Genomic DNA, 273573 nt, shown 5'->3' on the forward strand with positions numbered 1-273573 from the left:
CATGATTACTTGTCTCGATGGACTGACTCTTAGGGCTTTGATGGAGTCAAAACTGGGGGGAATTGGGTTTAACCCAAAAAAGCAAACAATATTGCTTTACCATCCAGAGTAAGCTAAGATGAATTCAGGAATGGGAAAGTGAGACTTCAAACAACAGCCTGGCCTCTGTGGCCATGGGGGACATTTCTTCTGTACCACTGCACCCCAGAAGCGACTGTCGTGGAGTCGGGTATGAATCAAAGGTGTTTCCTGGCCGCAGCAGCAGGGACAATGCTGACCCAGTGGGTGCTGTGCACCAGGCTGCCCCTGCTCCTCTGCCCCTTGGAACCCCCTGCCAGGCCCCACAGTGCTGCAGGAAAGAAAATGGCAAACTGGGTTTGATTCCAGCATTGGAAAGAGCAAGTTGTACATATTTCCTCTGAATACATCCAAATTATGTCAAGTGGGTTACAGCGGCTCTGACTTCTGTGATGTCTCTGGGTCTCTGAGCACGGTTTCCATCTGTCCGGAAAGCAAAATTGAGAACCCGCTGGCTCCCCTGGGGCTACAGCAGAGACTTGTTAGTATGGTAAAGAGGTGCAAACATAGTCACTCTCGTTTGAAGACTGTGGAGCTGTCTAGAGCCACACCCACCTGGTCCGTGTCCCCTGCAGACGCAGACAGCAGTGCCGGGTCTATTGTGCTTTTAACTCATCTTGCTGGGCAGAGAGGTTGCTGGCTTCAGGGTCTCAGCTGACTAGGGTGCAGCTCAGTTGGAGACACACTAGGGCACACAAGCTCCTCAGTTGAAGTCAGAGTAACAAATGCTACTTGGCTTTGAAAAGCAGTAATTGGCAAAAGTGGGTTTCCTATCTGACTTTATAATGTCACTGAAGTGGGAAATATATTTTTTTTTTTTTGCAAATACAATTTTTCCTAGCACTCGGGAGGCAGAGGCAGGCAGATCTCTGTGAGTTTGAGGCCAGCCTAGTCAGACAGGGTTTTCCAAGACAGGGTTTCTCTGTGTAATAGTCCTGGCTGTCCTGGAACTCCCTCTGTAGATCAGGCTGGCCTCAAACTCACAGAGATTCATTTGCCTCTGCCTCCTGAGTGCTGGGATTAAAGGTGTGCACCACCCCCACGCGTAAATAAAATCTTTTTTTTTTTTTTTTTTTTTGAGACAGGGTTTCTCAGTAGCTATGGAGCCAGTCCTGGAGTGTGCTCTCTAGACCAGGCTGGCCTCGAACTCACAGAGATCTGAGTGCTGGAATTAAAGGCATGCGACACCACCACCGGGCACAAATGCAATTTTTAAATTAGGAAAATCACCAACACTTTCCTCTGCCCCTTTGGAGACACCTGTTTTGGGTTCAGAATGATACCTTAAGAATTCTCTCCCTCTCTGTCTCTGTCTCTCTCTCTCTTTCTCTGGTCTTAGTTAAGTTGGATCATGTTAAGTTCAGGCAGAACATTTTAGGTGTGGATGGAACCAGAACCGTATCAGTAAGTAGAAGCAAGCGACTGTGGATGTCTCCTAGGGATGGAAAGGCGGGTTTTGTGCCGTGAGGTTATTCTCCAGAAGCCAGCTCCATTCTCCAAAGCGGCCTCGAAGCTGCAGGCCCAGAAGCTGGGTGGCATCCTGGAGCATCCTGATGGAGGTGCCACCAGCCAAGAGCAGATTCCCAATAGTTGGCAAAGTGGAAGAGGAGATTTTTAAACTCACTCACTTGACATTCCTAAGTGTGCATGAGAGACTGGGTGTGTTCATTATGAAGATTTTTGCTGTGATTCTTAAGTTATGGCTGTTGCGGATGCTGTGTGTTTCTGGAGAAAGGTAGTCTTTCTTTCAAACGTCTAAAAACAGACTTCATTTGAACAAGTACCTTTTCATTTGATGTGTTCCCTGTTTTTAAACTTAGAAAATATTTGACACACAGCAAAAGACAAAGTTTTAAAATTACCTTTGACTTCTGTCCCACCCCATTTTTGCTTTGTGACTTTTCCATTTAACAATAAATTATCTAAAACATAAAACCCAGGGGTGCTTGCTTAGTTTATTTATCTTTCATTCGTTTTGTTTTATAGTTGTTTTTATTTTGTGGTTTTGGTGTTTTAGGTAGTTTATTTTGATAAGCAGGCTCATTGTGCAGCCCTAGCTGGCCTGGAACTCACCCTGTAGACTGGGCTGGCCTCAAACTCATGAAGACGAGCCAGTCTCTGTCTCCCAGGCTGGAATTAAAGGCTGTGCCACCATGCCTGGCCTGCTTTTATTTTATTAAGTAAAATTATGATGTTGGAATCAGCACACTGAGGAAAGACCGTAATCGACCCCACAGCTCTCCAGCCCCTGTTTGTCTCTTGAAAAGAAAAATGATACATTTTTGTTTGAGACAGGTTACCATGTAGCCCAGGCTAGCCTCCGCTGTGCAGCCAAAGATGACCTTGTTGGAATTATAGGCTCACTTGAGCACACCCAGCTAGACGTGATTTTATTTGACTCCTAACGTGCAGATGGGAGGAGCCTTTCTTGTTGGGGGAGGGATATTGATCGCTGGGCACACTTTTAATAAGGGAATTGGATTCCAGAGTCAATGTGTACCCTTCACTGACATTGATCCTCCTAGAAATGTAGCCGTGACCTGGGATGTCTGCTCGCCTCTCTCCTCATCACCTCCCACTCAGCCACTTTACAGGAGAAATGCTTGCCTGGTGGAATCCACCTTGCTTTCCTTATGGTACGAGACTCTGGGCTGGAAATCCCTGCAGGTGCTGGACAACACACAAAGTATAACCTACCGAGAGCCCGCCGGGCAACACACACAGAGTAGAACCTAGGAAGAGCCCTCCGGAGGACTGTCGGATGGAGGGAGTGTCAGGGGCACAGCAAGGCTATCTTGAGTTGAGATGTCGCCCTCGCTGCCAGTATCTCTAAATGAGGTAGCGGAGGCAATGACACTTTCAAGTCTAAAAAGAAGATTCACCCAATCTGATGAGGTAAAGCCCTACGGAGAAGGGGAGTAATGATTTTCTCCAGCTGTCTCCAGCTGACCCTATAGCAAAAGATGACTTACGAGCAAGAGGGAAACATCCAGATTGATGGGATATGTGCTTTCTGAGATGCAGAGCTTGTAGGACCCAGTCATGACAAGTTCAATAGAGGCTTGAGTCTCAATAGTTTACCCTAAGGCAATACCTGGTTCCAAGAAAGACCACAAACTGAGACTACCCAGGAACCTTAGAACCAGACCATCCTAAGGAAATGCCTAACGTTCCAACAATTGTAGATGGGATCACCTGCCAGCACACACCCATCGCTTTTCACCAGGACACCCCTAAACAAATGTCAGTCAATCAGGGGTCCTGAACCTTAGAAATCCCTCACCCCTCTACTATAAAACCCCAACCCTAACTGAGCTCAGGGTTCTCCGACCACTACAATAAGTTGGACACATGGAGAGTCTGAGTTTGCAAACTTGTGTAAGAACAAAGGCTCTTTGCTCTTACACACAGGACTTGGTCTCCTAGTTGGTTTTGGGGGAACTCCTTGATCTGGCATAACAGGGCTAGCAGAAGTAAAAACCTGAAGGGCAGCTGCCCCTGTTGCCCTGCACCTGTAACCCCAGCTCACAGCTGATGGAAGCAGAAAGATTGAAACTTTGAGGCTAGCCTGACTTCCACAATGAAGACCCAGCCATCAATCCTGAATGATACACACACACACACACACACACACACACACACACACACACACACACCCCAAATGTACTAGGAGTGGGAGGTGCTTGGCTTTCTACATGGCATTCCTTCCTAGGAGTTTAGGGCAGGATGCATGTCCCAATAAGGGCTTAAGGAAGTGTTTCTCAACCTGTGGCTCTATATCTCTGTGAAGGTTGAAAGACCCTTTCACAAGCATTGCCTAAGGCCATCAGGAAACACAGGTATGTACATTACTTTTCATAAAGTAGCAAAATTACAGTTATGAAGTAGTAACAAAAAAATGTATGGTCAAGGATCACCCCAACATGAGGAACTCTATTTAAAAGGGTCACAGCGTTAGGAAGGTTGAGAACCACTGGGGAGAGAGGTCAGAGGGCAGACTACCTAGGGCTTTGTTTGCTGGGTCTTCTGAGACAAGGTTTCCAGATGTGGCTCAGGCTAGCCCTGAATCTACAATAATCTCTAACTGCCTCCCAAGTGCTGGTATTCCAGGCCCTCCTTGGTTTTATGGCTTGCCTCTGGCCAGAAGGTGAAGGGAAGGAGTTTCACAGTCTGCTTCAGGGGAGGGCAAGGAGCATTAGGAAGAGGCCATCCTTCTCTTCCCCAATTCCTACTGCCACAACTAGGTGCCAAGTTCCACATTTTGGGATAGCATTTTCTCTAATTCATCTATCTTGTGTGGCTGAGGCAGGGAGATCTTGGGTTCAGGGTTAGCCTGGGCTGTGTAGCCAGTTTCAGGCCATGGCAAACTACAGGTTGTGGAGAAGACTCAGTCAAGTGGGAGGAGCTCCCTGGGACCCACGTGAAAAGCTGGAGGCTGGGGTACCCACATCTGTAATCCTAGCTCCAGGAGCCAAGCAGGACATCTCTGGAGCTCGCTGGCCAGCAAATCGGTGAGCTCAGTGAGAGACCTTGCCTCCAAAAACAAGATGGAGAACTGACTGAGAAAGACGCTCAGTGTCAACCTCTGGCCTACACACACACACACAAAGACAAATATCTCTAAAGGACACACAGAGCACGGGAGCCTCGGGAGCTGCTCAGGCGAAAGAAAGGCTGAGACTTATCTATTTGCCTTTGAGCTATGACTCAGAAATAAACACTCAGGAATGCATAGTATCATTCCTATGATTCTTTTTCTAGTCTCTCCTATTATTTTAAGAGCAGGAGATTGAACTCAGGGCTTCCCGTGTGCTCAGCTATTACCATTTACCATAAGCTGTGCCTCTAAAAATAAAATAATATTAGCATAGGACGTAAAGCAGAAATGCCACTTTCATCATTGTCTAAAGGTCTTCACCAGCGGGGTAAGGCGAGAAAAATAAAGAGCCTTGTTGTGGGATATCTGTACAATGTGTGAAGATGTATCACTGGGATTGGTCTAATAAAAAGCTGAATGGCGCCGGGCGGTGGTGGCGCACGCCTTTAATCCCAGCACTCGGGAGGCAGAGGCAGGCAGATCTCTGTGAGTTCGAGGCCAGCCTGGTCTACAAGAGCTAGTTCCAGGACAGGCTCCAAAGCTACAGAGAAACCCTGTCTCAAAAACCAAAAAAAAAAAAAAAAGCTGAATGGCCAATAGCTAGGCAGGAGTTATAGATGGGACTTCTGAGCAGAGACCGAAACAGGAAGGAGGAATCTAGGCGCACAGCAGACTCGGAGCAAGTCAGATTGTAACCGGGCCATGTGGCAGAATATAGATATTAAAAAAATATATGGATTAATTAAGTTTTAAGAGCTTGAGGGCTGGAGAGATGGCTAAGAGGTTTAGAGCACTGGCTGCTCTTCCAGAGGTCCTGAGTTCAAGTCCCAGCAAAACACCTGGTGGCTCACAGCCATCTGTAATGAGATCCGGTGGTGCCATCTTCTAGTGAGCAGGCAGAACACTGTATACATAATAAATTTTTTAAAAAATCTATAAAAAAATGAGAGCTAGTTGGAAAAACGTCTAAGCTAAGGACAAGCTTTAACAATTAATTAATAATAAATCTCTGGGTCCAAAGATAGTCCAATGAGAAAGCTTTCTGCATAGCTTGGTATGGTAATCTCAGCACTAGCAAGACAGAGGCAGGCTGATCTCTCTGAGTTGCAGGCCAGCTAGGGCTACAAAGACAGGTCTTGTCTCATAGAGAAAGAGAGAGAGAGAGAGAGACAGAGAGAGAGAGAGAGAGAGAGAGAGAGAGAGAGAGAGAGAGAGGAATGAAGGGAGAGAGGAAGGGAGGGAAAGAGGGAGGTAAGGAGAGTGGGAAAGAAAAAAAAATGAAGATTGGAATTAAAGCAGTAAAACTGTCCCTATCAGAGGTGTTTATATAGAAAACTTTATAATAACTTTAGAACTTTACCAGGGATTGTTGAGTGAGAACTGAATACATCAAGGTCTCAGAATATACACAGATAAGAATCAGTTGTGAGCCTAGCACGGTGGCCACATCTTCAGTCACAGCACTTGGGAGGTCAATCTCTGTGAGTTCTAGGCTAGCCTGGTCTACATAGCAAGTTCCAGACTAATCAGGGCTACATAGTGAGAAGAATCAACTGCGATCAAATAGTGGTGCTCACCTGTGGGGCCAGCACTTGGGGGGCCAAAGCCGGGTTTTGAGTTAAGGCCAGCCTGGTCTCCGTAATGATTGATGTCCCTCACAGCACATGGCGTTAATTGTGCTAGAATTCTGATTCTCAGCTAGTGACAGGCTTCAGTTTTAGGGGCAGGGTCCTTCATTTCTTCTCTATGTCCCCACGATTACCCTTGTCTTTCTATCCTGCTTGAAGTATTAGAGAAAAGAGAAAGTCCCTGGAGAAAAAGCACCAGTAGAGACCACTCTTTGGGTGGTAAGATTTTGATTCTCGCACGTAGGATTAAGAGTGATAGGGGCTGAAGACAGGTTAGTGGTTAAGGGAGCTTGCTGTCCACCCGAGGACTGGATTTGGGATCCCAGTACCCACATGAAGCAATTCAAAAGTTTACACACACACACACACACACTAAAATAAAACACAAAACTTTTTTACTTCAAAAAAAATCTTTTAGGCCAGGAGGTGATGGCACACATCTTTAATCCCAGCACTAAAGAGGCAGAGGCAGGCAGATCTTTGTGAGTTCGAGGCCAGCCTGGTCTACAGAGTGAGTTCCAGGTTGACCAGAGCTACACAAAGAAATAAAAGAAAATGTATTTTTAGATTTATTCATTTTATTTAACATATGAGTATTTTGCCTGCAGGTATGTATGTGTACCATGTTCATGCCTGGTGCCCTTGGAGATCAGAAGAGACCCTTGGATCCCCTGGAACTGAATTCATGGAGGTTGTGATTCACCATGTGGGTGCTAGGAATCGATCCCAGGCCCTCTGCAAGAGCAGCAAGGGCTCTCAACTGCTGAGCCGACTCTCCAGTCTGTCAAGATTTGTGCTTTAGAGGCTGGAGAGATGGCTCAGCAGTTAAGAGCACTTACTATTCTTGCAGAGGACCTGAATTTGGTTCCTAGTGCCCATATCAGACAATTCCCAACTGCCTGTAACTCCTGTTCCAGTGAATCTAACACCCTCTAGCCTTCCTGCGCACCTGTACACACATGACGACCATAAATTCACACACACACACACACCACACACCCCAATAAAAGAATCTGAAAAGCAAGAAGAATGATTTTTTGCACAGAGCATGGTAGCATATGCTGGTAACTCCAGCGATGGAGGGATGGAGGCCGGACAATCACAAGGTCCAGGCCAGTCTGTACTACACATGGGTTTCAACCCAAGTTTCATTCATACCAGCTGTGGTGGTCTGAATATGAATGAGCCCTATAGGCTCCTGTGTTTGAATGCTTGGTCTCCAGTTGGTGGAACTGTTGATAGGGATTAGTGGGTGTGGCTTTGTTGGGGGAGGTGTGTCACTGGAGGTGGGCTTTGAGGTTTTAAAAACCCTTGACATGCCCCATTAGCTGGCTCTCTGCCACCAACTTGCTGATAAGATGTAAGCTCTCAGCTACTACGCCAGCACCATGCCTGCCTGCCTGCCACCATGCCCCCGGCCATGATGGTCATGGACTCAACCTCTGAAACTGTAAGCAAGCCTCCAATGTTTTCTTTTTATGTTGCCCCTTCACAGCAATAGAACAATAACTAAGACACTACATATGTGTGTGTGTTGTGTGTGTTTTGTGGGTCTGTTTTCTTTTTTGCATTGTTGGGGATTGAACTCAAGTCCTGATACACGCTAGGCAAGGCACTGCTTATAGATGGTGGGTGTGTGAATCCAGGCTTTACCCTTACAGAACCACATGAAGTGTGAGCAGACAGCTTCTCTTCCCTTTTGCAAGCCGCTCATTCAGAATGAGTATTCGGGGATCTTGGCTGTGTCAAACCAATTGCTGCTGATGACAAATGACTGTCCTCCTGTGCTGCCTAAGTGCTTTGTTTAGCTAGTTAAGCCAGGCAAAGAAAATTAATAGGATCTCCCGAGTGCCAGCACCACGCCTCCTACCGCCACCACTAAAGAAGTCTCAGAGCGAGGAAGGCCCTGAAAAGTTAGCATACGTGAACTTTCTTGCTCGTACTTATTTAGCTTTTATTTGGATCCAGTTGCTTTGAAGAAAGGGTAGGCATGACTACATTAAAAGGCAGCAGGTGAAAGAGTAAAGGCCATCAGGAGAGGGATGCATTGTGGGTGAGGCCATCACCCAGAGCCACTCAACAGCGAGCTGATATGAGAGCAAGACTCGGTCCTGAGCTTCACCACAGGAATGCCAGAGCAAGGAGCAGCCTGGGCCATGGTATTTAGTAAAAGGACACCAGCCTGAAAGGACAGGTTTCCAGCCGGCATCAGGTTCCCAGAGGATTCTACTAGCACCTGGCAGTGGAGAGGAGCAGAAATCAAAGGCACACAAGTTATTCCGGGCTACTTCCGGTTTGGCTCTCAGGAAATCAGGAAGCCAACTAGAGGGGCAGGTAAGTCCACGTAGACGCTGAGCCAGAAGGCCTGGGTTCAAATCGCAGCTTTGTCACGTGTTAGCCATGCCACCTCGTGTCCCTCAAACTCTATAAACTAGAGAGAACAAGAGCTCTCCCCACTCAGAGATGATGCCAGGATTAAAGGCACCCATGAGTGAGAAGAGGTTCCAACAGTCCCGGCCTGAGTTAGCGGCTATGCAGTGTGTTTGTTTTAATTATCTTCTGGCTTGTAATTTTACTCCCAAGAATGCATCTGAAGCACTGGAACTTTTCATAAAATGTGCATATAAGGGTATTCACTGCAGAGTTGTTTAGAACAGCCAGAAGAACAGGAAACCAACCCAATGTTCAGAAATGAGGGGGAGTGAACCTGTCTCTGAAGTGATCTCCAGTCCCTAGGAAGTGGATTGTAAGTATGAGTTTAGTGGCTTGGGGAGATAGATGATCATGTTGTGTTTTTACTGTCGCTGTCAGGCTGTTTGCTGTTTGGCTGGTTAAGGCAAAGTATCCTGTAGTCCAGGCTGGCCTTGAACTTAATATGTAGCTGAGGATGACTCCAGGCTGGCCTGAAACTCCCAGAGACCCGCCTGCCTCTGCCTCCCAAGCGCTGGGAATAAACACGTGCCACCACCCAGCTTGACCACATTTTACAGGCTAAGCCATCTCCCCAGACTCCTGTGTTTTTCTTTACTTTAGAAAATGTATTTATGTGTATGTGTGTATGACTCCCAGAGACTCAGGAAGAAGGCGTTGGGTCCCCAGGAGCCAGAGACATGAGAGCTGGGGACAGAACTTTGGGCCTCTGGAAAAGCAGCCATCACACTGAACAACTGAGCCGTCTCTCCAGTCCTACCCTCTACATTTTTAACAGAACCATTTCAACACAATATCTGTGTATCACCCGTTAAGTTTATTAACAGAAAAAAGATGGATGGACAACAAACAGATGTTGTTAACTCCCTCAAGTTAGTATTTTACAGTTGTTTCTCTATGTAGCTCAAGCTGGCCTTGACCTTCAAACTCACAATCTGCCTGCCTCAGTTTCCTGAGCGCTATGATATAGATGTGCACCACAACAAAAAGAATTTGTAGCTGTATTTCTTTTTTGTTTGTTTGTTTGTTTTGTTTTGTTTTTCAAGATAGGGTTTCTCTGTGTAGCCCCGGCTGTCCTGGAACTCGCTCTGTGGAGCAGGCTGGTCTCCGGCTCAGAGATCCACCTGCCTCTGCACCCCATCCCCACCCCGAGTGCTGGAAGTAAAGGTGTATCCCACCACACCTGGTTTGGTTTTATTTTTTGAGACAAGATATCCCTATATAGCTGTGGCTGTCCTGGGACTCAATAAATACATAGACCAGGCTGACCTTCAACCTACAGAGTTCTGCCTGTCTCTGCCTCCTGAGTGTCGGACTTAAAGGCATGCACCACAATGCCAAGCCATAGACACATTTTCTAATTTGCTTGCCAAACTCAGGTATTGCTTGAGAAAAGCCTGTGGTTTTATGCCACTTTCAAGGTGACAGCCTATGGGACTTAATTTTGTCAACTTGATCAAATTAAGAAACACCTAGGGAGGGCTGGAGATGTGGCTCAGCTGGTTGTGTTTGCCTAACACTCCTGACGCTCTTGGGTTTGGTCCCTACCTCCTCGTAAAATGGGCCTGCTGGTGTGGTGAGGCCGGAAGCTGAGGCCATTCTCAGCTGTACACTGGGTCTCAGGCCAACCTGGGCTTGTAAAACCACATCTAAACAAACAAACTCCTGGGGATTTCCGGGGTACATCTTTGGGTGTATCTGTGAGGGTGTGACCTGAAGGGACAAGACATGCCCTGAATGTTGGTGGCACCATCCCATGGGCTGGAGTTCCAGACGGAGAAAGGAGGAGGCCAGTGTCTTTCTCTGTCACCATCAGGCATTTTGTCACAGCGCCGAGACGAATAGCTAGCACACAGTCTGCCCTCGTTTCATGACGCCGCCCAGATGGTGGCTCAGTCACAGCCGCAGCAGTAGCTGGCCTGTGAGCCCTGTTTCCCATAGGAGATGCTAAGAACTTACTTCCGGGTAGCGTGGAGCCACTCCGACCAGGACAGCAGGAATCTTTTATAACAAATAGCTGTCAAGCCTGCCCTTAGCTCTGGAGACAGGCCATCTCCACCCCCCTGAGGCTGCGTGTCACACACTCATCCTTCAACAGATACTTTGAGACAAAGGTAGACTGTGACTGTCCTCACCAGACCTCCCGAAACATGAGAATTCCTGTGGGGACCAGTCAGCCACCATCCAAGCGTCCAAATCAGCTAGGGATCTTTGCGTTGCAAATCCTGACCCAGCTGCTTCAGCTGGGGGCAGCACCAAGACACTCTCTGCTTCTAAGTTGTACCCAGGGCCTGAGAGATGACTCAGCGTTAAGAACGCTGGCTGCTCTTCTGGAGGTCCCAGGTTCTATTCCCAGTACCCACGTGGTGGGGCACACCCATCTATAACTCCAGTTCTAGGGGCTCCGAGGCTCTCTTCTGACCTCTGCAAGCACCATGCCTGCCTGTGGTGCAGACATACACGCATTCGGAGCCTGAAGTATCAGTTGAACTGTGACTGAGTGGGGATGATGTAATGAGTTAGGATCCCTTTCTGGCAGCAATCAGAAGGGAACAAGGCAATGTGTTCGAAGCCTGAATGTGCCCATGGACAAGTGCATAGGGAGGCCAGGAGACACCTGAAAACTTTTAGCACCCTAGGGACCCTCTGTTGCTGGTTAATGGGTCTTCCCAGATAACTGTCTGTGTAGTCACCGTCCCAGGAAAGCCCCCTTCCAATACTGTCAGTCCCAGCGACAAGGCTGGCAAGGACTAGTGGGTGCCAGGCCACCTTAGCCCCTCCCCTGTTGTACTCCAGAGTGTGTGCATCTTCGTCGTTCCCCCCTCACCTGGGATCTCTGGGACAAGCCACACCTGGGCTGGAAAGTCCTTTTCCCTCTCTGCCGGCTTCCTTGTGTATAAATGGAAATCACAACACCCTCCTCCCTCAGAGATAACTATGCAGAGAAAACAAGATCGTGTTTGTTGAATGACTAACACTATGCTGGGCAGTGGAGGTGCCTGATACACCTTACGGTTGCTATCAGGATTCTGGCAATTACCTGTAGTGAACCCCATCTGTAGCAGTCGTTTGACTGAGGTTTCCTCAAAAGACTTTGAGTCCTTTTATTCAATCTCTTAGGAGCAGTGTGGGTTGAGCAAGTCGCCTCGTGTCTCCAAAGTACAGTTGTAAAATGGATATAATTCCCATTGCTCAGGGAGCAAATATGCAAGAATTTAGAAACAATAAAGTTGCTATAAAGTGTCGCAGTTATAACTAAGGTGGGACCTAGAAGGAATACACACACACCAGGGAGGCAGCTCTGGAATGCACAGAGAGAGCAAAAAATGTTCAGGCTTTTCCTCCTTCCCAGTTTTATTGCCCTGTAATTAATGAAAACAGGGAAGCTGGAGGGTCCATTCAGTCTTATCTTAAACCACCCCAGAGCCACTCTCACTGTTAGCACACAGTGCACGGAATTGTGAAAGCCCTCTTAGGGCTGACACGCTCTGCAGGTAAAGGGCCTTAGCACCAAAGCAGGAAGACCTGAGTCTGACCAACCCCCCCCACACATACACACCATGGAGAAAAGAGAGAACCCAGTCCGAAAAGTTGGCTCCTCACAAGAATTCAAAAGGGCCCATGTGCATCCCCCAACACAAGTATATATTAAAAAATAAAATTAAATAAAAGCTTTCTGGGCTTGTGTGTCTGTGATGCCCAGATAAAATGTCACTTTTAAAAAAATATTTATTTTATTTATTATGTATACAATATTCTGTCTGTGTGTATGCCTGCAGGCCAGAAGAGGGCACCAGACCCCATTACAGATGGTTGTGAGCCACCATGTGGTTGCTGGGAATTGAACTCAGGACCTTTGGAAGAGCAGACAATGCTTTTAACTTCTGAGCCATCTCTCCAGCCCCAAATGTCACTTTTTTAAACAAGATTTTTTTCTTTTGTGATAGAATTTCACTGTGTTGCCTCTAACTGTCCTGGAACTCAATTTGTAGACCAGGTTGGCCTTGAACTCACAGAGATCCACTTGCCTCTGCCTCCCTAGTTCTGGGAGCCAAGGTGTGCAAAACCACCCCTGGCTACTGTGTGTGTGTGTGTGTGTGTGTGTGTGTGTGTGTGTGCGCGTGCGCGCGCAGATACTTGGGGAGGTCTGATGAGGGCATCTGATGCCCTGGAGCTGGAGTTGCAGACACTTGTGAGCTACCTGATGTAGGTGCTGGGAATTAAAGCCAGGTCTTCTGGAAGAACAGCCAATGCTCTTGACTTCTGTGCTCTCTATCTGGTCCCTGGGGTCACTGCACACACATAGCACACACACACACACACACACACACACACACCAACACCCATACACACAAAATAGAAAATAATTTAAAAACACCCCTCCCACTTCTTAGGATAAGTTTGGATATGGGGTTTTCAGCCTTCGATAAGGGTAAGGTAGGTGATAAGACACAGAAAGCTAAGGGTGGTGGGAGGCTGGCTGTCTCAGCTGGCTGTCGCCACACAACACAGTTATCACTAAATGCAGTGACTTAAAACAGCCCTACGAAGGGCTGGAGGAATGACCCAGCAGTTATGAGCTCTGCCTGTCCTTCCAGAGGACCAGGGTTCAATTCCTAGTGTCCACATGGCAAATCGCAACTGTCCCTAATTGCAGTTGCAAAGGCTCCAAGGCACACCCATACATGCAAGCAAAACATCTATACTAAAAATAACATTAAAAAAATTACAACCTTAGTGGGCTGGTGATGGTGCACGCCTTTAATCCCAGTACTCAGGAGGCAGAGGCAGGCGGATCTCTGAGTTCAAGGCCAGGTTAGTCTACAGAACAGCCAGGGACATACAGAGAAAACATGTCTTGAAAAACCAAAAACAAACAACAAAAACATACTCATTAAGCCTAGCTTGGTGACCCAGGCCTGTAGTTCCAGCTACTTGAGAGACTGAGGTGGGAAGGTCACCTGCGTCCAAGAGTTTGAGGCAACACATCAGGATCTTATCTCAAACACAACTGAGGTGGAGCTGGGGAAATGACTCAGCAGATAAGCATTTGCCAACAAGCGTGAGACTGAGTTCAGATCCCCACTGGCCACGGAAAAGCCAGCAGGAGTGCTTGGGCTCAGTGAGGGCCCTGACTCAAGAGACTGGGGAAAGCTGATTGAAGAAGACACATGACATCGGCCTACACGAGCACATGCTCTCACATGTATGTCTATATACATGCTTATCACATACACATGCAGGAAAAGCAAAACAAGCAGCAGAAACCATCACCTTTAGCAGGGCAGTGGTGGTGCATGCCAGCACTCGGGAGGCAGAGAGGCAGGCAGATCTCTGCGAGTTCGTGGCCAGCCTGGTCTACAAAGCGAGTTCCAGGACAGCTAGGAAGCCAGGACTGTTTCACAGAGAAACCCTGCCTTGAAAATCGAAAGGGGGAGAGAGTGAGAAGGAGAGAGAGAGAGAGAGAGAGAGAGAGAGAGAGAGAGAGAGAGAGAGAGAGAGAGAGAGAGAGAGAGAGAGAGAGAGAGAGAGAGAGAGAGAGAGAAAACCATCACCTTTACTAAGATGGAGTTTCTGTGGGTTGGGAACTGGGTATAGCCAGATGCTGCCCATGGCTTGATGGGGGAAGCTTTGTTAACCAATCACCTCTAAGAAGTGGAACCTAATTAAGATGTGGGCATTGAACTGGGGTCTTCATGTTGAGCAGCAGGAAGGAAACTTTCTCACTGAGCCAAACCACCCACCCCATTTTCTATTCTTTAGACAGAGCCAAAAGGTTTAGTCTGGGTTGAAGCGTGTGGTAACTCAAGTCAGAGGACACAGGGGGGCAACTACCATACAAGGCTGGAGATGAGTCCACTGTCTCCCCAAGATTTTGTATGGGGCTCCCTTCCCAGGTCTTGGCCCTAATACTCGTGTGTCATAAAGCACTGTCTTCTGCCCTGTGAGTCAGAGCGAACCTGTCACACGGCTGTGGCCTGCCCTAAAAGTTGGGGCACTCCCTCCACCCAACCATCAGGCAGTCATTCTGTGGACCCAGAATGTTCCTATTTGGGAGACAGACTCCTGGCATTGTTGGTCAAGGGTCAGTCACTCAGGAGTTAAGCTTACTATGCAAGCCACTCCCACAACCCTTGATCGGGCCTTAAAAAAAAATCAATCTTTCTGAGCCGGGAGGATCCTGGGATCCCAGGACTTGGGAAGCAGAGGTAGGAGGATAGTGACTTTGAGGACAGGTTGGGCTGCATAAGGAAACCCTGTCTCGAATTAATAAATAGAACAACACAATCGTTCTTTATTGGGAGGTCAGTAGATGAATCTCCTTGGCATCTCCCTGGGGTCCACTGTGTATAGATGCTCTAACCATCTATTTGGATCATGCAGTGGGCCCTCCCTTTTTCTACCCTCCACCAGCTCCTCTGTGTGCCCATCAAGTACTCCTTTGACTGCTAGGGTTCTCCCAGGGATGGACATATGAGCCTTGCCAGGCCATAAAGATTGGTATGAGAGTGGGTGGGGACATAGCAATCAGTCTTTCTCCTTCACAGAACTATAAAGATAGCAGAGGTTGACTTTGCTAGCCTGTGATAGCCCACCTAAACATGAAGCAAATACAAAGGGGTGGTGTGGACAGAGAGAACAACCTCCTGGATCCAGCCATGCCTGAAAACACCCAATTCGCACTACTGATGACTGTCACCCCTTCAGCTGCAAGCTAGTTCTCAGCCAGTGTTCTGTCTGCTGCCGCTGGAAGAGTCCTCACTGATACAGCCTAGGTGGTTTGAGTTGGAGACACTTTTGGCTGCTGGCAGCATTAATCCTTACCCACTTCCTCTATATCGTCAGCACAAACTCCTATGAGGCACCAGTATATACGCTGGTCAAAAAAGACAAAAACCAAAAAACCTCCGCTTAACAGAACATCTCTGAGGGAAGGCAAGACCTGAAGCAGAGGCCTTGGGGGCGTGCTGCTTACTGGCCTGCTTCCCGTGGTTTGCTCAGTATGTTTTATATGCACTCAAGGACCACCTGCTGGGGGTGGGGGGTGGTACCACATCAATCACTGATCAAGAAGAAAATGCCCCTTAGATTTGCCTACAGGCCAATCCTATGAAGGAAGACTCCTTCTTCCCAGAGGACCCTACCTGTGTCAGGATAACATCTCAGCACCTGTAGTCCCAGCACTTGAGAGGCGAGTTCAAGGCCAGCATGGACTGGTAGTGGAGAACTCTCAAAAAAACATTCTGCCAGGGAATAATGAATTAAACTACAGATAAAAAGGCAAAGGACTTGTAACCAGTTTCTTTGGGGAGGGTGACAAGGGCCCTTTGTCAGCCCAGGCCTAGCAGGGATGGAGACAGGCATAATCTGTGAGGTTTGGTCTTGTCTTCTCCAAACCATTTGAATGCCTCAGAAGCGAAAGGTCTCCTCAGGCTCTCTGTGTCTTGCAGGTGGCCGATGCTAACCCAGAGAGCGCTCTTGCAGCCAACAGGCTACTATCTGTGTGCTCCTGGGTGATCCCCAGAACTGAACTAGGCTTTAGGGCCAGGTGGTGTGGCAGGCTAGAAACTTAGCGCCTCTTAGGGAAGATAACGTGGGGAGCATAAAGACCGCTCCCTTGCCTTCAGCGGCCACAGACAGCAGGATTCGCGTTGGTCTGGAGCGTTTTTTCCAGGGCTTAGGGGAGAACAAGTGTCAGCCCATGGTGACGGGGTAGTTACTCTCCCAGGACTGGTTGTCTCTCTTGCCCTGTTCTTCCCTTTGCCTCCCAACTAATCTCCTTGCGTTCAGTCCTTGTTTCAGGAAATATGTGGGTTAAGCAACACAGAAAAAAAAATAACAAAAAAACATATAAATGTATGTGTGTGTGTGTGTGTGTGTGTGTGTGTGTGTGTGTATGTGTGTAAACAGTGTCTCAATAACCCAGGCTGGACTCAAATTGATTAAGTAGCTGAGGATGACCTTGAACTCCAGATCCTCCAGCTGCCATTTCCCAAGTGCTGGAATTCCTGCTAGCAAGGCATTTTGTGATGTTCCAGAATTCTGCTTAAAGTTCAGCCAGTGACACAGACCTATAATCCCAGCTACTAGGGGGGCTGAAGCCAGAAGAACTGCAAGTTCAAAGCCCACTTGGGCTACCAAATGAGTTCAAGGTTAGTCTGAGCATCTTAAAGAGACTCTGACTCAAAATGAAAGATAAAAATGGGCTGGAGAGATGGCTCAGTGGTTAAAAGTGCACTGCCCTTGCAGAGGACCTGGGTTCTGTTCCCGCATCAGGGGCTCACAGCCAGTGTAACTCCAGCTCCAGAGGATCTGATGTCCTCTACTGGCCTTCATAGGCACCCATGCCCACACACAGAGACACCAATATACATATAATTTAAAAAGTAAAAGATGGGACTGGAGAAACTGCTTAGTTAGCTCTGGCTGCTTTTCCAAAGAATCTGGGTTCAGTTCCCAGCACCTACGTGGTGCTCACAACTGTGTGTTAAATCCAGAAGAGGATTTTACACCCTCTTCTGGCCTCTGAGGAGGACACCAGGCACACATGTGAAGCACATAGGCATACACATACACATAGGCTAAGCATCCATACACATAAAATAATTCTTACAAGATTTTAAATAAAAAGTAAAAAGAGGCCGGGCGGTGGTGGCGCACACCTTTAATCCCAGCACTCGGGAGGCAGAGGTAGGCGGATCTCTGTGAGTTCGAGGCCAGCCTGGTCTACAAGAGCTAGTTCCAGGACAGGCTCCAAAGCCACAGAGAAACCCTGTCTCGAAAAAAAAAAAAAAAAGTAAAAAGAGGGGGCAGAGTTTGGCAGTGGGGTGCTTGCCTGGCATGCTCAGTTTCAGTCCCAGTACTGAAAATATGAAAAGTAAAACTAACTTTACAAAATTAGAGAGAGAGAGAGAGAGAGAGAGAGAGAGAGAGAGAGAGAGAGAGAGAATATCTCTATATATTCCTGGCTGTTCTAGAGCTTGCTTTGTAGACCAGGCTGACCTCAAACTCACAGAGATCTTTGTGCCACCACAACTGAGGATGTTACCTCAATGGCAGAGTGTATACACATGAATCAGACCCTAGCTTCGATCCTCAGTAACACACACACACACACACACACAGAGAGAGCACACGCACAAATGTCTATTAAAAGAAACAACCTTGCTTTGGGGATCTCGCATAATTATTTCCTAGAGATGACATTTTAGATTTTTTTTGTTAATTTTAAAAACTAATATTGTATACGTATGGGTGTTTTGCCTGCATGTAAATCTGCGCACCACAAGCTGATACCTGAGGAGGTCAGAAGTTGTCGTTGAATCCCCCGGAACTGGGGGTACACACAGTTGTGAGCGATCATGTGGGTGCTGGGAATCAAGCCCAGGTCCTCTGTAAGAACAAATGTTCTTAACCACTGAGCCATCTCTCTGGCCCCCTGCTTTACTCTTAAGATTTATCTGTTTATTATTTTATGTGTGTGTATGTTTTCCCTGCATGTATGTATGTGCACCATACACATGCCTAATATCTGTGGAGACCAGAAAAGGGCATTAGATCCCCTGAAACTAGAGTTACAAAGGGTTGTGAGCACCCATGTGGGTGCTGGGGGTTGAATCTGGGTCCTCTGGAAGACCTAGGCCCCTAGGACCCAAATTTTAAACAACACATACGAGCAAGTAGTGTATTTAGTTAAAAGAAAAAAGAGCTCCAGCTGGGTACGGAGCTGCACACGAGTAGTCCAGCCCTTGGGAGGCAGGAGAATCAGGAGTTTAATGCCAAACTGGGCTGCATTGCCCTGTGGATGCTCACTCCGTAGGACTTTTATTCAGAATCAGCTTATGATTCAGGATATATGCAGCCTACACGTACTCTGTTTTTTTTCTGAACAACTTACAAACGTCAAACTGTGTTGAGAAATTACAGAGATGACACCTTGCTTAAGAAAAAGGAAATTCTGATAGGCACAGCACTGTGCTCACAAAAGGAATGCTTTCCTTTTAAATTTAAACTTTTACCATTTTAACCCTGTGTGTATGCGTGTGTGCATGTGTACCTGCTTATGAAGGAGGCCAGAAGCATCAAATTCCCCTGCTGCTGAAGGCCGTGAGTAGCCTGATGCGGGTGCTGAGAATAGAACTTGGGTTCTCTGGAAAAGCAGTACATATACTAACCGCTGAGCCATCTTACCAGTCCCAGGGGCACCTTTCTGAATAGGGATGGTGACTCCTTGGTACCTGTGCACCAACCCCACACTACAAGCATAGGCTTCCTTTGGGTTCTGGTCTGATTTCTTTTTATTATGATTCTTTTTAAACATATAAACGTGTGGCAAGGAGGAGCTTGGCAGCGGGGTGGACAGATGTCACTCTGCTGCAGTGGTGGCTAATTCGGGGTGCAGGAGCTTTGTGGCCTCAAAGTAGCTATGCGCGTGGTCACCCTTGGAGCTGGGCTGTTTGCTGCTCGGACCGCAGTCTTTGTCTGAGAGGTAGGGCAGGTTCTCCACGCTCTCCTCCGTGCTGGGATCCGAGTGGAAGCCCTTGAGGGCCACGAGCCGGTACCGCTTCCTCCGGTTCATCTTGTAGATGCGGATCCTTTCCTTTTCTGCCTCTGGGTCAGTCAGAACCCCATCCCAACGCAGACTCTCATTGATCTGGTTCGAAAGGCTCTCTTCTATTTCGGTAAAGTAGGGGTGACTCATGCCGCACGAATAGGGAAGGCTGTGCCGAGTTTCCTCTTTATCTCGGGGCTCTGCTCTTGAGCCATGGTCTTTGTGGGGATTTAAGATGTCATGGAAAGATGAAGAAAGGGGCTGACTCTTCCGGCCTCGACTGTGATGCTTATCTGCTGAGGAGGTGAGGAGACAAATGTTTGTGCCCGCTAGAATGCCCAATAAAACAGTGATGTAAGGGACGGGGCCTGCCCTTAGCCAGGGGTCAGATGGCAGGAACCTGGGACATCGCCTCGGCCTGATGCTTTCATTATGGCATTTTAGTGCCAGAGGCACCTTTTTCTTTTTGTGGGTGCACCCACACTTGTGCATGCTAAACATAAGTTCTGCCACAACCTACCCCCCAACCAGGGAACCAAGAGACTCTAAAGAGACACTAAAGTTTCATTAACTGTTAGTGTCAAGCAACAAAAGGAGAAGCCAGATCTGAAGGCCCATATGACTCCTGGTGTCCTGTTCTTCATACTGCATCTGCTATCCCTCAACTTAACCTCATACATGCACACCAAATACTCTTCCCACATCTGTGACTCTACACCCGTCCAGACACTGTATGGTAAAGGGAGGGATGGAGGGGGCATGGGGGAAATTACAAATATTGTAATCAGTAGTGTGCGCAACCAGGAAATGCTCTTTATTTTCTTTAAAGTGTTTTAAAAGATTTATTTACTTTTTATATATAAGTGCTTAGCTTGAATGTTGTTTGTGCACCATGTGCATTCCTGGGGTGCCCAGAGAAGTCAGAAGAGGCCATCAGATCCCCTGGAACTGGAGTTACAAATGGTTGTGAACCACCATGTGGGTGCTGGGAATTGAACCTGGGTCTCTGCAGGAACAAGTATTCTTAACAATGGAGCCATCTCTCCAGCCCCTCTTTGTTCTTGTCCTTTCCCCCCCTCTTCTTTTTCCCCCTGTTTTTTCAAGATAGGGTTTCTCTGTGTAACAGTTCTGGCTATCCTTGGAACTTGCTCTGTAGACCAGGTTGACCACCTTGAACTCACAGAGATCTGCCTGTCTCTGCCTCCTGAGTGCTGGAGTTAAAGGTGTGAGGCACCACTGCCTGGCTTTTTTTTTTCCCCTCTCTTTTTTTGAGATGGATTCTCACATATTCCCAGGCTGGTTTCAAGCTCCCTAAATAGCCTAGGATGACGTTGAACTTCTGCCTGCACCTCCCAATGATAGAATTGCAAGCATATACCAGCACCCCTGGTTTCTGGTGTGATGGATTCCAGGGCTCTGTGGGTGCTAGGCAAACCTTCTATCAACTGAGCTACAAAAAGAGCCCAGGGACACTTACGTGCCTTTGCACGCCCTTTCTTCCCTTTTCTCCCTCCTCCTCCCTTTTTCTCTTTTCACATCTCTAGCACTGCAGAATTGCTTGTAAATGCTATAAATGCTGATTCTTTTATCTGCTCCTCTTTCAGTTATATATCTCCTCAAAAAAGGCAAGCTGTGGGAGGATTAAGGTAATAATAATAATAATAATAATAATACAGTTCAGCCTTGACATTTCCTCACCCTCCTAGTCTCGGAAAACTATCTGGTATTCCCTGCTAACAGTTTGATTCCTACAGTCAAAAGTTGCGCCAAAAAGACAAAGCGAACTCCGTGTTTTGCTGGTACACCAAGAATCCGTTGCCTTTCCCTCTCTTTAGCTCCATTCTGCCTGCAGAAGTCATGATAACCCCCATTGCTCCTTCCCCAAACCACAGCACTGTGGGAAGCCTACAGCCCCTTCCACTACCCGCACTGCATGTGCAGCCAACGCCCAACACCTGAGCCCATGTCTAACCATGCCAGAGGTCAGGGCCACTTCCTGCTGGCCAAAGCCACACAGGTGACACTGGAGTCACATCACTGCCAGGTGGAGTCATCCTGATTCACTGCTGCATTCTTCATTAGTGTGGGCGCTTGGTGTCTTTGCTAGGATATCTGGGGGTTCCATGATTGAACTTAGGGAGAGGCAGATGCTGGTGTATGTGTACGCAGGTGAAGGTCTTGGTGAGCAAGACTAGAGTTACCTGTTGTGGGTGTGATGTTTGTGCATGTCTATGAATGTAAGTGCCTAGAACACCTGTGTGGGTATAATGTTTTTGGGGGGTATCTGCTAAGTATTTTTGGATATCCCCAGTTGTGGGTTTTTCCACCTATACAATAAATCAAATCCAGCCAAATTAATAAAACCAGGTTTAATCTGAGCAAAGCAATTCCTGGGTAACTCTCGGAGAAGAAAGCAGCAGAGAAATCACGTGGCTGGTCTATGGGCAGGGTCTTAATTACCCTGTAGGTGTGATCTTGAGCATCTCAGGGGACGGAGCCACAGCTTGGTGGGCTTACTCAGGGGCAAAGACTGGAGAGAGAGAGAGGTGGGACCAAGGTGGGGCTTCTACCTAAACAGTATCTATGCATGTGAGCGTCTAGAGTACCTGCATGGGTATGATATATGGGTGTATCTATGCGTGTGTCTAGAATACCTGCATGGGTATGATATATGGGTGTATCTATGCGTGTGTCTAGAGTACCTGCATGGGTATGATATATGGGTGTATCTATGCGTGTGTCTAGAGTACCTGCATGGGTATGATATATGGGTGTATCTATGCGTGTGTCTAAAGTACCTGTATGGGTATGATATATGGGTGTATCTATGTATGAGAGTGTCTAGTATCTAGATGTGCAATTTGTGTTGACATCTATGAATCTACGTAAGTACCTAACCAAACACACATGTGTGCAGCCTACATGTGTATGCATGAAGGTGCCACCATACTTTAGATTAGTTGGATAGTGTCATATTGCTATAAGAAGGCATTGTAAAGTGTTAGTGATGTTAGGTGGTGGTGGCGGCGCACACCGCCTTTAATCCCAGAATTTGGTAGGCAGATCTCTGAGTTCAAGTCCAGCTTGGTCTACAGAGCAAGTTCCAGGACAGCCACGGCTCCAAAGAGAAACACTGTCTCAAAAATCCAAAACCAAAACCACAAAAGTGTGGGTGGTGGTGGCAGGATGAGAAGGGACCGCCATGAGTTTATGCAGTATTTAGCTGTCCCTTGGTGGAGTCCATTCACGGAAGATTCTGTCTACATTTATTTACACGGGGGTGATTCCTACTAGAGGGGAGAGAGCCTGAAGTCTATCTGTTCCTTTATGGGAGAATCTACTAGTATCTTTCCTCCTGGGCTAGTCTCTTTGAGAAGTCTGTTTGGAAGGGTGTGTTTGCCTGAGGGGCTAGGAAGTTGAAAGGAGGTAGATATACATAAATTAGGTGAACGGCTCTTGGGGTCGGCATCTGTAGGGGTATCTGTGTGGGCTGGAGGATCCTTAGATACTGAGAGTTCTCAGAGGAGGGGGTCTTTGGATATATTGGAACTAAAATTGGTAGAGACTTCCTTGGTAATTAAGGGGTCTCTGTGGTGGTGGGCATAGTCTTATGGGTAGGGCTGGGCATCTCTGGGCTGCCCCAAAGTGTCCTGGGTCACTTTTGGGGTGTGGTGTCTGTTTCTGGCTTGAGGTGACTTCCAGGTAGAAGGGGCATTCATGTGAGGAATCTAAGGTCCAAGAGCCAAAGCAGCCTCGCTAGCTGCTCCTCTTACCGTCGCCCTTGCCCGAACCTTTGGTCTTTTTCTTCTTCTTTTTCTTCTTCACCTTCCGTTTGGCCAGATCGGAGGTGGTGCCCACGATGGGAGGCAGCTTGGAACTCGGCGAGCCCTCAGCGCCTCCTTCCCGCGCCTCCTCCTCCTCCTCGTCCTCTCCCTCCTCGCCATACTCCGCCGCTCCGGTCCCACCGCGGCCGGCCATCCGCCCGCGGGACCGCGACCTGCGCCGGAACAGCCGAGGACCCGCGCCAGGCGGGCTCCAGGCGCTCACTGCCCGCCCGGCCACGCGTCTCCATGGCGACCGTTCCTCGTCGCAAGCTCAACCACGAAGTCGCCGCCAGGGGCCGCCTGCGCCTCTAGCCGTACGCATGCGTGTTTCGATTTGTTTGAGACCTGGTAAGTCAAGGTGACCAGTGCGAAGCAGGATAGAGATGGTTAATGCTGGGCTGACAGTGATATATCTTAGTCACTTCTGTGCCATTTTAAATGATAGCTCTTTTTTCTCTTTTTATCTCTTTTTCTATTTTATCTTATAAAAGAGAAATTTTATCTGTTTTGAGATACGGTCTCAAAGTTCGAGCTGGCCGACCTGGAATTAATTCCTCATCCTCTTGTACCCGCTCCCAAGGACTGGGATTACAGGCATGAGCTCTTGCTATCTGCACCCCCCCCCCACACACACACTTTAATAAATTGTCCAGGGTGGTCCGAAACTCTCACTGTATCTCAGCAGGCCTGGAACTCACCGTTTTCCTGCGTTAGCCTCCCAGTAACTAGGATTACAGGTATGAGCCACCAGTCCTGACACCTCATAAAAATAGTTTTCTGTCGGGAAGTGGTGGCATTAAAATCCCAGCAATCGGGAGGCAGAGGCAGGCGGATCTTTGTGAGTTCCAGGACAGCCAGGACTGTTACACAAACTGTTTTGAAAAACAAACAAAACAAAATTTGTTTTCTTTTTTTTAAAAAAAAACATTTATTAATTAATGTTTATTTTGTGTATGTTTCACCTGAGTGTATGTGTACCTTTTGCTGAGGTTGTATGCATGTGTTTTTATGTTGTATGCGCGTGTTTTTATGTTGTATGCATGTGTTTTTATGTTGTATGCATGTATTTTTAATTTCCTGGAGTTCTGCTGTGAGCCAGAGTACACAGGGCAAGACCAAGTAGAGATGGTTAGATCTCCTTCACTCCTATGCTGTCTCGGTGGGAAGAAGGGCACACCAGACCCTCAGGAACGGAGTTAAAGATGTCTGTGAGCTGTGGTGCTGGGAACCCGGATTGGGTCCTCCACAAGAGCATCAAGTGCTGCGAACTGTTAGCCACCTCCTCAGCACCCCACCCCCACCCCATGGCAATTCTTATCAAGACTATACCTACAGGCTGGGGAATGTAGTTTAATGGTAGGGCGCTTATATAGCAAGTGGGAGACCCATGTGTCCATCAACCCAGCACCACAGTTTTAAGAAGACCAAGCTCATTAATATAATTCGAAAGGCCTGATATGATCTGTTGCTTACCTTTCTTTCAGGTTTAGCCGCCACAGGTCATATTATTTAAACATAACTGCCAAAGCCTGAGGTATAGCTTAGATGGCACCATGCTTGCCTAACATACATCAAGTCCTGTGTTTGATCGCCAGCACCCCATATAATGGGCAGGGTGGCACACGCCTCTAATCCCAGCACTCGGGAGGTGACGATAAATGAAGAAATTCAAGATCATCCTTGGCTCCAAACTGACTCTGAGACTAGCCAGATTACAGGAGACATTGTCTAAAAACCACAACCAAACCCAAGTATGACTGCCATAATATTTCTTATCCCATAAGCCCTTCTGGAATCTCACCATTCCCACCATTCCCACAGAAGGAGACTGTTAGACTCTTCCCCTTCAGTCTGCGTGAATTTGTTGACGTTCTTGTAATGAATAGTCTGTGTCACGTCTGTGACGTAGCTCATTTGTTGGAGTGCCTGCCTTATACGCACGGACCCTGGGCTTCCTCCCTTCACGTCCCCTCCTACTCTCACCCCTGTCTTCCTTGCTTGTTTTATTTAAAGGTGAGTTTAAAATTTTAAATTTCTCTGTGAATTCAAGACCAGATTTCAGTACAGAGCCAGGGCCACACAGAGAAACCCTGTTTCAAACAAACAAAAAAAAAAAAAGCAAAACAAAATTAAATTTACTCTGTGATGTATGTGTGTGCATACATGTGCCACAGCACACATGTGGAAGTCAGAGGACAATCCAAGGGAGCCAGTGTTCTCCTTCTGCTCTGTACACCCTGGGGATGGACTGCAAGACTTCCAGTTTGGTGCCGCGAGGCTCCACTGAGCCATCTTACCTACTGCTTGCTTATTTTTTTGTTTGTTTTATACTAGGGAGTGAGCCTAGGGCTTTATTAATACTAATACTGAGCAGGTGTACTGAGCTGCATCTTCAGCTCTATGGTTCTCATTGTGGTTTTTGTAAGAGTTTTGCCTCAGGATTTTGTTGTGGTTGTTGTTGTTTTTAGTGTGTGTGTGTGTGTGTGTGTGTGTGTGTGTGTGTTTGGAGACAGGGTCCCATGTAACCTAGACTAGTCCCAAACTTTATATAGCCAGGGATGATCCTGCACTTCTGATTCTCCTGCTATCTTAGGGTTATATTGCTGTTAGGTTTTTATGTGCCATAACCACAGCACCTCTTTGTTTTTATTTTTTGTGCATTGGTGTTTTGCCATGGGTGTCAGGTCTCCTAGAACTGGAGTAACAGACAGGTGTGAGCTGCCATGTGGGCTCTGGGAATTGAACCCAGGTTCTCTGGAAGAGCAGTCAGTGCTCTTAACCCCGGAGCCATCCCTCCAGCCCCACAGCATTTCTTATAAAGGAAAACATTTAATTGGGGTTTGCTTACAGTTCAGAGGTTTAGTCCATTGTCATTATGGTAGGAAGCATGCTGGTGCACAGACATGGTGCTGGAGAAGGAGCCAAGAGTTCTACATCCAGATCGGTAAGCAGCAGAGAGAGAGAGAGAGAGAGAGAGAGAGAGAGAGAGAGAGAGAGAGAGAGAGAGAGAGAGAGAGAGAGAGAAAGAAAGAGAGAGCGCTAAGTTGAATCTGGCTAAGCACCTGAAACCTCAAAGCCCACCCCAGTGACACACTTCCCATACGGCCACACCTACTCTAACAAGGCCAAGGCCATACGTCTTAATAGTTCTACTCTACATGAGCCCCTGGGGACCATTTTCATTCAGACCAGCACGCCTGCCTTCACCTCTCTGATTCTGGGATTATAGTCATCTGTACAGTTTATGCAGCGCTGGGAACTGAAGCCCGGGTGGGTTGTGTAGCTTTTCCACCAACTGAGCTTTTACTACAGCCCCAGCCTTGTAAGGGCTCTTCACAGAGCTTAGGTCCAACTCCTCTGTAATTCACGTACTTATTGTCTTTAAAATCATTTTAAAGCTTTTTATAGCCAGGTGGTGGTGACGCATACCTTTAATTCCAGTACTTGGGAGGCATAGGCAGGTGGATCTCTATGAGTTTGAGACAAGCTTGGTCTACAGAGTGAGTTCCAGGACAGCTAGGACTACACAGAGAAACCCTTGTTATGCTCAAGTTTCTGGTCCCCAAATGAATTCACGGAGCCAGATTTCTGATGCAAATTACATGAGGGTTTTTAATAATATTCAAATTTAAGTTTGGACCAACACCTTTCCAGTACCCCAGCATGCTGGGTGCAGAAAGTGTGGCAGGGAGCCCTGGGAGGGTAGAACTTTTAAAGGGGAAATCCCATAATCAGTGGAGTTCAAGTCCTGTCGTCTTGGGATTGGGTGAGGAGGACATAGGATAAAGTAGTTTCTGAACTCATTCGTTAGTTTTCAGGCACGAAAACCTAACAAAGAGCCATAAATTATTGACAAGGTATCTTCAAGGACAGGATGCCTCCCAAGAATATCTGGACCTCGTTAAATTTTATGGCCCTGCTCACTATCTTCTTAATTGGCCATTTTTAGGGTATCTGTTCAAATTTCTGCTATGGCAGCACATTTCTGGAGCTGAGATCGCCCACCTCCCAGCTATTATATGGCTTCAGCTGAAGCACCTTCTTTAAAATGGAGTTTGCAAAGTCAGGTCCTCGCACCCTATCTCGAACCCCTCCCCCAAAGAAAAAAAGAAAAAAGAAGCTATGTTTCCTTGAGTCTTAAGGTTAAGTTCAAAACCCATCTCAAATTAATTTGTGAGCAAAGTTAGATAAAGATCAACAAATGAATTTCCAGTTGTTCCCCAAGCTCCCATCAAGAAGACATTCTTGGGGCTGGAGAGATGGCTCAGAGGTTAAGAGCATTGCCTGCTCTTCCAAAGGTCCTGAGTTCAATTCCCAGCACCACATGGTGGCTCACAACCATCTGTAATGGGATCTGGTGCCCTCTTCTGGCCTGCAGGCATCCACACAGACAGAATATTATATACATAATAAATAAATAAATTTTTTTTAAAAAAAAGAAGACAATCTTTTCTTCATGGACTTCATTGAACACTTTTTTTTGAGACAAGGTTTTGCTATGTAGCCCAGGCTAGCCTCCAACTCACAATCCTCTTTCTGCCTCAGTCTCCCAAGTGCTAGGATTACAGGAACCATGCCTAGCTTAACTCAGAACATTTTTAGAAACCTATGTATATAACAATTTCTGGACCCTCTATTATATTTCTTGTTGTTCCATATGACTGTACTTGTACCAATATCACACTGTCTAGATATTATAGCTTTATAATTAGTATTTTCTATTTTATTATCTTTATGTGTATGGGTATCTTACCTTTATATATGTCTGTGCATGCCTGGTGCCCATGGAGGCCAGAAAAGAGTGTCAGCCCCCTGAAACTGGAGTTACAGAAGGTTGTAACCCACCATGTGGGTGCTGGGAGTCAAACCTGTGTCCTCTGGAAGAGCAGCCAGTGCTCCTAGATACTGAGCCATCTCTCCAGCCCCTATAATTAAGTCTTGATCTCACATAGTCCAAATATTCCAACTGGGTTCATTTTAAATATTATTTTGATTCCCATACTCTCTTGTTCTTATATATACATTTCAAATCTTCTTGTCTTTTTTTTCATTGGGTTTCTTGTTTGTTTTTGTTTTTTTCTCTGTAGCTTTGGAGCCTGTCCTGGAACTTGCTCTGTAGACCAGGCTGGCCTTGAACTCAGAGAGATCTGTCTACCTCCCGAGTGCTGGAATTAAAGGCGTGCACCACCACTGCCAGGCTTTCCATTGTTTTTAGGTAGCCTGCTGAGATTTTGATGGGACTGCATCCAGTCTATGGATTTAGCACTTAGTGGATGCCAGTTATTAGAACTGATCTGTGCACTTGCACCTGGCTCAGGGATGTGCTGCTCTGCAAAGGGCCCTCCAGTCAGCCTGGCAAACTCTCGTAGGTGAGCACTCAGCCTCTGCCTCTTGCCTGTCTGGTTCTGTCCATAAGAAGCAAGGGCTGGTGGGGTGGCTCAGCAGTAAAGGCACTGAGCACCGAGCCTGGCAAGTGGAGTTCCATCCCGGGACTCACACGGAAGAAGGTGGGGACAGACTCTAGAAAGTTGGCCTTGGACCTCCTCATACATTCCGCGCATTCGCGCACGAATGTGGGCACACACACTAAGTAAATGGCATGGAAAAAGAGCCATGTAAAGATAAATGACAGCTGTCCTTTGCTTGCAGATCTCCTTTTCTCAGCATTGGAAAGCTGAGGCAGGAGGATTTCCACAAGTTTGAGGCCAGCCTGGGTTACATAATAGGTTCCAGGCCATCCCAGACTAAGGAATGACACCTGTTTCAAAACAGCAAAATAGGTTTCAGAGATTTTGGCCCAGAATCAGTAGGTACATAGCTCTGGGCCTGTGGGGAGACGTCCCATTGTGGTGCAAACCCAAGGTGGGTAAAATCTCCCCTTATGGGCTGGGGAGAGGAAGAGAAAAGGGAAGAAGGAAGTGGCTTCTCACAAGCCCCTTGAGGGAAGCTAAAGGCCTCACACTGGCCCCACCTCAGATTTTTTGGCATCTCTGCTTAGCGCCACTCTGGAGAGCAAGCCTCTACCACGTGAGGCTGGGGGAGACAATCAGACCTGAGCAGCAATGTGGTTCTCGGGCCACTCACTGCAGGTTAGCCCTCCTTTCCCAGCCACCAAACCCTGGGCTTCTTCAGTTCTTGAGGTTCTTCCGATATTTTTTCTTTTTCTTGTCTCCCCACCCTCAGTTCTTTAAAGACAAGATTTCCTTATTACCCCGTGTGGAACTGCTGCGGAACATTCTTTTCGTACAATCTGAATATATATTACTCTCATTGGTTGATAAAGAGCTGATGTCCTGATAACTAGGCAGGATTTTCAGAGCAGAGGAATTCTGGGAAGAAGGGAGTGGAGTCAGGAAGAATCCTGAGGAGATTGGAGGGAGATTAATTTACCGTACTGAGAAAAGATAGCAAGCCATGTGGCAGAGGATAAGAAATATGATTTCATTTGAGTTATAAGGACTAGCTAAAAATAAACACAAGCTATCAACTGAGCATTTATAATTAATATTAAGTCTCTGAATGATTATTTGGGATCAGCTGCTGAGACACAGAGAAACTCCACCTACATGGAACTATCTATGTAGCCCAGGAAGGCCTCAAACTCGCAAAATCCTCCTGCACCAGTCTTCTGTCAGCTGGGATTACAGGTGGGACTCCTGTGCCCAGTACAGTTTTCCAAGCCATCCCATCTCCTCATAAGCTTACACCATTCTCTCTGTGCTGTGGACTTCCAGTGGTTTTGTTGTTGTTATTGTTTTTCTTTATTCGAGGCAGCGTTTCTCTGTAGCTTTGGAGCCTGTCCTGGGACTCGCTCTTGTAGACCAGGCTGCCCTCGAACTCACAGAGATTCAGTGTTCTGTCCTTAGCCTGGAGCCCACATCACCCACTTGTCCCACATCCAGCATCCAGCCTAACTGCCCACTGCACAGATTCACGGGAACAGGCTGCATCAGTTACTGGGTTGCTTACTGTGTTGATTTGAGATTCCCCCTCCCCCCCCCCCAACAAACAAGCATCAAGGCGGGAAATTGAGGGGAAAGAGTTTACTCGGGAGGTAATCCCAGGAAATACCAGTAGAAGAGAAATGAACGAGTGAGCCCAGAAGTGGGACTGCTAAGGAAAGGCCACTGCCCTGTCAGGTACTGCACAGCCAGAGTGCAGTCCTCCCAGAGAACTCTGGGTACTGCTGTAAAAACACGCCCAGAGAGATCCAACGAAGACACCAAGACACAGCTGGAGATTATCCACCAGTGCCAGGAATGGTTCCATTTCCAGCGAGTCTGGCTCGCTTTGGCAGGCCCGATATTCTCCACGCAAAATGGGGAGGGGAGATGTCTTGGTAGCTAAGAGCGCGGACTGTTATTCCAGATGACCCAGCTTCAATTCCCAGCATCTACCTGGCGGCTCACAACCACCTGTTAACTATGCATGTGGTATGCGGACGTATATGTAGGCTAAATACACAGATACATAAGATAAACAAAAAAAATTCTTTGAAAGTGTCCACCCAGCCCTCAGGAGGCTGAGGCAGGCGGATTTCTGTGAGTCTGAGAGGTCAACTTGGTCTACGGAGTGAGTTTAAGATACCCATGGCTACACACAGAAACCCTGTCTCAAAAAAAACAACCCACAAGGGGTGGAGGGGGAACAGTCTGCTGCAGTGGCCACTCCTCTTCATCCCCCTATTCTCCTGCTGCAGAGTGCACTAGTCTGGTTTGTGTACCTGCTGCAAAGACCGTCTGTTCCCTGACCTCAGGGTGGAATCCAGCAGGGCCAATGTGACAACCCTAGTTATTTGCCTCATAGAAGGAATTTGGGACCCACTCCTGGCCTCGGCTGGAGGCCCCTGGAAGGTGCCAGACCCTGTCGTGTGTGGATATGGGGCTAGGTCATAGCCAACATCTTCCATTTGATGAGCGTTAGCCCGAGGACAAGCCAATGCTCCAAATGGGAGAGACTCTTTGGGAACCCAGTATTTGAGATACACCCAGATTTAATTTTTAATGATAGAAAGGTGGGGTGCAAGGGGAGCATTGTACGTGTGTGTCTAGGTGTGCTCAGAAGCCATGTGTGTCAGGTCCTCTCTGTGCTGGGATTGCAGGCAGCTTTGAGGTGTGCAGCGTGGATGCTGGGAATCGAACCCAGGTCTTCGGCAGGAGCAGCAAGTGCTTCTAACTGCTGGGACATCTCTCCAGCCCCTCGAGAGAAATAAATCTTAACAGCTATAACCTTAGCGCTTGGGAGGTGGAGGCAGGAGGAGGAGTTAAAGGTTAGCCTCAATGACATATAGAGATCAAGGCCAGCCTGGTCTACACGTGAGCCTGTCTGTTGAAAGGTGGACCTAGTGACGGTCCTTGCTCTCTCCTTTGTCCTTCTAACCTGTCTTCTAACTCATTTCTTCATCCTGGCTTCCTGACAGCAGCCAGGTGTTAAGAACAGACATGGTTCCCTCATCAGCAGTGGCAGGAGGGTGGCACTGGCACTCTGTAGTGTCCCCAAAACAGACCCCTGAGCCTGTGAGGAGGCTGCCGCCAAGACAGGGTTGAAACTACTGAGCATGTGCAGACTTCTGGGATGCCAGCTTCTGTTCTGGTTGTTCAGTCCTGGAGCTGTCTTCAGGATGCAGGTAGCCTCCTCTTCCCTGGCTAGCCAGACAGAAATAAAACTCCCTGCCGGCCTCGCTGTCTCCTGTCTCCACTAACTGGATTCTCGAGGCTGCAAGTGAACAGACCTGACCCGGTCCCTCAGTACAGGGGCAGACCTCGGAAATATGCTAAATAAAAAGGGCGGTTTCAGGGAAGGCAAGGTGGAGCTGAATGGGGACTGGAGAGGTGGCTTGGAGGTGCAGAGAGTACACTGCTCTTCCAGAGGACCCGAGTTCAGTTCCCAGCACCCAGCTCAGGCTGTCACAGCTGCCTCTAAGTCCAGCCCCGGGGGAATCTGATGCCTTGGGTCTTTAGTGCTCTACTAGGGTTGGAATTATTGATGTATAGTCTATACCCAGCTTCACTGTGCAGCCCTGGCACACCTGAACTTCTATAAATTAGGCTGGCCTTGAACTCACAGAGCTCTACCTGCCTCTGCCTCCCAGGTGCTGGGGTTGCACCTGGTGTGATCTGACTTTTTGAAAACTGTAATTAACTGACATTTTGAAAACTGTAACTAATAAATTTTATTAATTAATTAATTTTTAATTTTATTTATTAATTTATTTGGTTCAATTTGGTTTCGTATCCAAGGATGAACTACTTACTGATCCTCCTGTGTACCTGAATTAGAAACATGTATCATCATATTTGATTTATGCAGTTCTGGGACCTCACCCAGGACCCCCTTCAATCTAGGCAAGAATGCTACCAACTGAGGTGCATCCCCTGCACTAAGTTTGTTTCTCTGAGACAAGACCTTGCTGGATCCTGGACAGGGTCTGGGCCAGCCTGGAACTCTGACTCAGAATGTCCTGCCACTGAGCCTTACCACCCGAGTTCAGTCCTTGGACCTACATGATGATCGGAGAAAACCAACTCCCGAAAATTGTCTTCTGAGTTCCTCTCCCCACACATTAGTTTAGAAATTGAGAAAGATTTAGCTGGGGTGGGCGGCACCCGTTATCACAGCTGCTCAGGAGGCTGAGGAGAGAGGCTCAGCTGAGCCGACAATTGCAACATGGTAAGACTCCAGCTGACTCCAGCTGAATCAACTTTGCCTTAGCTCCCATTTTTCTGTCTTATAAATAATTCTCACCCTGAAGAAGGGCAGTGGGCAATGGGCAACTCTCAGAACCTTGCTTGTGCGCCTCCTCTGCCTGGCCAGGTTCCTTGAGGTCAGAGCCTGTGGCGTGTTTCACTGTGTTCTCCCTGCAGAGCCCAGCTCCTGGCACAGCTGAAATGCTATACATGAATGAATGATGTAGGATAATGGGACTTGGTGTCGTCTCTGTGTGGGACTGTACCGGTCGGTGTGTCCCTGTCTAAGAGACAAAGAAACAAGCACAGATTCAAAGTGGCTTGCTGAAACTTTTTATGTTAATCTGGAACCCTCTGTTCCAGATCTATATATCTGTGTGTTTGTCTGTCTGTCTGTGTGCATGTGTGTGTGGGCAGTGGTGGTGAGGAGTTGGGATCCATGTGCTCAGAACGCTCCCTGCTACTGAGCGCCAACCCCCTCCCCCTCTGTGGCTTCTTTCAGAACACAGTAGGCTTCCCAAGTTCACTGACCCCCAAGGGAGCTGGTGGGTGGTGTTTTCATGGTCGCTGTTGGCTTCCTTGTTGACACTTTCTCCCGGAGGTAAGTGGCTGAGAGCCGTGGAGTCTTTCTCTGGGAGGATCGGGTTTTCCCCCTTTGGCCCCTGTTGTCATGGGTAGGGTTTGTGGCTTCGCGGCTTCCTGTTGCCTGCACAGCCTGGCTCCCTCAGCAGGCTGCTATGCTAAGCACTGTCCTGCCCAAGCTCTCTGTGTTTTTCCCAAAGAGGGCAGGCTGTTTTATCAGTACCGACCTGAGAGTTGGGTCAAAGGAGCCCCCGATGTGGGTCTCGTGTTTCACAGAATCCAGCTCAATCTCTGCTCCAGTGACCTCTTCTGAAGAGACAGAGATGCTGTAGCTCAGGTTCTTGTCCACCAGCAGTTGTCTCCCCTCCTATACAGTCTGAGTACCTGGACCTTTCTGATTTCTTATCCACACAGCCGTGGCCTGCTTGGAGAAACCATGTGGCCTGCTTGGAGAAACCATGTGGCCTGCTTGGAGAAACCATGTGGGCCTCCTTCCTTGGTCCACCTTCCAGGGCCCTTCCAGGCCAAAGGCAGCATGGGTTGAACCTGGAAAGGCAGGTCAAAGTTTCCAAACTTGTGTGCTTGAGGGACCTTTTCAGAGTAAGTTGGGAACAGGAGGGGAGGGGGCAGGCTGTGGGATGGCACAGAACCCCCACAAGCTTGAGATACGAAACTGAAATCTGGCCTGCCAGATTGGAGAGAAGGTACATTTGTCAAGGTAGGCGAATAGTACGTATTTTACTTAACACTTTGTCAATTTAATTTCTAACATTTAATATTTATGCATACGGTGCGTGGGTCCCCGTGTCTGTTCTTGCCCTGGGGTTTGCAACTGTTAAAGGCAGGCCTGGGGCTAAGGATGTATCTCAGTGGTAGTATGCTTGCATAATACATAGGGTACCCTAAATTCAACCCCTCTTACAGAAGGGGGAAAGAGAAGAGGGTAATGTTAGCATTCATTCTGGGGGCTGGGGTTGTAGCTCAGTTGGAAGAGTGCTTGCCTACCTAGTGTGGGAAGCCTGATGCTCCAAAGTCCTGACGATCCCCAGCACCATATAAACTGGCTGTGGTGGTGCACATCTGTAATTCTAGCACTTGAGGGGTAGAGGCAGGAGTTCAAAGTCACCCTTGGCCAGCATGGGCTATAACAGGCCCTTTCTGAAAAATAAAATAAAATGGGGAGGGACTGGAGAGATGGCCCACAGGCTAAGAGTTCTGTTCCCTTCTCAGCAGCAGCACTGGATGCCCCAGCAGCCTATAGCTCTAGCTCCAGGGGTCCAATACCCTCACCTGGCCTCCAAGGGCTCCTGCATTGACCTGTCCCCCTAGACCCTCTGCATAGACATATGGGGAAAAAAATAAAACCTTTAAGAGAAATTTTTTAAAAAGTAACAAAAGTACCCCCTCCTGTTAAAATAGGTTTGAGACCATTTGAGCAATAAAGCAAGAACCTGCTTCAAAGGGAATGGAGGCTGATGATAAGGTTACTTCATGGGCCTGAAACCTGTCCTAAAAGAAAAAGAGATTAGACAAAGGAGACAAAAGGGCAGACAGCCATCAGCAAGGTAAGCAAGATCTCAGAAGAAGCCCGCCTGTGGCCCCTCCATCTCAGACTTCCGGACTAGACAGCTCAGAGACCGACATACCTCTTGTTTAGCAAGTGCTGTCACGCTTGTCAGTGCCCTTTCTATGGGGCTTCCTTGTGGCAGCCCCAGAAAACAATATAGCTCCTTTTGCCCTCCTCCTCCACCGCCTGGGGACCACACTTCATTTGCTCTTTCCTGTTCTCCACCTGAGACCTGGCTCACCCTGTGACTTCCTGGTGTATTGAGTCACCAGAGCAGAGACACTCAGCATAGTTAATGGCAGGTATGAAAAGGATTCAGTCACCTCTCTTCATCTCTAGATTTTGACATTTTCAAACCCCATCTTTGAGGGTGTGGGTCTTAGCTATGCAGGAGCTGGGGCTCCAGAAAGCAATGGAGACAGTAAAATTTGACAGGGCTTTGTTAAGAAGGGGTGGGAGTGGGTTTGTGCAGGCAGTCACCCAGCTGCCCACTGGTCCCATCTGGAGGCTGCGTCCTGCTCAGCTATGTGCAGGTTTGAGTCCAGTTCTGCAGTTTATTTGCTATGTTGTTAAGAATTTAAGGTTACTGGGGATTTTTACCGAGTTCAAGGCCCCCAACAATCTAGTCTAAGCCACCAATCCACAATATGCCAATGAAAGGGATAACTAGTTGGGATTGTTATAAAAGTTAATCTGCTAGCTTTGCCTGTCACCTGGGTACCCTGTCCCTTTAAGGGACAAGCCCTGCCCACTCCCAATCTACCCCTTCCTGCCAAGGCAAACAGATTTCCTGCCTCCTGTCTTTCCAAGAGGCGCTCTCTCTCTCTCTCTCTCTCTCTCTCTCTCTCTCTCTCTCTCTCTCTCTCTCTGTCATTTTCCCCTTAGGTTTATTTATTTATTATGCATACAGTATTGTCTGCAGGCCAGAAGAGGGCACCAGATGTCATTATAGATGGCTGTGAGCCACCATATGGTTGCTGGGAATTGAACTCAGGACTTCTGCAAGAGAAGCCAGTGCTTTTAACCTCCGAGCCATCTCTCCAGTCCCTCAGTCCTTCTTCTGGAAAGGCAGCTTCTGCCTCTCTTCCTTCTTCTCCTTCTTCTCTTCTCTCCCTTCCTTTCTTCTCTTTCCCTCTCTCTTCTCCCCAGCCCACTAAATAAACTCTATACCCAAGCTCTCTCCACAGGGCACATGGCACGTGACATATCTGTCTGTCTCCCGCCCGCTACAGCCTCAGGTCATTGGCTGTCCCCTCTTGATCCTGGCCTTGGGTCACCTGTGATATGAATGATAACAGGGACTGAGGAGAAGGCTCAATTAGTGCCTCCCAACCTTCAGTACTCAATAAAAGCCTGACTTGGAGTCTGGAACCCCAGGGCTGCGCTTGGGAGACAGACAAATTCTTGTAGTTAACTGGCGAGAAAACCCAGGGAATTGATGAGCCTAGGTAGAGACGAAGGAAGACACCTGGCATTGGCCTCTGGCCTCTGTTTGGTTAAAAGTGTCACCTCAAAACAAAACAAAACAAAAAAGTGTCACCTCAGCCCCTAACATCCTTATCCAAAAAAGTTTGGGATGTTTGACTGGGGCTTCACCCCAGGCCCCTGGCATTGATCTTGAAATGTTGGGTGGAAAGTTCCATTTCAAAGCTCCTCCCCTGGGAGTTGCCTCAGTCCAAACTCTATCTCCGAGAAAGCTCACCAAACAGTGACCCCTCCCCAGGGAGGGTCAAGACCACTCCCACAGGCTGTTTAAACTGCCCCCCAGAGAATGAACATGTGGTCTCCCCCTTTTCCTCTCTGGCCCTCTTCGTGCTTTCCTGGGGGCCACCTGGGAGCACTGCTGTCCATTAAACCTGGACATCTTTTAATTCGGTCTGATTTGGTCTGATTGGGATTATTGAATTGGTGGAGAGGTTTGTCAGTCAGAAAACACTTAACAGCCCCCACACACAGATATCCACATATACACATATGTACATGTGCACACACACTGTTTTAGTTAGGGTTTTTATTGATGGGAAGAGACACCATGACCATGCCAACTCTTATAAAGGAACACATTTTAATTGAGTTGGTGGCTTACAGTTTCAAAGGTTCAGTCCATTATCATTGTGGTGGAGGAGCATGGCGGCTGGGAGTATGGCAGTGTGCAGGCATGCATGGAGCTGGAGATTCTACATCTTGATCCAAAGGCAACAGGAAGTGAACTGAGTCACTAGGGGTGACTTGAGCATATAAGAGACCTCAAAGCCTGCCCCCACAGTGATACATTTCCTCTAACATGGCCATACCTACTCCAACAAAACCACACCTTCTAACAGTTCCTCTCCCTTTGGGGACCATTTTCTTTCAAACCACCTGATGGATGGAAGCTTCACCCCAGCCCCTGGCATCCATATATCCAAAGAGTCTGGAATGTTTGGGTAAAGGTTTCACTCTAAGCCCCATCCACTGGGAGTTGCCTCAGTCCAGACTCTACCCCCAAGAAAGCCCACCAAATGATGACCCCTTCCCAGAGATGCTTAAGACCACTCCCACAGGGTATTTAACTGCCCACCTCCAGAGAACAAACACGTGGTTTTCCTTTCTCCTCTCTAGGGGCATGGAAAGCCATCCAGGAGCGTTTGTAGCCATTAAACCTGGACTTTTTCTAATTCAATCTGATTTGGTCTGATTTGGATTATTGCGTCGGCAAAGAGGCTGATGGGGTGCAGAAGCTTTTCACCATCATACATACATGAAGCCCCACGTGAACACATGTATACAACACACACACACACACACACACACACATTAATGGTAAAAAAGAGTGGAAGTGTGGAAGGCCACCAATGTGGCCTACTGGGTAGAGGCACACATAAATGGGTGCAGTTACCCCAAGTTCATATTCAGAGTACTGACATGAACTTTAAATTGAAATTGAGGAAAACCTGGGACAGAAGTGTAGCATGATTTCTAATTGGTCTTCATAAATAAAATCAGGAGTCAGATATTAGGGGGTGAAAGCTGACGGGTCAGTGGGCAGTGTGCCTAGTCACTAAGAGACCTTTCACCTCTACTGATGCTCAGACCAAAGGGGCGATCCTGTCCTCAGACTGCCTCCTCAACCCGAATGGGTGATCCTCAGACTGTACCTTCTCCTCCTGCCTTATATTCCTCTCTCCGCCCAGCCATATGGCTCCTGTCTCCGGCTCCCTAGTGCTGGGATTAAAGGCATGTGATTCCAAGTGCTGGAATCGTGAGCTCTGTTTCTCTCCTAGACAGATTCAATCTGGCCTTGAGTTCTGGGATTAAAGGTGTGCGCCACCACTCCCTGGCCTCTAGTGGCTTAGGTCTGCACTCTGGTCTTCAGGAAAGCTTTATTTGTTAAAACACAAAATATCACTCCACGGAGGGAGGAGAGCTGAAAAACAGAGCAGTCTTAGTTACAATGATAGAGGTCTCTGCTACACTATCTCATCTCACGTCCAGTTCTGCCAGGTGTTGGTAAATCGTAATCACTGCAGTCACCCAACCGGGCAAATTAGTTCCCTGGAGAGCACACCTGTGTACAGACTAGACCAACTGCATCATCACAGAGAGCCCCACTTCTTTTGAGGGGCAGATGTCCTACCAGGAAGCTTCCTGTCCCTTGCAGGTAATTTCTGTTTTGTTTGTTTGTGATTTGTTTGTTTATTATGTATACAGTGATGGGCCTGCACGCCAGAGGAGGGACCAGATCTTATTGTAGATGGTTGTGAGCCACCATGTGGTTGCTGGGAATTGACTTCTGGAAGAGCAGCCAGTGCTCTTAACTCAGCCATTTCTCCAGTCCTGGTAATTTGTTTTTAATGATAAAGCTGTGCTTCTCCATCAGCCTTAATGCTCCTTAAATCTAAAGTGACTGCAGGTTTAGGGCAATGACTGAATGCTAGGCCTTTAGCCAATGTTTAGTGGTCTGGTGGGCCAAGTGAAAGCAATGCTTTTTATCAAGAGCAATTTCTAAATGCTCATTTTAAAGTGAACTTGGGCAAACTTATGCCTGTCTGCCAGGACAGGCTCCAAAGCTACAGAGAAACCCTGTCTCGAAAAACCAAAAAAAAAAAAAAAAACCAAAAAAAAAAAAAAAAACAACTGTAAAAGATTAGCTGGCAGTGGTGGTGCACACCTTTAATCCCAGCTCAGGAGGCAGAGGCAGGTGGATCTCTGTGAATTCGAGGCCAGCCTGGTCTACAAGAGCTAGTTCCAGGACAGGCACCAAAGCTACAGAGAGAAACTTGTCTCAAAACAAACAAACAAAAACCAGTAAAAGATGTATTTATTTTTACGTGTATGAGTGTTTGGTTGCATGTGCACCACACACCTGGAGCGCCTTTGGAGACCAGAAGGGGGTGTCAGATCCCCTGGACCTGGAGTTTCAGACTACTGTGGCTATGTGGGTTTTGGGATCTGAACCCAGGTTCTCAGCAAGAGCAGCACCAAGTGTTCTTAGCCACTGAATCCTCTCAATAACCATTTGTGCTTGTTTTCTTGACACAGGGACTCACTGTGTAGCCCTGGCTTGCCCAGTTCTATCTCCAAGCCAAAGTTTTTATAACTCTGTCTGCTTGCAAAACATCACAGCTGGGCTGTCTGACTGCTGACATCCAGGCATTCCTTCATGCAGCTGTATGCAATTTTGCCTTAATTCTACATACTTGGGGGGGCATTGGGGGAGTCACCGTCTATGTGATACAGGAAAGCCATCATCCATGCTGGGGAAGACTCTCCAGTGTGCTGCTTGGAGCCACCTAAGCTCTGGTGACCCCTGAGGTGAACTATGGTGGAACTGTCCCTTAGTCTGCCCACTTGAAAGAATCTGAGCAATACTACCAACTTAGCCACCTCCCATGTCTGTTTTTTTCTTTTTATTTCTTTAGTTTTATTCTTTTTTTTTTTTAAAAAAAAAAAAAACCTTTTAGAACTTTATTGTGAGACATGAATTCCATGGGTAGGCCTGGCTAGACTGGAACTGTGGAGACCAGGCTGGCTTCAAACTTCTAGAGATCTGCCTGCTTCTGCCTCCTGAGTGCTGGGATGAAAGGTTTGCTCCACCAAGCTGGGCAAAACCAACATTTTCTTTAAGCGAACATTTTGTGCCATCTGCCAAAGTTACAGATACTGACACTGGCACCCAGGGCAGGCCTCCAGGTCCCAGCACCATGGTGTTTTTGTGGGGAACTTGTCTCAAACATGCAACGACATGGTGACTGTTCAGTAGGGCCCAGAGGTGGTTGATTCCCTTTGTGTAACTGTGGACAAACTAAAATGATGCCTGCCGCTCTTTCAGTAGCCCAGGGAAGCCCTCACACCAGCCTGCTCTGCCCAGGAAGGGTCTAGGTGAATAGACTCTTCCCCATCCACACCTAGACCAGTGCAGGAGACAGGAGCCACACACGACCCGGAGTGCCCGGGCTCTGACTGGGCTGTTGCTGGGGAGTCAGGAGCCCATCCTGGAGACTTTATACTTGGAATCCAGAAACTAGCATTTATGAGCTTTGTGACCTTGGGTCAGTAACCTCCGGAGACCTCAGCCTTGCTTCCTCTACCTGTAAAACAGGTGGCTTTGTGAGGCTGAGATGGGGTCAACCAGAGTGTGATGGATGCAGGTTCTCATGTTGTCTTCCGAACCATTTCTGGAGGCCTTTTCCCACTGCAAGTCCCAGGAGGCTGGGACTCACTCACCTGCAGTTGGGTTAGTTGTTTACCCCAGCCTGCTTCACTGTGTGTGGTTAAGAGGAAGCTGGGGCCTCTTTGAACCTCAGCTGCCTTCAGCATGTGGGCTGCTGTGCCCGCTCCATCACCCAGCCCCCACAGAGGTGGCTTCTGGAACACTAAACCCTAACAGATTTATCTCAAATAGTTGTTATTGATTTATGCTCCTGTTCCCATAGGATGTCTCCAGAGGAGGAAATAGAATCAGGCCTTGCTGGGGACAGCTGCTGTTGTGACTGAACCCTGCAGGTTGTTGGTTCTGAGGCAGAGAGAGAGCCCCAAAATGCTTGTTTCCCAGAAAAATTCCTGGAAAGTGTTAAGAAAAACAAAGCTGAAGGCTGGAGGCCCCAGGTGCTATGCCCTTCATAATCTCTAGAGTGGGGAGAGGGAAGACTGGGAGTTCAATACCTATAAAGAGTTGAATGCCTTCCCAGGATGCAAGAGATCCTGTTTGATAAAGCCACACACATGCACGCGCACATACACACATACACACACACACACGCACGCATGCATTCACAGGCACGCATGCACACACACATACACACACATAGCCCAGACCTGCTGGCATAGGCCTGTAATCTCAACTACTTTTGAGACTGAGGCAGGAGGATTACAAGTTCAAAGAGCCTGCTTGGGTACTGAACACGCCCCTAGCTTAAAGGCCTGGAGAGATGGTTCAGCAGCTAAGAACACTGTCTGCTCTACTCTTCCAGAGGTCCTGAGTTCAGTTCCCAACACCCACATATCAGCCCACAACCGTCTATAATGGGTCCGATGCCCTCTTCAGTGTGCAGGTATATATGCAGACAAAGCACTCATATACATAAAATACATAAACAAATAAACCTTTGAGGTAGAAGCAAGTGGATCTCTGTGAGTTTGAGGCCAGACTGGTCTACATAGAGCATTCAGGGCTACATAGAAAGACCCTGTCTTAAAACAAACAAGGGAAAACAAAATGAAAAGACTCTGTCTTTACATTTTTTGTTTTAGTTTGGTTAGGTTTGGTTTTTCAAGATACTATTTCCAGGATGTCCTGGAACTCACTCTGTCCACCAGGCTGGCCTTGAACTCAAAGAGACCTATCTGCCTCTGCATCCCAAGTGCTGGAATTAAAGGTATGTGCTGCCACTGCCTGACCTGTCTTCAAAATTTTAAAGTTAAGAAAAAATAGAGTAGGGGTGGAGGCTGAGGCTTTAGCTCAGTGGTACAGCACTTGTTTAGTATAAACAAATCTCCATCAATGAAAAAAAGAAAACTTAGGAAGTGAGAATTTAAAGTATAGATAGTCTCTCAAATAGGTATGCTGTGGAATAATCTTGTAAATGTAAAGGTTTGTCACGCAAATTGGTTTAATAAAATGTTGATTGGCCAGTAGCCAGGCAGGAAGTATAGGCGGGTTGACCAAACTAAGGATGATGGGAAGGAGAAGGGCAGAATCAGCAGTCTGCAGGTAGATGTGGAGGGAGCAGGAGATGCACATGCCACACTAAGAAAGGTACTACTATGTGACAGGATGTAAATAAAGGGATATGGGTTAATTTTTAAAAATGATTTATTTGTTTTTATTTTTATTTTATGTGTATTGGTATTTTGCCATGTATGTCTGTGAGAGTGTTAGATCCCCTGGAGGAAGAGTTATAGGCAGTTGTAAACTGCCATGTGGGTGCTGGGAATTGTACCCAGGTCCTCTGGAAGAGCAACCAGTAGTGCTCTTAACTGCTGAGTCATCACTCCAGACCCAGAATAGGGGTTAATTTAAGAGTAAGAGTTGGCTAGTAATAAGCCTGAGCTATTGGACAGGCATTTATAATTCATATTCAACCTTTGAGTCGGTTATTTGGGACCAGGCAGGTGGGATAGAAAGTGTCCCTTGGGGCTGGAGAGATGGCTCAGAGGTTAAGAGCATTACTTGCTCTTTCAAAGGTCCTGAGTTCAATTCCCAGCAACCACATGGTGGCTCACAACCATCTGTAGTGGGGTCTGGTGCCCTCTTCTGGCCTGCAGGCATACACACAGACAGAATATTGTATACATAATAAATAAATAAATAAAATATTTAAAAAAAAAAAGAAAGTGTCCCTTTACATAGATTCATGCACAATCAATAGGCATCCTCAGCCAAGTGCCTTGGTCATGATGTCACATCCTAGCATGCTGTTTTTCTCCTGGGATCACCTATCTTCAGGCTGTCTCCTTCTGCCTTCTCTGACTGGACGGATGTCCATGGTCATCTCAGAAGCACCATACCTTCATCTTGGCCTGGAAGATCACTCTGACTATTTCTTCAGCATGCTGGGAGACTGAGTCCATCTTCCCATTCCATACTTCCCTTTCAAGGCCTGGAATTCAAGGCTCTTTGGAGCCTGATTCCAAACACTGATCCCCAAGAGACAAGACCATGTACTGGGCAGACTAAACCTTACTTTGGCCTGCTGTAACTGATGATGGAAGGCAGACAGGGCTGGGGTGTAGCTCACTAGGGGATGTGCTGCATGTGCATGAGGCCCCGGGTTTGGTCCCCAGCATTGAGGAATAAAAGTGGATCTGCTAGCAGCGAGTGCATCACGCCAGTGTCATTCTCCAATAAACCAATCCTAGCTCCTTGAAAATATGGCAGATTCTAGAATCAGGGAAGGAAAACAAAATGAACCTCAAGCATCTTTTTTTTTTTTTTTTTTTTGGTTTTTCGAGACAGGGTTTCTCTGTGGCTTTGGAACCTGTCCTGGAACTAGCTCTTGTAGACCAGGCTGGCCTCGAACTCACAAAGATCCACCTGCCTCTGCCTCCCGAGTGCTGGGATTAAAGGCGTGCGCCACCACCGCCAGGCTTCAAGCATCTTATAATGCCAGAAAGTAAAGAAGTTGCCAAGATCCCATCTTCAAGCACCAAGTCCCCACATTGATAAAGATGAATCAAAGGCCCATGGGAACAAGGTAAGAGACTGCCCAATAGCCAAAACTGGAAGATTAGGAACAAAAAGTCAAAACATATTTGGAATAAAACCCAAACTACACAATAAGTGTCCATGAAAGTATTCAGACACACACCAGTGACTGAGCAAGCGAGCAGAGAGGAGACAGAGGTGCCAACAGTCTGTGTGGATCCTCCCTTCAAGGAGGCGAATACCAAGCTGGGCATGGTGGTGCCCACCTTTAATCTCAGCACTTGGAAGGCAGAGGCTGGCAGATTTCTATGAGTTTGGGACCAGCCTGCTCTACAGAGCGAGTTCCAGGATAGCCAGAGTTACACAGAGAGATCCTGTTTCAAAAAACAAAGCAAAAACAAAACCAAAAACATATAAAGCAAATAAATTAATAGGGGAACACCTCTGTGCTCTCAACGTAGGCTGAGTGGGACTTCTTTCCAAAGAACATGGCATGGAAAGTGGGGACAGAGTGATCTTGCAATGGCAAAGTCTGACAGACATCTCAGCCAGCGGATCAAGTGATCAAAGCCATCTATAGCAAAAAAAAAAAAAAAAAAAAAACAAACCCTGCACTCTTTGTTTTGTGTGTGTGTGTGCGTGCGCGCGCACACATGCATATGCATGTGTGCACATGTGTGTGGGAGTGTGTGTGCAGTACCCATGGAGACCAGAAGAGGGTATCAGACCTCCTGGGATTATAGGTGCTTATGAGCCATGCAATGTGGAAGCAAATTCAGGTTTTCTGTAAGAGCAATACCTGCTGTTAACCACTGGGCCATCTCCCTAACCCAATAATGTACACTTCTATGATATGTATATAAAAAGGCTCTTAACTTCTAAATCTGTATTTCTAGTCTAATGATGAGAGAGCTCTCTTGTAGATTCTAATAGAGACAGCTCTGCTACATCTCAACTGGGGAAGGTCATCAGAGGCAGCAAGTTTAAGAAACCGTCACAGCCAGGAGGCCACCAAAGAGACATGATGACTAAATTAACTGATATCTTGGAAGGGATCTTGGGACAGGAAATGGAATTAGGTTCCATCAAAAGAAAATCCGAATGAACCGTGAGTTCCAGTTAGTAAACATGTTTCAGAGTTTGAATCATTCATTATCACAGATGTGAACTGGGCACCATGGCCCAAGTCTGGAGTCTCATTACTCAGGAGGTGAAGGCAGGAAGGTCATGAGTTCAAAGCCATCCTCAGCTATGTAATGAGTTCAAAGACAACCTGTACTATATGAGACACTGTGTAAAACAAAGCAAAAATGATAACAATGTGCCATCCTAATGATAGGGAGTTCTCAATAAGGCTCTCTCTCTCTCTCTCTCTCTCTCTCTCTCTCTCTCTCTCTCTCTCCCCTCTCCCTCTCTCTCTGTGCGTAGGTGGTACATACAGAAGTTCTATGCTGTCTTCTCACTTCTTTTCTATATATTCACAGCTGTTCTAAAAATAAAGATAAGCCTGGAAGAAAAGCCTGGGATTCCAGCTGTACCAGGGCTATGGGATTGCAGGGTAAGTAGGCGAGGGCCACTCTCATCACACCAGCTCTACGGGGAGCTCTACACTCTGCTTGCACTGTGCCCTGGGCTGCCTGCACCCCTGCTGCTCCAAGGCAGCCTAAAGGGGCTTCTGAGGCCAGTGTGCCGGGTGACTGAGTGGGGCCGCTAGTTAGTGCGGCCCTGCATCATTGAAGGTCTAGAAACTCCCACACTCCTGTGGTGTCCTGTGTCTGCCAAGCCGACTACCCTGACTGCTCCCACCTCCAGTCTTCTGGATAGGGAAGTCTGAGCTCAGGTCCATTAAGGGATTAAAGGATTTCATTTCCCTGGGTGTCACTCCTTGTTTGCACGGGGTGGAAACCGAAGTTCTTACTGTAGGAAGATGCCAGGGTGACTCCTGTCTTTTGGTCTGCAACACCCTGGTACGGTGTGAATGGCAGCTGCAGGGCTGTAGTGGGAGTGCAGTTTCTTCTGTGACAGTTTTTAAAGATTTATGCTGTTATGTGTAATGTGTATGTTATGTGTATGTATGAGTGCTTGCATATATGTATCTCTCCATGTGCATGCCTGGTGCCTGCAGAGGGCAGAAGAGGGCTTCTCATGCCGCAGAATTGGAGTTACATGGGAAAGCGTGAGCCTGCATGTGGTTGGTGGGAACTGAACACTGGTCTTTGAAATATCAGCAGTGCTCATAACTGCTGAGTCACCTCTCCAGTCCCTCTGTAACAACTTCCGTGGTTTTTTTCTGAAGGCTTATTGTCTTTGTTGCTGTTGTGATTGCTCCATTTTTATTTTTTATTTGTTTTTATAAACAGGGCCTAATAGCTCAAACAGAATCTGAACTCACTATCTAGCTAAGGATGGCCTTGAACTCCTGATTCTTGTGCTGGGACTCCAGACGTGTACCACCGTGCCTGGCTCTGACTCTTGCTATTCCTCTCCCTTTCGTCTACTAAGCCAGAGTCCTCCAAACTAGAGAGGAAGGAGGCCCCTGAACCCGGCAGAGCAACTGCTCCATAGAAGAGGCTCCAGGAATGTTGTAGAACAAATTGGCTGTCACAGGCGGCGCTTTCTGTCATCCCCAAACGAAGACAAAGCTCGAGCCAGTGGACTGGAGACCCAGGTAAATAGGCAGCTTCACCTGACTATTTGCAACATGAAAAAGAGATTACTGATTCCCTTCTACTGTTCCATTGTGTGTGGTGTGTGTATGTGTGTGTGTGTGTGTGTGTGTGTGTGTGTGTGTGATGTGCCACAGGCAGCATATAGAAGGAGGCTTATTGTTTACTGAACCAAAAGGGGGTCAAGTTCCTTGAGGCAAGGTGAAGAGAGTTCAAGGCACAATCACTAAATTCTAAGTGTGTCTCTGCTCATAGGAGCATGTCTCTAACCTGACGTCTGGTTATCTGTACACAGACTGTGTATGACATAAATCAAGAGCTCTTGGGAATACATGAAGCTCTGTAATGAGGATGTGTTTGTTACACATGAATATTCATGGTCTTAGCAAGAGTTAGCAAGAGGTCCCACCTGTGGGATCTGATACGTATTTATCTACATAATCTGATAAGTATTTATGCTTGTCTTGTGGATAAATTCAATAGGAAAGAGGCTGCACGCACGCAGGTGTGCACACACCACACCCACACACCCCCCCCACACACACACTGCTGGTTCTCTTCTTTGAGACAAGATTTCAAGTAGCTCAGGCTGGCCTCCAACTCTCTAAGTGAGGATGCCCTTGGACTCCTGACCCTCCCAGGTTTACCCAGGTTTACTTCCAGAGCACTGAGATTACAGGCCTGTGCCACCGTGCCTTGTTTTATTCTGGGCTGTGAATGAACTCAGGATCCTGTACACAATAGGTAAGCATTCTATTGGCTGAGCCTCAGCCCTGTTATTTTTTTTTCTGGCACCTCAAACTCTAAGTGTCTAGGCTAGAGACCATTGGTTATTAGGACCTCTCACATTAGCCCCCTCTGCTGTCTGCCCGTTTTCTTCAACTTTCCAACATTCTCCTGCTGGCTTCCTCTGTGTATCCCCGATATTTCATGTCCTTCCCCACATTGGCAGACTCCTGTTCACCCTTCATGTCTGCCCCCGGGTTCGCCAGGGGAAACTCCTCACGTCCTGCTACACTGAGGCTTATATTTCTGCCTTTGCCTCTCTGTCCCCCAGCACGAGGATGGCAGGAATGCACTGCCTCTGCCAGCTTTTACGTGTGCCATGGGATTGAACTTCTCATGATCAGGTGACAACATCTCCTTCACTACCACCGCCACTTAAAATAAAAATACATTATGTGTAGATGTGTGTATCTGTGTGGGTCTATGCATGTGAGCGCCGGTGCTTTCAGGGGACAGAGCCATCAGGTTCCCGCAGAGTAGTTGCCAACCTCCCCTCATCGGCATCGTCGTCGTGTGTGTCCTCCCCCACTTAAATTTTGGGAAGGGTTTTACTCAGCACCTCAGAATGGCCTTGAACTCATGGCAGCCCTCCACCATGCTGAGGTTTCAGGTACGAGCCACTCTCCCGGCTCCTCCCAGCTCTTGGTGGTGTCTTCATCCCTTGAGTGTCTGTCTCCCCTTTATATGCACGGCCCTCACATGTGAGCCTTCTCATGGGGGTCACGGCATATAAGATACTGACGATATCTCACTGTGAAATCCTTAATTTAAGGTCTGCCAAAAAATGTTTTTAAGATGGGGTACTCTGTGTTGCCCTGTCTGTCCTGTCTGTCACTCTGCAGACCAGGCTAGCCTCGAACTCAGAGATCCACCTGCCTCTGCCTCCCAAGTGCTGGGATTAAAGGTGTATGCTACCATATCTGGCTCCTTTTTCTTTTTTAATATATATATATATAATATTATATTAAATAATAAATACATATACATATATATGTATATATATTAGAAAACAGATCAGTTACAGGTATGGCATGGACATATTTTTTTCCCAGACCCTCATTTAATCACGCAGATCTGTAAATCTAAGTTCTATTGTCTTCCATTCCATTTTTTCCCCTGAAGCAGAGGGAAAGATGGCTTTCCCCTTCCTCGTCCTTTTCTCTCCTCCAGACTTCCACTTCGTGGGGCTTTTCACGAGCCCCTGAGACAGCTGCAGGACTCCTCTGAACACTTGCCTATAGAGGTCATCTCTCAACCTCTACAGCCTGGAGTCCCCTGGGACCCAGGCACCTTCTTGATTTGGGATCTCCCAGGACTGCTGGGCCCCTAGCTGCTGTCAGCAGATCTTTCTTGGCCTCCCCTGTCCTGCCCTGCTCTGCCCTGCTCTGCCCTGCACTGCCCTGCACTGCCCTGCACTGCCCTGCACTGCCCTGCTCTGCCCTGCACTGCCCTGCACTGCAAGCAGCCCAGCTCCTCTCCTTCCCTTTCATGCTCTGCTAGGCATGAAACCCGGGTACTTGGTTCTCACTGGGAAGAGGGAGTTGATGTGGGTGGAAGGTGATCTCCAAGGACACTTAGCAATGTCTGGAGACACTTTTCATTGTCACAACTGAGTGACAGCAGTCTGTACTACTGTTTAGTACGTAAATAGTGCGTAAAGGCTAAGGGGGCTGCTAAATCACCCATTAAGAGCAGGATAACCCTCTAAAAGGGAGTCCCTTGATGAACATGACAGCAGTCTGGTGGCCGAGTGACTGCTTTACCTCCATGCCTATCCTAAACTTAAGGATGAAGGCCCAATTCTCAAGAAACGCCTTCTTCCCCTAGGCTCTGCTCCTCCAGGGGCAGCCATTCTGGGCTCTGGTGACGTTCTGCCTGGGAGCTGCCCTCTCGCAGGCACCCTGGATGGCCTGGAAGGGCCTTCTGTGTGGCATGATGGTAAAGGAGGAGGCACAGAGGGTGTTGAAGAGGAGCTAGATTTCTCCTAACTCCCTCCCACGGAACTCAGCGCTCTCAGGGGCCGTGGGGTTAAGGTCCAAGGACCAGCTCTGTCTCTTCGGGAGTCTTGGCCAGGGCCCTTATCTATCCATCTCCCTGGGAGGTTCCAGTTGGAGCTGTGAGCTGAGAGGAAGCATAGTAGCCAGTTGACACCAGAGATCCCTTTCCTGTCTAAGTCCTTTCTCCTCTCTGCTGGGAAAGCCCTGGTGAGGCAGAAGATCTTCCAGCTTGTTCACCTGTGTCCCAGGCACCTCAAGACAGTCACTCTGTTGCAATACGACAGCCTCTGTTGACAGTGAATGAAGCCTGCCTTTTTTGGAGTTCTCCAAATAAGGTGGACTTGCAGCTGGCAAGGATACAAGCTGGGGATGGAATTCGTGTGGTAAGGTGCTTGCTTGGCACACAAGACTCTGTGTTTGATCCCAAGCATGCCATAAACCAGGTGTGGGGACGCAGGCCGGAAACCTCAACACTTAGAAGGTAGAGGTAAGAGGATCAAGAGTTCAAGAACACCCTCGGCTACGCAGAGAGTTTGAAGCCAGCCTGGGATACAGGGCCTTAAAAACAGACCTGTAATCTTCTTTTTAACAGGTCTTTGCTGTATTTCTCAATTTGTCCAGGATGACATCGATGGCCTTGAACCTGTGATCCTTCTGCCTTGATCTGCTGAGTAGCTGGAACTTCAGATGGACACCATACCCTGCTTTGTGTTTGTTCCCTCAAGCCGAGGATCAAAGACAGGTGTACTCTGCCCCTGAGCTATACCCTGACCCCATCTGTAATCCACGCTAAGAAAGAAGAGTTGGCTTGGATCAAAGAGCAAAAACGAACTGTGTCAAGCGGGTGTGGAGGAGGCTGTTCCCTATAATAGGGGAAGAAGAGCCCGTAAGAAGAAAAGAACCTTGGAGCAAGAGCCCGTGCTGTTGGTGACTGACCTATAGTGGTGCATGTATTCACATGTATGGGCATTCTCACACAGACAGACATACAGACAGACATGTGGAAGTGTGCCTCCCCTAATCACTGGGTCAGGACAGGATGACTAGGCTGTGTCTCCTTTCATACATATACAGGATGCCCCCAGGTAACAGCCACACCAGGGCAGTTGGTTGTGTTGATGCTGGGAGCCGTGTGTGGTGTGGGACACTTAAGAAACAAAGCTTAATGAAACTGGCAAGGCTCCTCAGTCCAAGCTGGGTGGTGGTGGCACACGCCTTTAATCCCAGCACTCAGGAGGCAGAGGCAGGCGGATCTCTGAGTTCGAGGCCAGCCGGGTCTACAAGAGCTAGTTCCAGGACAGGCTCCAAAGCTACAGAGAAACTCTGTCTCGAAAAACCGAAATAAATAAACAAACAAAATAAGAGTCCTCAGTCCAACCCAAGTACACCGCTGAAGTACCTGCCACGAGCACCCACCAGGAGCTCTGGAGCTGCAGGTTGAAGCTCTAGCTAAAGCAAGGCACTACACAAGGCAATGGTATCGATCAATTTCTCCTGGAGTGCCTTCCAAAGAGAGGCTGGGTCACCTCAGAGACCGAGTGTGCTGTAACAGGCTATGCATACAGTCCTGTGAGCAGCTGCTGGAAGCTAGCTTGTGTGTGGACCAGTAGCCCTGTATCCTTGAGATCTGGGAGTTAGTAAAACTTCTGTACTGTGGAAATTTTCCTGGCAGGTCTCACTTACAGATTCACACAAGATCACATTTCCCATGGGGGGAAGATCTAGAACCCAGATGAAAGTCGATATGACCTGGGGACTAATCAGGGTTGTTGATTTGTTGTGGTAACCAGATGTCCCAGGCTTTTCACTGGACTGATTTCCAAGGCCATCTCGGGAATATTTTTTTTCATAAACGTTTTGTCTTGGGGGCTGGAGAGATGGGTCCACTCTATTTGGATGCCCAGACACCATTCAGGCTCATAGCTGCTGGAAATGAATATAGTTTGATTTGTTTTGAACTGATGGAGCCAAACAAAGCGCTTAGGCTCTGTGCGACTGCTTCTTTTGCAGACCGTCCGTTCGTGCCTCCCCCAGCCATCCATTCATACAACAAACACACATTGAGCTCCAGCTAGTGTTAGGCACCGCTGCAGTTTCCAGAAACCCTACCTATCTTTTGCCTTCCGGGGTTGCTAGAAGGGGTTTGAAGCTCCCCAAAGAAAAGACAGACCTGCAATAAATGGAGCCCTCACGATCTATTCTGTACCAAGAAGAGCCATCTAAAGGGGATGGTACCTATCAGATGGCTTCAGGCCATCTTCAGCTGGCAGGAACAGGTCCCAGGTCAGAGGGGGCGGACCGGGGCGGGGCGCGCGCCCGGTACCTGCAGTGGCCGCCAGAGGGCAGCCAGGGAGCGCGCCCGGCCGGGGCGAACCCCCCAGGTAAGTGTGGCTAAAGTGGGGCCGCCCCCTTTCGGGGCCCAGTCTCTCGAGGCCGGTGTGTGTGTGTGTGTGTGTTTGTCTCCAAGATGGGGGCCAGAGCGCGTGCAGCGGATGGTCCCGTAGCTAGAGCTCAGATCCTGGAGATGTTGGAACCCGGGGTGGGGACGGTCCCTGGTAACCGTTGGGGCGCGGACAGGGCCTGGCGCCGAGCTTGCTCCCGGGCTTGCTCTCCCTCTCTCTTCCATGCCCGAGACTCCGGGCTGTACGCAAGCTGTCCCGGGACAGCTTCGCGATCTGCTCCGCCACCTCGCTCTCACTCCGGAGATCTGACCCACACGCCGGGGGGTGGATTGAGCCTCGTGCCGCCCCGAGTGTGTCCCCGGCACGGGGCGGGGGCGGTCGGTGGGGGGAGGGGCGCGCGGGCGGCGCGGACGGCAGGCGGCGCTGGGGCGAGCGCGCCCGCGAGCGAGTCAACAAGTGCAGAGCTCAGCAGCGCGCACGTGCGGCGGGAGGGGCCTGCGGGTGGTGGCGGTCGCCGCTGTCCCTCAGTGCCCCTCCGGGTCAGGGGCAGGGATCCAATGCTTTCGGTGTTTGGTGTGTGTGTGTGTGTGTGTGTGTGTGTGGAAGGGGTGTCCTTGACCCTTGACGTTCGACTCAAGCCCACTGGTGGGCGTTCAGGAGTGGGAATCTGAAAGCACGTGGAGCCTTTTAGTGTGCAGGTGCAGGGTGGCAGCTCTCCGCCGTGGAGATCGGGTTTCTGCCCCTGAAAACCCCTTCCCCGCTGTCATTCAGGTTTGGGGGAATGTTTCAAACCACATCGGACGCCGCCGTGCGCTCAGAATGGTGACACCCCAACCGGCTCCCAGGAGTCTCAGTCCGTTTGCTCACTCCGAGGTGGTTACCTCCCGCCTGGCTGCTCTAGGGCAGAGCGACCCGATTTTCCACCCGTGTGTTCGGCTACACCTTAGCGGTCGCCCTGGGAGAAAGTGGGATGCTGAAGGTGGAAACCCGATCTCCGTGAGATTTGAGCCCGTGGGATCCAGGTCGCTGTCTGTGGCTTTGTGCAGCCGGGAAGCTTTGATCCCAGCAAAGGGCATGGGAGGGAAAGGGGCGTCCCTAAGGCCCCAGAGTGGGAGCCTCTTGGAGAAGCCAGCCCTGTAGTTCAGGGTCCGTCCCGCCCCCACCCGGAGAAATTGCGCCCTCCATCGCTGCCTTTGTCAGCCACTTGGCTCCGGTCTGACCAAAAAAAAAAAAAAAAAAAAAAAAAAAGCTGAGCCGTGAGGTGAGCTGTAAGCTTTGCTCTCCCTGTCACATTTTCTCCACAAGTGAGCTCTGCACCTGCCTCCCTGTCCTCTCCCTAATCCCGCAGCCTGACTGCTGCCCTGCTACTTAGCTGAAGCTGCTAACTGGCTTTCCTGCTAGCCTCCCGCTCTTCTGTTCCCACTCCCTACCCATCCCCGGGTGCCTACTTTGCCACCTTCCTTCCCCACTGGTGATCTTTATTTCCGTTTTGTTCTCCAGTTGTTTTCTTTTCTGAGCCCTCTTCCCTTGTTTCTGGTTTCCAGACCCAGTTCACGGCTTTGCGTGCAATGGCCTTGGAGAGGCTTCTGGATCACACTGTCTGGTGTCTAGTACTGTCCAGGTTTGCTTTGGGCTGCCCCACAGTCCCTCAAAGAGAGTCTGAGTCTGGACAAGTGTCTCAGACAACAGCCCTTCTCGTTCTGTTAGGCCACCCTTTCCTCTAAGGGCTCTTCCCTCTTCCTCTGGGACAATACAGACTTCTGCTGCCAGCACCAAGCAGCAAGCCATCAGGCATCTCACCTCTAGAGTGAGTGGCCCTTGCCGCTTTCACTGGCTCCTAAGAACTCCTCTGAGTCTCTGGATTTCCTTAGGCCTTTCAGGACTCCGCTCCTTTGCTGGGTTTACAGTCCTGGCACTGAACCTTCTCACTTCCCTACACGGTCCCCTTGTCCTTCCCTGCACTGCCTGGCTCAGGTGCAATGGCCCGAGAAACCCGATCCCCCTGCATTTTCCAAATCCCAATCCCCCTGCATTTTCCAAATCCCACTGCTCCAGGACCCCCTTTCCTGGCTCTGTGTCTTTACCCACTGCTGTCATGCAGTTCTCTGATGGCAGCGGCTTCCTTTTTTCCCCCTGGAGTCTTAGCATTGTGCATCCTGTCGAGCACAGGGGTTCAGTAAACTACCCTTGGATTTCTGAGAACTCTCCATCTCATCACCTGGAGCCCTGTTCAAATCAAGTCTTCCTCCAGGAGTTACTGATTCTTCCAGCTTCAAGGCCTTCTGCCTCTCTGGGCTCACGGGTGGCTTGGTTTCAGGGTGCTCTGTGCTGTTAGCCTCTTAGCCACAGTAGTGCTATCCGAGTGGCCATTCTGTGTCCTGTGTTGGGCAGTGTACCAGGGTCCAGGTGTTCTTGAAGTACCCAGAGAGGTGGATATCAGGATTATTGTCTTCTTTCTGCCCATCACGATACAAACTCAGAGAGGGCCTGGGACCTGTCTGAATTACACAGCTTGCCCTTGGGCAGAGCTGAGGTGGAACTCAGTCCGGCAGACTCAGTGGTGTCTTAAGATATAAGGGTTTGTTGTTTATCCCAAAAGTGTATGTGTTCCACGTTTCCAGTGTCCCCTCAGTGTCTGATGCTGGTGTGCAGGGCATATTGGTGGCTTGGACTCTCCTGGACTCTAGGAAAAGAACAGCAGACAAATGGGTAACGGGATCCCTGACTCCAGAGGCTGTGACATCAGTCAGGGGTCCCTGGAAACATGCTGTTGTCCCATCTGGCTTTAGAGTTACAGAGTAGAGAGCTGTGTGGGGTGGGGGTCCCCTTAGATCTGCCCTCCCAGAGTTTTCTAAGTGCCCAGCCTCTAAGGACACTTCCAGGGGTCCTTCTGGAACCTTCAGCTAAGTTTCTTTAGAAGGCGCCCTTCCCTTCTGTTGCGGGCCACTGTCATATGAAAATGAGCCCCTGCTGCGAAATCCTGTTACCATAGCAACCAGTAGTGCTAGTCCCAGCCCTCCTGCTCCTAGGTCTCAGCTCTGTGTGCGTGGAGGGGCTTTTTCTGTGTTTGCTGCCTGGAGAAATTAAGTATTCCCCTTCGCATTCTTTTTGTGTAGCTATTAAATTCTTTTTGCTTCTTCAAACCAGTGGCTTCTGGCATCGTGGGTGTCCCAGCCGGTCGTCAGGCAGCTGGTTCGCCATGGTGATGACCCCAGGGTGATGACCCTGGTTTAGGTCATCTTTTGAGTGATACCCACTACTCATGTGTAAGAGCTATTCTGCTTCTCATCTTGAATGCTTGTCAGGAAGAGGTAAAGCAGGTGCTCGAGGGGTGGGCAAGCCAGTGTTTCCTTCAGTTGTCAGAGGCCTTGTCCATAGGCATGACCCACAACAGGGCACCTCAGAGGTGTGAAGGGAGACAAGGATGCCTTTGGCAGCGGCCACAAGCTGTTACTATAGACCAAGTGTGGGGCTGGAGAGATGGCTCAGCAGTTAATAGCATTGGCTGCTCTTCCAGAGGACCAGGGCTCAATTCCCAGCACCAATATGGCAGCTCACAGCTGTCTGTGACTCCAGTTCCAGGGGATCCAGCACCCTCATACAGACATACATGCAGGCGAAACACCAATGCACATAAAAATAAATAAATCTTTAAAAATACTTTAAAAAAGAACAAAAGCAAGCAAAAAAGAAAGAAAGAGAAAAATATGGGCCAAGAACTTCCAGATGCAGTTTTCTTATTTAATTCCCGACCAAGGAAAGTTAATAAGTATTACTATTACCCCCATTTTCCAGGTGAGAAACTGATACCCAGAGAAGTAGTGTTTGTCAGGTGACACACGGGTCCGTGATGGAAAGTCTGCCCTCTGTGTGTTAGCCCTGTGTGGTACTGATGGGAAATGAAAGACTATGATTTAAGAATGAATCGGCCAATTGGAGAGGAACAGACCGACTTTTCTAAGATTCAAGGCCTAGAGCAGGTGTTTTCAACATTGTATAAGTCTCTCCGAGTGGACAAGTAGCTACAGTGGAAAGGAATGTTATATTCAGACTGGCGCTGTTAAATAACCAGTTAAACTGGAAAGGACTCAGAGTCCCCAGCAGGGAATGGACGTAGAAATCGGGGCAAATGTTGGTACTCGAACCCCGTTGCCAGTGAGATGGGCGCTCCACAGCCACAGCTGCACCCTGGATGAGTCACGCTGGCTGAAATCTGAGGCAGCTGTAAGTCAGCATAGTGCTACTCCAGAGGCAGGAGGATAGCTGAAGACCTGCTGTGTTCCCCGGGCTGGCCCTGAACTCGGGTTCAAATGATCCTCCTGCGTCTGCCTCATCTGGCTTTTTAAAAAAAATCTGGTTGGTCGCATGTTGTGTTTATGCTGTCAGAATCCATCAGTCCCCACCCCACCCCACCCTGTGACGCTGAGGACAGGGCTCAGAGCCTCATCATGTAAGAAAGGAGCTGGACCCTAAACCCAGAATTCACTCGTGGGGTTTGGTGTGTCTTTCTCTGTATATATTATATGTAAATAGAATGTTCTAAAACAGAAAAGGGGCTGCTGTGAGCCTGACGCTAGGGTGTGGTGGACACAACGCTCTCTTCCCTTATAGAAGGGTCACACACCTGTCACCTCACTGACTTTTCCTGGAATCTTGGCTTTTTTGTGACAGGCAGGAGGTGACTTGAGAATGGACATGCATGTTGTAGAAGGAGTTGGCTTGGAGGTTGAGGGAGAGCCAGGTTAGCTCTGCTTGTGCCCCTTGCACAGCACTGGCTCTGCCAGAGAGCTCTTGTAACTAGCAGGGAGCTACTGGGCTTGGGCACTGTCCCCATTCTGCTTCCTGGATGGGCCAGGGGTGAGCAAGCGAGGGTACGTGTTTCTCCACTGGCTAGTTGCCAGGCGTTGGGTCTTCCTGGGTGTTGCAGCAGCCCCAGCCCAGACCTCGGTCTTCAGCAGCGAGCTGCCAACAAAAGAGCATTGCAAGGCCCGGGCCGGCTGCAGAGCCCAGCATGTGCGCTGAGAGCGCCGCTCTGTTCGCACTGCATTTCCATGCTGCTAAAAATACCAGCGCGCCTTATGTAAGACTGCAGGTACCCTGTAGACGCCTTATATAAAAGCACTCCTCAGACCCCGGACAGTCAGTTGCATGTCCCTATGACCGTTAGGGCGCAGTTATGAAGCTGTTGCTCCTCAGACCCCGGACAGTCAGCCGCATGTCTCCGTGACCATTGTTAGGGCACAGTTATGAAGCTGATCTCCTCAGACCCCGGACAGTGAGCCGCATGTCTCCATGACCATTGTTAGGGCACGGTTATGAAGCTGGGGGTGGGTTTGCCTGTCAAGGAAGAGAGCTGTCATTGGTGCCCTGCCCCGTCAGCAGTATTTCTGCTTCATTCACATGTTGGTGTGTTTGTGTCTTTGAGTGTGGCCCATCTGAGCAGTCGGGTTGATGCTAGACTCTGTGAGATTTGCCCTTCCTCTGGTTCCAAGTCACTGACAGTGGATCCTCTGCTTCACCAAGATGCAGCATCTTAAGAGTTAGAGGAGTCCCTTTCATCATGACTAGGTGACCTTTTTTTAATTTGCCTCAAATGCTCATGGTGATGGGGACAGCCCATCTTATTGTTTGGCCATGATTTAAAAGGAAGAAGAAACAATAAAAACTAAGGTATACAGTGCTGGGCCGAAACCAGGGAGAAATTTTATAGGGGCCTGACCTGTATGTCCATGGGTCCCGAGGCTTGGACAGGGGATCTCTGTAGGTGTGTGTGTGCGTGTGTGTGTGAAGGTCAGAGGAAAGCCTATGGGAGTTGCTTCTCTCCTGTCATTTGTGTTCCGGGATGGAACTTAGACTGTCAGCTTTGGTGGTGAGTGCCATTACCCGCTAAGTCATCTTGTCAACCCCAGTTGGATTTTTGAAGCAGCGTTTTGCTTATGTAGCTCAGGTTGGCCTGGAACTCACAATCCTGCAGCCTCAGTTCCTAAGTGTTTTGATTACAGCCATATGCCTCCATGGCATGCCTAGGCCCTGGGTTCAATCCCCAGCCCCATAAGGTAGGGGAGGGAAAGGGGTGGGAATACTAGCATCTGAGTATACATGGCAGCTCTGGGGCAGCCTTTCTGCATGCTGTAAGCAGTGGAAAAACCATATAGCTTACTGGAAGCCTGGTGGTAGACCGGGCACCTGAGCTTGAGTTTTCATACCTTGGAGTAATGTGCAGCCTGAGAGGCGATAGCTCTTTGTAGCACAACACGTGTAAATGTCGTAGGCTTGTCTGAAAGAGAGAGGACAAGTGATCAATGTCATCTAGTGCGTTTGTAGAAATGTACATATAGGGGCTGGGCAGGTGGCTGAGCAGTGAAGGACACTTGCTGCTCTGGCAGAGGACCTGGGTTCGCTTCCAGGTACCCATAAGGCAGCTCACTGTCTATAACCATATGAAACCCCAGTTTCAGAGGATCTGATGCCCCCTTCTGACTTCATGGACAACAGGCACACACACAGTATACATGCAGACAAAACAGTCATTCATGTAAAATAAAAGAAAGTCAATAGTAAAAACAGAAATAGTGTGTAGGTCAATTGTAAACCGCTTGCCCAGCATATTCAAGGTCCTGGGTTCCATCTCTAGCACATACGTGATCTCTCCACTAATATACATGCACATATATATATATATATATACGTATATATATATATATACGTATATATATATATATATATATATATATACACAGGAATATAAATACATGTCCTACATGTGAAAGAAAATAAGATCTAGTATAATAACTACTATTTACAGGCCCTGCACGCATGATGCAGACATACATGTAGGTAAAACACCCATTTATATACAATAAAAATGCGTTTTTATGTGTGTATGAGCCTGCAGGAGTTTATGTGCACCACATATGTTCATGAGCCCTAGGAGGCTAGAAGACATCACCAGGGCCTTGGAGTGGAGTTACAGGTGCTGTGAGCTACTTTGTGGGCGCTGAGGACTGAATGTGATTCTCTATAGAAGTAGCAAGTGCTCTTAACTACTGAGCCGTCTCTTCAGCCCATAACTTTCCTTTTCTTTTCTTTTCTTTTCTTTTCTTTGCTTTGCTTTGCTTTGCTTTGCTTTTTTTTTGACAAGGTCTTGTGTAGCTCAGACTAGCTTCAAACTTTGCTATGTAGCAGAGGATGACTGATTCTGATCTGCCTTTCTGTATCCCAAGTGCTAGGATTATAGATTATAGGCATGCAGTATGCTAGGCTTATTTAATGCTAGAGAGTAAAGGCAAGGCTTCACGGATGTAGACAACCACTCTAACAATGGGGTTACATCCAGTCCTATGCCACCCAACCCTATACTTTTAATCTAAAAACATAATTTTATTGAAGTCGTGTGTGTATGATAAGAATTCAGACTCAGCCCTTTGGGCATACCAGGCAGACACCCTACTACTAAGTTCGTCTTTGACGTGTATGCATTACAAAGTTTATCCATTTAAGAGCATGTCTTAATTAGGGTTTCTATTGCTATGAAGAGACACCACGACCACAGCAACTTTTATAAGGAAAACATTTAATTGGGGTTGGCTTACAGTTGAGAGGTTTAGTCCATTATTATCATGGCAGGAAGCATGGTAGCATGCATGCAGACATGGTGCTGGAGAGGTAACTGGGAGTTCCACATCCGATCTGCAGACAGCAGGAAGAGAGAGTGAGCCACCGAGCTTGGCTTGAGCTTCTGAAACCTCAAACCCCCAGTGACATATTTCCTCCAACAAGGCCACAACTTCTCCAAGGCCACACTTCCTAATAGTGCCACTCTGTATGGCTCTGTGGGGGCCATTTATTCAAACCACCACATTCTACTCCCTGGTCCCCATAGGCCTGCAGCCATGCCATAATGCAAAATGCATTTAGTCCCACTTCAAAGTCCCCGTAGTCTATCACAGTCTCAAACTTGTTTAAAAGTCCAAAGTCTCTTCCAAGACTCACGGCATCTCTTCACTGTTGCCCCTGTGAAATCAAAATGAAAAAGCAGATCACACATTTCCAACATCTAATGGCACAGGATACACATTACCATTCCAAAAGGGAGGAAACGCTGGACCAAAGCAAGACCTGGAACCAGCTGGGAAAACTCCAAAGTCTGCACCTCCATGTCTGATGTCAAAGTGCTCTTCAGATGTCCACCTCCTTCAGCTTTGTTGACTGCAACACACTTCCTTCTCTTGTTCTGGCTCCACTCCCTGTTAGCAGCTCTGCTCGGCAGGTATCCCTCGGCTCTGGCATCTCAACGTCTGCGGTCTCCAAGGCAATCCAGGCTTCACAGTTTCACACAATGGCTTAAGGGACACAGTTGGCATGTCTCTAACCCCAGCTCGAGGGACAGAAGGAAAGTGGCCAGTTCAGTTTTTTTTTTTTTTTTTTTTTTTTTTTTTTTTTTTTTTTTTTTCGAGACAGGGTTTCCCTGTAGTTTCTAGAGCCTGTCCTGGAACTAGCTCTTGTAGACCAGGCTAGCCTCGAACTCAGAGATCCGCCTGCCTCTGCATCCTGAGTGCTGGGATTAAAGGCATGCGCCACCACCGCCTGGCGCCAGTTCAGTTTTTAGCCTGTGTTTGGTAGTGAGCAGGCCAGCCTGGGATACAGCCAGAGCCTGTGGCAAAAACCAACAAGCCAACAACAGAACTTAAAACAATTTATATGTTTACTTCTTCAGAGTATTGACTGACATGTGATAAACAGTTTTCTTTTAGTTTGATGTTTTTCTTTATTATTATAATTATCATTATTATAACAGAGACTTAAATGTTCATGGACTAAATGTTTGTGTTCCCCAGAGTTCATTGTCAAGACCCTATCTAAGTTAGGATTTCTATTGCTGTGATAAAAACGCCATAACCAAAAGCAACATGGGGAGGGAGGGGATAATTTCAGCTTAAGTTTCCAGGTATCAGTCCATCACTGAGGGAAGTCAGGGTGGAACTCAAACAGGGCAGGAACCTGAAGGCAGGAACTGAAGCAGAAGCCATGGAAGAATGCTGCTTACCAGCTTGCTCCTCATGGCTTGCTCAGCCTGCTTTCTTTTTTCTTTTCTTTTCTTTTTTTTTCTTTCTTTCTTCCTTTCTTTCCTTTTTTCTTTTTTTAATTTTTAGACAGGGTTTCTCTGTGTATCTTTGACTGTCCTGGAACTCACTCTGTAGACCAGGTTGGCCTCAAACTCAGAGAAATCCACCTGCCTCTGCCTCCCGAGTACAGGCTTGCACCACTGTGGCCCAGCTAATTGCTTAGTGCCAAGACCACCAACCCAGGGGTGGCATCACCCACAGTGAACTGGGCCCTCCCACATCAACCATCAATCAAGGAAGTGCACTGCCAGTCAATCTGGTGGCTGTCATTTCCTCAGCGAGGGTCTTTCTTCCCAAATGACTCTAGCCAGCAAACTGTCCAGGGCATCTGACCACGTGCAGGGAGTAAGGAGTTCATAAAAGCCCTGGAAGGTTGGATCTGTGGCTTAGAATGCTTACCCAGCATTCCTGAAGCTTTGGGCCCTGCGTTCAATGCTCTTTATCAGAAAGAAAAAGGAAGGAGGGATGGGTGAAGTGAGGGTCAAGCTTCTGTTGGATGGGATCCAAGGAAGAGACAGCAGAGAGCTCTGTGCCTCTAGCCTCCATACACCCTCATGACCCACCAGGAAGGTCCTGAAGACACAGGTAATATAGCCATCTACCCCCCAGGACGTGAGCCCTCTGCAGGAACCCAGTCAGCAGGCTTCTTGACCTCAGACTTCTAGTCCCAGAGAAACCAATGCCCGATTTACGCCCTCCATCTATGGTACTATGTTATGGAAGCCCATGCTGACCAGCACACGTGGTGCCTGTGGTTGGATCCATTAGTCCTTCCCCTGTTTCAACAGCTATTCCTTTGCTTTCGGGTTGAAAGGTTGTCCCTGTTCTAAGGTTGATTATGTATTCTCCGCCATTTTCTCCTGTTTCTCTCTGTTCCGTGTTTTCTCTCCAGTTCTGCCAGAATTTATTTTGGTTTAGGATGGGAGGTTAGACTCTTGCTTGATTTTTTTTATTATTTATTTATTTATTTATTTATTTGTTGTATGTACAATATTCTATCTGTGTGTATGCCTGCAGGCCAGAAGAGGGCACCAGACCTTATTACAGATGGTTGTGAGACGCCATGTGGTTGCTGGGAATTGAACTCAGGACCTTTGGAAGAGCAGGCAATGCTCTTAACCGCTGAGCCATCTCTCCAGCCCTCTTCCTCGATTTTGTATCTGAAATATCATTAGCCAGGTCTCAAAACTCCCACCAGACTGGCCCATTAACTGTCACTCACAGTATTTGAGGGCTTTCATAGCCCAGGTTCGAGACTCTACATCACTCCTACAAGCCGGTTCTAAAGGCTTAAGAACCACACTTACCACAGCAGTGGTCTGACTTCTGGTACCAGTTTTCTGAATTGATAGCTTTTTGGGTTGCTTCAGAAAAACATCCAACAAAAACCACTTAAGGAAGAAAGTTAGCTCACGGTTTGAGTTTGCAGTCCATGTTGGTGGAGAGGGAGTGGCTGAGGAGCATGAAGCAGCTGGTCACATGATATTTGTAGGCAGAAACATGAAGTGATGAATGCTTGGTGCTCAGCTCTCTCTCTCTCTCTCTCTCTCTCTCTCTCTCTCTCTCTCTCTCTCTCTCACACACACACACACACACACACACACACAAATGCAATCCAGGACCTGAGCCTAGGGAATGTTAACAACCACATTTAAGAAGGATCTTTCCACCTCAGTTAACCCAGTCAAGGTGATCTCCCACAGATGTGCCCAGAGTCATCCCCCATCATGAATCTAGCGCTTGTCAAGCTGACAGGACTGTATAGCCTGTTAGTCACACTGTTAAAAATTCAAGGTATAAAAGGCAGGTGTTGAGAGTCTCCTTCCTCCCGTATCCCTCAGCTCCGGGTGCAGTAACCAGGGCTACTCCGTCTGACAGGTCCTTTCCCCTTTCTTCTGACTGACATTGAAAGTCAGCTTTACTATAGGAAACAAACAAGTGTCCGGGTTTTCTGTTTTTTCCTTAATCTGTCCTTTTCCCTCCTCTGTTACTTTCTTTTGTTGATGTTTTTGTTTTGAGACAGGGTCTCACTGTGCAACTCAGGATGGCCTGGAACTCACTGTGTAGCAGACGATGGCTCTCAACTCTGTCCTCCTGTGCTAGGATCACAGACACGTACCACCACGCCTTGCTTTACTGTCGCACTTTTATTATGACGTTATGTATATTAATGTCTGGACATGCAAGCCCTTGTTCTTAATTTCCTTGGTTATGCTTGCCTATGTATTCATTATTCTTTATGAAGTCCTATGATTGTTTCATTGCATTTTCTAAAAGTATCATTAAAATCCCATTTGGAATTGCATTTGTGAAATAATAAATAGATAAGAGTTTTCCGGTCCAGGAACGCAGTCTTTTCTTTAAGTCGTGTCTTCTTCTGTCATCTTCTGTTATTATTGTTTTTAATGGAGGTGGTGCACATTTCTTCTTAGGTGTTTTAAAGGCAATTTGTAAAATTACATATTTGTTTAGCATGTAAATGTGCAGCTGGCTCCGCCTTCTGTCATGCAGGTCCCAGGGATCATACACAGGTTTGGTCATTCATCGAGCCATCTTGCCAGCCTCAAGTTTGTAGGTTGTGTTGCTCCTGGAAATGGAGTGCTTTTTCTCATCTGTCCATTCAACCCTCCCTCCCTTCCACTCTCCCTCCCTCCCTCTCTCCCTCCGTCCCTCCCTCCCTCTCTCCCCCCCCCTTTTTTTGATGTTGGGAATGGAACCTAGGGCCTCAGTTTTCTACTGAACTATCCTTCCACCCTCATTTTCTTGGTGATTAAATATTTTTGAATAAAAGAAAATTACTGATTTCTTTTTTCTTCTTCTAAGTCTTACCATGTCACTTAGGCTGGTCTTGAACTCACCAACTCAAGGTATCTTCCTCAGCCTCTAAAGTTGCTGGAACACAGGTATACATCACAGTACCTAGGTAGAAGTTATTAGTTTTTAAATAATTATCAAATACACACACACACACACACACACACAGAAGCACACGGACACACGTGAGCAGTTTGAGCAGAATGATAAGGCAGCCATGTGCCTGCCCGACTTTACACACTGATTTTATACCTCTCCTTAAACAGATTTGTCCACCTTGTCTCCAGGGTACACTCTGGCCCTAATGCCATTTAATCATTAACTGCTCTTTATAGCTTAACCACATAGGTTTATAGCTTTATTGTCCTGTTTGATTTTTGCATGCATTTAAGCTTTTGTAAGTGGCGCCATACATAATCCACTCTCTTAATAGCCACATTGGTGTGCGTGTGTATTGTGGGGCCTACCCACTACTTGCCCGTTGCTGTGGTTTCTTCTGTGACTCTCGGTAAAAATGTCCACCTTATTTGTCCCTTCCACTTGCAGATGGACACGGGGCTGTTCGCACCTTCTTAGGCTATGGCCAGCATCCTTTCCAAGTGCAAGTTTCCCTGGGCTGTTGTTCCCAGGAATGAAGGTCAGGGGTCACGTACTGTTGCTCCTTGAAGTCTGAAGCTCCGGGTGTGCCGCTGCGCCCTCCCAGTCCTCCCTGCACTCGCATTATCCACGCTTTTAGTTCCTGCCTCTGGCCTGGCGCGCTGCCCTGGTTAGTGTGGGGGTGGCGTGTGTTTGTGGGCTGTGTTTCCTCATTTACTCTCCTGTACTTTCCTTTACCTCCCACCCCACCCACTTTAGATCTACATCTTTTTTTTTTTTTTTTTTTTTTTTTTTTTTTTTTTTTGGTTTTTCGAGACAGGGTTTCTCTGTGGCTTTGGTGCCTGTCCTGGACCTAGCTCTTGTAGACCAGGCTGGTCTCGAACTCACAGAGATCCGCCTGCCTCTGCCTCCCGAGTGCTGGGATTAAAGGCGTGCGCCACCACCGCCCGGCTAGATCTACATCTTCACACATCCCGTGGTGGCACTAACCGACACTTGCTTCTGTGTCGCAGAGTCTTCTCTGGGATGTGGCTTTCCACTGAATTATTAGCACCCTTTGAAGAATCAAACAGTTGGATTCTTCGGTGAGCCTGCTGATTCAACCCTTGTTTCTGGTCCTGTTCTGTGGTTTTGAGGCTCAGACCCCACCATTTGTACAACACTGCACATATAATAAACCTGGCTTGTCCCATCTGGTGAGCTCAGATAGAGGAGACTTTTGTTTATTTATTTTTGAGATGAAGTTTCACTTGGTAGCTCAGGCTGGTTTTAAACTTGGTAGCTTAGGCTGGCATTGCAAGTGTGGGCCATTATGCCTGGCTTGTTTTATAGGGTTTGCCTCTGTTAGGAGCTGAATTGCTGGTTCCTAGGCTAGGTGCAGCTGGGTGTGTGCACCGTGTGTTCACATATGTGCTTGCACGTGCACAGATACAGAATCTAATGTCAGGTTACCTTTCTCTTCCACCTCCACCCTAGTTGTTGAGACAAGGTCACTGAGCTACACTGACTCCGGCATCCATCCACTCTAGGATTATAGGTGGTTGCTGGGGATTGAACTGGGGTCCTCACTCTGGCACAGCAAGCCCCTTTGCTCGCTGAACCATCTTCCCAGTCCGACTGCTTTACGAGTTGAAGCATAACATCCGCTCAGGAAGCTGCAGTGTCACCAATGTACTGTGGATCTCATTTTACAGAGTACCTCTGACGCCATCTCCCAGGTCGTCAAGGGACCTTGGCCCCTGCCGCTATCTCGGTGGAGACCTTCAATTGCCACGCACCATGCCCCCGTGTCTGCGTTCAGTACGCTGGCACCCAGTTCGCGAAATTCGGGCAAGGGGCTGGAGGTTAAAATACACGAACACAGACAGACAGAAAGACAGCGACACGGGTCATCCTTGAATTCCCCAAGAATGCCCCCTTTATTGTGTTCAGGGGCAGATTATATAGAGATAGCCACGCCCCAGCCAAACCCACCAGAAACCACTCTCCTGCCATCAGGAACTCCTGAAGGTCTCGTGCTCAGAACAGCTGTAGGCACCCAAATCAGGGGATTACAAGAAATTCAGGATCTGGGGTCCCACTGCTCCCAACAGGCCCCCACTGTCATGCATCCCTGGCTTGTCCCTGAGCTGAGCCCTGGCTTGGTAATGCTGGCATGGGGAAGATATTGGGGCTGATATTCCCATCATGGCAGCTGATGAGCTCAGAACTCAGCCCATTGCAGTCTCCAGGGTGCCTGTTTCAATGTCAGAATCGTTCCTCTTCCCATGGATAGCTGAACTACAACATGCTTCTCTAGGAAGCTTGTACATTTGTCAACCCAATTTTATTCTTGTTGTTCACTACTAAAGATCCCTGTTGAATATAGTGTGTCCAGCTGTCAACTGGAACCAAAGACAATGGAATATGTCTCTCACATCACTAAGCGCTGACTATAAGTCATTTGCCTAACAGTTGATTAAGCTCAAACCCAAAGTTTTTATTTATGTGACCCTGTTTGAGTCTCTCTGTGTGTATGGCTTTTGTTTGTTTGTTTTATGTTCGATGCTAGGGAGTGAACCTAGGGCCTTCTACATGCTAGGCAAGTGCTCTACCATTGGACTGTGTCCTATGACTCTATTTGAATGGTTATTTTCTTGGGCTGACTAGCTAAACTCTCAAGCAGGCAGTCACTTAGTTAACTGGAGGGGCTGGAGAGATTGCTCAGTGGCCAGAGCACTTGTTCTTACAGAGAACCCGGGTTCAGTTCCCAGCACACACGTGGTAGCTTTCAACTATCTGTATCTCCAGTTCCAGGCCATCAGACACCGTCTTCTGCCCTCTATGGATACTAAGTACACATATGGTGCACACACATGTACAGAAGCAAAACACTGATACACATAAAATAAAACAAATAAATATAAAACAGAAAAGAGTTAACTGGAGGCTGGCTTTGCATGGTAGCATACGCCTTTAATCCCAGCACTGCAGAGGCTGAAGCAGGTGGATTTCTGTGAGTCAACGGCCAGCCTGGTCTACACAGCGAGTTTTCAGCCAGTCAGGGCTCCACAGTGAGACCCTGTTCCAGCTCCCAGGTCAGCGACCTACAACCACTCCAATTCCAGGGGACCTGACACTGTCTTCTTTGCTCTGTGGGCACTTGCGCACACACACACACACACACACACGACAGACACACAGAAACTCAAATAAAACAAAATCTTTTTTAAAAAGAAAGTTAACCAGAAAAGTTTGCAGCCAGCGAGAAAGGATTGGTGGATATGCTTGTCTAGTGTGTGCAAGCCCTGGGTTTGATTTTAGTCTCCCTCTAAGTGTCCCCAAAAGTTAGTGGCAAACTGTGTTAAACATCTGGTCTTGGTGTTTTGGGGTTTTCCCTGCTCCTTACTTTAAATTCAGTCCTGAGTTTTGAGGCAGTGTCCCCTCAGTCCCCTGTGGCAAGGTGATGAAGAACGTTGGCTTAGTTTAGCAGGAGAAATGGAGGAGGAGCCGGTGATGTTTTCAGACTCCAGTTTTGGGAGCCTAGATTCACCTCTCTCGCTCCCTGATGGACAGCATATTAGGTGAGGGGGTGTTAGGGTCAGGGGACAGAAAGCCGGGGTTCCACACAAAGCAGTTCCCTCACCATCACAGGGACTGTGCGTTCTAGAAGGTTCCTATCTAAATTGCTGTGATCTGAGTGCAGTCTCATCCGAAAGTAAAAAAGGAAATGAATTCTCTTCTGGCTTCTTTCTTTCTTTCTTTCTTTCTTTCTTTCTTTCTTTCTTTCTTTCTTTCTTTCTTTCTTCTTCTTTGTTTTAGCGTCATTGACTCACGCAGATTAGTGGCAGGGAACAACCCAGTTTCAACTGGTCTCTGAATTGTCACAGTGCTTGTCCTTGTTAATGTCAAGGTCTGGGAGAGTATTTGATCAAAGGGAAGGGACCATGGGTGAGACTGGCAAAGGAAAGGTCAGAGATGGATGTCACATTATCTCCAGCCCCCCATGGTAAGCAGCCCAGACTGTCTGGGAGCTCACACAGCTGTGGTTCCAGGATTCGTTCCCTAGTCCCTGATGGTACCTTTCAGAGCTAGTTGCTGTGGTGACCTTTCTAAATCTGCTGCAGGGCCCCCTCATTTCACAGGTACTTCTCCAAGTCCCTTGCCCTTGGTTTAGGCACAAAGACCTCTCTCCCCTTCTTCTGACCATACACATTTGACTTGAGCTAAGCAGCAGCGAGATATAATTCTCAGGAAGTCTCTACCTTTGTCCCTGTGGGTAGCTATACGCACACATCACAAGCCCCGTGTGTTGCTCATAAATGGGGGAATATGCTTCTCATCATTCTGGAGGCTGAGGGAATTAAGACGAAAGGCCTGGGCAGATTCCGTGAGTGGCGAGGGTCCCCTGTCTGCTTCATAGACAGTGTTTTCGCATTGTGTCCACACGGCAGGAAGGGCCACTGAACTCCAGAGGACATCTGGGGCTTTTGTTGTTGTTTGCTTTTGGGGGACACTGGCTGAAGGGGTGAACGAAATCCAAGGCTTTACTGAGCTGCATTCAGCTCTAGGGGACCTCTTCATTTGTTTAATCCTTTCTCGTGTGTGTGTGTGTGTGTGTGTGTGTGTGTGTGTGTGTGTGTGTACATATAGGCTAGAATTTAGGTGTCTTCCTCAGTTTCCTTCCATCTTATTTTCTATTTTTAACTCTTCCTTTTATTTTTCAGATTATAATATGATTACATTATTTTCCCTTCCCTTTCTTCCTTCTTCCCAACCCCTTTCATATATTCCTCCTTGCTTTCTTTCAAATTCATGGCCTCTTTTTTTCACTAATAGTGTGGTTACATACATATGTATGTGTATGTATATGTGTATGTATATGCGTATATATTTCCAAATACAACACGCTCAGTCTATTTAATATTACTCCTATGTATGTTTTCGGGGCTGACCATTTGGTGTTGGATAAGCAGCCGCTGTGCTCTTCCCTGAGGAAGACCGTTTCTCCCACTCTTGGAATCCCTTAGTTGCCTGTAACTCTTTGGGTAGGGCTGAGGCCTCATGCACCTTCCCCATCCACTTTGGGTTGTCTTTGTTCAGCTCATGTTTGGATAGTCATGTTGGTGAGACTGTATGGCTAAAGCTTCTGATATCATTAGAAGACGCCACAAATTCCCTGATCCTCTCCCCTCTCTTCCACAATGTTCCCCGAGCCTTTGGTTAGGGATTGTGCTGGTTAATAAAATGGTAACTGTAGGTTCTTCTCCAAGATCCATGACTTTGCTAGCCCTTCACAGTTGTTTAGGTTTGCAGTACCAGGCATGATTTCCCTCTTGTTGAACAGGTCTGAAGTCCAATTAGAGAGCTGTTGGTAACTAGCACGTTGTGTGTGCCACTACTGCACCCTTAGCGTGTCAAGCCAGGCTGGTTGTTGTGAGTCACATGAGTTATAGCTAGGTAGGAGTGTTGCTTGCTTCCCTTCTTTGGAAGCTTGCACAGCCCCGACTTGTACCATGAAGCTAGTCTTCAGGTCAGTTCCAGTTCAGGGACCTCTGTGTCTGAAGTGATGGTGTCTTCAGCAGTAGGGACTTGCCTTTCACTTCTGAGGGACAGCCAAGGGCAATAGCAATAGGCAGTATAAACAATCATACCCTTAACAACTTATCTTTTAAAAAGAACCCTATAATACATAATTATGTGTGTAAATATAGATATATAATTTAAATGAAATTTTATTATCCGAGCTGACAGTGCTCCTTCTAAGAGCCAAAGACCCCCTAACAAAACCACCAATGCCAGACATAAGCAGCTGCCTTTTGGGCTGTTGGTTAAGTTGTCAAAGAGACCCCTAAAACACCTTAGTTTTTGAGATAGGGGTCTCTCCCTGAACCTGGAGCTTGTTGATTTTGCTAGATTGATTAGCAAATAACACCCAGAAATTCTCCTGTCTCTGCATTTACCAACAGTGGGGTTACAGATGGGCTCTGCAACTCTTTGCTTTTTTTCGTGGATGCTTGGGTATCATGTTTGCGTGACAAGCGCTTTACCAGCCCCTGGGGCATCTTTTGTAGGATCATTAATCTCATCATGAGGGCCCTATCTTCATGGTCTGATCGCCTCCCAAAGACCCAGCATCCTAGTACTGCCACTTAGTGGTTTGGATTTCAATGTGATCTGAACCCAGCAGTCTGTCAGGTACCACCAAATAGGTTTCTGCTGTGAACATTTTGTTCGGCTAGAGCTGCTCATGGTTGTGGACATGGTGGGTGTGCCAAAGTCACTTCTGTAGGTTGTGTGCCATGTGGGGACCTCATGTGGAAGACAGCTTTGGTCTGAGTGGGTTTTTTGTGGCAGTTTGTTAACAAAGGAAGAGAAGTACACGGAGTACCTTGTTTTAATCTTTTTCTTTTCCATTTTTTGGTCTTGTTTTTCGAGGCAGGGTTTCTCTGTATAGCTTTGGAGCCTGTCCTGGAACTTGCTCAGTATACCAGGCTGGCCTCGAATTTACAGAGATTTACCTGCATCTGCCTCCCGAGTGCCGGGATTAGAGGCGTGTGCCACCACTGCCTGGCTCCTTTTCAGTGTTTTATGGTGATCACTTTTGTTTGGGGAGACAGGATCTTGTGAACCAGGCTGGCCTGGAGCTTATAGTCTTGCTCAGCCTCCCTAGTGTTGGTTATAGGAATACCACCCTGCCTGGTTACTGTGGTTTCTAAGTGGCCGGGGCAGTGATGTCCTCAGAGAAACATCTTTTACGGTTGTGTGCAGAAGTGCCCTGTGGACTGGTCTGGCCTTAAGACACTGCCCCCCAATCCATCTTAAGTTCCGGTGTCAAGGGGAAGTGAGTCACTCTTGGTAGAATGATCAGGGAATATTAATAATTTAGCAAAATGGAATAGTTGAGAATGCAGAGACTCCACATGGAGTTGAAACTGCCATTGTAGACTTGAAAGTCCCCATCCAGCTCACACAGTGAGGTCAGGTGAGGAAGGATAGGCCAGGGGGCAGCCATGATGAACTCTGCCGACTCTGCACTGTGCTGTGTCCAGAGCCTGGGCCTGTGTGGTAGCTCAGGACAGTCAGAGGCACGCACTATGGCTTCCACTTCCTGTAAGAGAGATCACGGTGTGACAGTGTCAGATGTAAACGCTACTAACAGATGCAGAACAGGGACCCTTAGGGTTGATGTGGCCTGGGGGACAGATAGCACGTGGAAACAAGCCAGAAGAGCGCACACAGCAGAAGACTCCGCTGGAAATGGAACCTGCTCGGGGTATATGAGTCAAAAAGAGACATATTTGTAAAATATGACAGGCGGGGGTCCCTGCAGCCATTTGCAGGGGCCACCAGAGGGTAACAGGATCCCAACACTGACTGTCTCAGGACAGATGCTTAGGTGTGAAGAGAACGAAGCCTCTGTGGGGGAAGGGCAGGACTGGAGGGGCCTGGTGCTCTGGTCTGGGGGTGTGGGCCGTGCGAGCACAGTTAAGAGGTCACAAGAAGAGGGCCCCGCCTAGAGCTTTCACCTTGGTTCTCATACTTCCGTTCTCAGCGGCCTTCTGTGAACCCCAGCTTCCTCAGCTGACAACGGGGTATCCGTGGTATTGCCGTAGGCATCATGAGAAATCATATACAACAGAAGAACTGCTCTCTGCCATTAGGGTGGCTTGTGTTAGTATCAGGGCGTCTCCAGCTTGCCCCAGGAGTGTCCTTTTGCGCCTGGGATCACTGTGAATGGGGTTCTTACTCAGAACCACCTCTGTATGATTGTAAGTGATGTCGCATGGCCTTAGTGCTCGCCTTGTTTCTGGGGGATCTAAGTGCTCTGAGTCAGACATGATGCCCAGCTAAATCATGGAGTTTCCAGAGACATCTCTTCAGCTTGGTTCCTGTTTTTTTTAATCTTTGTTTATTTTTTTATAACATTTAGCCCTCAAATTGCCTTCAGCCCTCCTCGAAATAGGCAGTTGTACATTTGTACTGCCTAAGTACATTCCCCACCACGCATTCACTCAATAGAAGTGAGAGAGCCGCCTGCACATATCCTGTTACGCTGAGGTATAAGCAGTAAAAGGTCAGCCCTTGAACGGGTGAGGGTGTGCAGCCTTCCCCACACCCACATTCAAACCTACAGCCCTGTGCATTCTGTGCGAACTTCCTGCCAGTGTGTTTTGTCCCTAGCCCCAGTCCAGTCATGCCCCTCTAGTATGCCTGGCACCGTGCTAGGTCCTTAGTAGATACAAGACTGCTATTAGGGATGCAGTAGCGGGATCATAGAATTCTGGGAAGCTAACCCTGTGAGCTCTGCTAATGTGTTCTGGGAACATGGACCATAGGCTGCTGGGTTGGGCTTCTGGGGTGGGCCTGGAGACATCCCAGGGGAATGATCTGGAAGCTCAGGTGGCAGGGGCTAACTGGGGGTGTAGGACCACCTGGGGAATCATTCTGTAGCCCTATGGAACCACATGAAGGACCCACAGACAAGGCGTCCCTAGGGCAGTCTCCCAGTCTGCAGGCTCCCCAGCGCAAGCGTCTCGTGCTACAGGAGAGTAGCACAACCACCAGAACCTGCTAGCTTCAGCAGCCAGTGCTTATTTTTCAGTCTGGGAGTCAGATGAGCTGTCACTGATCTGGACTGTTTCCAGTGAGCTCTGGTTGACTTTGCAGTGTGACTGGGTTTTAAAAAATCTATCCCATGTGACCAGTGACCACACAGGGCCTGTTTGACTTGGGGCGATGGGATCTGAGTGTAAGGCGCTAACTCAGTCATACAGTAAGTCAAGTCATCTCGCCCATCTGTTCTCGAACATCCCATTGGCCAAAGCAAGTCACGTGGCCAAACCTGAAGTCAGGGGACAGGGAAGTATATTTCCCACCAGAAGACCATGTCAGGGCATGGCTATTTAGTATTGTTTCAGGATTGGAAACTTGAATGGAGTAATTCAGCCTCCTCAGTGGTGGATGTCATTCATTCCCCGAGTAAACGTTTACTGGGAGTCCCGGGTGTGCCAGCCTCTGTCGCTGCCAGGGGGAGAGATGGGTCTTGTCGTCGGGAAGTTAGAACACACTGACAGCTGTATCTGCCATTCGCCATTTAGCTACACTTGAGACCATCACTGCAAAGAGGATTACAACACGCGAGCCTCCAGCTGTCAAAGAGCCTGGCCTTGTCGTCGGGGAAGAGATGGCTGAACTCAAACTGAAGAGTTAAAGTTCCTGAAGAATTAGGGAGGAGCTGGGCGGTGGTGGTATTCACCTTTCATCCTAGCACTCACGAGTTAGAGGCAGGCGGGTCTCTGAGTTCAAGGCCAGCCTGGTCTACAGAATGAGTTCCAGAATAGCCATGACTGTTTTACAGAGAAACTCTGTCTCAAAAAACAAAAGAAAAAAAAAAAAAGACAAAGAATTAAGCAGGAAAGCTGGGTCTGTTCGTACACACTAGCTACTCTAAAGCTGAGACAGGAGGATTACAAGTGCAAGGTTAGTCTGGGCTACATAGTGAGACCCTGGTTCAAAAAAATGTATGTGATATAATAAAAACAAAAAAGAAAGACAAGTAATCCTTAGGAAGGTTATACTGGGCTAGCAAGATGGGTGGCTCAGAGGGTCACCCAAGCCAGATAACCTGAGTTCAATCCACAGGTGGTGGAGGGAGAGAAGTGATTCCTACAAGTTGTCCTCTGGCCTCCATATGTGTACCATGATGTTCATGTGTGTATGCACACATGTAAATAAACAAATGTTTAAAAAAATAAAGCTACAGGAAAAGTTTAAGATGCTTAGTGCTAGCCAAGCTGTCCTTCAAAGTGAAGGAATGGCTAAGGGGCTGGAGAGGTGGATCAGTGGTCAGGAGCAATGACTGATCTTCCAGAGAACCCAGGTTCTAGTTCCAGAACCCATGTGGTGACTCACAACCATGGGTAATTCTGGGTCCAGGGAATCTAATGCCCTCTTCCGGCCCCTTTTGACGCCAGGCCCGCTTATGGCACACAGACATGCAAGCAGGCAAAACATACATACACCTAAAATAAAGAATAAATAAATAACATGCAGGATAAATTAAAACATTTCAGATAACTTATTTTAAAACAAAATGGGCAGCAGTGGGGCTGGAGAGATGGCTCAGTGGGTAAGAGCACTGGCTGATCTTCCAGAGGACCGGGGTTCAATTCCCAGCACCCACATGACAGCTCCCAACTGTCTGTAACTCCAGTTCCAGGGACTTTGATACCAATGCACATAAAAAAATTAAATTAAAAAAAGAGAATTGGCTGGGTAATGGTGGCATTTGCCTTTATTCCTGGCACTTAGGAGGCAGAGGCAGGCACATCTCTTGAGTTTGAGGCCGGCCAGGGATACACAGAGAAACCCTATTTCAAAAAACCAAAAAAGAAAGAGAAAGAAAGGAAGGAAGGAAGGAAGGAAGGAAGAAAGAAAAGATTTGAGAAAATTTGTGATTAGTAGATATATCCTGTAAGAAATTCTAAAATGAATCATTGGGCTGTGTTATAAAGGATACTACAGAATGAATCAAATCCATGTGAAAAGATAAAGAACATGTTGCAAGACATAAATGCATTTTGTTTATAATTCTCCTATCTGATTAGTAAGACCACTGTATAAAGAAATAATTATAAAACTGCTAATAGGCTTATGCCATTAAAAGCTAATTTATGTGACAATAATAGCCCAGGGAAGAGGAAGGGAAGAAAATTAAGTCGTGTTCCACTCGACAGGGGCAGGCTTGAGAAGTCACTGCTAGGCAGTTCATCAGTGTGCAGACGACATTATGGGGCATGCGCCCTGAGTTCATCAGTGTGCAGACATTATGGGGCATGCTCCCTGAGATGGCTACAGTCTCACTAGGTGTGTGGCTTCATGAGACCGCTGTGGTGTGTGTGGTCCGTGTTGGCTGAAGCAACATTATGCAGCACGTGACTGTGTAACAGAGCAAAGCTTCTATATTTTATTGAAACTAAATCAGTGTTAATCCAAGCTAGGTTGTTTTAAATTAAAATGTTAATTAAATGGACTGGGGCTGTGGCTCAGTGATAGAGAAATTGCCTATCATAGGTACGGGCCTGGGTTTGATCCCTAACACCACACACACACACACACACACACACACACACACTGTAATTAGAATTATAATCTACAATTATAATCTTGTAACCAGATAGGAATTAGCTTAAGATGTAATAAAAGATGATTAATGAACAGTTAGGTTAGAAAATATCTACCAAGGGGCCCAATTAGATGACTCAGTGGTAAAATCCCATGGCTCAAGGCCTGACCACCTCACTTGGGTCCTCACGGGTGGAGGGAGAGAAACAGTTCTTGGAAGATGTCCTCTATCTGACCGCCACATGCATGCCATGGAATGCACGTATGCGTGTGTGACTCTGTGTACGTGCACACACGCATGTACAATACATGTAAAGGAGAGCTGAAATGCCTGTAAAATATCAGATAATAAACTTTAAGACAAAAAGTGTGACTGGGAATGTAGTGCAGTGGTGGGGTGCTTGCCTCGCATGAACAGCACCTGTACCGTGGCAGGGGTGGGAGTGGCCAAGGCTGGTCATCACCTGTACTGTGTCAAGGGTGGGAGTGGCCAAGGCTAGTTACTAGAAGGACAAGGAAGATGTCTCAGTGGGTGGGATGCTTTTGGTACAAAGATGAGGGCTTGAGTTCACTCCCCAGCCCCCATGTAAAAGCTTGGTATGGCCCTGCATGCCTAGAACCCCAGTGCTGGGTGGCAGAGAAAGGAAGATCTTGGGAGTTCACTGGCCTTGCCTAAATGGAGAATTTCAGGTTCAGCGGGAGACCTTCAGCCTCAAGGGAATAAAGTGGAGAACATTAGAGGAAGATGCTTGATGTCCTCCTCTTGGCCTCCCCATGTATGCACTTGGGTGTGTGTGCACAATGACTTGTGCACACACACATTACACATATATCATTACTGAAGTGAATAAGGACATTTAAGATGCTAAAAAGTCAATATATCAGGAAACTGTAACCATTATAAATACACACACACACACACACATTATACACATACACACTCAATAACTGACCCCCAAACTACTATAGAGAGCAAAATTAACAGTGAAGATGGGAGAAATGGGAAATTCAACAATGATAATTGCAGGCTTCAAGGTCTTTTGCTTTATATTTAGTTAATTATTTTATTATTTTTTGAGACAGTATCTCACACTAGGTAGTCCTCACTGGCCTGGAACTCCCTATATAGACCAAACTCACAGAGATCCTCTTGCCTCTGCCTCTTGAATGCTGGGATTAAAGACACCACCACTACACCCTCGTTGTATGGCACAGTCTAGCCTTGAACTTGCAACCCTCTTACCTCACCCTCCTGAATGCTGGGGTTACAGGCATGTGCCACCATTCCTGGATTTGAGGTCTCGTTTGCAATGGTAGATGTACATGTAGGCAGAGGATCAATAAGGATAAAAGACTTGACGTTATAAACCAATGAGGCTTAACAGACATCTATAGAGTACTCTACCCACAGCAGCTGGGTCTTCATAAGTGTACACAAAGCATTGTCCAGGAGAGACTACATGTTAGGCTAGAAAACACATCTCAATAAATTTAAAGGGATTGAAGTCCTAACTCCCCTGGAATATAAGTTAGGACATCAAAGCTAAAGGAAATTGGGCAGTTCAAAAATATGTAGAATGTAATTTCCTCCAAATACTAAAAGGAGAACTCACAAGTGAAATTAGAAAGTGCTTTAAGGGGGGGGGAGGGAAGGAGGGGGGAAAGAAAGGAGGGAAGGAAGAAAGGAAGGAAGGAAAGCAGAAGACGTAACATGTTAAAGAACTGGAGAGATGGCTCAGCAGTCAAGAGCTCTTGCTGCCTTTCTAGAGGCAGGGTTCAGTTCCTAGCACCCAGGTTAGGTTGCTCACAACTGTAACTCCAGATGCCAGGATCTGATGCCTCTGGCGTTACCTAGGCACCTGCACTCACATGTACGTACAGATAATTAGAAATAAAAGAAATCTTTAAAGCTTACAGAATATATAGTTGTAGATGTCTATATTAAAAAGGGGAAAAGGCCTTAGGTCAATAATCTTGCACTGTAAGAAACCAGCAAAGGAGCAGAAACTAACCCCAAAGCAAGCAAAAGAGAGAAGTAATAAAGATTAGAACAGGAGAAAATGAAATAGTGAATAGAAAGGTCATGTATTGTATGACTCCATTTATATGCAGCTCCCAGCATATGCAAATCCACAGACAGAAAGTAGATCAGTCTTTTCCAGGGGCTGAGAGGAGAGATTGGAGTGACTGCTAATGCTTTTTTCTGGGGCGTTGAAAATGTCCTGAAATTCAACACTGGTGGAGGCTGCACAGCCCTGTAACTGTGCAGAAATCCACTGGGCTGTGAACTTTAAAAGGGCGACTTTTATGATTTGTGAATTGTATCTCCATCATGGTACTAACAACAACAACAAATATTTTTTAACAGAAATAATTAGGTGAAAGAGATTGCATCAGGGTTCCTGCAGGTCTTGGGGAAGAGTGTGTCGTTAAAGGAGGTACAGGGCCCCAGGTAGGCAAGAAAGTTTTGGTATTGTATAAACAGCAATAGGAAGCCACTGGGGCGATTTCCAGCTGGCGGTTGCATGCTAGCTCTGGTCTTTTGCGAAGCTCACTGTGACAGAAGCTAGGATGACCAGCTAGGGTGGTAGCAGCTGTAACCAGGCACAAGGGACCGCATTTCAAAATGTTTGGTGTTCAAGGTCACCCTGCCAGATGAAGACAGACCTGACGGCCTGCCTGGCGCCTCTGCCCCCCCCCCCCAGTGCTGGGCTGAACCCCGCTCCCAGGTCTTCTTTGCTCAGGGCTGCAGGGGGAGCAGGGAAATGTGTGTTCTATGAGGCAGGCTGCTGGGTACCTGTGGCTGACCTTGGCCGGTTGCAAATGGTAACGAGTGAGCAGAAAGAAGAATCCACTATCCAGGTACTGGAGCAGTTCCCAGAAGTAGAGGGTTTCTGCCCACCCAGACCCTGGAAGACCGAATGAGGCTCGTGTTCTAGAAGGAGGCCTGGTGTCTGCTTTCGTCTCTGGTTTCCTGCTCTCTTAATCCTGCGGACTCCGTTTCTCATAGCTGACACATGGCTCGGTCTCAACCCATTCCCCTAGCCCCCTGCTTTTGCTGCTGGAGATCTAACCTAGGGCTTCATGCCCACTCAGCTTATGCTCTGCCACTGACTGTGCCCTAGCTCCCACCATCATCCCCCAATTGCTCAGGTTATTAAGGGGGGCCCTTAGATGTGCTAACTTGGCCTGGGTATGGCCCAAGGGGACTGGATGGTCACAGTGTAAACACAGAGCTTCTGGTGCCATGCTTGGTGGTGGCTAGGCCATCAGACAGGATGTCAGGTTACCTTATTTTAAAAGGTTCTTTCCCACCCCTATTTGATAAGCTCACCATTCCTGTCAGTCTCCCCCAGAGGCTAACTACACAGGCTCTGTCACTTGAGTTCATTTGCGGACACAGCCTTTCTCTCCCATCCTCCCCTTTCTGCCTGTAACTGGGCAGCTAAGAGTCTAGAACATCAACCGTCTTACTTCCTATGCAAAATTGTCAGTTATCCCCGAAAAGAAAGGCCTGGCCTGTGTCCCCCTGGAAAACTTGTTGAAAGGACCCTCAGTCTCCTTTTTTGCTTGCAGAGCCCTGGCGATCTTGGAATAAATAGGCTTATAACTGGGGACTGGAGGGGATGGGAAGTGGCTCTGAAGTCTGTGGGAGGCTGTGGAGGGGCACCTGCCCACACTACCCTGCTGATTCCTGGCCTGGCTCACACTTTGCTTTCAGCCGGCCAACGGGGACTGCATGCTGTGCCACCCTTTCTGTGGGGACACTGGGGTCAGGGGGCCGCATCTCAGGTCCTGAGCAGTAGGATTGATCTTGGCTGGGGTTTCCTCCCTTGCTGGGAGAAGCAAAGCGCGGAAGTCCTCCAGTCGGCGGCTGCTCTCAGACATCAGAGGGGGACAGGGGCAGTCTGAATGCAGATGCAGCTTGCGAGGGGCTCTTTTACCCGCAGCGTTTATAAGGAAGCCACGCAGTTTGCTGTCTCATTATTCATGGCCCAATGCTGTTGTCTTTCTAGAATGTTGTCTCCAATACTAATTGCCAGCCCTGTGCACGGAGCCGTGGTGGATGCACTCAGCCACTAACCTCTGCATTTAATTTGCTGTCGCTGAGCAGAGGGAGTGGGGCAGGCTGTGTTAGAGGCATCTAATAGTTGATAAAACCTCAGGGTGGCCGGGCAGGCAGGGGCGGTGTGTGGGTCATCTTCCCTTTCGCGTAGAGTACAGCTAGCTGACAAGAGCTTCGGCCAGTAGCCTGGCTTCTGATCGCTGGTACTGTGCTCCTCCCAGGGCCTGATTGTACTCCAGCCCTTCAGGCAGAGGCTGTGCCCTGCTTGGTTGTGTTCTTCTCTGATATCCATCTGTATACTTATCCATCCACTCAGTACTCCATCATATTGCACATAGAAATCGAGGGTGCCCACATGTCATATGTAAGAATACAAATATGTATTTGTGATAAAAAAGATAAAGTAAGGTGTTATGTACCAGGCCTGTGTATAGATAATAGTATGTGTCCAGACACACATTTAGATTTTCTGTTTATATGAGCATATGTAATTAAATAGAAGCCCATAAAAACAAGATCAGAAAAAATATAGATTAACTAAACCATCAAACCCAAGGGGAGACAGAATACATATTCAGGCCATTGAGTTCAATACTTTTCGCTATATTTGAATCCGGATTAGTGGTGTGGTTCGTGTAGTATGTAAGGAAGACACCAAGCATGTTAGATCTGAAGAAAATGTCTCACTTTGGTGGTCACCTATTGGAGCCTCAGTGAGGAGGAAAATGTGGCAGAAACATATGGAAAGCACTGTCATACAGGTGCCCCCCTCCAGCACCTGCGGTAGACATCACTAACTGATCGCTTCCGCTCTGAGACTGGGGATGCCTCGCTGCTCTTCAGGGTGTAATACTCCAGACAAATGCTGCTACTTCCTTAGAATCTACATGCTATATGAAACCCACTTGCTCTGCCAGTATAAGGGATGGTGGCAGGATCTGCTGTGGGGGATTGAGTGGAGAGCCACCTTAAGCTGTGGGCTGCCCTTTGGGTATGGTGGGACAGAGCTGGGAAACGGGGCTTAAGAGTGACAGGGACCTTACTCCAGCAGAATGCATCCTGACCCCCTGCACCCACTGGCCTGAGGAGCGACCCCATCTACAGCGGGCTCTAGTCCTGTGATGCCAGCTGTTCCTCCACTGACCTAGATTACACCCCTGCAGGAGGACTTCGTACAGCTAGTTCACAGAGACAACACGTTTTGGTTTGAAATGTGTTTGTAATATGTCTTCACGGAAGTTTCTTTTAACTTGTAATTGTGACTTTTTCTTATTTCCCTCCTTTAAGTTTTGTTTTCCTTTTCTCCTTTCTCCCTTTCTCTTTCTTTCTCTCTCTCTCTCTCTCGTCCTCCGTCCCTTCCTTTCTTTCATGACAAGGTCTCATGTAGCCCAGGCTGGTTTTGAACTCACTGTGTGGCAAAGCATGACCTTGAACTCCTGTCCTCCTGCCTCTACGTCCCAGGTGTTGGGATTACCGGTGGGCGTGCATCACCGTGCTTGGTGCTCTTGAGCATTTGTGTGTGTGTGTGTGTGTGTGTGTGGATATTCATTTGCATGTAGAAATGTGGGTGCAGACGTGTCCTGGCATGCATATGGAGCCCCAAGGACAGCCTTGGATATCAGTCTTCACTCACCTTTTGCTTTGGTTGAGACGGGTGTTTTGCTTTTCTACTTACTACCCCAGGCTAGAGTGCCTTGTACACCAGGTTAGATGACCTAAGAGCTTCCTGGGTTTGATGTTGAGTACTGATTGTCAACCTGGCAGGATTTGGAATCCCCAAGGAGACATACCTTCAGGCAGGCTTGGAAGGGATTATTTAGGTTAAGTTAGTTTCTGACCATGCTACTGAGAGATTATATAGATGACCTTAATTGAGGTAGAAAAATCCATCCAAATAGTAAATGGCACCATTCCCTGGGCTTGGGTCCTGGACTTCATCAAGAGAACAAAGCTAATGGCATTAGCTTGCCTCTTCCTCCACCTCTTGAGGATAGATACAAAGTGACTCTTGCCATCATTCCTCCGCCAGGATAGACTGTACCCTTGGACTGTGAACCAAACACACCTTTCCTGTTATAAGATGCTTCTTGTCAGTATTTTAGGCTCTGACTTTTTTTTAAAGATTTTTTTTTATATTATGTGTACAATACATAATCTGCCTCCATATATGACTGCACACCAGAAGAGGGCACCAGATCTAATTGTAGATGTCTGTGAGCCACCATGCATTGCTGGGAATTGAACTCAGGACCTCTGGAAGAATAGTCAGCATTCTTAACCTCTGAGCCATCTCTCCAGCCTGACTTTTCTATTGCTGTTATAAGACACTGTGACCAAGGCAACTTACAGAAGAAAGAGTTCATTGGCTTTCAGTTTCAGAGGGTGAGTCCATGACCATTGTGGCAGGGAACATGGCGGCAGGCAGGCATGGCGCTGGAGCAGTAGCTGAGAGCTTACATTCTTACCTGCACGTAGGAGGCAGAGAGCTAAATTGGGAAATGTCATGGGTTTGTAAAACCTCATAGCCCCACTCCCCGTGACATCTACCCTTCAATAAGGCCTCACCCTCTAATCCTTCCTAAACAGTTCCACCAAGTGGGACCCCAGCTTTTAAATGTATGAGCCTTTGGGGGCTATTCTCATTTAAATCACCACAGGAATTTTGCTGCAACATTGAGATAAATAACTAAGATGTGGGATTCTTCTTCTCCGCCTCCCATTCCCCTGTAGGAGCTCTAGAATTATAGATAATTTCACTGCTGTGTCTGGCCTTTATGTGGGTTCTGGGGATTCAAACTCCAGTCCTCAGGTTTACATGGTAAGTGATTTTCACTCACCGAACTGTCTTCCCAGGCTTCTTCTGAGCGCTTTAAAATGCCTCAGTCACTAAGTTAGCCACTTGATTTGCTGTGTGTATTAATTATCAAATTGCTTATTTTCCTGTGTGAATCACTGTTTATCATCCTTGCCTCCCTCTTGCAAACTTTGCACGTTCATGGATTAAACAATTTAGCATTTACTTCCCTGCTTAAAGAGCAGGGAAGCAGTGACAGAGCCCTGCACAGTGACTCCTGGCCTGACTGGTTCTTAAGCCAGTGTGTTAAGCCAGGAACTCTCAGGACCCTGCTTAGGGTGCTCATATCGGCAAGAGGCCTTCTTTCTCATAATCATTCTGGATGCACTCGTCTGGAAGGGCAGAGATGGTCAGAGGTGAATGACGCATTCTCAGTGTATAGCCTGGGAGACGGATCAGGGTCTGGGATGAGCTGGGGCAGGATCTCTCTGGGGGAATCACTGGAGACACAGATAGGTGTAACTTAAGAGAGTAGAACACATGTGGTGACAGACACACCATCCAGGGACCACAGAGAAAGCACACAGAGCCAGGGTTCCCTGTGAGCCCCACGGCTACAGCAGAAGAGAAGTCAGCCAAGGAGAGAACGCTGGAGATTGGAAGGAAGGCAGTCTGGCCCTGGCTCCTCTGGGCCAGAAGGCTGCTGAGCCAGGCCTCAAAGGACAGTTAGTTGCAGGAGTAGACAACTCCCCCAGGGCTGAATCTATTTAGCTTGTGCCTGAGTTCTACTGCCTCCTCAGTTCTGTGGAGGTGATTTTCTCAGAGTTCATGACTGCAAGTCAGGGCCCAGTTGAAACTACCTGAAGCAAAAATGGGACCCCATGAGCCTGGCAACCTGGGAACCATAAAAGTGGGTCAGACTTGGCTGCACTCAGCGACTGACAGTATCTTCAAGAATATTTACTTCCGTCTGTTGGCTCCCTAAGTGTCATTTCCCGACTGGCTGTTTCTGAGAGGCGGCAAGATGGTACCGCTTACCTTCTACACCACCGCTCTACCCATTGCTCACTTCCTGTTATTAAAGGTAGAAACCTCAGTACCAACAACTGCTACATCTTAATACCCGTGGGAACACACAAACTTCCTAATAGGGCTCCTGTCCTTTCTCTACACGATATGTCAACACATATTCCCCACCCTGTTAACTTTCAAATCACCTTCGAAACCCTTTTGAACCTTTGTAGCCATGCACACATCAAGATGCCATAGGTAGTGCTTGCTCCCCATGACAATTGCCACCGCTCACTGTCATGAAAGGTATATTTCTGAGTAACCCAGGGAAGACATACCTTGGCCCAGGTCACATGCCCAGCCTTAAGCCAGTCATTCTCCAGGAAGTGGAGGAGGATGGTGGATATTTTAATAGGTCCCCAGACATGTCTACCCCTCAGGACATGTCTTCTTCCTCAGGAGGAAGAAGCAGGGGCCAGTTTATATTTCCCAGAAGGATCACATGACTACTTAAGCCTGAAGAAGGACGCTGGACAGCAAGATGGATGTCCATCACATGAGGCCAGCAGAGGCCCAGGGCCTGTGCTTTGCTAACAGGTAGAATTATCTTCTGAGCCCAGCTGTCTGGATCTTGGTGCTGCGGGGTTAGGGCTATCGTCTACAGGTGTGGTGGCATCCCCAGTTCTGGTTCACACAGAGTGTGAACGCTAGCACTCTTCACACCTTCCTGTAAGAGGCGTCCTGGGCTTTCTGATGGAGGTGTCCCACATCCCTGTATGGGAATTTCTAGCTTTCCTATCTAGTTCCCTCATGTGCAGTAAACTGCTGTGTGCACGGTGTGGGGGGTGGCAGCTTTTCCCTGGGATGCTTGAGTCCCAGGATGCTCCAGTGCCTCTCCTTGCCAGGGTTAGTCTCTCTGGGATGCTCATCTCAGCTTGGGTCTTGACCAGAAGGTGGTGTCACTTGCAGTTTGTGAACAGGTCCACCTGGTGGCTGGTCCTGCAGGGACTAGACAGAGCAGCCAAGCTGGGCCCTGACACAGGACTTCTGAGCTCAGTACATGCGCACAGCTGCTTCTGAGAGCAGCTGCTGTGTGGCAGCGGCACCCCACAAGCCTTGGGAACTTCTGTTACTTCCCCCCTTTCAGTACTTCACCGAGTTTTTTATTTTCCTTTTCATTTTAGTATTAATTGCTTCCCTCTTGTTGCTGTAGCAAATGTCCAAGGAATACAACTTAAAGGGGGAATTGTTTATCCGGTCACGGTTTCAGAGGGCTCAGTGTGCCATCCTTTGGTCCCATGGATGGAGCATCATGGCAGTGGAAGCATGTGGCAGAAGCAGGGGCAGAGATGAGAAGGCAACGTGTCAGGGCAAGACGTAACCCTCAGAACATCACCTGTGTGACCTGCTTCCTCTAGTGAGGCCCCACTATAATGTCATCATATTTTGAATCTGTAGATGGATTAATCCGTCAGTAAATCAGAGCTCCCATGATCCAAACTGTCTGGGAAAACCATCGCAGACACACCCTGAGGTGTGCCTTCCTAATCCAGTTTCTTAACCCACAGCTTGCGGCTTGCCAACCAAGACTACTCTTTTCTATTTCTCTGAGCTGGGGATGGAACTTTGCTTTGCTTACTAGGGCTAGGCTCTGTCTTCTGGGCTGCACCCCAGCCCACTGGTATGCATTGTAAACTGCAGACTCTTCTCCTCAAATGGAGTCTTACCTGGAAGGCTGTGTCGCACTGGCTGGCTTGTTCGGTTTTTACTTTGTTTTGTTTTTAAGACAAGGTTTCACTATACAGCCTGGAAACTGGCCTCAGACTCACAGAGATCTGTCTGCTTCTGTCTCCCAAGTTCTGGAATTAAGGCATGTGCCACCACACATGGCTCTCTGGTTGGGTCGGAAAGCTGCCCACTCCCCTCCCACCTACCACAGCATCCCTGAATTTTATCAGTGGCCTCCGGCTCCTCGGAACCCCATCTGAGAAGCCCTGGGTGATTGATTATGTCCACTGGACGCTCTTCTTAACATTTGTTTTTATCTCCATGGGGATAAGGTCGCTGTGCTTTGACCGTCAAAACATTTTCTTCCTTTACTAGATTGTTTGTGCTCTGAAAAGGTCAATAGTGAGCTCTTTGTCATCCCCCAGTCCTTGAATGCAGACATCTGCCTGGACCACGTTCTGGCTGCAACAGGCCTTTCCCATTGCCATTTTGCTCAGCTGACTGCCTTTGGGAGGCTGTTCTTCTTCAGTAGCACTGGTCAAATTATCAGGGCTACAGTTTACTGTCTTCCCAAGAAACCACAGCCAGAGGCCCCACCCCAGGCATTGGAGAACCCGGGAGGCTCTATGATGCTTGGGTTCCCACCATGACTTTTGAGAAATGTCTACAATCTATGCCCTTTCTAACAACAACAGACAAGCCCTCCAGCGCTGGCATGGTAGCAGGTGCTTATAATTCCAGTTACTTGGAAGGTTGAAGCAATAGGACCCTGAGTTCAAGGCCAAGCAAGATCCTATTTCAAAAAATGACAAATTTTTGCAATTTTTATGTATCCAGACTGAAAACACATTCCCCCGGAGGATATAAACCTCCCCCCACTCCGTACCCCCATCCCCGGGGCCCTGCCTTGGAGGGGAATCGCCCTGCATCTGTCTGTCTGCTGCTGTCTCTGTGGCACTTGGTCTCCCGTACAGTTGTGGGATGGCCTGGCCCAGCTTCCCTGCACTAGGGAGAGAATCCAGGCCTGAGTTTGGCTCCAGCTGGGCCGTCCACCAGAGCTGTTACTTATTGAGTTAAGTCAGAGTGGTTCAAATGTTGATGTGAAGCACCTGGGTCGCCCTTGACAACCAGCACGGAAGGGAGGCCCTCCTCCTGCTGGGGCTCTGTGTAACCCTCTCTCGGCTGGGCCCATTGCTTCCTGGTAGGTGCTGCTGACTCTCGGGGCTCTAAGGACCCAGGAAGCTCTCTCTTTGTATGTCTTTCCTGGCTGGTGCCTGCAGGGGCTTTTCCAGACTTTGCTGTGGGGAAGGGGTGCAGCACGCTGGGCAAGTGTTCCTTCCGGTAATGGTTCACAGAGACTTGCCTGGCAGTGGAAAGGTAGTGGACTGGAGGCCGGCCAGGAGCCTCCACCTCAGATGCTGCCTTCTGCCTGTACCATGCTTCATTCTACTGCCCAGGACAGGACGGGTGTGAGGCCCTGTGTGATGGCTTCTGAGTTTGGGTGGAAAGTTGGACAACAGGCAGACAAGGGCCGGGCAGAGAATGGGACTATGCAGCTGGCAAGTCACACTCCAGGCTCTGTTGCTTGCACGCTTGTGACAGGCCCGGCTCTGTACAGGAGAGAGAGGGAGTAAGATGTCCGTGTTGGTGTTCACTTGTGAGGTCAGCTAGCATAAAGCTGGAAAAAACTTCCCAGATAACCATGAGGCAGGGCCAAACCCCAGGAGTCCCAGAGACAAAAATAAATACGCAGAGAAAAGCTGTGTTTCTTAGAATACGTCTAGTGTTTGAAATGCTGGAGAGATGGGCTTTTAAAGCATTCTGCTGATCGATTTGCTACCGTGGGTGTTTTGTTTTGCTGTACTGAGATTTGAACCCAGGACCTTGTATTTTAATGTATATTAGAAAAAATACCCCATAGCCTTTTTTTTTTTTTTTTTTTTTTTTTTTTTTTTGGTTTTTCGAGACAGGGTTTCTCTGTAGCTTTTTAAAGAGCCTCTCCTGGAACTAGCTCTTGTAGACCAGGCTGGCCTCGAACTCACAGAGATCCGCCTGCCTCTGCCTCCCGAGTGCTGGGATTAAAGACATGCGCCACCACCGCCCGGCCCCATAGCCTTTCTTTATGCAGGTAATGTGGTTTCCTACTTATGATAAAGATGGAATTTGAGCAAAAGCATGAACTGATACAGGAAAATATGAAGTGAAGAATAGTCTCGGAGCCCTCCGAGGCTTGGGAGCAGCCTTCTAGAATGCAGTGAGAAAGAAAGCGTTCAGGGGAGAGTGAAGTGGGCCCGGGAGGGGCAGGATTAGTGATGTGGGCCTGGAAGGAGAGAGATCTCAGTGTAGTTCATTTGTATTGTAACGGAGAAGACCGTAGCGACTGGAGGGACCGGAGGACCAGGCTCAAGGTGTAGACTTTTAATTCAGGAAGCATTGGGAGCCAGCGAAGGAGTCTGAGGAGAAGAGTGGTTCATGATTGTCCTTGAAGAGTCTCTTCTGTGATAGGTACCAGGACTTGGAGTCAGGAAGGCTGAGGCTTAAGTAAAAGTATTATTATGCGGTCACGCTAGGCCACAGCCCCGCAGCTCATCACCTGCTGACTGGTTTACAGCCGGCGGTGTCGGAGAGTCAGGTCTGAGGCAAATGAGACCAGCCTTGGTCCGTGGGTTACAGAGGGTGCTGAACTGAGCGTGGTTGTAGATCAGACGCTGAGGACGGACACCTGGGGCAGGGGTGGGGATGGGAAGTGATGTCTGGGTGTCCTGTTCTGGATGTCCTGGGACAGGAATGGGGAAGAGAACCCGGCGACGGCCCCAGTGCCTCCTGGCCTAGCACAGAATGTTCTGGAATGCTGTAAGGGAAGTAGGTGGGGTGAGCTGAAGGAAGCTTTTCTGTGGCTAGACCAGGAAGTGTGCAGTTTCCTGCCTGGGTTTGGTTCAGAAGGCCCTGGCTGACAGCCCAGGGTCAGGGATTCATTCATCAGCACGACCTGTGTGCACCCGGGTCACCCTGGTTTGTTTATGACGGTCCCGTTTCTCACTTCCCGCATGAGAAGCCCATCAGTTCAAGCACCAACTTTGTTTCAAACCCCAGGTATTCACCCCTTGAGGGCCTTCTCAGTGCCAGGTGGCTAGGGGAGGCCTGCCTAGTCCAGGTGGTACGGAAGGTGCACTGTCCCTAGCAGCCAGATCCCAGGTAAATCTACCTGGGAACACAAATCATTCCGTCCCTTTGTGAATGTGGGGCGGCCCCTGCAGGGTGTGGGCTGGAGAGCATTGATTCTGCCCGTGCTGTGGGTACAAGGCAAGGGCGGTGTCAGCATGAGCCTGCGGTCCACACAGGCCTGACCGCTCCTTTCTGGAAGGTGTTTCAGGGAGTGGATGCCTCAGGGTGGAAAAAAGCATTCTTTTAAATTTATTTATTTATTTATTATTTGCGTTCTTTTAATTTTTAAAATAATTTCAGCATCTGGAGTTGTTCTTAACCTTCCTAATTCTGTGACCCTTTAATATAGTTCCTCATGTTGTGGTGACCCCCCCCCCATCCATAACATTATTTCTTGCTACTTCATAATTGTAATTTTGCTACTGTTAGGAATCCTAATGTAAAACATCTGATATGCGACCCCCAAAGGGGTCACGACCCACAGGTTGAGAACTGCCGGTGTAAACGTTCGCTCTTTGGGAAGGTGTGTGATCACTTAGCCGCCAGCCTTGGCCTGGATGTTGGGTGACCGTGCACACTCGCTGCCATACTCTCTCAGCAGCCCTACTTCTGGGGAAGCTTGAGAATCAGGGTACCCTTGCTATTTTCATAGCTGTCTGGAGCCCCTGCTCTGTCCAGAGTTGGTGCTAGGAACCGTGTGAACTCGGGTGGGTACAATCACTCCCCTGTCCAACAAGTCTCCTTCCTGCCCTCCAGTCTGGTTCTCTGTGTGCCTTCTGGCCCAGCCATCAGGAGGCCACCAGCAGGCTTCCTCCCTGGCGCCTCTGGGAGGACAGTCCTAGGTAAGCCAGCCCACTGCCTGCTGCCTGCCAGACTCCTCCACTCCAAGGAAGCCCTCCCCCTCCTTCTGAGACTGCGACAGGATCGGCTGTCACTGTGCCTTCCCTGAACCCCCACCTTAGTGCACACAACTCCAGCATTAGTCACATTATTGACTGGCTCGTTCCGGATGCATCCCACGCTCCTTCTGATACATAGAGGTGACCCTTCTCCCTGGGGACCACGTGGAAATTAACAAGTAAACAAAGAAATGCCTCTCCGTGTCCCTAGGGAGAGCACATGGGCCTTAGAGAAATAAATACTTGAAGCATCGCCAGCCTAGAGTAATGAGGGCCTATTGGCCATCACCATACAAGTTCTCAGAGCGGGGTGACAGTGTGGAGGTGTGTGTTGGTGACAGCTGGGACACTCATGTTGGGAAGATTGCAGTTTTTGTCTGTGGTGCAGGAAAAAAATGGTTTTGATCAGAAAAGTTTAAAGTTTATTTTCTTTTTTTTTTTTTTTTTAAATATTTATTTATTTATTTATTTATTATGTATACAGCATTCCTTCCATGTATGGCTGCAGGCCAGAAGAGGGCACCAGACCCCATTACAGATGGTTGTGAGCCACCATGTGGTTGCTGGGAATTGAACTCAGGACCTCTGGAAGAGCAGCCAGTGCTCTTAACCTCTGAGCCATCTCTCCAGCCCCAAGTTTATTTTCTTTTCTGAGAAAAGACCTCATGTAGCCCAAGCTGGCCCTGAATTTGTGACCCTCCTGTCTCTGCCTCCGGACAGCTGGGACTACAGTCATAAGCTACCATGCCTGACTGAGTGATTTGTACAAGGACACGGGCTATATTGTTAAAAAGTAATTGCTTAAAGAAACACTTCCAGAAAGGAAGTGAAATAGAATAAATTTAAGATGGTGATGATCTTATTTTTTTAAAGACCTTGTCACCTAGCCTCTCTTTTTAAATATGTTCTGGGGAGGGGCTCACAAGGAGTTGCAAACATGTTATAGCCTTAAGGCTTCACAAGGTAGCATTTTGTCAGTTCCGAGGCTCCTGTCCGCTGGAAGACATAAGGTGTGGGTGGATCTTGTAAATTAAAAGTTAAACTTAAGTGGGTCATCACTTGGCACACACTAGCGTGGGTCTGCCAAGAAAGTCACAACATTCATTTCCTAATGCTGCGTGTGCTATTTACTATGTGACGAACTGCTAGGAAAAGCTTGTGCTGAACACAAGACAGGAGCCAGGAGATTCGGATCCAGGAGCCTGTAGGTTCTGATCCAGGAGCCAGGAGATTCGGATCCAGGAGCCAGGAGATTCGGATCCAGGAGCCTGTAGGTTCTGATCCAGGAGCCTGTAGGTTCTGATCCAGGAGCCCACAGGGTCTGCTCTAGACGTGAGCCCTCTGTCCTTATGGAAGGACTGTGAGTGTTCTTGGAAAGAGGAGTCTGTGACTCAGAAACAGACTGAGGATCCCTCCCCCAAGAGGAACTACCCTAGAGAAAAGACCACGTATAACATGGAGAAAAAATGGCTTGTTACTTCTCTAGGATGCTGTAGGAGGAAGACTAAAGAATAAAAGGCTAATAAAAACTTGGGGAAGCGATACTCCTTGGACTGTAAGAGGTGGGTTCACTGCAGGTGGCCTCCTGAATACGACGGGGTGGGAGTGCAGTGATTGGCCTGCCTGAGGGTTGAGGATGGAAGGAAGGAGAGGATAGCAGTGGCAGCTGCTGGGCATGGATGAGGCAGCTGGTCCTTAATCTTTGGGGGCTCAGATGAAACACATCTGGGAATGTTTGATTGACATGACATGATGTTCAAATGAAATCCTTGTTTATGTTTGCTGCTTAAAATTGAACTCCTGGTCTTGAACATGCTAGGAAAATATTCTACCCTTCCACATTTTTGGAGGAGGGAGAGAGGGCTTTCTTTTGTTTGCAGTACTGGTGCTTGAACCCAGGGTATTATGTCAGGCAAGCCCTCTATCACTAAGCTACATCTGTACCCCCCATTTAACTTTCATTTTGAGGCTGGATATCTTGAAGCTGCCCATGCTGGCATGGACTTACTCAGGCTGCCTCTGTCTCACATGAACTAACTTTCTTTCTTTCTTTTTCATTCATTCATTCATTCATTCATTCATTCATTCATTCATTCATTTATTGAGGCAGGATCTCACTATGTAGCCCTGGTTGTCCTAGAACTCACTATGTAGGCCAGGCTGGCCTTGAACTCACAGAGATCCACCTACCTTTGCCTCACAAGTGCCCAGAACACAAGTATGTGCCACCACACTAAGCATGAACTCTTAAAAAAAAAAAAAAACAAAAGCCTTTTATTTGCATTTATCTTATGCTGAATCTCTTCCCACGGCCTAGGCTTCTGTTTCTTCAGCTGCTTCTGGGATAGCTTTTGTTCTGTGTTGGCTGGGACAGTGGGTCGGGGACAGTGGGTCTTTTCAGTGAGGTGCTCTCTATGTGACAGGTGCTCATGGATGCTAATCCCGCCTGGAGCCCTCTCTGTGACTAGAGAGGCACCTCTTGGGGCTCTGTTCACCTGGAGATGCTGAGCCAGAGAATCCATCCAGACCTGACATTAGCTGCTGCAGACATTCAGTACTATTTGGGGAGCTACTGACTCTGTGAACAGCTGGGGCACACACCCCATGGCTCCACTGGAATGGTCCACGGTGCTTCTGTGGAGCGACATCTTTGCTTTTGTAGCCTTTCAGATATGCATGTTTTGCATTCTGGATGGCCCAGACAACTTCACAGGTGGAGCGTGTGTGTGTGTGTGTGTGTGTGTGCATGTGTGAGTATGTGTGTGTGTACGTGCACGCGCGTGTGTGTGTGTGTGTGTGTGGTTTTTTGAGACAGGGTTTCTCTGTTTAACCCTCTGACTATCCTGGAACTCATTTTGTAGACCAGGCTGGCGTCAAAGTCACAGTAATCTGCCTGCCTCTGGCCCCTAAATGCTGGGATTAAAGGCTTATGCTGTCAGCCCAACCTCACAGGTGTTCTTAAAGTGAACAGGAAAACCCGACGCTCTTGATGACATGAATTTGTGGGGTTTTCAGAGGGAAAGTAGGTGTCCTGGTTAGTTTTTTTGCCAAATAGAGACATACACGAGAGTCCTCTGAGAAGAGGGACCTCCATTGAGTAAATGCCTGGGGCAAGTCTGTGGGGGCATTTTCTTGATTAATGACAGATGTGGGAGGGTCCAGGCCCCTGTGGATGGGGCCACTCCTGCGCAGGTGGTCCTGGACTGTAAGAAAGCAGGTCGAGAAAGCCGTGTGGAACGCCAGTTGGCAATGTTTCTTCATGCCCTCTGTGTCAGTTCCTGCCTCAGCTCCCCTCAATAGACTATGGCCTGGGATATGGAAGCCAAACAAGTCCTTTCATCCCTACATTGTGTGTGTATGTGTTTGCTTTTGGGGGGGTCATGGTCTTTATCACGGTGACAGACACCGATCTAAGGCAGTGGGCCACGTCAGGCTACTTATAGAAAGAGCCTGGCAGTTAAACATGTGATTTGTATTATTTCAAGGTGATGAGGGGGAATTAAACCTGGGGTTAGAGACAGCAAGAGTGATACTGGGGGTAAGAGCTGTTTAGAGTTGTGTGTGTGTTGTGTTTGTGCAGTCATGTGTGTGTCCATGTAAATGTGCGTCATAAATGTGATGAGACAGAACAGAGAGAGTTTGGTTGCTCCCTCTCCCCTCTCCCATCCTCCCCTTCTCCTACCCCCAACCTGGCCTCAAACTTACTTTATATAATTGAGAATGACCTTAAACTTCTGATTTTCATGTCTCCACCTCCCAAGTTCTGGGTGGGAATTACAGGAATGTGCTAACAGGCTGGGTTTATACAGTGCTGGCGATCCAACCCAGGGCAAGCCCTCTACCAACCCCCTCAGCCACTGCTTTGTGTGTGCACGTGCGTTCTAGGATTGAACCCCAGGCCCTATACATACCAAACAAGTGTTCTACCACTGAGGCACGTAATTGTATTTTGAAAAGTTATGAAAGCATCCTTTCAATGATGCACAGCTGACTGCTACAAAAAGCTAATTTGTTACTTAGGTCAATGCTCTGCATTTGGGAGGAAGGCTTTCTGCAGTGGAGGGTCGCTTGCTCCTGAGCTGAACGGCGGTTGCTTTGTTGTCTGGTTAGTAAAATGAGATGAGATCAGTACAGGCGGTCATGTCCCGAGTTGTCCCTCGGTGCCTTACCTTCAGAGTAGCCTGATGGGATGGAGAAACCTGATTTCCTGTCCCTGCACTCAGGAGGTGGATTTATTCCCAGGGAGGCCTCAGCCAGGCACAGCAGTGTGACCAGCTCCTCCTACCTCTTACGTCTCCCTGCAAGGCCTGGCCATGTTTTGTTTACAAAAGGCTATTTCGGTTGTTTTCCAATTATGAGTAAAGCTTCTATATATATCAGTGTGATGTGGGTGTAACTTTTCTATTTGTGTGTGTGTGTGTGTGTAAACACCACAAAGTACAGTAAGACTGTAATCTTCTAGTGTTCTTTCCAGTGTATCATTTTAACATTTTCAGTCACCAGTGGAGGATAGTCATATACCCTTTATTATAGTATACTATTACAAATTATTTATTTGTTTATGTAGTTAGTTAGTTAGTTTTTCAAGGCAGGGTTTTTCTGTGTAACAGCCCTGGCTGTCCTGGAATTCACTTAGTTGATGAGGCTAGCCTCAAACTCACAGAGCTCCAACTGCCTCTGCCTCCTGAGTGCTGGGATTAAAGGTGTGCACCACCACCGCCCGACATAAAGCAAATGTTTCTAACCACTGACCTCTCTCTTCAGCCAGTATTTTTTTAAAAAAGTGTGCGCGTGTGGAGGCCAGAAGGTGATGGTGGCTGTGTTCAAACACTTTGCATTTACTGAGGCAGTTTCTGATGAAGTAAGAGCTCACCAGTTCCAGCTTGCCCTGGGACATCTCACCTCTGCCATCTGAGAACTGGGCGATAGGTGGGTCACTATGCCCAGTTAGCCTTCTCCATGGGTTCTCAGAATCTGAGCTCCAATCTCATATTCGCGTAGTAAACACCTTATCTGCTGATCCACTCCCAGTTTATTCTGTTCATTAGTAGTATAGTCAAACTCCTTCTGCAGCACAGCTTCATTATCGTGTGGTTCAGGCTGGCCTTGAACTCCGATCTTAACCTCCCAGGTGCTGGGATTATAGATATGTGCTATCGCACCTTGCTTGTTGCTAATCTCTTACTAGACTTAATTTCTAAATTTAACTATCACAGCTTGGTCTGATGGGATTGAAAACACCCTCTGAGCCATCTCGGTGAGTTCTGGGAACTGAACCTGCGTTGCCAGGCTTGACCTACCAGTACCGCATCCTCTGAGTCACCTCGGTGAGTTCCGGGGACTGAACCCGGGGTTGCCAGGCTAGCCCTACCAGTACCGCACTCTCTGAGCCATCTCTGTGCTTCTCGTCATAAATTTTCTTCAGTGTTCAGATCTTTTTACTGTTTTTACTTTATTTTATTGGGGTGCTGACACCCCGAGGACGCTTCTGCCACTGAATGATACCGCTAGCCCCTGCTCAGAGCTTATGCCCACTTTCAGCTGGGTCATGTGTTCTCACCTTTGGAAAAAAGTATTTCGTGTTTAATATTTTAATCATTGCTTCTAACTTATTCAACAGTATAGAGCAGTGGTCCTCAGCCTTCCTAATACTGCGACCCTTTAACACAGTTCCTCATGCTGTGGTGACCCCAACCATAACATTATTCTCATTGCCACTCCATAACTGTAATTTTGCTACCGTTATGAATCCAAATGTAAATAATATGCAGTGTATCTGCTATGGGACCCCAGTGAGAGGGCCATACAACTCTCAAAGGGGTTGCAACCCACAGGTTGAGGACCCCTGCTCTAGATGTTCCAACTCCTGCTCCTTTAGAGATGGCCTAGTGTTTTTTGTTTGTTTTGTTTTGTTTTTTGCCCTGTTCTTGTTTTGAGATAGACTCTCACCATATAGCCTAGGCTGGCCTAGAACTTTCTGCCCTGTCATCTCGGCCTCTTGAGTGCTTGTTGGTTGGATTTTACCCGTATCACCATGCCCACCTCTTGGGTTTTTTAATTATATTTATGTATATATTTATGTATATATTTATATATATTATGTATATTTATGTATATATGTGTGGGGTGGGGAGTGTGCTTGAGAGTGCAGGTGCCAGGTAGACCAGAGGCATCTGATCCCCTGAAACTGGCGTTAACAGGCAGTTGAGCCGCATGGGTCAAGGGACTGGACTCGGGTCCTCTGTGTGAGCAGCACACCTCAACTGAGCCATCCTCTTTGTGGCCTCACAGCATATCACCTGTCCCTTTTAGGAAGATCATGTTACTTGTGCCTTTAACTGAGTCTTCTTCCTGTATATATGGAAATGGCCCTTGCTGGGAAGTTCCCAAGAGTGGAAAAGGGGAGGCCTAGAAACTGCCTTCTTGGAGCCCGGGCCATGCTCTGGAGCACCCCGTGCGGTGGTCAGGGGAACAGCAGGGCTGGTCTCCTCACATCCGCAGTTTGCAAATGTCTTCTTCCATCCTGCCAGTTCTCTTGTTGCGTTCTTCGCATTGTTGCTCAGGATTTTTGTTCTGATGAAGTTCAGTTGTCTTTCTGATGTTGCTTACGCTGCCACCAAGTCACCAAGTGAGGCAGTGAGTATGGGGCAGGGGGAGGCACAGACTGGGACACAGGGCACGACACCAGCTGTTCCTGAGATGTGCATTGGCAGGAGAGGTGGAGCCCAGGGAATGACCATGAACTCTCAGGTGAGGGCACTAGACTTGATCCTAAACAGCTGTCTGAGCAGCGTGGGGCCCTCAGAAGGCTGCCTGGGGAGGATAATAGCCTAACGAAGGCCTGGAGAAGCAGTATCCTTCTCAGAGACTTATTTCTGGGCCCAGGAGTGACCACAGCAGCAGTGCAGCAAGCTAGCAGAGGTCCCCGCTGCCTGTCTGGCACCTCTCATCCCAGCCACTGCTCACTGTTTGCAAGCCAAGCAAGACACAGCCTACCTCCTCAGCAGCACCCTTCAGTTCGCTCTGGCCTTTGGCCACCTCCCGCCCCACTCAGGTTCTGAGAGCCCCTGGCAGAGTGTTTGGTAGGTGCTTGACAATTCCCCCACCCCTCTTCTGGTTTATTACCTTTGTGAGGCACCATCTGCCAGGAGCCAGGTCTTCCTGGAGGCAGGGGAAGTGGGGCAAAAGCCCGGCTCAGCCCAACTCAGATCAAAGCAGGCCACTTGTGGTAGCTATGGACACCAAGTGGTGGCTTCAGCTCTCTGGGGTTGGTTCCTTTGTCTCTGTAAGAGAATAGTGGTCCTCTCATCCCCATGGACTTGTTTTGAGTGCCAGCTATCAGGCTGTGGCAAATCCCCAGCGGACAGGCAGCCTCTGTAAAGCTGGCTGCTTTATCTTCCCTCTTTGGTAACTCAGGGTCGCGCTGAACATGTGTACATGTTTTCATGTGGGAGCATCTTACGAACCCTGAAGACGCCTGGCTAGGTGCCACCAGTTTTGTCTGGACGCTCCTTCTACTCATTCCCTCTGTACCAGGTCCTGTTCTGGGGTAGCCCCTACTGTTGCGTGGAGCCTAGGCAGTTGACACCGGGGATGTCATGGTGGGCATCTTTGTGCTCTCGGGGTCCTAGGTAGCCTGCAGAGAAGCAGACAGCTGGCTCCTCGGCAGTATGGCACTTAACCTTGGAGCTGGAACAGAGAAACGTCTGTTTGTGTTTCCAGGAACAAGAGGGGACAGCTGGCCCGCAGATAGCAGGCTAGGTCAGCTGAGGGTTGCCTTGGCGTCTGGCTTTAAGCAAACAGCCAGGGCCAGGAGCTTGGGCGGAAGAAGGATGGAGAAGTGCCTGGTAGGACTGAGAACAACCTGAGAGCTACTTTCTGTCTGGGAGAGGCAGGGTGAAGGAGGCTACTCCAGGGACCCACAGGACCACCCACCAGACAGCTGAGAGTCAGGCCCCTATCTGGCAGGTAAGGAGAGGGGAGCTTCCTTTCAGGGGTTCTGTCTCCTGGTAAATTTTGTCCAGCTCCTTCAATAAGCAGTACCTGAGCAGGAGCTAAAAGCATATTTCTTTTGCAGAAATTATGTTTGCCTGGGCTTTCAAGGTCCCATAAGTTACATAATGGAAGCAGGTTGATTTTTGGATGGAGAGTTTCAGGTGTGATGACGGCTCTTGCCTGCAATCCCGCACTCGGGAAACACAGGCAGGATTGTAGAGAGTTCCAGGCCAACTTGGATTATAAAGTGAGTTCCAGGCTCATATAGATTACAGGGTAAAACTTGAGACAGACAGAGAGAGACAGAGACACAGAGACAGAGAGGGAATGATGGGGAGATTGGGGGAGACACACAGAGGCACAGAACGACACGCACGCGTGTGCACACACACACAGGAGATCCCCATACACAGAGATCCACAGAGACCCAGATAGATCCAAACACATACACACACAAGGACACACAAACATTACAGAGACACCCCCCCACACACACACACACAGAGAACCAGGCACACACGCATGCACGCACAGAGGCACATACACACAGATACATATAGAAACACTACAGAGACACCTAGACACACACTCAGACTCAGGCACATATATACAGAGACCCCACACACTTACACACAGGCAAACACATAGAGACAAGACACACACACATACACAGAAAGATACCCAGAGACACACACCCACACAGAGACACACAGACACCCACATAGACAAACACACACACACACAGACCCCACAGAGACACACAGACAGAGACAGCGACACAGAGACACAGGGACATATGGACACAGGGACAGACACACAGACACATAAACACAGACACACACAGAAAGACAGAAACACACAGAGACACACACAGAGAGACACAGATATGCACGCACTGAGACATACAGAGACACACACATAGATACTTACGTGCACATAGACACATACAGACAGATACACACATAGCATCAATACTCTTCAGTGCATGTCTCAAGCCAGTTTTTGAGCCCCTGGGAGGACGTAGCATTTTCTGGGCAGGCGCTTGCTTTCCCTGACAACGTGATGTTATTCCTCTGTTGAGCCAAATTCTGCTTCCACTTCCATATGTATTCACTCTACTTTTTGACAATCTGGTTAATGTTTTTATTTTGTTTACTGGGGTTTTTTTAATTACATGTATTCACTCAGTGTGTAAGCATGTGCATAGCCATGCCACGGTACATGTGTAGGGACAGCTTTCAGAAGTCTGTCCTCTCCTTGCATCATATGAATCCCAGGGTTTGAACTCAGGCTATCAGGCTTGGCAGCAAGTACCCTAATTTGCTGACCCATCATGTAGGCGCTGTGTGTGTGTGTGTGTGTAAACAGGTTTATTCTTTTATCATGAGAAAAAATATAGAATGCTGGGGTTCCCGAGTGTGTCACTGCACCTGACTAAACCAGTGGCTTAAATGCACAGACAGGATAATTGAGGGAAAATAGTTGTGTTCGTTCACAGTGATCGCAGTGGGTTTGAAAGCCGTGTTGTGGTGAACCCATGAGCTGTTTGGCTGATTCACGAGAGAAACAGCTTTACAGTGGGGTCAAACCACTGCTGTAGTGTGTGTGTGTGTGTGTGTTCAAACGGGTGTGTGCAAATGTATGTAATGTGTGTCTGGGCCTGCAGAGCTCAGAATTCACTGTCCAGTGTCTTCCTTGTCTTATTTTTAAGGCAGGTAGAGGCTGGCTAGCCGGTGTACGCTGGGGATCTGCCCGTCTGGCCTACTGTCCCAGCACAGCGGCTATAGCTTTGTGTGTCGCCCCATCCCACACACCGCCATCTTTTGGTTTGTTTTAGTTTCTGAGACAGGATTTCTCCTTATAACAGCCCTGCTGTCTCCTGGACCTCACTCTGTAGACCAGGCTGGCCTCGTACTCGCAGAGCTCCACCTGCCTGTGCCTCCCGAGCGCTAGGATTAAAGGCGTGCCCCGCCACCGCCTGGCTGTCCACACCCTGCTGTTATGTGGGTGCTGAAGATGTGAATTCAGGTCCTCATGTTTATCCAGCAGGCACTTTACAGTCAGCCTTCCCCAACCCCCACGGCTGCAATTTAAAGTAGAGAGGAGTATTTTTGAGATATCTGCAGTTCTACACTGTGTTGGGAAAATATCTGATCTTATGATAAATACCGTGATATGCCATCTATATTCATAATGAAAGGGAATGCAACATTCAGTTGTAGGTTAATGAAAAAAGTACTCTTTTTTTCCTAATTTAAATTCACAGATTCCTTCTTTAACCCCCAGGGGGATGCAATAACCAAAAGAGGATGTTTCATGCTCTCTTCCTTCCCCCGCTTTCCCCACTTGCACCTTCTCCCTTCCCCCCCCCCTCCCGCCTTTTCTTTAGAGACAGTGCCATTGTGGAGGCCAGGTTGGCTTTTCATCTCTGTTTCCTTCTCCCAAATGCACACTGCCACACCCAGCATGGAATCCTCAGTGTGTGTGTGTCAACCGTGACCTCTTTGTTCCAGAACTTGGAACCCTTCTAGGTCCTTAGTACTGCAGGAAATCCACGGATGGGACGCTGGGAAACACCTTACACATTAGTGCACATAGTCGGAAGGACCCATCGTGCCTCATGTCCCACCCCCATGACAAGACTGAGGCTGTTATCCTAGTGCGTTGTGGTTGAACTGTGTCCCTCAAAAGGACATATTGATGTCCGACCTCTCAGTGCCCTTGAATGTGGCTTTTACTGGAAACGGAGTCATTCCAGGTATAACAATTAGATTGAGAGTCTTCTGGAGTGAGATGCTGTCTGAGTCTGGCATGCTTGTAATCCCAGGACCCAGGCAGTAGAGGGAGGAGGAGTGCAGGTTCTAGGCTAGTCTGGGCTGTATAGGAAGTTCTGGGCTAGCCTGAGCTCTATAATAGCAAGCTCCTACCTTGAAAACAAAACAAAGAAAACATGGGCTGGGAATATAGTTAAAGGGTCCTGGGTTCAGTCCCCCGGACAAAAGGAAAAGGGAAAAGTCAGACTGAGGCTGGGTTATGTTAGCCCAGTGGCAACACTGTGTTCTCTGCTCAGCACTGGGGAGGGAGAGCAGGGAAGAGGCCCGGGGAGAAGGAGAGAGAGGAGGAGAACAGTTGAGTGAAGGCAGACAGACAGATAGACAAGAGCCCCTTGCAGTGCAGACAGAACTCGGAGGGTGGCAATTTCAGGCTTGGGGGTGCTGAGGAGCCAGCAGGCACCAGTGTGGGACACCTGCCCCTGAGGCTGCAGCCGACACTCAGTCCTGCCATTCCCTTTGTTCAGACTTGCCCTAGCAACTTCGTGGTGGCACCCCTAGGACACCATTGTGGCCTGGTGCCAGCGGGAACAAGTGCTACTTTGGGACTGGAGATGGCCTGCTCTGGCCTGAGCTGGCCTGCACTGGCCTGTACTGCCCAAGGAGTATAGTTAGTTACCCTGTGATTGCCACAATCTAAGTGTTCCTACCTGCCCCGTGTCAGGCCTTTTAGAAATGTCAAAATCAAACTGAGCCTCTGGGGATGCGTGGGCAGAGCTTGTGGCTTGAAAGGTGGGGGAAGAATGAAGACATTTTGCATCTCATTTCCGTTGGAAGCTTTTCACCCTGGGAAGATGAAAAGCATTTGTTTCAAGTTAGACAAAGAGGCAGGCAGGGGCTTAGGGGTCACTGGCCTGGGCATTCCAGCAGGCAGGGACTTGGGGGGGGAGGTCACTGACCTGGGTATCCCAGCAGGTAAGGGCTTGAGGGTCACTGACCTGGGCATCCCAGCTACTTAAAGAATCCAAAGATTAAATAAAAGAAGACGTCGTTATATTAAGGTGTCTTGTGATTACACGGGGGAGGCCTGAGGGATTATGGAGGAGATCTGCCTCTGCCAGGCCCCCAAAAACTGAGCTGCTGCCGGGGCCTGCTGCAGTCAGTCCCCAGTGTGTCTGTTGAGCTGATGGTGAGGTGGGACCACGTGCTGTTCTGTCTTGCTTGGGTGGAGGACATCGATGGACCCTTTGCTCTGTGACTTAAGTGGAATGGATGTGTCAGGATACAGGCGTAGGAGCCCCGCTACACAGCTGTGGGCACAGGGAATGAGCCTGGAAGAAACCGAGCAGGGTCCTCGGGTCCTCCAGGACAGTTAGGGCATGTTCATCTGTTTACCGGCCTCAAGTTTTCCTCTGAAGATGACTGGAAAACTCAGTTCCCTACTCTCCTGTGAAAGCTGTGCACATCTAGGAAGGCTCCTGCTGTCATTCTTTTACATGTCTGTCTCCTCCTCTCTCTTTATCTGTGCTTAAATACATCAAAATCTTTAAAGCATTGGCTGACCTGAAACTCACCGTGTAGGCCAGGCTGTCTATGAATCCATGAAAATTACCTGCCTCTGCCTCCCAGTGCTGGCATTAAATGTATTATCACATTTGGCCATAATTTTTTTTTCCAAAAAAATCCTTTTTACTGTGTGTGTGTGTGTGATGAGGCACACAATTAAAAACATTAATGTGGGATTCATAGGGTAACTTGAAGGAACCAGTTTTCTCTTCCTCCATGTGGGGTTGGGGATCAAAATCTGGTCCTCAGGCTTGGCAAGTACCTTTTCCCACTGAGCCATTTTACCAGCCCATTAACATCTTTTTATTGTTTTAAAGCTAGGTGTAGTAGTTCATGCCTGTAATCCCAGTACTTGGGAGACTTAGCAAGGAGGATTGCCATCAATTTGAGGCAAGCTTGTGTTGTAGCCTGGGCTACAGGGAGAGTGACTCACAATAAGAATGAGGGAAGGGTAAAATAAAGCAATAACAAATGTCTTTATAAATTCCAACTTTTCTTCATTAGATTGAAAAAAAGCTCGTTAATAATTCCAAATGGCTCCCTGCCATGTTAACACGCAAGTCCCAGCACACATCACACATCCCTCTGCCTGCTGTTTGGTTCCTCTTCTGCAGCTAACTTGCCGTGATGCCTTCTCCGGGTCGCCTGTCAGTTTTGACATTAACTGTCCTTGGATCAGTTTGTATCATTAATCATTCCTCAAGCATCAGGGTCCTTTCTGGGTTTCTAGTTGGTGTGAACCACCTTGACGTGGCCAGAGACAGGACACACAGAGCCGGGTCTAGGCATGGCTGGGGACACTGGGTGAATAGGAGGCGAGGTGGCTAGCCAGCCTTGTTTCGTGGGCTGTGAGGTATTGCTTCTTTGAAGGTGTGCCAGATATCAGCATGTTCTGGTACTGTGTTAGTCCAGGGACACGGAGGACATCTCCAGAGTTGTCTTCCTAGGGACAGCAGAGACAACCTGGAGGATACAGAAAGCAAGGTGGGGTCAGTCCAAATGTTGACTAGGGAGAAGCTACAGAGAAGATGGGGCCAGCTGTCTGTAGGAAGACAACAGGAGGGAAGTGTCCCAGGTAAAGGGCGGTGAGATGGGTCAGTGGGTAAAGCCTAATTAAACACACACACACACACACACACACACAGAGAGAGAGAGAGAGAGAGAGAGAGAGAGAGAGAGAGAGAGAGAATATAACTTTAAAAATTTTTAAACATGGGCCTGGGGAGATGGCTCAATGGCTAAACCCTTGCTGTACAAGGATGTGGACTTGAATCCAGATCCCCAAGACCCATATAAACACTAAATGAGCATGCTCCCCCCCATAATTCTGGCCTTGGAAGGAGAATAACAGGAGGAGTTAACGGAGATGGTGAGCCCCAGAGCAAGTTGACTAGGGAGGCCAGGCATATTCCATGAGCTCTGGGTTTGAGAGGTCAGCCTCACTGAATAAGGCAGAGGAACAACAGAGGATGTGCATGCATGTGCTCGTGTACATGTGCACACATACTTGTGCCCGCGTACATGCGCACACATACATATGCTTGCATACATGTGCACACACATTTGCTCACAAACATGTGCACATGTACATGTGTACACATGCTTGCATGCATGTGCACACACGTGTGATCACATGTGCTCACGTATGCTACAAATGAATATATACTTAAAAGTCAGCTTGTGATGGCATGTGCCCTTGATCCCAGCACTTGGGAGGCAGAGGCAGGAGGATCTTTGAGTTTGAAGCCAGCCTGGTCTACAGAGTGAGTTCCAGGACAACCAGAATTACACAGTGAGATCTTGGTCTCCAAACAACAGAAAATGTTCTAGGTGAAAGGATGTGGGAGACAGGGCCGAGCACCTGGGATGTGTCTGAATTCTAGTGCCCAAAATCTGGTCTTTTAAAGGAATATGGTAATAGATAAAACTCCAGGCGTATTCATGGACTCTTTTGAGCACAGCGTGGTTCCCCCCCCACCCACCCTGTGGTAGTGTGGAGCCATGGGCATTTTTTGAGCACACTCTGACCTATGCTACTAAGGAAGATCTCTCTGGTTCCACAGGAAAGGTTTGAGTGTGAGCCAAAGTCTGGTTAGGAAAGCATTGCTAGAGTGTTGGCAAGAGAAGGGGCAGCACCTGGAGCCTAGGAGGAAGAGGGAAGTTTCCCCAAGCAGGCAGATCTGGCAGGAAGGTAATGACAGGGCAAAGTTACACAGGCTTCCCTGGGGCTCTTTTCTTGAATCCTCAGGTCATTCCAAGATGTTTCTGAGTGAGCCTGCTCCTGGGTTCAGGGCTGGTCTTAGAGGCCTCCAAGCCTCCTGTCTGAGTCTTCCTTCCTCCCAGCACAGCCTGACAGGTGGGGATGTTAATGTTTGGGCTCCTCTCATCTGGTAGCTATCATCCTGTTTCTTGTATCATAGTAACAGAGCAGATGCCAGGGCCCGTTGCTAAGGACTCCTGGATATTAATGCCTGGGTGTAGAGTGAAGGGCTTTCCCGCAGTGCCAGAGGCCTCAGCAAGCACTAGTATAGGCACAAGTATTCTTTTCTTTGTCCCAGCTTTTCCTTCCTCCCTGAGGGGTCCCCTGACCCCATCTCCTTTCTCACCTTCAGCCTATGCACAGCTGCCTATCTTGAGGGTGACAGACTTGACAAAAGCAAGCATGCCCCCAGTCCCCTTCCCCCACCAAGACAGACATGACTAATGGATCATAGCATTCTTCTATGGGGACTGGATGGGGAAGCCCTCTGCATGCTGACTCAGATTTTGCACTCAGGATGAGGCGTCTTTCCCAGTCTCCCAAAAGCTACCTCCTACCCCTGCTTCTTGGGGCTTGTCGTTTGTCATGTGACCTTTATCTCACATTTACTTCCTCCATCTAGACTTTCGACTTTTCCACAAGTGGAAAATCAAACCTGAGCTGGTAAGGGGTTTGATTGGCAGTTCAGGTCAAGACCAAAGGTTTTATTTGCAAAATACTGTTAGTATGTGTTATGTGTTGCCACATTAATGTGCAAAACAACCATCCTAGACTCGCGGTTCAATACAACCGTTTTCAACCTTCCTGAACCTTTCTGCCCTGTGGTGGTTCTGCCACCCACGCTGGGCCTTGTGTTTTATCTAAGCTCATGTGACTCTTTAAGTGGCCCTGAGGAGGCACAGCCTGCACTGGCTGGTTGCTTTCAATCCCTTTTGTGTTTGGGCACCCCCACCAGATGGGGTTTGCGCTCTAGTTCCCACCCGCCTGCCCTCTCCTCATTCTCCTGTGCAGTTTCCGTTCTTCTCACGTGAAGATGGTGTGGCCTGGCTTGGAATGCGTTTCTCCGTGGGGAGAGGGGAGCCTCTCACTTGTGGTGGTGTGGAGGCAGACCCTGGCCAGGCAGATCGTCTGGTCTTCGGCTCAGAGTCTATCTCCTCCTCGGATTCTCCACACGTTCTGGAATGCGTAGGTTTGATACCATCGTCAAAAATGTCCCTGAGAGGGAAGGAGATGGAAATTTTTAAATATAAAAAAAAAAACCATGAGAAAAAAAAAAAAAGAAACAACCAAGCAAGACATGTATATACACATAAGGAAACACTAAATTGATTCAATTTTGAATTTTAAAGGGACTGAATAGGTCATAAGATAAGTTTCACTGGGAGAAGGGAGGATGAGAATGACGTAAAAACTGTGTTAAAATGTGAAATCGAAATAAAAATTTCAAATAAAAAAAAAATGTCCCTGAGAAGAGATCGAGGTGCTGAACATCCCAGGGAGAGAGTGATCAGGAAGAAGCTGTCTCTTGGGGCTGTGCCCCACCCCAGCCACGGGTGAGACAGAGGCTCTGTGAGGGTGTCACGTGTCTCCAAGGTTAGGTTGATTTGCCCTCCAGGTACGGTTTGTGTCAGAGGCAGCTGTGGGTGGGTGGTTTCCACCCTGGCATAGCTACAGTGAGTTAGGAGGATGGGGATCAGGCAGCAGTGTTTCTGGGGTCACAGGGACCCCTGGGGCCCATGGTGGGAAGGACTTTGTAGAAGGGGTCACCTCTTTTCCCTTTTGCATGAATCCTCTTGGTTTGCCTACTTGTTTTATGGTACTGGGGGTGAAAGCAGGGCTGTATTCAGTCACTTTACCATTGAGCCACACCCCTAGCCCTTACTCCTTTTTATAGAACATCCTACTAGCTAGCTGGTGCAGTACCAGCCAAGGCCCATCAACCACCATGCTGAAACAGTTGGTCCTACCAGCTCCAAGCTAAGGAGCCAGAAGTCTTTTGTTTTAAGTGGATGCAAAGATTTGCAAAGAGGGGACTTTGTGGGAGTAATTTACTCTTGAACCCAACTAATTGAAGATCTATAGGTAGGCCCTTCAGAAAACTCAACATTGACATTAGGCTGATGGGACCCTGCTGCTTCCAACAGATGTCCCCTGATGGACAATTCTAGACACACTTCTGAGAGAGCAGGCAAGAGGCTGGCCGTTCACAGCCTTGAGTGGCTGTGAACTCTGCTGTAGCTAAGCTGACTCAAAATGTGTTTCCCAAAAATGCCCGCTCAACATCTCTTTTGAGAATTTATCCTGAGGAACTCTTCCGAGATGCCCACTAGGATGGATCTCTCAGGACACCCACTTTGTGTTGAGTATACAGACAAAACTCGGAAATCACCAATGTGTCCCAGATGATGGACCGTGTCTAGATTACTCAGTTGTCATAGTTATAATGTCGAGGAACTTTGGAAAGCACAGCCTATAGTGGTAACCTGTATAAACAAAGTAGGCAGTAAGAACCCAATTTTACTTAAAATCTGTGTATAACCCCCTCGGACACCTCAGAAGGTCCTTACTCTGTTAAGATGCCGAGCATTGTTATGGGGGAGGAGGGAGGGTGTGGTGCTTTTTCTGTAGGGTGTGTTGAAGCGAGGGAGCATGTCATGTATGGCATTTACGTGTGACAGTCGGAGGACAACTTGCGGGAGGTGGCTCTCTCCATCCTGTGGCTCCTAGGTATCAAACAGGGTGTCAGGTTTGGAGACAAACGCCTTTTCCCACTAAAAACAACTCTCTGGCTCTTCTTTCTTTTTGTCACACAACAGCCCTTGGAGGCTAGAGCGTGACGTTCTCAGAGGGGACAAGTGACCCAGGGATGTGGGCAGTGAACCCCCGGGATGACCAGCTTTTGAATTTGAAGAGATCCTGATCTCTTGGCAACAGTGTTTGCTTTTACAGATCTTTCTCAGAGAGTTGGCGGGGGCTAATGAACCTTCTGTCCCCTAAGAATTTTCTCAAGAAGTTGGCATAAGCCACGACTGTCCCTGCCTACCCCTCCGCATGCTGTAGCCTCCCCAGAAGGGCCTCTGAGTATGTCTACTGGATGCAGTCTCTGCTCAGCTTGTCTCACCCAGCATGGGATGAGAGACGCAAGGAGGCAGCTGCTTCCCCGCAAAGGGCCCGTGGGTGCCTCAGCCCTGCCCCCCCAGGGAAATCAGCCGAGCTGTCAGAGTCACCCACTGCCACGTGGCAGCCAACCCACGAAGAATCTTGAGAAATAAACTGCCTATGAACCAACCAGCTTCAGAGCCTGGCTAGAACCTGTCCTGTTGGCTTTTTGCACATCTGGGTTTTTGGCTCAGTCTTATTTGGGAAGAGCCGTCTCTCCATGAAATACAGCTCAGCTTAGCAGGTAGTTGATGCAGCAGACCCTATTCTGGGCAACAAGGGATAGAGAGGAGAGGACACAGGGCCCCAGGAGCCACAGTGTAGGGGGAGAGAGGATAGAGATGTCACTGCGGCCAGGCAAGGACCCCTGAGCCACTCTCCAGGGTTGAGACCCCTCCCCCAGCAGCAGTCTTGACTTGGGTCCGTTGGATGTGCACAGCCATCGTACATGTTACACACTTACACACTTATGCACTTACCTCTCTGGTCTTGCCTGTCACAGCTAAAATGACCTTAGAGATCCTGTGTGCTCTCTCTCTCTCTGTGATTAATAGAGGAAGAGACCAGAGCCCCACACAACCATCTTTCTGTCCATTTGCCTCTGTTCTCCTCCAGGCTAGTTCTACCCTTCTTCCTGGATAGATAGGCTGGGTCACCCTCCTGCTTTCTCCTCTTTTGTGAACCCTTGTTTTGTTCCCTCATAAGTTATTAATAAATAGGCAGGGCACACATTTAACACACACAGTGCTGTTGGAAGCTGTGAGGCCCCAATTCCGTGTGTGTGTGTGTGTGTGTGTGTGTATGTGTGTGTAGGGGCTAGGCACTAGATCATGGGCTTTGAGTGTGCATACTAGGCAGGTTCACTACCACTGAGATATACTACTAGCCTTTGGTTTTTGTTTTGTTTGTTGTTGTTTTTTTGAGACAGGATCTTTCTAATGTATCCCAGGCTGGCCTTGAACTCTTAAGGATGTGTAGGCTGTAGCCCTCCCTGAGGCCCTCAGTGAGGAGCAGGGCAGACATGTCGGGTGTTGTGTAATACAGTTTGGCAGAGAAGTGCTTAGGTAGAGGGGGGATGGGAGGTATGGTGAGGCTCGGCTGTCAAGTCAGGGAGCTGGCAGCTAGCTCAGCCCAAAGAGGTTTGGCACACCCAAGCTGGCTCTGTGGCAGGTTCCTAAAATGGACCTCCTCGAGTTGCACTTCCTGTCCCCCATCTGTCCCGAGGCCGCTCTGTGTGAAGGACGGACAGCTGTGCTTGCGGAGGTGCTTGCTAGCCGCAGCCTAGGGTAGGGATGGCGGCCCCTGTGTTCTTGTCTCTGACCTTCCTTCTGAACACCTCTGAGTATGCGCACTGTGGACTTGCTGTCCAAGCGTCCCTGTCCAGCTAGTGTCGTGACCCCATGCTCTGGAAGTAACGTCGCTCCATCTCTCCTGACCTCCCCATAGACATGACTGTAGTTCTGTCTGTCTTACAGTGGCTCCCGTCTCTCTATCCTGTGGACTGGGCTGGCACAGGGGTTCCATCTAGGGTCCTCTGTCCCTGGACCCGCCAGTAGCCGTGTCATACACCCGCTGTGAGACTCGGGTACAGGGCAGCCTGCAGGCCATCCATCCCTTGAGTACCATCAGGAGACAGGCCCCGGGAAGACCACTGACTTGTCCTGCACCTTTAGGAAATTTGCATGAGCACCATTTTTTGTTTGTTTTGTTTTTATTTTCTTCTGTGGACCTTTTCTTCCAATTTCTTCTCTGCCATAAAGGCCGCCCTCTGCTTAGATGGAGGTGACAGGAGAGGGGGAGCAGTGCCCTCCACAGGTAACCATGTGATCCTTTAATGGCCTCTCTTCTCATCTAACAGAAAAGAATACTGATTAGGTTAGGAAGGGCAGAACAGAACGGCCATGGGCGCCAGAGACTACATAGATTTGCAGCGGGTCAGCGGACAGCTGCGTGGCAGTCTAAGGGTTCCCTGGCTTGTGGTCCCTAAAGCTGTGGCCCTAGGGTGTGACCTGAAGGCAGTGTGTCCATTCCCCAGAGATGTTTTAGGGGTTGGCTTGAAGCTCTGAGCTCTCTTACATTCTCTGCCGTCACAGAAGGAAGGATGTCAATACAGGTCCTTCTCCGGTTTCCCTGCTTGTCCTCCCTGCTCATCCTGTCTCGGGCTTCAGGTTAGAAGCTTCTGCAGAAAGTAAGGTCTTCCAGTGCAGAGCCCCAAGGTTCCCTGGCTTGCTTCTGTCTCCCAGGGTCACCCTGACTACGCCTCTGCCTCTGTACAGTGGCCAGCAGAGCACAGGGGACCACCTCCCTGCTGTGTCCAGTCACAGAAGAACTGGGCTGTCAGACTCAGGGGTTGCTGCCCTGGACACTGGTCTGAGCATAGCGCCCCCTGCAGGTTAGGGGCAGAGCTGGGCAGCCTGTGTAGAACCTGTCTACCTGGATCATGGCCCTTTCATTTCTTGACACTTGCAGAATGTTAGAAAGGGGGAAAAAAAAAAACATATGAGTCACGTGTTCTAAATATTTACTTTGAGCAGAGTGTAACACATTTCACACTTCTATAGCAGTGTGACCACGCTGTTCACAAGCTAACAGAAACCGAAACAAAAATAACAACCCCACAGTGCACTATGGGCTAGGAATGGGGCACAGACAGGTTTAAGCTTTTTAAGCTTTTTAATGACAGTCCTATTGCATCTGATTTATTTGGAGGAACAGCACATGCTACAGTATGCCTGTGGAGGTCAGAGGACAGCCTGAAGGAGCTAGTTCTCTCCTTCTACCACGTGGGTCTGGGATCACCTTTATGCTATGAGCCAGCTCTCCATCCTTGAACTAGTCTATTTTGTACCTCCCTAATTTTCTGGATTATATTAGCTCCATTTGGGAGAAGGTCCAGAGGTACCTGGCTTGCCCATGGAGCCCATATGCCTGGCTGATTGGGTTCTTACCTGAAATGTGGACCAAGGTCAAATGTCAAGTCCACCTGAAGCTCAGGTGCATGGACCTGTGGGGTGACAGTGTGTGACCGCCAGGTAGCTCCAGCCCACACACTGCCCCCTGGTGGTCATCATGGACATGGGCTACGTTGGTCTGGAAGAGCAATTCTCTAAGCATGGTTCCAGGATCCCTGAGGGCGCCCAACACTTTTCAGAGACCCCTAAGACCAAAACTATTTTCCTCAACATGTGATCTTTGGCCTCTTCCACAAACACTGAGAAACAGGAAGTACTCAGATGTGGCTTCAGAAGCCAGGCTGGAGCTAGTTTTTAAGCGAGTGCCATCTGTTGAGTTTCAGTGCGGAAAAGCACACACCATTATCTGGGAAAGGATTAGACGACTCCTCTGCCTTCCAGCCATCCTCCACAGCCCGCACGAGCCTGGGTGTCTTCCCCGTGCTTCACCGGAACAGCGGCTCAAAGGTTGAAAGAAAAGGCCAACAAGAATGCCCAGCTGTCTTTAAACCCCAAATCAAAGTGAACTGTAAAAATATAAAAGCAGTCTCTTTAATTGGAGTTTTTAGATTTCTCAGTAAAATGTCAATAGATGTAACTCATGTTTTGGAATGTTCAAAAGTTTAAATTTATTTTTCATCGTGTGTGTAAGATGTGGAGCCAGAAGGCAGCTCTCTGGAGCTGGTTCTCGTCGTCCACCTGATATGGGTCCTGGGGATTTGAACTTGGGTCATCAGTCAGGCTCGTGCAGAGAGCTCTTTACCTACTGCACCGTCTCACTAGCGCCCAGAGATTGTTTTGTGATATCTATTGAGTTGGACTCCTCATATTGTAATTATTACCCTGTCTAATGCCAGAATATTTCATCAGCCCACAAAGAAACCCTAAAGGCATTAGCTGTCGCTCTCCTCTTGTGCCAACTAATGACCACTAATCTGCTACCTACCTCTGTAAATTTGCCCATTCCAGACACGTCCATAAACAGCCTCATTCAGTATGTGATCTCTTGTACAAGCCTGGCTTTTCCACTTAGCTTCACGTTTTCAGGGTCCATGTTAGCGCAGGTGGAGAACTCCTTTATAGCAAACTAACATTCTGATGTCTGGACAGAGCACACGTTATACCTCTATTAACTGGTGGATATTTTAGCTGCTCCTGCTTTAGGGGCTGTTAGGAATAACGTGACTAAGAACATTTGTACACATATGTTGGTGGGGACATATGTTCTCAGTTCTATTGTAGTTGATATCTAGGACAGCTGAGTTGGGTCATGTGGCAAGTCTGTGATTAACATATTGAGGAAATAGCAAACATTTCGAACCTCGCTGTTTTTTCCCCTCTACGTAATTCAATTACACAACTTTATTGGTAGCATGTAAACATACATTTTTTTATTTATTGTTTTTATTGCGCTATACATTTTCTCCTCTTCCCTCCCTTCCTCCCCTGTCCCCTTACCCTTTCCTGTGACCCCCACGCTCCAAATTTACTCAGGAGATCTTGTCTTTTTCTCCTTCCTATTTAGATCCATGTGTGTCTCTTAGGGTCTTTGTTGTCTAGGTTCTCTGGAGTTGTGGACTGTAGGCTTGTTTTTTTTGCTTTATGTTTAATATTCTCTTATGAATGAGTATATATTACATTTGTCTTTCTGGGTCTGGGTTACCTCATAAAGCATGTTTTTTTTCTAGATCCATCCATTTGCCTGCAAATTTCAAGATGTCATTATTTTTACTGCTGAGTAGTACTTCATTGTATAAATTACCACGTTTTCTTTATCCATTCTTCATTTGAGGGGCATCTAGGTTGATTCCAGGTTCTGGATATTATGAATAATGCTGCTATGAACATAGTTGAGCACATGTCCTTGTGGTATGATTGAGCATCCTTTGGGTATTGCTGGTTCTTGAGGTAGATTGTTTCCTAATTTTCTGAGAAATTGACATACTGATTTCCAAAGCAGCTGTGCAAGTTTGCACTCCCATCAGCAATGCAGGAGTGTTCCCCTTACCTCATATCCTCTCCAACATAAGCTATCATCAGTGTTTTTGATCTTGGCCATTCTAACAGGTGTAAGATGGAATCTCAGAGTTGTTTTGATTTGTATTTCAAATCAAATGATGGCTAAGGATGTTGAGCATTTCCTGAAGTGTCTTTCAGCCACTGAGATTTTTCTGTTGAGAGTTCTCGGTAAACATTTATTTTTAACACATTGCTATAATGTAAGGAAATTGTATTGAATAGGAATGAGGAACTGTGAACTCGTAACAGTCACTCTCCTGCCAAGCCCATTGTGTGTTCACATATCTGTCAGTGTGGTTTTGACCAGTGTAGATAGAATTGTGTCATCCATACGACTTTTATCTCAGGGCAGGAGGAATTCAGTAAGTGTGATGTCTCCATTCTCAGGTACCTCGTGGTGCTACACACATTACTAAATATGGGTTAAAGCAAGATGTGAGAATTAGCCAATAAGAGGCTAGAGCTAATGGGCCAGGCAGTGTTTAAATGAATACAGTTTGTGTGTTGTTATTTCGGGTGTAAAGCTAGCCGGGTGGCAGGACGCAGCCCCGCCACTCCATCTACACCAAAGGCAATTGGTAAGCTTGGAGAACAGAGCGAAGCCTTGATGACAGCATCGTCCCCCCCATCCAACATCTATGCTTTTAAAAATTATTCTCATGTATATGTATGTTTTTGCCTGCATGCATGTGTACTACATGCATGCAGTACCTATGGCACCAGACCCCCTGAGAGTAGACTTGCAGACTCCTGTAAACTGCCCTGTAAGTGCTGGGAATTGAACTTGGGTCCTCTGGAAGAGCAGCCAGTCCTCTTAACTACTGAACCATTTCTTCAGCTTTCCCCCTTAATAATTTTTGTAGAATATAAAGGGATTCTGAATTTGCAATCCACTGGATTGGATTCACTTAAAGCTCATCCTTGCACACACTGACCCAAGTTAATGTCTTTTTCCTCCCCAACACGTGTACACACACAAGTGCACATGCACACACTCTCACACACTTGCTCCCTTTAGAAGGCACAAACAACATCATAATAAACAGTCTGAGTTAGTCCTCTGTTCAGTAACGCATAGAAAACCAGCTAAAGGGTCCCTTTCCCTGCAGAATTTTCAAGGATAGCCCTGTGGACAATGACTTTTAAAACTGTTCCTAGTGGAGGTGCTGGCGCCTCCTTATGCTTTGGCCTCTGAAGAACACTGTGACTTTGGTGGGGACCCCTTAGGGAGCAGAACATAGCACTATGAGCTGCCTTTTTGGTCCCATAGGGGAAGGGGGAGAATCATGGGCTTGCCTCTGTGTCTTGCTATCTCCTCATGGGCTGGCCCTTGCTGTGTGAGAAAAGGCAGGGGTTGGATGCCCTGCAGGGCTGGTGAGTTGTTGAAAGTTGCTGAGATGACAATTAAGATAGTCATCAATCTGGCTGCAGGGCAAGGCCAGTTCAGGTACCTTCTCCACTATTGCTTAGGGTCTTAGCTGGGGTCATCCTGTGGATTCCTGGGAATTTCCCTAATGCTAGGTGTCTCACTAGTCCCACAATGGATCCCTCAATCAAGGTATCTCTTTCCTTGCTCTCCCTCTCTGCCCTTCCCCATCTCAGCCATCCTGTTCCCTCGTGTTCTCCTCCCTACTTCCCTTCTCCTCCCCCTCCCCTTCCACCCTCGCTTCTCCCCCTCCCCCCATGCTCCCAATTTTCTCAGGAGTTCTTGTCTATTTCCCCTTCCTAGGGGAATCCATGTATATCTCTCTTAGGGTTCCCCTTATTGCCTAGATTTTCTGGGGATTTTGGACTATATGCTGGTTATCCTTTGCTTTATGTCTAATATCCAGCAACCGATGGAAGCAGATGCGGAGATCCACAGCTAGCTCCCAGAGTCCAGTTGAAGGGAGGGAGGAGCGATAATATGAGCAAAGGGGTCAAGACCATGATGGGAATACTCACAGAAACAGCTACCCTGAGCTAGTGGGAGCTCACTGACTCCAGACTGACAGTGGGGAGCTTGCAGAGGCCCGAACTAGGCCCTCGGGATGTGGGTGATAGTTGTGTGCCTCGGGCAGTCTGTAGGGTTACTGGCAGTGGGACCAGGATTTATCCCTACCGCTTGAACTGGCTTTTTGGAGCCCATTCTCTCTGGAGGAATATATATATATATATATATATATATATATATATATATATATATATATATATATATGATATAAGGGGAGAGGGCCTTGGTCATGCCTCAAAGTGACATGCCAGACTGTTGACTCTGCATGGGAAACCTTACCTTCTCTGAGAAGTGGATGCAGGGTTGGGTGGGTGGAAGGTGGGGGGAGCAGTAGGGGGAAGGGAGAGGAAACTGGGATTGGTATGCAAAATGAGAAAAGATGGTTTTAAAAAATAAATACAAAGCCGGGCGGTGGTGGCGCACGCCTTTAATCCCAGCACTCAGGAGGCAGAGGCAGGCGGATCTCTGTGAGTTTGAGGCCATCCTGGTCTACAAGAGCTAGTTCCAGGACAGGCTCTTAAAAAAAGCTGCAGAGAAACCCTGTCTCGAAAAACCAAAAAAAAAATTAAATAAATAAATAAATAAATAAATAAATAAATACAAAAAGTTGCTGAGTGCGTACCTTCTCGTCGTCTTTCTGATTCTCGCCCTCTGATGTCCCTTCTGCTCTGGACTCTTTGTCACGTGATGCACCTGGCCGCCCAGTCCAGGAGCTTTGCCGGAGGCCCTTGCTGGAGGAGCGAGTGCAGTGGGCAGTGGGACCCCGCCTGCCATCAGCTCCCAACCACTGACGTGCTCTTTCCTGTCCTTGTCTCAGATGTGACTCCCGCCTCGGGCTGTGCTCCCTGCCATGGCTGACACCATCTTCAGCAGTGGAAATGACCAGTGGGTTTGCCCCAACGATCGGCAGCTTGCTCTGCGAGCCAAGTAAGTAGTTTGTGGCCTGCAGGGTGGCCCTTCCTTCTCCACCTGCTGCCGTCCTCCCAGGCCTTTGCAAGGTTTCTTCCCAGGAGGACGTTTGGAGAGAGATGGCTGGCAAATGCACACCACTCTTGGCCCATGTTCATTTATTACCCACTGTGTAGCACTAACTTGTCCCCATTTCTCAGGTAAGGAAAGTGAGGCCTGAACTTCTTGCCCACATCACTTATGAGCAGCTGGGTTGGGACCCACATCTGAGTTAGCTGACTCCCAAACCTGTGCTGTAGCACAGAAACCCACAGGGAACAAGGCCTCCTCATTGGTTCTGCTCCTGTCCCTGATGTCATAGTGGGACAACACGGAGAGCATGGGCTTGTTCCCTGAATGAATGGATCTCTTTGGCAGAGACCAGAGCTAGTCCACAGCATCGCCCCTCACCCTTAGCAGGCTTTCTGTCCCTCTGTGGTTCCCTTGTGTCCCTCTGGGGTGGGGGGTGTCTTTATTTTCCTGTTAACCCTCAGCCTAGTGACCATTCAGTTCTAGTTAGGTCTGCACCCCACTCCACCCCCCCCCACACACACACTGCGCACCTGTCACTGAGCCTTCCAGATGTCCTCTTGCCTCCTAGTCTCTTTCAGCTCTCTGGTGGGTGCTGTCCCTGGCTCTGATAGGCAAGGAGCACCTTGCAGCTGTTAGACTGTGCCAGTACCAGGAGCCAGCATCTCCCAACTGGGACCGAGTTTAAGAAATTTGCAATTAGACATTATGAGCCTGCGGGGGACAGGGCTGAGACATCAAAGGCAGACAGAAAAGCTAATCTGAACCGCTCAGGAAGAGTGGTGTCACGTGTCACATGTGAGCATCCTTGCTCTGCAGCTGACTTGTTCCTCTTCTCTGGGTGCTGCCCCCACACAGGGAGAGTGACAAGGGATGTGGATGGTCCCTCTTACCTAATCTCTGATGCCAGGCTGTTGCTGTGTCCTCCCTGGCAGGGCACATCATGTACAAGAGCCCAGCTGTCCCTTGACCCTCCTGTGTTCCCCTCATTTCCAACTTGAACTCTTGCTCAGCAGCTGCTGAGAGTTGTCATGGCCTTTTAGAAAAGCCAGTGTGAGGGTCCTCCTCCTGGGTGTGTGTCTGAGGGACAGCTGTAATGACACCCCACTGCAGAGCTGGGAGCCGAGTCCAGGGGACCCCCTCAGGGAACCTGAAGAGTTTTCCAACTCACACTCTTCCTACCAGGCACCCAGGAGTCCCTGAACATCCCTGAACTCATTTGGCCCTTCGAAATAAAGCAGATATGAGGAGGGGTGAAGCTTGCTGTGGTTACCTAGGGATGTGCAGTTCTTTTCGTTGTGATGATTGACAGTGGGTTGGCGGTGGGATACTAACTGGGTCCAGGACCAAGAGAGACTTCCCTTTGAGTGTGATGCTTCTGTTGACTCAGAGAAGTAAACGTTGTGAGGAAACAGGGAAAGTTCCAGGCCTAGGAAATAACACATGCAAAGGAGGCAGGTGTGGTTTGAGAGCAGAGTGTGGGGTACACAGTGAAAAAGGCAAGGAGGTGGCTGTTATCAAACAAGGATACGGCCTGGCCCTCCAAGACCCCCCTACAAGACTGGGAAATGGTGGGTCCCACATTGCCTCCTAACAATGCTGACACCGGCGATGGGCACAGATCCACACCTTACAGGAATTCTCATTATGGACTCCGGACCACAGTGCCCAGGCTGTGTCTCCACCATTCTCATGGGGGCTTTGTAGGTACCCTGGGGTCCTGCTGCAGTGGGCAGCCTCATCTCCAGCAGTACTTTTCCTCCTAAGGCTGCAGACAGGCTGGTCTGTACACACCTACCAGACGGAGAAGCAAAGGAGGAGCCAGTGTCTGAGCCCCGCGGAGCTGGAGGTCATCCTGCAGGTCATTCAGAGAGCAGAGCGGCTGGACATCCTGGAGCAGCAGAGGATCGGGTGAGCCAGTCAGCAGCTCCAGCAAGAAAGTCAGGGCACTGAGCAGGGAGGCTGCAGGGGGTCTGCGGGGTACCTGGAATGTAGACAGCTGGGAACTGGGCATTATACTGATCCAGGAACCCAGGACTGTGGGAATGAGTCCAGGGAGCGGTTTGGATTTGGTCTCTGCGTACCCCCTGCCAGCTGCAGCTCAGTCAAGGGATGCACTCAAGTGGAGACTGATCATTGCCTCGCCTTACCGTGGCCCCAGCAGGAGGCACCCTCCAGTATGTCCTCAGCTTCTCTCCTGGTCGCTAACACCCAGAACTCAGCCATCCACACTCTTGGTGTGCCTTTTTATTGCTGTTTGATTTGGAAGACCTCAGGTAGGAAAGTGCAATTGCACTCCGCTGCTTTGGGCAGGAGCTCGGTTTGTCCTGATCTTGTTATTTTTCTGTTCCTCTTTTCCCATTAGTTCCATGATCATTTTTTAAACTCAGACACAGTAGAAAGGCTGCTTTAGAAGGCGATGGTCCCATTAGAAAGATGACTGCCACGCTAGCGGCCTCTTGTTTGAGCCTCAATCACACAGACAGGCCATTACCGTGTCAGTGCAAACAGGGATTACGTCAGAACGGCTGGGTCTTTCTTTTTTTCATCTAAACTGACTTTCCCCAAGGGTCCTGCCAGGCTCTGGGCTAGCAATAAATGCTGATGATCGACCCCCACCCCATTTCCAGGGCTCCTTGCTCCCCTCAGGATGGTGAGCAGGGGAGACTCCTACCGGCTCCCTCATATGTTGTGGAAGCACTTTTAGATGCCCTCGGCCAGTAGGTCACTGTCTCAGGAAGTCCCTTCCGTGGTCTGGTGTCACCCTAAGTGCTGAGCTGCAGGACGTTAGACCCAGAAGCAATACTGTATGCCGAGTCACGTGGAGGAAGTGTGTCCTCTCCGTGAAGCGTGGATACACGACATGGACTGATTGACAAGAGGTTCCTGAGAGCAAGTGGGTCATGCCAGGCTGGAGCTGGGTTTGCCCCCAGGCCCTACAGGTCTCCAGATGGACATCAACACCACTATATGGAAACCAGAGGTGGTGACCATGGGGCACGCAGTTGGGAGTGGGGCACAGATGGGAGTGGCTGCACTGATGAGCTAGATATCCTGTGTCCTCCTTAGCAACATCCTGTCACCTCAAGAAAGTGCAGGCCTGTGGTGAGGGAGGCCCTTACCAAGCAGGTTTGGAGGTGGACCCAGGCTCCTCTTCTTGGGAGCTTCATGACTCAGCAAGCCACTTCCTATTTCCTTGGTTCCAGTCTTCTCTGAAGCAGGAAGTGTAGCTTCCTCCTCCTGGGGTATGGGATGACCGTCAGAGGGTTTGGAGTGGCCACACAGTACTCTTCATCCGTTCAGGATGTTCCACTGAGCATCCGCTGGGTACCAGAAATAGAGCTGCTGGCAAACCAACGAGTTCCGTGGAGGCTGTAGTTACATAGCAGGAGGTGGGGGAGGGGAGGGGATCTGGGTGGAAGGGGTACTTGTCCAGGCTCAGCTGGGCCCCTGGGTGCTCAGCGTTGGACAGTTTCAAAGAAGAGTTTTGTTGTTTTGTTTTTGTTTTTGTTTTTCTCTCCTGCTGTAGCTTCTGACCCACCCAGGTGCTCTGACCCACCCAGGTGCTCTGACCCACCCAGGTGCTCTGACCCACCCACGTGCTCTGACCCACCCACGTACTCTGACCAAAAGCCAACAATCCCTCCCCTACCAGGCCTTCAGTATTGCCCTCTGGGATGCAGCTCCAGGCTGCCAGCCTTCTGAGAGAGGTTCTCCTCCTCCTGGCTTCCTCCCTTCCATTCTCCTCCTCATTATCCCAGATTTCCACAGGAGCTTAGAAAAATGTCACTTGGGTCAAATCACCTTTAAACTCTTGCTTTAGATTGAAACCAAACTCCAGCCTCTGACCTGAATCTCTGGGATCTGCCTTAGCCCCCTGCTCTTCTCTGGCGTCTGGGACATTTCTCAGGCCTCTGTGTTTCAGAGTGCCCTTCCTTGGTCTCCATCTACTGCGCCTCTGGCCCCGCTATCTGTCGTCTTGTCCCCTCGCTCTTGGCTTGCTCTTTTGCTCGCGAATTTCTCCCTTTGTCGAATCTAAGTTCCAGGAGAGCTGGGACTGTGTGCACTGTCGTCCTGTTTGCTACGATCTTCCCAGTGTCCTGCGCATCCTAGGTGTTCAGTTAATGGCAAGTTAACAAGTGACTGGGAGTTAGCCAGGGAAGGGGTGAGGGAACGGCACATAGCTTCTAAGACAACAGCAGCTGTGCCTATGTAGTCTCCGGGCTAGGGACCGGGAGGACATTCCCTCTGACTCTGTACCCTGTGTTGCAGGCGTCTGGTGGAGCGGCTGGAGACAATGCAGGCGGAACGTGTTGGGCAATGGCCTCTCCCAGTGTCTGCTCTGCGGGGAGGTCTTGGGCTTCCTGGGCAGCGCCTCTGTGTTCTGCAAAGACTGCAGGAAGGTAAGCCCCGCTCTAGCCTTGCTGATCAGCTCCCCAGCACAGGTCGGCTTTGCCGCCCTGTGGCTTTGCTCCCCCACCATTATGCATGTGGTGATATCGTTTGCTTTTGGCAAGAAGAGTGGATGGTTTGGCTTCTAGAGATAGCTCTGAGAAGGAGAATGAGAGCTGGGTATGAATCCTGCTCCTATTCCAACCATCAGACCTCAGAGAATTGGTCTGGTATCTCATGCCTTGTTTTCTCAATCTGGAAAATAGGGGCAATTATCACATGTATTCCAGTGAACTGAGGATCAGATACATCAGGTGCAGAACTCATAAAGCCTTACCTAGTGTCTTGCTGTGGTGTGCATACCTTTAGTCTCAACATTGAGGAGGCAGAGGCAGGCAGATCTACAGAGGGAGTTCCAGAACAACCAAGACTACACAGAGAAACCCTGTCTCAAAAAAAAAAAAAAAAAAAAAAAAAAAAAAACCAAAACAAAAAACAAAACAAAAAAAAACCTTGCCTAGTCTAGACAGCCAGGAAATGTTAGGCACAATGTCTCAAAAAACAAAGACAAAAACCCTTACCTAGCATAGACCGACAGGAAATGTTAGTAGCACTAGGCGTGTGCTACTGTTCTGTTCTGTGTTCTGTTCTGGCTGGCTATTCTCTTGATGCTAGGGAGAAAGGCCTTCGCAAGGCCAAATAGATTTTCTCCATTTCTTACATTAACTGTGCCACATATTAAATCACTTCATAATGAGAGCAAGACTTTTTATTCAATTTTATTTTATGTGCATTAGTGTTTTGCCATGGGTTTCGGTTCTTCTGGAACTGGAGTTACAGACAGTTGCAAGCTGCCATGTGGGTGCTGGAAATTGAACCCAGTGCTCTTAACTGCTGAGCCATCTTTCCAGTCCCTGAGCCCAAGACTTTTTACTAGTTTGACTTTAGTTTATTATTTCCCAGAGAATAATGTACCTTCCAGTGTTCACATTTATTCGGATCTCAGTTTTACTTGCTGTCCTTTGGGGCCTGTTATTTTTTTCTCCCTGGCAGAAACTCTTCTAGATTATTCCTCTTCCAGCTGTAACTGTGTGCTGTGCAGTGATGAGCACGTGACTCCCCTTTGCTGCCTCTCTAGCTCAGAGATGCTGTTGCCCCCCCCCCCCCCGTTTCCCCCTCGTTTTGCTGGCCCCGCCTTCAAGCAGCTCCCACTTGCACCAGTCATTGTTTGGAGCTTGAAGTTCTTTATTATTAATTTTATTTATTTCTTATGTGTATTGGTGTTTTCTCTCCATCTATGTCTGGGTGAGGGTGTTGGATCCCCTGGAACTTACAGATGGTTATGAGCTGCCATGAGGGTGCTGGGAATTGAACCTGGGTCCTCTGGAAGAGCAGACAGTGCTCTTAACCACTGAGCCATCTCTCCAGCCCCAAGCTTGGAGTTCTTAAAGTAAACAAGATGGAGGAAAAAGAATCTTTTCTCTTAAGATGACAAGCCGCTGTCAACTAAGATGGTTTGGGGATTAATCAGTCCTGGGAAGGAACAAACAGGATAGAACCGAGGGGTGGGGTGGGTGGTGAACACCGAGAAGACAGTAGAGGTGGACAGGCCGGACAGGAAACATGGACTGGAAACATTAAGTCTTTTGCAGCCTTGGCAAGGGCATCTTCAGTGGCATCCCAAAGCTAACTGTGAAAGAGGTTAATGTACCAGGTGATTACGTGAAAAAGCTGGGGTCAGAGGCACAGGCCTTCCCCACTCTATTGCCTGTGGTAATCCTAGTCTAATGGGCATGGACTGATCATCCGAGCACAGCAGAGGGTGATGGAGACCACACGTGGTGGTGTGGAAACCTAGGAATGCTTTGCTCCCAGGACTGGGGCCAGGTGGGGTGATGTTTTGTGACTTCTCCCTGCCTCTGCGGTCCTCCTCCTCCTTTCTCTCCACCTCACAATTGACTCTAAAGATTCCAGGTTTGAGGGACCATGACAGGCAGTGCCGTATTTATCTCCCCCAGGAACGTCCTGGCCTCTTCCACAGAGCGAGCTGCCGTCCCAACCCTAGTTATCAAAGAGTTAATGCCAGCTGCTCCTCAGAGAGCCATTGCCTAGGCAACGGACTGTCCCAGGGGAGGGCCTCAGCTGGATAAGGGCTGTAGGAGAGATGTTCTCCTGACTCCCTCCCCCTCTGCCCAGTGCCCTGGGGCTGGACCCGTCGCTGGCTAGAGGGCATTTATCCATGCTGTGTTCTTACTCTGCCAGCAGGAAGGAGACTGAGTGCTGGTCTGACAGAAATTTGTTCAGGGTAAAGGTGGGGGAGGGGATAGAAGATTGAGGGCATTGGGAGGTTTGGGCGAGTTTTCTTATGTCCTCAAGAAGACTGGGTTATCCAATCATAGGTAACCATTTATTTAAGTTTTGAGTTTTTGAGACAGGGTCTCTTTGTGTAGCTCTGACTGTCCTAGAACTCCCTCTGTAGACAATGCTGGCCTCGAACTCAGAGTTCCGCCTGCCTCTGCCTCCGAGTGCTGGGATTAGAGTGGTGTGCTACCGCTGCCACCGCCCGGCTGACCATTCTTTAAATAGTAGAGGGTCCACCGTGCACAGGCTGGTTCCAGGGATAGACAGATCCTTGCTGTCATTGAAATTGTTTTCCCAGCAAAGCAGAAAAGGGACAATAAGCAAATTTTAAATGAGTAAACACAAAATAATGCAGGAAGACTGAGGGCTGTGTACCGGGTGGGGACAATGATGTGACTTTGGCTGTGAAGGGGACACTTCTCCGAACTGAGCCTGGACACAAGCAAGAGTCAGTCCTGGGAGGATCTGTGTGGACATAGGTTCTGGGCAGAGGGAACTGCAGGCACAAAGATTCTGGGGCAGAAGTAGCTTAAGGAGCTAATTAAAGTATCTGGAACAGAGGGGCAGAGGGATGCGCTTGGGCCAGGTCCCACAGAACCTCAGGGTCAGGAGCTGGAATTCTCTTATGAAACTGAGTATTGAGCATGGTACGCAGCACTGAGGAGGAGTGGGATACAGTCTAAGTGTCTTCGTGTTTTGCCCCTATGTGTCTGTGTGCTCTGTGAGTGCAAGTGCCGCACCGGCCAGCAGAGGGCAGAAGATCCTCTGGAGCTGGCGTTACAGTTGTGAGACACCATACAGTCGCTAGAACTTGAACCCTGGTCCTGTGGAAGAGCAGCCAGTGCTCTTAACCACTGAGCCCACCTCTCCAGCCTCTGCTGTGTGTTTCTAAGGGATGGTTCTAGTTGCTGAAGGCCGAATAGACTGCAGAGAGACACAGAGAGCAAGGTTGGGGGCAAGCTTGGTGGTGATGGTTGCCATTGGAGGAATGATGGGCTTAGGGACGAGGCATCATGGGATATGAAGGCCCTATGTTAACAGAGTGTCAGTGTCTTTGGTGTGTTCTAAACAGATGAGGAAAGATTAGAGGTTCTAAGTGAAGGTTCCCTGATGGAGAGAAGAGTCCTAGCCTGCAGAAGGCCAGAGTGAGAGGCCACTTGGGCCACCCTATGTCTCAGAATTGCCAGTATGCTGCTTCTGCACCAGCCCTGGACAGTGCTTAGAACTCCTGACTGGGTGTGGCCACCGGGGGAGGGGTGTTTCTCTCCCTCCCAGCAGGAACAGAGGTGCCCAGAGCGTAGGGTCAGCTTGGGTTGTGTTCCCAGCTTGTCTGCCATGGAGTGGTCTGGTAAAAATCACTTCACCGCTCTGGGACTTGGTTTCTTTATCTGTAGGTCAAGGTCACAGAGCAGCCCTTGGCACCAGGTGCTTGCGAAGTACGGATTGGCTGGTACGGGGAAGCCTTTCACAGGCTGGCTCGTCACTACCACCTAGCAAAGACATGGGGACCTGCCACTGTCCTTGTGACTGGGCCACCCCAGCTGCTTCCTGCTCCGACTGGACACTTGCCACAGAGCATGGACCTGACCTTCCTGGACCACAAGAGAGACACAGTGACACCACAGTCAGCCAGGGCTATGCCCCTTAACAAAAGATCTTTACTCCCCATTGCTTGGAGAACTGGGAAGTCCAAGGCAATTCAGCATCTTCCTGGCCTGCCAGTTGGTGGCTTCTCCTATGTCCTCATATGGCGCCAGGCAGGAGCCTGATGTCTCTTCCTCTGCAGACATAATCATATCAGATAATGGTCTCACTCTTGGGGCCTCATTTAACTTTAATTCTTTCAGAGTACCCCTTTTCCCGGTATAGTCACAAGGGAAGTTGGGGTTCAACATTGGAATTTTGAGGAATCCAGTTCAGTCATTGTACCCTATGTTTTCTTTATTGGAATTCATGCTATTTTTTTTTTAAGATGGAGTTTCAATACGTAGCTCATGGTGGCCTCAAACTCAACCCTTCTGCCTCTGCCTTTGGAATGCTGGGGTTCTAGGCAGTACCGCCATACCTAGAAGAATCTGTTCTTTCTTGAACGTTGTATTGAAGTTGCCATTGTTAGCCAGTTGTTTTCCAAAGTTTAGGTAACTGAATTGAGAACTTGGGTACCTTTGCAATTCTCAGTATTGGTGTTGGGCTGGCAGGGACCCTGTTAGGATGCTGATGTCTGTGAGCCATACAGCACCCAGGAACAGTCTGTGTGGTACTCGGGGTGAGGGGACTCTAGAAGGGGAATTCTTCTCTTAGGTCCTGACTATCAAGGGCCGTATTCTCTAGAGTGACAGACATGTTTACCAACACCCCCACTGCTATTGGGACCTAGAGTTCCCAGGACTTAGCAGCCAGGATTGCTGTCTGGAGGAGATAGTCTCAAGGTGCGTGTACTTGGGCAGGGTGAAGAAAAAGGATGCAGGGGAGATCCCTGGCATTGGAAGTGTCCAAGCCAGACTACCAGACTTCTTGGGGGAGGACAGATCCTCGGGTGCTTCTGGGGACACGGATGCCTCTCCAGCAAGATCTCTGACAGTGTTCAGTGTCCAGCAGTCACAAGCTAATGCAATGCACAGGTGGGAGGCACAGCAGCCCTGGGCTGTAGTCCTCTGTAATTGGGCGCTCGCCTCTCCTCTCTCTCTCCTCTCTCTCTCACACACCACACACACACACACACACACACACACCACACACATACACACACGGGGGGGGGCGCTGGCTGCCTGCCCTCATTTCCCCCACTGTTGTGGGAAGGGAGAGGGCTGACTGGTTAATTAAAGAGGCCTGGTACTTCCTAATTGCCTCCGATCTGAGGTCAGCCAGCCTTCAGCCTAATTGGAGAGACTGACTTTCTAGCCATGGGAGGCTGCGCTTGTCTGCAGGATGACCATCTGAGGCCAGGACAGTTTCTGTCACCAGTCTAAGGAAGCAGTCGGAGCTTTCCTGGTCTCGCCCAAATGGGGTCTCACAGTGTGGGCCCAGGAGAGTCAGCCTGACACAGCCTAGATGCCATGTGCTGAGTCAGAGCAGCAGTCTGAGGTTAGCCTGCATTTTTCTCCAGTCCCTGAGTAAAAGTGGCCCCAGCCCAGCATAGGGGAACACTGTAGGGTAGGGCATGTGCCACACCCGATCCCTCCTGCCACAGGCTCCAGACTATTTTGCTCTAAGGAGGATCTGTGTCTTGCTGCAGAGACTGGCGTAACCACCCAGGCTGGGTAGAGGCTGTGCCATTTCCCTGAGCCACAGACTCCCTTCTGTTCAGGATGAGGGACTTGTGGCTGCTGAGCAGGGAGGAACAGATGGCACTTCCTTGTCACCCTCCTGCCTGCCAGTTGCCTGGTCTAAGGAAGCAGAGTCCCTTCCTGCCCTCCCCATTACCGTTTTGTATCTGTTGCCAGCCTTCCTCTCTTAGATGCCCAGGTACTTTCCACTGGCTGGTGGTAGCACTTCCTGTAAAGTCTGCTGACTCTGAGCAGGGACTTGTGTGCTCCTGTCAAGATTTAGGAGTCCTCCCTAGTTAGTCCTCAGAGAGCACCTCCTAAAGGAGGTCAAAGAATTCAGGTGCTGGCTGCTCAGAGTGCAGACTGAGGACCAGAGGCACAGACATTCCCCCCTGCATCCCTCCGAGAGTGCAAACTCTCAGCCCCGCTGTGTCCCCTGAGCCAGAATCCACTTTCCACCAGATTTTGTTAAGCATGTCTCCAAGTGTTCTCCATACCACAGGTGTGCCTATTGAATCTAAGGGACCGACCTTCTGAGGGCATCTATCTGACCATACTTGGTTGATGGATTCATCTGTAATGGACACTTGGGGGGGTCCCACATTGTGAACAAGTGGCTGTGTGTGCGGCTGTGCAGATCTCTCTGAGATCCCACTCCCAAGGCCCTGGGAGTACATACCCAACAGAGGCCTCGCTGCATCCCACAGTAGTTCACATGGTTTTCTGAGAAGTCGCCATACTGCTCTGCACAGTGGCGGACTGAATGATTTGACCTCCCGCCACCCATGTGCGAGAGGAGGTGGCCAAGTTTTTTGTTTGTTTGTTTGTTTGTTTTAAGCAGGGAGTTGGGGGTGTGCTGAAAGTTCCTAGTGGCTCCCATCCTGGACTGCCTTCCCAAGCCTGGTGTTAAACACCTCGGCCCCTGGTGAGGAAGGAGAGAAACATGACGCAGCCAGCGGCCTTGAGTGATGGCATATTCATCCCCGCTGCCTCCAGATGGGTCTCGCTGTGTCCTTTCTCCTCCTCGGCCTAATTCAATGCGGAAGACGCGTGTTTGTGCCTTATTACAAAGATGGATTCTTTCAGCGGCTGATGTTTCCTAAATTCCCGGGAAAAGTCACTTAATTCCTCCGCCCTGAGGGGCCGCTCTGGCTGCTTGCCTGTCGCCAAGGGCTGTTTGGCAGGAATTGACTTGGCTCCTGTTGTCAGGATCAGAGGATTGGACCAGACACCAAGCTACATCTTGGAACATCCACCTCGCCTGGGGTTGGCAAGCAGAACATCTCCATTAAGGGGCACTCGTCTTGCCTGGTGCCTGCAGCCAGGCTTTTTCTTCCCCTAAATATAGGAACTGCTACTCAGTGCGTTCAGAGCTCATTCTGTCCACCCCTGTCATGCCGCCAGCACACCGCTGACCTTCTACTCAGGGTCATCTAGATAGAAGCAAGTGGGCTGTGGCCCACTGGGCCAGTTACTGCCCATAGCTCCATGGATGCCCTGTGTCAATTCTGCAACTCTGGACATTGTGCCCATCTGACTTCCAGGGAGAGGCGGGGATGCCAGGCTGCCCCCCATCTCATATGGGCGAGGGAGAACTGTAGAAGAGGAAGGCAAAAGGAGGCCCCAGAATAGATAACGGGGAGAAGCTGAGCAGCCTCCACTGATGGGGAACAATGCTAGGCGGGATGAGAAAGGTTCCCAGCAGGGCCTGACTAGAGCGGCCATGGCTCTGGAGAGGCACAGGGATGGTGGGCACTTGGTCTAGTTGGTGGTTTGGGTAACTGGGAGACTGAGCTGAGAAGGGAGAAAGGCAGACTGAGGTTGGAAGAGAGAGGATAACAAGAGGCAGGGGGATGGCATCAGAAAACAGAGGGAGGGGCCAGGCTGAGGCATCTGCCTCAATAGAGCCAACAGTTCTGAGGTCTTTGAGAGAGGCCAAGTCCACACAAACCTCTCCGGGAGATTCGGGGGGATTGTGGTGCACTGGCAGAAACACCAGGATAGACACTCAGAAATAACGAAGAACAATTATTAAACAAGTTCAAGTTATTGGGGGTTGGGATGTGGCTCAGTTGCCAGAGTTCTTGACTAGTATGCCCAGCAGTACATAAAAGTTGTCATGGTGGCATACCCCCCGCCCCCGGTCATCTTCAGCCATACTGCAAGTTCAAGGCTAGTCTGGGCTACATAAGACTCTCTCTCTCTTTCTCTCTCTCTGGCTTTTATAAAGTCAAGGAAATTTATTTCCTGAGGTCATGACACAGGAATTCAGCTCCTAGCCACTGTGGCGCTCTGGTGTGAAGGTCAGAGTGTGCTGACTACATGCTGGGTGGACCAGGAAGCTGGAGTCTGATCACAAAATGCTCCATTACCTTACTTAGTGTTTCACACAGTGGCGTGCCTGTCCCTGAGCCTGCTGGGTGCAGAAGCAGCCACACGGGCCAGCCCACCAGGCTTTGCTGCAAGACCTTGGGGAGGGGGAAGAGCATCAACAATTTACGAGGAAGACCCTGTCTTTTTAAAAAAAGCTTCCAGTGCCTCTGTGCCGGGCCCCCTTACCCACTTTATCACCAGAGCCACCTTGGGAGTCAGGCGAAGAAAGGGACACGAGTGGAGGGTGAAGTTCTTCAGGTAGGGTGTTAACAGCCTCACCTAGCGGACTGTGTGAGCACAGGTGGGGTGTTAACAGCCTCACCTAGCGGACTGTGTGAGCACAGGTAGGGTGTTAACAGCCTCACCTAGCGGACTGTGTGAGCACAGGTAGGGTGTTAACAGCCTCACCTAGCGGACTGTGTGAGCACAGGTGGGGTGTTAACAGCCTCACCTAGCGGACTGTGTGAGCACAGGTGGGGTGTTAACGGCCTCACCTAGCGGACTGTGTGAGCACAGGTGGGGTCTTAACGGCCTCACCTAGCGGACTGTGTGAGCACAGGTGGGGTCTTAATGGCCTCACCTAGCGGACTGTGTGAGCACAGGTGGGGTGTTAACAGCCTCACCTAGTGGACTGTGTGAGCACAGGTAGGGTGTTAACAGCCTCACCTAGCGGACTGTGTGAGCACAGGTAGGGTGTTATCGGCTTCACCTACCAGACTGTGTGAGCACAGGTAGGGTGTTAACAGCCTCACCTAGTGGACTGTGTCTAAGCCCAGGTAGGGTGTTAACAGCCTCACCTAGCAGACTGTGTCTGAGCACAGGTAGGGTGTTATCGGCTTCACCTAGCGGACTGTGTCTGAGCACAGGTGCTTGCCATGCAAAAGTCAAGGCAAGAGAAGTAAGCAAGGGCACGTGGCCTGCCAGTTGACATTTCTGTGACCTGATATCTCAAGGGATCCAGTGTTGCAGTGTCAGCTTCTCTACACAGTGAGCGAGCTAGGACCTGTCGCTGGGCACCTGTCGTGTGTGGCTTGTCACCCAGGTTGGGGTGGGGCAAAATTGAGAAGGAACCACCCTGTGGCCCCACAAATCTGTCCGGTGGGGCATGAAGAATAGAGGAATCAAAACAGAGACCTTGTGCTGAGCCTTCTCCCTGCCTAGTGCCTTCTCAGTACCTGGGAGCTGTCCTCGGCAGCAAGCAGGCTGCCCCTGGCTTGGCCACCAAGACCTAAGAGGCAGACTCTTACCCTAGCCTGAGCTTTTCAGACTAAGTCCTAACCCCCACCAATGCCTGTACTTCAGATTCAACTCTGTTTCCAAAACCTGTGACCCCTGCCACCTCCCGGGCCATATGCCAGTTAGTCTGGAGTCCGCTGTGGACGGGCCGGCCTGGGACCTGATCCTCCCCGTACACCAGGGACCAGAGTGGGTAGTGCTACATCAGGGGTCCCTCTTGCTTGGACACCCATGAGCTAGAGTGGGATTTGACAAAAATTGAAAACAAATACAAGAGAAGCTTGAAGAGGGGAGAAAACATATTGCTTCCGGGGTTATCAGAAGCACAGTCGGGCCTACATTGCGTATTGTCCTTGACTGCAGTGGCCAGAGCTGAGCAATGACTCCGCTTGCTTCCCTGGTCCTCCCTTTCCCTAGCCTAGAGCCCCTGGTGGCTCCAGAGGGTAAGAAGGGGGCTGGAAAGGTGGCTTAGTGGGAGGGCTTGCCCAGCATGAGATCCTGACTTCATCATCAGTACTGCAGAAAACAAAAGAGATGTGGAAAGGGAGGGGACTTCTCCCCTGCTTATCTCCATTCTAACACTGCCTTTTGCCTGTGTGTTGACCGTTGTGGATTGTGGGGGACTCAGGACTTCACAGCAACATCAAGAGACAGAGGGACTTCTCAGAGCCCAGACCAACCTATGTGGGCTTCCTCCTGACCCAAGGACACAGTCAAAACCCGAACCCAAGGGCTAGGAAATGAACCAGAGTGGCTTTAATGCCCCTCCGAAGAACACTCAGGCGGCCGCAGAGGTGTGTGGGAGTGTGTTTCACTCCCAGGTGCCCCCGTCACACACAAGTCTGCAGATGGTAACTGGGTGGGTCTGAGCTCACAGGATGGATCTGCTAAGAGCCTAGGATACTGTCTGGTCTTGTCCTTTCCTGTCACAGAGGTCCTGACTTCTATTTGGGGGGACTAGGCAAGCAGTGCAAGTCGGATGGTTGAGCCCCAGCAGCTTAAAGACTCAGCGAGGTAGTGCTTGAGACTTGTGTTTTCCCGGATTCCATATTATGCAGGGTATGGGATACAGGACCTCAAGCTGCTAGACAAGCCCGCTGCCACTGAGCTACACTCCTGGCCCTCTTCCTGGATCTTACAAGATAATCAATACTACTGCCTACCAGTTAGAGCACTGGGTTCAGTTGCCTATATTCTCCTGTCTCCATTCTTCGCCTGGAAAATTGGGGGATAATCGAAGTTCCCTGCCTGGGCTGGGGTTCTGGGGGTTGAAATGAGCTAGCATGCGATCTGCTCTTAGAGATCTGTGTCCTCGTGCACAGTAGCCACAGGCTGGAGAATTGTAAAGTATTTGTAGGTAAAATATTAACCCAACCCTGGGGGGTTTCCCTTCCAAATGGTTGGCCTGGAATTTACTGTGTGACTGAGGATGGCCTTAATCCTCCCACCTCCACCTCCCATGCCGTGGAATTACAGTCTCTGCCTACCTCTACTCCAGTGCCTGTTTTCTGGACGGGACTAAATGTATTCCTCATTCTGTGGTTCCCTTTGTTATATTTTCACTTCGTTACCACATCAAATCCCGTCCCCCCCCCCCCCCACCACACACAGGCAAAAAATAATCTTATTCTGTTTTTAGGAACTATGTAATAATAAGGGAATTTTACACCTTCTCTGTAGCCACTCCTTCCCAGGCTATTCACAGGCCTGCTGGGGCCTGGCTGGAGTTAATGAATAGATGATAATGCCCACCTCTTTGCTGATGCTTTTTCTTTTTCTTCTTCTTTGAGACAGGGTTTCTCGTAGCTTTGGAACCTGTCCTGGAGCTAGCTCTTGTAGACCAGGCTGGCCTCAAACTCACAGAGATCCATCTGCCTCTGCCTCCTGAGTGCTGGGATTAAATGCGTGTGCCACCACTGCCCAGCTTGATGCCCGCCCTTCTTAGATGGCAGACATTTCCCATCCTGTTCCCTTAGTGTGCCTCTCTCCTGGGACCACAGGCCTGCAGCTTGCCTCCTGCCTCTTGTCAACACATATATACCCATCCTGTCCTGAAATCCAGGTGGCACAATTCAAGTTTATTTCCAGAAGGCTCCTTGGTCCTTCTGTGGGGTGGGTGGGAACCCCGTTGTCTAAGTCTATCTGCATCTTACCCTCTTGCACCCACAACTACTAGGCTGTATCTAATCACAGCTCTGTCCCTTCTGTGTGACCTTGGATGAAAAGCCACCCCCCCACACACACACACACATCATCATCCCTCCACTCCACTCTAGGACCTCTGTGACAGGAAAGGACAGACCAGACAGTATCCTAGGCTCTTTAGCAGATCCATCCTGTGAGCTCAGACCCACCCAGTTACCATCTGCAGACTTGTGTGTGACGGGGCACCTGGGAGGTGAAACACACTCCCCACACTCTGCGGCCGCCTGAGTGTTCTTCGAGGGGCATTAAAGCCACTCTGGTTCATTTCCTAGCCCTTGGGTTCGGGTTTTGACTTGTGGTCCTTGGGTCAGGAGGAAGCCCACATAGGTTGGTCTGGGCTCTGAGAGTCCCTCTGTCTCTGATGTTGCTGTGAAGTCCTGAGTCCCCCACAATCCCAACTGTCACGCAAACAGGCAAAAGGCAGTGTTTAGAATGGAGACGTTCAGCTCAGTTTAGATGTTGCCGCCATAGCTTACAATAAGGGAAGACAGTAGAAGGCATGCAGGAGACCTCTGAAAGAGGGAGCCATGAGTACTAGTGCCACCTTCTAGATGGGGTTCCCCAATGCCAGAAGCAACCACAACACTCATGGTGGATTATAGAGTAGGAGTAGCACCAACATTGGCTCCCTAAGGCAGTGCCTCTCACAAAGCAGACCTGAGCCTTGCCCGGGTTTGTCACAATGATCTGGAGATGTCTGGACAACAGATAGACTTTGCAGAGGTCTGGGTTGAGTCATTCTGCGGCTTAGGCCTCACCAGTGGATAAGAGATCCTATAGCCCAAGAGTGGGACAAAACCTGCCTGGCTCTGTGGGTCTCTCTGCTGGGTCACAGTAATATCCCCGCTGCGCCCACCACCCAGTGGCCTCTGGCTGCCTGCAGCCACAGCCCCTTCCTTCTCTCAGGTCTGGTGGGTAGGTCGCACAAGGGCTTCAGCAGCAGGCCGCAGCCCCTTCCTCCAGGTCTGGTGGGTAGAGTCGCACAAGGGATTCAGCAGCAGCCAAGCCCCTTCCTTCCTCCAGGTCTGGTGGGTAGAGTCGCACAAGGGCTTCAGGCAGCAGCCGCAGCCCCTTCCTCCAGGTCTGGTGGTAGAGTTTGCACAAGGGCTTCAGCAGAAGGAAGAGCCACTGGCCAATCTATTTAGCAGCTCTTCTCGAGGTAATTCCATGCATCGCTTGTCCTCTGGTGTGGTAAAATGACAGATATGATGCTCCCAGTCGACAGTGTGGCTCAGTGCCAGGGCACTGCCCCTGTCCAGTTGCCTTGCCATCTACCACACTCCAGCGGCCTGCACTTCTTCCTTGCTCTCCCATCGCCCCTTATTTCTGGAGACTTCTCCCTACGGCTGTCAGCTGCTCCCTGATCACAGCTCAGGGATGTTTAGCCAGTCCTTCTGCACCCTGGGGGTACCAGAATAGCTCTGCAGATGGGGAGCCAAGAGTGGGGAAAGAACTGGTTCTCGTCCTCTAGGCTCCCTATACCTCCAGCCTCAAAATCAGACAAGATCGGGCACATTCAGATTGGTATAGCTGGAGACCCTAGCCTCAAAATTAAAAAAATCAAGGCCTGGGAACATAGCTCAATGGTAGATGGCTTTCCTCGCATGAAAGAGGTCCTCGGCTCCATCCCTGACCCCACCTAAAATCAAGACACAGAATTAGGGCTTATGGGACATTTTGGAGGTTCTCTAGCCCCTTTCCTTCAAAACTCTTTCCTCCCTTTTATCTCCGATGAGAGGGGCAATTTCTTCCAGGGATGTAGATGGGGAATCTGAGTCTGAGCAGAGTGAGAAGCTGGCTTTCCCTTCTGAGAAAAGCACATTCACATTCGAATAGGAGTATTGTTGGTCCTATAGAGCCCAGGGAAGGGCCGTGCTGCTGCAGTAGGGTGCCCTTCCAGGCTCCAATCACCGGTTCTACTTAACTTCCCTGCTGGCCCTCTCCTGCCCTCTTACATCTTCCTCTCCCCACCTCCCTGAAGTGTTCAGTGGCTCCCTACTGCTTACGGGATAAAGTCCAAATGCCTCCACATGGTGTCATGGCCTCCAGTTCCTTCCCTGGCGGCGGCATGTTGGTAATTGGCACTAATTCCACCCAGGGGGCCCTGTCTCCACCTGACCCTGATTGTCATTGCTTTCCGTGGAACTCTAGGCCTGCCACCCTCCAGGGCCCCTAATTAGCCATTAGTGCCGTTGCCCCAAGATTGTTAGAAGCTCTGGGGTGTTTTGTCTAGTCTGCTGAATTTTTCCACAGGAAAACAAACAGTTCCCAAAAACGGTACCCACTGTCGCGTCTGCAGAGCTGGAAAGAGCTAGAGGAGGGAGGATTAGTGTAATCTCTGGAGACCAGAGGGGGCCATGCTGATCCTCTGGGGCAAGGTAGAACTCACAAAGAAGAGCTGCCATGCTGGGGGCCTGTAGACTGGGGACTGCAGACAACTGACTGACTTTGGCCAGGGGTCTATGCTGGCTTTGTTTTGGGGGGTGCCATGAACTGGTCATTTTGGCCCACAACCACACTCCTCACTCTGCCTTCTGTGGTCCAGCCACCCTAGGGCTGCCTGACTGTGCTCTGACTTCCACCTCCCCAGGCCCTGGACCCAGCAGTAGTGGGGCCCTTCCCCTTTATACAGTTGTCCGCCTATCAGCTGCACACCCTGTTTTCCGCGAGTCTGGGACACACAAGCACGCACGCCGCACGCACACAACAACACCACACACACACGACACACACCACCATACCACACAACACACGCACGCAGCCACTCACGCACACACCACATACACACACAACAGCCGACACCACAAGACCACATACACACCACCACACACTCACGCACGGCGCACTGCACGCACACACACAAACACACACACACAAGACACACACATACCACACGGACCGTCTCCTAGTCCCCTTCCTGACGCAGCCTAGCGCTGGTTGCCTAGTGTGGCCCTCATGGAAGCAAGGCTACGCTGTGCCTTCTCCCGTCCCACCTGCCAGCAAGCCTTTCTGCTACCTCTTCTTCCTGGTCCCGCAGAGTGCCATTTCCCTACAGTCTGCCCGCAGCTGACTCTTACTGTTTCCTTTCCCTCACATGAGCATTTGCTGAGCACCGCCCAGCTTGACATCTCTGTTGGGGAAAAAGGGTGATTCCCCAGATGTGTGGGGATCAGCTGGACAGCAGATTCTCTAGGTTGGAAGGTCTCCAGTCAGGGTCTGCAGGTCAGGGCTGGGTTTCTACAAGGCTGCACCGCACCTCAGATAGCTGCTAGTCGGAAGTCTCGCCTCTGGAACGCCAGGCCAGCAGCCGCATTCGTCTTCTTGGACTGATGCTGAGACAGCTCAGAGTTTCAGGGAGATGTACTCCCCGGTTTTTGTTAGGAAGGAACATTACAAAGCATTCAGATGAGAAGGTTTCGGGGAGGGGTACAAAGCCTCTTTGTAGGAACTTCAGATGTTCCACCGTCCAGAAGCCTAGAACCCCACCCCTTCTGGTTTCTATGGAGGCTGCAGTTGACTGAATACATTGTTGGTCAGACACCTGATTCGATTTTCAGCTCTTTCCTCTGAGGCTGAGTGAGGTGTGGGAAGCACAGTCCCAACCCTCTAAACCATGCCCTGTCTTTTTGGTGACCAGCCCATTTCTGAGCTGTCTTAGAAGTCGCCAGCCACCTCTTTAGCAATATGAAAAGATTTTTTTTTCTTTCATTTCCTTTTTTCTTAGTACATAGCCCAGACTGTGCTCTTGCTTCCAACCTCCCCCAGTGCAGGATTATCGTGGGTGTCCGTGCACCAGGCCCCATTTCAAAAGCTGCTTTGGGCTACCGGTGGTGGCTCAGTGGGTAAAAGCCTTTGCCATGCATGCCTGAAAACCTGAGTTAGCTCCCCAGAACCCACGCTGAAACGCAAAAACAGTAATCCCAGTGCAACCACCGTGAGCTAGGAGGTGTCTCTTGGCGAGAGATTGCCAGAGGGAGCCTGAGTCACCAGGACCTGAGGCCGGATTAGCCCTTGGGTAAAGATCACTTTCCTTTTTGTGGGCAATGTCTATCTGGGAAGTTTTTCTTCAGCTTATCCACTGTGTTCCCTGGCCCCCTAAGAACCAGTGACACCCCAGCTCTGAGCCCAGAAGCATCTTTGCTTAATGCACTAGAGCTCAGGTGAGAGCAAGATTGATTGCCCTTCCCTTCCTAACCCACGGGACCCTGAGAAATATCCCAGCACCTGGACAGCAATGCCAGAACGCCACAATGTTGGCTGGGTGTAACACAAAGCACAGTGTTATGGAAGTGCCCGCCCCACTCTCAGCCCCGCCCCCTCTGGCACACACTCTCCCAGTGCTGGATCGAATCGGGCTTTCATGTTACTCTATCACTGGGTTGCACCCCAACCCAAACTCTTTACTTTGGTATTACCCACCGGGGTCTCAGGGTCCCAATTTAGTTCGGCCCTCTCCTCCATGTGTGAACTTGGCTGAACAGCCCAGCATCTGGAGCCTTCAGCTCCTCATCCGTGATATTCAGATCATGAAAGCCTCCCTGGCAGGGTTGTTGTGAAAGTCACTAAGATTAAACTTGATAATGATAGTGTATGCTGGGTGCTGAACGCGGGACCAGGCATGGAATACCTGCTCAGTGGTGGCTATTATCATTGTTAGGAGTTGTAACTCTAAGTAACCACACGGCAGGGGGCAAGATTGATGTGAGCCTCTATCCCCTGGGCCTTCCCTGACCCTCACTGCCTCCAGGCCAGAAAGTCATTTGAATTGCATAGGTGAAACTGGGCTGGAGAGTGACTTGCCACTGCTGGTCCCCAAAGTGACTGGCCTAAGCCTTAGTCCTTTGGGGATTCAGACAGGGTATCTGTGCCTTAGTCTAAGTGCCTAGGCTGGCAAGTCAGGTGTAGAAACAAGAAGTGGCTTCCAGGAAGGCTTTACCTTAGCCAGGCTGGTTGGTTTTGGCACAGGGAGGGGCCCTGCACTATACATCAGGCCCAAGGGAGTCTGGGAAGCTTGTTTTCAGGAATCCAGGGTGGCATGGTCCTGTGCATATATGTGGTTTTCAGTGCTTGCTCACCCCTGGGGAGAGCCAGTGTCATCACATGCCCCCCCCCCTTATGCACACTGTGAGATTCAGGCGTCTTCCTTTGATGTTTGAAGCAAAGAGTCCCCCACCAGCTCTTCACCAGGAACTTCTGAGTTCTTATTGCTTCTGGGAGGCTCTGGAGTACTGTTTAACTGTTCAAACCCCAAATAGGGTCCCTGTCAGTAAATATAGGACCCTTTCATATTCCTTCTTCATGCTGTTAAAATGGTATCAAACCTGCCCTGCACACACCTCTTCCCTGCCCCCTCACTGCACACCTGTTCCCTGCCCCTCACTGCACACCTGTTCCCTGCCCCTCACTGCACACCTCTTCCCTGCCCCCTCACTGCACACCTGTTCCCTGCCCCCTCACTGCACACTCATTCCCTGTCCCCACTGCACACCTCTTCCCTGCCCCCTCACTGCACACCCCTCTTCCCTGCCCCCACACTGCACACCTGTTCCCTGCCCCTCACTGCACACCTCTTCCCTGCCCCCTCACTGCACACCTGTTCCCTGCCCCTCACTGCACACCTGTTCCCTGCCCCCTCACTGCACACCTGTTCCCTGCCCCTCACTGCACACCTCTTCCCTGCCCCCTCACTGCACACCTCTTCCCTGCCCCCTCACTGCACACTCATTCCCTGTCCCCTCACTGCACACCTCTTCCCTGCCCCCTCACTGCACACCCCTCTTCCCTGCCCCCACACTGCACACCTGTTCCCTGCCCCTCACTGCACACCTCTTCCCTGCCCCTTCACTGCACACCTCTTCCCTGCCCCCTCACTGCACACCCCTCTTCCCTGCCCCCTCACTGCACACCCCCTGATTCTCTGACTCACCAGAAAGAAGACAGAAACCCCAAATTCAGTCTTTCAGTCTGGAATGGGATGAGGAGGTTCACTGGGTCCAGAGAGGGTTAAAAAGCGGGTGGGAGTGCTGGGCACTGTCCTTGGTACTCACCCTGCCCACATCAGTCAGGGCCTCAGGTTGTTAAAGAATCTCAATGTCGTAGTCAGATGCTCAACACAGAGCCACAAAGACACAGAAACAGCAAAGCCGAATCTAGCCACGGTTTCTTTTTATGACTGTGAGTGATAACCGAGAGCTGGTACTGTTGCCTTTTTAACCCTCCCCTCTGCTAGGGACGCCGTGGTGTCTGTGAGTGGCAGGTAGAGGGAGGCGGGCTTTGGAAGCCTAGTCCTAAAATCAAGAGGAGAGGTGGGGGCAGAGGGCTAGCGCAGGTCTTGGGGTTGCACACGGTCCCTACAGATGCAGGGGAGCCTGTCTGGCCGGTTCTCCTGGCTGAGAGGGGTTGCAACTGCAGGGTCCCCAGTGGGGCATCAGGGTAGGAAGCCCTTCTGCAGGGCTGCTTCAACTGCCTCCTGGCTTCTGTCTTAGTCCAGGCAGTGATGGCTGTGTCCCTTTGGGTCCTGTTTGGCAGTATTTGAAGATGATCAGGATGAAGTCTGGAATCTTTAGCCTTGTCCACAGCCTGAGCTATGTCCTGGTGAGTGGGAAGGGCAAGGCTGGGCCCTCTGCCAGGTGAGGCTCGACCTTGTTTGTGTCTCTGGATGAGGTGCGGGGTTCCGGGAGCCAGCCCTGCCCTAATACTAGGTGGAGAAGACAAAGTTGGGTTCTGTAGTAGGAAAAGTGCCCTGCCCAAAAAGGTCTGTCAGCCGCAGCTAACTTCTATGTCTCAGACAGAACAAGGTTCACATTCTCGCTCCCCACGGCTCAGTTATTCAGATTATCCTTTGTGCATAAGACAGGACCCCAAATCCTGGCTTCACAGAAACGATATGAAAGTTAAATGAGTCTACATAAAGCAGCGCCCTCCGTGCCTAGTGCAGTATAAGCACCACATGAAGTGTTTAAATATTTATAACACATACATCAATATCTGAACTGTATGTGTTAAGCTGCTTGGCAGTGGAATCAGGGGTCTTAGCACTGAATCTATGGCAACAAGGCAGTTCTCAGTTCCTCTGCCTAACAAGATCGGTGGCGCAGCTGCAGGCCCCGCTGGTAACGACATGAGGGTCAAGCAAGGCTAGGCCTGCAATCAGTGGGGTTGGGGACCCAGTGATACCACCTGGCCTGGTTCTTCATTTGACCCAGCTGACCAGTAAGCCAGCCTCCCACGCTGTGTGCCGTGAGCTTCACCCTGTCCTGCAGAAGTTCAGATCTGATGACATAAAGGGCAAGTTTTTCCCAAGTGTTCAACATAGACTTTGTTTTTTGAGACTTCTCTGTGTAGCCTTGGCTGTCTTGGAACTCACTCTGTAGACCAGCATAGCCTTGAACTCAAGAGATCCACCTGCTTCTGTCTCCCAGGTGCTGAGATTAAAGGTGTTCGCCACTCCTGCCTGACTAGCATAGACTTCTTTTAGGAACTCTGGACTTAGGGATGGCACTCAGTGACAGAGCACTTACTGCTATAGCATGCATGAGGTCCTGGCTCCATCCACAGCCCTGAAGGAAGGGAGAGAGGAAGAAGGGAAGAACGGGGAGGAATTCTATCTTGGTGCTGGGGATTGAACTCTGGGCATCACACATTCTAGGCAAGTGTTCAGCCACTTAGCTGTAGCCCAAGCCCTACTGTTTATGTATTTAAAATAGATTCTGAGGGCCAGTAAAATGGCTCAGTAGATACAGGCACTTGCCACCATGCCTGATGACCCAAGTTTGAGTCATAGCACCCAAATGGTAGAAGGAAAGTAGTGACTCCCACAAGTTGTCTTCTGGCCTTCTCACGTGTGCTGCGTGGCTCACATGCACGTGTACTCACGCGAGCGGTTTACATTTTGACTGATACTTTCCCAGCAGTCTCTTGTGTGTAGATAGACTTCTGAATGCATTACGCACACATACATAGTCATACGGCAGCATGCCTACACCAGACAATGCCATATGTTTACAAGCTATTTTTAACTTATTGTACGAATCCCCCATTTCACTACCTATGCAGCTTTATTGGTATTTTTGTCACCTGTTCTGTTTACATCGTCATCATTTCGTTGCTGGCACGGCTTCCCCAAGTATAATATGATTTAGTCGTCTTTGGTGGCCTTGATTTCAAACATCAGGCACAGCATGTGGGGTAAGTGGCACACTCGGAGGCCCACACTTCGTGTGACCTGTCCACGTGCTGAGACCGTATGGTGCAGCCACTGCTTCTCCCTGCTTCCTTGGGGTGTATGGGCAGTGTCACCTGCAGCGTGTCACCGGCAGCGTATCACCCACAGTGTGTCACCGGTAGCGTAGCGCCTACGTAGAAACAGTCCCATTCATCAGCTTCAGTGCACTGGATCTTTTGAGAAACGACTGACCCATTTTTTTTGTAGCATTGTGTATATGTGGGGGGTGCTCATATATGTGGGGGTACACTTGTACCACAGCATGTGTGTGGAGGTCAGGTTCTCTCTTTCCACTGTGTGGGTTCTGGGAGTACAGAATCAGGTCGTCAGGTTTAGTAGCAAGTGTCTTTACCTACCCAGCCACTGTAGCACCAGGATCCAAGGAGATTTTCCTTATTTATAGACCCCTCCATTTGAAAGGGTACCACCGTATCGTTTTGTTCTCAGTGTCTAAAACAGCACCTTTATATGCAATATTAATCGTATACTGGGGCACCAAATACTTTTCAATGAACTGTTCTAAATGGCTTGTCCCTGTAGTCCCAGCTGCTCATGAGGCCGACATAGGTGTGTACACCCTGGGCAACCAAGCAAGACCTCATGTCTAAAAAATAAAGCAAATATGTACTTGCTATCTGCCATTACCATCATTTTGACAGCAGGGTTTAGGTTGCTCAGACCTCCTGGTATGTATTGTCTCGGAGGTGACCTCACCTCTTCGGCTGATGAAGTACCATGAGCATGAGTTTCTATGATGACAGTCCTTAGAACACCCAGGCCCTTCCTGGTGCGTGTGGCCATTTGCCCCATTCTAAATGGCTCCAGACAGCTGTCCTGAGAGATGGAGGACCTGCCTTTGGGGCAGTTTCTTTCCTTCCAGTCCGCTCTAGCTCCTCACTCCAGGCAGCTGGCTGACACCCTGTGTAGTGTAGTGGGGTTGGTGTATAGGGACGCCAGTGAGAACCCACAGGGACCTAGCAGAGGCACCTAGGCTTTGGTCTTCCCATCTTTGGAAGCCTTTTAAATTTTATTTTTTTGAAAAAGGGTCTCATGTAGCCTGAGTTGTCTTAGCATGTAGTTGAGGATGGCCCTGGACTCCCAGAGTTACAGGAATGTTCCACCACCCCTGGTTTGTGCAGTGCTGGGGATGGAATTCAAGGCTCCTGGGGAAGGACAAGCACTCTGCCAGCTGGGCTCCATGTCTGTCCCTTGAAGGCCTTTCGTCAGGCTCTCTGGCTCTTGGACGTGGTCTGGGAGGGGGACATGTGGCACTGGTTTCCTGGACATAACTGAAGTATTAAGAGAACGTTTTGGCGGGGCACCGGATCCAGCCTCAGAACAGATGTTATGCACATAGGCAGCCTAAGGATGCACCACAGGAGTGCCCTTGTGAGGTAAGATGGGCACCTCTGCTACATACCCCAGCAAAGGATGCTCCATGTCACTTCTTCTGAGGCCTGCCCTACTGGATTCGTGTTTCTCCCTTCAGAACAAACCCCTCCTCAGAGCCCACGGTGCCACCTCCTCTGGGGACCCCACACTATATGTGCCTTTCCCAGGGTCCCACTCATCAGCACCACTTAGCATGAACCTTGTGGTGGACCTGGCTCGTGGTGCCAAATGTATGTTTCTGTGTCTTGCCTCCCAGAGCTTTGGCGTATTCCAAGGGAGACCACACCTCCCTTTGTCGGTGGCAGTACTAAAGGGAGCTCCCGTGTTTTCCCTCGAGGATTCTGTAGATAGTCGTGATGGGCACTGTGAACAGTAAAGCAGGCAACCATATTCATGGCCTGTGCCCTGTCTGACTGGGGTGTCTGGTGGGGGCAGTGGCAGTAATGCATCACACAGAGTGGAAGACAAACATAATCCTGACAGAAGGGAGGAAGAGGCAAGGGCCCGCAGTGGGGTTTCTACTGGGTAAAGGCGACAGAGCAGCCTGCCTTGAAGAAGTGGTGCTTCTGCTCGGGTCTAAAGGACATGCCAGTCAATGAGGAAGACCATGTGGTGACATGCATCCCAGCCAAGGCCCAGCACCTAGTAAGATCCTGGGGCAGAGGCAGAGCAAGGAGTAGGCACTGAAGGAAAGCCAAGTGCAGAGCGGAGAGAGCAAGGCTGTAAACAGGAGGCAGGTGAGAAGAGAGGGCAGCGAGGGAGAGGGGTCCATCCCAAACACCCCTCGGCATGCAAAGGCGTGGTGGTCTTCACTCAAATGCGACGGGAAACCTCTGAAGGCCCCCTAGGCTGGCAGGGGTGGGAGAGATGACATCTTGCAGAGATGGCATCAGCTGCATGCCATGAACTAACTGGGGGCCTAGCTGGTATAGGGGGACACTGCTGTGGGGCCCATGGTATAGGCTAGGCATGGTAATGACAGTGTGGCTCATGCAGAGGTGACAGAGGTCAAGTTTATAGGCTCAAACACCATTTGGGTAATAATCCTGGGGAGGGATTATTGAGTGGGGGCAGGAGATAGGAGAAGGGTGCCTGCTGGTTGGGGCTGTACTAAATGTATCATTCGTAGAGAAAGGTGTGCTGGATGTCATCATGCATGGTGCTAAGAACCTTTCTTGGTCTTCACAATGGGGCACAGGTTGTCTCTTCACTGACGTAGGGGGAGGAAAAATAGAGGTTAGAAGTGCAAAGTCCAAGGCTGCCTCCAAAGGGCAGCATCTGTTTCTGGCATGCCCAAAGCCTGTGTCCTATTGACTGTCCCCAAGCTGGCCCCTTCCCTGTGTTCTAGGGACCGGAACACACATCTGCGAGGGGATGCACAAACGGATTGAGAAGAGTGGCATACAGGGTACATCATCTGAGGCTTAGAGTGTTGTCGCCTCTGACCTGAGTCAGGTGTGATTTCCTTAGCCCAGATGGATTGCAGGCTGCAGAACGCATGAGGCAGCCAGGCCCCCAGAAGCTAGTGCTCCACTGTAGATGGCAATTCTGCTCCTAGGAAGCCCATCTGGGCAGAAAGCCAGTGGCTTTCCCAAGGCCCAGGCTCCCCTTGCCAGTCGGAGAGGCTGCCTTACACTTTCTTGCACAACGTTTTTGTTTTTTTTTTTTCGTTCATTCTTTTTGAATACTGACTGCTTAATTTTCTGTATTGGAATCTGAAAACAAAGACCAAACTCATAAAGGGAAATGGAAATTATTCGTTATTTCCCTCTTGATCTGAGATTTAATAGAGCAGCAATTCTATTTGACGTGAAGCATGTTATCTTTTGGTAGCCTTAGTCTCTAAGGAATACCCTACACCCCTGCCAGTCAGGCACGCTTCAGACATGTGAATTTGCCTGGGACTCATTGTGGCTTCCATCAGTGGCGCTATAATAGGGTGTGTACACATGGGTGGGTGTGTCCCATCCTGCCACCTCTCTGATCCCCTAGAGAAAACTCTAAAAGGCAAAAGGTAGAGGAGACAAACTCCAAGAAAACCCTCCCTTCCTCCCTTTCTGCCTGAAGTAGGGTGGGAGCGACATTCTCTCCACCTGGCTGCCCTCAGTCCTACTTGGGACCTAGGGAGCAGGCAGCGTTGAGTTCTCTGCTGGAGAAAGTGGGGCGTGTGTTCCCCAATATGAATGGACTACCTGCCCCTCTTCTTCTCTTCCTTCACCTGACCAGAGCTCACCCTACTGTCTTCAGTCCATGGGGTGACTGCATGCCACTTCTGTCTGCAGACTCTGTGTCCGAGGTCTGTGGGTGGAAGATGGGACAGTTTTTGTGAGCTTTCCTTCTTATTTTCTTCCCTGGACCTACAGCATGGATGCACCATCTACCAGACGGTTTAACAAGACATATGTACCCTGTCTTTCAAAACCCTGCTTAAGGGCCAGTGAGAGGACTTGGCCAATAAAGGCTCTCACTGTCCAGCCTGCTGCCGTTGAATTCTCTCCCTGGAGCTCACATGGTAGAAGGAGAGAACTCATTGCCCCTCCAAGTTGTCCTTTGACCCCCCCACAATAAGTAAGTGTTAAAATTTAAAAACAAATACCCTACTTAACTGACCCCCCCCCACCTCCCTCCTCGTGCAGCTGAGCCACCCTCTACCTTGGCAGGGTGACTCCTGAGAAAGCCCCAGCACTTTGACAGGTACACGGCACTACCTGGCCCTGCCTGTCCACGTGTGTTATCCTACCTACGCTGGCATCCCAATCACACTGGGCATATGGATGGGCAGGTATTGCTAAGCAAATATTCTATCACTGAGCCAATTCCCTGGTCCCTAGTTTCACTTTAAGTGATCATCCATGGCTGCTAGACACTATACCAAACGATGCAGAGCTTTGGGAGAATCGCACGGGCTTTTAGACCAGGGTGCAACATGTGCCACTAATAAAGACGGTGCTGGGCACTGAGTGCTGCTTCTATAGCAGCTGCGTTTCACATGAATCTCCGCTAATTCTCCAAGCGACGAATGGTGAGCTTGTCATAGACATGAGAACATCTGAGACTTGGACTGGCTTGGGCAGCCTACTCAAGAGTCCACCCAAGGGCTCACCCCATCTTGTCCCAATCAAAACCTTTGTCCCAGCATCATGAGCCACTGATTCTGCAGGAACCAGGAGCAGGGTTACAGGATCATCAAATTGGTGACTGAGTGCTGGGTGACGTAGGTGGAACACAGTGACTCCAAGTAATACCAAGGATTTCCAACATGCAATAGCAGAGAAAGACCCAGTCCTGGCTGGAGGCCACTATGGACTGAATATTTGTGTTCCCTCAACGTGTATTCTGATGCCCTCACCCATGGGACACTTGGAGGTGACATCTTTGGGAAGTGCTAGAGTTACAGGTAGTCAAAGGGTTGAGCCCATGTGGTGGAGGTGGGGACTTTATAAGAAGAGAGAGAGGCCAGCGCTCCGTCGTCTATCACTTGGGAATACTCTAGAAGGCTGCTACCCATCTCCCTTCCCACTACTACGGAAGAACCTTCTGTGACTTGAGCCAGGAGCCATGGTACAATCATATCAAACTGAGCTGCTGTAGACAGGGGCTGCGGCTGCACTGTTCTCTTCTAGGGACTGTGACCACCATGTTTCCCAGGGCTTGCAGGGAAACAGTGGAGGTGGCTAGGCTAAGAGAGAACAAAGAGCAGAACCAGACTGGCCAAGAACCAGCCAGGGGGCATGTGTGAGTGTGTCCCGGCTACACCCCCATCCCCTGTGAACCCCAGGTCTCAGAATCAGTCTGTGCTGGATCTCAGGGCAGCTAGTTAGGACCTCCAGCCATCCCCCAGGTCCTTGCTGGAACAGAGCCAGCCCTCAATGGCTGTGGGTAGCAGGCAGCCCCTGGGGAAGGGCTTGATTGCTCTGGATATTGATGCTGCTCGGTGGCTCACAAGACAAGCAGTCTGCAGGATCTCAGCCTCGGTTTCTCCATCTTCCCAGGGATTCCATCATATATCTCCTCCACACTTTGGGGTCTCTGTACCTGGCACACATAATTGCTCCATAAATGGTAGTCATGGGTATTTTAATCAGGCTGATTTTTTTTAAGAGCGTGGTCTCATTCAACAGCTGTGGGAGGGCAGGAGTGGTCTGTATAAGGAAAGCCGCAGCAACCTCTAGACCCTCTGAGACATCCCAGAGATGGTGGGTCTAGCACAGTGGTTCTCAACCTGGGGTCACCACCCCTCTGGGTTGAATGACCCTTCATAGGATCGCCTAAGACCAGCAGCATAGAGAAAACACAGTTTATATAACAATTCATAACAGTAGCAAAATTAAAGTTATAAACTAGCAATGAAAATAATTTTATGGCCGGGGGTCACCATAACACGAGGAACTGTATTAAATGGTTCGCAGTATTAGGAAGTTCAAGAACCATTGGTCTAGGAGGGATGAGCTGCCAATCCCTGGGAGAGGCTTACTGTCCCCAGCCTGCAAAGATCCCAAAGCCAGGGCCGGCACTTAGGCAGCTGCCTCTCCCTTTAGACCCTGAGAGCTGAGGGCACCCCCGGGGCAACAGTCTGCGGAGACCCTGCCTTGGTGTGCTTGACCATAATGCTGCAAATTCAGTACCTTCCTGAGAGCCGAAAGGAAGCCCTGTGCTGCCTGGCCTGGGCTGAGAGGGGACCTTCCCGTTAGCTCAGAGAGACATGACCTGAGAGAAGATTCCATTTTGTTTAGAAAACCAGAGAATAGTGACAGGATTGGGTGGCCAATCCAGGCCCCCACGAATGTGTCATAGCTTCCCTCCCAAGTATGCTGGCTCCTGCCACTCCTGCCGAGCTCAGGCTCAGCCACCCAATCAGGCTGGTGACACATGCTTAGAGAAGCCAAGTTGGTGACATTTCCCTCTCCATGGAGAGATGTGTCTCTTGCTCAGTTGGCAGCCTGCAGAAAAGGCCAAACAACAGATCTGTCCCTCCTTTCAGTGGAAACCCCACCCTGTAGGGACAGGAGCCTCTGTACCTCCCCCCCACACACACGACAAAAAATAGCCATTGCTGAATCACACACCCCTGGTAGGCTGGGAAGCAACCTCAGCCCCAACAAATCCACCTCTGCCTCCCAGCGTTTATCCTGGCCTTCCCCACCATTGCTTGTTGCTGTGTTTCTCAGGAAAGCAAAGTGTGTGTTTAGATGTTAGGACTTAAACAACTCAGTAGAAGAAAAAACACTGGAGCCTGTGGTCTGGCTATTTATGTCAGGAGGGAAGAATGGGGAGGGGGGGGAGACTCCAGAGTCATTGCTCTCCAAGTTATCCTTTGCCACAAACCTTGGACAAGGGTTTCCACACCTGCGCAGTGAGCTTACCACCTTGCTGATGAGGTCCTGGAATCCTCACACGAGAAACGTGGCAGCAAGCATGTGCTTAGACTGTCGCTCATATTTCTCACCATGGCTCCTAACCTGTCAGGCACACGTGGGAGTTTCTGGCCTGCTCCTAAGCGAGTGTGTACTTTCTTTGGGAGAGGACCATACTTCCCACCCACATCTGCAGGTAGCTACAGTCCGCTGTAAGAAAGCAGCGTCTCCCCCTGCCTTGTTTGCCTGGATCCTTCCCAGGTATTAGGCATTTGGGTGATTTCCAGTTCTTTGCTGCTAAACGCTCAGACATTGTGGGGATCTGCTAGCTGGTTTTGATGTGGTCCCCTTACAGAGCAGAATCATGGGATGCGCAGTGTGTAACATGGAGATCCATCTGTGAGACAGCTACAGTACAAAGGCATCCAAAGGTTCCTCGATTGGCTTTGGGGAGCCCTGCCCTTAGTTTAAAGCAAGCTGTCCTCTTAGAAGATGCCAGAGCATCCCTTGGAGACCACTGCCCTGGCCCCATAGTCCAGACGGAAGCGGCCAGAATATTGACACATATGTGTCCTCTCTCTTGAGAAAGTCTGCACCAAATGCGGGATCGAGGCTCCCCCTCCCCTGGCCAGAAGCGGCCCTGTGGCTGTGTAAGATCTGCAGTGAGCAAAGAGAGGTAGGGATCCTGAAGTGGGCTGGGCTCGGGCTGGGCAGGGTCCACTTGCATTGAGGTGCTGGCAGGAACTTCTCCAGAGGGAAGGTCCCAAGGAGGACTGCCCAGGATGTCCAGGGGACAAGGCTGGGAAAGAAAACCTGCTGGCCCGCTCACCCCTCACTTGTGGAGAGGTGCGAGTCAGCCCGGTTCTTGGGCTTTGGGGCCTGTGGTTTCCTGTGAGCCTGTGTGCATGTGACAGTTGGGGACTGCGATGGGTGTCCTCTGAGTAAGTGACACCGCACTGAACTACTGACATCTGTCCATTCGTTTCTCCTTTTACATCCCCTCTGGTGGGTGTCATTTCCCCCCTTCCGGGGGGAAACACCAGAGGCCAGATGGCCTGTGCGTACAGAGCTAGTGGTAGGGGGATGGGTGAGCAATTGAGGGCAGTCCCAGCCCGCCGTGATGCTGCCACCCACAGTCATTTCTGGTGCCAGAGTTCTGTAGGTGGAGCTTGACCCTTTTCTGGGGAAGTAAATCATACTGGGGGTATGGGACCTGGAACTGTTTCTCCTTCCCCCAAACTTGGGTTTTCCTGTCTGTCCAAGGTCAGGATGGAACCTGAGCAGGCCAAGGCAGGCAGCTTCCGGGGAGGCAAAGGAAACCTTTAGCTTTCCAGAAATGGTTTTGCCCTTTCAGTTATTTTGCTTGGCACTTTTTACCTGAGGGTTTATACAATGCCTCCTGTTCTGGAAAATTCTGCTGTCCTCGGATATCTCTGTGCCGTCATTCCATCCTCCCGGGCATCTTAAGTTTTAACCCCTCCCCCCAGTCCATTCTCTGCGCTTCTAGATTCTTGAGCAATTCCTTTTACTGAGTCCTTGATTCCGTGGGGCAGAGCCAGGCATCCCAGGTGTGAGGCGAGCATGGAGGCCCCAGCCCTGCTGTGTGCATTTGCCCCCTTGCTTCCTCTCACGTGTTCCTGCTTTGGGGACTGGGTCCTGCGGTTTGCACCCCTCTCTCCTGGGTGAGAAACCCTCTCTCTAGCCTCATTTTTAGTGACTTGGCTGTGGTTCCTCACCTCCTATAGGAGGCTTTAAGTTCTCATATTGAAGAAGACCAACTTCCCAGCTGTCTCCACCCACTGGGCTCCATGGGTGGTGCATTTGGATACTCAAAATAGTAAGTCGTTAGGCACAGCGGCACACGGCACACACCAGTAATCCTAAGCACTCAGGAGGAGGCAGGAGGATCATAAGTTGGAGGCTAGCCTAGAGACTACCTAGACAAAATCATATGTATAATTTTTTTAAAGGAGTAAGTAGTTGAGCCTCTGGTCTACTGAGGTATAATCTTGGTTTTAAGCACAAACAAGCTTCCATGTTGCTTTTAAAATATTTCTACCTGTTATTGCTGGGCATCTAGAAGACAAAGGTGTGGAACCTTGGTGTGTGAGCTGGCATTTAGACCTCCCTGGAGATCCCTTCTCCCCAAATGGTGATGATTATGGCCCTTCATGGAATGGCTGGGTAGGGGCAGGTGTTCGCAAGCTTAGGAAGTGTACCTACCGACTGTCTCACACTCCGGAAGTGTTAGAAGCTGCTCCTTCCTCAAAGTCAAGAGCCCCCTCTTTAAGCCGAAGTCTCTCTGGTCTTCAAGGGACCCCTTTTAAAACACAGATAAGATCCCAGCACTCAGGAGGCAGAGGAGGGTGGATCTCTGTGAGTTCGAGGCCAGCCTGGTCTATAAAGTGAGTTCCAGGACAGACAGAGCAAATAGTGAGACAGAGAGAGAGAGAGAGAGAGAGAGAGAGAGAGAGAGAGAGAGAGAGGAGATAAGTAAGAAATTTCTCTAAATGGCGTCTTCATGAAGGATGCTTCTGGGTAAAATAAATAATGGTCACAGATGAGCTGAGATGTGGGAAGTCAAGTTGCCACAAGGGAAACCAAGTGAATGGGAGGAAAGGAAGATTCCACAGCTGGATCAGCTCATCACAAGAACTACATATGCCTTAAGAGTACTAAGCTCCCCGACAGACAGAGGGACATAGGGAGGGCCTCTTAGCCCATCCTAACTTCTAGGATGCCCCAGACCCAGAAAACTCTAAAATAGCTGCAGATGAATTTTCTTATCTTTCCTAAGGCAAAGAACGCAAGGCTGTGCTATCAATTTGTCCTTGAATTTTAGGAGCCGTTAAAGCTTAGCAAGATGGGCAAGGTCCCCCTCTGTGGCTCCAGGCAGCCTTGGCTTGGACTCACTGTGGGTGAACAGGGTCATGGACAGGGTTGTGAACACACTGGTTTATCATCTGTGGGTTCTATGCCCACATACTGAAGTCTGCTGTCTGCCACGGGCAGGGAGTGGGGGCAGGGCAATGGGTTTCCAGACGCCTTTTTTCTCTTCAAGAAATATCTAATCATAACAAGGAGAGAGTTAGAGAGAAAGGACATTTAAGCTGCCGTGTTCTAAACACTGAGTGGAGCCACTCTGGAGACTGTGATGGGAATTTGGAGTTCTGTCCAGCCTTGGAAGGCAGATCGTGACAGAAGAACTCGGTTGCTGATGGACTGTCTTGTGCCACTCGGCCCGGGCAATCTTATCTCCCTCTCCTCCCGGCTAGCTTCCATCAGCCCTTGCTGTAATTGCAAGTCATTTCTCTTGAGTGGGTCGAATGCTGGCTGAATGTCCTAGGGCGGGTAGCTTGGCGTTCCTGTCTGTCTAACGCACGTGAGCAGCAATGTGCATCTCAGCCTGTCAGGTTTTGAGTTTACCACCTCATGCATTCATTCACTTGGGCATTTGATGCATATTTATTAAGCATCTTCCGGGTGCCAGGTATGACAGCTCTTATAATGAGAGTGAGAGAGAAGCCACAAACACAGGAAGGTCTGTCCTGTAACTTCACAGATGGTGATAATCTGATCCAGGGAAATGGGCAAAAGGTAGCTGGAACAATGACCCCTATCCTTCTCGGGGGCCGGGGAGGGGACCCCTGAGAACATGACCTTTGAACTAAGGTCTGAGGTATACTCTGTGGCTGTGGAGGGGAAGCATGGCAGAGTGTGGGGGAGGCAAAGTGTGTGCAAAGGCCCTGAGGTAGGTGTGCTCGGGTGAGCGACCAAGGTGAAAGGAACAGGGTCAAGGTTGAGGAGAGGTTAAAGATGCAGAGGGAAGTCAGACTGTGGTAGTTGTATACTCCATTGAGAGACTCAGGCTGCTCTAGTCAGGAAAACAGTGGCTCTTGGAGGATCTTGAGTATCAGAGTGACATGTCCTAAGCTCATGTTCTGGCTATTGTGTGACATAAATTGTAGGTTACAGTCGCAGCATGTTTTGTTCTCCATGTTTTTTTATTAAATATTTATTTATTATGTATACAATATTCTGTCCGTGTGTATGTCTGCAGGCCATAAGAGGGCACCAGACCACATTACAGATGGTTGTGAGCCACCATGTGGTTGCTGGGAATTGAACTCAGGACCTTTGGAAGAGCAGGCAATGCTCTTAACCTCTGAGCCATCTCTCCAGCCCTGTTCTCCATGTTTAATACTGCTCAGGGTGCCCGAGTTATCTCTTAGCCTTGCAAGTGTTCATACACACACACACACACATGCACATGCACACATATATACACACAGGCGTGTACACACATGTTACATATGTGCGTGCACGGGCATGCACATAGAGAGATGGAGGGCGTGCACTAGCTATGTTGGTGGCATGCACCTGTGAGCCCAGCACTTGGGAAGTAGAGGCAGGGGGATCAGAATTCAAGGCCAGGCAAGGCTTTATGAAGCCCTGTCTTAAAAAAAAAAAAAAAACAAAAAAAAAAGATATTTTACCGTTTTTTATAACAGTTAATGTGGATAATTGAGGAATGGTGACAATACATACACACAAATACATATTCTGAGTCTCTGGAAGCAACCACCACTATTAATATTTTAGCACATTACTTCCAACCTCTTTGCTGGTTTGCCCCCAGTTTGTCAAAACTGTGTTAAATTAACATTCTATTCCAAGTTATTTCACAGAGTAATCAAAAACTCTGTGGAGATGGAGTCTCAGTGGTGTTCCGTCTCAAATAGCTGACGCTCCAGTTCAGGACATGTGAGCTATGTTTTGTGACAGTATCTCATGTAGCCCAGGCTAGCTTCATGTTTCCTATGTGACCAGGATTAAGGATGTTCTGAAACTCCTGATTCCACTGCCTCTACCATTTAAATGGTTTCCAGTTCTTCTCTTAACTAGTAACTATGTGTCGTTCTTTGTCTAATGCCCTTGCAAGCTGGGACAGAACTCCCACCTTGGTACGTGGGAAGCCAGCAGTTGGCTGCCACCCCCACTCCCCACCCTGCCCCTGCCTGCAGTGTAGATTATAGCTCACAGTGGATTCCTAGGCCCAGAGAACAAGAGAGCTCCACACAGCCGGGACATGGCTATCCAAAAGAGATGATGGAAGAGAAAAGACAGAAGCCACACTGAATACGCAGGGAAAAGTACAGGCAAGGTGGAAAAGGAACTAAATGGAAAGTATTATTAAGGTATTATTGGTCTATGAAGTTCAAGTGACTGCTAGCCATTCCTACAGCAGGGAAGCTGGCGGTCCCCAGAGGTGGTCACACTGGTTGCCTTGTCCATTGTATATAGATTTTTTAAAAAAATTTCCTGGTTGGTACTTATAAGCCTCTTGCCAACTATCTCCTGTTTCAACTGTCACCTGAGATTCTCCTGCCTCAGCCTCCAAGCCCTGGGATTTCACGTGTAACCTGACTGTGTATCCCAGCCACCCTCACAGGTCCCCAAGCCCCCTGCGCCCTGCCAAGCTGCTTTCCTTGCTGACATGCAAGATTTAAAGAAACAGGCCGGGCAATGGTGGCGCACGCCTTTAATCCCAGAGAGGCAGGCGGATCTCTGTGAGTTCAAGACCAGCCTGGTCTACAGAGCTAGTTCCAGGAGAGGCTCCAAAGCCACAGAGAAATCCTGTCTCGAAAAACCAAAAAAAAAAAAAAAAAAAAAAAAAAAAGATTTAAAGAAACAAACTAGGGCACAAACCAGGCCCCAGTGGACTTAAGAGCACATTGAATGCACTCAGGGAGGGAGGGAGAGACTGGATACACTCCAAGCATGTGACGAAGACTGGCAAGCTGAGGAGGACCAGGCTGTGCCATACAGAGGAAGAGGAAGCAGGATGGGAATCAGTGCGTGGCGTGCAGGGTTCTCCTAGGGGACAGTAGGCACTCAGGAGAAGGCTGCAGCAGGCTATGCTTGCTTTCTGCTTTAATAACCAGTTGAAACTTTATTGTATTTGGCAGTTAATATTTTTACTGGCAGCACTGAGTTGGGGGTTGCTCAGTGGGTAAAGTGCTTGCTGCACAAGCCTGAGGAACTGAGTTCAAATCCCCAGCACGCATGTAAAATGTTGGGCGTGTTGCCTGGCTGAATCCCAGTGTTGGAGGACAGGGATAAGAGGATTCCTAGGGCTTACCAGTCAGTTGGCCCAGCCAGTCAGTGAGCTCCAGGCTCAAGGAGAGACCCTGTTTCAAAACATAAGAAAGAGAGTGATAGAGGAAGGCTCCTGATGTCGACTCCTGACATCCTGCGTACAGAAACACACACACACACATACACACACACACACACACACACTTTCATCTGGATAAGCCTAGAACAAGCATACAGTATTTAGACATTTGATCCAGGAAAGCTTTTCAGTTATATTTTTGATTATTGCTTTATGCCACTTCCTCCAGGTCACTGTCAGCTGCTTTCGTGTTTCCCGCCAGCCCGGAAAACCTTAAAACTTTCCACCCACAACACTGATTTCTTTGTTTTTTTAAAATGTCTGATTTAAATACTTTGCTAGATTTTACGTTGATGTACGTGTGTGTGTGTGTGTGTGTGTGTGTGTGTGTGTGTGTGTGTGTGAACAGTCAAAATAGAAAAGAGCCTTGAGGGCTAAGGATGTAGCTTAAGTGGTTGACAGTAACAGCACGTGCAAGGTCCTAGGCACAGTGCCCACACTGCAAACAAATTATATACATACATGCATATGTATATACATGCAAACAAAAATAAACACATTGGGGCTGGAAAGATGGCTCAGCGGTTAAGAGCATGCACGGACTGCTCTTGTAGATGACCCGAGTTCAGCTTCCAGCACCCAGGATAGGCAGTTCATGACCGCTCGTAATTCCAGCTACTGAGGAATTGTGACATCTCTAGCATTTGTAGGTACTTGAACTGTGTGCATATACCCATACTCACACACATAGTTCAAGATAAAAAATAAGTCTTTAAAAAATAAGAGAATCTTGACATCTACTTATGGAGGATGGCCACAGCGGCATTCATCCATACTTCTAACCACTCAGGAGGCTGAAGGAAGAGGATCGCTTAAGTCTAGAAGCTAAAGCCTTTTTTGAACAGCATAGCAAGACTCAATCTCAAAAAACATTTTAAAAAGACATTTATGTCTAGAGAACCGTAATAAAACTGATAGGAACTAGCCCCTGCCCAAGTCAAGCCCTGCTCATGACCACACCCGCCCTTGAGTGCAGCATCCTGCCTTTATTTTCTGGGCCTGGCTGCTTTTACTGAAGCTGTGATTCTGAAACTGACCGTGTCAATGCATGCAGACATATTTGTCCGTCCTGTCTCTGTTCTCCTGCCGTGGACCCTCCCCCTCTGTCTTCTTCTTTACTTTCTTTCCCTCTGGTGGATTCAGGGTCTCTGTTCCTTCACTGTTAGGAACAATTCTTCCCCTAGCAGCTCATGCGTCCCTGAGCACAGAGGACGGAGTTTCTCTCAGGCCATGATAAGCTCTCATGTTCTATCTCTTCTTGTGGCTCCCAGGTATTTTCCAGGGGAGCCAACTGATGACCTAAGAGCAGCGGGCATGGGTCCCTCTGCAGCCAACCCTTAGCTGTCCCTCTCCTCGATCCTGCCCAAAGCAGACTTGGCTGCTGCCCCCTCCTCCCATTTTCCCCATGTTTGTTTGTTTGCTTTCAACTTTCAATCCTCCTGCCTCACCCTCTTGACTGCTGGGTTTTAAAGAAGCACCCCTGCGCGCCGCCACCTGATTTGTTCTCCAGACTCTGTTTTCTGAGCCATTCTTCATCTTTTCAAGACACTAAATGCTGTCCATTTCCCCTGAAACCTGGTATGCAGAGCCATGGAGTTTCCAGGTTTCCCATGAATTGATATCTCTAGAACAGTTCCCAGCCTGCTCACTTCTATGGCTGTTTTACAGGGTCACGTTCCCCCTGTTCATTAGTCTTCAGAGGGAGGGACCAGGGTTGACCTGGAAACAATATGAAAACTTCTCGCAGTCCTCTCTGCTGGGAAATTTTTCCTGTGACACTTTGCATCTCAGAGGTGGCATCTGTGACTCTCTGTGACCAATGGAAAGGAGCAAGGACCTAGCGGGCAGAAGCCCACTCTGCACCGTCTTCTTGGCACTCCTTGGCTCTGCTCTCCCCTGTGGGAACCTGACTGAAAGAAGTCCACTTCCCAGATGCAGTCTACATGGCCAGCCTGACTGTCTGGGAGTCTCTCATCTCTTGAGAATAATGGCAGGGTTGGAAGACAGAAGGATGGTTCTGTGTGGCACAGAGACCTAGTGCTCTGCTGGGCCAGGCAGGCAGGCTGGCAAGGCCTGGGTGTGACCTAACATACTTAGTCCCCTCTGTCACCTGCAGTATAGACCCCAGTCCCTGCGGGTGGTCTCAGTGGGTATGTCACTTGGGGTTGGAAGAGACTGCATTGGGGGCTTCTCAACCTGGGACCAACAGTAACAAATGGAAAATTCATTTATTGTTCAGCCTTCCTTCCTCATCCATTCAAAACAAAACAAAACAAAACTCGTGACTCACCCAATGTTGTCCTGCAATCAGTGGAAAGGTTAATTAGAATCCAGATTCCCCCGGATGCTAGAAAGCAGTGCCCCAACCTCTACTGTGTAGAAGGCGTCTGGAGCTTTGTTATCCAAGGGGGAGAGCGAGGAAGGGGTGAAGACCAATTTGTAAGTAATTGGAAGCTGATTAATACAATTAGAGCACTCTTCTTCAGCCTGGCCTTTCTCTTGTGCTTCCCCACACATCCTGATTAGACCCAGGGAGAGCCTGCGCCAGCTGATGCATGCTGAGGCTCCTGCAGGGTTTCACAGAGAAAGGTGCTGGGGAGGTGCTTGCTGATCCAAGGGGAAATTTGCCAAGGAACGTCCTGATCATCTCAGAGCATTTCCCCAGCAGCGTGCCTGTGATCTGACTCCCTAGTGATCCTGACTGGGGGCCCACTGAGGCTAGGGTAGACCCCCTTCCCCTGTCTTTCCTGTTTGTTGATTGATAGAAAGAGAAAGCTGTGACTTGGGGGAAGGAGGAGTGAAGCTCAGAGAGCACCTTTTGCTTCAGCCCACGGGGTCTGAAGGTGAGTGGTATCCCAGCGGGGTCATTCACCCCCCAGCAGAGCCGCCCCTTCTCCGGACCTCACAGACCTGATGAATGGATGGGAGGATCCAGGACTTCCTCCTTCCCATCAAATTGCCCCGTGACTGCTGAGCCCAGAAGCTCAGCACCTGCCTCCCTGGCTGGCAGCCTGTGTCACTGCAGGCTGCCATCTGCCTCACCATGCTGGGTGTCTCCATTGCTTGCAGTTTGGATTTTTGCTGCAAACAGCTTTGCCTGAGGGCCCCTTTCACAGGCCCGTGAGCGCACTGAGGAGTGGGAAGCTGGTGCCGGGACAGGTGGCTGCTTGCGTACCCTACCATCTGTGCCTGGCTGGCTCTAGCTGCTGTAGCGACATTCCTGGGGGCCCTGGATGACCACACTTCCTCAGCATGTTGTTGCTCACCTCCCACGCTGCTTCGGTTCTGTCAAACAGCCCCTGTCGCTGCGATCTCCTGGCCTCCCACATGGGCACAAGTGGCAGCAGGAGGCTCCTGGCACCCACCAGGTCCCAGAGCAGCTTGCCTATCTGGTCGCCCCCACCAGTAGCGTCCTCACAGACAGACTGAACCATTCCCACCCCCCTATCACTTGCTTGAAGTGCCAGTCTGAGCCTTGCACAGGAAACTGTACCCTGAGATGCCAGCAGACCCTAAAGGGAAAAAACTTCATTACCGCCCCAACACAGTCCTCTGCGCTAACGGTACACATGCTCTAGTGGGCACGCACACATGCGTACATCATGTGCCAATATCGGTGGTGGATGTTAATCACATCCAAGGAGTGAGCATTCATCTTCCCATAGGAACCCAACAAGGGACTGAGGGTCTTTTGTCCCCAGGACAGATGGAATAACTGAGGTTCAGAGGAAGGACATCACTTTCCCAAAGACCCCAAGGAGTGATTAATGGAACTAGGAGTTGAAGCTAGATGTGCCTTTCTCCAAAACACTTAACAAGACAGCCTTCTAGTCATTCATTCATTCATTCATTCATTCACTCACTCACACAACACCCCTGGGTATTTACTGTGTGTCTGGCACTGTTTCAGATACATAAGAAGTGGGAATGAGCAAGGCATCCAAATGTTGCTTTCCCGTGCTCTTACTCTAGCAGGGGTGGCCCAGGTAAAGAATTACGATGAAACATGAACAGACAGACAGTAAGGAAGGATGTCATGGGGTCGCTACTGCTGTGACGAAACATCAGAACCAAAGCAAGCTGGGAGGAGAAGGTTTATTTGGCTTACACTTCCAAATCACTGTCTTAGGGTCTCCACTGTTGTGAAGACACCATGACCATAGCAACTCTTATAAAGGAAAAGCACTTAATTGGGGTGGCTTACGTTTTCTGAGGTTTAGGCCATTATCTTCATGGTGTGACATGGTGGCGTGCAGGCAGACATGATGCTGGAACTGAGAGTCCTACATCTTGGCTTGCTGGCAACAGGAAGTGGTCTGAGACACTGGGTGGTATCTTGAGCATATATGAGACCTCAAAGCCCACCTCCACAGTGACAAACTTTTTCCAACAAGGCCATACCTCCTAAGAGTGCCACTCTCTTTGTAGGCCATTTTCTTTCAAACCACCACATTCTACTCCTAGGCCTCCAAAGGCTTGTAACCATATCGTAACACAAAACTGCATTCAGCCCAACTTCAAAAGTCCCCATAGTCTATCACAGTCTCAACAATGTTTAAAAGCCCAAAGTCTGAGATTCATGCAATGTCTTAACTGTAATCCCCTATAAAATGAAAATCAAAAAGCAGATCACATACTTCCAACATATAATGACACAAGGTATACATTACTATCCCAAAACATAAGGAGGGAGCATAGTGAAGAACTGAACCAAAGCAAAGCCAAAATCCAGTGGGCAAACTCCAAGCTCTGCATCTTCATGTCTGATGCCAAAGCGCTCTTCAGATTTCTTTCAGTTTTGTTGACTACAACCCGCTTGTCTCTCGTGGGCTGGCTCCACTCCCTGTTAGTAGTTCTTCTCAGCTGGTGCCCCACAGCTCTGGCATCGCCAAACATCTTGGGTTCTCCAAGGCAATCCAGGCTTCAGCTTCACAGCTTCACACAACGGCCTCTCTAGGCCTCCATTCAGGGACACCCCTGACACACGCCTGGTCTCACTGGCTCTCCTTAGTCGTGGAGGCAAATTCCATAGCCCCTTTCTTCTATCCTTAACCCTAAAGCCAGAACCACGTGGCTGAAGCTGCCAAATTCTGCTGCTTTCTGGGGTTGGAATATGGTCCCCTTGTTCAATTACTTCTTCACCAGCTTTCTGTTTTTGATAGTTACCTCTACTGCCTAAGCTTGGCTGTTCTTGAACTTGCTCTGTAGACCAGGCTGCCCTCAAACTCAGAGAGTGCCAGCCTCTGCCCCAGAGTGCTGGGATTAAAGGTGTGCACTACCACACCTGGTTCTGAGCTTCTCTTTAATTCCTTTTCACAAGTTAGAAACTTAGCTGGGGGGTGATCTTGCCCTGAGATCACCAGTCGCTTTATTCCAGTTCTTAATCCGTTTATCTCCTTGAACACAGGATTTAGCTCTATTCCACTTTCTGGTGCCCCTTTTTCTCATTTTGTATTTTTATTTGTTCAGCTTGCTGCTTTTCATTATAAAGCTTCATCATAGTTAACGCTAATAAACACACTACAGAGTCTATACTAGGCTGTTTTGGGATTTCCTCTGCCAGCAGAATTAATCCAGACAGACTCTGGACAAGGGCAAAAGGCAGCCACATTCTTCACCAAAATATCACGAGAATGATATCTAGGCCACATATTAATATTCTCCTCTAAACCTTGAGCCAGCTCCCCACAATTCGAATCATACTGAGCCCCACTGTCTTCCGTTCTTCAACTGGGATGGCCTAGTAAGCAGCGCTTAAAGCAGTCAACTGCTTTTCTAATCCACAGTCCCAAGGTCCATATTCTCTCAAACAGAAAATGCCTTTCAGGATTACCTACGGCCAGTTATGGAGACATTTTCTCAGCTGAGGTTCCCTCCTCTGGTGATTCTAGCTTATGTTAAGTTGACATAAAAATCAGCTAGTACAAATGACGAAACCTGTCGGATACTGAAAGGGAAAGATGGAACAAAGCGGAGGAGTCAGGACAAAATGCGAAGAATGCCGTGGTGTCACATCCATTAGGGTGGCAGCTCTCAGACGGCGGAAAACCCCCAGTGTTGGTGAGGGGGCGGGAAATTGGACCACTGTGCACTGCTGGTCAAAGCAGTGCAGCTGCTATAGAGAAGAATGTGGCCAATTCTTAACACATTTAAGCAGACTTACCCACTACCTAGTATTTCTACATAACGGATACTTATATTTGTAATGTTAAGTTGGGAGCTTCACCCCAGTCCCTGGCATCCATCCCAGCCCCCTGGCCTGGGAGTTGCGTTGGTCTGGACTCCAAATCCCAGGATGCCAAGTCCTGACCACTCTCACAGGGTATTTAAGTGGGTGCCCAGAGGAGGAACACGTGGTCCCGGGTTTTGCATGTGCTCCCTGGTTTTCTGTCTCCCCGCCATGATCTCAGCCACCCAAGAGTGCTGCATTTATTAAAACATGGGCATTTTAATTCGGTTTAATTTGGCTAGATTGGATTTCTGTGCGCCGGCGGAGAGGATTTTCTTAACAATATCCATTTATTCAGGTAAAATATCAAGAGTTATTTCACCTAAGTGTGAAGCAGGCACTCAAATAGATGCTGTACACACATACGTACGGCAGTGGTGTTCAGAGCGGACGCCACCCTAGTGCCCATGGGACAAGTGGTTAAATGAAGCATGTTGTATCTCTCGCCTTATGTGGCCTCCAAGAGGCATGAAATTGTGGCACAGCCTACACATGGGTGAACCTTGAGGTTCTGATGCTGGATGACAGAAACCCAGTCACACCCAGACAAACACTGTGGGATTCCACTCCAGTGAGGCAGTGAGAGCAGACAGATCCAGGGAGACAGACAGGGAATGGCAGTTGCCAGTGGCTGGATGTGGGGTAGCTGGTGTGTCATGAGCTTCAGCTTACCGGGTGGAAAAGAGTTCTTCCAGCAGAAATGGAGGTTGGTATCACAGCAGCGATGGTGACAGTGGCAAATTTTATTGTTACCACAGTTGAGAAAATAACTGGATGGGCCGATGTATATGCTAGTTACTTTTCTTGTGGTTATGACTAAATTACCCGACCAAAGCAACTTACAAAAGGAAAAAGGGCTATTTTGTCTCACAGTTTGAGGTCTGCAGTCCATCATGGAGTGGAGGAAGACAAGGCAGCTAGAATGTGAAGTGACTAGTCACACTGTGCCTGTAGTCAGGAAGCAAAGAAAAGAATTCTGGTGGTGCCCAGTAATTTTATCAGTTTGGGACCCTGGCCTGTGGGATGGTACCACCCACATTTAAGGTTAGTCAGTTAAAGCTCTCTAGAAAACCCTCGCTGTGTCTCCTAGGTGATTCCAAGTCTAGTCAAGGACAATGAAGATAAACCTCAGTGGGCCCTTTCCAGAAGGTAGGATTTTAGCATAGACTTGAGGCAGGTTTAATGGGGAGGATAATGGCCATCTGGGCAAAGAGCATTGAACAACAGAGTGGGAACCCCCAAATGTGCATTAGGTCTATAGAGCTGAGGTTCCCTACCTGTAGTGCTGGGGTCCCCTGAGGCAAGTACTGGAGCATGGTCCCCAAAGCCTCAGCTGGTGTGACTCCATCCCATCTGGTCCCTCCCACCCTGCCTATCAGGCCTGTGTTGTCATGGTTTGGCTCCATCCAACTCATACAGGGACGTGGGTAAACCGCTAAGGCGGAAATATCTGAATTTGGTCTCTCTCTTGCTAATTTGAATAGAATGTGAACCAAGTTTCCAAATTGTTTGTCAGATGCCAAATGACACTGGCTGGCACAGTTGTACCCCTCCAGATGAGATTCAGGAGCTGAGGGTGGGCCCTCACTTTAGGAAGTATTTACTGAGCTCCTAGGCAGTGCCCAGCCCTGGAGCAAGAAACGATTAGGACATACACCCCATAGGGCTGCCAGAAAGTCCTTCTGGCACAGAGAAGCAGGAAAGGATGGTCTTCCCACAGGGTTGGCACAAGGCTCAAAGATGGACATTAGTGTCCCCATCTTGCAGCTCAGTGGAGGATCTGGGACCTTTGGTGACAAGTATAAAGTAGCACTGCCAGGAATGGAGCGCTGTCATGTGATCCTGGAATGCCATTGGCATTTCCACACAGGTGTTGTCTGATTTTCTGTCCTGCCTGGTCCCATAGCCGTTAAATCCCAAAGAAATCACATGGAGGTCTACATTACTTATAAACTGATTGACCTAGTAGCTCAGACTTCTTATTAACTCTTATAACTTATATTAGCCCATTATTCTTGTCTATGTTAACCATGTGGCTTGGTACCTAATTCAGCGAGGCAGTCACATCTTGCTTCCTTTGTGTCTGGGTCAGGACTGCGAACCAAGCTTTCCTCTTCCCAGAATTCTCTTGTTCTCATTGACCCGCCTCTACTTCCTGTCTGGTTGTCCCGCCTATACATCCTGTCTAGTTACTGGCCAATTAGCATTTATTTAAAATATAATTGACAGAATACAGACCATTGTCCCACACTACACAGGGGTTCCTGCACTTCAGTGATACTTGGTCTCCTCATGAGTTTATCCTTATTTTGTTTTCATGGTTTTGTTTTGCCTGCGTGTGAGAGGGTGTCAGAAGCCCTGGAACTGGATTTACAGACAATTGTGAGCTGCCATGTGGGTGCTGGGAATTGAACCCAGGTCCTTTGGAAGAATAGTCAGTGCTCTTAACCGCTGAGCCATTGCCCCAGCCCCTCAGTCTCCTGATGAGTTTATAAATGTTATTTGTAGTTCTTAAACTGTGCTAGGTATGGAATATACCTCATGTGCATGTTAGATGTCATGGGCACACACAGGAAATCACTCAAATTAGACAATAAGAAACTTGAATTCGTGATCCAGAGAAATATCTGTAACATCTTCTAGAAAGCAGGATTTATAAAAAAGGAAGAGGAAGAAGATGAAGAAGAGAAGAAGAAATAATAGCCAGACAGGATGAGGGATAAATGAGTGGCAAAGATAGAGGGGCCAGGGCCTCAGAGTTAGAGGTTTTTCCAAGAGGAACAAAACAGGTTGAAAATGAAGCAATCGCCACACACGCCTTTGAGAAGCACATCCCAGCACTAAAGACCCTGTCCTCCTGGACCTGAGAGCTCTGCCACCCAGGGGCCAGTGGTGTCACTTCGACTGGGATTGTGTTTAAACACTGGTGTATTTGTTGTTCTGGGAATTGAATCAAAACTGAGGCGTTCTCTGAGAAGACCCTGGCTTGCTATAATTGGCCCCTGTGCAATTTTCTGCTCACCGCCTCTATTTCATTTCCTGTTGCAGCCCACTCCATCTGGGGCCAAACACCACCTGAGCATGCTCCCCCCAGAGCTGCGGCAGAAAAGGGAGGGGAGGTCAGTGTGGGGATTCAGAAGGATTTCATGCTGCTTATGAATTCAGAGTAAAGGGAAGCATTTGCAAAGCGTTGACAACCCAGTGGTGGCTAAGGCGCAGGAAGCTTTATCCCTGTGGCTTTGCTGATGTAGCAGGAACAGTCAGGATGGAGAGCCGAGTCAGAGGGGGCCAGAGGGAGCCAACGGTCCTTTGGGGGTTTATGAGGATCTTCCCACATCCCAGATAGCATGGGAGCCACAGGCCTGGGGGAATCTCCTGAGGGTGGGCTGCAAGGCTACGGAGAGAAGTTAGGGCTAAGTCAAGACCACCTAGCCTACCCCTGATGCAGGGGCATAGCCCTCTGCCTGCCCTTCAGGACCCTTTGGTACCACTACCCTGTGACCCTGGCACACTCCCCTTGTTTATTATAAGTTGGTAATTGTTACATGAGCAGCCCCTCACCAGAGGCTGCTTCATGGCAACCAGAGCGTCCCTCTGGTTCTGAAATAATCCAGCCACGGTGTTTGAATTATCTATCCAGAAAAGCAGACAGGGCCTCACAGTATTTTTTTCCCTCACTGCGGCTTTTCCTTCCCACTGGGCTGGACAGTCTGCTGTCTCCAAACTGACCTGGTTGCTCAAACCCCACTTGAATTGAAGAGGAGGCTTGCTCAGACCCTGGGAATTCAGGGCTCCTTGGTGCTGAATTCAGTTTCCTGCCCCCAGGGCTCAGAGTAGAGAGCCTCCTGAGGGCTCGGCCTTAGTTTCCAGTGTTCTGGTGAGGTTGTGACTTTTGCACCCCAGGCCACAGAGACCCCTGACGAGTGATAGCCATTCACCAGGGAGACCCAGGGAGCAAGAGAGTCTGCATTCTAAATGACTGCATGCTCCCACTGGGTGAAGGGTAGGCAAATGACCCATCAACACACCACGTATGCCTATGCGCCAACAACATGCAAACACCACAGTGCACTTTAATTATTATCCTCGAGACTGATGACCTTGCTGTGGGGAAGGGATGGCTCTCTGTGATCCAGCCCTTGCCTGTCATGCTTCAAACACAGGGCTCCATCCCCAACACCACCAAGGAAGAGGAAAAAAATAGGTGTCATCTTCAAAATGCAAACTGTGCTAATAGTCCCTGGGAGAGGGGTCTCAGCCTTCAGTTAACACCTCAGCTGGGAGCTGGCACTTTGGGAAGCTGTCTTGGTAGGGAGGGGAGCAGCCAGGGAGAGGCTGGCCCTGGTTCTCCCACACCCCTCCTGTGGGTGCAGACTCCATTTGTGCAGAACACTGAGGGCCCTGCGCAGGAGGGATGGCTCATGGTTTGTGGGGGAGCGGGGGGGGGGCAGAGGGAGGGGAAGCAGCCTGTCTCCAAGAACACTTGGTTTTGTCCCCCTAGCTCAGTCTGAACACACAAGAGATGGTTGGTAAATGCTACCTGAATAATACCCATAGCTCCCTCTCTAGAGGCGATGGAGCAAGCAGCACGGCAAGATGGCTCACCACTCTGTCCAAACAACAGTCTGCAATAGAGAACAAACTTAAAGAAGGCGGGCTGGGGGAGCACCTCCTGGGCCAAGCATGGGACCCCTGTTCAAACCCAAACAGTGCTGGAGATGCAGACAGGTGAACCCCCAGGGGCTCACTGGCTGGACTCTGGCCAGGGCCAGCAAGGTGGCTCAAGCAGGTAAAGGCGCTTGCTTGCCAAGTCTAATATTCAGAGTTCCCCTCCATGGCCCACTGGTGTAGGGAGGAACTGCCACCTGGCAGATTGTCCTCTGACCCCCACAACGGGTGTTTGTTCACAAACAGTTAGTGATTTTCTTTAAGAAATGCAGCTGGGTTCCTTGGGAAGGTTTTTGCCACCTGCAGTTGGCCATCTCTGACTACGCCACACACCACACAGACACCACACATCACACTACACATCACACCACACCACACACACCACACACACATCACCACACACCGCGTAACCTGCTTACATTCCTGCACATCTGGCAAACACCAAGTGCACTTGACACCCACCTGCCTCTCTCTCTCTCTCACACACACAGTCCAGAGGTGGCGGGAAAGAGACAGAGAGGGTAAGAAAATTAAAGGTGTGGTGGTGCACGCCTTAATCCCAGCACTCGGGAAGCAGAGGCAGGCTGGTCTCTGTGAGTTCGAGGCCAGCCTGGGCTACATAGTGAGACCTTATTTTTTTTCCCTTGAGACACTACGGTCTCCTGAAGCTCACTATGTAGACCAAGCTGGTCTTGAACTCATTGAAATCAGCCTGCCTCTGCCCCCTGAGTGCTGAGATTAAAGGCATGCTCCCTTATGTCCAGGAATACCTTGTCTTTAACAAAGGTAAAAAATAAGCACGCAAGAATGACAAACTTGCCAGGTTTCAGTTTTGCTGCTTGTCACAGATCGAAGATTGACTGACTCACTGATTGATACAAATTATACATTTTAACTTTTCAAATATTCAAAGCAGTACTGTTTTATCACTTACATTATAATAGAAAAAATAATTACTCCACCATCACCAATGAAAATGAGGTTTAATTTGTAGCCATTTGGTTTTTTAATGATACAGTCTAGAAACTTTGGATCCAATTGTTCTCCAATTCTTTATAGCTACTGTTAAAACATAATTTATTTCATATTACTATATTTTGTAGCTCTGTTCATGTTAGCTATTTAAACCACATCCTGCCTTTATCTCCTTGGGTACTGAATTTTCTAGTACCACAGTCCCCTCCCCCACCTTCCCGCTTTTGACCCTTTATTTCTCATCCTTTGGGTCAGCTGAGCTACCACACCTTTGAGCAATGTGTTTTTTTGTTGTTGTTTGTTTTGTTGTTGTTTTGATTTTGTTTGTTTTGTTTTGCTTTTGCTTTGTCTTTTTCTTGCTGGCATAGTTCACTAGCGTGGATCAGAATCACAGTCCTACTGAATTGAAGAATAGACGAGGGCTCCCATTTGACCCTAAGAAGGGCAGATGCCAACCTCTTCCATGCTTACAAGTGGCTACCAGACCATGGACCTGCTTTACACTCTTCTCATAGAGAAACAGCTCTGAGCAAGATTTGGCCAGATGCTCAGCTGGTTAAAGGTGCTTGCCATGCCAGTCTGAGTTCCCTACCGTCCCTGGATCCCACACCATATAGGGAAAGAAGGGACTCCCACTCGCTGTCCTCTGACCTCTACACACACAAACAATAAAGGTGTGGTTTATTTTAATTTTTGAAAAGCAAATCTGAGGGCTGGAGAAATAGCTCAGTGATTTTTTATAGAGAACCTGAGTCAGTTCCCAGCATCCACATCAGGCAAGTCATTGTCCTCTGTAACTCCAGCTGCAGGGGACCCCAGCACCCCTCTTCTGACCTACAGAAACAGCTGAACTCACAGGCATACACGTGCCTCTCTCTCTCTCTCTCTCTCTCTCTCTCTCTCTATCTCTCTCTCACACACCACACACACACACACACCACACACACACACACACACACACAGTGTTAAAGCTGAAATACATTTTTTAGAGAAGAAAAGAAAACCTGAGCCAAATACCTGGCAGTGTCTCGCTAGGACCCCTGGGTCTCTGTCCAGCTTGAACAGGCCTGAAAGGCTGTGGGACAGCAGGTGATTCAGCTGTAGAAGTTTGGGCTGGGTGGGCCCTGACCTGGTTTGAGCAACTGAGCTTTCCTAGCAGAACAGTACTTAGGACAAACATGTCTGCCCCGTCAGCCCGTCTCCCATGGACCGCTATGCTGGTCAGCCTTCTGTTACTATATGGATGGGCGCTTGTGTGATCCCCCTGTGAGGAAGAAGAAAGGGCTGTGACTCACCATTTTTGAAGGTTTCTTGTCTGTGATGAGACAGACAGTACCTTCGGGCCTCTGAGCGGGAAGTGGTAGGAAACAAAGCAAAACTGCCCACCTTGTGGCTGGGAGAGGAGGCAGGCTCAGGGACTCTGGATCCACTATCCGCTGCAAGCTATTGCCACACTGATCTGAAGACCACCTTTTAGGCCCCACCTCTTAAAGGTCCTACCACCTTCCAGTGGCACCAGGATGGGTTTTTGAGGACAGACAAACCCAAATGAGAGCAAGCCCAGCTTGACACTCTTGGCTGTCACGTGCCTTTCTCTTCCCTTTCTCCTTCACCCTCCTTCCTTTGTCTTGCTAAGCTTACACCCCTGCCTGAAGATTTTGCATGTGGTAGAAGGAACCACTGTAGAGTATGCTCAGTAACTCCTCAGACGCGCTGAACGTTTTGGACAATGCACACAGATACGACCTAGAATGTCCTGTTCTGTCCATGTGCACACAGTGGCTCCCATCTGTGGGGCAAATCTCTCCAAGTGCCAACTGTGCTTCCAGAAGCCTGCTCCTCGGGGTCACTGCGAATGGTCAACATCGTGTTGAGGGCAGGTTGGCTCTTCATGTTCTTGCCATTTTCTTTGTAGGAACCCGTCTTCCAGGCCAAATTGAAAAGGGGAAAGTGCTAGGGATTGTGGGAGGGAAAGCCACATTGCAAGTACAGCTTCTGGGTCTCTGAGTTGGGGGAAGGGGCTAGATTCACCAATGTGTATGTGTGTGTGCCTGTTTGAGTGTATGTATACCGTGTACAGGCAGGGGCCTTGGGAGGCCAGAGGGTATGTTGGAGCCCCTGGAACTGGGGTTACAGACAGCTGTTGAAAGACCCCCAGTGTGGGGAGACACTCAACTCTCGGGATAACATGACCCCCCCCAGTAACTCATGAGAGACTGTCCTTGCTGCAATCACACGAGGTTTAATCAACAAGATGGGAACCAGTGCACTGGGGACGAGACTCATAACCCACGCAGGGGAGGAGTTTGACACCGAATCACTGGGAGAAGGGGTTTTGAAGGGAAGAAACCACAGCCCAGTAATCCGAAGGGGGTAGGGAGGGTGTCATAGAAAATTCCGAAAATACCAGTGATGATCACAAGGGGGCAACTCCCTGTTTCTCAAGATTACAATCTAACTTTATCTTCAGCTAGTTCCTGAAACTGAACTGGCTAATCCTAGATTTCTGATTCTTCTCTGCTTAGACTTTTGGCTCTATTTTTTCCTGCTGGGGGGCGGGGGTCTGGATTTATCCAGGTCTTTCACTTGGGTCCTCTGCAAGAGCAGCATTTGCTCTTAACTTCTGAACCACCTCTCCAGCCCCTCCCCGTGGCTTTTCAGACCTGCTCACCACCACAGAAACGTAGCCAGAGGTTACTACCCAACAGCCTCAGGGAATAACATGGCTTCCTCCAGGTTTGTGACACCCGCCCAGACTTTTCTCTTTCCTCCCTCCACCCTTAGCTTTGCTAACCTTCATCTGTGTTTCCCACTGTCAAAGTCCTGTCTCCCGGCGGCTGGGTGGGGGCAGCAATGCGGGGGGGGGGGGCGGGGGCTGCATTCCTTCCCTCTTCTGTGCTGTTAGCTTCTCTCCCTGAAGCCACATTGAGATTCAGCATTCCAGCCAGACACAGATCGAGCCCCCACATGTGGACCTGCCAGGCAGCTCTGGGATTGAATGACATCCACATTCAATTACAGATACACTATATTTTCACCTCAATCAGAGGAATGCATGCGGTTTAGAAGAAAGGAAAATCAAATTGTTTGGCCAAGCGTCAGCCAGTCGCCAGTCGCTGTTGACTCACGCTGTGATAGGTGAGGGGCCTGGCCTCGGCCACTCTGTTTCCTCTCCCCCTTCCTAGTTTTTGAATATTTTAATATTTTAGCACTTTAATTACATTTGTAACTTTATGTGCTATTGTGCCCCCTTCCATGGCATTGTATACCCCCCACCCGGGAGCTCTGACTGTGGGGGCTCCTATCCCTCCCTCTCCAATGCTCACCTCCCTGATCTTACCTTCACTGGCAGGTTGAAATTCTATTATTCAACTGGCATTAATTCTTTCGTGCTCAGTGATTTATATGTCGGTCCTAATTTACAGAGGTGGCTATGTGATCCCATGCAAAGAAGGGTTTATTACTTACAGATTCTGAGAGATGGGGGGGGGGGCATCATGCCACCCAGGCCACAGGAGCAGCCAAGGGAAGGCACGGGCTATAGAGATTTGACTAGTTTGAGTATTTCCAGCAGCCTTTGGCCCTTTTTATGGAATTCTTGTCTGGTACCTGGGTGGAGGTTACTAAGGGCAGAGGAAACACCAGATTGGTGTGATGGATCTCTCTATGTGTCTTCTCATCCAGAAGGTTTCTGGGGCGGGCGGGGGTGGGGGGCTAGAGGCTCCTGCTGTCTCAGAAACTTCCACCCGCCAGAAAATGCGCAGGTCCAGAGGTGACCATGGTTCAGCCAGGCTCTCTGTCTTACAGTGGAGAGGGGGTGGGGCTTTCTCTCTGTGGAACGTTCTAGATAAAAGTGATTTCCCCCTAGTAGAATAAGAGCTCATCTGGGGTAACAGGTACTGTCAGTGTTAGGAAGAGCAAGTACAAAGGTCAGAGTGTCCCTGCCCCTTCATTTGTGGACTGAGGGGCAGAGAGAGTGGGCAAGCCAGTTAAGATACCCACAAAGAACTAAACAGCGGGCAGACTCGGGTCTTCGGCCTCCCTTCTTCATCCTTGCCAACAGCCACTTCCCCAGACTGTCCCCTTCCTACCACCAGAGCCTGGGCAATTACCACCTGCTCCTGCCACAGTCATTTAGGAAATGCTGGTGATTAGCGATTGTTACTGTGGTAATTAAAATTCCCTGGGAGCAGCTTGGCTAATATCCATCAGTATCTGCAGTCAGGTTGGCCGTGAGCTGAAATGGTAATGAAAACCTCGAAACCTAGCACAAAGCGGTGGTTCCAGGGAGCGGTAAGTGCTGCCAGACACCCCCTACAAGCACCATGACAGCCGTGTGGGTCTTTTCTCGTTAAATGGCATTTTCAAGGCTGGCTGCTTTGCTGGCCTTATCACAGCAAACCACACTTGGGGAGCAGCAACACTTGGCTTCTCCAGAAGGGAGTTCTCCTGTCTGTGGGCCTAGCCCAGGGTGGGGTCCTGGCCCTGTTCTTGGGGAGGGGCCAAGTGTTGGTGCCAGGCAGTGAGTGATGAACCAGGATGCCCTGGGCAGAAGTCACATGATTGGAGGCTATTGTTATGCAGGTTGTAGGGTTGGAGCTGGGTGGTGAGGCAAGAGAGGGTCAGGATGTGCGTGGCCAGGCTTGGATGGGATTGCTGCTCAGAACTTGGCCCGCTGGCATTCCTACTACTTGCTCAGCCATGCAGAAAGTGATTTCCAAAATACCGACAGAGTGTTTTGGGGACACTCTCCTGTGCTGAGTGAGGCACCTAAGCTCCGGACCCTCTGATAGGGGCAGGGGAGCTCAGGAATCGCTGCTCCCATACTAGTCCAGTATCCCAACCCTTCTGAGTGGCAGTGTAAGCCAGCGGACCATCCACCTACAGGACAGTGACAACAAGATTAGTAGCAGAGCAGAATCTTTCAGAAACGACCATTTCATTGGCTGGCCGCAGACTTGCCCACTGAGTCCTGGGGGAGACAAGACTGGCTGGCTGGAGGGCTGTGCGCATGGAACACAGATTCTGGATTGAAGCTGATATGGTTTATATAAAGTTTGGGGGTAACTAGCCCTCTGAAAAGCAGACTCCTGGCAGTTGTAAGCTATTTAGCCTTGTACTTCAGATCCTGTGTCCTTTATCCCATCTTCATTTTTTTCCTCTTTTTAAAAGATTTTATTTATTTATTAAGTATACAGTGTTCTGCCTGCATGTATGCCTTCATGCCAGAAGAGGGCACCAGATCCCATTATGGATGGTTGTGAGCCACCATGTGGTTGCTGGGAATTGAACTCAGGACTGCTGGAAGAGCAGCCAGTGCTCTTAACCTCTGAGCCATCTCTGCAGCCCCTTATCCCATCTTCATAACGCACTTGGTTATGAGTATTTTGAAGGGGGGTGGGGTGGAGATAGGTTGTTGTGGTAGATGGTGGAACTGAAGTGTGGCTTCTGGTAGCTGTGCCATTGCTGGGGAGCAGATGAAGGGCTGGAGTGGGCACCACTGGGAAGATGCCCAGGGACTCACTCTTCTGCAGCACACTTGCTGGATGCTCCCTCTCATCCCTCTTTGAATCTGAAATAGTAAGTCCATCTGGTCAACAGTAAGGACATGGGTGAGGGGCTGGACGGATGACTCAGCAGTTAAGAGCACTGGCTGCTCTTCCAGAGGACCCAGGTTCAATTCCTAGCACCCACATGCAGCTCACAACTGCCTGTAACTCCAATTCCAGAACCCTCACACAGAGATATAGATATAGATATATGTAAAACACCAATGGACATAAAATAAAAATAAATTACATAAAAAATCTGTTTAAAAAAAACTTGGTGACCTTAAGACCCAACAGTGCCTCTCCCATGGAAACTGTTCCTAAGCAAAGGTGCAGATTCAGGGGACCTTGCCCTGTGTCTCTGTGCATGGGTGGATGTTCTTTGTGAGGCATCTCATCTAAAGGTGGAGAGATGCCTTAGGTCCTTGAGCGTGATCTGAGGCTGTAGCCAATATAAATTCATGAGTACACTGTGAAGAGACCTAGCCCGGCTCCAATGAGGCAAAGAGCAGGAACAGTTCTAATGTCCTCAGCAGGGGCTGGATTCATCAGGCTGAACCTGACCACAGCCGACCTGATCTGGGAGATGAGGGACAGAAGTGTTGGTGGAGACCATTTTTGTTTGGTTTTTGTTTTTCAACACAGGGTTTCTCTGTGTAACCCTGGCTGTACTGGAACTCACTCTATAGACCAGGTTGGCCTTGAACTCACAGAGATACTTCTGCCTTTGCCTCCTGAGTGCTGGGTTTAAAGACAATGCATGCACCACCACCACCTGGCTCCCATTTCTTATTAACACAGAAAAATTGCCGTGATACATGGTGGGGAAGAGGCCAGCCTGGATGCATGAGACCCTGTCTGAAAAATAAGATTATGCTGCATAGACTTTAGGCAAGTGGCTGAGCTTGTTGAAGCCTCAGTTTTTCCATCTGAAAACTGGGGTTGATAAACTTCCTCAAGAACTTTTGGCACTATATGCCCTGAGAAGAGGGAAGGAGACTCCATTCCTGTGCTTTGTGGGTTTTAGGCCAGTGTGCACTACTGTCTTGGTCCATTTTCTGTTGTGATAACAGAATACCTGAGATATGGAGCAATTAGTAAAGTACAGACGTTTCTTTGGCTCCTTTCTAGGCACTGGGAATTCCTAGAGCACGGTGCCTGTGTCTGTGAGGGCCTCCGTGCTATGTCTTGTGGCAAGACTTGGTTCTGCATTTTTGCTTCTTTATTTTGCATACAGGAGGCATAGAGAAGTCAGAGGACAACTTCTGTGAGTTGGCTCTCTCCTCCCACTGTGGGACAGGTCCTCAGACCTGGCCATATCGCCAGCACCCCTACCCCTTTTACAAAGATTTATTTAATTTTGTGTGTATGAATGTTTGCTAGTACGTATGAATGTATGTATGTATGTATGTATGTATGTATGCCATGTACATACAGGACCGCACAGATCCCAGAAGACAGCACTGCGCACCCTGAACTAGAGTTACTGGTGGTGGTGAGCCAGCATGTGGGTGCTGGGAACTGAACCTGAGTCCTCCACCAGAGCAGCAAGTGCTCTTAACTGCTGAGCCATCTCTCTAGTCCCAAATTTTAAAAATGTGTGTGTGTGTGTGTGTGTGTGTGTGTGTGTGTGTGAGAGAGAGAGAGAGAGAGAGAGAGAGAGAGAGAGAGAGAGAGAGAGAGAGAGAGAGAGAGGAGGGAGGGAGGGAGGGAGAGAGAGAGAGAGAGACAGTAGGGGGCACAGGTGTTGCGGGACATGTGGGTGATCAGAGGACAGCTTCCACCATCACATGGGTTCTGGAGATTGAGCTCAGGTCACGACGATCCATCTTGCTAGATCAACTCTCCACCCTTGGACCTAGAGATGAGACCCAGAGACTTAGGCAAGCACTTTGCCACCAAGCAATAGTCTCAGCCCTCTTTTTATTTTTAATTTTGAGACAGTCGAAATTGCCCAGGCTATCCTTGAACTCACTCTAGCCTAGACAGGCCTGGAACTAGAGATCTTCCTGCCTCTGCCTCCTGAGCTGCTAGGATCACAGGCCTGTGCCAGCAGACTCAGCTTCCTCTTCCTCTGATAAAGCCACTAACACCACAGAGGACCCACCTCCGGGACCACACCTAATCTGTCTCCCAAAGGCCCTACCACTGAATGTAATCAACGTACTGAAGATCAAGCTTTCTCCAGAGAAGAGACAAGAATTCAAACCGCAGTAGTTTCCAGTCCTGAGAAATCAAAACATGGGAGGTTTTCTCATAGGGACGCCAGAGAACATTCATCCCACTGTCTGTGTTGGGTGAGAGACGCACCCTGGTGAGCCTCCGGGCTAGAGTGTCACCTAGCATGCTTTCCGCATGGACCCCATGGCTCTGGGTCCCATTCCCCAGCACCACCTAAGAAACAAAACTGTAACAGAGCCATCCAAGGGCAGGCCCTTTCTGTACAGGCAGCAGTGGCTGAGTGATGTGCACTGCACTATGTTCTGGACTTGGGAGTCCCATGACCCCTTGTCTACCTGGGAGAACCGTCTGTACCTCCCTCAGCAAGCACTGGCTGTGGTCAGCTTATTATCGTTCTATTTCTACAGCAGACATGGGAGTGAGGAGTGAGGTTGTGTGCTGGGTAAGGATGGGGTGGGGGGCTGGAAAGGATGGTGGGGTGCAAGGAGTACAGGATAAGGATGGGGTGAGGTTTAGGGTAAAGATAGGGGTGTGGGGATAAGGATGAGGGGTGCTGTGTGTGTGTGTGTGTGTGTGTGTGTGTAAGGTGGATGGAGGGTGGATAGTTAGAAAGCCAAAGCCAACCAGGCAGATTCTAAGCAGAGAGGCTGGTGTGTGCTTTTGTACTACTGGAGAATGCTGTGCACATTTGTACTTTAAAGGCTCAGAGAAGCCCTTCAATGACGTCCTAGTTTATCCTGGTTCTTCCCAAATGTGCATGGCCTGGGACAGTGTGCTCGTGCCTCTGCCACCCCCCTTTCCCTCCTCCCCTCTCTCAGCTTTTATTATAATATGCCACAGTTTAAACATGGCCCGTGGACACTTAGGGAGTAAGAAGCCACTTCACAGTCAGCCGACCTGGAGTTCTGTTTCCAGCTCTTTCTTTTAAATAGGATATTTGGCCCCTGGAGGAAAACATTGTTTGTGCTTGTCACACAGGGTGACCAAGGTGACAACTATCATCTATGGGCACCTGCTTTGAGGTTTTCAGTCCGCTCACGAGTCTGATCCACTCTGCGAGACAGTGCCACCCCAGATCTGCCTGCTGGTGGGGACACTGAAGGTCCGCATCACACAACAGCTGGGCCATGGCCGCAGGACTGACTCTGAATGTCTGCCTAGAACCGGCCATGCCTGGTTTTTCTCTGGGAAGGTGACCCCAGCCCTCCCTCGCTCCAGTCCTCCTTACTCAGTAATCTAAGCCATTCCCTTCACAGGAAAAGAGATTATGCAGCTCTTGGCTGTTCCTGAAGTAGGTATCAAGGGTTTGGGGGGCCTTATCTCAGCTGCTGCTCTGAATTCTAATCTGAGGCTCTTGGAGATTCTAGTCTTTCCGTGTCTGTAGAGAATCCCTCAAGGGAGAGCTTCCAGATACTGTGATGTGGCCTAGCCTGGCTTTTCCTTAAGCCCTCCGTCACCCTTCCCAGAACCCTAGGAGGAAGGCACCTGTGGGGTGCTGGACGCAATGCTGGGCACTCCCAGCCTAGCAAGCATTCCTTTGCTTCACCAGTGAAACGAGCAAAGCCCAGAGAGGTTGGTAGTCACCCAACACTGCAGCCAGCCAGTGCACATGGGATCTGCGGTTGGTTGTGCCTTGATCAAACAGCCTCTTGTTTGAGTCATTTGATTCTCCTACCATTGATTCTTCCAATGGTGAGCAAGAAAGGGGAGCCAGGGGAGCCATCCTGGAGATGACAGGGCTCAGAGGGATTCCCAGAGGTTTCCCTGACTGCCATTCCTATTCTGGATAAGGGTGGGCACCCTCAACTTCTAGGGATCCATGCAGCTTTCTGAGTCCCCTTCTCAACCATCCCTGTTATCTTTACACTTCTTCCTACTTCAACTCTTCTCCAAGGGAAAGAGATGGGACCCAGCCAGCATCATCTACCTGTCTCCTCCCAGCAGCTCTGAGAGGCCCTGATGGCTGTGTGGAATGGGGGGCTCATGGGAGGCTGGGACCCTCAAAAGCACAAAGCTAAAGTGGAAAGGAGGAGACAATATGTTTGTGCTGTGGGAGAAGCCACACCAGGCCTGAGACACTGCTGAGGGACAATGATGTGACCCAGAGGGATGCTTAGAATAGTGGGGATGGGGACATTCTCCTTGAGAAGCTGGGGCTTGAACATGGGTTCATGGGAGGATCCATGACTGACTGGCCTGGAGGAGCTGCTTGCAGCTGCTTAAGACTGGATCAGTCTGTCCTGTTCAGCCTCAGCCTCAGCCCCAAGACAGAAGGTGCTGGTGAGGCAGCTGGCGATGGGGGGCCCAGCCCAAGTGGACAGGTCAGGAACCGAAACACTTCCTGCTTGTTAGCATTTGTGTACTAGAAGTGGGGAAGGGTTGGGCTGGGCAGGAAGTAGCTAGGCAGGCTCTTGGATTCTGGTGGGTGACAGGACAGACACAGTAGCAATGGATGGTTTTCCTAACATCCCTTACAAGCAGGAAATGAGGAGCAGCAGGGCTGCGTGAGAGGAGCATGCAGGGGCGAGGCAGCGCCACTTCCTGTACTCTAAGCATGTGTCTCTCCTTCACAGGTCTGGAAGAGGTCAGGGGCCTGGTTCTACAAAGGGCTCCCCAAGTACATCTTGCCCGTGAAGACCCCTGGACGGGCTGGTGATCCCCATTTCCGACCTCTGCCCGTGGAGCCCATAGAACCCCAACCTCAGAGCTCTGAAGCCACCCGTGTCTATACATGGGCCCGAGGGAGAGGTAAGATGTTCTCCGTGGGGCTCCCGGAGTCCTCAGTTCCAGCTTGCTCCTGAACAGAGCGTATCTCTAACCGCAAGCACAGTGATGTCTTGCTCTGTAGAGGCACAGTCAGAGGGTCCTTCTGGGATTGCTTTCCCAGCAAGGCAGTAACTCAGGTGCAAGAGCAGCACTGTGGCTCTTTGCAGGAATGGCTTGTCACTCCAAAAGCTTTTGTCTTTTTTCTAAATTTATTTATTTTTATTTTGTGCGCATGTATGGTGTTTTGCCTGCATGTATGTCTGTGCAAGGGTGTCCGATCTTGGAGTTACAGACAGTTGTGAGTTGTCATGTGGGTGCTGAGAATTGAACCCAGGTCCACTGGAAAAGCATCCAATGCTCTTAACTACTGAGCCATTTCTCCAGCCCCAGCGTTTGTCTTGTTCTTGCTTGTGGTGCTGAGGCTGGAACCCAGGGCCTTGTACACAGTAGGAGTACTCTCCCCAGGGAGCCGTCCCCAACCCTTAGGGAGTCAGCAGGGGTATTGGGATCATCTCTCTCAGGCCTGCAGCACCTCCTTCCTTTGCCTGTTTGTTTCTCAAGAGTGGGAGATCCCTGGCTGTCTAGGTCCTAGTGAGCAGGGTGACTTGGTGTCAGGGTGACTCTCCAGAGATGAGTGTGTCCTGCTATGATGGCAGTTGGTGCTGTAGAGGGCTCTGTGCTGTCTTGTGGGTGTTTTTGTGTTTCTGATTGATTTTCAAAGTCCCTATCTCACAGAAACTGCAGGAGGCTCTCAAAGTAGATACTTAGTAACACTATCTTTTGTTTGTTTTTCAAGACAAGGTTTCTCTGTAGCTTTGGAGCCTGTTCTGGAACTGGCTCTTGTAGACCAGGCTGGCCTCAAACTCACAGAGATCCGCCTCCCTCTGTCTCCTGAGTGCTGGGATAAAGGCATGCGTCACTACCACCCAACTTCAGTAGCACCATCTTATAACCACATAGACTGAGGACCAGAGCTGGGCTCTGGGGCAGACCCTTCCCCTTTGGGTCTGGCTGCTTCTGCCCTGTAGTGGTCATACTTCAGCCTGATGAGTGAGGGGTTACCTGCTGGTGGCTTGTCTCAGAAAGGGTGGCCTCAAGATCACAGGCCTGGCAGCAGCTTTTAAAGGGCTTTGGGAGATGACCCGACTGTCTTCATGTCTTGTGGGCTGTTCTTTCCTTATCAAAAGGGTAACACATGTTTGTGATAGAAAAGTAAAGGTCACTAAGCAGCAGGCCTCGGAAGGTGAAACCCCTGTGAAGCCACCCTTGCAAACAAACCATGTTGGGCACGCACTGTCCCTTCTCAGGGAGTTTCTGTCCCTGTGTCCCTTGGCACCTTCCTCACAGCTGTCCCTCCCTTCATCCTGATGCTGCAGCTCTCCCTGGCATCTAGCTTCCCTGATGCCACAAACAGGTGTGCAAGGCACAGGGCCGCAGGGGAAGACCTAGCATGTATGTATGTCCTGTTCTTGTATGTAGGGGGACTGTGGGGAGCAGCCTGGCTAGGACACTGTCTCACAAAGATGTCATGACCACTGAACCTGAGGAAGTAGCCATCTTCCATCATGACATTCTCTCTGGGTATATCCTTATCCCACAGTCTAAAGAAAGGGATGTGACCTCAGAAACGGCAGCAAATGGACCAGCAGGTTCAGAATGTTGCTGTGGATGGCTGTGAAGAGGCCTGAGGTCTGTGTAGGCAGATGGGACCCAAGTGCCCACTGTAGAGTCCTCACCACACATCCACTTCCAATAACCACACACACACACACGCATGCATGCATATGATCACAGGTGCGCACATATGCATGCATATGATCACAGGTGCGCACATATGCATGCATATGATCACAGGTGCGCACATATGCATGCATATGATCACAGGTGCGCACATATGCATGCATATGATCACAGGTGCACACATCCATACAGTCACAGGCTCAGACACTCACACATGTTCACTCGCATGTAGATTGGCATATATGCTCATACACACTCACAGACACAGACACAGCTGCGCTCCCAGCACCTCCTCCACTGTGGAGACACAGGTGGCCTTTTGAATGCACAGGTGCGGAGGCCAGCATTCCCACACACTTGGAAGGGAGGCAGCATAGAGGCTCTCTGCAGGAACTGACTCTCCCTCTGAGGCGATGAGGGGCAGAGCCCTCAGGCTGCTATGTCAGGCCTGTTGGAGTCCCGTGGTCCCCAAGTGACTTGCAGCACGAAGGCCCACAGACAGCAAGCAGGGCAGGGAAGGAGAGCTGGCGGTGATCACATCTGTGCCCACACTGAGAGACACCCTAGGGTGTATGGTGCTGGGGAGGTCAGGGCTGCACTCGGAAGGCAGAGGAAGAGAGCCTAGGAGAGGACAGGAGAGTCCTGTCAGCGTAGAAACCACAGTGTAGGGTTGGCCAGAGCTGCGAACGGGCCCAATAGTGTGAGCTCTTCAGCTGTTGTGGCCGGTGCTGGGCAGCGTCTGGACCCGCTCTGGTTCGTCTCTGCATTCTGGCTGAGGCAGTCCCCTGACTGCCCCAGGTCTGGCCATGTCCTTGCGGGGTGTAACCCCGGCTACTGTACTTGAGTGAGACTAGACCAGCTGGTGTGTGGGAGCCATCCTTACCTAAGGACATTCTTGAGTTATACACTGAGATGAGGGAGCTTCCAGTCCCTCCCTGTGTCTTCGTGGTAGCTCATGTAAACCTCAGGGCGAGGTTCATGGCAGCCTATGGGCAGGATGTTGTTACTCCTGCCTTAAGGAATCCTGGGAGCTGGCAGAGGCTGCTGTTCTGGCCCCTGTGTCTGTTGGACTCCAGGGAGCAGAGGGCCTTCAGCAGGCAGCCATTAGAGTATAGTGTAGGGCTGTCTCATCTGTCCGGTCCTCTGAAGACTGTATCCCCATGGTGCTTTCCAGTTCTGAAAGGGACTTCCCTACCATCAGGTGCCCAAGGTCATGGCAGCTGGCTGTGACCTAGGGCCAGCTAGTGTTCATAGCTCTTGCAGAACCACGATTGGGCTGACTGAGTTCAGGAGGGCTCAGAGTAGCCATCACTGTGGGTACCATTTGTACCACCCTGCAAAGTCCTGTGGCAAGGCCACATCCGTCCTCAGCAGGCCAGTGCCTTAGCACATAACACAGGAGCAAGGTAGACGAGAGACTCCACAGATTGGCAAGCAACTGAGCGAGCCTGAGCCTGCAAAGGAGGCCGTGGGGAGCTTTCATTCTATCACAGGCGCCTCTGGTCCATGAGATGCCAAATGGACCCAAGAGATGCTTGAAGGCTGGTAAAGCCACCTGCTCTCACCATGAAGTTCTCTTCCTGCCCCAGGCCTTCAGGGACTCCAGGCCACCCTTCTTCTGTCACCCTTCCTCCCACAGGCATGGAGCTGAGGCTAGTCCCATCTCACCCCATCTTCAACCTGTCTGTGACCATCTTCCTCACCCCCCACCCCGATCCCAAGCCTTGGGCTCCAGCAGCTATGTCTCCCACCCTCTCCTGCTCACATCCTAGTCCTCCCTTGCTTCCTTTCTCGTGCCCTGTTGGGAATGTAGAGGTAAACGATAGAGATGGGTTATAAACGGCTTTGGTTTTAATTTTGTTTGTGTGCATGCATGTTTGTATGCTATTTGTATGTGCAGGTGCGCACATGCCACGATGCACATGTGGAGGCTGGAGGGGTGTGATCTCTCCTTCCACCTTTACGTGGGTGTCACCAGCCCTACACAGCAAGTGCACAGAGACATCTCACTGGCCCCAAGCTTTTTAATATGCACAGGGATCTAGGAGTTAATAGATGTTTGCGAGATAGGTGCCCTCCCATCCACCTCCACGATTTTATTAATTTTTAATAGTATAAAAATACAAGTTGAATAATTCAGCAAGGAATGAAAACCAGTAACGTCTTCTGTTTGTCCTTACACCATAGCCCTTAACCAAACACCCACTGAATGTAGGCCTTTCAATTTGCTTTGGAACAGAAATAAACAGGCTCTTTCTAGCCAGTGACTCTGTTGGTTTTTTGCAGTCACATTTATTTGTTTGTTTTGAGACTGCCTCACCGTGTAGCCCTGGCTAACCTGGAACTTTTTGTGTAAATCAGGCTAGCCTCAAAATCACAGAGGTCTGACCACCTCTGTCTCTAATGACAGGATCAAAGGTGTGTGCTATCATGCCAGCCTGTCACAAGAATGTCATGAGCTACTTCTACTTAGATCTAGGTTGTACTTCACTTCTGTGGCTGAATAAAATCCCATGAGCATTGGGTTATGTTCTCATTGTTCTCTATAAATGGACCTTAATGTTTCTAGATTTTACCTTGAATTATCTTTCGGCCTGGAAGCTGCAAACCGAAGCTCGGGACCATGTAATAACCTAGCCATCCACGCTGCAGCAGTGAGGCTATGCATCTTTGCTGCCAGTGTTGAGGGTTCTAACTGGGGCCGATGCACAGGGAGGAAAAACAATATTTCATCGTTTTTATGTCCACAGCCGAGTGGTTCTTCCTACATCTATTATTTGCCTATTTTAATTCAGATGTCCTGTTTTTCCAATTGTTTCCTGAAGCCAGGCCCTGTGGTGCATGCTCTCATTACATCACAGATGCCTCTAGTTCAGGAGTGGCTAGAGGGGACCCAGAACTTGGGAGGTAGAGGAGGGAGGCCTCTGAGTTCAAGACCGGCCTCAGTTTCGTATTGAGTTCTAGTGAGTTCCAGACTAGCCTGGGCTACAGAGTAAGCCTGTGTCTAAAAACAAAAGCAAATCTTATTAACTGATAACATGGCCCTGAAGCCATGTTCAATCAAAATCCAAATCAAGAATCTCCATCATTTGATCCTATTTGAGAGTTTGGCCTTGTATGGTTGTGTGCTGCATTTTTCTGTCAGGCGCTTGGGATAAACCCCGGCCTTGAGCGAGTGAGGCAAGTGCCCCTGCCAAAACCTATGCTCTGGCCTTTGTTAGGTGTTTTTGTTGTAGGTTTATTTTACGTATGTGAGTGTTTTGCCTGCATGTGTATCTGTGTACCGTGAGTGTGTCTGGTGCCCACAGAAGCCCGATCGGGTGCCATATCCCAAGTAGCTGGAGTTAGACAGTTGCAAGCCACCATGTGGGTGCTAGGAATTGAACTCAAGTCCTCTGCAAGAACAGCCAGTGCTCTTAATCTCTGAGCCATCTCTCCTGACCCTTATTAGTTATTAATTAATGCAGTAGAGCAAGAAATAAGCAGCTTTCTCTTAACAGTGGAAACGAACAAAGGAATCTACCTTCTTTGTAGCTGACGTATGCAATCAATCAACTCCAAATAAAGCCCTAGGATTAATAAAGAAATCTAGAAATTGACAAGGCTGAAGATAAATCAATTTAGCCGGGTGGTGGTGGCATACACCTTTAGTCCTGGCACTCACTTTAGAGGCAGAGGCAGGCAGATTTCTGAATCTGAAGTCAGCCTGATCTACAGAGCAAGTTCCAGGGCAGCCAGGGCTACACAGAGAAACCCTGTCTCAAAAAACAAAAAGATAATTCAGTTTTAAAAATAAGTAGCTTTAATCCATACTGACTAATTAGAAGCCAAAGTGAAAAGACCTGTTTCTAATTGCAACAAAAATTATTTCATGCCTGGAAGCCGACTTTAAATGGAAATTCTAGGGACCAGCATGAAGAAAATTTAAGTGTTATTGTATTAGTATGCTTCGGCTGCTGTAACAAAGTACCACAGACTGAGTGGGTGCCTCAAGCTACAGAAATTGATTTGTTTAAATGTCTGGCTGGTAGAGCGAGATCAAGGTCCTGACAAGTCTAGTCTGATGACCCTTGTGCCCCCAGTAGCTACCTTGTTCAGTGTGTGCATGTGAGGACAGTGGGGTGGGACACTCGCTGGTCTCTGCTCAGGAGAACGCTCATCCTGTTGACTCAGCCCCACCCTAGGCTTCACTCAACTCTTCCAAATTCCTGGGGTTTTGAGCTTCAACATGAACTAAGGTTGGGGAAACAAACATCCCCTCACAAAAAGATGAAAAAAAATGAGCCCTGAGCAGAAAATCAGGTCAAAATCTCAATCATGCCAGGTGTTTAATTCCAGTATTTGGGAGGCAGAGGAAGCCTCATGGGTTCAAGACCAGCCTGGTCTACATAGCAAGTTCCAAACCAGCCAGGGCCACATAGCAAGACGCTGTCCCAAAAAGGAAAAAAAAAATCTTAATTCTTCCATTTTTTATAGTTATATATTTATAAGATCTACCTTAGTGTGGTGTGTGTGTGTGTGTGTGTGTGCGCGCGTGTGTGCGCGTGCGTGCGTGCGTGCGTGCGTGTAGACAGACAATATGAACGTGTATGTGTCCTGTAACATGGATGATCCTGGAAAACTTCATGCTAAGTTAAGGAAGCCAGAGTCAAAGGCTATGCATTATATGATCCCTTTCATAGGAAATAACTAGGCTAGGCAAACCCATAGACATCAGGATGAATGTGCCAGGGGGTGGGGAGGATGGGGGGAAGGGGAGAGACCGCCAGTGAGGACAGAGTATGAACATATTCTGAAATCGAGGAGTACTGGCAATTACCCAGTGTTATGACTGTACTAAAAACTACTACATTGTATTCCCCCTGAAGAGTGAACTTTATAGGGTATGAATTATGTCTCAATTTAAAAGCTTGCGTGGAACTTAGAGTAGCTATTATAGAATACACAAATAGATGAATGGACGGAAATTAAAGTAAAATAGGCCCGAGAATGCATGGAAAGCCCAACATAGGGATTTTTCAACTCTGCGGGGAAAGGCATATTGATTTAATAACCAGAGCTAGTGTGATTCAACTTCCGTGTGCATGCAGGGACACATTATAGAGCTAAATGCTAAGAATAAAATAGTGGGCCAGGTGGGGTGGTCTGTGCCTTTACTCCCTGCTACTCAAGAGGCTGAGGCAGGAGGATCATTTGACCACAGAGTTCAAGATCAGCCTAGGCACCACAGTGAGACCCTGTCTCAAAAGCAGTTGGGAATATTAGAGATGGAGTAGATGTCGCCTTCTGGGGACAGCTGTCGGATAGGTGGGCTGACCTCCTGGGCCTTGGGTACTGAACTGAGACAAGGATGCCCATTAGTGACTCCGGGGAGCCTCATCTATGATTCTCACCTCCAGGGGGCTGCAAGGGCCAGTAGGGCCAAGGGCAGCCCCAGGGTCAATGGAACTAGCCATTGTGTGCCGCCTGGTTTCACGTAGCAGAGCCAGTGCTGAGGGCTCGTGGCTTATTGCTCCTTCAGCAGTGCCTACCCCTCTCCCCCACCCACAAGGTACACATACTCTCTGCCTCTCCGTCCCCTTAGAGATGGCAGACAGCAGAAAGGCCGGGGCTTGGCACAGCTGCATTTGCCTTAAGCTCCCTGAAGCTCAGAGGCTAGAATGTTCCCTCTCTAGGAAGCCTGTCTCTGGAGTCCTCTGGTTCCACCTCCCTCCAGCCCCAGTCCAAGCATTTCTTTCTGGATGATGTACTGGCTGCCTTCAAGATCTACCCTAGAAAGTACTTCAGGGTCTTGGATTTGTTCCATTTGGTAATTTCAAGAAAAAAAATGGGGTTTTGATGCCACCTCATCAGCTACTAGGTTTTTTTTTTTTTTTTTTTTTTTTTTTTTTTTGGTTTTTCGAGACAGGGTTTCTCTGTGGCTTTGGAGCCTGTCCTGCAGCTACTAGGTTTTAAGCAATGTTTTTAAGAACTGAACTGAAGCAGGAGGCATCTGGAGTCCCGAGGAAGCAAGTATTGGGTTCCATCTGGGGTGAGCAGTGTGGCTCGGCCAATCTGCAGAGTTTTTCCAGGGTGGCCCTTACTGTGTCCCGCCCCTGTCCCTCCCTGGGGCCAGCACCTCCTAGTCACTGGGGTGCAGCTGGCCTTGACCAGGGCACCTCGTAGAGAAGCCGAGTCACTGGGGCTGCAGCTGGCCTTGACCAGGGCACTCCTAGAGAAGCCGAGTCACTGGGGCTGCAGCTGGCCTTGACCAGGGCACCCTGTGATTCATGGTCATTATCTCATTTGAAGCTCAAGGCAGCTGCAGACGGTGAAATTGACTCTTGGTGATGGATGAGGAGTGATGTCGCACAAGGTCACGTAGCCTGTCTGCGGCACCGAGGGCCAAGGACCAGGCTCTTCCTGTGAGTGCAGCTCCTAGTGAAGCTCTTGTCTCTGTCACCACACAGCTGGCTTTGTCCTGTCTGATGGCTCAGAGGGTTTTTCAAGGGAGGGAGTTACTGCCAGACTACTGAAGGAGGGGGTCTTGTGGCAACAGGGGGAGTGGGGTGAGGGGGTGCAACCAGAGCTACTCTGCCTGTCTGTGCTCTTGGCCACTCCCTCTCAGGCGAATTCTGCATGCCCTGAGTTTGTGCACCTGCTTGCATCCCATTCACACTCTTGGACCCGCACCCACAATCAGGGGGGAGGCAACTGGTCCCTCATTTCTTCCCAGAGCACCCTTTAAGCATCCAGCCGCCGTCAGACATAATGGATGGCACCCAGTGTCTTCCAATTAATTACCACCCAGCCACAGAACTGAGGGTTTTATATCTGACAAGGTAGTGAGCTGCTAGTCAGAGGCATTTGGGGGAGGCTGGATATTACAGTGAGGGATCTGCTGTACCAGACACTGGGGGAAGCCAACTGTGGGCTTACTAGTGTTTTCCTGTTATGCCCCCATGTTAGTTCCAGTCCTGGGGCGGGGGAGGTAACTCTGGCCTGAGGCTGGGAAAGCCACACGGCCTGTGAAGCTTTGAACCTGTGACCTCTGTCTCGTTAGCACAGAACAGCAGCCGACTGAGCTAATAAGCAGGTTCCATAGCCACTGATTTTCCATCGAACGCATATGCCGCTTCCTGACTTCTTAACGCAGCAAGCTATTTATACCAGTCGATCCATTCATTCTTAATGAGCCTCGGTTGTGGATTGTAAAATGTTTTATTTTCAGATAGGATTGCTCACTGCCCAGAGCCAGCTGTTGCTATGCCTCCTTCCTTCCCTTCTCTGTTCCTGAGAAATTAGCACTTTGGAAGCTCCATGGAGCACACGTGCATGTGCTTGCGCGTGCACTCACACACACAGTAACACACTTTCTCTGTGGACTCTGAACTGTCCGGTTTAGTCACATTGGCTGGCCCTGGTACCTGAGTCCCCCACAGCCTTCAGGGTACCTAGAAGGATATGTTAGGCTCTGGGGCCCCGGCAGGCTCGGGCAGATGAAAGGAGACGGCAGAGCAGAGGGCGCCTATGTCGGGAGGTAGACAGCCACCTGTCCTTGGGGGCTGAGCCTGCCTCTATCACAGGTCACAGTCTGGTGAGGCAGTGACCGGATCTAGCTGGATCTAGCTAGCTGCTTAAAATGCACTGTCAAATATTTTAACTGCAGAGAGTTCTCACTTTTTTGAAAAAAAAAAAAAAAAAAAAAAGGGGAGTTCTGGCTTCTCTTAAAAATCAGGTCTGCTAATGCCGCCATCTCAGAGACAGTGGCAGCCTCCCCTTTCAGTAATGGAGTGTTCTGGTTTGCCACAGTTCCCGGCCCTCTTTGTGATCTCTGCCAGTCGTCCAGTATTGCCATACGTGATTACTAAGGAGGGAACCTGGGGTGCAGCTCAATGGTGGAGTGCTTACCTCGCATGCACCAGGCCCCGGCTCCCATCGCCAAGCCACAAAGGAAAAAGAAAAGCAGAAATTCCTCTGGGGTTTGTCTTACTGTGAAGAGAAAGGAAATCGAGGGCACGCATTGCAAGAAAAATGAGCAGACTCCTACGGCGTCTCATGTCAGCCACCTAGTTCGCGGTAGTAGAAGGCAGGGCAGGGCCATGTCACATGTGTGAGTCCCTACACCTAATTCTGACACATGGCCTTTGCGCAGAGAGGAGACTGCATAGTCACCTCCCTAGCCTTCCAGCCAGGGTCCCCGGGCCAGCCTGTAGCTCTTGGGGCCTGTGGGGCTCCTGGGAATGATCATCCTAGGATGATGGGGGAGGAGCTAGAACAGGGTCTGTTCTCTTCCAGTTTTCTTATCTTGGAGTTCAAGGACCCCTCCACGGGTAAGGACCCTCTTACAGAGGAATTTTAAACAGGCCGTAGAGTGTAGTGGGGAGCTGCGGGCCTGCTTTTCGTCCTGCCCGGATCCCACATGGTTAGCTTATGCCCCGAAATAACAACACACAAATTGTATTCTTTTAAATACTGCCTGGCCCATTATTTTTCAGCCTCTTACTCATATCTTGACTAACCCATATCTAATGATCTGTGTAACACCACGAGTGTTGTCTTACCAGGAAAGATTCAGCATGTCTGACCTGGCGGCTGGCTTCGTTGCATCTCGTTGTAGAGGCAGGGCAACTGTCTGAGCCATCTACCTCACTTCCTTCTTCCTGTTCTGTCTACTCCACCCACCTATTTTCTAACCTATTAGGCCAAGCAGTTTTCTTTATTAACCAATGAAATCAACAGATTGATAGAAGACCCGCCTCCATCAGTAGAGCAATGTGAAGATCACTCAGGGAGGCCACCCACACAGCAAAGGCCAGCCTCTCTGTGTCTGCTAACACTGCCACCCACACACACACCAGTGTCACCATCTATTCATCATTGCCATGTCCCATCACTGCTAATTTTGCTCCTTGCGGGGACTTTATGGCCCTGGGATGCTGTGGGAGGTAACTGGGATATATTTTTTAATGTAAAGATATCTGAAGCTACCAAACATACAGACCAAGAAGGACCAATCAGAGAGAGGGTGAAGACCCAGTGTGAGCCATCTAAGAAGCACCTCCAAGTCACTGACCCTGGTCTTCCTAGCGCAGGACTGCCATTTGTGTCAAGAACGTAAGTGAAAGAAAGTTTGCCTCAGCTGGGGCGGGGGACTTGAATGTCAGAGGCTAGGGAGGAGAAACTGGTTCCCAAGCCCACTGTGGCTTCACCAAAGGCAACCCCTGGCTCTGAGCCAGCTGCCCATCTTCTGCCTTTCTACCAGGTTCAGCAGAGGGCTTAGGACCGGTGGCTTTTGTCCTGTGCAGGTAGAAGGTACAGAAGTCAGCTGTGGTATCCATCAGCTCCAGCTGCATGGATTCAGGGTTGCTCATGGTAGTCTGTAAAGGGGCTGGAATTTCTGGAACGTCATGAGGACAGTCTGGAATAGGCACTGTGCTTGCTCACTTATAGGAGGGAACGCAAGATACAGAGTCCAAATAGCGCGTGTGGCAGTCTCAGTATAGAGGCGAAGGAACATGCCTGCGGCCTTCGGGGGCTGTGCCTCAGCTAGCTCTCGGGGACACAGAGGCCACCATTCTTGTGTGGCCATGGCCATAGCCCTGATTTAGAAGGAAAGCCTGTGTATATGGTCTCATCCTGCCTTTTGAGCCCTTGGTTCTGCTGAACAGCAGTCTCAAAATGGGGGCTCGAAACAGGGAAGAGCCTCTGCTCGTAGCCCCCTGCCTGTCCCAATGTCTGTGCTGGCTTAGAAATTGATTTCCTAGAGCAGAAGGCCCTCATTAGCCACACCACGAAGGTTAGGGGCATGGCTGTCGCCTCTAATTTGCCCAAACCCAATGATGGACTCAGCGGATTCGTCAATTCCAGATGCAAGGTGAGGTCTTGAGGTGCCGTGCCCTTGTGGAAGCTGTGTCTGATTCAAGTGCAGCCCAGGGGTACAGAGCCGCCCCTGGGGCCAGCTGGGCTGAGCTCTCTGTACACAGCACAATATAACCCTCTGCCGCTGCCCATCTGCCTTGCTGGCTAAACCTACAACTTAATTCCACACGCTCCAGACTGAATGACCTTTGGGAATGTGGGTAAAGTGAGTGAACCAGGCCTCCCGCTCTTCCTGGTTCCAATAGAGTCCTGGAGGAAACAGTGTAGACTCTGCTCTACACAGTTCCTCTCCTAGACTGCCTGCCCATGCCAGAGCAAGGCTGGCATTGCAGAGGGTGCCCAGCTGATTCCTCACTCCCCCTGGGAGCACGGCAGAGAAGAGGACTCACAAGGGAAGAGGCTTGTCCTGCCTCGGTTGCCTCCAGAGGACTCATTAGATCCAGGCAAGGCAGGTGTCCCATCCTCTTGCCAGGGTCTGAACAGACCCTGGGACAGGCTCCTCTAGATGGAGAACTGACAGAGAAACGTGGAGGGAGAGAGAAAGATGATAGAAACAGAGACCCGAGGGAACTCCCCACACATGGAGCCAGAAGAGAGGAAGCCCCAGTGAGACTTGTTTTCAAAATAATACATCCATGGAAGAGACACAAGTTGAAGTCAGGAGGAAACAAAGGGTTGTGTCACCTGCCAGCCAAGAACGGCAGGAGAGACAAACTCCTGTTTGTGTCCGCTAGAAACCAGAGCAGTCACCTGTGCCATAACAGGGCGGAGCATACCCAAGCCAGCTCATCACCCGCCACGCCCCCTACCCCAGGGCCTCAGCCAAAGAGCTTCCTGATCTGTAAGAGCCCCCTGCCCAGTCTTGACTGTCCCTCCACTCCGACTGGGAGGCATGGCATATCCCAGGCCTACTTTTGTAGCTGCTTAAATGACATCCATTTGTAAACCCCCCCCTCTTTCGGGGAGCTCTGACTTCTCTCCCTGAATGCTGTTTCCCCCACACCATCATGCCCTTCCCATCCTTTGTATCCCGTTCTCTCTGGAGGGAGCAGCTCTTCCATCCACCCATCCATCCATCCATCCGTCTCCTCTCCAGAGCTCCTCATTCGAGGTCAGGGACCACAGGGTTTCCACACCAGCAACCACATTTCTATTGATCTGTGGATTTGTCTTCATTAGCTGGTGCCTCCTATCTGTCTGTGAGCCTGAAGGAGAGAGAAAATTAAAATCGATGTGAACGAATAAGCCAGCACTGGGACCCCATCTTGCCCTAGCTCAGACTTGTCAGTGAGCTCTGTGCTTCCCTGCTGCCCCTTCCTGCCTGGGGTCATCCTCAGAGCCTCTAGGGGCAGCCGGGAAGGGCCGGGAAGGGCCGGGAAGGAAAGCACCCCAGTAGCACCCCAGTACCTCATCTAGTATCCCACAGGGTCATGTGACCGTCCCTGGCTACACACGAGGTCAAGTTGGAAGCATACGATGATATCCTGTCACCTGGTCCCAAGAGGAAAGGACAGGTAGGCACTGAACCTTTTCTGGCTGCCAGTGGGCCCTCCTAGGAGAACAGGCTCCCTCCAGCCTTGGGTCATTCTCCTTCCTGGCTGGAGCCATGGGGACAAAGCAGAAGATGAGCTCACTATTCCCCTCCCATCCCCAGGAGCAGCCTCGGGCCCACTTATCCCATGTCCATGGCAAGGGGCTTCCCACCCTCCACCCTAGTCCTTGTCCAGGCTGAGGCCTGGCATTTCCCCTTTGAATGTCCTTCCAGGGAGGCATATGAGGTGCCTAGCTGGCAATACTGAGGTGACCCAGGGGCTCTAAGGTCATTTGTCCTGCTGGCCTGGTGAACTACCCCTTTGCTGACCTCACTGCCCCCGAAAAGGTTTTAAAAGGTAGGTGGCTTTATCTAGGACTAGGGCTGGCCTTCCCCTGGGGTAGCTCCTGGCAAGGTGAGGCCAGAGCAGGAAAAGCAGGAAGTGGAGGCAGCCAGATGGGCGGGCTATATCTTCTGTTCCTGGGGCAGAAGGCTCTGGGCAGTAGAAAGAAGGGTTGAAGGGACCCCCCATCAACTTGTATAGTGTTTTTTTTCCCTGCTGGATCGAGTCTTATTGAGAATTGCTCCTCTTCTTCCTCCTGTACATTTCACAGATGAGACAACCGAGTCTCAGAGTGAGGTATTTGCCAAGAGTTATTCAGAGCAGAACCAGAGTTCAAGCCAAGGCAGTGGGCATGCATGAGACAGCCCCCTATGCCAGGGCCCCTGTTCTGGCAGCAAAAAACTCAAGAGGCCACAGAAGAGCCCTTATGGGGGGAGAGAGAGAGAGAGAGAGAGAGAGAGATGAACCATCTGCACAGGAGGGTTCCTGAGAGGTGAGACAAGAGCATGGGCGTCACGTACGCACTGGGCAAGGTGGAAGAGCAAGGATCCCACCCAGAGACGGGCAGGGGTTTAGATCCCAGCTCAGTCTTTAAACATCTCCTGAAGGCAGGCAGCGCTTTCCTCTTCCTATGAAACATGGATTGAGGGTCCACACTCCCTCAGGAGTCAGCTTCACCCCTGTGAGGTGGGCCCAGGCCCGGAGCATGGAAACGCGCTCCATGCTAGGGCCGTGAGCCTATGATGTAGGCCCCTTTTCTCTCTGAATGCTTGCAGCCACTAGAAGGGAGACATGATTTGTCCATGGCCCCACTAAGCACAGATAACAGCCTAAAGGTGCACAGCTGGGAAGTGACAGCAGGACACAAACCCAAGTCTGTGCCTCAGCAGGCCCCCTTCAGCATCCCATGAGCCCTGGCTGCTGCTGCCGCCAAAACAGGGACCCCCATACACACACCTATTCTTGAATTATGGGTGCCACAGCCATCCTAGTCAACTGCATCTGGGCTATGTCAGCCTGGTAGCCCGGGAGGACTCACGGGGGGTGCCTGTGCCCTCCCCAAGGCCTGGTTGTCGTTCCTTTACGTTAAAAATATTTTTTGTTGTTTTTAGTATGTGAAATTTTCCACCATCTGCTGCTTCTTGGCAGGATGTTGGAAATATCTCCCTACTTCCCTAATTCCCATAGCTTCTGAAGACTTTGGGCTCCTTGGAGCAGAACAGCCACTGCTCCTGAAGGCCCCCAAGCTCACAGCCTGCCACCATCTTTGCACCCGGCAGGTGGATGTGGTGTGGTCCAGGATGAAGGATAGTGTCCCCATCTCTCAGTCAGAGTGTGACAGCAGACGCTTGTCTGCTACTGGCCTGACCTCACACCCAGGGAGCTGCTGGGTCAGTCTCTGGGTTTTTGCCATGAATCTTGAAGAGGTGCCTGGGAGCATGGAGAGAGGTGATGGCTAAGCAGAGGTGGGGGGAGAGGTCCCCAGGCCCTAGTCCCCCACCCCTGTCCCCTGAGCCATCCCAGCTAGGTGGCTTGACAGGGCAGCAGCTGCCACATGTGTCCTGTGAGACATTCAAGGGAGACTTTCCAAAAAGGAAGAGTTCCCCCCCCACCCCCCGCCTCATGTACCAAAACTCAAGAGTTTCCATGGTGACAGTCAAATTGCAAATCCATCCAAGAATGAGCTAGAGGGGGAATAAAACTGCCCATCCCCAGAGAAACAGGCCTGGCTGGCTTTAAGCTGCCCATCCACTGCGAAAATCTCAGGGATGCCAGGACCTTCAGTAAGTAGAGTCAGAAGTCAGGTGGCCGTGAAGGAAACCAAGATGGGAGTTCCCCCCCCCCCCCCCCGCCTTGTGGTGGAGCCCTATGCGGGAGAGGATACATCCCACAGGCTCTCAGACCAGTGAGTGTCTCCCAGGGTTTCCTACCTTCTGGCGGGAAGCCAAAGCGTGGCAGAATACAGCACTTGTCCCCAACCTGACCCAGATCTGGTCCCTTGCCGCTCCTGGCATCTTGTAGAGGATGGAAGCGCAGAAGCCAAAGATTTATGAGCCCAAAAACTTCATTTAGACCCTGGAAGGTTTGCAGTTTCCGGCAGTTCGGAGGAAAGGCAGTATTGGTTCCTGGTGGCAAATTACCCAAGGTTTGGGTTTTATGGGAGCAGGAGAAAGAAAAGGCTGCTTTCTTAACCACAGGAAGAAGCCGTGGCTACTTGGGTGGCATATCTGTGAGACCTACGTGTACTCAGCCTCTTTGGGGTCTGTTTCCCCAGGGACTGTAAGTGACCAGCCACTGGCCAGCGCTGCCTCCTTTAGCTTCCTGAGAGCAGATTGGAGATGGGATTTGAGTCTTTAGCACAATAGCCTAGCCCCATCTTAAAACCCCCAGGCACAGTGCTGGGCACCCAGAGGTCTGCTGCCCGGCACCCATGTGAAAAGCTGGCACAGTGGCACACACCTGTAAACCCAGCACTGGGAAGGCGGCGATGGGCAGGTCCCGGGGCTTGCTGGCCTCGTAGTCTCGCTGAATTGAGAAGTTCCTGGCCACTGAGTCTTAGAAGTAGAGGGTGACAGAGGAAGACATCCAGCGCCAACCTAGGGCGTCTGTGGATGCACGCACACACACACACGATACCAGAGTCTGACCCAGCTAACACCCTGGGTAGGAACAAAGAGGCCACGCAAGGGGACAGTATGCCTGAAAGACACGCATGTCTGAGACAGCAGGATGGTCCCTGCTCTGTGATCCCTTTGGGGTTCACAGGAGACAAAGAATGAGTCAGATGAGAGTAACTGGGGGAAGCTTTCCGGGATCTGTTTTGTTTCTGTGATTTCTTTTAACCCTTGTACAGCACAGGTGCCCTCCCCCACCTCCAGGGCTGTGCTGTTTTTGGTCAAGACATACAACTCCTCATAAATCCTATCTGGCACCTTGAGCCTGCTCCCAAGCCCACTCTTGGAAGATGTACAATAGATGACAGAGTGCAAGGGACAACACCATAGCCAACCCCTGGGACATCCAACCCCACCGTCCCTTCTGAGCCCCTTGGCATCTGTCCATTGGCACCAAGAAATGCAAGTGTCACTCGGCATCTCAGAGCCCTGTGCCCAGCCCAGCTCCTAACTATGAAGTCCCCAGATCAGTCACAAGGAAGATGGAGTATTCCAGGTAAGGAAGCATTGATAGATCATGCATAAATATCTCTGCCGGAGAGACCAGTGTGGATATTAGTCACCAGCTCCTACTAGGTACTGTCCTACCCCCATTAGCAAGCTCCCATCCTGTGTTCCTTTATTGCCCCAAAGGGGAGCACAGGGAGCTACTTGCTCCAGGTGTTTTAACAGCAGCCCACTTCCTGCCGGCCTCCCACCTCCTGTGACTGGGGCCCTGTGGGGTTAGTGTTTAGTCAGCCCAGCAATGAGTCAAAACAGCGTGTTTGCAGCACGATGCCTTTGGGATCTGGTCTCCGTGGATTCATGTTCAGTTCAGACCTGAAAAGGAACTACAATGTAAGTCAGGTTCTTACCTACGACTCTCATGAGCCATGAAGGGGCACGTGAACCCACCCCCATCTCTCTTCACTCCCACTTCCTCTTGGTTCTGCCAGAAAAGGCCAAATCAGAAGTCTTGCCAGTGGCATGAGAGAGAGAAGCAGAGCAGCAAAGGGGAAGAGGCTGGGGCAGAGGAAGCAAGGCCAGCGACAGTCACACTCGGCGATGCACATGAGCCTCCTCGGCCCTCTAGAGGATGTGTGTTGGCTGGCACACCCTGCCGGTGCAGAGGGAGAGCTGACACACTGACAGTCATCCTGGCAGGATGAGGAGAGGTCTTGGGTGGAGGAAGGAAGTCAGTGACGATGATGAGGAGGGAACAGATTCAACCTCTGCTGAAGGGGGCTGGTGAGTGCCCAGTTGGTGGGTGCTTGCCTGGCACGCACAAAGACCTGGGTATGGGCCCAGCATCATAAAACTGGGCATGGCGAGGGCTGGAAAAATGGCTATGTTAAGCCTGCATGCTGCTCTTGTAGAGGATGCAAGTGCCATTCTATACCCATGTCAGTTGGCTCCTAGAACTCCAACTTAGGAGGAGCCAATGCCTCTGGCTTTCATGGGTACCTGCACTCATGCGTGCACACACACACCATTAAGCAAGCAGAAACTTAGGCACGATGGCACATACCCAAATACCGAGCATGTAAGTGGTAGAGGAAGGCAAGTCCATAATTTAAAGTCATCCTTGCCTACAAAGCAATCCAAGGCCATCCTGTCCCATTTCGGTGGTAGCACTGACAGGAGCGGCAAAGCAAGGCGAGCACTATGTCGCTATCAGACCTGTGTGTTGCCTAATAATCTCTTCAGGCTAAAATGGTTAGCCAGCTCCAACTTTGGCTACTTGTTTCTTGTAACCTGAGCCCCTCAGCCAGAAGGTGGCATAAGCTAAGATACAAAGGCCCTGGATCCAGGCGGAAGGGTCCATTTCCTCCCCTTGTTCCCACAAGAATTCCCCTAATTGACCAACACTTCTCTGGTGGTGCCTCACTGCCCTCTCAAGAGACAGAGCACAGCCCCAGCTGGAGCCTGGTAGCGGGCCTTGACAGGGAGCCATTGCATTCCTCTTCCCAGAGGGAACCTGGCTCCTGTGTTGGGAAGAGGAAGCCTCACCCCATCCCCTCCCTCCCAAACCAGCACTTGGCATTCCAAAGGAAAGCCACAGCTCTGGCCCTCCTGCCGGTGACCCACCCAAGTCAAGCACCTGTGTGTGTGTGTGTGTGTGTGTGTGTGAGAGAGAGAGAGAGAGAGAGAGAGAGAGAGAGAGCTGTTTACCTTTGATCCCACACCTACTTATTATCTTCATTATCACTTAGTTACATGCTATGTAAATTAACGAAGAGAGTCAGAAAAGAGGCCAGGGCTATTTCCTCAACACCAAGACTTTGTAAAACTTGAAGAAGCTATTGAATTAGGCGTGGGCAGGGCAACTATGAAAAGCAGAAGGAAGATATGGAAAAATCTAGGAAGATCCTGCTGCCAGGTCTTATTTGCCATGGTCGTTAGGCTCCAGTGACAAGAACAGAGCCAGAGTCACAGGCCATGGTACAGGTTGGGCCACCTGAGCCGGTCCTCAGCGAAGCCCCCGGGCTCAGAAGCACCTCAGAAAGCTGGCACACGGATGTACTCCCTGCTTCAAATTAAAATAGACTGTTTGAAGGATGAATATATCCTGTATTACAACGCCCACGGTCGATGAACCAGCCAACTATGAAGTCGAGTACAGAAAAGAGGGTGTTTGCTCAGAGCCCTCCTTGCGGTTCATGACACCCCACTGTGTGTGGCTGATGAGAACCCAGGCTAGTTCCTGCTGGGTTGCTGATGACCGTTAAGCAGTCAGGAACCACAGCCAGCCTTCCAGGGTTAGGAGTCTATCTTCTGACTGCCAGGGCACATGCCCTGCCTGTGCGGTGGGGCAGGGCAATTCCCTGCCGCTCTGTCTGATGCTTTTGTGAGAGCAGTCTGGAAAAGCATGCTGATTGCTGCCTGAGGGTCTGCTCTGGTGGGTTTCCTGTCCATGAAGCCATGGCCTTGGTGTTTAGTGTGGCCAGCCAGAGGCCTCAGAGTCCCTGTGCCTACCTCAAAGGTGGCCATCCACTCCTACCAAGCAAAACAACCTTCCCTAATGGTGCCAGGCATGCGGGGTCCATGTCCTCACGACAGGTCTTACCTCCTTAGCTGGTGAGAGGAGGTCCTGTTCCCCATCTCTTGTTTCTCATGCCCCAAACAAAAGAACTAACAAATTCCTGGCCACTTGGTAGTGGCAGGTGGCCAGAGGGAAGCCTACACTGGCCCACTCTGTCCAAGCAGCAGAAAATAACCATGCCCTCCCTGCTCTTGTCTGTTCCAGTGGTCTCCAGTGACAGCGACTCGGATCTCAGCTCCTCTAGCCTGGAGGACAGTGCCATGCCCACTGCGGTCAAGGGCACAAAAGGTGACAAGCCTAGAGGGGACTCGGGTAAGTGTGGAAAGTCAGCTGTTTGCTGCCGGAGATGCTGAGTGGCTTTTTGGTTTCTTTGGTGGCAGCTTCTCCACTGGTGTCTACAAAGTGTCCCTATGTCCATAAGAAGGAATGAGCGTAGAGGCTCAGCAGAACCAGGGAGGCCAGGCTCCTCTCTATGTGAGGAGAAGGGCAGGACAAGACACAGGTCACTCCCTCTGCACACTCTTCCTAGGGAACACCCTGGTCAACACTGTTCAGTTTGCCTTGTGAACAGCAAAGGGATTAGGAAGTCAGGTACAGTTCCCTGAGCCGCCATCCTTTGCCGAATAACTGCAGTGGCGTCCCCAGCACGTGCCATCACCTCCTGACAGCACTGCCTTCTCCTCAACACAGATGAGGTGGAGCAGGCCAGGCCATCTCCAGAGTCCCTCCTCATGCTGAGCCCATTTTGTGACTCCTGGCATGGGTTAACCTGGGCAATGAGGTAGGAACAGAGAGGGAAAGGAAAATGGAAGACTTTCCTCTTTTTGAGCACAGGAAGGGTGTCTATGTCCTTTTGGGTCAGAACTAGGAACTTCGAAGGAAGTTCCAGGGAGGCTGATTTTGCCGTGGATAGAGGAAGCTTTATAATATCTGCCCCAAGCTGGGCGGTGGTGGCGCATGCTTTTAGTCCCAGCACTCAGGAGGCAGAGGCAGGTGGATCATTAGGACAGCCAGGGGTACACAGAGAAACCCTGTCTCAACAAGACAAAACCAACAATATCTGTCCCGAACTGGAATAAAATGCCTCAAGGTGCTGTCCTGTAGCTAAGACTATGACCTTAGGCCAAAGATGACCCAGCAGGAATCCTTGTTGGGAATGAAGATTTGGCTTAGTCAGAGTAGCAACTGTCTGGCACACACACTACCACCTCTCTGCCCGGTGCCACGGCAGACATTACTAGTGGACTATGATGCTCTTTCTCACTGAGCCCTAATGTGCCTTTGGAATCCTCAACAGTTTCCCAAGTGGTCAGTATTGGAAAATGAGGCAAGAGGTGAGAACTAGTCTTGGACTTGGCACCAGGTACCCCGAGGCTCCACCTGGAGAATGCTGTACAAATTGCCTGCCAACCCTGCCAATGGGCTTCTCCCTCCTTCTACATAGTGGCCCCTGTCTCCTCCCTCTGCGCCGGCTCTCAGCTGAGTGGGACCGTCTTGAAGAGCCACGTCATCTGCTCTCCTCCTCTTCTGTGTTTTGTTGTTATTTATTTATTGGCTTGGAGGCCACAGCGCATGTGTGAAGGCCCTAGGACAACTTATGGGAGTCAGTTTTCTCCTTCCGCCATGTGGGTCTGGGGATCAAACCCAGAGTGCCAAGCACCTTTGATCCACTCTCCACCCCATTGTGCTTTTCTAGAAGCTGTAAGTGCATCGCCTAGTTCCCATCTCCCTCAAGGTCTCTCCCTCCCCACTCCAGTTTCAAGACTCGCGCACAAAACCACAAATGCACACACAAGGTGGCTCCAGGGTCTTAGTAGTAAAGGTAGCAAATGTTACCTTGATACATCCTCCCCTCACTGAGTTACAGACACACAGAGTCCTTCCCCACCCCTCACTGTGAAGGGGGAAAAGTTACCAGTTGCCAATTTTCATATCAGTAATTGGTTACCTAGGGAAAGAGCCCATTCTATTGCTCTAGTGTATCTTGGGTCAGTCAGCAGAGGGCAGAGGACTGGCTGGAACGGGTGGGCATGTGGGTGGGGACTGCTGGGCAGACGATCCATAGTTATCACCCACAACTCCAGATAAAATCTAGCTGGCTTTTTGCTAGCGAGCTCAGTTACATCTCCATTCCCATCCACATGTCTCTTGCAGGTGGCGTCATGGAGTCACCCAGGATTGGGCCTGCCTGCCCACCCAGCCGTCTCTCAGGCAGCCAGAGCAGCCTGGCCAGTGAGACTGGGACAAGTGCCCCAAACCCACAGGGAGGCACCCAACCCCGGCCTGAGCCTAGGGTGCCCGGTGAGTACTGCCTTGGCTCTGCTTGTCCGGCAGCATCTTTATCCCCTCCTCCTTCCCTGAGTGACCGATGGCATTTTCAGTTCATACTACTGAGCTCTATGCCAGGCAGTGGGGAACAAAGGCCAGCCAGACCCAGCCCTAACCCGAGGGACTCAGAATGGTGCCACCATCTTCTGTTTCTGTCCTTTGTCAGTCTTCCCTTGCTCCTGACAGCTGCAGGCAGTCCTTCCTCACTGTTCCTGGCCTGGGAACAGGGGAGTGGGGTCTGACCTTATCCTCCAGATAAGGAGCCTACCACCTCCAAGGCTGGCTTTCTGGGCGCCCTGATGCACACCTGCGGTAGGTGGAGAAAACAATGCTCTCACCTTGCCTTGTACTCATTGGCCCAGCACGGGAGCATCATGACGAGGTGCCTCTCATTCTCAAACCAGAGGAGGCACTGACTCCTTTAAATACCAGCCCCAGCTAGGCTGGGCACCCTGGCCGACGACCCACAGGCACACACATGCAACAGCATCTGATGAGCCCCTTAGGGCCGCCTTCAAATAGCCGGTGTTCACCCCACTAACCATCCCATTCCCTGTTCCATGGTCCCCCAAAACCACAAGGCGCTGAGAGGGAGACAAGAGTAGGCAAGTCTGGGGAGTGGATCCTGTCCCTTCTCTTCAGCCTCCTGCAGTCCTCTATAGGATACAATAGTTCCGGCCCCAACACTGAGTCTGGGCATAGCAGCAGTGACCCTACAGGGGGCTAGAGGTCAATGCCTTGAAGAAACTGAAGCATGGGTGCACAGAATAACAAGTCTGTGTGCACACAGCGTGGAGGACAGTGTGTGCACACAGCATGGAGGACAGTGTGTGCACACAGCGTGGAGGACAGTGAAGGTTCATATGCAGGCTCCCCTGGGCCCTGGAGGGCCTGCCCTCACATCTGCTTCATTTGGGTGGTCACTGGGGAGGAAGCCACCCCCACTCACTGTTAAGTGGTCTTTTTCTCTGTCAAAGGTAAAAGACATACATGGACAACTCCCCGCTGCTGATGTGGTCACCTGGCATCCCTAGGCTGAGGTAGACCCTCCGGAGGAAGATTCGGAGAGAGAAGACAGGGCCAGGCTCCCTGGCTCCTTTCTGAAGGTTCTTGAGGCCTCACAAGCACCCTGATGGCCTTGACCAACTCAACAAACCAGTGTTTGGGGACTGAGTGTGCTTTACCCCCACCTAGTGCCTTACTGCACCCTCTTGGGCAGAAAGCCCCCTTATCTACCACCTCACTCAGCACCCCCACCCTTATTTATTGCCCTACCCACCCACCCTGGTCATCCCCATGTTTAGATTTGCTTGGGTCTTGGGTTGGGCTGGAAGGGCCTTCCTATGTGCACTGAAATTTCAGTGGGGCAACAAAGGGCATTCTTTGTATTAACGGTGAGAAGAAATCGAACCCCATGTGTAACCCTGCAGAGCTGAGTGACCCCTTAGTGCGGAGCAGTGTCCTGTTTGCCCCAGGCTAGCCCAGGAGCTGGGCTTCACGCAGCTCTGAGATTTCCTTGAAGCCCCTATTGGCCTCCAGGTTCTTTCTCAGCATGGGCACACAGATCCCCTACATTAAAATGTTTGCTCTTCAATGGAAAACAAGGCTCCCACCCTGTCTCGTGCTCACTGACCCAGCCTGGGAGTTTCACATTCTCAACCCAAAGAAGGCAGAAAAATACTCAAAATATAAATGCTTCTAATGCTTCTAGAAAACCCTCCCCTGGAGTGTGTGTGTTGGGGGGTATGTGTCTATGTCCTTCCTTCCCTCTTAGTCCAGTTCCATCCTTCCCCCACCACCATCCCTTCCTCCTTGGAGTGTTTTCTCTCCAAGGCCACCACTGTTAGCCTTTTGTCCTTGCTGCTGGCAGAAGATAAAAACTCACGGTTTCCCTGTGACATCTACTACTTCAGCATTAAAATAATCAACATGAGAATTTTCATGGAGCCACTCTTGACCCAAAGACCACAATCGCCGCATCCCAACCTATATTGAGATGGCAGTGGATGGATTAAAATTTTAAAATGTACTGCTGATTCACTGAAACCCTTCCTAAAGCCTGGGATAGAGAAAACAGCTAGATCAGGTCTCAATGCAACTCCTTAAAGCAAGCCCATCTATACAAAAACTAATTAAAATGGGCTCAACAGACGTGTACAAAAATGTTTTCTAAATAGAGACTGACTTCTGGGTACCTGTGCCAGACTGGGCACATGCATCGTTTCTTCTGTCCCACTCAACACTAACGGAGTGAAAATGGATTAAACTGCAAAGACAAAAGGATGGGAGGGGGATGAGAGCTATTTGGAAAACTAGAAGACGATGGGACGGTAATTTGCATTCACTGTCAGCCTCCCTAACGCCCTAGACTCAGGTGGGAGGAGCCAATCACAAGCCAGTCCACTTGCTCAGCATCTTCCCGAGAAACTCAGACTTGGAGAGACCAGGAAGTTCAGCTAGGGTCTCAAAAGCACTGGATTTTTAAATGATCGGGGTTGTAATTCGGTGGTAGAGAGCTTACCTAGCATGGAGGAACCCCAGCACTCAATCCCCAACACTGCGAAACAGAATGAACAGTGAGCCCTGGCCTTATTCCCATACCTCCCCACATGGACTCTTGGCCCACATGGCCTGGTGACTGCCCTTCCGTGACCCTGGGAACAGGTTTAGTTCTAGCCAGAGTTGAACTTGAAAGGCAAGTAAAGGCTGGGTAAGGTCCCTTGCTCAAATCTAGAATGGTTAGAAAAAAAGCAGCCTTTTGCCTGATAACAGCCAGGCCTATTCCTTACCCTCCCCCAAAGCAAGATGCTTACATTTCTGTGGGGGAACTGAGGATGGGCCCCCAGCTTTAGGGAGCCCCCCGGCATCCAGTCTCCACTCATTCTTTACTGGCGAGGACCACGGTCCTAAGCTCCATCCATGTGCTGAGAGCAGTCTGCCTTGTTCACATGGTGGGAACAGGCCAAGGCACCCAGAGCCTGGTGGAGCTAAAAAAAACAAACAAAAAACACAAAACCTAGAGCATCCAGCTCACAGGAGGAAGAATTTAGGTCTTCTGAAGATGCTACTGCACAAAACAAGCAAATGCAGGAGCGGGGACCTGGAGGCAGATCACTCTATTGTGCAAGGCCCCAGGTTCCATCACTGGAGCTACCAGAAATTAAAAGTTAATGACAACAGTGCTACTTTTTAGAAAAGAAGTTATGTTCTTCAAAACTAGAACTGCAAGAGCACGGGCTGGGAGATGGGTCCGTCAGTACCACTCCACAGGCATGGGGACCTCAGTTCCATCTCTAGAACCCGTGTAAAACAGCTGAGCACGGTGGCTTGCCTTGGTATTCCCAGAGCCGGGGAGGCAGACACAGGTCCTGAGGGCTTGCTAGCCTGCCTACCTACTTATCAAATTCCAGGCCAAATGAGAGACCCTACCTCAAAAAAACAAGATGAAGAGCACATAAGAAACAATCCACCTGAAACTGGCCTCTGTGTGTAATAAGATAAATTTTAAAGTGAAAGTTGGGAAGGCGAGATAAGGTCCCCGGAAGCAAAGCACAAAACCCAGAAATAGGAAAGTGCTGGGGATGGAGCCCAGTGGTCGATACCTAGGTCTTTCCCTAGTCCGGCGTCAAACTGGGCATCGGTGGTGCATGCCAATAATCCCAGCACTCAGAAAGAGGGCAGAAGAAGATAAAGACCATCCTCAACTACATAGCAAGTACAAGACTACGCTGGGCTACATGAGACTGTCTAGGGGGGTGGTAGAGAGAAAAGAGGCCCACAGAAAAACTCTAGCAATATAGAAGGTTCAACTTCCAGCTAAGGGAACTTTCAAACAAAAAATAACGGGAGAGAAAAGTGAGGAGAGGACCCGTGCGTGCTGGGGGCTGGACGAATGGCGCGATGTTCGTAGCACTTATCTGAGTTCAGTGCCCAGCACCCATGTCCAGTAGCCCACAACCTCCAACTCTGGGGGCTCTGATGCCCTCTGCTGGCCTCTGTGGACACCCTCATACACTGTGGCATGCACACACACACAAATAAAAACAAATCAAAAAAGAAAACAGAGGAGAGGACAGCAATGAGAGGACTCATGAATGTTTCCCAGCTGGGCAGTAGTTGGTGGTGGGGCGCCCTGGCAGGAGTTGCACAGCAGGGTGACTGCAGAGAAGCCCCACAGTTCCAAAGGCTAGAAACAACGTTTGCATCATTGGGAACTGGTTAGGGAGCTGGAGAGATGGCTCAGCACTGACTGCTCTTCCAGAGGCCCTCAGTCCATCCCCAGCACCCATGTCAGGCGGCTCACGACCACCGATAACCTCAGCTCCTGGGGGTCCAACACCACAGCACCTGCACTCATGCACATATGATGCACACATATACATGAGCTCCCCCATATATTTTCATATATCTGCTTAAAAAATAAAGTTTAAAGACTAAATGAGTGGCTGAGAATAGCTCAGTGATAGAGCATATACCTATCATACATGAGGCCCCAGGTTCAATCCTCAGCACTATACAATTAACTAATTTACTAGTGTAATCATTATTTCTCTTACTACTGTGACCAAAAATAATGACAAAAACTATCTTAAGGGAGGAAAACGTATGATGAGCTCATGGGTTCCAGAGGTTTCAGTCCATGGTGGCAGCAACACATGGCAGAGCTGGTGCTGGTCACCTGGAACTAGGAGCCCTGCTGTTGTGTTCATGGAAACAGATACAGACACACCACACCCCCCACACACACACACACACAGAGAAGGTGGAGGGAGCAGAAAGGAAGAGGAAATAAGAGAAGATAATGGGATAATATGATCAAAGTATATTCTATGTATATATGAAATTGTGAAAAAAATAATTTAAAAAAATTGAAAGCCAGAAGTATATATATACATATATATGTGTGTATACATACATATACATACACACACACTGAATGCTGATGGGAAGTGATTCCTGATCCAGACATACTCAGCCAAAGGTCTGCCAAGTGTGACAGGAGAATGAAGGTGTTCTCAGGCATATGTGCTCTTGAGTTTTTCACCTTTCATGCACACTTAGCTACTGTAGGATGTGCTTCAACCAGACAGAAGATGGAACCAAAAAGAGGATGCGGGGGACAGGAGAGAGGCAGGAAAGCCCCAGGGTCATCTGGAGCTATGTGGTTTTACTGGGTTGGAGCAAGTGGACAGAAGAGATGGGCAGGAATATGAATGAAGTCTGCAAGTGTGGAGCGGGTTATCCATAAGCGCTAAAGTATGGCACACATAAGAAAACTGGATAGGATCAAAAACTAAAACTAGCAGACATAAAGACGGGGACACAAGGGAGCTAAAAATCCCCAAGGTCGTCTAGAGAGGCACTTGGGATGGGCTGGGATTGCCATTTATTTGGCGAGTCTCATGGGACACTGGAAATACTGGAATGTTTATTATGGTATGTATGTATGATGGGGTGGTGCATGTACCACAACACACATGTGGAGGTCAGAGGCAACTTTGTGGGTCTGTTCTATTTTTATGTGAGTTCAAACTCGGTTACCCTTGCATGGCACAGGCTTTACCCACTAAACTGCCTTGCTGGCCCCTAGAGTCTTTTAGTGGAAAGCATACCTATCAAATGTTATAAACCCAGGGAGGGTGGCTGGTGGCAGTGAGGAGCTCTCAGCCTCTAGCAGGGGTGAGGCGGAGGAGTTGCTAGGCAGAGAGAATAACCCGTGAGCCACACTACAGCCTCCTATGCAGACCTCTGAGACTTAGCGCCATCAGCTCAGGACTGCTTGGCAAGGGTGCAAAAGCCCACATTCACGGAGACCATTGTGCAAATTATGCCAGTCTCACAAAGACAGATGCTCTACATGGTCTCTCATCGTGGTTCCTAGATTTTACAGACACATAAAAGCATGTGTGTTAATGGTAACACAAGAAGCGGGATTGTCTCCTAAGGCAGTGGTTTTCAACCTTCTTAATGCTGCAACCCTTTAATACAGTTTCTCATATTAGAGTGACCCCCCAACCATAAAATTATTTTCATTCCTACTTCATAACCGAAATCTTGCTCCTGTTATGAATTGTAAATATTTTGGAGATAGAGGTTTGCTAAAGGGATTGTGACCCAGAGGTTGGGAACCAATGTTCTAAGAGAACAAGAGAGACTCATAGGCAAAAAGAGGAGAGGCAAGAAGCAGGGATAGGGAAGGGAAGGCAAATACATTCAACATACAATATGTACGCATGGGCTGATGAGGGTGGGCAGTTAAGGTAGCATTGAGAGGACTTGAGTTCAGTTCCTAGCACCTATGTCAGGCAGCTTCAGGAGGGCCTGGCCTCCTGCAGCACCTGTATGCATATGTACATATCTACACCAGCAAATTAAAAATAAAAATAGTATATACTTGTAAGAAAACTTTCAGAAAAAGATTTTCCAGCACTCCACGTTCAGTAGAAATTTAGGAGTTGTTTTAGTGGGGGAGTAAGTTGCTCATACTTTACATGTATGAACATCTTGCCTACACATATGTCTGTGCAACATGTGCATGTAGTGCCCAAGGCAGCTAGAAAAGGGCAGCAGATCCCCTGGGGTTGGAGGTTATGAATCACTGGTGGGTGCTGGGAATCAAGCCGGGGCCCTCTGGAAGAGCAGCCAGCGCTCTTAACCGATAAGCCAGGGCTCTCCGGCCCCAAAACTTTGAGTTTCATTTTTTGTTTTCTATTTTGGTGTTTTGTTTTTAATCTCCCACACTAGTTAACTCTAGACAGTCCAGTTCCTCTTATAACGATGGGTGGCGGCAGTCAGCAGCTGCAGCAGGCCAGCGCTGAGAATGTGAGGGGAATACCCCCCACCCACAGCCTACTCTGCTGCAAGCCATGGTGTTCAGAAGGTCAGGTGGACACCATGCATTTCACCTTAGGGTAGCTCTTAAGACAGGCTTGGAGGGACAGAAGCTATCCTAGATCTAGGGGCCCCTGCATCTACACCCCAGCTTGTAGGGGGCCATCCCCTTACCCCTACTCTAAGCTCTTTCCATGCCTCCAAGAATGGCCAAAGGCCTCCCAGCCCACTGCAGCACACATACCTCCAGACCCCAGACCTGGGCCCCCAGTCCCCCAACACCCTGCAGCTCCTAAGGCAAACTACAAATGTGCTCCCTGAAGACAGTTCACCTCAAATTAATCCTGGACAGTTTGGCTTTCCGGCTGAGATGGACTCTAGACCCTTCTACAAGGTCAGGGGCTGCTCTGGAGTCCAGGGTCCTCTCAGCTGCTATAGGACTAACATCATTTCTTTGGAGAATGTGTTCAGGGTCCCCCAGCCAAGTTGCCACTTGGAACTGAGCTTGTCATGCTGATGAGTGGAGAGTGGATCTACAATGTCTGTCAAAATCCAGAAGCACAGAACTATCTCAGACAGCAGGTGACCTGGCAGTCCCTGAAAAGGAAGCAGGTCCGGGAAGTTGATGACCTTGGAACACCTGGTTTCCAGTCTCAGCTCCACTACTGTAGCACCCGAGTTCATTAGTTGATCTCTGGGCCTGTTTTCTCATTTATAAAATGGGGAGGCTTCCTTCCCAGGACATCTGTGGCCGTTTAAAGCATAAAAGCCCCTGAGCGTTCCTCCCAGCTTGTCTGTCCCAGCTGTGAGCTGCTGCCCCTGCAGGGTTCAAGCATGACGCCGACCCCAGACATTCAGACACCCTTAGAGCACGGTGCATGAGGCCGGCTAACAGACGCCCCCGCTCTGCCCTCTGCAGCTTTGGAACCGTGAAGTTCACGGTGCTGATCTGACCATCCGCAGCTTGTCAGGCAGCTACAGGGACCAGGTGTAGTTAGAGGTCGGGGCTCAGCAGCACACAAAATAGACCTCTGCCCTCTGCCACCTCTGAATCGCCAGCGGACTGAACAAACAACACTGAGAGCTCTCCACAGCGTCTCTGGGTTAGAAGCTGTTATCAGAACTCTCTCCCTGGGTAGGCACCAACAAATGGCTACCCCCTCCCCGTGGGGCACCAACTAGACAGTATGATTCCTCCAAAGTCCAACGTGGGAAACCCATGAATTTATTGGGCTTACTCACCAAATATAAGTGATCCCAAAGCACTTGCTCATAGCTACAGAGATGGAGTTCAGTTTCTCTTCTACTCTCTATACCCGCTCGATTCCTCCTGAGATCAAGAGGCCACAGGTGTGCGTGAGTGAGTGCGTGCGTGCGTGCGTGCGTGCGTTTAGGGCAGAATCACATACAGCTGGCTGAAAGGTGCAAGAGGGCGTGGCTAGAATCTCAGGTGAGGCTCTGATGGCCCTTCCTCCTCCCTCCTATGAGGGGCGTCAAGACTCAACAGGCCCTATTTGTAGGGCCCCCAGCAAGTGGTCACAGCTGCCCTGATGACGATGATGGCTGGTATGCTCAAAGAGCTGCACTCTCCCACACAGGCCAGGATAGAGGCTGAGGAGGTGATTTCCACACTCCCAGGGGCAGGAGATCTCTCTGTTGGAACTTCACTCTGAAGCCCGTTGAGCCTCTGGAGCGCTCTATCTGTTCCCTAGGCTGGCAGCCCTAGTCCCATACTACCTATGGGATCTGGCACAGACCTTGGCAGAAGAGATGAGACCAGCAGAGAAAGCATACCTTCCTCACAGGCCTAGGTGGGTACCTGACTTCAGATAGTGCCTCAGCATCCCACCCAAGATGGAGCAGCTCTGGCACAAGGACCACCTACAGCAGAGTTCCCTCAGACACACTCAGCACATTTGAGCCGTTTCCACCCCCCAAAAACCACACAGTATCTGATGTCTGCAGGTTCTCAGGAGCCCACACTATCTATGTCTGCCTGTGTCTGCCCCTCACGTGAATTGTTGCTGCATTCCGGCTGAGCGCAAGGTGCACCCAGCTGAAGCTGCAGGCCTAGAGCAAAGGAGGCCAGCATCAAGGACTCCAGGCAGCGCCCTCCCTCGCTCCCCCTCCGCTCACCCTGCCTCCTCCTGGGCTGAGCTTTGTTTGCTGACAACAAACAGCTCTCAATTTCACAGGGCCAAGGCCAGAGAGATGAAGCATTTTGCTGTGAGGGGGAAGATAATAATCATGGTGGTCACCATTTGTTGAGCTGGACACCTGCTATCAGCTCTAGGGAGTCCTACCCACCCAGGAGTCAGGTACTGTCACTGTACAGAGGAGGGAGGCAGAGACATCGAGAGACCCTGTTAATGTACCCAGGGGGAAGAGATGCCCAAGACTGGGCTGTGAGCCTGAGCCTGCAGCAGGGACCAGGATTTGTGGGAACAAATCAGGATTCTGAGCGTGAAGGCAGCAGCTGCAGAACACCCTGGCTAGTGAGGAACACATACAGAAAACCAGGTGGAAGGGGAGAAAGGCAGCCTCTTGTCCCGCTGGAGAATTTCCTGCTGATGTGACAAATGAGAATAAAGTCCAGTTCCCACACAGATTTCACCCTCTTGCCGGAAACCGCCTGGTGCCCAGGGCCCAGTGTGGCTCAGAGGGCCCTGTGCTAACACCTGTCTTTGTTCGCTAAACTGGACCTAGTGAAGCTTGGGCGTAATAATGCCTGGGCTTAGTGCAAGAGGGGATTTGACTCAGAGCTTCTAGGAGCTTCTGTCAGTCAAGCATCCTTTCCAGGCTTCCGAAGCCTCAAACCTGTGCACTCATCCACAGCCAGAAGGTGTGACCAGGACATAGGGATGACCCTTGAACTCCAAGAGGACATTGTTCCCCAGACCCTAGCTTACCTCACAAATTCCCACAGGCACTTCATTCTCCATGGTCACTTACCTACTGTGTGTGTGTGTGTGTGTGTGTGTTAAAATTACATATAATTTGCCATTTTAACCATGTCAGGAACTCAGTTCAGTGACATTTGTTCACAGCACTACGTAACCAACACCACCCCTCATTATTAAACCTTTGTCATCAGTCAGGCGGTGGTGGCACACACCTTTAATCCCAGCACTCAGAAGACAGATGTAGGTTGCTCTCTGAGTTCGAGGCCAGCCTAGTCAACAGAGTGAGTTCCAGGACAGGCTCCAAAGCTACACAGAGAAACCCTATCTTGGAAAAACAAAAACAAACAAACAAAAAACCTTTGTCATCACCCAAACGGGAGCTCTGTGACCATCAAGCGATAGCTCCCCACACTTTCCCACTTTCAGCCCTGCCAACCGTTTACTGTCTCTTATTTTTGACTCCCTGAGGTGCCTAGTTTAAGTGGGACATGTAATATATGTCCATTCTGTTTGAGATTTTATTTAGGATGGGGTCTTCAAGGTGCTTCCATGTTGTGACATGCATCATTTCAGATCTCAGACATCAGCTGAATGATATCCCACTGCGTGGATCCACTATGAGATGCTGACCTGCTCATCTCGATGGGCATTTGACTCGCTTCTACCTTTCGCTGTTTGGAATAAGCTGCTGGGCACACAGGCCTCTGAGTACGTGTCCAAGGCCCCTCCTTTCAGTGCTTTTGTAATGGGTGTGCTGGCCGTTGTCTGGTACATTGCCGGTCATTCCCTGGCACAGAAATCCCAGGAAACAATTAGAATTACATACCTTCTAATTCCAAGAGGGAAAAACCAGGGAGCAATCACAATCAGAAATAGCAACTCGCACAAACATCCCTAAGGAGAGTCTTTGCTTCCCTCTGAAACACACCAGCCAGGCCGACCAGCCCTTTATCAACCGCAGCTGAAAGGCAGGTGGGCACTTCCTCCCAGGGTTGCTTCTGGCGTCCATCACATGCTTAATTGGTCCAAAGATGAGCAGGCTGGGGGCTTTCAGAGGACCTGTGAGCTAGCCTGGGGGTTAGTGTCACCCGACTGACACAGGGGACATTAGCTCACTGGTCTTTTTAGACTCAGTCCGGAGGGTTCAGACACACACTCAGGCCGATGCTGTCAGTTCTCAACAGGAGCTGGCTATTCACATCCCGCCTCTGCAGCCCAAACAGAGGCCAAGGGTTCAAGGTTGCAACAAGTGCACCTGTACCGTAGAAAGGAGAGGAAAATGTGGCTCCTCATTTTGGACATAGATGGGACAAGATCTAAAGCATTCCTGGTGGAGCAGGGGTGTCTCCACTGGAGAATTCACGGACATGGGCATGGATACCTGTGTCCTCTCCTTCCTTGTTAGTGAACTTGAAAGAAGGGGGAACATATCTGCACTAGTCGCTGGTAGACGCTTGACCACTGTGACATTAATGACGACTAACCTTATCCATGAAAAGCCACCACTCAAAACACGTCTGACGTGAACATTCCCTTTGACATGTTTGTTTTTAGACGCTTAGTGGATAATTTACCCAAAATGTAGAGAATGCTTTTTCCTTAGCCTGTTGATGTCACAGAAACTGGAAAGTGGGAAAAAAAAACAAAAACAAAAAAACAGGCATCCAGGGTATGAGGGGGCAAAACCAAAAGCAGCCAGCAAGGCGGGAACAAATAGAGGAAAAAAAATTTTTTTGAGAGGTCGTGCAGAAAGAGCAGCACCCTCATGTCCAAACTCCCACCCAAGCAAGCTGATCTGATCTGTCCCTGCCTCCAGCTGTTACTGGCTCCCAGAAAGCCATGATGCCAAGACAAAGCGCCCTCCCTGTCTTCTCTACCAACTGACTATTGCAGTGCCTGATATCGAACCCACGGCCTCAAGTGTACTTAGGCAGTCCTTCTACTGCTGAGCCCAATCCACAGCCCCCAGAGCCAGCACTCACACCATTTCCTTCCCCACTTCTCCTCCAGCTTCCCAGTGTCACCCCAGAGGCCAGCAAAGAGCTCTGCACATGCAATGGGGGCACGAGGGAGCCTGGGCTGGAGAAGGGGTGTGTGTAGATGGAGCATTTACACGATCAGAAATGGTACTGCCCCACAGCCCAGCTGAGGGAGACCCTGTTCCTGCTATCATAACTCCTGAGAGCTCCCGTATGGTGACAACTCTTTGAGACAGGACATTCATAGCTCTCTCGAGAGCTTGAAGGAGTAGGACCGGCCTCCAGGATCACGCAGGCTCCAGACAAACAACGGGAGCCTCTCGGGGATGCCTGCACCCGAGGAAGCCTTCTTCCACAGGAACAGAACTTTTCCCTCCTAGATCCAGCACAGCCTCCATTTGGGGTTCGGCACTCCTGAGTCAGGGCAAGCCCGATGTCACTTTCTTTACTCAAGAACCAGGAAGCTGAGTGGGCCTCCTGTTCCCACAGACAGCCTACACCCAGGTGCCTGCTCTTAGCTGTTCACAGCTCAAAGGCCAAATATCTGAGTGTAGGGTTAAGAAGCAATCAAGCAGAGGAGTGTCCTTGCCTGTGGACCCTTCCCAGGGGTACTGTTCCCCGGGGGAATGCACGGGGAGTCTCTGTCTCACACCCTCTGCCCTGGTAGATGATGGTTTCTTAGGATTCGGTTTGTCCTGTCTCTTGGTGCAGGGATGGCAGCATAGGCTCTCAAGGGAGTAATCTCCTTCCTGCTGTAAAAGGTGGGAGCCCAATCTCCACTCTCTCTACTCCCAGCAGAGGTGGGGCTAACGGGGGGCTCCCAATCTGCTAGTCATGGTGGAAGGGGTCCCCTCACTAGGAAGGGGCCCTCAGTGCCAGATGGGTCACGATCACATCTGGGTCCTATGCAGTTTGCAGTTAGATATACAACCTTGAGTAGAAGGCTTCTCAAACTATGGAAGAGGGACCCTCAAAACTACTACAGGGTGCTGGTGGTTACCTGGAGGATTGCTGGGTTTGTTTCCTGACACAAACACTGAACATCCAGGAAAGACAGAATTCCAAGCTACAGAGAAAGGGAAAGCTAACAGCTTCAGGCCTGGGGATGGGAGAAGCCTAAAGCTGAGAGTCTGCTAAAAACACACTTGCTTGGATGGTTTAGAGAAGCCCAGGGGCCCCTTCCCTTCCCCCATTGGTCCTGTAGAGGAAAGCCCTGCTCCCATACATCCCTAAATTTCTTCTGTAAACAAAAGCCACCAAGTCAGGGGATGGTTTTCCGTCTCTTAGTCGAGTCCCTCTAACTCTCCACTTTCAGACATGAATCCGGGAATAAAATTGGTACATCATATCATTCTATGTACTTATTTTATTTTTATTTATTTAGGTGTTCAGTCTCACTCTGCAGCCCAAGGGGCCTGGAGCTTGCAATCCTCCTGCCTCTGCTTCCTCAGTGCTGGAATTTCAGGCTGGTTTTCCTTGGTTTGATGGCTGAGGCCCTCCACACACCACTTTGTTTGCCTCTAACAGAGCCCCGGGCTCTGCCTTTTCTCTCCCACTGGTGTTATCCTCTTGAGTCTCCTCACTAGGCCCCAGCACCAGCCCCAGTGACCCACAGCACCTGAAACGGGGAGCCACCAGGAAGTCTGGGCTACTCTGCAGAGGCTGGCATCCTGCTGGCCCTGGTACTAGCAGCATAGGCACACTGCTGCCTGTGCCATCCCTCGGGGACTCACGGTATGTTCCATACTTTTCTGCTACCATCTAGAAATAATGATTTTGAAGGCAGAACCCTGGACTCTGCAAATGATACAGTGGGTCCTGACAGGTACAGTAAATTTACACTCTGGAAATAAGGCCCCAGCAATGGCCAGAGCCTCCCAGGTGAGTCCTTGAACAAGGCAGCCTGGGCTGGGGAGTCCCTGACTGCGCATGGCCTGCCCTCAATCCTGGCCCTGCCTGCCACTGTCCTTGTCCGCCTCTCATCTGTGAGATGAGAGAGAAGAACTCAACAGTTTGGGTTGTGCTCTCCACAGCTCCTGAGGTGAGGAGGAATGATGGGAAATTCCAGAGGGTGGGTTGGGATGTGTTCCAGCCGTATTGTCAATACTGACCCCCCCCCTTTCATCCTCTGTAGTATAATAGACCAGACTGTGCCATCTCAAAATGCAGCACCTTAGTATAGTGGATGCTTAGAACAGAAGGAATCTGAGGAGTAGCCCACACAGGAAAGCCCTTTCTGACCCTGTCCTGACCTCTCACCTCCCCCTTTAAGTTAGCCAGAAGATCTGGATGAGAGGAACCCTCCAGATCCTACAGGAAAGGAGTGGAGGAAGCTGAGGAGAGATGCTCCCTGAGCCCCCACAGCGCGCCCTCAGCCCTCCACCCTGAGCCCCCACAGCGCGCCCTCAGCCCTCCACCCTGAGCCCCCACAGCGTGCCCTCAGCCCTCCACCCTGAGCCCCCACAGCGTGCCCTCAGCCCTCCACCCTGAGCCCCCACAGCGTGCCCTCAGCCCTCCACCCTGAGCCCCCACAGCATGCCCTCAGTCCTCCACCCTGAGCCCCCACAGCGCGGCCTCAGCCCTCCACCCTGAGCCCCCACAGCGTGCCCTCAGCCCTCCACCCTGAGCCCCCACAGCGCGCCCTCAGCCCTCCACCCTGAGCCCCCAGTGTGCCCTCAGCTGAGGAGAGATGCTCCCTGAGCCCCCACAGCGCGCCCTCAGCCCTCCACCCTGAACCCCAACAGCGTGCCCTCAGCCCTCCACCCTGAGCCCCCACAGCGCGCCCTCAGCCCTTTACCCTGAGCCCCCACAGCGTGCCCTCAGCCCTCCACCCTGAGCCCCCACAGCGTGCCCTCAGCCCTCCACCTGACACCTTTCCTTACTCTGCCCACTCTCCACTGCTTTCCCCCTTTGGAAAGGGGGCTCCTTGTTTCCTTAGGAAGGCTCTTGGATCACAGGAAACTTAAGGTCCATGTGTGTGTCATGTTTTTCTCTTGTTAACCTGTTTATTGGTACAGGGGCCCCGGCTAACGAACCTAAGATGGGTAGAAGAAAAAGAAAATGTCTACCCCTAAGAGCAGACAGGAAGCTGAGCTGGCTGGCTCCTCCACCCCATGCCACTCAGTTCTCCCCAGCATCGGGTGACCAGAGGGAAGGCCCACCTATTGGGGAGGTGCCCCAGATGCCAGGTAGAAATATAGTGAAAAAGGCCTTCACTGGGGGACACCACATACAAAAGTTACATACATACATGCACACACACATGCATACAGGCATACATGCATGTGTACACACACATCTGCACATATTAGAACATATTGACAAGGGAAAACTCAACTGTTTGCAAAATAATATGACCAACAGGTCAAACTGCTCCTCGGAGTGCTAGCCTGAACACCATACACAGGAATGGGGGCAAGGGCACTGGCTTTGCCCAGACCACCTGGGGAGAAGGAGCCACCAGGTATGCGGCAGAGACTCCAGTAAAACTGGATCCTGAGCACGGCTGCATGGAAAGGCCCAGAGGCTCCAGTCTCCTCTTTTCCCTCCTCTGCAGCTAGTACGAGGCTCTGCCAATGGCCAGAGCCCCAAGCCGCACACACCAGCCCCACCCCCGGGCTGTCTTCTGCAGACAGTAAAGCATTGTCGCGCGCACACACACACACACACACACACACACACACACACACGAACACGGTACCTTAAGCAGAGGGGCGGAGAAGGGCAGGTGGAGAAGTGGGAGCTCCAGGAGCCCTGGCCCACACCCACACCCAAGCTGCCAATCTTGAGGAAGCAGGTAAGGCTGAGCTTTGATGCAGACCCCAGGATGTCTGCAGCTTCTTTGCTGTCAATTACTGAGCGCTCACCCCTGCATCTCAGCAGACACTCTTTGGGGACATTTTAAGTCTGACTGTACCTGCTGAGCAGCTGACAAATGAAGCCTCTTCCTCCCTCCCTCCATCCCTCCATCTCTCCCTCCCTCCCTTGAGCTGCCAACTTCTGTCTCTCTGCCTTTGCTTTTTAATTTTTAAGGCTGGGGGTGGGGGAGGGCTGAGGTGGAAGGTGTTGGCCTGTCCCAGGGCAAAAGCCTGGTAAATCTGTCCCTTATATCCCCTGCCTGGACTATACTTCTAGAATGGGCTGGAACAGTCCTATGTTCCTTAGGGACCATGTCTTTCACTTCCTCCTTAAAGTCATAAGCCATGTCTTAAGCACCTCATTAGCAGTCAAGAAGTAGGGATAAGTTGTGTGAAGGGGTGGTTCAAGGGTTAAGAGCACTGACTGTTCTTCCAGAGGACCCAGGTTCAATTCCCAGCACTCACATGGTGGCTAACAACCAACTGTAACGCTAATTCCAAGGGGACCCAACGCCCTCTTTTGGCCTCTGTGAGCAATAACACAGACAAAACAGACATAAAATAAAAATAAAGCTTGAAGAAAGAAAGTGTTTGGTCAGGAGCATCACCTCAGCTCCCTAACACCCCTTTATATAAAAAGTCTGGATTGTTTGCCTGGGGGCTTCACTCCAGGTCCTGGAATAAGCTTCCTCCCCTGGGAATTGCCTCAGTCCAAACTCCACATCTGAGAAAGCCCGCCAAAAGGTAACCCCTCCCCAGGGAAGGTCGAGACCACTCCCACAGGCTATTTTATTATTATTATTACAAATTTCCACCTCCTCCCCTCCTCCCATTTCCCTCCCCCTCCCACCCCTCTCCCTCCCCCTTCCTCTCCAGTCCAAAGAGCAGTCAGGGTTCCCTGCCCTGTCCCACAGGCTATTTATTTAAACTGTCCCCCAGAAAATGAACACATGGTCTTCGGGTGTCGCATGGTCTCCCCTTTTCTCTCTTCCCCTCTCCATGTTTCCTGGGGCTACCTGGGAGCACTCCATTAAACATGGGTATCTTTTAATTCAGTTTAATTCGGTTTGATTGGCATTGTTTGCTAAAGAAAGTACTTAACAGAGAGAGAGAAAAAGAAAGAGAGAGAGAAGAAATTGGGTGGGTGGGTAGGGTAGAAGGGTGGATGGATATGGATGGACGGACAGACGGATGGATGCATGGATGCATGCATGGATGGAACGCAAGTGAGTCAGTGAGTGGACAGATGGAGGGGTGCACTGAGAAGCCTCAGACATGATGGAGAGAGCCATGGTGGATATTTTGTGTGAACCAATGCACTGATGGACATCTGCGAGAATGGACGGGGAAATGCTGTCCCATCAGAAGGATGGGTAGAGGCACAGAGAGATGGGTAGACCCAATAGAATATGTCTACTTGCCACCTCTTGGGAGAAGCCAAAAGATCATGAGCCCCTGTGGTGGTCTATGGCCAGCCTGGACCATAAATTATTTTTCGATCCAGAGGGGAGGTGTGGGAATAAAGACATAACTCACATGACTTTATCGGGAGGGAGTTTTCAGGGATCCCTCATGAAATCCTGAGTTCACATCCTGAAAATTTCACCCGTGTTTATTCTCCAAACAGCTTTTATACCAAAACGTAAACTGAAGGGGAAGTTCATCAGCATTGTGTTTCCTAGGTAGCTGGGAGAGTGACTGTGGTCACGTCCACACCTTTCTATGCCCATTTTGTCGCGTCTTCCTATCTATGGCTGCTCTGTACGTCTCTGTCACATAGACTGAATTAACACCTCCTTCCCAGGCGACCTTCCAAATTACAAAGAAGGAGCAGAGCGACATTAGCATATCCTGACCCTTTGTTTAGGATGTCTCAAAAGGCTAGGTAACCACCTCTGTGTGGCAGGTGCACTATGGCCTGAAATTCTGGCTGCCTTACCATGCAGAAATATGGGCCTGTATAATATGGCCCCTATAAGCCCCAACCTGAACTTCCCACAAACTCTAGGCCCCCAGTCCTTGGCTCACTCAATTCAAAACAGCCAAAAGTACCCCCAAGAAAGAACTGATCTTGAGGTAACCACAGAGGGCATTAAGGACTCAGCCTCTAGGGCCTCAGTGAGTAGCTATTCAGGGAACTATGCCAAAGTCTCCAAAGCAGCCTGTGACCAGATCTGGTTGCCCTGAAACTGCCACCCACCCACTCCTCTACAAGAGCCAACCCAGCCTGGCCTCCCCAAAACCTGGAACAAAGTTGAGGGGTTCCCCCCAAAGGGATGTGGAAGATGTAAGGGGCCAGGACGACATGCCCTAGCCTTAAGGCTCGCCTATCCCTCCCATCATTCCTCTTGATATGAGTAGCCCTGATTTCACAGGGGAGAATTATTTGTTTACTTCGCATGAGAGTGAGCCGACCTTAAACACAATTGCAGATCTGGACACAAATTCGTTCAGCAGACACATATTCGAATCAGTCACCCAAACATGCTGGGGCTCTGTTCCCTTCTCCCCGAGAGCTCTATAGGCAAGTGGCCTGGGGCCTTGGGGTCCCTGTTAAATGAAAGGGAGAAGTGCCACAGGATCTCCTAGCCCTGCACGCATCTGGGTTCTGAAGCATCCCACCCCATGGCTTTGGGCTGAAAGCGGCTGATCCCCACATGGGTGAGAGCAGAGGAAAACTCCAAGCCCTACTGTGATTGCCACAGATCTGAGAGCTCAGCCGGGGTCCACCCTAGAGACTTTTTGTGTGCTTGTTTATATGTGTTCCTGTGTACCAATGTGCCACATGCCAGAGCACATGGGCATGTATATATATGTGAAGACCAGCGTTTAATGTCTGGCATCTTCCTCCATGGATTGCCACCTTATTTTTTGAGACAGTCTCTCATTAAACCTGTAATTCACCAATTAATTGGCTAGGCTGGCCAGTTAGGTAGCAAGCCCAGTGGTTCTCCTGTCTCTGCCTCCCTAGCGCTGGGATTACAAGCACGTGCCACTCCATCCAACTTTCAGGTGTGTTTCAGATGTGTTTTAGATGTGTTTCAGTGTGCATGGCAGGCACACTGCCTAATGAGCCTTCTCTCTAGTCCCACCAGCCAGACTTACCTTCTTATCTTTATTGACACATATGTGTATGTGTGGGAAAGCCAGAATTACACATCCTCTATCACTATCCACCCAGTCATTCGGGGCAGAGTCTCTCTGCAAACCTGGGCATCTCATTTTCTCAGGAAGGCTGGAAACTATTAAGTCCCAGTGATCCTCCAGCCTCCACCCTGCTCAGGGTTGGAGCTGCAGGAGTGTGAGGAATGCTAGTTTGTTACGTGAACGTTGAGTTTTAACACCAGCCTCACAACTACACAACACCACACTGTCTAGCCTCCCCTACCTCAACCAAGCAGCTGGAACTGCAGGGAGGATTTGATGTGTAGTTTGGGGAAAATACTTAGTGTTTATTTTATTTTTTTAAAAGATTTTAGTTTTATTTATGTGTATGTGTGCATGTGTCTGTGTATATTCCATGAGTGTATGGGCATCAAAGGATGTTGGAAGAAGGTGTGGGATCCCCTGGGCCTGAAGTGAAAGGCTGTTGTGAGCTACCAGATATGGGTGCTGGGAACAGAATTCTGGTCTTCTAGAAGAGCAGTGAGTGTTCTTAACTGTGAGCCCTCCCTTCGGTCCCAGGAAAACACCCTAGAAGGCTAAACGCAGATGAGCCTGAGAGCACCTGTACACATGGCCACAAGAGACATTAGAATGAACAGCCTTTAAGAGAAAAACAGAGATGAGGTAGAGAGGGGATCCCTAGAGAAGCCCCACCGAGAGGCTGAAGGGTTAATGTGTTGTGGGCACACAATGGCCTCTTCTCACCCCATGCTAATCATCCCCAGTGCTTCTACACGACCAGTGCCTTGTGGAGATGGATGTGAGAAGAAGTTGTTCTCTGCTTTTCATAGGCAGACACACACACATATACACATGTTCACACGCACACATGCACACACACACACACAGAGGCAGGGATTATTTTGACTCACAGTTTCAGAGACTTCAGGCAATGGTAGCTTGGCCCTGTCATTCTAACCCATGGTCAGGCTGAACACCATGGTGGAATATATTAGTCAGGGTTTTCTAGAGGAACAGAACTTACAGAATAAATATATATGAAAAATATATACATGAAAGGGCACTTATTAGAATGGCTTACAGGCTGTGGTCCATCTAAGCCAACAACAGTTGTTTACCAATGGAAGGTCCAAGAATCCAGTAGTTGTTGAATTCACAAGGTTGGATGGCTCAGCAGGTCTTCAGCATACACCAGAATCCCAAAGATATTAATAAGCTCTAACGCCAGTGAAGGAGTGGTCTCACCGGTGAGAAGGAGAGCAAGCAGGCAAAGAGAGAGCAAGCTTTCCTCCCATGACCTTTATAAATGCTGCCAGCAGAAGGTTTAGCCCAGATTAAAGGTGGACTTCCCCCCTCAAAGATCCAGATTAGAAGTGGGTCTTTCCACTTCAAACGATTTAATTAAGAAAAAGTTCCCCGCTGGGCAGTGCTAGCCCACACCTTTAATCCCAGCACTTGGGAAGCAGAGGCAGGCAGATCTCTATGAGTTTCAAGACCAGCCTGGTCTACAGAGAGAGTTCCAGGACAGGCAAGGCTAAAACACCTTGTGAAGCCAAGACAGAAACCTTGTCTCAAAAAATGAAAAAGGGGAAAAAAAAGAAAAAGGAAAAGTCCTTCACAGGTGTGCCCAATTATGGTGATATTTTGTGCTCTAATAAATAAAGCTTTTCTGGAGATCAGAATGCAGAGCTAGCCATTAGACAACCATGGAGGTCTGCACAAATATACAGGAAGTGATATGTCTGGGCAGAGAAAGGAATATAAGGAGAGACAGGAGCTTGGCACCTTTCCGTCTGAGGATTTCGTAGAGGGAAGAACTTTAGTGACTGCCGCTTTACTTCTCTGATCTTTCAGCTTTCACCCAGGTTTTTATTATCAAGACCAATTAGACACATCTGGTGCCCAATGTGGGGCACAAATTCAAGTGAAAGCTGCTTGCCTGTGATTTAGCAGCCACGGGCACAGACTGGAGCTACACATGGCTGGAGTCACTGCCCCACCGGCCAGGTTTTCCTTTCCTCTTTCCCTCAAGCCCTCTGAATGGGTCTGATTGTTGTTGTTGTGGTGGTGGTGGTGGTGGTTGTTGTTGTTGTTGTTGCAGCCTCACTGCAACAAACTCCACAGGTGCTTGGGCTCAACACACTGTCAGAGTTAGCCCCTCACCACCAGCCAACTCTGCTTTTAGGCAGTTCCCACTGCGCTGTTTCTTCCCCTGTGTTCATGTTTAGACAGTGGGTTCCTTCTCACAGTGAGTTGTGTTTTTTCCTGGAACCTCTTCTTGGGCTGCCTTGACACCTGCTCGGGCTCCTACTGTTCTGTGCAGGTGTTGCTGAGTCATCGTCAGCAGATTTGGTGAGACAGTTGGGAATTTTTAAAGGCAGGAATTAGTTAAAAGAGAGGCTTGGGGGCTAGAGAGATGGCTCAGAGGTTAAGAGCATTGTCTGCTCTTCCAAAGGTCGTGAGTTCAATTCCCAGCAACCACATGGTGGCTCACAACCATCTATAATGGGGTCTGGTGCCCTCTTCTGGCCTGCAGACATACACACAGACAGAATATTGTATACATAATAAATAAATATTTTTTTAAAAAAGAGAGGTTTTTGCCCCACATTAAAAAACGGGAAACATTATTATCGTGGTTACACGATGAATTGTTTAAAAATGGAATAATTAAATGAAGAGATAATCAACTTATCAGTGATCGACACAATGTTAATTATCATTTGATAATCTTTGTTGTTGTTTGATAATTCTTAATTCTTTTTTTTAATCCTTTAAAAAGTTGGTTGATATGGATGCCAAGATACAGGCCTCAGAAAAGCTTGTTAAAACAGATCATAGAGATATTCAGATCCAGACAGAGGAATTTAAGGGAAAATCAATTTCAGCATTGCATTATAAGGTTAGAGAGAAACAGCCTTAAGGTTTTCAAACAATCAACTTTAATTTATCCAGTAACCTTACAGGAATTGCCAAATGATAGCCAACCCCAAGGCTGTGCAAGAGCTGAATGGACCCCTGTGGAAATGTTAGATTTAAGGAGATTCAAGAAAGTGGTAGTCTCGTATAGCATGCATTCATCTTTTGTGCAGCAAATGTTAAACTCATGGTCAATTTGTAATAGAATTATCCCTCAAGACTGGAGAGACTTGGTTACAGCAGTCTTGGAGCCTGGTCCTCAAGGACCTGATGGAAAGATGAGGCTAAGACCGTTGAACAACGAAGCAGGGCTAGAGGTATGGAAATCTCCCAAGACCAACTTCTTGGAGAGGAAGATTATGCTAATATACAAAGGCAATCTCTGTATAATGGACACACCTTGGCTTTATGCCAAATAGTAGCTTTAAATGCTTAGGACAGAATTGAAGAGATAGGAAAGAAAATTAAGTCGTTTACTCAAGTCATACAGGACCCAAAAGAAACCTTCACTGATTTCTTACAAATATTGACTTCATCAGTAAATAGAATGATATCAAATTCAGAAGCTAGACAAATAATAATTGAAACTCTGGCTTCTGAAAATGCTAATGCACAATGCAAAAGGGTAATTAGGCTGCTAAAGGCAAGATCAGCACCCTTGGAGGAATGGGTCTGAGATACAATCAATATTGAATCTCATGACCATGATAATGCTTGAAAAAGGAGGTAATTTCCAAAGGTTTGAAGAAAAACTAAAATGTCAAGCATTTCAATTGTGGTAAACGAGGGCACCTAAAAATGGATTATAAAAAGGGCATTCCTAGAAACAATGTTTTTTCCAAGAATAATTCAGACAGAACACCCTCCTTTCTGTATGCAGAAGATATGGCAAAGGCAGACACTGGACTTATGAATGTAGATCAACAAGGAATAGTCAAGGTAACCAACCCTTTGACATCAGGAAATGCCTTGGGGGACCTCTTGCAGGCCCTCATTCAAATTTGGTTCAGTCATTTCTTGTAATTGTGTGGAAACTCCTTCCCAGAGCAATTACAGAACCTAATGCCCATTGTAAAAACACACACTGCTCTGGATGATAGAACAGCTTTAGAAAATAAGACAAAAATTCCAGGAGAAACCATAAAGCAAATATTATAAAGATTAGATTTGAACAAGAGAGACCTCTAGATTAAAAGAGGTGATAGTTCATCAACCAGTATGACCACTCAATCTAAACTAACTTATACAAGTAACAATGCTTCTCATTTGATCAGATATAACTTGACAAAAGGAAACCTCCCCAAAGTTAGGGCTAGGGCAGTGTTTTCTTTTTTCTTTTCAGGAGAATAAAGAAATCTAGCTAAGGAATCTGAAGCCCACTGGACAAATGAGACATCTGAAGAAAAAGGACAAATCATACAGAGAAAATGTCAAATAAAAAAGAGTAAACTGGCCTATTGGTATATCACATTTCCAACAGGATAAAATTTCATAAATCTTTCCAAATGTTTGCTTCTGCTGTTCTCTACAGACACACAATGCAAATGGTCTTTTTGTAGTCTCAGTCCAATTAAAAATTAAAGCAAGCCTTGGAGTTGGAGTGTGACTCTCTCCTTTTCTAAACAGAAGCATACTTATTAAAGTGAAATCCAAAATCTGTCTCATGTCAGAGGAGCCACCTGATATGGGACAGAAGAAAAACAAAACTTAGGGACTATTTTGTTGCCACTAACCTCACAATCCTTTAGTTTTATTTTGACTCTTTAACAGCTTTTCTTAAGGTATAAATATTATCTCAAAATGTATTTATAAGATATATCATATATATATGATGGGCCCCACAATGACGTTTCCACCAGTACTATGAAAACACCACTAAGTTGGCAAACATCACCTAAAGATCAGCTTTGAACTACAAACTTGTCAGGACAATTTCAAGGTGACTAGCTTAGATGATCCATCCTCACAGACTATGCTAGCCAGGACTTGAGACAAGCCCTGCACTTTCTCATTACACAGAGACTGGACAACAAATGACGCAGCTTCCTCTCCCAGGACTTCGATTAACCCATTTTTTTCAGAATCCCCTAAAGATGCCATCACCCCCAGACAGTAGGAAGTAATTTTAAGAATATGATGCCCACATTTCCAAAAGGTGGGGTGGGTGATTTTTGGTTGTTCAATGGGTTATGGATATTTGTCATTATTTAGGGTGGTTGGATACAGGTTGTTATTTGTAATGGTTAGGGAAAAAGTTGAACAAAAGGAAAGGGGGATATAGAAGTGATAGGATAAAAGATAGATTATTGAATCTACTCTGAAAAGAAAAAGGAGTGATATAGAAATAGGATAAAAAAGTAGATTATTGAATCTACTTTCAAACAAAAAAGCAACTACTAGTTTTAAATATTTTATAGTGATATGAATTTTTGTATATTGATACAAATTTAAGGTTATTTTTGTTAGGACATGCAGTACAAACATTTCTAATCTTGTTTAAGGTATTGTACCTATACAACTCATTTAGCAATGTAATGGAAATTTCTATTCCTTGAAAGTTATTATTACCAATTATTTAGTATAATAAGGAAATACAGGTAAATAGTTACCATTACAATCATATTAGGTATGTTTTCAAGGTCAAACGGACATATTTTAGATAGACATGTCGTCTTCAAATACTTCAGAGATAAGCAGAATATAGCATTTAAGATGTTTTAATAACATGGGGGGGTTATGACAGTGAGACTGGCAGCACCAATCTACTTTGGGGAAAATGATGGACATTGAAGAAACTCCATCTGGAGTTTACTTTCTTTGTGGCAAAAGTAAGCCACTGGGAAAGAAAATACCCTTGCATTGACTGCTGTCCTAATTGGACAAGCTGGACACAAAAGAAAGAACTGAACTTTGCCAAGACAAGATGGGACAGCCCTTCAGAATATCCTGCTTCACAGAAAAGCCTGCCAGATATGCTAGGCCTGTAGGCTGAAGATGGATGCCCCAACATTGCAGAGAAACCTTGGGTGACTGTCCAGGCAGCCAGATGTTTTGTCATTTCTCACATTTTTTGAGAGCTTATTCCTTGCACTTCCTGCTTACTCAGGTAATATTATTGCATTCTCAGGTTTCTGATGGAGTTGAAGACTTTATAAGTTATAGTTTTCTTTGTTGTCAGATTCAGAAAAGAAAATCACTAAAGAGGTGTAAAGTATATAAGGTTGAGAGACATTAAAAGACAGTTTTGGTAATGCAAGTTAGAATAGAAAGTGAATTAGGTACAATCCTTTGAACTCATCAAAATAGGATAGATATGAAGTATTTTCTCTAAATTTGTCAAACAAATGGACTAGACATTGCTGTTGTATTTATTGACTGTATATATTGTGTATAGTTATTGTACTTATTGCATATAGTTTTTCTTATATTAGTTATAACCTTTTTTATTTTAGACAGAAAAGGGGAAAGGTGGTGATATTTTATTTATGCTTTAACAAATAAAGCTTGCCTGGAGATCAAATTGTGGAACTAGCCATTAGTTAACCATAGAGGTCTGGAGGTTTGTACAGACAGACAGGAAGTGATATGTCTGGGCGGAGAAAGGAATATAAGGCGGGAGGAGACAGGAGCTTAGTCCCTTTTGGTCTGAGGATTTCATAAAGATAAGAACTTTAGTGGCTGGTTGCTTTATTTCTCTGGTCTTTCAGCTTTCACCCCCTAATATATCTGACTCCAGGTTTTTATTATTGAGACCAATTAGATTCATGCTACACACAGTCACTGGGTTTTAATTCCAGATTTAGTCAAGTTAATAAAACCAAGAACAACTATTACATGGGGTGAGGAGTGCAAAGCTGCTCCGGTCATGGAGACTGAAACATGAAAATCAAGAGAGGAGGCGCCAGGATTTCAGCACCCCTCTAAGGACACAACTCCAATAACTTGACTTGCTCTCAGCAGTGCCATTTCTTGGGTACCAAGGCTTCAACACATGAGCTTTTGTGCGGAACACTTAAGAGTCAAACCATAATGCTCATCCTCGCCATCTCCTAAAGATTCTAAACTTCTTAAAAACTAAAACCAGTCTCTGCAGCCTCGCTCGCTTTGCTGGCCCAGCATCTGTTCCAGAGTCAGCTAGCCTGCAGAAACCTCCTCTCCGTTCTAGTGGTTCTGCCCTCCTCGAACACAGTCTTCCCCACACCCAGCCGTAGATCCCAGCAGCCACTGCCACCCCTGCCTCCCTCCACCAGTCCATGAGAGAGAGCCCCCTGCCCCTCCACAGTACACCTGCCTCTGGACTCAAACAAAAGTGCCCACTGGTCGAGGTCCCCAGCCCCTTCCCCTGTGTCCTCTCCCCCTTCATACATCTGCAGGCAGCAACTCCCATTTCCCTAGCTCCCTTTCAGAATGGGAAACGGTACTGCTAGGCCAGGGGACTTCCAAGCAGAGAATTCAAACAGTTTGGGATGGAATGGGTTCCAACAGTGTCGGCTAATGGAAATAACAAGATGATAAATCAGTCCAGGGGGAGAGTGATTCTCCTTATACCCTACCTGACCCAGAAAACACTGACTGTGGTAGACATTGAAGGAGTCTGAGAGCCCAAACCTAGAAAAAGAGAAACGGAAGCTTCCAGCCCAGCCCTGGAATTGCGGTCTCCAGATATGAATGATAGCATGAGGAGAGACCAGGCTGGGGGCACAGCTGGCCCCAGGTAGACATGTTCCTGCTAGAGGTTCCTAACTCCCACCTAAGTGATGAGGCTCGGGTTCAAGGACAGGAAGTGGAGGTCCCAGTCAGGGCAGTTTGCACGTGTCAGCTCTTCCCAGCTCTGCACTGACTCAACCTTAGACAAGTGACTTAACCTCTCAGAGCTCAACCTTCCAGAAATAACAATAGTGAAGGCGATGTGAGTAACCCATGACACACTCAGGGTGGCACATGGGAATGGCAGCTACCTCTGTCTGTGCCCGCTCCCATAAGCAGAGGGCACAGAACTGCTGGGACTGGGGCTGCAGCAGTGGGTGATGGGCACTACAGCAGGAATAGGATTTGGATGCAGGACCCTGGGACCAGGAAGGACACCAGGCCTGTCTCAGAGGAACAGCTCCCAGTCGTGTCAAACACCACTCATTCTGGGGGACTCAGCCTGACACACCCCCCCCCACTTCTCTCCAGCCACTATGCACTTAAGAGTGTTCTCTATTCTCTACGGCTTTCAAATAACTGAAATTTTGTTATTTCCCTCACCTGCTTGAATTTTGTTTGGCTTTATGATTCCCTTTCAAAAACAATTACTCTGTGTGTGTGCACGTGTGTGTGCATGTGTGCGTGCATGCGTGTGTGCATGTGTGTGTGATATTCATGTGCCACGGCATACACGTGGAGGTCAGAGGACAACTTGCAAGAGACAGTTCTCTCCTTCCATCACATGGGATCAGGAATCAAAACTGAGGTCGGGTTAGCAGCAATACCCTTTAACTACTGAGCTGTCTCACTGCCCCCATGATGGCTTTTTAGCTAGTTTTATGGAACTCAAACCCCAAGCCTTCATTGGAAGTTTTTGAAGATGTTCAAGGAACACCATTTTCCCAGGTAACAAGTGTCTTGTAAATTTTGAGGGTTTTTTTTTTCAGGTGTTTTAGAAGGAAGGGGACCCCTTTGTATCCCATGCACACTAAATAGTTCCAGGGAGCTGGAACCCCAGGGGGCTCCTAAATGGCTGCACCAAGAGGCCAGGCCCAGAGGGCATCTCCTCTGCAGAAGCCAGCACCCCTAGGGAGGGCAGGTGGATCTGCGATAAACAGGCCTGCCGGGTCACCCTCTGCTGCAGCAAGCCCACATGTGGGACCCGCACCACGCTGCTCCGCTCTGAAGCTAGTTCTTACTTCTTAGAGGCCTTTGATTCCTTCACTTCCCAGCAACTGGCTGGCTTCCCAGGGCTGGAGAGGCCTTGAAGCTGACTGCTGGACAAGGGAAAGAGCTTTTCTCATTTCTGTTGTTGACTCAATCCAGAGTCTGAGCCCGTACCATAAAGACTTCAAACATCCAGGGAGGCTTCCTCGGCTGGAGTGTGGGCAAATGCAGGTGTGAACATGGTTGGGGGGGAGAGAAGAAAGGAGAAAGGAAACAGAATTCCAGGGTACCCCAAAGAGGCTCAAGCTTGAGGGGTTCCACAAGACAGTAAATTGCAGGGGTAAGGTCCCAGCAACGCTGGGGCTCAGTGCTGGAGTGCTCACCGCTTACCTTGGCAGCTAAGAGCTGGCCAGATGGCACAGGGGGTAAAGGCTCGTGCCACCAAGCCTAACAACATGAAATTGACTCCAGAACACAGAACCCACATGGTTGAAGAAGAAAATAGATTCCTAAAAGTTGTCCTATAACTTCCACATGCTCACAAGCATGCACGCACACATACACACACACACACACACACACACACACACAAAATAAAGTTTTCAAAATTAACTTGCCAACTAAGAATATAAATGTAGCCACAAGGTGTGGTGGAACAGACCTCTAATCTCATCATTTAAGAAGTCAGGTAGGAAGATCCTGGGTTCAAAAGCCAGCCAGGTCTTCAGTGTGAGACCTTGTCTTAAAAAAAAAAAAAAAAAGGAAGAACATAAAGCATAACTATACATAAAATCAACCTCATTTTAGGAGAAAAGGATCCATTTCAGAAAACAGCTATCTTAGTCATTAATCTTCTCCATTTTCCTCTGCTTTCTCCTGCTGTATCTGGGTCTGGTGAGAAGGCACTTTTTCAAAGGCCCATCATCGTGGCCCAGCTCCCCAGGGCAGAGCCATGCCTTAAGAACCAGATACAGCCGGGCGGTGGTGGCGCACGCCTTTAATCCCAGCACTCGGGAGGCAGAGGCAGACGGATCTCTGTGAGTTCGAGGCCAGCCTGGTCTACAAGAGCTAGTTCCAGGACAGGCTCCAAAGCCACAGAGAAACTCTGTCTCGAAAAACAAAAAAAAAAAAAAAAAAAAAAAAACAGATACAACCAGATACCAGAGTTCCTGGGTTCCAGGTCTGGGGTAACCCATCGCACAGTCTGGGCAGGATCTGTCCATAGGCAGTCTGGCTTTGAACCTACTCTTACTAGAACAGAAACCTACAGTTACCTCTGTGCCTCAGTTTCCCCATCCTGGCAGCAGCAGTAGTCAGTATACCCACCTCTTGGACTCTGGAGCGGACTGTGTGTACTCACACATGCCTGAGGTGTGTTTTAGGAAGGCCCTAAAGCCTTCTGCAGCTTCATGGACGTGCAGAGTCCACTGGAATGGTCTTTGGGTGGAAGGTATGTAGTCAGTTGGAAGAGAGGCTGGATCCCATTCCTGATAGCGTGGAACCAGCCAATCCCAGAGATCATGCCAAGCTGTGTTTCTGAAGTCCCAAAGCATGCACCTGAGCAGAAGAGGGGACCCTAAGGCCCAGCCCCACAGCGGAAAGGCATGTTTCATGAAGAGACTGTCAGAGCTCCACCAGGGGACCCTGTCACCAGCTCACACATACACATATGCATACACCAAAGAACACATGTGTAAGCATGCACATATGCATGTGCGCATGCATGCACACATGTGCATACACACCACTTTGCAGAACAAAGGACCTCTGAACACCAACTCTGACTAACTAAGTGTTTATAGGACAATGTGTGTATAGCTGAGTACATGCCTGTGCCTGTACGGGCACACCTGTGTGGACGTGCATCTACACGGCTATGTGTGCCCATAATGCTGTGTATAGGCAAGTATGTTCACACATATTCACATGGATAAGTGCATTTGCAGATGTTTCAGTGAGTACAAGACTCCGTCCTGATGTGTTTCTCCCCATCCCCTGAACTTTCTTTGTTTCCTTCTCTGTCATGAGAAAAGGCAACTGAGCCAAGTATGGTGGCACATTTGTGAGGCCGATCACAAATTTGTGATCATTTGTGAGGATCACGAGTTCAAAGCCAGTCTAGGCCACATACACAATTCCAGCCAACTTGAGTTATGACGATATGTCTCAAAGAATAAAATGAAAGAGCCAAGCAGAGTGGCACACACCTATAATTCTAGCACTTGGGAGGCTGAAGCAAGAGGATTGGTGTGAGTTCAAAGCCAGCCTGATCTGCATAGCAAGTATCAAACCAAACAGGGATACAAAGAAAACCTGGGGGGTTGGGAGAGAGAGAAAATAGAAAAAAAAGAGAGAAGTAAAGGAGACTAACCAGGGGCAGCCACATTTGTGAGTCACACAGACTTGGTCCAAGTCCCAGCTCTGCCACTGCCTGTCCCTGGGGTCCTGAGTAGGCCACTCAACTAGTTAAGCCTGTTTATCATCTGTGAGGGGTCACAGATTCGCAGGGCCACCCTCCAGCAGGGAAATTTGTGGTCCCAGGACTAAATCACTGACTGGGGCTGACCTGGGGCTCAGCCTGTCTGTCAGTCTCTAGGAGAGTGACCTTGGGGAGCTACTCATCCTCCTCTGGGTCTCCTTGTCATTGTCTCCAAAATGCACTTTTTCCAAGTTTCCGTGAGGACTAACTGAGGTAACATAATGTCCCCAAACCATGGGTTGGCACCCACCAGGGGCCTCCTGAGGGAAAGGAATCAAGATCTGTCCAAAAGCACTTGAAGCAAACGGGGGGGGGGGGATGAAATGCATCTGGCCGCCTTAGGAGAGAGAGATGGGGTGTTCTAAAACTGGATTGTGCTGACGGGTGCACAGCTCTGTATATGTACCCAAAACCGTCCAGTTGTATACTCAGTTACGGTGCATAAATTGTACCTCAGTAGGGCAGCTTTTAAAAGACCACTTAGACAAGGATGAAAACACAGTGTGCAGCGTGATAGGGACAGGATTGCTGTCATTTACACAAAGTTCTAAACTATGCAAAACAAATTTATGTGTTAAAAATACACAACTCAGTCTGGCATGGTCTATGTGAGTTCCATTACTGGGCCTGCCTCCTGGGGTAAAGCTGGACCACAAGAAGGGTAGCTTTTATCTGTGATATTTTATTGCATTTATATTTGTATTTATTTATTTTTGGTTTTTCGAGACAGGGTTTTTCTGTCTAACAGCCCTGGCAGTCCTGGAACTCACTTTGAACCTTAAACTCACAGAGATCCCCCTGCCTCTGCCTCCTGAGTGCTGGGATTAAAGCCACTTTAATGTGTGCCACCATGAGCAAGCATAGTTATTTTTAAATATTGAACCAAATTCTAAGTTAAATTTTAATTAAAAAATTTAAACCTAACATCATTCACTTTAACCTTTTAATTCTCTACCCGTGTGTGTGTGTGTGTGTGTGTGTGTGTGTGTGTGTGTGTATCTATACACTTGTATGGGTGGGTGCCTATACAGACCATCATAAGAAGGCATCAGAGTCCCTGAATCTGGAGGTACAGGTAATGGGAGCCACCCTAAGTGACTGCTGGGAACTGAACCCTGGGCCTCTGGGAGAACAACAAGTACTCTTCACCTCCGTCTCCCTGTAATTGTATTTTTAATCGGCCAGGAGAAGGGCTGGGGAGATGGCTCAGCCGTCAAGAGGAGGTACTGCTCTTGTAGAGGACCTGAGTTTGGTTCCCAGTGCCCACATCTAAACTGTCACTCGCTGCAGCTCCAGGAGAGTGGATGCCCCTCTGACCTCCAAGGGCACCTGCACCCTCTGCACACACACACACACACACACACACACACACACAAGACCAGGGATGCTAGCTAGGCCACGGCATCCCATAGATCAGATTGTGATGTGAGGGGCCAGTCGAGCAGGAGGACCCGGGTCTCATCTCACACCTGGGAAGGTCATGTTTGCTGATGTATGCTGTGCTTTTCCGCGCATCTAAACTTTCCGTGATTCTATATGCTATACAGCCTCAAAATGTGAGCTTGTGCTGTGGATGGGATCCACCTTAGGTATGCTAAGCACACGCTCTGCCGTTGAGCTAGAACCTCAGCTCCACAGTTTCATTTTTAATAAAAAAAAAAAAAAAACTAAAAAATATAAAAATACTGATTTTGGTGGGTAGTTTTCAAGTTTATTATGTTAGTCTATGTACTCTTATGTATCAAAATTCAAAATAATTCAAACAAAATAATTGCCTTCTGAGATGGGATGACGGTTCCAGATGGAATCCGACACCTTCGGGAGATTTATCTGTTTTTAAATGTTTTACTGTGAAGCAAATGTCTGGGCTGGAAGGGGAAGGTAATTGGCAAGGAGTCCCGGCTAGGCCCTCCCTCCTCCACCGCTGTGGTCCTGGGGCTCTCCTGGCTCTCTCCAGTGCCCAGGGACAGCCTGCCCATCAGGTTCCCAGATGATGGGGAATGCCAGGCAGATGCTGCAAAGGTGCCTCAGACAGCTCCTCAATTTCCCAGGCACTCCACGTCTCGCCTGACGGATGACCCTCCACTCTGCCTCCTCCTTCCTCTGAATACTGCTGTCTCCAAGGCCACCAGCTGGAGTGGGAGCGAGCTGGTGCAGGCAGAGAGGAGCAGAGCTAGACCAAGGCTAGTGGGCCTCTACAGGCCTCTCCTCCCAAATGCCCTGCCTGTAATCCTGTAGCCTGGGTCAGCTATCTCTTAGCACTGTGACTTGAGTACCCATAAGCTGGGAGACAGTCAGCACCAGGTCCCTGTCCCTGAGGAGCTTCCAGACATTGAGCAATAAACAGGAAGGGACATAGCAGCTTTCTATGACTGTCTCTGGCATCTCTAGAAACTGGCCTTGAACTAAGACCTACAAAATGAGAATGGGCCAACTTGAGGTGACCTAATGGGAGGATATCCTAGGGGTGGGAAATTTGATGGGACAAAGGCCCTGAGACAGGCCTGGGCTTCAGTTCAGAGATTTAGCCAGGCATGAGATATGAGTTAGGAAAAAAAAAAAACGGAATTAGATTCTAAGAACTAAGTGTTCTCTGGTTCTGTCAGAGGTGGCTACTAGAACCAAGGGGCCAAGGAAACAACCCCCCAAAGACCTCACTGTGGCCTCGCTGGAGTGGACTTCAAGCCCTAAGCCAGGTATAGCGAGAGGATGTGCTGCAATAGGGCCCACTGATGTGGCAGCTGGAGAAGAGGCTGATGAAGGCATCATGAGGCCTAGGTCTGGCTCACACCTGCAAACCCAGCACCCAGGAGACTAAATGAGGCAGGGGAATTTCAAATCTGAGGCCAGTCTAAGCTTCAAAGCAAGACCCAGCCACAGATGAATAAATGGGATAAGGCAGAAGGTACCACTGTAACCACTTTTTAAGCCTGAGGACAGTTTTATTTGTCTGTCTGTTGGTTTATATGTATTATATTTGCCTGCATGAGCCTGTGTACCACATGCATGCAGGGGCCTGATGGGCAAGAAGAAGGCATCAGAACCCCTGAAACCTGAGCTAAGAATTTGAAAGAAAGCAGGCAGGCAAGCCTTTTGAGCTAGGCATGGAAATCAACAAGCAATCGCCAAACGAAAGTGGGTAACTGTGAGAAAGCCCAAAGTGCCAGAGAAAGCATTGTAGGCTTTGGCCAGTAACCTAAAGAAAGAGATAAAGAAAAAAAAAAAGACTTTTCTGAAAAGTGGCCCAACTCAAGAGAGCCGCACGGCCAGTGCTGACCTGGTCAGCGATCGCCATTGTAACCCTTTTTATGTAAGCAGATCAGTGCTCCCGCCTGAGGTGCTGTCCAATCCTCAGCACTGTGTAAGCAGGCAGTACACCACAGTGCTGTCCAATCATCAGCACTATGATCTACTTCCAGAACTTTCTATAACCTTGAGCTCATTAAACAACAACTCTTGGAAAATTATTCATCACTCTTTTTGGATTTGCTTATTTTTGTTAATAAGATAATGCATGCATGTGGTGAAAATGGGCCCCACAGAAATGTCCCTGTATGGGGGCTGGAGAGATGGCTCAGTGGTTAAGAGCACTGGCTGCTCTTCCAGAGGACCCGAGTTCAATTCCCAGCACCTACATGGTGGCTCACAACCATCTATAATGCTATCTGGTGCCCTCTTCTGGCCTGCAGACAGAACACTATACATAATAAAAAACAAACAAATAAGAAAGAATGTCTCTATATCCCAGTTTTCTACCAAATGAATAACTCTTTTTAGTTTCCCGTCAACTCTTTCAGAGATTTCCTCTCCATACACAGAAGAGCATACATGTGTGATCCTTTATTTATACAGAAAGGAAACACACTACTTTATATCTCTTGCTTTTTTATTTGCTAGTAAATTTGGGTCCAGCAAGATAGCCCAGCAGGTAAAGGCCCTTATTACCAAACCTAATAACCTCAGTTCAGATCCCAGAAACCACAAGATATAAAGAGAGAACTGACTCCCCCAAGTTTTCCTCTGACCTACACACACACACACACACACACACACACACACACACACACTAAATTAAAATGTAGGTAATTTGGTGGGGAGTTGCTTTGTTCTTGAGATAGGATTTCTTTATGTACGCCTTTGTCCTAGAACTCGCTCTGTAGATGAGGCTAGCCTTGAACTCACAGAGTTCCACCTGCCTCTGCCTCTTGAGTGCTGGGATTAAAGATGTGTGCTATCACTGCCCGGCTAAATATTTTAAAATAGTAAATATGAGTAAGATAAGGAACTTTAGTAGTACAGAATATCAATGTACCTTCCATATCAGACCTACTGCACCCTTTAAAAATGTTATATATATATATATATATATATATATTTTAAATTTACTTGTTGAAGGGGCCTGTTTGAACTGCAGCATGTATGTGGTGTTCAGAGAATAACCTGTGTAAGTCGGTTCTTCCCTTCCACCATGTGGGCTCTGGGGATGGAATCCAGGGCACCAACCCTACTTCCTCCTTCTAAAGGCAACATGCTGTTCCGTCCATACAGGTGAACATCACTGTTCTAGTCAATCCCATGCTACCTTTCAACCCGGCCATGCTCATCTGTTGATGCCCCATGCCCACCATTAGCAGCAGGAATGAACTAGCACTAGTAAGGAAGTCAAATCAAGCAGACGTTGAGACCCGTCGACATCTCTTGAACCAGCTAAAATTTGAGTCTGCTGCTACAAGTGTTTAGGAGGACCTGGAGAAAGCAATAGGAAGTGAATTGCTGGTGAGAATGGAGATGATGGTAATCGATTTGAAGAGCAATTTGGCAATGTATGGTCAAGCTAATGATGCACAACCCAAGGCTGGCAAGATAGGCCAGTGGGTAAAGGTGTTTGTCAAGCAAGCTTGGTGATCTGAACCCCACATGGTGGGAGGACAGAACTGACCCCACAGAGTTGTCCTCTGATCTCCACAAGCACGCCTTGGTGCATATGCTCTCTCTCTCTCTCTCTCTCTCTCTCTCTCTCTCTCTCTCTCTCACACACACACACACACACACACACACACACACACCATGCTATACACATAATAAATACATGCACAAAGAATTTATTAAAAACCACATAATCCTTAGGCTTAACAATTCTGTTTGGGAACTGCTAAAGAAATATTCCTATATGAAGCCAAGCAACAGAGCTGGAGGTATCTGGCATGCTCAAGGGCCTGGGTTTGGTCCCCAGCACCACAGAAAGAAAAGAGGGGGAAAAACAGGAATAAACATCATAGGATATTGGGGTGATAGCAAAGCATAGGGATCTGCCTGGCTGTTCAAAAACAGAAGGAAGGAGAAATAAATTATACCGCGTTCACCTCATGGAATAATATGCAGAAGTGAAACAAACTATAGCTATATACATCCACCAGAATAAATCTTAGGACAGCGATACAATAAAAAGAAAATGAATGGGGGCTAGGTGTGGTAGTACACACCTTTAATCCCAGCCCTCAGCAGGCAGAGGCACGTGGATCTCTACGGGCTCAAGGCCAGACTGATCTACATAAAAGTTCTCACTAAATAGCCAGGGCTACATAGTGAGATCCTGCCTATAAATAAATAGATAGGAAAGGAAGGGAAGGAGGGAGGGAGGAAGGGAGGGAGGAAGAAAGGGAGGGAGGAAGGGAGGGAGGGAGAAAGGAAGGAAGGAAGAAGGGAGGGAGGGAGGCAGGGAAGAAGGGAGGGAGGGAGGCAGGGAAGAAGGGAGGGAGGGAGGGAGGGAGGGAGGGAGGGAGGGAGGGAGGGAGGGAGGGAGGGAAGACAAAGGCCAGTGAGGTGGCTCCATGGGTAAAGGCACTTGCTGCCAAGCCTGACAGCCTGAGTTCGATCCCTGGAACCCACACGGTGGAGGGAGAGAACCAACTCCTACATGTTGTCTCTCACTTCCAGATATGCACCATGGTACACATGCCCACACATACACACAAATAAAAAAATGTAAAGATAAGTAAGCTGAGCTGGAGGGGGTGGCACACACCTTTAAATCCCAGCAAACAGGAGCTACAGGCAGGTGGATCTCTGTGAGTTCAAGGCCAGCCTGGTCTACAAAACCAGTTCCAAGATAGCTAAGACTATTACCCAGAGGAACCGCCCCCCATCTCGAAAAACAAAAATATAAAACAAAAAGTAAGTGAGTTGAAGGCCAGGCACCATAGCACACAGCTAGAGTAACGTGCGCTATGGTGGGAGATTGCCAGGCACCATACTACACAGCTGGAATAATGTGCGCTGTGGTGGGAGATTGCCAGGCATCATACCACACAGCTGGAGTAACATGCGCTATGGGGGTAGATTGCCAGATGCTTGAGCTCACTGAGAAGCAGGCCTTGGAAACAGGGTTGCCCAACTCCACTTTGGACCCAGCTGTGTCGGTGTCAAAGTGTTCTTCAATGTCTGGACACGGGCTGGTCCACTAACTCTGTGATAGGGAGAGGGGACAGAAAATCAGCCCAAGTGTAAACACACCGTGTCCTCGAAGACATTCAAAGGTAAGCCATTTCCAACTATGTTCTATTGGCTATCTGTTCATGGGGGAAAGAAGCTGGGAACTCAGCCAAAAACTTCAGCTGATTGCCTCAACTTCCCAAGCTGGTGCCTGCTGGGTGCCATGAGGACCGGGTGTGATTATGTCATCTCTGTCCATTGAAACTGGTATTTTACTTGGATATCTCACCTGGGGAGTCACTCTGCCCTGCCTGGGGTTTTTGGAGGAACTCCAAATGGCCTTAACGGGCCATCATCAGTTGGTCTCTTTGAATGCTTTGGGTCTCAATTAAATGCTTTCTTACCTAGGTACTATTCATTAGTTAATCTTTTACTTTGGCATGCTAGATATTTAGTAACTCACTCAGTCAAAAACAAAAACATGGCTACTGTAGATTACTCTCCAAACTGTACAATGTATCTTTAAGGCCAGCACTCAGAGGCGGAGGCAGGAGGATCAGCAAGTTCTAACAAACACCCTGGTTACTTTCTGTTCTGTGATAGACACCATGACCAAAAGCAGCGTGAGTAGGAAAGGCTGCATCTGGCTTACATGGCCCAGTCACTGTCCCATCACTGAGGGAAGAAGCCACGGTGGCAATTTACAGGTGCAGAGATAGAAAACCCGGAGGAGTGTCGCTTACTGGCTTCTCCTCATGGCTTGCTCAGCCTGCTTTCTTATACCACCCAGGACCACCTGTAGAGGAATGCACCACCCACAGGGGGCTGGGCCCTCCACATCAAACATCAGTCAAGAAAATGTCCCCACTGACTTGCCTGTAAAGACAATCTGATGAAATTTCTCAAGTGAGATTCCCTCTTCGCAAGTACATCTAGGTTTATGTCAAGTCGACAAAAACAACCAGCAGAGCCACACTGAGGTACATAAAACTTTTCCTCAAAAAAAAAAAAAAAAAAAAAAAAATTGAGGCCCTTAATCTCAGCACTCGGGAGGCAGAGGTAGGTGGATCTTTGTGAGTTCGAGGCCAGCCTGGTCTGCAAGAGCTAGTTCCAGAACAGGCTCCAAAGCCACAGAGAAACCCTGTCTCAAAAAACCAAAAAATAAATAAATAAATAAATAAATAAATAAATAAAATAAAATAAAATAATCGAGTTGGAAAAATAACCCAGCATAAAAATTTTGAATTTGATCCAGCATTCACATAAAAAGCTGACTATAGCACTAGGCAGTTGTAATGCCAGCGACAGAGAGGTAGAGACAGGCAGGTCCCTGGGGCTCACCGGCCAACCACCCTAGCCTAATCAGCAAGCCCTAGGTTCCAGGGAGAGAGCCTGTCCCAAAGAAAACATGGTGGGTAGCTCTGCAGAACAGCACCTAAGGTTGATCTCTTGCCTCCACATGCACACACACATGCACGCGCACATGCACACGCACATACACATGCACACGCACATACACATGCACATATATATGTGCACATACCAAAACTGTGCAAAGAGGACATGTGCAGTATGATAGCACTTAGATGAAATTTTGAACCATACAAACAATACCAGTTATTATTTGTCTACATAATAAATTTTAAAAAATAATTGTGTGGAGAGATAGAATCAAATTCTATCTCAAAAAACATTCTTGCCTTGGAAGATAATGCGATGCAGGAAAACAATTATACTCAGATTTCAAATACATTTGTAATTTTTTGAAACAGTTTCTCTGTGTAACAGTCCTGGCTGTCCTGGAACTCGCTCTGTAGACCAGGCTGGCCTCAAACTCACAGAGATCCGCCTGCCTCTGCCTCCCAAGTGCTGGGATTAAAGGCATGTGCCATCTCCACCCAGCCACATTTGTAATTTTTTAAATATTAAAATATAGGTAAGGAAGTTTATCATCTCAGTCACTTCAGTGGATTGCTGTGGGTCAAATCCAGGGCCTACTGAATGCTAGGCACACCCTCTGGCCCTGGTTCTCAGTCACCCCCCCCCCCCCCCATTTAACCTAAGTATGGATTTCAGCAGCATAACCCAAGGGTTGTGCAGCAGTCATTTCTGAACCTGTTTTCCATCGCATTAAGGCTACGTACCGCTTAACAATAGCTCCCCACCCTCTCTATATTTAACTTTTTTGGTTTTTTTGTTTGTTTGTTTGTTTGTTTGTTTGTTTCTATACAGGGTCTCACGTAGCCCAGGCTGGCCTCCAACTCAATATGTAGCCAAAGATGGCTTTGAACTTCTGGATTCCCCTGTCCCACATGCCTACTGCTGGGATTACTGGCATGAGCCAACATACCCAGTACAGTTGGAGATGTTAAAGGCAGGGTCTTTCTGTGTTTCCCGGGCTGGCCTTGAACTCCTGGACTCAAGCCTCCAGGGTCCCTGAGACAACAGAAGTGTACCACCACACCAGGCTCCTGTGTCTAGTTTTCCAGAGAACTGGAATGATTTATTTTAAAGGTGGCTGATGGGTGCAGACATTCTTTATTTTATATTCCAGGCATTTTTATATGAGGAAAACATTCTCCAAATTTTAGAAGTGAAGCAAACTATAATTGAGAGTTACTGCTTGCATTGTTAATACTTTTGAATTGCATCATTAATCCGAAGCCATTTGCCTTGGGTTTCAAAATTATTAGTTTGAGTTTCTTCCTCCCCACCCCCCGACCCAGAGCTGGAGATCACAAGCATTTTATCAAAAGGTCACAGCCTCGAGCCCCTGTGCCTGCCATTCTAACCCACTTACAATACTGCAGTGTTCAATCTCGTGCTGAAGACTCCTTGAACCAAAGCTTTGAACTCTAGAAACGTCAAACCTGGAAATGATATGCTGCCCAGCCTAAGCCTCAGACCACACCTTCCTAACCCCCATAGGTCCAGCAAGGACTTGGCCATAATTTTAAATATTCTTTGGGTCCCCATAAGATTTTTGGCAGGAAGTAGCCTAGAAAACTACACCCATATTCCCCCTCCCCCACAAAACGGATTATGGATGTTTGTCTTTGTTTAATGTGTTGCAAAGTTTTTATGGATAATGGTCAGGGAAAAGGTTAAAAAAAGGAAATTAGATTCAGGGTTCTTATTTTGGGGGGGGGGGAAAGGCCAGGTAGTGGTGGCACATGCCTTTAATCCCAACACTCCGGAGGCAGAAGCAGGCAGACCTCTCTAGGTTCAAGGTGGTCAGCCTGGTCTACAAAGAGGGTTCCAGGATAAAAGGAAGGAAGGAAGGAAGGAAGGAAGGAAGGAGGGAAGGAAGGAAGGAAGGAAGGAAGGAAGGAAGGAAGGGGAAAAGGGAAAAGAAAAGAGGGGATATAAATATGATAAGATAGAAAGGTATATTATTGAATCTACTCTGAAAAGAAAAAGGGAGGATATAGATATGATAAAATAATCTACTTTTTAAAAGCAACTATTAGTTTTAAAAGTTTTACATTGGTTTTACCTTTGTAGATTGTATACAAATTTTATATATTGTTACAAATTTGAGACTAATTTTGTTAAAACATACTGTACATACATTTCTAATCTTGTTCAAGATATACAGTGCATTTAACAATGTAATGCAAATTTCTAGTCCTTGAAAATTATTTTTACCAACTGTTTAGCATAATAAACAAATATAGGTTAGTAGTTAATCACCTAGTATAATCAAACTTGTAGTCACATTAGGTATGTTTTCAAGATCAAAGATATAATTTAGATAAATAGGTTATCTTCAAACACTTCAGAGATCTACAGAATATGGCATTTAAGATGTGTTAGTAACCTAGGTTCTTCTTTTTTATGACAATGAGACATGTCTGCTTCTGGCAGCACCAGTCTACTTCAGAGAAGATGATGGGCATCAGAGAAACTCCACATGGAGTTTGCTTTCTTTGTGGCAAAAGTAAGCCACTGGGCAAGAAAATGCCCCTGCCTCGACTGCTGACATTATGCTGTCCTAATTAAACAAGCAGGACACAAAATATCCTGCTTCACAGAAAAGTCTGTTGAATATGCTAGGCTTGTAGGCAGAAGATGGATGCCCCAACACTACAGAGGAACTTTGGGTGACTGTTCAGGCAGCCAGCTGTTTCTGTCATTACACACATTTTTTGGAAGTCGCTTGCTTGCACTTCCTGATTACTCAGTTAATATTATTTCCTTCTTGGGTCTCTGAGGGAGTTGAAGATATAGTTTACCAAAGCAAGTTGTGATAAAAAGTAAGTTAGGTATAAGATTTTGGACTCACCAAGATAGAATAGATATGAAGTATTTTCTCTGAATTGTCAAATGTAAATAGACTAGACATTATTGATGTGTTTATTGCCTGTAAATATTGTATATAGTTATTGTACTTATTGAATATAGTTTTTCTTATATTAGCTATAACCTCTTTTTTTAGACAAAAAAGGAGAAATGTAGTGGCATTTTAAATGTATTTTAATAAATAAAGACTGCCTGAAGATCTGAGAGTAAAACAGTCCCCCTGGCCAGCTTTACAGACCAGATTATGGTGACATACACCTTTAATCCCAGTGGCCCACCCTAGTTGCCATAGAAATCAGGTGGTGCATGCCTTTGATCCCAGCCCTAGAGAGGAATATAAAATGAGAGGAGACAGTTCTCAGACAGTCTCATTCTGAGATTCCTAGAGGTAGGATCACCATTTCAGACTGAGATGGAGGTAAGAGCCAGTGGCTGGCTGTTTTGCATTTTGGATCTTCAGGTTGAACCCCAATTTCTGACCCTGAGTTTTTATTAATTGTACTTCAGGACACCAATCAAGGACATCCAGCCAACTGCTGAGTTGGGGCCATTTCCTCAAAAATGCAGGTCACCTGACTGGGTGGTGGTGGCGTATGCCTTTTATCCCAACAGGTGGGAGGCAGAGGCAGAAGGATATCTGTGAGTTCAAAGATAGCCTGGTCTACAGAGCAACTTCCAGGGCAGCCAAGGCTACAGAGAAACCCTTTCTCGAAAAACAAAAACAAATGGCATGTCATCTGTAATCCCAGCACTAGAGAGGCAGAGGCAGAAGAATCAGAAGTCTAAGGCCAGCCTCAACTACATACTGAGCTCCCAGTTAGCCTGAGCTGCATCCGACCCTGTCTCAAAAATAAGAAGAAACGTATGTTCCCTTCAAAAGGGAAAGATTTTTACTGTCTATTCTGGACCAAGAAGGAGGCCAAATCAAACTCCCCACTCTGACTTTCTTTCTAGAAATGCTCCCCTCCCCCGATACCACACCCATAGCTCCTGTCAAGCATTTACTTCCTCATGCTGTCAATGGTGTGTGTGTGACGACATGTGTGAGCTGTGGGGGCCCTGTGGCTTGAGCATCACAGTACTAAATACCGAGAGGTGCTGTCGATGCTGTGTATGACATGTGTGAGCTGTGACATGTGTGAGCTGTGACATGTGTGAGCTGTGACATGTGTGAGCTGTGACGTGTGTGAATTGTGACATGTGTGAAGTGTGGGGGGGCACCTGTGGCTTGAGCATCACAGTACTAAATACCGAGAGGTGCTGTTGATGCTGTGTGTGACATGTGTGAGCCTATGGGCGCGGCACCTGCGGCTTGAGCATCACAGTATCGAACCATTAGCACCTCCTAACCTAGCAATTCGCAGCCTTGGCTGTGCATAAAAATCTAGAGGTGCTTGTTGAGACACATCTAGCATTGCACACACCTCTTCTGGGTCAACGGGTGTGAGGTGGAGCCCTGGAATCTGCATTCCTCATAGACATCCATCACAGTGGGACAGACAGCCCAGACAGCCCTCCTGGAGGCCATTTTATTTGTAGAGGGCCTTGGAGAGAGTCTGAGGGGGAAGCAGACTGCACTCGCTGAGCCTTGCGGGGGGAGGGTGCGGGGGGGGGAGGGCAAGTTCCGCTGTGGAGCTGCCCACCCCAGCAACATGACTGATTAGGCTTGGACATATCCAGCTGCTTGGAGAACCCCGCCCCCTGCCAGCTGGTACTCAGCACTGGCAAGAACATTCATTTCTCAACAGGTTTCCTGTCTGTATCCTCATCTGGTCCTGGCAACAGGCGAAGCAGCTGACTGCATTCACCCAATAGAGAAACTGAGGCAGGCACATGGCATAGGATGGCATTTACACCCAGAAGACACGGCAAGAGTGCCTCCTACCAGCCAGACAGTGTGTTAGGCATCCTCTGTCTAGAATCCTTTAATCCTAGCTCCCATGGGGAGAAGAACTGTGAGCAGCTCTTCCAGAAAGCCACTTCCTCAAATGGTCAAGAAGCCAGGAGGAACTGGTCAGCCCCTCCTCTGTCCCAGTCTCCCCATGAGCCCATGGGTCAGACTTTGGCTTAAAAAAAACACAGGGTCAGGAGTTGATATACTCAGGCTCCTGTGCCCAGTCCCACTTGCTCGCCCCTTGCCCACCTGAAACCTCACTTTCCCTGTCTCCAAGATGACGCTCACCTTTTCTTGTTCCTCCTGAAGGAATGTGGAGGCTGCTCTGCTGCTGTATTCTGATACCCATTTCATGCTATAGGCACCTCTTGCCACCCCTGGCATAGGGAAAGTCACAGTTCGCCTGCCTAAAGAGTAAAAGCCACTCCTTTAGTCATTCTAGAAAGACAGCCCTGCTGAGACCAGGTGCCTCCGTCCCTCCTTAGACTTAGAATCTCAAGAAGGCTGAGTAGGCACTCCCAGCAGCCAGGCCACCAGGCCAGTTACTGCCCTGTAATCCCTGAAGCTCAGCCCTTCCCCCCACCCCCACTCCATCTGGTTACCCCTACCCAAGAAGCCTTGTGGGGATCCTGGAGTGCAAGGATTTACCCGTGGGGATCCTGGAGTGCAAGGATTTACCCATGCAGCCAGGTCCACTCAGAGCAATTCTAGCTCTGTAGGGGTGAGGAAGGAGAGGGAGGGGGACGGGAGAATGGAAACAAACAAAAATAAGGTTGTATTGTTTGAGAAAGGGTCTTGCTGTGTTGCCCTGACTGGTCTAGAACTTACAGCATAGACCAGGCTGCCCTCAAGCATGCTGAATTAAAGGTCTTTGCCACCATACCCAGCCCTCAGTTAGGTCTTAACTGCAACCAGCAGTCCCCTGGGGCTGTTTTCTGTTTCCTTAGCTGCAAAATGGGAACAAGAATGGGCTCTATGGTGGGACTGTAAAAGGACCAGTGAAATGGTGTCTGGGGCCATGGCAGAGCAGGACATGTTCCAAAAACAGGTGGCCACTCACACACAAAAGCCAGGCCCAGAGGAGTAGGATGTCGTCCAGTACTCCAGAGCTGAAGTGGAGGACCAGAAGGTGAGCCCAAGGCCAGCACAAGCCACTTAGTGAGACCTGTCTCAAAGTAAGACCTACAAAGAAAACTAGGTACAGTTTCAAAACCAACCCCAGACGGAAAGAGTTCAAGGCCTACTGGGTAACTTATGGGAACCTATTCTCAAAATAAAAACTACTGAGGGCTGGGGGTGTAGCTCAGTGGTAGAGTGTGCCTAGTGTGTGTGAGACCCTAGGTTCAAGTCACAATGCCACAAAGAAAAAAAGAAAAATGAAAAAAGGAGGAGGGATTCCCCACCTGATTCTCCATCATTTTTTACCAGTGAGTCTAGTCTCTAAAAGGAAGGGAAAGGCAGCCTTGTGAAGCTCCTCCGGCCTGTCATCTTCAGTGCTAAACTAACCTGGAGCTCCACCGCACTTCTGGGAAACTGGGATTAGTCCCATTCCACAGATGAGGAGACTGAGATTCAGGGGCTCAAATGATGTAACTAAGAGCAATAGGGGAGGCTCTCTCCTCTCCTCTCTCCAGTTCTCACTTTGCACAGTTCTCATGGTTGACATCCTCATTCAGATTCAGTAGAGCAGTGGTCCTCAACCTTCCTAAGGTTGTGACCCTTTAATGCAGTTTCTCATGTTGTGGTGACCTCGCAACCATGAAATTATTTACATTGCTACTTCATAATTGTAGTTTTGTTACTGTTATGAATCATAAATATATTTCCTGATGGTGACACCCCCCCCCCCCCGCGCCCGTGAAAGAGTCGTTCGTGAACGTCGGCAATAGGACAGACACAGACAAAAATGATAAGCCTCTCCCTCTGGTCAGTGAAGAGCAGAGTAAACAGGATTCCATCCACGCCAGACCAGAGACGCACCTGTGCAATCAGCAGCCCGTTCCCAGCACAGCTGTACCCAGAAGGCCAGCATGGGTTTGTTTAGTTGCTTGGCCAGGGGAGGCACAAGTCTGGGGTTTACTCCCAGACTCAGGCATCACTCCTGCCAGGAGGTCTCTTCCTCTCCCAATCCTGACCATGCCCTGGGCTAAGTCCTCACCTAATCTGTCCTTGTGGGTCTTTCAAACCATTCAGGGACTGAATGAAGAAGAGCCTGGTCCAGGTCACAAAAGCTCCAGTTTGCTTGTGACCTGAGAGGAAGTGTGCAGACAGACTGTCCCAGAAGTGACCTGGGACAGCCTAGGGTGCACATGTCATGCCAGGATGTAAACAACCTGTTCCTGTTTTCCTGAGAGGGTAGCCCTGTGGCCTGTCCACCTACCTCTGCACAGAAGGAGATTTTGAGGAGTTCACGGCCACATTCCTAAATGGCTTCTATGGCTATAGTTCTGTTAGTTGAGCACAGCACGGGAGTCTGTGTCCTGGACATCCTTGAGAACATGTGTTTTTTGGATGTATATGCCTGCTGGGGAGGTGCGCCGTGCCATAGCATCTGCCACCACTGCATGTGCCTGTAGCCTGTAGCCCCAATGGGTGACCGTTTCCACTGATTGTCTCTACGCACGTTCGTGTGTGTTTGCAGCGCCCCACACACCTGCGCATGTCCCGCAAGAGTGACTGCAGCCCCTCATGGGAGAATGAGTGGCACGCGGGTCCCGGCCTGCGAGTGTGAGGGAAGGCTCCGAGTGGCCTTGCGCGTCTCACGCGTGTGTGTGTGTGTGTGTGTGTGTGTGTGTGTGTGCGTGCGTGCGCGCGCGCGCGCGCGCCGTGTGAGCGCGAGTGAGTGGTTGCTCTCCTGGCTCGCTCGCTCGCTCCCTCGCTCTCTCCGCGCCCGCCAGCCCGCCCGCCCGCGCGCGCAGCCCGCACACTCACCGCTTGGTTGCTGCCGGGTGACGCGGGCTGGGCCCGCCCCCTGCTGCCGGCCCCACACTCACTCGCACCAGCCGCCGCCAAGCAGGCAGCAACCGCGTCAGGGCCGTCCGGGGGCCACGCCGGCGATGCCCGCAGCCCCCGCCGAGCCCCGCGGGACCCGCTGAGTTGCCCCCGGGCCGGGGTCACACCGGGCCGGGCCGGGCCGCGCGCCGCGGCGCTGCCTGCATGACCCTCCGGCGGCGCGGGGAGAAGGCGACCATCAGCATCCAGGAGCATATGGCCATCGACGTGTGCCCGGGGCCCATTCGGCCCATCAAACAGATCTCCGACTACTTCCCCCGCTTCCCGCGGGGCCTGCCCCCCACCGCCGCGCCCCGCGCCCCCGCGCCCCCGGACGCCCCCGCGCGCCCGTCCGCAGCCAGCGCCGGCCCCCGCAGCCCCTCCGACGGCGGCCGCGACGACGACGAGGATGTGGACCAGCTCTTTGGAGCCTACGGTTCCAGCCCGAGTCCCGGCCCCAGCCCCAGCCCCGCGAGGCCGCCTGCCAAGCCCCCCGAGGACGAGCCGGACGCCGACGGCTATGAGTCGGACGACTGCAGTAAGTTTCCCGGTCTCCTGCCGCTCGCCCCTTCCCCGCGCCCGGGTCCCCATAGGGCATGCGCCGCTGCCGCCCTGCACACCCGCACGCGAGAGCCGGGAAGTTTGGGGGCGTCCTCTGGGGGCGCCCCGTTTCCGGGCCTCCGTTCCCTTGAGCGCGCCCCGCACCCCTTCCCGGCCCGTGCGCCGGGAGCTCCAGCGCGGGCGGCGGCTTTTGTTCCCGGGAAGGGCGGAGCTGCGCCCCGGGAAGACACCAGTTGCTGCGGGCCGCGCGGTAGCTCCCGGCCCCAGAGCCCTCTGTGGGCCGCCCGGAGTGGCTGCCCGGCGAGCTGGGGACCCTGTGGCGGCTAGGGCGGACCCAGCGGCCCGCAGCTCGCCGCGGCTTTGCTGATGCGCGGGCCGAGGAGCAGGACCGCGAGCCGCTTGTCCTTTGGAAAAACCTTGGCGGTTCCTCCTCCCGTGTCCGCGGACCCCACCGCAACGCTGGCCTTGGCCGCGGACCTCTGCCCACCTGTTACGCCGGCTTCCTGAGGCAGGAGGGTCCCCAGCCTGGGTCTGGGACTCGGCCCCAGGGAGACAGCGGACACCAGGGTCTCCCAAGCCAGGCCAGGAGCACTTCTGGCTTCTTGTGTGGTCCTTGGGGGTGCCTGGCCGGCCTACCTGGGACCATCCGGGAAGCCAAGGAGGGAATAGGTTGTAGTTGGAGTCCAGTGGATTTACTGGGGGGTGGAAGTGGGGGTCGCTTCATGGAAGAGCCCCAGCCCAACTGTGACTCCAAGCTGGTTCACTTAGACCTGAAGAACCAGCCTCAAAACCTAGTCACGGTCGCTATGGGACTGTGGGGTATGGGGGTCTCACACCAGCTTCCCCATGGCAAAAGCAGCCCCTCCTTGGTGTGACAGTGGTGGTTTGTGCCTGACCTGGGTGTTCCCCGGGGCCTCTGGGGAAGGGCCTGGCTTTACCCTGGCATAACTTGTGCCTCTGAACTGAAGATGGGAGTTCACCACGCTGCCCTGGGAACAGACTCCGCATTTCGCTTCAGGGAGCCCATCAACAGAGGTGGATCAAGCCCTGCCTGAGAACATCGTGTATTCTAGGCCTGGACCCTCTCACCAAGGCCCTACCCCCAAGCACAGAGGCTGGGGAGCAGGCCTCACCCTCTGCTGTCCTGCAGACTGGGGAAAACTGGGTGGGCAGAATTTATTAAAGTCTGCAGAGCTGTGCCCTGGATTTACTCCCTTGCCCAGTTCCTGGCACTCTGTGCAAGGATCCAGGCTGACTGGCCTCTGGGGAGGCTCTAACTAAGACCGCAGTCACCCTCATCCTGGGAAGAGAGGATAGGAAGTGGTTCCCATTTCCAGCCTTCTGCCTGCAGCCTGGGGAGTGAGCAGGTGGATGCAGCTTGTGCCTGAGCTGCAGGCCACACTCCAGGTGCCGTAGAGGCCCAGAGGATGATATATGGCCTAGAAGGGAGAAACCTAGTCCTTTTGACTCTCCTGAAACCCCACCACAAAGACTAAAACAGACCAGAAGCCCCATCTCCTGTTAGTGGGCTCCACAGTGTTTGCACAATACTGTTCCAGCGGCTGGGGGTGGCGCAGAGGGAACCATGCTGAGTCTCTGGGCTCAGCCACAGGTGTCCTAGCTGGGGACAGGCTCACATGAGCTGGGTCCTAGATACAGCCTGGGGGCTGCCACACCCAGATCACTGTGACACACTAACGAAGTGTGGAGAGAAGGCCTGGAGGTCGCATTGCTGAGGAAGTGGATACGGGGCTGAGCCAGGAGCCTTGCATCTCATCAGGCTAAGAGCATGAGGACTGTAGCTCTCATGGGTGAGGAAGCACGGAGAAAGACCACCCTGTACCTAGTACCCAAGCTGTGCACCCTCTGGGCTCTGACAACCAGATCCCTTAGAATAAGCCTAAGTGATTCAAGCCAGATGGTTCATTATGGCTTTAGCCAGGGTTATGCTATTTGCTGCTCTAATTATTGGATTATCTGTTCAGACGAAAAGAAATGAGGGCGGTTGCTCTGTTGTCCAAGCAGAGGATAAAAACAGCCTCTTTGCTTGGTCCTGTTCTCCTCTTTAAAACCCCTCCCTTGCTGGTCACCTCAAAGTGTGCAAGCATGGTCACATGAATATAAACACACACAACACACATGCACACGCACACACACATGCACACGCACACACACACACACCCTTCATTCCCTGCTGAGCTTAGGCCACTGAAGGAGATGCAGCATCACCCTAGGCTTCCGCTCCCGCATGTCCCAAGCTACCTGCTCCCCATCTACAGAGGAACCTGGACCCCAAAGCTGCGATGACTAAGAGGCTTTGGGTTGCAAGTGTCATGCAATCAATTCAGAGGAGCTCGGCCCAGCAGGGGAGCAAAGGTCCCGCTGCAGACACCAGGGTACCCTGGAGCCGTCCTCCAGCATCCCTGGTGACGAGGTTTCTGTCAGTCCTGCTCAGCCAGCTCTTTCCCTCTTGGGCTGAAAATCAGGGCAGATTTCCTGTTCCCAAGGGTATATGGGTGAGGAACATCAGCCGTGGTCACAGTGATGCTCTCATTCTCCAGCTGAGCAGGACCCTCATGACCCAAGGTGGCTGCTGTGGGTCCAGGCATCACATATCACAACAAGGTTCTAGATTTGATTTAAAACCAAAACAAAAGGGAAAAAAAAAACGTTTTTTACTCTCATGTCTAGGATCCAGAAAAATCTCTTCTAGAAGTTCCCAGGAGACCTGTCCTTTTGTCTCATTGGCTAGAATTGTATCACGTGTTTGTGTTCCCAAATGACTCACTCAGCTAGGTCAGGACGGGTGCCCACAGAGGTCTGGAGCGAGGGTGAAGTAGAGAACCATTGTTGGGTCTGCCAGAAAGGTTCTCCTGGGCATGGGCAGATTCCAGTCACTGATTTATATGGCCTCTTCCTTCATCTAGAACTTGAGTGAGCCTCGGTCATGTTCTGTCCAGACCTCTGCCATACTTCACATTCAACAGTGCAGTGCCAACCATTTGTCAGGTGCAGTACAGAGGTCACAGAGAGCCAAGCATGGGCTGAACTGCACACAGTCTATGCTCTTAGGATGCTCACAGAAACTCAGCAAGGGATAGGGAGGCAAACATCCACAGAGGCCTCTGCTCTGAAACTGGGGGGAAGGGAGAAGAAGGCCAGCAGAATGAAAGGGGGCATTGGGGGCAACAGAGGAACCAAGGTGTCAGAAATACAAACAAGGGAAGAAGGATGAGGTCAAAATGAACAGCTTAAATGAGGAATCAAGGAGGTCAGATCTTGTCCTGGATGCGATAAAATTTTGATTGGCTTGAAGGGAAGGTCTAGAGGAGAAGCCTAAGGTCTGAATCTGTCTCTAGGCACTGTGAAGGGGAGGTGTATCGCTGATTCCTCTGCGTCCTCCCCACAGTGCCTACCAAGTGCACTACCTCAGTTCCCTCGCCTATGAAGTGCTTTCAAATCAGGCTTGGTAATTTTCTATGATTTCATACCAATTTTAAAAAGGCATTTTTATTGTATTTCTAATTGTGTATGTGTGATGTGAAGGGGTGCATTGTGCTACAGCACACACATGCAGAGGTCCGAGGACAACTTTGTGGAGTTGGGTCTTCCACTTTTCTGTGTGTCCCAGGGATTGCACTTGGGTGATCAGGTTTGCAAAGCAAGGACCCTTGCCCACTGAGCCATCCTTTCAGCTCCAGAGAAACTGTTTTAGAGTTTTTCTTCCAAATACAAAACAAAAAGGACTGATTTCTGATTCCCAGGGGTGAATGGGTCAAGCGAGTTCAAGTGCAAACCAAGGTCATGGCCAGCTAGCTGCCTGTCTGCATAGGCCCTGCTGGGGAACACTCAGCCTTGGAGGAAGCAACAGGGGCCTGAGCTTGATTCTCTCTGAATTAGCCCCATTAAAGCGCTATAATTATCAGCAAGCCGGTGACAACTCTCAGAGGCCCATTAGTGACCAACCTTCATTATTTTTCCAAAGATGTAAACTTTCATCAAAGCACGTGATCCAAGCGGCGCTGAGGGCAGGGCCCTCAGGATCCTGGGGCTCACAGAAAGGCACTCTCTCTTGTCCTTTGAGCCCTGCCATTGCCTCCACCACCACCACTGCCACCCTGACCAGGTCCTTCAGATTAGCGGCGAGTCCCTATCCTATCCCTGCGTCTCCTGCCCCGTTGCTGAGGCAAGAACCCAGGGCCTGTTCATGTGAGGTCAGGGCTCTACTGCTGAGCCACACCCCTAGCCCCTTCCTTTCCCAAAGATGCTGCATCTTCAGGACTCCAGTTACACAAAACAGTGAAGGAAAACTTTCAGGAAGCCACTAGGCTTTTAAAGATAGAATCCCCAGCTTTTCGGGGCCACCCTCACTTGGCCACCTCCCCTCTCTAAACCTTGTTTCTATAAATGGAAAGGATGAACTTGGGGTCATGTGTTCCCTAAGACAGCTCCTCCACACATGTAGTCTCTCAAAATGGCGAGCGATGTTCTGATGACGAGGTGGACTTCTAGGATATCAGTGGCACTAGACATTCGTCAGTCCTTTCCTGGACACACACCAGGCACACTGTTCTGACTCTGGTGGTGGTATCAGGTATTAGTGTCCCAGGAGCCACGTTCCCAGACTTGTCCTCTGGGGTTGGGACACAGGCAGACACCCCAGAGTATGTGCTTGTAACGTGGTATCACACCAAATCCTTCCTGCTGGGAAGGGACCGGACAGCAAAGCCATTTGAGTAGCTCCACCATGAGCACTGACCATCTGCTGCTTGCTGGTCCCAAGGTGCCTGAGGCAGTGTCCTCAGGGTGAAGTCATCAGGGAGCAGGTATCCTAAACTGGACATCATGCAAACTGACAGTCATGTGAAGCCATCAGCTCTGCAGAATGATGTTGCAGAAACCCAGCAGGGTTGCTGCAGTAAAGGCAACGGTGCCTTGCAGCATCCTTACCCTCAGGATACTCACCCACAGCATCCTCACCCTCAGCATCTTCTCCTCAGCATCTTCACCTACAGTATCCTCATCTGCAGCATCCTCACCCACACCATCTTCGTCCACAGTATCCTCACCCTCACCATCCTCACCCACAGCATCTTCATCCACAGTATCCTCATCTTCAGCATCCTCACCCTCAGCATCTTCCCCTACAGCATCTTCCCCTACAGCATCTTCATCTACAGTATCCTCACCCTTAGCATTCTCACCCACAGCATCCTCAGTTGCTCCCCTGAGGATGAGGATGCAGCAGCAAAGGGCATGCATTTCACTAATGCATGCATTTTCCACTAGGAGAAGATACATGCAGCTCATTCCAGATCTAGGGGCTCTTAGTCTGAACACAGTTCTAACTATTATTACCTGGTTTGCAAAAGAAAGAGCTGTTTGTGCTACCAGAAGCAGGAGCAAAGGGAGGAGGCAGGAAAGTGAGGTACCACCTAGGACCCTCGGTGGAATAATCTCTTCACATCCCTCTGTCTCACTGTGACTGTGACCCATAGCAGAATCATTGTTAGTCATAGCAATGGCTCTGCTTATGCAGAAAAGCTTAAATGATGGCTTCTATACCATGTTCCCAAAGGCAGGGAGACGGTGATCCAGTTTCGGGCAGTCCCTTCCAGAAAGTCCTTAGAGGGGCAAACACAAAGCTCTAGAAGTGTCTGCTGCTCCTGTAACCACCTGACAAGCCCCACGTGCCAGGAGGTAGTTACAGTTCTCTCCAGGCTGCAGATGAGGAAACTGTCTGAAGTCCCTCAGCAAGGACATGCCGAGCTGGGATTTGAACCTGTAGAGTACAACAGCAGATGTCATCCTCCACACTCACAACTTCACTAGAAAGAGACAAGAGCATCACCTCGTTGGGATGTAGGGCACCTGACACAGTGCCACATGTCTCTCAGAACAAAGAGAAGAGCCCTGGATGGACCCACCTCCCTCCAGACACAAAGGCTGTCGTGATGTGGCCTGCCTTTGTGACTAAAGGCGGACACTGTCCTGATGTGTGTTTACTTAGAATCCATCTAGGATCCAGTGCAGGAGCCTGATGAGGACAGAGTCCCAGCCAATCCCTTCCTTCATCTTGGCCTCACTTCAGCCATCAGCCCCCACCTGCCAGATGCCCGTGGTTATGATGTCCCCTCCAAGTCATTCTACCACTGGCCAACTGCTATCTGTTCTTTTCTCCTCTCTTGGGTGAGGCATCAATTCCTCCAAGAAGCCTCCCCTGATGGCCCAATTTATACTGGGCCCAGAGTCCCTTTTGAAGCTCTCCTGGCTCACCAGACAATGTTGTGACCTGTCCAGCAATTGGGAACAAATCAGGAATTGGGAAATATCTAAGCATGTGTAGTTTGGAGACTTCAAAGGTTTCCCTCACTCAGACCCTGCTGGCTCTCTTGCTGGGAACCCTCAGGACATGGAAGGCCCCAGCTGTAGCAAGTGGCTGATCCTAAGGTGGCAGCTGAACCCAATTATTGCTACATCCTCTGCCTGGCCCTTGGAACTTATTGGTGCTCTTGAGAGACTTGGGGGCAGCAGCATGAGGACCCAGCTGGCTCGTCACTGCCCACTTAGGATCTCTCAGGACCAGGAGACCAGGGAGCTCAATCAACAGTCAGCCACTCAGGCTGGTAAGGTCCTGCAGCCCCTTGGAGCCTGTCCTCTGCCTTCTCATACCACTGTGTGTCATTACTTGTGTGGGGGAAACTGAGGCAAGGGCACCCAAGCTGTCTAGTTCAAAATAGCACCACCATGGAACAGGATAGACAGCACAAAACAGATGAGAGCCCCTCTCTGAGCCAAATACCTGGTGGTGATGCGCCCAGAATCCCTGAACCTCCTCATCTAACAGGGACAGGATGTTGTCCGTCTGAGGGCTTAGTGTTTCACTGGGAGAGATAGATAACAAAGTTGGCTTATTGTAGCTGCTCCGTTGTCACAGCAACAGCCATTGAGCTGGATACAGTAACATTCTTTATTGATAACTTTTCTTGCTGGGAATTGAACCCAGGGCCTCTGCTACTAAGCTAGATTCCCCAGCCCAAAAGTTAGTGAATGGCCTACCGCTGTTACCACATGCAAACTCTTACTGTCTTTGGTAGAACTTGAAGTGTTTGTTTTATTTTGCCCTGCTGTAGATGGAGCTGATGGTCCAGCGCAGGCTAGGCCGGTGATCTGCCCCTGAAACACATTCCTGTCTGCATCTCTGCTTTATTTCTGAGACCTGTGGATTGGCCTACCTGTGCCTCCACCCTAAGTCAGCTGCCCATGGTCCTCAGCACTGTGGGTCTAACCACTTCGTTACTCTCCGTGCGGAAGTCATCTGTGTAATTTAAAATGGCTTTACTGCCGTCCCCGTGTGGCTCCACTAAGCCTTGCTGTAACTGTATTTTGCTTGCTTTAACTAATTCCAGCCATTTAGACACACACAAAAAAATGATTTTACCTTTTAGTTTGTGCAGCAGCCTGAAGACAGATGCTGGAGACAACTGGTGTCCGTGGGGGCAGAGACGGTCGTGTTGGGGTTTGTGCCAGGGGCTCTCACCTGTGCCCCATGTGAGCATGCCAGGAAACCAGCTGCTCCACAGATTCATGTTCACAATTCTTTTTTAAATTATTTATTTGCTTATTACTTATTTTATTTATATCATTATTATGTCTACATGTATGTCTGTGTATCAATGTAATGCCTGGTGCTCACCAAACTGGAAGAGAGAGTCAGGTCCCCTGGAACTGGAGTTACAGATGGTTGTGAACCACTATGTGGGTCCTGGCAACAGGACCTGGGACCTCTGGGAGAGCAGACAGTGCCCTTAACTGCTGAGCTGTCTCTCCAGCCTCCCATGTTCACATATGCTAAGGACTGTGACGGACATATTTGCCTTATGGTTCTTTCAAATAAACTTTATTTGTTTATTCATTTATTTATATGTTTACTTTTGAAAGAGTAGCTCTATGCTGGGTGGTAGTGGCGCACGCCTTTAATCCCAGCACTTGGAAGGCGGATCTCTATGAGTTCGAGGCCAGCCTGGTCTACAAGAGCTAGTTCCAGGGCAGGCTCTAAAACTACAGTGAAACCTGTCTTGAAAAACAAAACAAAAAAAAAGTTGCTCTGGCTAACCTGGAGCTCACTTTGTAGATCTCAAACTCAAAGGAATCTACCTTCCTCTGCCTCCCAAGTTCTGGGACTAAAAGTAGACACCACCAAATAAATCTTTTAATCTTGATAGCAATGTGACTGTTGGGCCAGCGAGACAATTCAGCCACCAACTCCCGTGACCCGAGTTAAAGCTCCATACCCCACATAGTGGAAGAAGAAAACTAACCCCTGCAAGTTATCCTGTGGCCTCCACATGCATATCCTGCCACATGTATGTGCACACACATGCACAAATAAACACACGTTAAGTAATAATAATATGGCTCTTGAAGCCACATGGGGAGGGTGTTGTTCCTCGCATCCACCTGGTGTTGACCCACATCTCCTTCTCCCACAGCCGCCCTGGGTACCCTGGACTTCAGTCTGCTCTATGACCAGGAGAATAATGCATTGCACTGCACCATCAGCAAGGCCAAGGTAAGCCCTGCGCCAACCCCAGCTCAAGCCTCAGGAAGGGGGCAGGGTTCTGACTGTCCTCTCTGTCCAGGCTTCCTGGTGTCCCTGCTGTGTGGAGTGCAGCTGCCCATTTCCCAGACTGGCCCTGCCCAGTAAACCCAGTAAAGCATTTGGGGAAAGGAGTTTCAGAAGGAGACAGTGGCAATTGCAGAAGGCCAGGCAACTTTTAGAGCCTGGGAATGGTCACTGAAGAAGGGGGAAGGTGGAGGGCTTATCTTACAGCGGGGGGAGGGGGTATGATTGGATGCCACCATCTCTAGATCTCCCCACTCCAAAGTTCCAGCCCCTAAGCAGCTCCTGTGATGAAAGCCGCAGGTGCCACTGAAGACAGCTAGGCTCCAGGCAGGGTGGTGGCCATTGGGCCTTAGCATCAGAGGCCCCATGAGCCTTGCTGAGGGGGAACCAGGGCCATCTGCAGACCCAGTGTGGCCTGGCCAGGGCCTATCCCCTGTGCTCCTCTGCAGATCTGCTCTTGAACCTGTATCTGTCCCATGTTCTCAACCTCATTGTCCCCTCTCACTGCTCCCTCTGGGAGGAAGGTGCCCAAGTTGATGTTTTCCCGAAAGGTAAGGACTGTGTGGTCAGTAGAGACTCCAGCAGGGCTGTGGGAGGGCCTGAGCCAACCCAGCACCCATGGAGTGGCTTCAAGTGCTGCCAGGCCTAGACCTCACCCAGCATCCCCAACCTGCAGCTTCTTTCCAACCAGCATTACCACTGAGGGGCTGCCCTGGGCTCTGTGCCTGCCTAGAGGGACAACTGGTGCCGTACCCCTACCCAGCCTGGGTCACTCATGTGGAAGGCCAGTGTGAGAATGGTCTGCATTGGCCTGGAGCCCAGGTTGGGTACTTGATGGCCTAGTCACTCCTCCCTGGTTTCCGTCCACTCCACTGGCACCTTTAGGCTGTGATAGCCTAGGGAACAGAGCAGAGCTCCTGGTGACCCTCACCTGGAAAGGGGGAGGCAGGCTGCAGGGCCAGGCAGAGCCCCTCCTCCCCTCTCCTGGCTTAGAGCTTGTCTGTGCTTGGGGGCCAGCGGTCAGACCACTCTAGTGGAGCCCAGCTTTCCCAGCTTTTCCTCCCCATCTCAGAGCCTGGGGTTCCTGCTGTCTTCTTCCCTGCACTAGGTGTGTGTGTGTTTGTGTGTGCGTGTGTGTGTGTGTGTGTGTGTCTGTGTGTGTGTCTGTCTGTCTGTCTGTGGTATGTGTCTCTGTGCCTGTGTGCACAGATTTACATGGGTACTGGTGTAAGCAGGAGACCAGAGGCCTCTGAGCCATGGTGGCCCTGCTCTTCTCTGTAAATGTCTGCAAAACGGGACAGACCTGGGAAATACTGGGGCCCCAAAGGGGATCCACAGAGTGTAAGCTGAAGCAGGGCTTCCACTCAGAACCTCTCGGGGCATCCATGGACTATGGACTTCTCAGGCTCCACTCTCACCTGGTGTCTTAGTCCGTTGTCTGTTGCTGTCCTAAAACCCTGAGCAAAAGCAGCCTGGGACAGGAAGGGTTTATCTCATCCTCCTGCTTGTGGTTTATCATCCAGGGAAGTCGGGGCAGGAACCTGGAGGCAGGAGCTGATGCAGAGCCCATGGAGGGGTGTACTGGCTTGCTCAACATGGCTTGCTCAGCCTGCTTTCTTACACATGCCCAGGACCACCAGCCCGGGTAGCACCACCCACAGTGAGCTGGGCTCTCCCACATCAATCATCAGTCAAGAAAATGCCCCACAGACCAATCTGGTGGGCACATTTTCTCAGTTAAGGTGCTCTCTTCTCAATGACTCTAGCTCGTATCAGGTTAACAACCAGGATTCTTGGTCACCTGCACCCTCCAGGTGAGAATGCATCTGTCCACAGGTGGACCTGGGACTCCCTCCAACAGTGCCCAGCAAAACCCCTAAGAGCCACAGTACTGGAAGACCAATGTTACTCCGCCACACCCTGATTTTTCCTCTGTGTAGCCTTGGCTGTCCTGGAGCTCACAGAGATCCACCCGCCTCTGCCTCCCAAATGCTGGGATTAAAGGTGTAGGCCACCACCATCTGGCACAATATTGCTTCTTAATTGTGATAAAAAAAAATATCACACATGTGAAACTTAGGAGTGGAATGCTGAGCCCACTCGAATGGCTGTGTTACATGACTGTCCATCCCAGAGCCTTTTCAGCTTGCCAGACTGAAGCTCCATTCCTCTCCTTGCCTGACCCAAGCTGCCCCTCCCCACAGTCTCCAGGGATCTTGTAGACACAAAGTCATACAATTTCTGTCCCTCTGCACCAGGCCATCTCACGGGCTGGCGTCTCTTTGTGCTGAGCACTGAGAGCCTCAGCTTTGACTATCCAGAAGGTTCCACTCCCAAATGCTTGGTAAACAGTAACCTCTGGACATGTAGGGACAACAGAAATTTGGTTTGAAGGGAATCTGTCATTCCTTCCTGTCTCCTCAGTGCTAGTAGTACCATCCCATAGAGCACCTCCCCTACCCCTCTCTAAGACAGTGGTGTCTGCTTTTATCCCTTAGAAACACAATAAGCTGATGGGACCTGCCAGAGACAAGCCCTTTCGCACATCCTGCTGAACTCAGCCTTCTGCCCAGCCCCCTCTGCTGGATTTGGTCGGCTCCTGGAGGCTGTGCGCACTCCTGGAGGGGATCTTCCCATGATGTAGGGTCAAGGGAGGCTGCTTGAGCTAGGGAGTCAGTGTAGGAACTGAGCTGAGCCCACCAGCCTTTGCCTCTAGCTCAGTGTGTGGCCCTTTGGTGTGTCCAGGTACCTACCAGGTAGAAGGATGTGGATATAACAGCAGGGACCACATTCACAGGCTGAGGATCCAAAGGGCAGAGCAGGCACCATTGTCATCTTAGCACGGCAGCTTCCCCTCCCCCAAGCAGCCCGAATGGGTGCTCCAGGGCCTTAGAAGCGGGACCCACAGTATCTCTGGTTAACTTAACTTCCCAGTTCAAAGATACACAAGGAAAAAAGAGAAACATTGTAAACATGACAAACTCGTGTGCAGGAATTGTAGAAATGAAACAGGAGCCCTCAGCTGTCCCCTACTCAGGCTGGGCCATCAGCTCCCCAGGACACCTTCTCTTTACTGCCTGGGGATAGGGAGCTAGCAGGGGAAAGCTAGCTGGATGTGAAAGGCCACCCTCACCGAGGCGCACACACTGCCTCCAGGTCAAGGGCCTGCTGGAAGCCTGGCTTAAATCCCCACCCTTACCCCAGCTACTTCTCAGGGGTGGGCAGGGAGGGAAGTCTCACTCTCAGCCCTGCTTCTGCATCCCTCCAGGCTCTGTTCCACCGGCCTGTGGGAATGGTTAGCTCTTTACCCGTGATAAAGCTGAGCCAGCCAATGCCTGGTCCGCTAACTAGGAATCGCACTGGCTCTGCTGACTCCCAAACCTGGGCCTGGGGCCACAGCAGAAGAGAAATGTTGGGTGGGTGCCCTACATGGACGCTTGTCCAAGCCAGTAGAGCTAGGCCTGGGAGAAAGGTCTGGGGTACGTGGCCAGGAGTCGAGTCATCCCTCGCTCATCCCAGCACCGGTAGGCCTTCACCTCTGAAAGGAGTAAACAGTTCCCAGGTTAGCTGAGGCTCTTGTGGGTCCCCTCCCCTGCCTGAGCTGTACTATCCTGGGCTGGCAACTAAAATCAAAGTTAGCAAGGGGTGCCACCTTGTGGAAGGACCCTCCATGGCAGGCAGCCTGTGACTTCAGGGACACCAGCTGGCAAAGGCAAAGGGAAATGGCAGTCTCAGCTGGCCTCCCATACTCGGAACAAAGTGCTTTCCAAGTACCACAAGGAAATAGAGGATGAGTATGTAGCCAAATCATGGAGACTTGGGGTCAGCGAAGGAAGACCCAACAAGGGGTGGCATCCGGGAAGTGGGAAGAGAGACCGGCCTCCCCAAGTTTACAGTGAAGTACATCGTCCTCTGGGTTCAGTTGTCAAGAAGGGAGAAAGTGGAAGGACCTGGAGGGGGTGGGGGAAGGGAAGCTTACACCAGCACTGTTTGGTCCTTGAGAACTTCCCATCTTCAGGGAAGCTGAAGATGCCAGGGAGGAGGCCCAATCAGCAGGCCCTTTACATCCTTACTCTTAGCTCTCATCCTCTCTGGTCTCTGCTCAGGGCCTGAAGCCGATGGACCACAATGGACTCGCTGATCCATACGTCAAACTACACCTTCTGCCTGGAGCCAGCAAGGTGAGGGTTTCTGCCCGACATGGCACTGGCTTGGCCTCCCTGGGACCTCATGAGTCCGTTACCTATCTGTTGCATGGGCCCCAGAGAACATCCAGGTTACAATTCATATGAAGCCATTTTAGCCTACAGTTCATATTAAATGGGGTGAAGAAAAGACTCCATGGGATCAGATGGCACACACCTTTAATTGCAGCACTCAGGAGGCAGAGGCAGGCAGATCCCTGTGAGTTCAAGGTCAGGCTGCTCTACAGTCGTAGTGAAATCCAGGTCAGTCAGGGATGCATAACACCTTGAGGATGAGTATGCAGCCAAATCATGGAGACTTGGGGTCAGTGAAGGAAGACCCAACAAGGGGTGGCATCCAGGAAGTGGGAAGAGAGACCGGCCTCCCCAAGTTTACAGTGAAGTATGTCCTCTGGGTTCAGTTGTCAAGAAGGGAGAAAGTGGAAGGACCTGGAGGGGGAGGAAATACTGTTACAGAGGTTTCTCGGTGGAAGGACCTGTCAGAGCCCTCAGTGTATTGATGGGCCATTCTGTGGCTTCATAAGGGAACTGAGTAGGTAGCATTAGCTTGGTGTATTTGACCACAGAATCACTGTTCCTGCTTCCCTGCAGGGTGGCCCAGCAATCAGATGCAAACACAATGCTTTCACTAGGGAAAGTATGGATCCCAGGCAGCATGAACAGCCAGAGTAAAGCAGGGGAGGATGGGGACACCAGGTGATCCAGGAAAGGGGTCCAGTTGTACCACTGGCCGGTCTTGATATGGAACTCTTTTGTAATGGGGTAGGGGCAGCTTTGGTTAAACTAATTACTATTAAACTGAACACTTCAGCTTCCTAATGGGAATGAGTCAACATGGCAACTTCCCACCCCATAGCTGTCACCTCTACCCTGCTGTTGTCATCAGGGTCTGGGGTCAGGATGCTCCTCACATAAATTCTGTGGCTACCTCAACAAATTCCACAGCTTGGCCATTTAAACACGCTCATTGCCTCCCTATTCTTGGTCGTCAGCGAGACAGGTTGCACTGACAAGATGCCAGCCATGGCTGGTCCATTCTGGGGACAGTCATTCCCTTTCCTTTTTAACTAGAGGCTACCTACTTCCCCAGCTGAGGCCCCGACCTGTGTCTAAAGCCAGCTAGCTGAGCTCCTGACTGTGTGATCCTGTCTCTCTTGGTTACCTTTTGCTGTCAAAAACCTCTGTGACCACAGGGGCCATTCACATGTCTCCAATAAGCTTGCTGGGTATTTTTGTTTTGTTTTGTTTTTCAAGACAGGGTTTCTCTGTAGCTCTGGATCTGTCCTGGAACTCGCTCTGTAGACCAGGCTGTCCTTGAACTCATAGAGATCTACCTGCCTCTGCCTCCTGAGTGCTGGGATTAAAGGCGTACACCACCACTGCCCTGCTAAGCATGCTGGGGTTTTTTTGGGGGTGGGGGTTCGAGACAGGGTTTCTCTGTAGCTTTTGGAGCCTGTCCTGAAAGTAGCTCTTGTAGACCAGGCTGGCCTCGAACTCAGAGATCCACCTGCCTCTGCCTCCTGTATTAAAGGCGTGCACCACTACTGCCTGGCAAGCCTGCTGTTTTTAAGTTAACTGATTAACAGTTTTAGTTTCACCTTCTGCCTCAGGTCTTCCCCACTGGGTCAGGTAGCATCTCCATGGCAAGGGAGCAGGCTGGTCAGCTTTTCAGCCTCACTCATTCAGTACCAAGAAGATCACTCTCTCTCTCTTTTCAGGCAAACAAGCTCAGAACAAAAACTCTGAGGAACACTCTGAACCCCACATGGAACGAGACCCTCACTTATTATGGGATCACGGACGAGGACATGATCCGAAAGACCCTGAGGTGGGTGAGGGCCCCCGTGCCTCCACCCCATCCGGGACACCCTACCACTTATGAATTCCCACTGACTGTGGAAGCCAATCGCCCCCAGGATCTCCGTGTGTGATGAGGACAAATTCCGCCACAATGAGTTCATCGGCGAGACTCGCGTGCCCCTGAAGAAGCTGAAGCCCAACCACACCAAGACGTTCAGCATCTGCCTGGAGAAGCAGCTGCCGGTGAGTGGAGCCAGGGTCTGGCCCCCCAGCCAGCGGGAGTTTACTATGAGCTTCTACTATGCGCTGATGATATATTCTAGACACTCTTCCACTGAGCTACATCCTCAGCCCTTTTAAATTTTTACGTTTACGAATTTTAAAGTTGTCATGTGTATAGTGGTGTGTGTGTGTATGTGTGTGTGTGTGAGTGTGTGAGTGTGTAGTCTATGTGTGTGTGGAGTAAATACACGTGTGAATGTGTAGGCCTGCCATCAATATGGAGTGCTTCCTCAATTGCTCTCCACCTCAGTTTTTGAGACAGGGTCCCTCCCTGAGCCCAGAGCTCACTAACTGGTCTGGCTAGCCAGTGAGCTTGGATGCTCTTGTCTCCACCCAGTGGTTACAGATTTGTGCCACTATGCCCAGCTTTCCAAGGATGCTAGGAATCCAAACTTACACAGCCAGCACTTGACTGACTGAGCCATCTCCCCACCCCTTTCTAATTTTCATATGAAACGGAGTCCTGCTCTGTTCCCCAGGCCGGCCTTGAACCTACTCTGTAGCACAGGTCGGCAGCAAACTCTTGATCCTTCTGTCTCGGCTTTCTCAGTAGCTAAGAGTACAGGTCTGTGACACGAGGCAGGGTATGGCGACACCTTAAGAGACTCCCTGCCTCCTGGGCTCAGAAGACCAGAAGCAAAGAGAGGAGAGAGGTGAGGGCTGGAGCCAAGAACCAGATAGAATGGGGGCTGAATGGGGACGGAGGCCTGCCAGGGCAGCTCCAGGTCTGGGGCCTGGGTGCACAGAGGGAGGAAGGAACCATTCACTGGGGGCAGTCTAGTTGGAACATGTTAGGCCAGGAGAGCCATGAATGCCCAGAGGCAACAGCACATAACTCTCTCCTAGACATTGTAACTGTTCAGCGTGATGTCAGCACCAGTTTGGCCCAGTTGCCTTCAGCAGCTGAGCCCTCCCAGGGTCTTGGTGTCTGTTTCTGTCCAGCTACTCTGCTGCTTACCTTCTCTTCCTACCTCTCCTTCATCTGCTTCTGAGAGTCTAGGGGAGCCCCAGTGCGCAGGGCCGGGAGACAAGCTAAATCCTTTGCTGCCTGATGCTCAGGATATGACTTCTCCCCCATCCCTGAGCCAAGGGAACAGCAGTGAGGAGGAAGTCCAGCATTTAACCCCTGTACACCAGGCTTGGTAGGGTCTGGAGCCCAGGACATGGCCACTCCCAGCCCTGGGAATCCACCCTGTGGCTGAGAACACTACCTTTGTGCGTGGCGCTCTCAGATTGTATTCTCGGTGCATGTATGTGTAGTGGGAAGAACCTTCACTGATGTGATGGTAGTCTCTTGCCAGGAGTGACCCAAATTTTCTAAATGGCCTACACCTCAGGAAGGCATGACCAGCTCCTGTGGTGCTTAGTTGTCCATGAGTTCTGACCTCAGATATAAATGAGACTCTGGGGGGCTGGAGAGATGGCTCAGAGGTTAAGAGCATTGTCTGCTCTTCCAAAGGTCCTGAGTTCAATTCCCAGCAACCACATGGTGGCTCACAACCATCTGTAATGGGGTCTGGTGCCCTCTTCTGGCTTGCAGGCACACACACAGACAGAATATTGTATACATTATAAAATAAATTTTAAAAATGAGACTCTGGTGGAGCACGGTGATGCATGCCTTTAATCTCAGCATTTGGAGGCAGAGGCAAGAGGATCTGAGTTCGAAGCCAACCTAGTCTACTGAGTGAGTTTCAGGACAGCCAGGGCTACACAGAGAAACCTTGTCTTGAAAAACAAACAAACAAAAAAAAAAAAAAAACCCAAGACTCTCTGTGTACATGAATGTATGAATAAGTAGGGAATGTATGTACACATGTGCATACTGTGTGTAAATGTATGTACATGTGTGTGTGTGAATTTGGATGCATGTGTATTGTTAGTGTTCCTGAGACATACTTTGGCCATTGCTAAGCCTCCCTTGAATTTGCTATGTTGCTCATTGGCCAGCTTGGAGATACACAGTGACCACAGGGGTGACATTTGAGATAACCACTCTGGTTATAAGGACACATTTGGTGGTTTTAGATTTTATACTCTGTACTATTATTCTAACTAAATACCTGGTTAAGAGGTGGTCAGATGCAACAGTGTAAAGTACGGTAGTGTCATCTGCCCTTGAAAACATCTCTGCTCATATGTACTCCATGCAGAGCCCAGGCTCTCACATCTGCACCATTGGTCATGTCTGAGCATTGGGTGAGAAGGAAGCCAAGGCTGTGTCTGAATTCAGAGTGAATGCTGGGATCAATTAGCCACGTCTGCTCTGGACATGAAATTTGGAGAAAGGCCTGTGGGTCACAGGCCTCCCTTCCTCACCTCACAGGACTCTCTCATCTCCAGTGAGGTTTGGACCTGGCCACGCGGGGACTCAGGTCAGCCCCAAGCAGGGCACAGCTGCAGGCAAAGGCTGAGCCTATAAAAGAACCTGGCAGACCCTGAGGAGGGGCGCTCAGGGAACATGGGCTTCCAACTATGCATGTCTGGGTGACTTTGGGGGAGGATGTGAAATGAAGACAGACTCTAGCTGTCAGGACATGGAGGGTGAGATGTGGAGGCCTAGAGGTAACATCTCACCCTGAAGTGGATCCTGGGCCTGCTTGGAAGGGGCTGGGCATCTTCTCACCGGGCTCCCAGCTGCCTGGGGCTCAGAAGGTAGCAAAGCTCTGTCATTCAGGCTGGGGGCGGAGGCACCCCGCAACATTTCCGGGAGTAGGTGAGAGTAAGCAAAGACATGGAGGAGGGCACCAGCTCAGAGCTGAAGTCCACAGAGAAGGCTTGGTTGTGAAGAAGGTAGAGCAGGCTAGGGCAGGCTTCCCACCCGGGTGACAAATGCATCAGGCCCTGCAGACCAGGCCCTCTCTGTCATTGCCCACCCACTTCTCCTGCTGTAGGCAAAAACAGCTGCGGGAGAGATGGAAATGGCCAGACTGTGTTCCAGAAAAATTTTACTTAAGGACACAGAAGTTGCCTGCCTGTCTCCTTCCCTCCCTTCTTCCTTCCTTCCTTCCTTCCTTCCTTCCTTCCTTCCTTCCTTCCTTCCTTCCCTCTCTCCCTCCCTCCCTTCCTTTCCAAGCTAGAAATGGCGCCAAGGACCTCACTTGTGCTAGGCAAGTGTGGTACCACTGAGCTGCACCCCCAGCCCCCGGGTTCCGTAGATCCCTGTATGTCCAAGCCTAGCTGAGTATTAGCAAGTAGACACTAGGGGGTGAGATTATGGTGGCCTTGCTGCTTAGCCAAGAAGGTGGAAGCAGACAAGGACAGCGGAGTGACGACCCTCTCCTGCAGGTGGACAAGGCAGAGGACAAGTCCCTGGAGGAGCGAGGCCGTATCCTCATCTCACTCAAGTACAGCTCCCAGAAGCAGGGCCTGCTGGTAGGCATCGTGCGCTGTGCACACCTGGCTGCCATGGACGCTAATGGCTACTCTGACCCCTACGTGAAAACGTGAGTGTGCGCCCAGGCTTGTACCTGATTCCACTGCTCACCAGGAAGAGCTAGCGTCCTCCATGGCCAGCGCTGGAGCAGCATGACAAGCCCTGAGGGTTGCCTCAGCAAACCAGGGTGTTTTCTTTTGTGTGTTGTTGTCATTGTTGACTCTGGAGCTACGTGCAGTTATCCCATTTCATAGATGAGGAAACTGAAGCCTGCAGAAGGGTCTCCCACTGGGAGAGAAAATAGTCATCTCTTTTTGGTGGTGGGGGACATGGTCACGTATATAGCAGGCTGCCCTTGAGTTTACTGTGTAGCCAGATCCTGCTGCCTACCTCCTGGCCGCTGCAGTTGAAGGTGTGAACCACCACACATGGACATGTGGCACTAGAGTCAGACCTGAGCCTAGGGAGGCAAGGTCACTAGGGATCCAGGCTCACAAGCAAATGGGAGGAGGAGGCAGGGCCAGTGCCAGGAGCCAGGAGACTAGGGGAGCTGGCAGGAGACCTTTGCCATGTCTTCTTGTGTGTGCCCAGCCCTGTGTCTGCCCTCCCTCCCCGACAGTAGCACTAAGGACAGACACTGGCTAGAGTTTGTACCAGTGGCCTGGGTCCCACAAGAATAGACCTGGCTGGATTAGACTGCCCTCGGAGATCCAGGAGGCAGGTAGAAGAGGGTGACCTTTCGGAGACAAAGGGCACTGGTGCCACAGAACCCACCCTCAGTGCTTGGAGCTCTTCACATATGGTGTGTCTCGTGTTGCAGCTCCCTGTACCTTCAGTTCCAGGGGCTCTGACGCTATCTTCTGGTCTCGGAGGGCACCAGCTATATACATGGTGCACAAACATACATGCAGGTGTTCACATATACTCAAAATATAAAAATAAAATTTAAAATCTAAAAAGAAAGTCTTCCGAGCATATGCAGACCTTTCCTTTTCCTTATTCCCTAAGCAACAGAGTAGCAGCCATGTATGCAACATTCCAGCGGCCTAGGTGTCATACATGACCTGGAGAGCAAGCTGTGGCAGGTTCTGTGCCAATGCCAGCTCATGTAATGAAAGCAGTTGGCATCTACAGATGTGCCCTCGAGCTAGTCTTCCCCAGACCCTGGGGGTCACTGCACTTCTTAAGCCATGCAGGGCCTTCCTGAGTCAAGACAGGGAGGTGTGGAGCAGGATTGGTGGGTCAGCGGCATACGTCACCTCCGCCTGTCACACTACGTTTCTCGTGAGACAGAAATGAGATGCAGAACCCCAACATGGTGTGAACATTTTAAATCGTGTTCAGTGCCAATCTGCTGGGTGAGCTCCAACTGCAGGTTGTATGAAGGGTGACCCCAAACCTGGGCTCCCTCGGTGCTGACTTGCACAGGCAAACTGACCGAAGCAGGGTACTTTCACAGCTCGGAGCTCCTCCCTGCCCCTGGGACCGTATCAATACTTGTTATCTATCTCTGAGTAATAGTGAGGAAAGGCTGGAGAGGGTCAGTGCAGGTGAAGTTTCTTCCCTTTTCTTTTCTTTGGGGGTGAGGAGTGGGGATTGAGGCAGGATCTCACTATGTGCACTAGGCAGGCCATGAACTTCTAATCTTCATGCCTCAGCCTTCCAAGGACTGGAATTCCAGGTACGCGCCAACCCTAGGTTGAATCTGAGGGTCTAGGACCGATGGGTACGGAAAGCTAGCTGTTCTGCTCTTTCCCCAGGAGCTCCTTAGCCCTGGGCATCCTCAGACCTGTTGTCTAGCTATCCCAATAGTGTTGCCTTTCCCACATTTCACATCAAACACCAGATAGATGCTGCCTCAGGCGGGCTTCACCTGCAACGGGTGCTTTGTCCAAGGTTTACCCACCCACACAGTATATATGCACCGGAGACTTCATCTTTGATATGGCTGTATAGTTTTCAGCATGTATGTAAAGCATGGGTTCATTGTTAGTCGCATGTATGTAAAGCATGAGTTCATTGTTAGTCGCATGTATGTAAAGCATGAGTTCATTGTTAGTCACATGTATGTAAAGCATGAGTTCATTGTTAGTCACATGTATGTAAAGCATGAGTTCATTGTTAGTCGCATGTATGTAAAGCATGAGTTCATTGTTAGTCACATGTATGTAAAGCATGAGTTCATTGTTAGTCGCATGTATGTAAAGCATGAGTTCATTGTGAGTTGCATGTATGTAAAGCATGGGCTCATTATTAGTTTACCAATTGAAGAGCATGTAGGTTGTTTAAACTTTGGATGATTGTGTGTAAAGCGACCGTTAGCATATAATTTGCAAACTGGGCAAGGCTGTGCATACATGAAACCTCAGCACTTGGGAAGTGGAGGAAGACGGTGGGGAGTTTAAGGCTAGCCTGGGCTACACACTGAGTACCAGGGAAGCCAGGCTGTGTAGCAAACTATGTCACAGATAGAAAACAAATCCAGAAGTGTCTGTGTCGATATATATCTTCATTTTCCTCCCTTACCACCAACCTTTGTTAGCATGTATTTTCTAAGGTCTGTTTTAACAAGCCGGTATTGTGTATGCAGCAGAACCTCAACTTGAAGCTAGATATGGTTGTCACATCTGCAGTACTAGCGCTTAGCAACTGGAGGCAGGAGGATCGGGAGTTCAGGGTTATGCTAACCAGCCAAGGAGACTGACAGCAAACGTTCATGCATGTGGAGGTCAAAGGGCAACTTGTAGGAATCCTTTCTCCCTTCCAGTCTGTGTGCTCTGGGCGGGAGGGGGATAGTGTCCACACTCACGTAGGTGGGCTTGGGCAGCAAGTACAAAGCCCCCAGCAGACTGCTGGGCTTCCGGTAAGGATTTCTAAACAACAGCTCTCAGCTTTTCCATGGGCAAAGTTTGGCAAAAAGCAGGCAAGAAGCTTGACTATTGTGAGCATGACTTTGAACATGTTAAACCTCTAGGAAGCTAGTCATTTACTGTGTTGAGGTCCCCAGTGCCAGCCACTGAGCAGAGCACACATAGCAAAAACAAGGCAGATTTTGCAAAAGAGAGTTTAGAGGCTCCCTGCATCCCCAGCCTGTGCATGGCCTCCCTGTCATGGAGAAAGGAGGTGCCTGGAAGCCAGGCACCACTCTTGCCAACCGCAACCTTGGGCAAGCCACCTGGCCTTTCTGGACCTAAAGTAGATTAAAGCCTAAGGAGGAACCAGGCAGTGGTGGCTCACACCTTTAATCCCAGCTCTCGGGAGGCCGAGGCAGGTGGATCTCTGAGTTTAAGGCTAGCCTGGTCTACAGAGCGAGTTCCAGGAGAGTAACAGGTACACAGGGAAACCCTGTCTTGAAAAGAAAAGGCAAAAGCCTAAGGAGGGCAGGGCACAAGCTTTCCCGTCCCCTGGAGGGTCATCCGAAAGACGAACTTCCTCGAGGCTCCTACAAAGAAGAGAGGTTTGCCCAGCTCGAGGGATGTGCTGAATAACTGGATTTTACCCTTGAGAAAAATGGAGTTTCTGGTGTGTGAATTCTTAGTAAATCTGGTGTGGGGCCGCTGTGGAAGCTCGTAGCTCTTAGAGCTAGAGCTAAGAACAGTTTAGAGCACTTGCCTTATATGCACGAGATCTCAGGTTCAGTGTCAAGTACTGCAATGTCCCCATCTGTACCCACTAAAAAACCAATGACAATTCCTGAAAAGGGACAAACTGCTTTTCAAAACTAGCTTTCCCGTGGAAGGTGTGAACTCTGTGAAGATCAGATTTCCAGGAAAAGACACATTCTCTTCTGGGCACGCAGGTGTGGTTGGGTGACCGTGCAGCCATCTTAGTGGGTGTGGGCAGACTGGCACTTCAGGGTTAGGACAAAGGTCGTCAGTGATGGTCTCCAGGGCAGTGCCACGTAGCAGTGCCCTAGCACCGTGTGCAGTCCGCGGCTCCGCCTGGCCTCTGACTGTCCCCAGTTATCATTCCAGATACCTGAAGCCGGATGTAAACAAGAAATCCAAGCACAAGACTGCGGTGAAAAAGAAAACCCTAAACCCAGAGTTCAATGAGGTATGGCCAGGCTGGGGGTGACTGACGAGGGGCTGTGGGACTCCCCTGGGCTGGTGGGGGTCTGGAGGGTCCTGGTTTTCAAAGGGGCACTGTGGGAACTGGAAAGTGGTAAGAGAGGGTGGGGAGCAGAAAGAGTCTGAAGGGCAGACAGGACAAGTGGGTGCCCAGGGCCTCAGAGCAGAGGGTGGCACACAGATCTGGGGCTCTTCACTGAGAAGAAAAGTAGAGTGCCTCAGACCTCACTCACTGTCAGGGATTCACAGGAAGAGTAGACAGCAAGGCCAGCCCTAGAGGACAAGGGAAGGGTGAAAAAAACTCTTTACTGGATGATTAACCGCAGCCAGGGGTTCTCACAGCATCTGGGAGAGAAGGGCAGGTGGGTGGAGGGGCGGGCCTGGCTAGTCTCCCACCAGGTGGAAGTGGGCAGACTGGCCAGAGGGCATCCCACACTGACCAGTGCCATCCTTCAGCACGTCACAGACCCCTCTCGTCCGTGTGGTCTTGGTTCTAACACCCTCTTCTGGCCAGCAGGAGTTCTGTTATGAGATCAAGCATGGAGACCTGGCCAAGAAGACCCTGGAGGTCACTGTCTGGGATTATGACATTGGAAAATCCAACGATTTCATCGGTAAGGAATACAAGGGAAATGCTGCTTAGCCGTGTGCCTGTCCTCAGCAGATATGGGTCCAAGAACCGCTTATCCCTAGTGAGTAGGACCTCAGACACTCTCCAAACTGTTCCCATGTGACAAGAGACAGGCCCAGAGAGGGAAGGAGGCCTGGGAAGGGCTCACAGCCGTTTGTGGGGGACCTGGAGTGATCGGCACTTGGCACTGAACTCAGAGCCCAGGTGACCACAAGCTTCTGGTGGGCATGACATTGGTGCACAGTGGGCCATTGTAGCCCTTCCTGTTTCCGTCCCTAATATAAGTGTCGTGGCACCCTGCCCCACACTGCTCTGGTCCCTGGCAGAGGAAGAATATGGCATCAAGTACTCGGTCGGGTGGGCAGGAGGGAGGCCCAGACACTGGCTTGCTGAGTCCCTGGTGGCCCCCGGCCTCTTCCACAGGTGGAGTGGTTCTGGGCATCAATGCCAAGGGTGAGCGCCTGAAGCACTGGTTTGACTGTCTGAAGAACAAGGACAGAAGGATTGAACGTTGGCACACACTCACCAATGAGCTCCCGGGAGCTGTGCTCAGCGACTGACTGCCCCATCTGCTGCCACCCACCCATGCCACCCAGCCCACACAGGCCCTGCCGTCAAGGGCTGAAGCCCTCACAATGGGCAAGATCCAGGTTGTCTGCTCGGACATAGCCACTGCAGCCCCTGCTTGGAGGCCACAGAGAATCCAGCCCCCACCCCCTCAGGGACAGGAAGACACAACGTTGGACCTGTTTCAACCCCCTGGGGCCTAGGAGGGCTGGAGCTGGAAGAAGTCCTCACCTTCAGCTCTGCCCAGAGGAAGGGCTATCTAGGGTGAGGACCTGTTGGGGAGGTAAGGGGAAGAACACATGCTGCAAGCACAGAAGTGGGGGTACCTGGCTTCCTGGAGACCCCAGAGGGAAGGACTATGGGCAGGTGGAGCCCAGGACTCTAGGACAGGCAATGTAGTCAACTGGGACTCCCAACTTACTCATGTCAGGCTTCAATGGACAGACAGAAAGAGTCTGAGCCCCCGGGGCAGGGAGTCCTTGTCTAGCAGGGGATCTGGGTGTACACATTGGCACAAAGAGGTGAGGCATACAGGAGCAGCCGGTTGTCTGCAGGGGCTGTGGGTACCGCTGACTGCCAGAGGGTGAGGACAGATTGGGCATCTTGGGAGAGTCAGGACTCAGCACGGCCTGGAAAAGCCAGCTGTGGCTCTGAGCTAAGAGAAAGTCAAATACGGAGAGCAGGAGGCCTGGGGTAGGTGTCGGGACTGGGACGGAGTCATGGGTGGGGATCTGGAGTTGGTCTGGGGCAGCATTGGGTTTTTAGGCAGGATCTGGGCTTGATGTGTACAAGCACTATAGGGAAACTGAGGTTGACTGTTCAAACCCAAGCTCTCCCACTTGATCTCATTCCAAGGGGCCTCAATGCACCCTGCTCCTGTTCTCAGCAGAAGTCTCTTTCCATCGGCTTCAGGGAAAAGAGAAAGGAATCTTACTAGCATGAAAAGAGGCACCCACCTCTCTCTTCCTCATCTCCACAGCTCAGGCTGGTGTTGGGTTCCTCAAGACTCCATGGCATCCCAGACCTATCAAGACAGTGGGTTGCCTTCAGGAATAGCAGTGGAAGACAGAGCCGGGGCGGGGGAAGGTGGGAGGGGGGCTTCTGCCTTCTGGAGTTGAGATCTCTGGCCTTACTTTCTGGGATAGGGTGGGACACATCTCAATATTGAAGCCCCCAAATGTCTCCTGCCAACTAGGGCTCCAGGAAGAGAGGAGGAACGAAGAACTCAGGAGTTCCACCATCATTCCAAGGCCCCATTTTGCTCAACCCATCTCTGGGTAACAAGGCTTGGGGTCCTGAGAGGGAAGATGTCCTGCCCTAAGCCCAGCACCCCTTCCTTCAGCTAAAATAAGGATCCAGGGTCCTGGGTCACAATTCCAATCCCAAGCACTCACCAGCCTTCTCCACTTAGCAGGGAAAATAGGTCTCTATTCCCCATGCACCCACCTGTTGCTTATAGAGACTGGGTTTCCTTCTTGAAAAGGTTTTTTGCCTATGTTACAGAATTGGCAGGCACCTTATTGAATCTTCACCATCTTGTGTGGTGTGTGGCTTGGCCAGCCCATTTTAGAAGTGAAACAGTCTCAGAGAAGTTGAAAAACTTCTAGGGCCACCAAACTGGGAGGAGCTGAAACAAGACTTAACACCAAACCCTTTAACTGTTTGGGGGTAAGGCTCCTTTCCCTGCTGAATCGCTGAGACTTGAAGTCTGTTGCAGAGGAGTCTTACCCGCCCCCTCGCCCTCTAGCTGGTCTTGAAATCACCTGTGCCAAAAGGCCAGAGCCAAGCCCTGGAACTCAGCTGCCCTACCCCCAGTCTGAGGTCAAGGGACTTAGTGTCAAGGCTGCGGGTTTCCCCACACAGCTAGAAACCGGAGCTTATGGGGGCCCAAGGAAGGTGTTTCAAGGCACCTGGTTGAGCTCTGAGTAATTCAGTGTTTGCCCTTTGGGAAGCCCTGTTCTGGAAGGAGCCTGGCAGCCTCCTGAAGATGCAGAAGTGCTTATTACACATGAGGTGACTGGAGCCCAACAAGAGAACAGGGCTCAGGTGGAAGAACCTGGATCCCTCTGTTGTCCCAGGCCTAGGGGGACTTGGGCTTCCAAGATAGTCCTTGTGAACCCCAGGGACAGACAGGGTGGGAGATGGGGCTTCTAGCCAATTGGCTCACGTGTGAGTGCCCAAACAGGAGCCCACTAAAGTGATGGAAGTTTCCCGTGGCCCTGGAGTACTTCCAAATCCCTGGGTCATTCCATCTCTGTTAAAGGAAAAGCCCTTTGAGAAGTTCAGAATCAGCTCATCCTTTCACCCCAAATGGGTTTCTTGCTTCTGGTCCATCAGCGTTGCAGAGAGGAAATTTGATACCAAAAACAAAGGTCATTCCAAAGTCTGGTCAGTAACCAGGGCGTCTCCCAAAGCTCGGCATCCACTTCTCAACCCGGTGGTGCCCACCGCCACCATTAGCCAATCCCCAAACGGGCCCGTCTTCCAAGCCTGAGGCGGTGACCTCCTGACCTCTAGTGGCGAGAACGAGGAGCTGCACCTCCGCGGCCGGCCTACCGGTCGAGCCTGGGCCAAGCATGTCTGGCCCTTCTGTCCTCCAGCCAAGTGAACCTCCCGATGCATGGACTCCGGCTATCGTCGACGCGGACTCGTGCACTGCTTACGGTTTTGCTACCACGTGACGGCTGCAGAGTACATCCTCAAACTGCAGCGCCACGACACGATTTTTGTACTTTCGTCTGACCTTCCCGAAGGTGTCCTTTTTAAGTCTTATTTGTTAATATTTATAACGATATATAATTCAAAGTAAATGGGAACGTTGTACTGCGATCGCACTAGCCCGGGGGACTCCTTGGAAGATCTGGAGGGCACAAGCGGAAGGCAACTGGGGTTTACATGTTGCATGTACTCTGTTTTTTGAAATGGTCTCACCTGTAAACCAGGCTAGTATCCAACTTATGGTGATCCTCCTGCCCCTCATTTACTCCTCACTGAGGTTCCTTTTGAAACAGTCTCCCAAGTTATGAATGAGGAAACTGAGACTCTGAAATTCGAATATACGGGGCTGATCAGATGCACTTGCCATATAAGCTTTAGGACCTAAGTGTTGGTTCCAGGAACCCAAATCAAAAAGGCAAGATGAAGCCGGGCAGTGGTGGCGAGGAGGTGGTATCCTATGCCTTTAATCCCAGCATTCTGGAAGAAGAGGCCAGCGTGGGCTATAGAGGGAGTTTCGGGACAGCCAGAGCTACACAGAGAAACGCTGTCTCAAAAAACAAAACAACAAAAAAAGGTAAGATATTGTCTGGTGTGGTACACACCCTTAGTCCCAGCATTCACAAGCTGAGGCAGAACAATCTGAGTTTGAGGCCAGTCTGGTTTATACATCCAGGACAGCCAAGGCTACATAATTAAGACCCTGTCTCAAAAAAAAAAAAAAATATGATGTGACAAATTAATAATCCCAGAAACTCCTGGTGCCAGATGGGAGATAGAGCTAGAGAACTGGCCTGAGCCTTCCTGCCAACTAACCTGGAATGAACGGACACCTGAGAAACAAGGTTCTGCATCAAGATTGAGAACAGAAAAGTTATCCTTTGACCTCCCCACACCCGAGCCAGCTAGTATGCTCTCCCAACTGCCCTCCTTTCCCCTCCCTCACTTCCACACACAATAAAGTTTTTAATAAGAAGTCAAAATGTTTGTGCAAACCACACAGACAGAGTTCAAGTCTAGATCTCCGGAAACGCTGCAGCCAGGATCAGTGCTATTGGCCAGCAGGTCTACAACACGGCCAGGATTAGCATTAATGCTAAGTACCTAGAAAGATCATGTGACCTTCACAGATGGCTCTGATTGACTTGAGAGGCGCCCTGAGAGGGCACTGATGACAGAATACTTGAGAGGCATGTTCCAGGTGGAGGGAACAGGTGTGGCCTCTTGAACGAGGCCTGGTATGCTAGGGAACTTCAAGGAGCCCGATGAGACCAAGTGGAATGGGCAAGGAATGAGGGCAGAAGACCAAGGGCAAGGCTGTGTGCTTCATTAAAACCTGGGCAGGCATGGTAGTTCATGTCTGTCATGAATTTGGCTAAAGATTTCAGATCTTGTCTCAAAAAGCTACATTTCATGGATTCTTGCTGTTTTCCTACTTCCACTTAGGGACCACGACCCTCATCTCTTCTGTGGGTTTGCCCCTGCTGCATCACGTAACATGAACATCCCGGTACAATGTTTTCATTGTGCCCCATAAGGTTTGGCGTGCTTTTTTTTTTTCATTAGATTTCAGTAACCTCTAAATTTTCAATGATTCAACATTCAAGTGTGTTTGTTCACTCTCCAGTTTGTGTAGTATGTTTTTATATATAATTTTTGGACAGGAGATTGCTCAGTTGGTGAAGAAGCTGCAAACACAAGGTCATGTCTGATCACCAGAATACCTCTTAGAGGAGGGGGCTGGGGACAGTTCCGGGGTTGAGAGCACTGGCTGCTCTTCTGTAGTTTGAATCTCACCCGAGAGCTCACAGCTGTCTAACTCCAGTTCTAATGGTGATGTTCTCTTCCGGGACTGCATGCATGTGACACATAAAGATACATATATGCAGAAAAACGCCACACAAATATTTATAAAGCAGGACTGCTTGGGCACAGAGGAATATACCTTTAATCTTAACACTCAGGATTAAGGCAGGAATTAAAGGTCAGCCTGGTCTACAAACTGAATTGCAAAACCATCTAACGCTGCACAACAGGACCCTGTCTCAAAACAAAATGACAGAACCGGGGCTCTGGCTGCTCTTCCAGATGACCAAGGCTCCCAGCCCCAGGAATCCGACTCTCCTGGCCTCTGTGGGCACTGCACACACATGGCGGACACAGACAACACTGACAAAACATCAATATACATAGAATAAATGTAGGAGTTAACGTTCTATTTTCTGAACCCAGTGTTCAGAGGACACTACTAAACCAAGAGCTCAGTCTTTGGGGTGGCACCCTTTGCAGCCCAGATCAAAGCAGCGAAAGTAACAACTATCCTTTGTTCGTGCTCCTTCACAGCCTTCCTGCTTGCCCATCTTTCAGTATCTGATAGAGATCTAAAAAATATGAACCTACTCTCCTCGACTTCATGACCTTAGATTTCTCTGTGGCCTCGTAATAATGGCTGGCCTTCCATTCACTATGTAGCTGAAGCTGGCCTCTGACTCAGAATCCTTGCTCCAGCTTCCTGAAGTGCTAGACAAGTTGTTTTTTCTCATCACATTTGCTTGGAAACGCTCGTGAAGGGCTGGAGATGTCACAGCAGTTTAGAGAACTTGTTCTTACAGAGAACCTGATGTCTGGCAACCACATGGAAGTTCACAACTGCCTGTAACTCCAGTTCCAAGGGATCAACTGGACGCCTTCAGGCTTGTGTGGGCAACAGGGATACACCTGCTGTGTGTACATACATGGAGGAGAAACACCCATACACATAAAACTGAAAAACAAACTTGGCCAGGCAGTGGTGGCGCACGCCTTTAATCCCAGTACTTGGGAGGCAGAGGCAGGAGGATTTCCTAATTTAAAGGCCAGTCTGGTTTACAGATCCAGTTCCATCCTAACAACCAGTGGTATAGAAAGAAACCCTGATATGAAAAAGACAAAGCAAGAAATGTTAATGCTCATTAATCTTTTACGTTTGCTTGCCACATGGAGTCTACACAGGATGGACAGTGGCCAGGCTTGGGGTAGGCCTGATTGGTACAGTACTGCCCGGTTTGCAAACTCCAGGTTTTATCCTCAGCACTACCTACACCAGAGTGTGATGGCACACACCTGTACTCCCAGCACCTTGGAGGCAGGAAATTCAAAGTCATTCTTAGCTGAATTCCCAGGTCAGCCCAAATAACAAGAGACCCAACCTCACACCAAAATTAGACATTACTTTACCCTAATGGACTGTTTGGGGGACTACCTTAAAGGAGGTATAGGCTCTCAGGGCTAGGAATGGATGTCCTCAGAATTTTGTTTTGGCTTTTGAGACAGGGTTTGTGTAGACCAGGCTGGCCTCAAACTCAAGAGGTATCTGACCAGGTGCCATGTATCAAAGGCATATACCACCACCACCCAGCCTCAGTTTGGATTTTTAAAGATTCACCATTTTTTTTTAAATGAGTGTGCACACCACGTGTTTGCTGGCATTTGTGGATGTCAGGTGTCAGATCTGCTGGAACTGCAATTACAGGCAACAGTTAGTGTTCTTAATCACTGGGCCATTTTTCCAACTGGTGTGGGAAGTCCTGTATATGTGCTGCTTTAATTGGTTAATGAATAAAGAAGCTGCTTTGGCCTGTGATAGGGTAGAGTAGAGCTAGGCTGGGAAAACTAAACTGAATGCTGGGAGAAAGAAGGCAGAGTCAGATGACACATAGGGGCCAGAGGGAAAGATGTGAGCTGCCAGCTGGAACCTTGTTGGTAAGCCACAAGCCTTGCAGTAAAATATAAAATAATGGGAATGGGTTAATTTTACATCTAAGAGCTAGCTAGTAATATGCTTAAGTGATTGGCCAAGCATTAATTTAAATAATATAGTTTCGTGTAATTATTTCGGGAGTCTGGGTGGCTGGGAAATGAACAAGCAGCCTCCTACTACAGATTAGTGCTCCAATGTATGCTAACTAAATCCTCATAAAACCTGAGAGGGCTTGGAAAGGAATTCCAGACACTGAAAAAGTTTAGCTGCATTTTTTTTTCAGATGGGCTCTGCTTGCAGGCAGCATGCCACAACTCCTTTAAGAAAGGTCTTCTTGATTCAGCGGTGGCAAAACAAAAAAAAAAAAACAAAAAAAAAAACGCATGGTTTTGAAATGGCAGCTTCTTGGGCTGTGCTGCTAGCACAAACTCTGTCTCTTTTGGGAGGTCCTGCTACAAAGCATTTAAATGGGGTTTGTGAGTGGAGTGCTACTTGCTTAATGGCAACATAGACCCTCTGTGTGCCCGAAAATGGGGCTGTGAGCATGGCTCAACTAAACAGACCTCTGCCCCTGTGTTGGATTGGGCAGAGCCAAAAGGCAAAGAAGCCTTAGTCTTAGTAACAATGCTTAGCCACTTAACATTTTAAGAAGCGCTCCTGGACAGAAAAGAATTTCAGATACACAATAGAACAAGATTTAGACGTAAATAACTTCTAAACAAAACAGTGTTTAAAAAAATATACATATGGGAGCTGGAGAGATGGCTCAGTGGTTAGGAACATTGCCTGCTATTCCAAAGGTCCTGAGTTCAATTCCTGGCAACCACATGGTGGCTCACAACCATCTGTAATGAAGTCTGGTGCCCTCTTCTGGCCTGCAGACATATACACAGACAGAATATTGTATACATAACAAATAAATATTTAAAAAAATATATGTATGCTTGGGAGAGAGAAAAGAGATAGTAAATGTAATATGAAAGTATCAAACTTATAGAAAAATAGACTAAGAAAAATAAGCCACATAAAGATGGAATATATACAGAGGCTGTATTATTTATGTTTTCTTTGAATTTTTTGACTGGTTAAGAGCTAGGTAACAAGAGACATTTCATTGTATGGACTGCTAAGTTAAACCAACATAAAGGTATTCTGACTTCAGAATTTAAGTCTAAGGGTATGTTGCTTTGGAAGAGGGTCTGCTTTTGTTTCCACAGATGAAAACCCATGGATTAATCCCAAACTAATGTGGTTTAATGGACCAAGACCCCTTGAAAGGTCACCATGAACACCCAACAAAAAGCAGGAAGCAGTTTGGAAAGAACTATGCCCAAATTCCCTAAATGATTGTTTACATTTAAAGGACGATATGCTATAGATTTGCATCAATATGGATCTTGGTTTACTGATACAATTTTGTTTTTTTTTGAGACGGGTTCTCTGTAATTTTGGAGCCTGTCCTAACTCTTGTAGACCAGGCTGGCCTTGAACTCAGATATCCACCTGCCTCTGCCTCTCAAGTGCTGGAATTAAAGGCGTGCGCCACCACTGTCCAGCTTACTGATACAAATTTAAGATCAACTTCATTCCATGTTTATTTCTGTTCTTGATTAAGGTATTGTTTGTGCAGCTCATTTAAAAATGTAATGTATAATTTAAAAATATAGGTTAATAGTCATCTATAATAGTCAAGCTTGTAGTCATGTTAGGTTTATTTAGATATATATAGAGATATATTTCAGTTAGATATAGGAATTCTTCAAATCTTTCAAAGACCTTCAGAATATGGCATTTAAAATGTTTAAGAACTAGGACTTTTCATGACAATGAGACACACAAATCTACTTCAAGAGAATGATGGGCATCAAGGATGCTCCTTAGGGAGTTGGTTAGCCATTTGGGCAAGAAACTGCTCTTGTCTGGACTGCCTGATGAACTGGACATGCAGGACCCATAGAAAAATGACTGCTATAGTTGCCTAAAGGTGAGGCAGTCCTTCAGAAGAAAGTGACTGACAAATTGCCAATATAGGTGGAACTGTCTTTTAAATTTCCTGCTTCATGGAAAAGTCTGCCAGATACTATGGGCTTATAGGCTTGGAGATGGATGCCTGTAACATTACAGAAGAAATTTGGGTGACTGCCCTGGAGTTTGGGAAATTGCTTACAATGTGTTTGTTTACTCTGGAGTCTTTAATGGAGCTGAATAGTTTTCCTTAGGTATGAAAAAAGATAAAATTCTGTGTGATTATTTCGGCAGTCTGGGTGGCTGGGAAACAAGCAAGCAGCCTCCTGCTACATCCAACCCTGCCTCCATTGTTTAAATCAAGTCCAGGTGTCAAGTAGGCATTAACACCTGCATTACCCAAGTGCCTTAAAAAACTGTCACAAGGCTTTATGACTTTCTTGACTTGGGCCTTAAGTGCCTGGAAACTGTATGCTGGGTATAGATAGTGATCAATCATCTGAAAAGTCATACCTTATGGAAACAGAATTCACAAAATCATTATTTCAACTGCTGGCATGTCCTGGTGATAAAAATAAATCTGGATATATGCATGCTTAAAATCCTAACAATTTGGCTGGCAGGATGGGACCTTTGCATTA

At 49.4% G+C, this 273573-nt stretch overlaps 3 protein-coding genes and 1 long non-coding RNA gene across 5 annotated transcripts; 3 read left to right on the plus strand and 1 right to left on the minus strand.

Moving 5' to 3' along the window:
- Positions 1-19099: 19099 nt before the first annotated feature.
- Positions 19100-23263, minus strand: C4H17orf97 (chromosome 4 C17orf97 homolog). The gene is made up of 2 exons (XM_038324830.1): positions 23059-23263; positions 19100-19581 (listed from the first exon to the last, which is right to left on the minus strand). Exons 1-2 carry the CDS (start codon positions 23261-23263, stop codon positions 19100-19102), a joined length of 687 nt encoding a protein of 228 aa, XP_038180758.1.
- Positions 23264-45020: 21757 nt separating this feature from the next.
- On the plus strand, positions 45021-51038 carry LOC119813438. Of its 2 annotated transcripts, none has more exons than XR_005285180.1 (3): positions 45021-45128; positions 46073-46238; positions 49612-51038. It is a non-coding gene; the product is annotated as an uncharacterized LOC119813438 (long non-coding RNA). The 2 variants fall into 2 exon arrangements; XR_005285179.1 differs by having other exon boundaries at positions 49641-51038.
- A 305-nt stretch (positions 51039-51343) lies between these two features.
- On the plus strand, positions 51344-196759 carry Rph3al (rabphilin 3A like (without C2 domains)). The gene is given in 11 exon segments (XM_042055018.1): positions 51344-51400; positions 113757-113866; positions 115685-115828; positions 118190-118220; positions 118222-118320; positions 145306-145353; positions 145355-145396; positions 173134-173308; positions 192703-192810; positions 194653-194799; positions 195804-196759. Coding segments are annotated over 10 exon segments (906 nt in total). The 5' UTR covers positions 51344-51400; positions 113757-113789; the 3' UTR covers positions 195839-196759.
- Positions 196760-240560: 43801 nt separating this feature from the next.
- Positions 240561-265531, plus strand: Doc2b (double C2 domain beta). Its single transcript, XM_038328750.1, has 9 exons — positions 240561-240933; positions 249449-249528; positions 253689-253763; positions 255506-255615; positions 255704-255830; positions 259158-259315; positions 263220-263301; positions 263833-263929; positions 264370-265531. Exons 1-9 carry the CDS (start codon positions 240561-240563, stop codon positions 264504-264506), a joined length of 1239 nt encoding a protein of 412 aa, XP_038184678.1. The 3' UTR covers positions 264507-265531.
- The last annotated feature ends 8042 nt before the right edge of the window (positions 265532-273573 follow it).

This window comes from Arvicola amphibius, chromosome 4, assembly GCF_903992535.2.
Source record: "Arvicola amphibius chromosome 4, mArvAmp1.2, whole genome shotgun sequence".
Lineage (NCBI taxonomy): Eukaryota > Metazoa > Chordata > Mammalia > Rodentia > Cricetidae > Arvicola > Arvicola amphibius.

Coding starts and splice junctions, on each gene's coding strand:
- C4H17orf97 (XM_038324830.1), bottom strand. CDS start 23,263: ATGGCCGGCCGCGGTGGGACCGGAGCGGCGGAGTATGGCGAGGAGGGA. Junction 19,582..23,058: donor AGGTTCGGGCAAGGGCGACG/GTAAGAGGAGCA, acceptor TCACCTCCTCAG/CAGATAAGCATCACAGTCGA.
- Doc2b (XM_038328750.1), top strand. CDS start 240,561: ATGACCCTCCGGCGGCGCGGGGAGAAGGCGACCATCAGCATCCAGGAG. Junction 255,831..259,157: donor GCCTGGAGAAGCAGCTGCCG/GTGAGTGGAGCC, acceptor CCTCTCCTGCAG/GTGGACAAGGCAGAGGACAA. Junction 263,930..264,369: donor AAAATCCAACGATTTCATCG/GTAAGGAATACA, acceptor CCTCTTCCACAG/GTGGAGTGGTTCTGGGCATC.